The sequence below is a fragment of the Pomacea canaliculata genome, linkage group LG5 (genome assembly GCF_003073045.1).
Source record: "Pomacea canaliculata isolate SZHN2017 linkage group LG5, ASM307304v1, whole genome shotgun sequence".
Lineage (NCBI taxonomy): Eukaryota > Metazoa > Mollusca > Gastropoda > Architaenioglossa > Ampullariidae > Pomacea > Pomacea canaliculata.
Genome location: NC_037594.1, coordinates 14,186,930 through 14,475,287, shown reverse-complemented (window position 1 = coordinate 14,475,287; position 288,358 = coordinate 14,186,930). Strand labels below are relative to the sequence as shown.

Genomic DNA, 288,358 nt, shown 5'->3' with positions numbered 1-288,358 from the left:
TTACCTTAAGGCGTTTCCACATGATAACAGCTGGGAAATCAGTCCAGAAGAAGTACACCACCATTGGGTATCAGGAAAGTTATCCCCTTCCTCCCACTCCACTGTCAGAAATGTATTTTATAAGTATCGCTGCTTGAACATTCTCTTTTGTTGGGTGCGGTGTTAGTATTACTGGCACTATGTGAGTACGTGTGTATGTGATTTGTGTGTGTGTGGGAGAGAGAGGGGGGAAGAGAGAAAGTGTTTTCTTGAGCATGTTTTCAATGACAGCTGCTCCCCGCTATTATTTTATTCAAGTTTATTAAGGTCCCTAATTTATAATCTTGATAGTTTTGCCACGTTCGAGACTTCCGATCCTTGGAAGGCAAAGGGACTGTACTGTAAAACTATCAAACGTACAACAAAAAAAAGAGAGTAGCGTCCCTTTAAATTCCTTCTAGTTCACACTATCATCCTCTTCGCTACCTTTATTATTTCTAAATTTTACGCTTTTGTTTCCTAAAATTTCGTATAAAAGTGTCTGCATTAAGAAATATGTAATTCTTCAAGCATATGTAAGAATAGGCCTGACAGGCTATAGTCATATCTTTCTTTCGCACACACACACAAACGTACACTACACAGACAATACGTTGCATCTCATATATGTTTTCTTTTAATAAGAATGTTTCATATTTTCTCACACAAATAAAAACAAAGACCTTCTTAACGGGACACGTAATGTTGAATTTTCAATTCGTTCACAAATTTACATACTTATAAGTGCTTAATCGGAGTGTGTATGTGTTGTGGTCTGGGTGAAGAGGCAGAGTTCAGACACAGGTATCGAGTAACATGCAGACATTTACGCTGCATCAGCGGTATTTACTGTCACTGGAGAGCTCACAACACACCTGGCGTAATAATATTTACCGGCGAGCTCACCAGGCCTCTCAGTCGCCGTGGTAGCCACGTGAGAGACGAACAGCGTGGACTTGCGCGCGATAAACTTAATTTGCCAGAAGTGCCGCTACCTTGAAGTGAACCAAGTGTTGCATAACCTTAAGGACCAGTCATGCGGCAACACCAGAGTCTCACCTGTCGCTCGCCCCAGTGGTGCAACGCAAAGCTTCGGGCATTCACAGACCGAGATGGGCTCACGATGGCGAAGCGTGTCGAAACCTGTCCCCCGTGTCTTCCAGTTCCCGTCCATTCACGGCAGGAACGCGTTGTATACAAGAGTGGTGTGCTCGGGCAGACAGTATTGACTGGTCCCCCAGCAGCAAAGGAATATTGGCTACAGGTGGGGGACATGTCTTGAGTATCCGGGGGCCATGTGGCAAAATGGCGTCCGACCCATAGCGAAAGTGAAACGGGGCCGTAACAACGGGGTCATGTCGGTTTTACCTGTGAAACAAGCGTGGGACGCTTCTCTCCCCCTTGTGACCGCTAGTCAACCCTGATGGCTCATGGGTACGTCCCATCTTTTTTTTTTTATATATCCCACTATTTATATCTTCAGATTTATTGGTATTTTTAGGGATTTCGCATATCCTGATTTACATATTTCTAAATCAAGACATGCCAAAATTCCTAAAAAATACCAATATCAAATGGATTAATAATTTGTGTATTTTGCAATAATTATATATATAAACAGCAGCAAAAGAGTGCACAAAAGTGCAAAATGTTATAAAAAAACAAACAAACATGATTTGTTATTTATTGGCGTTTATTGAGTAAAATAAGGATAAAAAGCAAACTAAAAAAATTTTTTTTAATATAAAATTTTTTTAAAGCATTGTCTCATTTGTATACATAAACAATTTATCATTTATCAAGGTAAAAATATTATCACAAATAAGGATTAAAAAGCAAAACTAATAAAAAAATAATGTTAAAAATATACAATTTTTTTTAAAGCATTGTCTCATTGTATACATAAACAATTTATCATTTATCAAGGTAAAAAATGTTTATCATAAATAAGGATAAAAAGCAAACTGATAAAAAAAAATAATTTTAAAAATATATAAATTTTTTTAAAGCATTGTCTGTTTGCATACATAAAAGATGTTTCCTCTTGATATATTAATGCAACATTCGTTATTTAATTATAAGTTGTAGAACGATGCAAAACCATGTATCCATTGACAAAACAATTTAAAATAAATTGCAGTTTCCTTAACACTAATTACATTTTCCCAAAGAAAAGGTTCAAAGATCTATGACAATATATCAAATGATAAGTATGAACTGAATTGCTGTCAAAAAGAGTGATGCTTGAATAGACATTCTAAAAATAAATCAAAGTCATGAAATTAACTATAAAAGGTTCTAGGTTGGATTGCAGCTTATGGTATTAACTACAATCTTTTAAAACAGATTAAATTTTAAATTGCACCTTTATCACTAAGAAAAGGAAACCATCAAACACATGTTTGAAACACAATTATGTTCAAGAATTTTAGAAGGTATTAGAAAAGAACTGTAAACATATAAATGATTCTGAATTTACCACAACACATCTCTTATTGGATCGGGTGAAAATATCCTCATTGATAAATTAATGGGTTAGAGTAAATAATAATCACAGCACAGTTTTATATAATTATATAAATCCAGATTAGTATATGCAGGTTTATGTACAAGAATTTTACAACTGTAGGTAGAAAGTTGCACAGCTTTACTTGTCCTCCACCCAGAACAATTAACTGACGTATAGGCTGTGCTCAACCCTTTCCCTTCTGCCATTCTGTTGATCCCTAGCACCAGCTAACCCAAGTTGATGCATGCAAGTCAGCATCCGTAGCTTCAGGATAACTTTTTCTTGCAGCATCTAAAAATAGAACAAATATAAGAATATGAGGTCTGCATAAAAAAGTAATCACTTAATTGTAGGTTACTGACCCTAAAATCCAGAAAATATAATGTGAAACAAAAAAGAGGTACAAGCAAATTATACTGATATGTAAAGTGGCATAAAAATTTAAAGCGTTTATAAACAGAAAGGAACTACAAGTGGACTGCATTTGAATTTCAGTTAGAATTTCTATAGGCAGAAAAACTCTGGAAATTCTAATTTCAAAAACAATCCCAATACATGGGAACTGTAAAAGATGTCTATAAACTGTCATTTTAATTCCTTTCTACACAGTGTTAACCAGCTGATTAAAGGACTACAGTCACTAGAAATTGTGTAAAACATGTGTCCATATTTTATTTTGGCAATGTAATTCAATCACAATAAAATGAGTAGGGACAGTTCTCCAGGCCTGATTTATCTTCCTGTCATGTTTTTTTTTTTATGACTCATGAAAATTCTTGTCTGCACCTAGCAGAGTCAAAGGTTAAGGTTCATAACTAAAAGATAAAGAAACAATCCAAAACAGTCCTATTTTATGACAGGCATGTATTAATGTACCGTATACACACACACACACAGAGTCAAATATTTAAATCCTTACCCTGAACTGTTTGTAAAATGAAGGGGTGGTTCTTGAGTCCCATTGAAGTGTGTAAGATCAGGCCAACTCAGTTGAAAATAGCCAGATAGAATGCCCCTCACTACATGCTTTAATGTGAAGCCCGACGCATCACCGAATGGCATTCCTGAAAACAGACAAAAATAAATACACATCATTTAAAAAAAATTGCAGTGGGCAACATTATAATACCTGTTATGACAACTAGTATTTAAAGACACCCCCCCCCCCAAAAAAAAGACAGCAACAATTCAGGAAGTTTCATACAACCAAGCAAAAGTGGGTACAGAAAATTTACTATCTGCTCTAATCAATGCCACCATAACAATGCCTTTATTTACTTTTTAGTACTGCAAACATGTCATTAGTTTTATACAATGAATGTATGGTATGGAAACCTTTAAAGGAATCATAAAAAGATTTGACTCCTCCTCTAACAAATCAGAATAAAGCACATACCAAGCATGTCCTTTTTTATGGGTCTGTCTTCATATCTCCCTCAAGACTCTCTACATTCTTCTGCTTGATTGTTAAGCGAGACTGGAACCCCTCTGGCAGATTTCCCGTGTCATTTGCCCTTTCCTGTTCTTGTTCCTCCATCCATGTAAACATCCTTTTAAGGTTGTTTGTATCATTTTCATCTCTTCCAGAAGAGACAGTTGTTGCATCCCAACTTTCTCTAGTTTGTTCTAACCTAAGAACACAATAGCAGAAAAACATGTAAAAATAATGATCTTTTCTAGCTTTGCTATAGTTCACAATGCCTGGAAAATACCATTAATTTTGGTTAATCTTTACCATTTGTCATATCTATCTGATATGTGATCCATATTTGTTTCAAATTTTTTCACTATGGCAAAAGGCTGGGATTTTCCGCTTCCAGTTTAACTCATAAAAGCACTGTTCATAACTCTTGGCCAAGGGTAAGAAGAAAAAAAAAGCTAAAATGATTATAAACAAAATGGCTTTAAATTACCTTCCAAGGGGTTATGGGTCTTTATGCTGGCAGGCTGAAAACCAGACAATGGAATCGGAAGGCGCTGGGGGTGTGAAGGCAAAGGTGAAACAGTCCTTTTTTGAAAGCTGCTACTTGGGGACACCCTTGAGATGGTGCCAACCACTAGTGGCAAAGAGTATGGCAATGGTGGTGGACATTGCTGCATAACTGAATGGTCAGCATATAGTGATTCCTCGGCATCCTTCTCTCCTTCGCTGTGAGCTGTGCATCCCTGTGTCAAATGAATACATTTGCATAAACTTTTTCAGCTTAGTACATTTAAAACTGTCAGCTGCTGATAGGTTGTTAAAATTTTTTTAAAGAACATTTATTGTTATTGTACAAAACTTGTTTATCACTGTATGCTATTTTACCAGAAAGAGGACACAGCCTTGTGTCCCTACATGATGTCACCAAAAAAAATTCCCTAAAATTAAGCAGAGGAAATGAAAACAGACCGAAATCTAATCGGAGTTATCCGTATCCTTTTTGGTTGAGTGGGAGCATTTTTGTCATCACTCTCCACCTCCGACATTTTTGTCCCTTGCAGATTCAGCTAGATTCTTGGTAGTTACCTGCATGGAAATAAATATAGAAGGCAAATAAGATTTCACAAATCAAGATCAAAAGTATAATAATAACACACTCTTATAGTGCAGCATCACAACAAAAGCTACACTATCTGTGGTGTAATGACTGTGTTCAAACAGTTCAGGTATTATCTTTTTCTCCTTCCTTAAATCTGCAGCACACAATAACATAGAAGTCATTTTGACCATTAATGGTCACATGCTTTCATAAATTTTCTTTCTGCACAAGGATTATGAATATTATGAATCAAAAAAGTAAATTGCACTTACTTAATGACTTGTGCAGGAGAACTGGAAGCATAGGACATGAGGAATCAGCTTTATAGCTCTAATTAATGAAGCTTGCATCTGGTTCAATAGATTGTAGTGGGAAGTTGCACACCCTGTGACCACTTTCATCTTAAAATGCCAGCAGCCAGCTATCTAGAATAACAGTAAAATAAATTATTGACCATTATGCAGTTATTATGATTTGTTGTTGAAAAAAGACCATTAAAGTTGTCTGAAATGATACTTCCAGTCACAATCAGTTGTCAATGGGCTATCTAATAAGTTTTTTTTTTGGTTCACCACTGGGAACACAATCCTTATTGCTGCTCTTTGACAAATATCTTAATTAGCTGCTGCAGTGGAAAGTTTGGTGTTTGAAAAGGTCGTTTAAGCTAGCCTAAAAAAATATAAAATTGAGAGCAGAGTTAAGAGTCCAAAGGACCAAATCTGTCAACATTATCAGCAATATGTGACAAAGCAAGTACATTTTACACCAAAAATCCTTTACCATACAAACACTGCTTCTTGAACAAATAAACATGAAAGTTATGAGCCTAATAATCAGCATAGTTCACACACAGCCCAGGACTTGCAAGACAAAAAAAAAAACAAACCCACAATAAATAAGAGAAAAAATATTATACTGCCCGAAGAAACCTGGCATTTTAACGCTATCGTACCAGTAAACAGACGGAAACTGTCGAAGCTCTGTTACGTTCCACTTTCGTAATCGCAATTTGAGGAAATTCTGACAGCTCCAAATTCTCTCCATGCTAACGGCTAAAGAATTATCAAATGCAAGCGTTCAGAACTGCTGAGCACGATTTTCTACCTCTGTCTGGAAAACTTGTGCATTTATTGCGTTAATGTGTACTCTTAATCTTTTTCTCTTAGAATGATATTCTGCATTAAATTTGGACATTTCTGTAGTTAAAATCTCAATAACTATGTTAATATAGAGTATAAAAATTATACGTACTGTTATCGAAGCGTCGAACACATGTATCAGTATAGAAATTGACCGCTTGAGAAGCTTTTCTGTTGGGAAAAGTGTAGACTCACACATTTGAAAATGGCGGCTTTGCCTGCACGCATGTGGTCGTATGTAGCACGCCATGGCGAAGAGTCATTGCCATTGTTAGGGGTCACGACCCTATATGTGGGCATGATCTCCCGCACTCTGTTTTCGCCTCGGCGAGCGTGGAGCTTGGCTTATGTGCGCATGCGCTGACAGCGCCATGCAAGACGAGTCAAGTATTGCGATAGATTGACCCCCTGTATCACAGTCGGATCAAGACAAACTTGGTGGACCCCTTGAGCTTATGGTTTCCGATGCTGCTAGGGTCTGTGCTACACAAAGCACTCTGTGTGTGTGTTTGTGCTCGTGCGTGTGTGTACTGAACGGTCTGTACACCTGGTGGGTGTGAAAATCAGTGTCATACCTGACCACGCAAGGCAGAGCCGCGATCGAATTCTAATCTGGTCATGGCGCCTTTTACAGGGCTGGCAACAATGGCCAACACCGGAGAATAAGGAGCAAGGTAGCGAGACAAGAGGAGAAGGTTAGATGATAAAGGCCACGCACAGTGACCGGGTCGGTCCCACTTCGTCCGTTCCACGAGAAACATTTCGGGCTACCTGTCTGCGTAGATTGAGTTTTTCCTCCAGGTAAGTCAGCGTTCAAAGTTAAAAATCAGTAATTATTTTCCATTCTGAAATAAGGTCCGCATTGTTATTTTTTGGGTGGCGAAGGAAAGTGCCTCATTAGACTGCATTATAAAGCAGGACAGTCGAGTTTTACTGTCAATTAATAGTCATAGAACCTCGCAATGCGTTTGAGCATGATCAGAGGCATAGACATGTTAGTCTAACTGACACCCCGGATATTTTTGTTGCTTCCGTCGTACTATGACTCGACAAGAGTACAGTCGACTCGTGGTAAATCTTTTTACATTGGCGGCCAGAGCGCAGTACGTGTCGCATTGTTGACGAGCGCCTGACAACAACAAAGCCTCCTTTTCGCCAGATATCGATAAGAGACTATTATTGCTGGTCACAGTCGTTTGATTTCGGTTTTGTCAAGATCACATTAGACGTCCCCTCTCCCCATACATCCTATACACCATGTATATAAAATAGTATAATAACAAACATACTGAACACTGATTACAGACAGTGTGTGTGTGTGTGATCGCGCGCGCTTAATAATAAATCGTCTTAGCGTTGAGATAAGGTGTAGCGAGCCTTTGTGACGTCTGCTTGCCCCCGCGATCTGAAATTTGCTCGCACTTTAAGAATGGAGGCGCGGGGATCGAGTGGGAATCGGTCACAGTTTCTATTGCTTTGTGTTGGTGACGTCTGAAGGTGCTTGGGGCATGGAGTGCGACCTGTGCGTGTGAGTGTGTGAGTCATACACTAGTACGAGTTGTTGCTGACGTACGTACGTAAAACATTAAAACTACAAAGTTTTGTTGTAGGGCATCTAATGAAAGATTTGACATTTCTGTGTAGGTAAAGATCGAGATGAATGAATTCTTTGGCTCGGGAGCAGAGAAAAGAGGACAAATAAAAGGGAAGACCGAAGACTGAAGTTTAGTTTTGCATCGTACCGACGTGGGAGCCACTATGTGTCGTCCATGCAGCATCATATGCACCGAATAAACTGCAGAATTTTGAGTGGCCATGACCTCGTCTGATGACAGCAACTTTCTCCGGTCTCCCTCACCCAGTCCGGAGTGACGACGAGGTGGTGCTCGCAAGGCCACAATGGATGATCCGTTGCTGTTAGAAGGGGAGGAAGGAGACATGGCGGACGGGACTGTGACGCTAAGTGAGATTGTGGAGGGGCGAGAGGTGAGCCTGGCGGAGGAGCAGGTGTGGGCTCTGTGTCGGGAGTGCTGTCTGACTCTGGAGTATGTCCACAATACTGAAGACCTCTTCCAGTCTTTGGTGATCACCCCGGACACGGTCGCCTTTGACCGCGAGGGAAACGTGTGCTTTTTGGACCTGGACGCAGGTAAGGACCGGCCTGCGAATGGCTTAAGGTTGTCTTTTGTAAATACCACGTTTGATTGCATTAAGTACATGTATTGCAGGTTCAGAATATATCTATATTTTATAGTCTTTTATCAGGTAAAAGATGGGTTTTGGAGGATGGGCATATTTTACTGTTTTGATCGGCAGATTGTGTCCACGCATATTTTTTTTTTAATGACGCTCCACAGAAACAAAACTGGTAGTGTTTGACCAAAGAATACACCATAAACACAGCTTCTTACATATAAAGCACTCTCTGTTTATGTTCTTGTTTATTCACATGCTGCGTGTTATTGAAGATAAGTCGTCTGGGGCGCCGCAAGACGCGTGCTTCCTTGGGCTTTTGTGCGACTAAGCAGGGCGACGAACCTCGTGTTGTTTTTTGGGAGGATCAAACGTTTGCCCAAGCATTCAGACAATACCTATAGCCTGTCCTTGGACATTGTCGTGACGACGAAAAGCTTGGCAGACGGGCATTAGAACTGAGTCTGTTTCCCTGACCCTCGCCCCCTTTGTAGATGCTTCCAGCAGATTATTGCAGATAGTTCAGGTTCACTGTGCCGGGCGGTTTTGTATGTCGTTGTCGGCTAATTGTTTGCTTGTTTGGTCTGTTCGTGAACTAGCATTCTTCTTAAAGCTGAGTGATTTCTTTAGGGATTGATGTCACATTGTTGTAAGACAATGGTCTTCGCCGTCTCACTCCCATGTTCTTCTTTCATCCGATCTGCACTGGCAAGTCGAGTAAAGTCGAGTGATCTCTGCTTTCATCCACGACAATAATGTAATGTACTGGGTCTGTCTGTCTAGTTGTATGTCATTATCACCTGTGAACTGTTGCCATTAAAAAAAAAATACAAATGAAATTGCGAGAAGATCAGGCGAAAGAGATTCCTGTCTACTCAGGATGGCTTTCAGTAAGAAGCCCGAAACAGTGGTCAGGACACAATCCTGTTTTCACCTCCCACACAATCTCCTCTAAGCGCCTTTCAAATATTGACCCATGCCCCGAAACAGGTTGACAGGAGGAGAATTATCTCACTTCACCAGCATGTCTTCATTCTTGCTGCTGTGTTTTCTTGTTTTGGGCTTGCAAACACACACTTCTTAATTCTCATTTGCAGTCTTCATCTGTCCTTCTCCCGCATCTTCGTTCTCTGCATTAATTTGCATATGGTTCTCATGCAGTTTATCTTCTCTACTTAGTCCGAGAGCTAGATGGAAAAAATTGTAACTTTTGTTTATTCTGTTACCCTCGTAAATAAATATTTTTGTCATTTATCTTCTTCGATCTACAGTCAAATCTCCCTACTATGCCACCCCTCTACTATGCCACTCTCGGTATTATGCCACTTTTGCTCGGTCCCGACTATAAATTCAATGTAAAAAAAAATTTACTATGCCACCCCTACTCTCGCTACTATGCCACTTTTGTGTGACTGTTAAAAGACACAAGTCGTGAAATTCCGCGCAGTGCTTGATTACTATACTGTATGGTAGTGTGGGACATCGCAGTTAGGTGGGACGGAACCTAGAACGCAACAGGGAGGGTGGAGGCTGGCAATGTGGGGGGGTGGTGGTCGCTGGACATCCACGTGACAGAGGAAGGTGTGAGGGGGTCGACTAGCGACAGGATGCAGGTGCCGATGTGGTTGGAAGGGGTGGAGGATGAAGAGGTGAGGGGGAGAATGAGAGGAGACAGCTAGGGAAGCCGACGATTCTTGAGAGCTTTGGACCCAGACCTGGGCAAAGGACTCCTGTCTCTGACCGGCCCGCCCGCCAGTATATATACTATACATTATTGGTAAAACTGAGTTAAACTCTATATTAGTCCGGCCTCTAAAACCATCCCAATTTCTCATGCGGCCCCTTGGGAAAATAATTGCCCACCCTGCTTTGGACTGACGGGTAACTTGAACAAATAAAGCCGTTTTTACGAATCCTGATCTCTACCATGCCACTCTCGCTACTATGCCACTTTTGCTCGGTCCCGGTAGGTGGCATAGTAGGGAGATTTGACTGTATCGATCCTTCTCGCCCTCATAATTATGGTAACGTACGTCGTTTCTCAACAAGTAAATTATTTTTCCCCAACTTTTCTCGAGCAGTGCGCTGGCCTCAGGCGGCATCTTTATCCCCTTTTAAACTGTTACCTACTCCGCTTCTGGCTACCAACCTTTAATTCTTGTTGCGAAAGGAGACATGCAGTTGCTTCGGGACACCCTTCCTCGTCCCTTTTGCCTCTTATCATGGACTGCTGACTGCCAAAAGGCTGGAAGAATCATAATGCACATCATGCACACAAAACAAGCAGCAAAAACCACGACATACAAGCCTTAGTTAAGTCTTTGAATTACCAATAGTGGTAATGGGACATAATCTCTATAAGTTACATGATCTCTGCTGTGGACCAAAGCCCAGGATCCAATGTCTGATTCTGTTTGCACTTAAAGCAGAACACCTTACCTCCAGAATTACAGTCCTTGCCACCTCTGAGCATAATCTTACTTCTTTAATTTTGCTCCAAGGTAATTTTATCTGGTTCATAGCTATGCAGCATAGATCATACATTCATTGGTTTATTTTACACTTATGTATTTTTAATGTAATGTATTTCGATTTTTTTTTTTTGTTTTTTGATTTTCTAAAAAAAAACTATAAAAGCCTTAATAGCATACCTTCTGTTTCAGACCCAGACCCTCTGTACCTTGCTCCTGATGAGGCAGAAGAAGGCATTACTTACAAGGTAAGCTGTACACAAAGGGGACAATGTTATTGGCTTCCTGTTTGTAAAAAAATTGCTTTTGTATATAATAACTATTGCCCTGCTGTGACTATTGTTATAAGGCATAAATTTTCGTTTGTGATAACCCTGCCCTTTTTTGTACCTCACAGATGTACAGGTCTTATGAAGTGTAACTGTGAGACAAACGCACATGTTAGTGTACACCACTAACAAAATAGGAAGATCAACAAGAAAAAGATAGGCATTTAAATATTGTAGGCAGCTGCTCTGTAAGGAAAACACTTCAACAGATTGAAAATACACTAACAGAACAACAAGCTCCAGCAGTACACTTCAAGCGAAAGAATTAAGGTTGGGGATGGTGAGAACAAGAAAAAGAAGGGAAGAGCTGTTTAGGGGAGGGGAGGCTGAGACTATGAAAAAAACCCACTGTGATAGCAGTGGTGGTTGAGAATTGAAAAGACATATGTAGCTGTTGAATAACAAGAAACAGACAATTGTGCATCACTGTATATATGGGTGGGTTTGTTCTTTTAGAGGGGTAGATGCATATCTGTTTTGTATGGGGATGGTGATTAAAGCACTAACATTTATTGCATCATCTCATCTGATTATTTTCATTGGCCATTTGGTCAAGTCTAACTTTTCTTTAAAAAAAAGCAAGAAAAAGCAATCTTTCCAAGTATGAAACAAAACCTGGCTATCCATAATTTAGAGAACTTTTTTATAATTGTGCTATTTTATCAGATGCCTGCTGACCCTAAGGTAAGTAGTCTTGGCACTGGGCTTTCTTGTTAACTGTAGGCAATGTTCATGTATGTATGCCTTACTAATCCTTTCGCTTGATTCCGCTACTTCAATGAAGCATTGATTATATTTTAGTGAAAAAAATGCTTTAAAAGTTGCGACTGACAATATAAAAGTATTAACACATTCGAAAAAACAGTGAATTTGAATGCAAAAGCAATTTGTGCATCAGTATTTCCTAAATATATATATATATAGTACTTGGAGATACATTCTGTGTAAAGTTTTTGAATTATTTCTTAAACCATTTATGTGATCTGTAGACTAACCATTACACCTCCATGCAGTTAACCATTTGTTGTGAGTGATATTCTGCTAAAGGCAGTGAGAAATGTAATCTTGTAAAGGGACTGGACATGATAATAAGCTTCACAAGTAACAAGGAGGCAGTTGGTTCCAGACTTGATGTGACTTACCTCTTGGGGCTTAATTGTGACTGGATGTTTTGTCTTTCTGCTCATTGAGATCTTTAGACATATCAAATGTTAGGTCTGACTTCAGCTTATTACTACTGATGAAGCAGTATCAGGGAGCTGGAGAACAGAATAAAATGTGTCCAGTTTTAACCATTTGAACTTGATAGTTTCCATTTTACCCTTTTATATTATAGAACAGCATCTATAGTAATCACCTTAGATTACTAAATAGTGTAGCAGAGCCTACACTCAGTGAAACAACATAAAAACTGAAAGCAGGTGCATGCAAATGTGTGTGTGTGTGTGTAGAGTAAAACCTGATTTTAATTGACCGCCCACAAAGCATGAACAAGCCACCTTCTAGTGATGCACAATTTAATGTGGTCACACCAAGCAAATACAATTGTGCAGTGCTAAAATGTATTAAGGCGTTACAGCCTGTCTCTAAGGTCCTAGTTGGTTTGATCTGTCAAAGAAAGGCTGTGAATAGAGATATATATCTGACCATGTTTCAGTCACATCTTTACTCACTGGGAATGACCCTACTGTTTGCTGTGGACTACATGGGCCACTCAGTGGACCTCAGGTCAGAGGTGTCAGATGATCTATACAACCTTCTGACACAGCTAACACAAGATGACCCTGGTAAACGACCAAAACTTGAAACTGTCCTGCAGCTTTGTGACCATGCCTTGCAGGATTATTCCTCACAAGAAATTTGTCAGAAGTTTGCTTGTAATAACACGGAGCAATGTTTAGAAGGTAATATTTAATATTTTCATCATTGAAAGTTTATTCAGCTTTTCCAACTTTGATACCTAATAGTATATGAAACCACTTGAAAAAGCTTTTAACTATTTTTCCAGCATAATTGTTGTCTTCTGCTTTGAAAAGTATATATATATATATCAGCTAATACTGTGTGTGTGTGTACATATATCACTAGAAAACTCCTATAAGCTTTTCTCTTGAAGAGTTATAAATCCTTCGTTATAAATATTTGTCCACAGGTGAAAACAACACCAGCCTGTTGTCAGTAACAGAGGAACTAGCTGCATATTTGCAAAACCAGACAGGACTGGTTACACCTGGTCAAGGCCAGTCCAGCAACTCTGATTCAGGAAGAGAGCACCTCAGCAGCAGCAGCAGTGTGGCAAAAATCTCCCATAATCTGTTACATGATAATCCTGACAGATGGATGGAAGTGGAGATGCTTGATGTGGATGAACAAGAGAGGGATGAGTATATGGTGAATAGCATTGCTGGTCATTCTTCACATACCTCCATCATACAGGACCAGAGTTCTACGAGCACTGACAGCATCGCATCTCCACGGAAAAAACGAAGGCAAGGTCTGCTCTTGTCTGAAATTTTAACGTTTCTGGAGCGAAACTTGCAAGAGTCTGAACTGTGGGCTTTGTGCAAAGAATGCATCATAAGTTTGCAAAGAAAAAAGAAGCATTTGCGTAAGTAATTATGCCAATGTTTCTTCTCTCTCCATATATATATATACACACATATGGTTGTTTTTGTTAGTGACATGAGTTATAGCGGGTGAGCACATGTTCAGATATGCCTGTCTTTGTGTCTGTGCAATGTTTGCTGTTATTTTAAGTGTTTACAGGGTAACGTGAATACTATGTCATATGCTTACAAATGAACACCTGTACAAAATGCATGCACGTTCTCATTTGTTTTTAAACGTATCTGTGTGAATATATAAAATTTTACCCATTTTAGACACATTTCAATAGAATACATAATATATATATATATCATGCATGCTCATTTGTGCACAGTGGCTGTGTCCATGTGAGCACTGATGTGTATATATGCGCCCATTCATTGTGGGTGTGTGCACACATGCTTACACACACAAGCACATGCTTATACATACAAACTCATGGATATACAGGCAAACACACGCCGTTTTTCACCAATGAAAATACATGTGCTTTTGTTGATGAGAAAAGGTCATGGAGTTCAAAGATTCTCAAGCTCACATGTATTTAGGAAATTATTGTGACTTTGCAGCAGCCTACATTTCACCAGATACAGTAATGGTGCAAGCTAATGGATGTGTATCATATAAAGCCATACCAGAAGACAAACCTTTGGAAATTATATTTATGGCACCTGAGCTACAGCAGAAAGGCATTGTAGATGAAAAGGTGGGAACATTAATTTTTTTGTCTTGTATTATTTTGCTAAGTGAAACATATGTAATTATGAATTCAGCATGATTTACTGTAATGTGTCACTTCAAGGCCTTTATTTTATATTTGTTCTACAACAGGCTAGATTTCAAGAAAGGCAGTTACTTTAAGAATTCATAGCATTTGTTAACAAACTGTTACACAATGAAATTATTAATATTTGAAGCAAGAGAATTGACGATTGTTATTATTTCAGTTCCCTTATGCAACATTATGATAGATGTAGTTGAAAGAAATGTGTACCTGAAGGAAAGATCTTTTCATTCTATTCTGTAGGCTTTTTTTTCAATGATATGAATTTTCAGTAGTTTCAAAATGCTATTGTCTTTTTTTTTTTTATTCTTGGTCTATTTAGCCACTGCATGCTGACATCAGATGGTCTATAGAGCTGAGAATATTGTGTTGTTTTACAGACATGCATGTTTGGGCTTGGAATTACCTTGAGCAGTGCAGCTGGCAAAAAAACGTTTTCTCCGAATGCTACAACAGTAACGGCATTTGAGGAGCTGCTTACATCACTGCTGGACTCAAGCCCTGAGTATCGCCCCACTCTTGATGTTGGACTCCTTGTTAGTACATGACCATTTTGGGGGCATTTTTGTTTCATCTAAGAATAATTAAACACCGCTTAATAAGTCATTTAAGTGTCTTATAAGTGTACTTTCTTAAAGGCAACAAATTAATTATGTGTTATGCCATATAATGTTCACATAAGAGGAGTAAGGATTGTTTAGGAGTCTTCTGAACAGGTTTGGCTAAGTTCTCTGCTACAAGCACGTACAGTTGGTTTAATTTAGTCTGCTGGACTTCATACAGTACCATAGCGGTACTGCCTAAGAGTACTGTGTTGTTTGATCATTACAAAAAATGACAAAACTAAATGTGGCTTATCACTGCAGTTCCTGCCTATAGCATGTACTAGTAGTCATAAACTTGACCTAGCTGTGACTAAGGATCCCATATAGCAAATATAAGGGTTGTATTTTGTTGATGTAAACAGTGTTGGCTTTTGCTTTGAACAGGCATGCGATGAATATGAAAAGCAGACCAGCATTGACTCAAGAGCTCTTTGTCAAAAACTCTTCCTGAACTCTTTTGCTTTAAAGGTGAGGTTGAGTAAGTTGCATCAAATTATAATCATACGTTCAAGAACAAGTGTAACCAGGTAACCTGCTACACAGCACACTTTGTGAAGATGATGCTCAGGGCATAGTCGTAGGCTGTTGGTATCTTTTATTACGATGACTGCTTGGTGGCCACCTGCAGATACCTCTGCTACCAACACGAAACAGGGCAAACTCTATAGAAAACATTATATGAAATACCCAACTGGACTACTTTAGATGATGATCTGTTAGCAGTGTAAAAGTGTAAAATTAAGGAATTTTTTTTTTTACCTGACTTTGTTTAAGTTGCTTTTGTTTTTATGCTACAGATGAGCCATGAAAAGGAAACAACGAATTTAGCATCTGCAGACTATCAGAAGCATGGTTTGCCCCAACAACAGCTGAGATTAAAGTAACTAAACCTGATACTCTTACATAATATATTAGTAATTATGGTCAAATATATGTAAAGATAGTTAATATATATTTTAACAGATAAGCTACATGTCTATACCATACTGCCAATTAGTATGCTTGTTGTTGGTATTCACACTGTGAGGATTTGTGAGGGACTGGCAAGAATTGTTTTTATTGAATGAATGTGCGAAAGGATCTTTGACAACAGTCATTAATGCCCTTTCTCTGGCTGTTTGGACAGAATGCTGGAGCTACTGATTTAAAGCATTACGAAGTCATGTTCTCTGAAGATGATATGGAGGAAAATGAACTGGCCTCTGTATCCCAGCCATCAGCATTCAGACACTTATCTCAAGAAGTAGCCATCAGGGTCTGCTTTCAGGCTGGTGCCAGTCCAAAAGCTCCAGAAGCGTCTTGAAGAGAGGCATGGAGAACAGCTAAGAATTCCTAATGCCTTTTCATCAGCTGCAACTCACTTCAAGCCCATCATATTACACAGTTCCACTGCATCTGAGGTAACAAGTAAAGCTCAGATCTTAGAGCATGCTGAGGGGGAAGAGAAGAAGACTGTGGTGAACAAGCTGAAGGAGCTTAAGGAAAGCATGCAGAAGTCCAGGCAAGGACTGAGTATGTCCAAAGACACAGACTGTGATCACAGTAAGCCAGAAACTTCAGATTCAGGAAAGACACAGACGCCTGGAGGATCTGGCAACAGTTCAAGGAATCTAAAAAGTGAACAAGTGGAGGAAACATCTGTGACTCTAGAGTCAGTCCTGCAGGAGTTTCAAAGTTCAGGTCAAGTTGACACTCAGAGCCTGGCATTAGCCATTGCTGAGCACTTGAAGGTCCATCTAAGTGGAAAGGAAACAGGTGATAGGACTAGCACCATCAGGAAGAAAAAGTCTCCAGGACATAGGACATCTACAGAAATTTCTGGTGACCTGGATCAGCCGTCTGCACAATTCCAGCCACAGCAAGTGCAACAACATGGGCAATCTCTGTGTGTTACAGTCACTTGCCAGTTTTACCTGTACAGCCGCAAGAATCAGTACAGACACTTTACCAACAAGCTACTGGGACACTTTCAAGCTCAAACGTGGGGATTTCTCCGTTAACCCCACATCAGGCTTCATAGGTCAGCCCATGCCATTTTCCTTTGTGCAATACCCTGGTGGTTTGATCCCTGGTGCTCCTGTACAGTTTCATATGCAGCAGGACCCCCGCACAGGTCTGGTGCAGCTTGTACCCATCAGTGTCATGTCACACAGCTGCTCTCACTCTCAACCAACAACTCCATGCAGTGCATGCACACCTAACTCTGAGTCAGGTTTGGTACAGGGATTACAACATCAATTTTTCCATGTTAGTCCTAACACAGTGCCTTTATTGGATGCCCCTTCTGTGGATCTTTCTGGTCAGGATTCTGGAAAGGGCAAGGATGAAGTGTCTTCCAACAGATTCATGACCACAAACAGTCGCAGTGCTAAGGGTCTTGTACACAAGACAGCGGCACAGCATACCAAACATTGTGCCAGTGGGTTAGCAACTTCATTGAACTCCATTTCTAATGTGAATCAAAACATATTCAAATTCTCCAGAGCCTCATTGCACAACTGACTTTCTGGATAAGGAAAGCTTTGCCATCAGTGACTCTCCTACTGGGTTTGGGATAGGCCATGGAAGAGTTAACAACTCGGGGTCTGGTGTGCCATCTAGAAACTCAGGCTCATACACTGTCCAGGATCAGGGTAGCAGGGGAAGTAGTAGACAGATGTATGTTCATGATGAGGCCATTGTCAGGAGTCATCATGATAGCGACAGGGCGCAAGATGATGGTAAACCACAGCACACTAGTTCCCACTTGCAACCATTGACACCTCCACTAAAAGGTGGTGATGTCAGCTCCCCAGATAAACTGACAACTTTCCAAGGTGCTGAGGTGGGCCTAATGGATGGGATGCAATATGGTAATAATCTCCAGCACAATGCAGCGTATACACAGGTGCAGCAAACTCTGCAGGATGGAGGCATCATTGTTGGCCCTGTACCTGATAAAGAGGTTATGAGTAAGCGATATTTATTGTTGTAACCTTTTGTCTTTTGCTGATATTCATAGCCCAAGTACACAGTTGAAGGTATACATCCCAGCAGGCAGTGAAACTGTTACAAGTTACTGATCTTGCTTGCTGTAGAAAACCCATAAATTAAAGGGATCATTTGAAGAATACAATCATAATACTTGTATGTGATGTGTCTTCGAAAAAGACAACAAAAGTACAAATCCACTTAATTTTTTTCTGCAGTGGTGTCTTACCTTAAGTGCCTTGCTATCTCTTTTTTCCCGTTTTCCTAGAGACATAGAATTGTTTGTTGAATTCTAAAATATTACTGCTAACATTATGATAAAGGTTTGTTGTGGTGAGGTGAAAATTTTTTTTCTTTCCAGCTGATTATGTTCTTTCTCTGGCTCATCTTACATGGGAAACGTTCAAAAATGCTGTATTGGAAAAGTACCCCCACATACAGTGGCAAAACAATTTGCTTGCCAGGCTTTTCCACGTTGTAAATGGTGACTGGCCTCCAGCTGACAGGTACATTTTCTTTTCCTATATTCTTGTTAAAGAAAAAAAATTCACAAGGAAATAGCTAAATTATCACATTGAAGTTCATAGAACTATTATTCATGTCACATTATACTGTGTTTATATTTTGAAAACTTAGTAGTAGCCTATTTCAAAATGCTTAGGAATGAGAAGATTTTTTTCTTGTTTTGTGCCTCACTGATTTTTTTTTACATTTTAGAGATCCTGCAAAGACCCTACCTGTTGAAGGGAGAAAGGCTTTCATTAATGAGGAACAAAATACATTGGGAAAAAAGACAAAACTCTATAGTGGACAGTTAGATTCTTTGCCTTCTGCTCCCAAAGGAAAACGATCCTAAGGAGGAAACGCATCACTCACATGTGAGACCAGAGCAGTTTTCACAAGCTGTAGAAAAAGAACCACAGATGCGAACAAAGACTGATATTGATGACAAAGAGAATCTTGTTAAAGATAGTGGTATCAGAACTGCAGGATTCAGCAATTCTCTTGTCCGTGTTCTCCCCAGTGGGAGGTATGGCAGTGGTCCTAGTGAAACTTCGGACTCAACTGACAGTGAAGACCAGGGCACAAAGATGCGTGCAAAAAAACGGTTAGACAGCTATAAAAGTAACTCGCTTCACAACCTGCAAGGTAGCACAACTCCAAACAATCCCATTAGCCTGGGATCATTCAAGAACATCCTGGGTACTTCAGTCAATAAAAGCATGGATAGTAGTAATGTGGCACAGTCAAAAGAAAGAAACTGTCAGAAAGACCATCTCAAGGCCAGTACAAAGAAAAGCAAGAGACAGGAAACTCCAGTCACGATGTTGATGGTTATAGCTCAGGCTCACAAAGCCCCAGTTCCTATATTCCTTCTAGTTACCATAGTCTGCCCAGGCCTCAGCATTCTTCCCATGCAAAGGCAATGCATTTTTATTCCACTGACGATTGGAAAGGCAGCAAGAATCTTCAACTCTGTGACAGGCCATCACAGTCTGCAAGCAAAGTGTCAATGCCAAGGCACTACCATCACCCCGACGGCAATCCAAATAGTGTTTCTATAGACTTTAAGAAACTTTACAAACATGAGCGTGGTGTTTTCAGCCAACAGTCTGTTGAGGAACAGAAAGTACTTTACTCATCCAGAACCAATAGCAGCCTATATTGCAGCAGCCCCTCATCCTTTACTGGTCACATAGCAAAAGCAGGGACAGGCCTCACTGGCAGCAACAAGGTGTTTACTCAAGCATCCAAACAGATGCTAAATCAGCAGGAAGTGAATAACAATTCTTGTTATCGCATAAAGCCTAGTGTGCCGGACTTGGTCAGACCAAGTGGGAATCATTCAAGCAGCAGTTCCAGCTGTAAGCTTCCTCAGACCCAGCATGCTCCAAAGCTAGCTTGGGGCCATGAACTTGGGGAATATTATAAAAAAGGTCAGGTTGTCTACCACTGTGCTATGCTTCATTTTAACATGACAGAAGAGATGGACCGCTTCATCCATGGCATTGTAAGTATGGATCTTCAGAATCGAATTTATGTCTGTGATCATTCTGGGTTTCAGGGTATTGGAAACAAATTAATTTTTTTAAGGCTTAAAATGTCAATTGGAACTGAGGCAAGACATTGAAACTATCCAAAATTTTCTTTTACTATTAATAATAACATTGAAAATTCCCTCATTTATTCTGTCAGCATGAAATAAAGTAGAAAAAAAAAAGAAAAACAGAAGTCCTAGGTAAAGCTAATTCTATAATAGATTTTATTGGTTTATCATTTTGTAGCTGGAGAAAGAGAAAAAGTCAGGAATAGAAGCAAGCCTTGCAAACATTGAACAAGAGATTGCCATGCACAGGAAACAGCGTCGCAAATGCCAGGGATTTTACAAGAAACTTACTGACCCTGGTGCCAAACACAGCAAAGGTTTCCTCTTTAATATTGTGCTTCTTCATGAAATTAATGATGATTTGGAGAACAATAAGACATTTGGACTAAAGATTACATTATTTTTTAATTTAAACACGAATATGATGTGTGACTGCACACACATGCACTCACAGTGAATTTCAAGCAAAAGCCTTATTACTCACTATTATTTCAAGAATTGATTTGAATTCAATATATATATTTTTTTAATTTTAAGACTTCTAATCTGAATTGTCATTGTCTCCATTAGCTGTATTATCTTTGTCAGGTGATAGGAAAGCTGTGGTGAGCCAGGTTTTAAAGGACATGTCTGAAATGACAAAGAAGCTTCATTTCTTGGATTTATGCCAAACACACCTTCAAGTCAGTATAATTAGTCCTTGTTTATGAAAGCAGTAACCTAACAACCTCTAAAGACTTTTCCTTTTTAGTTTCATAAACTGTTTTATTACAAATTAATCCCTGCTTCCTTCATTTATCTTTTAAATGTCACATGGCTATTATTTATTCTTCATGCTGCTGAAGTTTTATTAAATCCCATTTTTTTCCCATCAAACATTAAGTGTTTTGGTCTCTTTTATTTCAACATCTGCTCACATGTGGATCCATTCATAGGTCACTTCTTTTATCAACGATGTTTTCTTCCTCTCTATCTTTTGCATAAAACTTGCCTAAAGTGGGAAAACCAAGAATGCAAAAAAAAAAAAAAAAGTTTAATGTTAGATCACATAAACATATATCCTCATACAGTTATTTGCAAAACTGATTTCAAAATTATCATTTTACATTAAAAGTATACTTTGTTCAGCTATTTTTACATCCAAATGCTCTAGCAACATGTTTCTATATGCAGATGCTGTTGGCTGAGCTGTATGGACTGGATTTTTGTTTTCTTCACACCCTGGTCGCCAGTGGTGGCAGTGCAGGGGTAGGCGATCCTCCTGCTCTAGTGCTGCAACCTTACTTGGAGAATCACTTGTTGCAATTTCAGACAGTCCGAGAACCCACAACAGGTTGTGACATGCAAGTTCTGCAAGCAGGCCATCCTAAAGGTTTACTGGCCTATCTCTTTCACTCGGTGAGACCCCGTTATCATTTTCCTTCCATCACTTTCCTGTTGATTCTTGCTTTCAAATAAATTGTCAAGGAGACAAAGTCATTTTGAGTACACTATCTAAACTGAAGATCAAGAAAGGAACATCTCACCTGCTAAGGATGGGAAAAAATAACATTTGTTAATCTTTTTGTCAACCCAAAATTTTTTAAAGGAAAGCACAAGGTGATAATTGCAATTGCTTATTTGAGCAACTTATCAAATCTGCAGCATCATAACAAATATTCTGTGAACATAACTTGCAGGTCGGCCTTAAGTGAGGGCTTTATCCACCAGTTTCTGTTCTGCTTTCGTTACTTCCTGAGAGCAGAGGAAGTTTTTGATTTCATTGTCCAGAAGTACTTGGCTGCTGCAAAGTGAGTAAATAGCTGACCACTTATGCTGTATTTATTTTAATTCAGTCATTTATTTATTAACTATATATGTGGTAGAGGCTGGAAGTACTGGTCAGTAGTGCTTTTTGGTGTGCAAGTTTGTGTTGTCCAGAGGGTATGGAGGAAGCTGTATGGTAGAGGAGGGGGTTGCATCCAGTCTCCACTAGGTTAACCCCAGCAGCACAATCAGCACTATCCTCCAATACCGCTGGACACCAATGGCATATTAACCCTTCTGGAGAGTATATTAGGGAGGAAGATATGTGGTGTAACATGAGTCAGAGAGAGGAGCTTGGAGAGAGCAAGACACAAGTTGAAGCATGGTACCATCTCAAGCAGCCCAGCTGGGGACTTAGCAGAAAATTTGCCGAGAGTTTGCTCTGTTAGGCAGTAGTAGTAAAGGTTGCCAGCTGCAGGTGGCCAGCAAAACAGTTGCCATAATAAAAGATACCAACAACTTACGGCTATGCGTTGAACATTACCTTCACAAGAGTGTGTGCAAGAGTGTGCCATGTGGTAGGTTAGCTGGTGACATATATATTTGCCCAAATTTTTTATTTACACATGGTTCCAGAATTTTTATACGATAATTTAAAATTTACAGTTCATTTGCATTTGTTAACAGATGTAAAACCAAATGAAAACAAAAACAAGGAAGTGACAGAAAAAACCTTCCTTCGATGCATGATCTGATTGAAGGTGTATCTCAAGTTGTAATTCCAGTAAATATCAGTTGGTCAAAGCAGTGGCCCAGCAGTTATTTATTTTCTGAGATGAGATTTAGTAAAGTTTATACTTGCATGAATGACTTTTTTTTTAGAGGGAACCAGAAAGATGCCAACATGGTTCGAGTACAGCAGCGTGCCATGGACCTTCTCCAGTACTGGCTGGAGGGTTATTACAGTGTTGACTTTGAACGCAATGAATCTCTCAGGACCATCTTGAAAAGTTTGTGACCCAGCGGGTTGGTACATAGCACTTTATAGTGTGTAGCATGCATCAGGAATATAAGGGAAGATCTTGGCAAAAGAAATATTCCTGCTCATTAATGTATACTTACATTAATGTTATTTTGAAGCTACATTATATCATGTGCAGGTGGAAAGTGGAGTGGAAGGAGCTCAAAATCTTCTCAATCTTTTGTATGCCTGTCATTTGGGGGAAAATGTGGAACTCACTGGACCCTCAAATCCTATGGATTACCAGGATGAAGTGTACTATCTCCATTTGGCCTCACCTAAGCGGGTAAATTCTTACACTTGGCATCTTGTGCAGTATCTGAAAATAGTAATTTATGTAGCATCCAATTTTGATAGAAAGAACAATGCTGAGGGTAAACATTTTGTTTTCTCAGACATTTTAAACAGTTGGCAAACTATATTTGTTCAAGATGCATTGTTAACACCAACATTTGCCCATGTACATTGAGCTCCCATAAGTTAACATAATACAGTTCTATAATACACTCTGAGTCTCTGGCATTAAGGAAGTTGCAAAGAGGGATTCAAATTTGCATTTCTAAAGTTTTGGGCTTTTTTCTACTTTTTCTGCAAGTTATATTTCATTATGTTGATAATATTATTTTGTCACTGCCAATTTTATATACATATATTAAGAACTTGCCAACTGATATCTTTCAGTTTCCAGTGCTTGTTATATTGCATCAACTATCATTCTAAGCCAGTAAAATTGTAAACATGCATCAATCAGCGTATTTTATACCTCAGTGTTTTCAAATGGTCATCAAGATTTCTCTCATCTCCGTGAATATGCATTGAGACAAAATGAAGAGTTAGTAAAGTGAAGATCGTCCAATGGAAATGACAAATGTTTTTAAAGAAGAAAAAGCATTGAAAATGTAACTTGTTATAGAGCTGTGAAAATTTTAGATTTTGGCAGTAATCAATAATAAACAATTTTTCAATTCTTCCTTATTTGTGACTGTGCATGTGTATATGAATGGGAGTGATGGCCCTCTTTTATAATCAATAATGTATTGTCTTATTAGAGAACATGTTTGCTAGAGACTGTTGTAATTTATTTCATACTGTGCATGCTGCCCATGTCTCTTTTTCATCTTATTTGTTTTATTCTAGCAAACAAAAGCAGAGCGACTAATGGAGGTAATTTCACAGAAGTACCACAAACCAAAAGAACAAAAAGCACTGCTTTTTCATGATAATTCTTCCAAAGCTTTGCGGTCACATGTAACTTGCACTGATTTAGAGTAATATTTTACCTTTTTTAGTACTTTATCCCATAATTACTTTTTTCTGTCACAGCACTGGTTATGGGTTACTTTCCTTATAGTGGCTCAGTGCATAGCCATAGCACTATGGTTGAATGCTATTTGGAGTTACCTGTGAAAGACACACAAATTGTTCAGCAACATATGCTTGTATGCAGTAGATACACAATTTTTCATGATAGTCTACATATCTTGTGCTGGCATAGAATTAATTCGCAAAACTAATACACTTTATCACTTTAGATAGATTTATATTTTTCAAAGCTCTTGGTTAATTGGGTGATATGATTGTCACTTGTAGAATTTAGCTAAAATCCTTAACCTTTGTTTCACTTAATCTAAATATAAAGAATGTAACTGCAGTCTATTTCACATATTGGTAATGAAAGTGGTAATATAGATTCCATTGGCAAATACTGGGAGTAATGATTTAGCCTCAGATACTCTGCTTTCTGCTTTTACAATTTCTGTACGCTTATAGTCATCTTTTGATCATGTGTATAACTGCCTGCATTAGAAAGCAGCTGTTAACTTTGTAAACAACCAGTTCTTATGTTACTATCATTCCATTACCAAGTCTTAGTACTTCTATATTCCATGCAACAGATACACTTCTATGGTTTTTTTTTTTAACAATATGAGCACAATTTATTTCAGTCTCAGCTCCAATTTTCAGTATTGTTAATGAGAAATGGTAATTACTCATGTTACAAAGCTACCAGAAGACATAGTGCTTAAAAAGTCACAGACTTAAACAATTTATTCTGAAAAGGGACAGAGTGAGTTTCCAGAAGCTAGGAAACCCCAACACTGAACACTGTGTTGATTTTCAGTGGGAATCATTCAGCTCATTGCTGGGACGCAAGAAAACAAACCATGGAGAACCTGGAGGAGGAACAGGAATGCCATTCAAGGGAGATGGAGGACTGATGATAGAGAGGCGGCCAGCAAGCAGGGCAGAGGATGGAACCATGTTGTCAGTGTCTAAGCGCAGAGATGCAATGCAATTGATGGACTATGCTGCTCATCGCCTAGCTGAACAGCTAACCCTCATGGAACAGGTGTGTTTCAGTGGTTATGTGGTGTGCTTGTGTCCATGACCAATGGTGAGCATACCAACTAAAGGATTAATAGTATGCCTGGCTCACCCTCTGAAGATATATGTTGGCTAAAATGTTAGAATTGAAGAATCCTACTTATCAAGATGACATCTAAGGCAGTGTTTATAGGAAGGACCAAAAAAATCTCCCCACCCCATCCCACACAAAATAAGGAGGAATAAAACATCAAACATCAAAAATTGGATAACTCTGCCCTTTGCCAAATTTTAATGGACAACTGAGAAGGCTGAGAATGTGAACCACATCATCATCTGCCCACAAAGCTAGAATTAAACGAAAATGCTATGAATGGTTAAAGGATTGAAATGACTTATTACAGGAGAAAAACATGATTTCAATAAAGACTTGAAGAAGGATATGGTAGTCTGGCAATTAAAATGGATGTGTAAAAACAAACTGCATTTGTTGCACAAGTCCTTAGTATGCTGCTAATGTAAACCCCCAACCCAACCAGGATTGCTTGTTTCAAATGTTCTAAAAATATATTTTCCACTCATGTTAAAAAAAGTAGGATTTGTTGTGACAGAGAATTACCATTGAATTCATGTGCATTTGCAGGAATTATTTCAGCGCACTCATCCTGTTCATTACCTTGACTCCAAAGCCAAGGGTATTGGGGTAGATCTCTCCATTCCTACACTTCTTACTCCATCTGTGACTAGGTGAGGCTTGAAAAGTATTCTTGTTACCATTTTAGGAAAACGTGATACAGCCTATATGGCGGTAAGCATATTAAACTTTTTTTTACCCAAAATACTTGTATGTCCAAATACTTGTTTGTCAGCCAGAAGATCCCATAAACATAGGTCAGCTTATCCAGATGTTGATTTGAAAAACAAATTGTACACGCTATAATTTCAACCTTGGTACATCTAAAGTTATGGACAAATAAATGTACATGATTTAATGAACATTTCATTTAATTTAAATAGTTCAGCATGATTGCAGTGCAGACGAAGGCATTAAATATCCAAACTAAGCTCATCAAGTACAGAAATAAATATGCTATAGTGCATTGCCTATCAAGAGGATAATATTTAAAAAATTTACTTGACTATTGGCAGCAAGGGGAAAATTTTCAGTTATTTTACTTTTAGGAAAGCTACCAAAAGTGGACAGTCAAGTCTCTTCGTGAGCACGCAATACTTTGAATCAAGAGTGGATGACATGATCGCACATGCAAAGGAGATCACACATTGGGTCTCAGCAGAAGTGCTTGCTTGTGGCTCACAGAAGGTTGGTGGTCATAAAACATTTTTCGAACAGCCTCTGTCAAAATTTCATCTCTTGAGGGTTCAGATGACAGAAATTAGAAGTGATAAACTTACCAAGAGATTACTGAGAAAAGGGTTTTGATGACTATGATGATAGTGATGATGATGACAACAATGACAATCACAATGATGATAGTGGTGGTAGAATATAGTATTTCTTCACCTGCTAATTTTCATTATATGAAGACATCAGAGACTGAGTATTTATCCCAATCTGTTAATTTATCTGTTAATATTTTGCGCTTAGTTATTATCCAGATTTAATTAAGATGAGTAAAAATTGTGTCATACTTTTATTGTTCTCTGCACCTCAGGGTCAGGAAACTGTCTTGCTCAAGTTTCTGAAAACAGCACACCTTTGCATAGAGATTCACAACTATGCTACAGCACTAGCCATCTTTGCTGGACTGGACAACTTGCTGGTGCGGCAGTTGCCTACATGGAGATTTCTTTCTGCTAAGTCTGCTGCAGTCATGGAGGAACTTGAGCAGCTACAGGTGTGTTTTGTCTGTGCCAGTGTGTGAGTGTAAGTGCATGCAAATGTGTTATGCGCACATAAATTGTTTGCACATGCATAATGAATGAAAATACATGTGTGACAGGCAGTTTCATTAAAAAAATTATTTATGATGTAGAACAGTTTCATATAGAATTTTGCTTAAGTTATATACTAGGTCTCATGGCATTTTATATTACTTTTTTGTTGACCTCTTCATTACCAATTTTCCCTTACATAGACTCACTGTTTTTGATCAGGTGAAAATGAAAGGTGATTCCATGGCACTGATGAATGAAAAGAACAGCCACACATACCCGACAATTCCTTGCATCCTTTTCTTTGTCCTGCATCTACAGCAGTTAGAAATTGGAGGATTTAGATTGGCCAATGGCATGTACAAGTGGTCAAAGATGAGGTAAGCAAGTAGACCTTACCTAGTTTTTTTATTACTGTCACATAGTAACATGCTTACAACAAAGATCATGGAACTCCTACATGATTAGACTTCTTACCAGATTCCTGGCTGTCATGCATTTAAGTTGGTTTTCTTGTTACAGGTCTATTTGCCAGTTTGTGGATCAGATACGCATTTTTCGTGAGCATGAATATGGATTTGAACCTGATTATGAACTGCAGTCACTGATCCGCAGGCGCCTTCATGAGCTCAGCACCAAAGACTTGCACACAGTTGCTGCAACATATGGTGACAGCTTTCGCCGCCAGATGTCTACTGCAGCTGGTCTCCAGAGTACTTTCCGTCGTGTTTTGGCTAAGCTACAAAACAAATCAAAGTGACTTGAAAGGAAGAACATCAGCATTCATTTTGACAGGAATTTTATTAAATTGCAAAGAGAAGAGGAGATTATTACTTAAAGTTGCAATCTTTTCTTACATGCATAAAATCTTCCATTATTTAAAGAAAACAAGGAACTGTTTTGTTTTCATGTTTCCAGTAAGGACATTGGTTGAAAACAGATCCTGCCAAAATCATTCTAACCAAAGAAATACAAAGCATCATCAGAGCTGGACTGTTTCGCAATTGTGAAGTTGGAAAGATTTGTTTGTACTAAGCTTGATAAGCTGTGAAGTTTCTACTGAAGACATTTTTGTATTTTCTCTTTCATGGACATTGTCAGTTAACACAATTATAGGGCATCATCATCTTGCAACATTATAACAAATATGGTACCAAAAAATATTGATGGCATAAGATCATCATTGTGGTGCAGAGCAGCCATCTGAATTGTGCAAAATAAGAGGTTGCTGATAAAAGCATGATTGTGAATAACTAATTTTGTATACATGCAAAAATTTCATCGTGCATCTGAAGTGGAAATATAATTTTGAACAAGTGCTCTGGGGTCACTTCTAGAGATATTTGCTTTACCCCTTTATGTACATTTAACATCAAAAGTATGTGCTTCAAGTATGAGGCCACCTAGCAATCTGACTCAGAGCAACATTAATATGACATGCATATAGGCTGTAAGATTTACTAAATAGCCACTCTAAGTGATGCAATATTAGCAGAATCAATGATATATAACCTCTTCTGTGAAGTGTTTAAGATTAAGATGTTTCAAGTATTAACCTGCTTGACTAAAATATGAAAAAATTCAGGAATGGGTATATGATTGACATTATCTTTTATTTAAAATAATCACTTATGCTAGAACCATTTCTTTCTAGCCAAGTTCAGCTACATTTATGATAATTGCATATTATTGCATTCAGTTGTGATCAGTGCAAATTAATATCTATACATGTGGTAAATGCCAAATACCTAAACAGCAAACTGTGATATATTACTCGTAACAGTCATTTTCTAGATCCTCTCTAATGAAACCCTTTACCTCACAAACACTCATGCCTACACCTTGTGTCTGCATGTGGTTCTAAATTTACTCATCATATTTCATGCTGCTTTAAGGCTGCGAAGTATTTTGTAAGCTGAATGTGTCCATTATCAAGCACCAAGTTGGAAATTATCTTATCTATATAGTCTTAGCTGTTGGGTTCTGATACCATTTGGTTTTTAATACACTTGGTTGACAAGGGTGTTTACAGATCTTTAACATCTCTCTGTCTTCTATTATAAGCTACCTCAATTTTCCCCTTCGTTTAGCATGTCATATAAATGTCCACTTTTATTTCTGTGATTTTTTTACACGTTCTAATTAATTGTTTTACTTAAAGTACAACATTTTTTTGTGCTGAAGTATTATGTGTTAAATGCTTCTTTTAGTTTTAGTTGAACCAGATTTGCAGACACTAGTTTCGCAATGTTTCATAGCAGTTGCCTTTTATTCTAGGTTAAGAAATATACTTCCAAAGATTTGAAAATTTTTTTTGCTTTGATTTATAACAAGCAATTAAAATTTACTGGCCTTCAAGTCTTGTTGCAATGTTTGGCTTTAAGATTCCTTGCTCTGTAGCCACTGATTCAATGACCTCTGGGGCATTGTTCACTGCTGCAGAGACAACTAGGGAGAGAAAGAGAGAGAAGGCATACAATGCTTTGCCCCTCATTGTGATGCATCCATGGGAAGTAAATGACAGCTGTCAGCAGCAGAAATCAAGTTTGTCTGTCTTGTACTACTCAGCCTTATTGACATCTTCGATGCCTGCTTTCTCATTATTCTTGCACTATATGCATAACACGGAGGACATGGATTTAATTCTGTATTAATTCTTGAGTGTAAAACATGTTCTGCAAATTCATATCTGTGATAATATGTACAGTAAGGCTCTTTATGTTCTTTCTAGTCTTAGTTTGATCTGAACTGATACATATGCACATTGCACTACTGGTTCATTTAAAAACCTGAATCATTAAATTCTTAATTAGCTCATGTCAAGGTGCTTATGTGTGTGTGTGTGTGCACATGTGTGTGAATGCCTGTGCATGGGCCCATGAACTGGCAGTCTTTTCCTACCTACCTCTAGATTCAAATCTCAACACAAGATTACTGTAAGTTTGGCCACTGCATCATGTAACTGCAGGTTTTCCAAAAAAAATCTGCTCTAGTAAAATACTCGCTCTTTTTTTTTTTTGTAGTTGTCCTATAGTGCAAAAAGCATGATACTTGGAATTTACAAAAATACTGGATATATAGGTTGTGACAGACCTTGTCCAGTCTATAGCTATTGCTTATGCCAACTGCAAAAAATGAAGCTAACACCCAACTAAAATTGATACCTATTTGTTCCAGCCTCGCGTGCTATCAAAGTAATACGTTTATACTAAACTCGCTTATAATCGCTATCATTCTTTAGAGTAAAAAATTTGCAAATATTTCCCTCCTAATTTAATTTTTTTTCTATTCTACAGTAGAATGATTACTAAGAACTAATGTAATTTAATAGACCAGCGTGGATAAGCCAACAATAAGGGAAGCTACTCTGCTGTGCCAAGGACAAGCTATAGAGTTATCTTTGCTTGTAAACAAAGGCAGGTGAGACTGCGTTTCACCACGGACGGGGATACAAGTTCGTGGTTGCAAAGCTTCACATTTAAAAGAATGGCGAAGGCGGGGTCATGTTTATTTCAAATAGGGTAAACTTATATAGTTTTTGCTTCCCAGCAATCTGCAGGAAGATTTTAATCAATATGATTTGCCGATGAAGCACTTCTGTGCGCCTATTCTGCATTTCTAATCACAAAAGTGTGAACATGTACTACGTGAATAAAGCAGCCCTTTATTGTATATATATATAAAAAAAAACACTAACAGAATGTTGGCTTTCAGATACTTCTTGTACACACGCACAAGAATTGGATACTATTACCATAGGCGAGATATTGCGAAAGCTCAAGAAAAACTCGGTGGAGGAAGCCACTCAGAGTTAACTCTTTTCAGCTTTGGAGGTACGATCTTATCTACATGCCTGCTTTTTAATGCAGAAAATATTTGTAAATATCCTTTATATGTCGTGTAATATTTTATATACATGTGCATTATTCAAGGTTTTGCGACACCATGCTGCCATCGTGAGCAGAGAGAAAGTTATGGAAAGGGGATCGGTTACAATTCCCTTCAACACATTAGCTGAGCAGATTGAACATAGGGGAGCAAAATATTTAATGAACTGAATGATAGAGTTGTTGTTTTTGTTGTTGTTGCTGCTTTGATCAGTTAAACTTTGCCTGGGCCATCCTAAAGTACAGCTTAGTCCAATCGATTTGAGACATGATGTCTAGCTCCACCCTACTTCCTATGCTCATGAAGTCATGGTCTCCGTGCTCTCAAGTAATGCATTAGCTGCATATTTTATTGTGTACCTACCTTTTTCAAACTTTCCTAGTTTGCATCTAAGTCACTAAGACAATCTTTGGTGAAAAAAGTCAGAGATTGGATCAGCATAATTCTTCCAGCTATCTTTTGATACTCATTTACTTCATGACATAGTAAACTGATTTGAATTTTCTAATAGGAGAGATTCAGATTATAAATGGGCTGTTTTTCTTGATAGTGGGAAAGAAATTCAATTGATTCATGAGAAAGAGTTGTTGGTGAGATCAGTATAATGCACTATTATAAATGTAGTCAGTTATATGCTGTTGTGATTATCTTGTAGCTTACTGATCAGTTTAAAAATGTGGCCTTCATTACAGACCTTCAGATCCTACCCATCCCCATGATGATGGACAATTATGCTTATTTGGTGACGGACACAACAAGTAACACATCAGTTGTTGTTGACCCAGGACATGCTGAACCAGTTCAGGTTAATATCTAGCTGTCTAAAAAAAGAACCTATTAAGATAATGTATTTTCTTGTTTTACTATGAGATAAATTTACAATTTGAACAGTCTGCTGCATAGTATTTTTCCAAATGTTACTATTTAAATAAGGAGGATAAAGGTAGTCTCATGAGCTTTTGGTTGTCACCTTTTCCAACCCTGTCCAGGGTCAGTTATCCATTCAGCAGCTGAGTCATCTGGGAAAAGAATGCTGTGTCACACGAAAATTAAACTTTTTAGATTGTGTATCACTGATCCTGGATACTGTTGTTTCAACTAGTGTTGTCTGTTGTCTAAAGATGCTGATAATTATTGCCTGATGGATCTAAAGAATTTTTTCTTTTCCTGTTTGATGTAGACCTGTGTTGAAAACTTGAGCACATTGTGAACTGGCATAGTTAATGAAATTTATGACTCACTAGCTGGAGCACTTTCTCTGTCCTTAGCAGTTTAAAGGGTTAGCAAATATTTTTTCTAGGGTAGGCAGAGATAGTTTACTTGGGGTCAAGTGCTTTATCAATAGTTGTATTTGTGGTGTATGGTGTTGGCTGTTACGTGGTTTGCAAATACACCCTTTTGGGAGACATGTCTTGAGGTAATATTACTGGTCTTGTAGAAATGGAAAATTTATGGTGCACAAGTGAAAAGTTGTGCATCTAAGAGAGCCACTTAAAAACCTTGGTGTTAACCTAAAGGTTTATGAATTTTATGTAAAAACAGTTAACCCCAAATGGGATCCAGGCTTAATGCTACATCTAGGTAAAAGTAAGGTTCCCCCAAGTGATGCTCAAAGTTAATTGTTTTTAAATAAAATTCTGACCTAAGTAAACCTTAGCATTAATGGTTAAGTATGTGGCCCACTGAGTAGGTCAGAAAAATGTTAGGAAAGATATTTTTGGCGCAGAGCTCTAAATGTAGTTCTATAATATAATCTACATATTTAGGGTTGTAAGCATGATGCAAATGTGACTAAAGCTAGTAAGCTCAAGTAAAGGTTAAAAATGAAACAGAACAATTTCATGAGCCAAAATTTTCATAATATACATCTGTGGCTAAGTTAGAAGACCAGGAAATTCGGTCTGGTGTATACATATTCTAACTTTAGGAATTACCTTTGTAAATAAAAGCATATGAAAAATTCACTTAATGATTTACGGTATATTCTTAATTTGTTTAATATGTATCATATGTATTGTTTCGTATGCTTTATCAGTTGCAGCTTAGTGAAAGGAACATTATGCCAGAAGCCATCCTAATTACCCACAAGCACTGGTTGGTAACTCAGTCTATTTTTGATTAAAAAAATTGGCATAGCTAGTAGTGACAGCTTATAGAAAAAGCAACTTTGCCAAAACATTTACTAACTTTAATTGGTGGAAGGATAATTATAACTGTAAATGATCAAGAAAGAACCACTAGCATATGTCTAGTTAGACTGACAATATCCTGTCACTTTAACAATAGCATGTGTCAGATTGTTGATAATTTTAACAACCATGATGCTTTCCAGGGACCACAGTGGAGGAAACACAGACATGCAGCAACACTATCCTGGCATCAAGATATATGGAAATGTTGTTGACCATGTACAAAATATCACAAAGTGTGTAAATCCATGGCTTTTATACTGTAAAATACTGTCTACTCATTTTTAAATTAGCAGCAAGTATTGCCTTAATCGATTAAAGTTCTCTTTCACTTTTATTTTAAAAATGAACAAGCTTTTTAGCTAATGATAAATGCTAGGAGTTGGATGGAGCTTGCTTTTCTTGCCCTGTATTGAAATAAAGCCCACATTAATGCCTCACTTTGTTGGGTTTGTTGTATGTATTGTGAAGATCTTAAGACTAAGTTAATTGTAGGACTTTACCTTGCGCATTGACAGGGTGCTGTGTTATTAAATTTAATATGCAGATTACTGATTTCCACTTGAATCACATTAGTTAAAGGTTATTAAAGAATGTTGGTCATGAAAAACAAAGCCTGATTTTTGATGATAATGACACTTGTTTTTCTAAAGTGCAGTAACAGATGCTGAAGTTCTCAAATTTGGTGGGCTTAAGTTCCAAGTGATGATGACTCCAGGTCACACCATTGGCCATGTTGTTTATGTCCTTGAAGGAGGATCTTTTGGTGCCCCAGACTGTGTTTTCTCTGGGGACTTGCTTTTCCTGTCTGGCTGTGGTTAGTTCTATTAAAGTTTTGAAATGTTATGAATTTGAAGTTTGTGGAGTAAAGTGCATTTAAATAATGTACATTTATTTTCTTGCTAATTCTTGATTTTTTAGGGGGTATATCATATAAGACTGATATTGAACTTTTTTTTTTTTTAAAATGCAGTATAATCGATAATATAATCTGAAAGTGTACCTGTTTCAAAAGTACTACATTTAAATGTAACACAATTTGGCATCATTTTGTTTGAATGAAAAGAACATTAAAAAACATGAAAATCTATTTTGATGTGCTTTTAACTGTGAGTTAAACATGAAACATATATCATTATGGTTATGGGACTTCAGGTCGCATGTTTGAGGGCTCTTCTACTGTTATGCTGAAGTCTCTGGATAGGATCTGTTCTCTACCAGACTCTTGTCTTATATGGCCAGGTTGGTACATTACTATGTGGAATTTTTTAAGTCAAATGAAGCCGTCAAAACCATCGCTTCCCTCAAAAAGAAAAAAAACAAACAAAAGAAAAAAATTCTCACACCCGAAAGAAATACCCTAAATCCAAGGAAAATAAAATCAAAAGCTGAACTTCAGATGATAGTTATAGCAAACTATCTTAATATGTGATGATAAATTTCCATAAGAAGCTGATATCGTTAACTGCGTTTATGATTACAAATTTTTGTCATTGTGTGATATCATCTAAAGACAAATTTCATGCTACAGTCTTCTCATTGATGTAATTTATCTTACTTTACTATATTATTTGCCATCTTTTTCATTTGTTTACAAATGATTTAGGAATTTGTTTTGTTTCAGGGCATGAATATGCCAAAGAGAACTTGGAATTCACGTGTCACCTTGACACTGGAAACAGTACAGCCAAGGTAAGCAGACTATGGGCATTCCAACCATGATTCCAAGAATAACTATTGACAGATTATTTAAATAGATTAGTTAAGCAGTGTTGTGCAATTTGAGGAGCTTGGAGAGTTTAAACTGGCAGTGTCACTCAGAAAGAAATTCATGATAACAAGAATCTGTTTGAAGCAAGACCTGAACATCCTTTTTAAAGCTAACAGTATGTAGATATCATGTATAACTCTTTGACTTTATTTTTATTTTTTATTCTTTTTTGCTTGATAGGAAAAACTAGAGTGGGTGAAGTCACAGAGAGAGAAGAAGCTTTGTACAGTGAGTGCAGTGATTTTTTTTCAAATCCTTAGTATAAAACTTCTGTATTTGTACATGTATCTTGTATGTGTTTTAAAGGGAAGAGATCACTATATGAAATTTGTTGTGCAGTTTGTGTTTGTTCCACTTCTGTTAATTTGAAGATTTTGGTTATGTAAAATATTTTTAATCTTAAATATGGAATTGTTACAAAAAAATGTCCTATGAGTTACATACATGTTGATGGCTTGATATTTTTTTTACTTATGGCATATTACAAATATAATGATAATGAGTGAAATTAATCCAGTACAATAGCATTGCAAGGTGATTATTGTAGTTTGTTTATTTATTTAAATCATGCATCAATTTTCACCTTTCTGCAGTGCCCATCAACTTTGCTTGAAGAAAAACAGTACAACCCCTTTATTAGAACAGCAGAGGAATCCATTGTACGAGCTTTAGGTCTGGTTAGTGATGACAGTTTTAAAGAGCCTAGTGATCAGCAAAGAGCCTGCATACTGGAAGAGATAAGAGAGCGCAAGGATCAGTTCAAATACAAGCTCTAATTTACCATACCTTCATTATAAATACCTCTGAGCAATTTAAAGACAAAATGTTATTTTTTTAGAATTATCTTTCAGAATCTAGCATTGTTATGGCAGCACCAGGACTCGGATCACTGTTCAATATGATGCTAATCAGTTGTTCTCCTGATGTCACCTGAGTACACCATTTTCTATATATTTTTCTTTTAACATTTTCGTCTGAGACTAAAAGCTTAACATCTCACATTCATACTCTTCAAAGATTTTGATCTTGCCTTTAGAAATGGAAGAGGTAATGTGGAAGGAGTGAGTGTTAAATACTTTCAGTTTGTGTGTAGTTCCAGTATAATAAACTTTGTGGAAATTCTGTATCCATTTACAGCGTTTATGATCTCTTTGTAACATTTTCTGGTGGTTCATCTCTCAGAAGCCATATGGTAATGTCCTAAAGCAATGCCTTACATAAATTATTTCTTAATGAAGCTGAGTTATTTGTGTGAAAAGAAATATAGGTTAAAAATCACAATTTCGTCATCTTAAATATTCATCAAAATTTAAGTGCATGTCAGTAAAACTAAAACAAGACATTGCTCATGTTGTCTGGGCATACACATATGCATGAATGGTGTCCAGTCACTTAATCCCCAGACACTTCGTCCCCGACACTTCATCCCCTAGACTTTTAATCCCCAAGCACTTAATCCCCGACACTTCATCCCCGACACTTCATCCCCAGACACTTAATCCTTTATAAAGCATTATGGAATGCTTCTGTCAAAGCATTGAATTAGAATACGTCATCCCCACACTGTATAGAGCAATGTGTGATGTGTGATTTCTAATCACTGATTCTTCTATAAAGCATTGTTTAATGCCTCTATAAAAGTGTTGGGTAAGTAAGATATTTTTATTCTTCGTTGAACGACAGTTCTGTGAGCTTGAAATATAACCGTAAGAGAAATGCCTCTGGAGTTCATAATAAGTGGTAAAGGTAGATCTATACTAGTTCATGATGGATATGAATTCTGGCTCAAGAAGAAGGCGCTAAACGGAAACATGAAAGAAGGATTGTCAGCTACACAAGGTGTCTGTTCTACAATCATGCACCGGCACAGAGAAACGTCCAAAGAGGAAATACGCGGAATTAGCCAGGAGAACTAGCAACATTGTAGAGAGATATGAGTCAATGGATCGTCTTCTGTACCTCCGATCATTAGCTTACCTTTCATATTGATTAACAGCAACTACCTCGCGAACACTCAAGAACAATTTTCATATCATATTGTTGAAGAACATTAAATTTACTAGCTTATATGAACTTTAACTAATGTTGTAGATTGTTAAATGACGTTGAAGTTAATAGCATGATTTGAATTTGAATTATTTGAATTTCAGTTAAATTTTTTGCTGACTTCATAATTTTTATAGTTAAGGATTTAGTTTAGGGATGAAGTGTCTGGGGATTAAGTGCTTAGGGATTAAAAGTCTATGGGATGAAGTGTCGGGGATGAAGTGTCTGGGGATTAAGTGACTGGGAACCGCATGAATATTTGTGTGCAAGTTGTATACAGAATTTACATGTGTTTTATGCATGTAAGTGTATGTGGATATAGATATATGTTTATTAGTACATGCAGATATGTGATACTTACATGGGTCTTCTTTCTGTTGTGCCTATGGGGGAATTTTTAGACTGAAAACCATTTTGACAGGTCAGATTTGAGCATCAGTGTTCAGCTGGCTCTGTCTTTGAATCAAATGTCATGATATGTAAATTTGGTATGCGTATGCAGAGTTCTTTCGTATATTGCATATATATAGAGAGAGAATCAAATAACACTGCCTATGGTTCTGTTCCTATCTTGTCTGATGTATTTTTTGTATTAATTGATAAAATATCATTCTAGCTTACCCATTTTCATGGACGAAATTGTGAGAGCCAGGGCATCTTTTTGTCCCTATTGTTACAACATGCATTCATTTTTCTATATACTTTTTCTATCATGTACTATGTAGAAATGGATTGTAAATATTCGTCCAGTTCTTGGGTGATAGCTTACACATATATGCATGAACATACACAGGAACACAACACACATGACAGCATACATGGGAACACACAACAGCATACACAAGAGTACAACATTTACACAACATACACATGAACACAACAGCATGCATAGGAATACACACCATGCACAGAAACATTCAACACACACACAACAGTATACAAAGAAACACAACATCATGCGTACACACACTTTAATCTCTTTAATGAATTTATCCACAGGGTGTGTTTTCTAGACAGAGTTTGTTTTTTTGTAACATTAAAAGCTATTTGATATTAAATTTTTACATGAATTATTTCGTCATTTTTTTCCAGGTTTTTTTTGGCAGATGGGAGCTAGAAGATCAGCAAGGAGTGTACGTAGCTCTTTATGTAGGCGTGAAATGTCTGCATTATTTTTCATTGCGTAGTATAAAATCGTGTATCAGTTGCAAATCAACACCCTTGAAATTAGATGCATTTAGTCTTTGTCAGTCCACATTTCCGCGTGTCTTCTTCTCTCTCTCTTTCCCTCACACTTCACTTTCTTTTAGTCCTTTGCGCTCTATCCACAGGCAGGTATATATATATATGCACATACATAAAGCAACTGTCTGTGAAGTGAAGCATCATCCATCTATGTCATTAGGTTGGTAACAAAGTCCACACGATAAATGCGATTAAGATAGAAAAAAAGACGGTCACTGTATAACACACATACACACGTGCTTGCGAGCTTCAGAGCAAGAGGCGGTAAGAAACGCATACCTGAGGATCTGACCTCATTGACAACCCGTGGAAAGTTCGAAATGCACTTTCGTAACCATTAGTCAGCTACATATACATTCATTCGTTTATCTCTTGACTGATATCAGCTGAATGCAGTTATACCATGAACTTGTATTACTGGACTGCTGGCAGACGATTTTTTTTCCCCAGTTAACCGCTAAAACGAGGCAAGAGACGACAAAGCTTCCGGTTTATTCACATTCTTTGTTTAGACTCGCCGAGACTAACACTTCGCAAGAGGCTATATATTGGTCTTGGCAGACAGCAATCCACCTATACACGTCCATAGTTATGCTGGTCGTTGGGATGAGTGGTGGCGGGGAGGGGCACAACTGGACAGAGGCAGGGGCTGACAATAATGGGCTAGTTACTGCCGATAAATTAAATTTGGATTCATATATGAAGCATTCAAAGGCCGTAGATTTGACTAGTGACTATTACTGATTCAAATTTCAAACTGGAAAGAAGTTTAAGGCATCAAGCATACACGTACTGCTTGTCAACACAGTTTAACGACCGTGAATCTATTAACATTACTTTTTTTTCATTAAATACAGAAGTGTTTTCAACGTGGATCTTTAAATGAAATGACCATGTGTGTTTGCCCAGTCTGGAACGTCTTGGATAATGTGAAAGGTGTGAATGCCCTCAGATTGTTTGTCATGGCTCGGGGTGGCCTCAAGGCACTAACGATACTGACCCTGATTTCGTGCTTTTCAGGTCAGCATACAGTGCTGCTGACATCATACCTGAGTTGTTATCATCTCTTCTGAGGGCGGTGTACATATCTGTTGACAGCGCGTCTTATCGTGCCCACAGTTACCACCGTGCCTACAAACATTCTGGCTTAGAGGTGCTCATGAGAGATGCTCTACCTGGTACTTTTAACACAATGCACCGCTTTTGGTGACACAATGCGACCCAGTTTATCTGCACTTTCTCAACACCCTCCCTTTCATCCCACGAATGTATGTATACACTGGCAAACCCAGAATGATTCTCTAGTTTTACAAAGGCTAAGGGATCCAATGTGGTGACTACTGAATGCAGTACATCTGAGGAAAGTAAACACGACCTATACCTTCTCAACCCATTCACCCCTACCCCCACCTCTCCCATAAGAAGCAACAATAAAAGAGGAAGCAGAAGAAGGGCTAGGAAAGGTAAAAACTTTTTAAGATATGTAGAAATGTTGTGATAGATGTACTTGCCAGAGCTAGGCTCGATCGCTCATCGCTAGCAGGCAGTGGGTGGGATTTTAACAGTGAGAGTGGCAGACGCACTGAACTAACCGGATCCTCTTTCATCTCTCAACTAGCCAGCGCACGCTGTGTTCTTCACCCTAATAACATGCAGTGCGTACCTGGCAAGCCCCCGACAGTTACAGGTGTTGGCTGCTAATGGGCGGTTGTCCTTTCTGCTCGTCAGACGACGCACCACACTGAGCTCTGTACGTAGAGGGAGGTAGAGGAATCTCACGTCAACTTATAACCTGTATGCGACGTAGTGTTACGTCACCTGAACCTTATGCGACGTTGTGTTACGTCAGTGTCACGTCTACGCACCTGTACGCACTTTTGAGCAGCTCCTTCTCCAGGTCCGTGTACTCAAGTTGTTTGGTGTGAGCACTGCCACTGCCAGGGTCAAGGGAAGCAGAGACTGGACTGGTAAGACCTTTAGTGTCGCACAGTAACGCACGGCGCGAGAGAAAGACATTACATACATGTTACATAGCTTCACAAGTTTTCTTTCCACAGCAAACAAGTAACAGCAAGCTGTGTGTTGATATGTTGCACAAACGCTTCGTTTTTGTGTGTAGAAAGATGGGATAGTCCATGTGACCGCACTAACGGTCGTGCTGTTCATGCTAATTTGCTGCTTTTACTCTGTGAGCTCCATGCACACACAGGACACAGAGCTATAGTTAGGTCAACGATCCCACATTTCTGTGTTGAATGTCTCCATTGTCGTTTAAAAATGGAAGCAAAGCGTTAGTGGGAAGGCATAAAATATAAAAATGCCATACATCATTGTGAGCAAAATCCTTAAAGTTCTTTTATGTGTTCAATGGGGAAGATGGATTACTCAACATGCATGCATTTGCACAAGGAATATACGCTCTCTACTGGCAGCAAACACATTTACGCTGTAACAAATATAGATATTAGTTAAAAGAGTAGACTAAAACTATTTTGCTTTGGAAGTGAAATAAAACAATCAAAAACTGGGTAGCAAAATTAACTGATAACCAAACTCATCACTTAACATTTTTAACACCATTTTTATTTGTTCTAACACCTATGAACACAAATGCTAGCTATAGCGGTTAGACTGGGGCGATTCTCTTTTAACGTGGACGAAGTTCGTCATCGGACCTTTCGCGAGGTTAGATGAGGGGAAACCGGGACTCGAAGATACGAATGAGTCTGCGGCTCACAGAGAACTAAAACGTATATATTTTAAGGATATTAATAACAAGAAGGAAGAGACGAACAAATATCGGTAAGACTTATTGCTACTACAGTTGATATCTAATCCTTATCACATCTCGCGAATCCATCGTGAAGGTACATGCAAACTCGATCACACCTGATCACACCAATGACGTGTATAGGTGTCTGTCTGCCGAGACCAACGCTTAGCCTCTTGCGAAGTTAGTCTCGGCGAGTCGTAACAAAGAATGCGACTAAACAGGAAGCTTTGTAGTATCATGCTTCGTATTATACGCAATGCTATATATTGACACTAACTTTGTGATAGCAGAAAAGTAGCATTCTTTGAAGTGTAGGACTATTGTGTCCAAGAGCAGCCTATCGTCTTTGTCTTTGCCCGAGTATTTTCTAATCTCCACTTCCTGAGAGTGGATGGCCGGCTGTTATCTGAACCTGTCAATTTTTTCACGTGTGCACAAGATCTTGTGAGTTCAGCCTCACGGTATTATCAGCAAACCCAGAGCGCTATCACACGAACTGGGAGTAGAATGCAGGTGGACGAACAAATACGAGCAGTTTCGACAAAATTTGGTCACATCTTCGCTGCACGTTTGGGTTTTAGCCTGAAAGCCTTACCACTTAAATGTTTGGTGCAGACGGTGGGACACTGCTTTGACCGCTTTACCGCGATGACAAATCGTGTTTACACGGAGCAGATGTGTGTTTGTTTTTATTTGCACCTAGATGACCTGGCGTGACTCCTTATTTCATTTCGTTTCTTAACATAGTTTAAAAGCACTTGAGTTTTATGATTAGGAAGGTTTGTGGGAGGATGGGGGTCAGGTACAGGTAATGGACATAGGGACTATTTTAAGCAGTATTTTACAATTAAATTAGAAAGTGGCATAGCGATCCGTTCCAATGTTTTTATTGCTTAATGCAATGCCTGCCACAGTGACCTTTGTTGGAGTTGCAAATCATTGTGGTTAAACAATGGATTAAATTCAAAAGTGCAGTGGATTAAGCAGTTTGCGGTGGTCATGCACGTGTTTTGACCAGAACAGAAATAGTGGAGGCTGAACAAATCGAGCAAATAATAATCTGAAAAGTTTTGCTGAATGCAAAAGTGAAATTCTCTGTATTGCTTTGCCTGGAATAATTTGCATTTTTCTTTTGTTTTCTTCTTTTTTTAACCTCAAGTACGCCTTGAACTACTTTCCGTGGATGTGTCTGACGAGGCTCGCTGCTGTCAACAACTTCTGTCTCGTATACAGATAGGAAGCTGTCAGGTGGTGTTAATAATGCCTACACCACAGCAGTTTGGGCAAACAGAACAGACCTTTGCCGGCTTTGCGACCCACTTTCCGTCCGTTCTGCTGTGTGTCCAACGGTATCCGTGTTTGTCAGCTTGCCTCACGCAAGAGACATTACAGGCAAACGTTTGTAATAATATAATGACTTCTCTGTGAAGAGCCACTCGCTAGCAAAGCCAAGTGTGGCTTGAAGGAAGGACTTTGAGTGCGAACGAAGCATCTATGACAAGAGAAGAGAGCACGTTTTTACAGAGGCTGACTTTTAGACAAGATTCTTAGCTTAGACAACATTTTCATCAGGGAAAATAAAGGACTGTAAAAATGCAAGCGAAGAAAAAAAAGTGTGATCTACAATGGTGGGCTGGGTCTCTAGGACGTGGTAAAGCTCGGTCATGAAATGGGCTTATTTAAAACCTGGACCAGAATTCGGAATCAACCAGTGATTCAGATTGTTTCCAGGCTGTGATGCTACGACGACATTCAGAGAAACATTTGCGAACATCTGGATGAAGTTTACAGAAACGTGATGCTAGACGATCATCTGACCACGAGAGCGTTGCGTAACATTGTTACAGGAGTTTTTTTGCAAACCGTGGACAGCTCCCCAAAATAGTTTCAAATGAAGCCAAACATCTAACATGACATGTCAATAAAAGGCATACACGAAGGATGTGTTCAGGACATCTGACACAGGAATGTCAACGACATTCTACACGACCTTACCGACCCCTCATGTCTGCACCTCAGAATCAACTTTATGGTTTGAGGGCGTTATCAGGGCGACAGTAATACATCATATATTGTTGAGAGGTGGAGAAGAACAGGTTGGATATCTTTCTATAGCGTTTTACAGCTAAACTCTGCAGTTGGAAGCCCTTAGACAGTTTAATAATATCGTAGTTAGCTTGATGACATTGTAAAAATGTACTTTATTACCAGTATAACAAAAATGGTGATAATATCTTTTCCAAATAATATTACACGACAGCGTATTATAAGAATCCAAATAATATTGCACAGCGCTGCATGTGTGAGCTTCTGATTATTTTCTCATGACCGTAGGTCTAACTTTTACTTCTGGCATTGGTTGCACAGCCATTTACTATGTTCTTTGCGACAAACCTGTTGCATTCATTACAGATGAATTTAGTTTTCTTGTACTTCAAGATTGTTTGTCGTTTGTCGTTCTTATGTTGTCGAACATTGGGCATATTTTCAGTAAAAATAACAAACGCAAACATTGAAATAAGGGAAAAACCTCTATTATATAGAAAGTACCATGGGGTCCACTTGGACCCAAACGAAAATACATATAAATACAAAATAAGCAGAAAGAACCTGAAACTAACAAACGTGTGTTGCATATTCAGGAAGGTCATGCGAAATTAAAAGACCATTAAAGTCAGTGACTAATCGTGATAGCATAAGAGAAAAAAAAAAACAAAAAAAAAAAGCACGGGCTAGAGAAGGCTGGGGTCACAAAGGTCACAGCAGGGTTAACCTGACAGAGGGCACTTTTAGATAATTTATGAACAGTGAAAGCTGTGGCTGGAAACACAGGGGATAACCATCCACAGCTCTAGCACTTGCAGACCCACTCACTAGAATAATTTTGAGGGGTCCGGCTACCTGCTCATAATCTCTACCTGTCCTAGATCCCCGGTCATTCCTAGTGACGAAATACACCCTTGAGAAAATTTACTACCTCAACGCACCTGACCCAGCATGCCATCCGACTGTTGTGTTGAACCACTCATACGTGCATTGAATGAATTGTTGCTCACCTTGTGAAACATTGTTTAACAGACTGATGAGCAGATGGGACAAATGTAAGACAAAGATATTTTCGATTTGTAAAAACAAGTGTAAGGCACTGCCCATTAGCAAAGACCTTACTGATGTCGTAGTTCGTACCTTTTTGTGTCTCTCTCTGGGTGTGACACCTGTTTACTGGGCTGACCATCGGTGGTTTCTCCAGGTACTCCGGTTTCCTTCACTCTCTCTCTCTGGCTCTGTCTATGTATGCATTTGTGTATATATGTGTTCAGCTGATGTGTTGGTGCGCCTGTATCAATGTCAAGCGTTTTGAGTCCGGGTGATGGTAGTGATATATACTCTGTATGCGCGTTTATTATTATAATAGAGATTAAAAGTTGAAGGTACACACAATCATACACGTAAAACCAGCCTCGCAGGTTCCCCATGAAACAGAAATGTAAAATTATATTGACAAACATTACCGAATTTATTCGGGTTTGCACGAGTCTTTTCTAATTTGTATAAGGATACTTTCTTCTTTGTTACCAAGTTTAATGCCTTACTTTTAAATCTGCGTACCCGCTATCACATCGAGTGTTTTTTGTCACACTATAGGAGGGTTGACAAATCTTACTTTCAGATCCGCGAACTTGAAGCACCCATGTCTCGTAAAGTTCGAGTCAGATTTGTAGCAAAGCAATAAAAAAAGTTAAGTGGGTATGTGGGAAGGTGCTTGTGTCTTGGGTTTATTTTAAGTGAAGACCCTTCCAAACTGTTTATGGACCATGAAAGGAGGGGACTGGGGAGATCTGGGTGCAAAATGTGACACGAACGATGTCTGTTAATTATACCAGGATACTATCTTTTAACGTATGTATTATGTGATTACTATGTGAAACTCAGTTCACAGACTGCTAGTGTAAGGTATGCAGAAAAATTATTAGGTATTGTTAACTACTTTTTTTAAAATCACCTTGTAGGGTCTGCCTGTCATGTGGTTGAGCGCAATGCCGGCTTTTATGAGTGCTTGTGCTGTTTGCAATATGCAAGACAAATAATAAATCCTAGTGTTACTGGTGAGATTTAGTGTGGTAAACTCTTTATAAATTCAAATTTCCAAAGAATATTGCGGACATCCAAAATAATGGTTTGTTCGTTTGCTGTGTAGGCGCTATCTCTCTTTCTCGTCTGTATAGCCCCATTTATTTCGGACGGTGAAAATGGCGTACAGACTTCTTTACTTTGGGAAATGTCTCAGATATCTTTCTGTCAGTCTAAGCGAAAACACTTTAGATGCGAGTTCATATAGCAGGACTGCAAATAAAAGTTGCCTGGCGTTTCATTTTTAATAGGATCTTTTTGTAACTTGTGCAAACTGGTAGCATTCAAACTTTCTTAACAAAACGATTTTTTTGTTTGCTTTTTATAATGTCTTCTGACCTTTGTTATCTTGAATTATTCTTCAAGCAGTTAGCCGGAAAGCGAAATAACTGAACAAACGTTAAAAAAAATAAATAAATAAAAAATGGTGCGAATAAATAACGCGAGGCGAAGTCCATGCATGTAGATGACACGTCAACCAGAAGGTACGATAACCAGTCCCTAAGATACTTTTATAACATCGCGCTAAGGAGAAACGTGTTTTGCTTTGCTTTGCATTAAGTAAACGGTTGCTTTGTACGTGATATTCTGTCTAAATAAATCGCAGGTAAACAAACAAATCAACAAACAGCAGTCTTAAAGCTTGTTATCAGACTTCGGTTTTTTCCTAAATGATCATGTCACTTAATAATTAAAAAAATAACAAATTCGTCATGTTTATAGTGATCGCAATGGTGCACTTTTGACAGGTGTTATATCTGACCACGCATTCACTCGACTGTAGTTTTTGAAGAGGTCGTGCATCAATGGAAAGAATGACATAAAGGAACCATCACCAGTTTTACAAGAGTTTCTCTTCTTCTTTGACAGATAGACATTGAGAGTAGTCACTGAGTGAGGTAATCGTGTAACGTGTTCCGCTTCCCTTTTTGCCATGATATAGCCTTAGTTGCTGGCATGGCATAAAACACCAATAAACAAATTCCGTTTCCCTTTCATCTTTTGTTTCAGCGTCCCTCCAAATCTGAAATATCACACTTTATAATAATAATAATAATAATAATAATAATAATAATAATAATAATAATAATAATAATAATAATAATAATAATAATAGAAACACGATGCATACAAATCCACCTGTCTCATTAGACTTCATTATTAAATACAGTGTTAGTGTACGTACGTATGTGATCATGAGGACATGCGCACTTCTTGTATTTGTGATTTCGTCGTGCCTGCCTGCAGCATTTCATGCTTTAATGCACCAAGTATATATTTTTTAAAAGTTTACTTGAATAAATCGGCCGTTACACTTTTGAGAGAGTATAAGATAAGCTGAGGCTCATGTAGCCCAGCAGGGACCGTATTTGCGTAGTATTTCTCTGTAAAGCTTTATCCAAGAAATGGGGCTTGAACTTCGGTAGGTTTTCTGTGGGTGGAAGACTCGCCTACATTGACAGTATTTCCGCACCAATGGGTTTATTCAGCTCTCGAACATTTGTGAGTCTCGCTATGTCATTAAAATGCACGAATTCCTGTAAGTGAAACCAGAATTTCTGCATCAAGCCCTCGGCGTATTTGAGAAAAGCTAGGCAATACCGAGGTGATATCAAGTGATGAGCCACTCCCAAAGTCTTTCATATGCTCTGCCCTGATCTTGTTTAATCTGTGTCACATTTTGTATAGAAGGCGAGATGAGCACCAGTTTTCACTTTTGCGATACCGAAGTATATTTATCTTTAGAACAAAGAGTTGCCATTAAAATATGAGACGCTCGTACCACCTGTGAACAGTCTTCTGTTGCAACTACTACCTATGTGCTTTCGACTCCTAGAAAATGATCCACCTTTCTTGTCCGGCGAGACTTCATTTCCGAGTTTGTTAAGTAACTGTATTTAACTGTAATGATATTTGTAATGCAGTTGGTGAAACCAGTGAGCTTAACACAATGAATACGCTTTAATCAGATTTTTCCCTAGAAAAAATAGTGATAAAACCTGGTTTGTGTCATTTATGCCACTGCCTGAAGGGTTTTCAGGTAATCGAAGCTAAGGAAGCGTCACGCATGATGTCTTTCTTCCGCAACAAGCCAATCAAGACACAGCTGACCACCTTCCAACTCTACTTCCGCGCAGAATTTTTTTTTTTCATGACTGGGTAAACACCATGCAAGATACTTTTTTTCCCCTATTTGGGTGAATGTATCACTTCTATTCTCAAGAAACACTCAAACAAAACATTGCCATCCACATGTCATGAACCAGCCGGGTTCAAGGCCAGAAAAACAGGGCCCAAGAGTAATACAAACATTAGCGAGAGGCAGTGTTCGCCCTGGGGCAATACCAGGCTTTGAGTGGACAAAGGGGTACGAATGTTTATCTCCCTGGCATTAACTGAGCCTGGGAATCGGGTGGCTGACGTAAGGGGGACCGCCATCATGATGCCAGGGTTACGGTATACTTAGCCCTGAGAACAGCGCTTGTTTTTGTTGCCATCGACTGGACACCGATGGTGAATGAGGAAGGTAGACAGGTGTCGCGACAGTCGGAGGCCGGTGTGCCGACCGTGACATAGAGGGGCGGTAGTCCGAAGTCCTGGTGGGCCCGCGCTAGGGAAGGTAGGGAGTACACGTGATGCTGACAGCCAGCGGTCACTTGCCTGTGATGTCCACCCCGCCTTTTGTCCGGGTAGTAATTGGAGACGACTGGCCGCAGTCCGCACCGCGTGTACTCCTACCTTCCCTCGCACGGGCGATACCACTCCATTTTGCCTGCACAGGAGACTTCGATAGTGTCAAGTTCGATGTAGTTCACAGGGGCCACGTGGTCCAGTGGTGTATAGGCTGGACGGAGCTGTAGTCAAGGCTTTTTCCTAGTTTTCCATCTGAGACGTGATTTTCAGGCAGCAGGTCTGAGACCTGGAAGCCCCTTCCATTAGAACGTAAGACTACCTACTGGCACGTGGTCTGGTTGTATAGAGAGGAGAGTGTATGGTACAAATCAAAGGCTGATTCTCACAAACGACAAGAGAAGGATCCAACTGTGTTCCGGCAACAAGAAGTGCGAGGCAGCGGCTGGTAGACCCACCGTGAATCGTAGGTCAGGAAAGGACCGCGTGTCCGGACATATGAGCAGATATTGACGTAAGACCTAGTTATCTTCTAAATCCATTATTCTGTAGCTATGAGTTCATGTCAACCTAATTTTGTTTTCTTATTTTAATCGTTAATAATAATTGTATACATTGTACAACTGTTTGGTCGGCTGTGTTTGCACACGCGGGTGAAAGTGTTTACCAGTGGGTACGCGGGTGGACGTGCGAGAGGCGGACGAGTGGGTGTGTGAGGGTGAAAGACGGGTGAGCGAGCCAGTTGGTGACCCCTTTCCCCTCGGGCGAGTTATGCCATCCTTCTCCCCGCCTCGTTCGTCACACCACAGAAAGAGGTCAACAAAACAGACCTGCTGTAAAGGCCTCAACCTACTGGGAATATATGTTAATTAGTCCTATTATAACATATTTCTGAATGGTGATGTATAAATTTGGGTTATTACTTTTACACTGTCTCCGTCTTTTGCACTCTCTGTGCACATTAATTGTGATGGATAAGAAACATAGCCTAAACTGACTGAAAGACACGGTAGAGTACGTTTTTGTTCCATCAGTCCTGGTCATTTTTATTTTGTAAACGAAGGGAATTTATATTATATTTTTTTATTTTGATCTTCTGCACAGACGTTTGAAGAGCCGCTTGCAATGGCCGTGGAGCTGAAGAATATATCGGCTCTCCGCAATGGCGTCGACAATCCGAGCTTTGATACAACTGGGGTAAGTTATCTCACTCGTCTGTACAATGTGTACACACACGTATTTATGTGTGTATATATTCTTACTTGCGTGTGTATGCATGTAGGTGTACTTATGAGTTGACAATGATAACGACCAATTTACTAACCCCAGTGGGCAGTTATACTCTAGGAGTGTGCTTAGTTACAAAAGTAGACAAAAAATGTGCTGGTAACAAAATACAGATAAGAACAAGATAAAGATTGTGCATCAAAGAAAACTTAGAAACCTGCAGTCTTACATCTAGACCATTTTTAAGACACACCTAACCTACATCATCGCACACCCATGTACACACACTCAACTGTCAACAGAGGACGATTCATCTCTGGTTGAGCAGCTGGACTGCTGAGGGAACAAATGATTTTAAGTCCCTGCTGCTTGTGTACACAGGGTTAGCATGATGCTTACATGAGCTCAACAAATCAAGTTCTCATGCTAGTACGTGTTCTGGTATAGACAAAATGCAGGATGAATCTACTTCTTCATCTTTGAGTAAAACTTTCCTTTCAGTTTTCTTCGTCTTCCGAGAAAATTCGTCTGTTTGTGCTTGCGTTCAGCTAGCTAGTAATCTACTCACTTATTCATTTATATGAATTGTTTGTTTAACTATGCGTATATGTGTATAGATGTGTGTTAGTATGTGTGTGTGTGCGCGCGTAAGGTTTTTCACAATTCTGAATCAGTGAAGCATTGCAAATTTTTTTTCTAACCAAGCATCTTCTCCCTTTAGGCTTCATCAAGCGCACATAAAGCCGCAGGATAGGCAAAAGATTTACACATATCCGTCCCAGCAGTCGTAAACTTTATTTTTAGGTGCAGCATATGTCCTGGCTTAAACTTCTGTCTTCGTTTTAAGATAAAGATCTGCCTTTGTCACTATGACCAGCTTAAGATTTGCTAAGTTGAAGGGACGTTATAAATAAACTTTTCCATGATAACAGATTGTTCGATAAAGGTCATCCGATCGTCTACGATGACGCTTGTATTATTAAAACTAGGGAAATTAACAAACTGTTTGATGAGAACGAGATGTTTGAATGCTGTTTGTGGGCCCTGCCAGTAAAGTTTGCCATAACTCGAGTCAGAAAGGGACTCTCACTTTCCCTGCATGAAAATAATAAAAAAAAGCCTACAGGAACATTTAATGGCCTTAACACAAATGGAGTGTTTGCGCACCTCAAGCGTCTCCTAGCTTCGGTGGCCGGGTACCACACCAGTGTGACACCATTATCTTTGGGTTATGACGGCATTTTATACGATATCCCTGTTCTATTGAGTAGAGCGGGGTGCACGCATTCCTGTTAAAAAAACATCACAGGGCACTAGGAAGGCCGAAAAGGAAAGAAGAGGCGAGGAGACCTCACTTTTCTCATGGCTATGTATGTGTGGTGAGGGGGATGTCCATCTCCTCTCCCTCTCACTGCTTTACCTTTCACCCACCCTCTAAGGCAGAAACTCTCAACCTTTTTTCGCGACTGTTCCACCAAAGGGTGAAAGCGGGCACCTCTCGCGCATAAAGTATAAAAGTACTTAATTTAATCATGGCGTGTGCTTCTTTATGTCGTTGGGTACCCCTGCATAACCCTTGCCGTTCAAGAGCTTGTGGCTTATACAGATGTCAGGCAATTTAGTTGTCATTATCAACACAAGTAATACTGCATAAGGTAATAGCAGGACCATGAGGACTTATTGGACGAGCCTGTGCTGCAGCTATGTGTTGGCCGGGTTCTCTTGTACGTCTGCTGACTTTTTTCTTTGCTTGGCAGGATCATTCAGATGGCATCATGTTCAAGATCGACGACACGAACGCAAACAAAATGCCCAAAAAACCTGAGGAAGAAGCGAGCAACATCAGGATCCAAGAGTACGAGGAGATTGAAAACGATGAAAATGACGAAGACCAAGGTGATGATGGACCTTGCTCGCGGGCAGTTGGACGTACCCAGGACGCTGTGATAAAATTTTACAGCACCCACAAAAGGATAATTGTGAATGTGTTTCTTGCTGTCCTGTTTCTGGTGTACATGACATATTTCGCTTACTGCATGTGGTACAGTTTTGGTGACGAGGGCTCCATTCGGCTGCTTGTCGGCACCATCCTGGGTGTTTTTCTAATCGCGCTTCATTACTTGGGCGACTATTTCAACCTTTCGAAGGCATTGAATGGCACTGTGAGAGTCAAGAATAAAGCAAAGCTTCGAAAAATCATAAGATGGTAAGTATTCCATTTCCATAAATGCTTCTGGTCCAGTTGTGCGGCACTCTAAGTAACACAAAAGCAAATTAGCGGAAGATCCAAAGAAATTATATTACATGCCCATAATGAAAAACAAAACAAAACAAAACAACTCGCAAGTTAAGATGAATTCAGTTTTCTATACCTGTAAAGCAGGATTCTCAAATAAACGAAAAATGTCCATCTGGTGCGTGAAATGATACAAAGCAAACACATATCACTGACGTGTTGAGGCTGATCTTATAACACCCTATGCAAAAAGGGAAGAAATTGGGAGGTCTAACTGTTCGTTGTATTTTCTTGTCATGGACACTCACGCAGTATGCAAACTGTTGACGCATTTTACGATGTATGATTTGAACAAGCATGCACGAACACGTGTACAAAGACCACAGACTGACCTTCTTGTACAGATGTACTATTAGTGTAGTAAGGATGGACGGAATATGTCTTCGTAGGGTCCTGTACGTCATCAGTGCAGTCGCCATGGTTACGGTGCTGATAGTACTGGTGGCCATACGAACACCCAGCAACCTCGTCTCACTGGGTGGCCTCGCTGCCTTCATACTACTCTCCTACATAACGTCCTTTAATCCTGCAAAGGTAAGATAATAATAACCGCCTCAGGAAAAGCACTTTTAAACTTGGACTAGTTAGCTTGGATCTAGATATAGATATGTACTGTGTCTGTGTCTCGAACACTTTCAGCTAAGACAACTACAAAGGGGTAGGGGTTGTAGGACAGTCTGTAGTAAAATGTCACAACTAACTAAGATGTGCTCAGAGATAAACCCATCAGCTGTTTGTTTTTATTTTCCAATACTTTAGATGTAATTTTTATGCGGAGAAGAAAATATAAGAAAGAATTAGTCGCAAAAACACACACCAGTATGATCATGTAAGCTAATACCCAAAGAAGTGTGTGGGTATGATTAGCCTGTATGGAAAAATAATTTGTTTCTCAACAGGTGAACTGGCATCCTGTTTATTGGGGATTTTGTGTGCAATTCCTCTTTGCGGGTATCATTTTGCGTACACGTGTAGGGTACCAAATATTTGATTGGCTGGGAAGCCGGGTCACCGAGTTCTTGAACTATGCGTCTGCAGGCGCCATCTTTGTCTTCGGGGATGTTTATCAGGAGCATTTCTTTGCTTTTGCGGTAAGTTACATTATATTTGTAGTCAAATCCACTGTCCGTACAATTTCAACTTTATGAAGACCTTTGCTTTCAGAAACTCAATATTTTTTAAAAACTCTATTTGAAGGCATCTTGTTCTGATGATAAGTAATTGACGAAGACACCTGTAAAAGGTAAGAGCGTCATCTGATGAAGTGTTGAGAGCTAGCTCAGCATAAACCCTATAGACTTTACTATCTCGCTCTATACAGTTTGCAGCAAGAACTATGCCAACGTTTAGAAGATAGCGAAACTGAATGTGTTGTCTGTGTTATGACTTCTTATTATCTGTCTTGAAGTGAAAAAAAACCCCTCAGACGTAGATCCATTTATTCTTTTATTTTAGCACTCATACATAATCCATACTTTAATCTCTAAAATTTTGGTGGTTTTTAGGACTTTTCCAGCATTGGACATTCAACGAAGAGGGAAAATCGATTTTAACATAATAAAATTGTCGCTTTTGTTAAAATTGAGAAAGTTCATTGTCTTTCGTCACAAATTCCAGATTATGCAAATTATCTAATGATTAATTCTTTAAAAAAAATGCTTATGATTATAGATACCGCTTCAAATTATATGATGTTTTTGTGTAGATTTTGCCAGTCATCGTTTTCTTCAGCGCTGCAATCTCCACCCTGTACTTTCTTGGTGTCATGCAAGGGATCGTCAAAGTGCTCGGCAGATTTCTGTCTTTTTGTCTCGGAACCACACCTGCCGAGTCCCTCAACGCTGCTGCCAACATCTTTGTGGGCATGGTATGTCTTTGTGGGCATGGTATGTCTTTGTGGGCATGGTATGTCTTTGTGGGCAGGACTAGGTTTTTGTGTACGTCATAAGACATTTCCCTCTCTACACATATTTTTTAGCTTGTTTTAAAACTTGAAATACTTTATTCACTTCATAGGTGAATCCACTGTAAAATTCGCGTCGCATTCTGCACCTTCAGTAGCGACATCATCACCGTGGAAAGAGACATGCACTAATTTATCTGCTTCTGTTTGTTATTCCTCCAAGAGGCTGCCTGCTTCTGTCTTTCCCTACTTTTGTGTCTCATTTTATTGCACATTTTTTTTCTGCTTCATTTTTCATCTTTTTGATCATAAGATTTGTAAAATCGTATTGATTAGGGTAAAGGACAGTTGTTTGTTATATTTCAGACTGAGGCTCCCCTGATGATTCGCCCTTTCATAAGTCGCATGACCAAGTCCGAGCTCCATGCAGTGATGACGGGAGGTTTCGCCACCATTGCCGGCTCTGTCCTCGGCGCCTACATCGGTTTCGGAGTGAGCGTAGTTTTATATTAAAGGATATATTTTCTTCATTAACGTCAAAGAGGAATGATGTTTGTAATATTTGACAACTAATATAAGAAGATGGTAGGTCAGCACTAGGAACACTGTAAACCAGAAATAGCTTTTAATTGACGGAGTGGATTTGAAATGATATGAAATCGACACAAAGGTTAATAAGGTTATTGCAGATAGCAATCAAACATATGAAAATCTTGCTAAGAGCAAGAGAAAATCTACAAAGACCACCAACCAGGTAAAAAAAAAAAAAAAGAAACAAAAAACCCACAAACATAAGGATTGTACACGAATACGTTTACGTTTTGAAGACCCCACTAATGAATAGGTCTGGGACCTCACTCAACTTTCGGGAAACAGTTTCTTGCACTGAGGTTTACGCAAACATTAGAAAATGTATTTAAAATCTTTAACAATGTGAAAAGTCTCTCAGTTACTATAAAGGAAGGGATGGTAGATTGATGAGTGCATTTCCTCTGCAATCTTCTAAGAACATCTGACACAAAGAAGTTGAGATGCTGCAGTGTGCGGTTTCAGGTGCCCGCTGACCATCTGCTCTCAGCTTCTGTCATGTCGGCGCCCGCAGCTCTGGCCATTTCTAAACTCACCTACCCGGAGACGGAGGTACCCCAGATGTCAGATGAAGACTACTCCAAAATGGAAGACATGTGAGGAAACTGGCTGTGCCTTGCGAGTAGACAGTTCGGACAAAGTCATTGAGACGGCTACCTTGTTCCTCTTATTTATCAAAGGATACGACCAAAAGTTTAAAAGGACGAACTAAAATGAAAAAAAGCAAACATAATAAATATTTTAAGAGACAGTTCACTTTTATTTAAATCGTAAATGTTTTTGCTATGAAGGTTTTTTTACTTTTACCTATTAAAGAGATTTAAGGATCAACATTTACAGAAAAAATGTTTTACAAAGGTTTAACCAAAGCAGGGAGAGTGTATGTTAATGTATTTGAAATATATAAAAGTTATATTTTCAAACAAATTATTGTTTACTTTGATTGCTTGTCGCACAAACTTTTACTTTAAATCAACTTTTTTCTTAAAAGAATTACTAAAAGATCACAAATCATTCCGACGAATCCTTCTATGCAACGTTTAAACATAGGTGTCTTGAATAGCTTGTCTATCAAAAGGAGCTCCCTTTCCTTCTAGAATATACAACGTAACTTGTGGGCTGTAAAACAACATGCGAGTGCCAGTTCACATTCTTCTTGTTTTCATTCATGTCGCACACCAATTTATAGAAGGTAATTCGTTTTTTGATTCACTCAGGCCAGAAAAGAACCTGATTGAAGCCGCCAGCAGCGGTGCCTCAGCCTCCATCCAGCTGGTGGCCAACGTAGCGGTCAACGTCATGGCCTTCTTGTCCATCCTCGCCTTCGTCAACGCTACATTGAACTGGTTCGGCGAACGGGCAGGTGTTGCAGGAGTTAGCTTTCAGGTGAGATGAACACTCCATCATCAACACCAGCACCATGATGGAAAATAACAACAATAATAACAGTAACTAGAACAAATTTATAACGCTCATCATTATCTTTTTTTTTTACTATTACTCCTTGAAGTAAATCGTTTGATCAGGTTCTCTTCTCACTTTCTTTGTTTCTTCTTGTCACGGCAGTTTATATGTTCATACGTCCTGTACCCGGTGGCGCTGTTCATGGGCACGGAGCTTGCGGACTGCCGACGGATCGCCGAGCTGGTGGGCATCAAGACCTTCACAAACGAGTTCATCGCCTACGCCAGCCTCCGAGACCTCATCGCCAACCACAAGACGTGGACGAACTACACCAGTATATACGACCCTCACACTGCTGGAAATGTGCAGTACATAAGCGACGACATCTTCCTGACGCACTGGAACATGACGCTGACCAAGGGCATCATCTCGGTGAGTGCGGGCGTGGGTGGGGCCATCAGACTTTGTGTTGCTTGTGCATCATGCGTCGCTGCTCATCATAAAAGATAATCCAGTAGTAATTCATGATTATTGTCATTATAGCGTGTGGTTGTATAACTGTTGCCATAATCGCACTTGTAGTGAGTTGTGGTAGTCGTGTATTGTTTGTGTACAAATGATGTCTTGTGGCTGACGTCTTGTGTGCGTCATTTGTTCCACGTCACTTGAAGCAGAAAATGACGTCATATATAAGAGAAGCAGTCGCTCTCAAAATGGCCGAGTGAGCGGGAAAAACAACAGTCTTCTCCGCCATCTTCTTTATAACTCTCTCAGTGACATTCCTCTGAACTTGTGCCTCTTCGATTCATCTACAAATCTCTCCATCCTCATCGTCATCTGAAGGGTGCTCGTCGAGCGTTGTCTTGTGTTGTTTGTGTGTAATACGTTGTACATTTGCAAGGTAAGTGTACGTTCATCCTACTACAATACTAATTACTGGGCAAGTCTCTGATCTCCAATGAAGACGGAATATACATTGTAGGAATATTTCTTTTAAGCGTTCTTACATTAGTAATATGTTTTGGACTTGTATTATATTAACTTCTCCTGATTTTATCCATAACCTTGTAAATTTGATCTGTTTGCTGCACGAGTACGAACACACACACACACTGTTTGTGTAGCATGGTACAATGCTCTCACAGGCCATTCCAATTTAGAGATTTATTGCTGAATGCGTTTTCAACGGTTGGCTTTAGATGTTGAATGCTAGTGAATGTAACAATCAGAAAGCTTAACCAATCTGACATTCAACTAATTTTCTCTAATGATACAATCCCGTGTCCTTGGCTGCCCTTGCGTGGAGCCAACGTGGGATTTGACAAGTGTTAGGGACTCCATGTTCGCTGTGGATCAACGACATTTTTAAACTTTCAAAACTAAACGGTTTAGAAAAAGGTATTACGTTAATCATCGGAAAAGATTTAGGCTTCGCCTTGTATTTGCAATCATAGGTAAGTTGATATTTTCTAAAGTAAAGTTGACTTAAAAGCAAATTCTGAGCTTGCTATAAAAAAGTGGTTATTTATATACAGTGGAGATCTCTGAAGGCAGGATCCGTCAATCCATCGTTATGACTATCTGCGAATGCCACTTTCCCTTTAATCTAACCTGAAAAGGTCCTAATCTTCAGAATATAACCGTTCCTACAGTCAAAAATAGAAACTTTCTTCGTTTTCAGAGGCGCTCAGAGATCATAGCGACCTACGCTTTGTGCGGTTTCTCCAACTTTGGCTCCATGGGAATCATGCTTGGAGCCCTGACAGGTATGGCGCCCGATCGAAAGAAAGACCTGGCATCTATCGTTCTACGAGCTATGATCGCTGGCAACATCGCTTGTTTCTTCACGGCCTGCATCGCTGGTGAGTTGATGGTCACGTGATCTGTTCTCGCTGACTGCAAAAGCAGCTTTGTTCCTGCGTTTTGTGTGATGTGCCCCCTTCCCATAATTCCTCATCTTTGTATGTGAACGGACAGCCTCCTATTGGTCAAAACAATCTCATTAAAACAGACATTCAAGAAATAGTGTTACTGCTGGAAAAGCGTGGATAAAATATACCATCATGCTCACAGTAGGAAAGGTTGCGCTGCAAAGAAATCTTCAGCTGAAAATGTGTGGCATACCTATGGTAGTAATGTGGATTTTAGACAGTACAAGCCCCTGTCACACCGGAACTCAGTTGATTTGCACAGACACACAATCATACACATACTCGCACAAAGACGCACATTGCCTACCACGCCCACTCACACAAACACTCAAAAATGGATTCCACTGCATACACTCACTGACTCCCTCCCTGAAATCCGTGTGAGAAAGTCCAGACATAAGCTTTGCTGTAAATTATTCACACATATACCCTTCATCTTCAATGTCAGCTTTTGTTTAATCTATGTCTAATAGGAGACAGTATTTACCAACTTAAAAGTAGATGAGGGTCAGGTGTATCACATTACAAAACCAAATCACCAATTCTCGTGGGAGAAGTATGGGTGCGACGCATTTCGAGACATCGCTTTCAAGATATGCAAAATAGCAGGGTTAGAGGGGTTAAGCTTACCAGATTAATCAAACTGCGAATAGAGTTTTGCATTGCGCAAAGTAAGGAGCTTGGGAAAAAATTAGCACAGTGAAACGGGTGGCCTACTCATAGACATGTCACGCCTTGTGTCTGAAGGGTAGGCGACAACAAAGAATAGACACACATGATGATGATGATGATGTAGTTTTATAACGCGCTAGTATCCGCATCACAAAGATGCGCTCAATGCGCGGTGATCCCAGCAGCCACCAAGCAGTTCACACACACCGTGAACAAGTGAGAAAACAATTCCCTCCCACTTTTCTTTCTCGCAATGTGGGCCAGGCAAATCCTGTTTTGATCTCAAAGGTTAACACAGTCCAGGGTTTCCTATCGAAATGCTCAAGGTGCAGGTGCGAGATGTTTGTGCGGTTTTTTTCTCCCTTTATTTAGTGAAAAGTGCTGATAACTCTGACTCGGTTATTGTCAGTGAACCGTATGACCTTTATGACGTCATGGATAGATTTTGTGTAAGGCGCTAGTTGTTTACACAGCAATCCTACTCTTCTTGTTTATGAATGTTTGCCCCGTGGGATCTTAGCGCTAGGATTATCCGAATTACGTGGTTGGGGATAAGGGTTAGTACTGTCATCGATCATCGATGTATCCTGATGAAAGCACATATCCTTAACCATGTACGTCGTGCGTTTTGTTTCAAAAAACGTATAATAAAATTTAGATCTTTTGCTATTCAGACAGAGATAATAGTGGCAATAATGCTTAAAATAAAACTGTGATTTTCTATTCGGTTGCAGGTCTATTTTTCGAGGATTACAAGTGATCATCATGTAACGAAATGTTTGTTTCTGAATTCTCTGCAAGTTTACCAGGCTTTCCATTCGACACGATAGACCAGCGAGATAATTAACAGTCTTTCAAAAGTTGACTTTACCATTGCTTCTTGTGAAGTGGTTTACACAAAAGTGACAATAATTTAGAGATATAGAACGACTTAACCTTGCTAGACATCCGCACGTCTTCGAGATTTTGTTCTTTACGTATAAAGCATGGCAAGGTCGGCATGCAAACACTGCCGACATCATTTCTGCAAAGTTTAAGGACCGTTGTTCATCACATTCCTGAAAAATAGTCTCGTTTCGTCTCACATCCTGTCTTACAGGATATTCATCTACGAGGACTTGATGAATTCTGCGTGGACAAGGAATGAGCAGGCGACTTGTCTCTTCTTTAGGGCACGTATACTGTTTCATGCTGTACAAATAATTATTATAATGGGACAAATTTCATTACACGAGCCTTGGCACAGTACTTTATATCTGGCATCGCATAAACTAATGTAGAAAAGAGCATCCCTTTTCTTCTGTGTACAAGTGTAGTTGTGGCTATTCACGATGCCAGAAAATCTCTTCATCTGAAAAGAAATGCGAGAAATAACAATGGAACACATATTGTGTATTAGTCATTCTCACCGGCATGTGTTGATAACTTTCAAGCCACTCAGTGACCTCGAAGTTCGTTTAAGAGGATCCAGCAGTCATATGCTCGGGATCTTCATTTATTCTCTTTGTTTTTTGATGATGTTGATACAATGGGATAATAGTCACAGTGAGTGTCTAGAACAAATATTTCGGGTTTTGTTGCAACTTTTATAAAACTTTTATAAAACCAAAAGAAATTAACAACTCCTAGATATTGTTTTACTCTTTAACTGCATTTACTTTCAGAAATTTTTAATGACTTTTTTAATTACTTTTGTACATTTTTATCATACTAGTAAGAGTGCACAATCAAAGCAGAGAGTATGGTAGAAAACTCGGATAGAATTGCTGAACAATTTGCTCGCACGTTGTAGTACTTAACTTTGTACATCCTCTAGTATTATGTAGAGTTGAACGGGTGATGCTAGACAGTCGTTCTTGAGGCAGCAACGTGTTGTTTTTGTCATACTGAGTTGTACAGTATCGTAATCACTTCTGTTGATAAGCAAAGTTTATATGTTAACACGAGAAGATTTATAGCAATCTACTTTTTCACAGCTGTGCAGAATGCGGTAAAAATTATTACAGTGAAATAAAAAAAAAACAACAAACAATTTATGTAATAATGCCACCTTAACTTCAATCGTAAAAGAGTAAGCTCGGGCTGTTATCGCTAGAGCTGTTGAACTTTGACTTATCACACACTATCACACACCACAATGTGTTGCAGATTAAAAAAATGTCGGATAGGGGGGTGTCAGTTTTTTCATACTCACATTTTATAGCTGATGTCTGCCATAGAAAACCTTTGACTATAAGTTACAAGGAGTTTCAGATATTCAGTCTAGCCGACATGGCGTCATTTTTTGGTAACTGGAAAGCCGGCTGATGTTGCAATAACTAAATGTTTAACGGAAACACTCATTTTCTGCGTCTTCTTGATGTGTGATGGAGAAACTGTGGCTGAAGTCAGTCTTACGAGAAGAGTCGCCCCAGCATTCAAAGAGGCAGATTCTCATTCCACATCCAGCATCTTATATAACATTTTGCTAAACGCACTCTAACAACGGACTGCAATTCGTTTGTCTTATCAAGCCAAAATATTTGTGACTTAAAGAAACTTACTGTATAGTAACTTTCATTTGGATGGTGCAAATAAATATATACTGGTCGCTCTATTTGTAAATAATTTTGTAGGCATTTTTGTACAATATTTGTACAGCTACTCGTTGCATTTTACATTTTGTAATATTTTTATGGGTTGCACCTTTTTCAACAATCCTTAAGCACGAAATTCGTCGTCAATGTTCAGTTAAAATGTTATGTCTTATATTATCAAGAAAAAGAAATAAAAAGAACTCGTAAATGCAAAAATAAGTATGTCCTTCCTTTGTACCTTGCAGCAAGAATCGAGTAGAGGGGAAATTTATCGAGAAATTTCGTACATAAATTGCCTTTTTTAGATGGAATGACAACAGGATTTTTATCCTCAGCATTTGAGTTCTCTAATATAACACACACACACACAATGATAACAGCAACACACTCACAGTGATAATACAACGGAAGTAGATAAGAGACGTCAGCTCCGTTTGACATCATATGTAAAGGTGACAAGGATAGCGTATCTATAACGAAAAACGCACAAAATTCAGAGGAAAGTAAACTGTTGTGACAAGTTCTCTTCATAAATGTGCCTCCTTGATTCGTCTGAAGTCACCGTATGTAGAACAAGTGTCAGAGTGAGAGAGAGAGAGCATGCATAGGTGTTTGTTTATGTTTATGCCCGCAAATTGTGGCGGAATTCAAATGTGCATGTGATGTATAGTGCAAGCATGCGTCTGCTTGTGTGTGTGTTGTCGTGCCAGAGGGGTTAGAAATTTTATTGCACATAGGTATGGATATAATAGCGATGTAATGGCTACTAAAAATGTATGATCATTGAGAAATTATCAAAAATTCTCAATTTCTCATCCCCTTTCCCCCGTTAATACATGCTCCTCCTGAACGTCATTTGACAAACTGAACAAATTCTTAATTGTTCTTAATTCTTAAATCCGTTCAAGAATAGCGCCGTGTGATTTGCAAGAGAATTCAAAGACTAATTTGTAAATTAATATGAATGAATATTAATTAAGTAATATTACATAGTGTTGAACTAAAAGCGTGGATAAGATGACTGAATGGAAGGGGCTGGCATTGAGCCAGGTTTACTGGATGGTTTTGGTTCTTCTGACTCAATTTCAGACAGCATCACTTTCAGGGTCGATAACATGAATACTGACGACACAGGAAAAACGATGAAAATAACGCCTTTAGACCCAAATAGCGACATCAGGATCGAAGAGGCCGTGGCGATGGAAGACAAGGAAAAGGACGAAGTCCAAGATGACGCTGGGCCCTGCTCGCGGGCAATACAGAGAGCCCAGGACACTGTGGTGAAGTTTTACAACACCTACAAGAAGCTTATTGTACATGTGATTCTTGCTGTCCTGTTGTTTTTGTACATGGCCTACTTCGTCTGCTGCATGTGGTACAGATTTGGGGACGAGGGCTCCATTCGGCTGCTCGTCGGCACCATCCTGGGCGTTTTGCTAATCGCTCTTCATTACGTGGGCGACTATTTCGACCTTTCAAATGCGCTGAAGGGAATTGTGAGAGTCAAGGATAAAGCAAAGCTTCGAAAAATCATAAGATGGTAAGTATTCCATTTCCATAACCGCTTTGGGTACAATTATGAAGCACACAGAAACAAATTAGCGGAAGATTCAAAGAAAATGTATCACATGCCCATAATGAATTAAAGCTGGGATGAATTCAGTTTCACTCACTCCCTGCATATCTTCAAAGCAGGATTCTGTTTGCTTGCTAGATTCTAAAAAATAACGAAAAAAACGTGTATCTGGTATGTGCAATGAAACAAAAAAGCACAAATCAAGATATTGACGTGATGGGATTCATCCTATAACAGTCAAAGTAACACCCTTTATCAAAAGGAAAGAGGTGGGGGTATGGTTGCGTTCGTAATGTTTTCCAACAAAAATCATGTCACACATGCAGCGAATGCAAACTGTTGATTCGTCTTACTATGTCTGATTTTAACAAGCATGCACGAACACGTGTACAAAGACCACAGACTGACCTTCTTGTACAGATGTACTATTAGTGTAGTAAGGATGGACGGAATATGTTTTTGCAGGGCCCTGTACGTGATCAGTGCAGTCGCCATGGTTACGGTGCTGATCGCACTGGTGGCCATACGAACACCCAACAACCTCGTCTCACTGGGTGGCCTCGCTGCCTTCATACTACTCTCTTACATAACGTCCTTTAATCCTGCAAAGGTAAGATAAAAATTGTCTCAGTAAAGACGCTTATAAATTTGGACTAGTTAGCTTGGATCTAGATATATTTATATACTGTGCGACTGTTTCGAAACAGTTTAGCTACGACAACATTGATGGGTGGGAGGGGATGGTCTGTGTTTACATTTCCCAACTAACCAAGATACATTCAGGAAAACTCCTAATAGCTAGTAAGCACCTGCCCAGAGGAATGTGTTGGTATGACCAGCCTGTGTAGGAATAAACTTTCTGTCAACAGGTGAACTGGCATCCTGTGTACTGGGGGTTCTGCGTGCAGTTCTTCTTCGCGGGTATCATTCTGCGCACGCGTGCTGGATACGAAACATTTGATTGGCTGGGAGACCGGGTCACCGAATTCTTGAACTTTGCGTCTGAAGGCGCCATGTTTGTCTTTGGGAAATGTTATAGACCATTTCTTTGCTTTTGGGTAAGTTACACCGTATTTGTCAAATCCATATTCGTTTATTATCTCAAGTTTGTGAAAACCTTTGCTTTAAAAAACGCACTTTTTAACTTTATTTGAAGGTGCCTGCTTCTGATTAAGTTAAGTCGTTATTTACGTATATGCTGTTCCTGTAAAAGGGACATCTTTTCTTTATTAATCCAGTGATGTTTTCAGAGCTAAATAACTATAAGCCCTTTAGAGATTCTTTTTCTTCTCGTAGAATCCAGCAGCTTGAGATATGTCATGATTAGAAGTTAGCGAGCCCAATCCGTTATCTTTGTCATGACTTATCTTCCGAACATCTTACTCTTAAAGTTAAAAAAAAAAAAAGCAAACCCACACATCGATTCCAGTTCTTTTTTTTTAACACTCATAGATATCGACCCTTTAACTTTTAAAATTATTATCTGGTAGCTTTTCCAGCAGTAAGCATTCGGCGAAGAGTAAAGGTCTAGGAAACTCTTAAGATATAATGAAATTATCTTTTTTGGGATGGGGGGAATCAGGAAATTAAAAATTGTCTTTCGTCACGAATTCCGGATTGTGTAAATTGTTTAATAATAAATTCTTCCAAGAATACATGGATTGTAGTTGCAGGCTTCATATATATGATGTTAAATAAGAGGACAGAAACTGTTTTTGTATAGATTTTGCCAGTCATCGTGTTCTTCAGCTCCGCCATCTCCGTCCTGTACTTTCTTGGTGTCATGCAAGCGATCGTGAGAGTACTGGGACGTTTTCTGTCTTTTTGTCTCGGTACCACACCTGCCGAGTCCCTCAACGCTGCTGCCAACATCTTTGTGGGCATGGTATGTCTTTGTGGGCATGGTATGTCTAAAGCATGTCTTTGTTTTTTTTCTATTTTTTTGGCATTATTTTTATCTTTATTTTAATCTTTGTAAAATTGCATTGATTAGGGTTTGCTACATTTCAGACTGAGGCCCCCTTGATGATTCGCCCTTTCATAAGTCGCATGACCAAGTCCGAGCTCCATGCAGTGATGACGGGAGGTTTCGCCACCATTGCCGGCTCTGTCCTCGGCGCCTACATCGGTTTCGGAGTGAGCGTAGTTTGATATTAAAGGACATATTTCCTCATTAACACGTGTCAGAGGGCGCAAATGTTTATAATATTTCACAACTAATATAAGAAGATGGTAGGTAAGGACTAGGAACACTGTAAACCAGAAATAGCATTTGATTGATGGAAGATGATTTTCTGCAGTGGATTTGAAAAGATATGAAATCTAAACAAAGGTTTAAGATAGGAATCAAACATCTGAAAATCTTGTTAAAAACAAATAAAATCTACAAAGACCACAAAACCCCACAAACATGATGATGAACATGGATACGTTTACGCTCTGAAGACCCCAGTAATGAGTAAGTCTGGGACCTCATTCAAATTTCGGGAAACAGTTTTTGCACTGAGGTTTACGCAAACATTAGAAAATTTATTTGCAATCTACTAGTTCTTTAACGGTGTGAAAAGTTTCACAGTTACTATAAAGGAAGGGATGGTAGATGGCTGAGTGCATTTCCTCGCCAATCTTCTAAGAACATCTAACACGAAGAAGTTGAGATGTAACAGTGTGCGGTTTCAGGTGCCCGCTGACCATCTGCTCTCAGCTTCTGTCATGTCGGCGCCTGCAGCTCTGGCCATTTCTAAACTCACGTACCCGGAGACGGAGGTACCCCAGATGTCAGATGAAGACTACTCCAAAATGGAAGACATGTGAGGAAACTGGCTGTGCTTTGCGAGTAGATAGTTCGGAAAATTAAAAAAAATTAAGAAAGTGAAAAAGCAAAAAAGAAAATAAAGGTATTGTATGATTCAGATCACTTTTTTTTAAGATGTCTTCCAAAAGTGATCAAGCAGATGAAATTTCATCCGGTTTATTTTCCGATGAAGCCTTCCGTGGAACGTTTACCGAACCGTATCTTTATATGTTTTTTATGACATTCATTCATTCAGGCCAGAAAAGAACCTTATTGAAGCCGCCAGCAGCGGTGCCTCAGCCTCCATCCAGCTGGTGGCCAACGTAGCGGTCAACGTCATGGCCTTCCTGTGCATCCTCGCCTTCGTCAACTCTGCCTTGAATTGGTTCGGTGAGCGAGCAGGCGTTGAAGGGGTTAGTTTTCAGGTGAGAGAGAGACTCTATCATCATAAACACTTAAAAAACCACGAACAATGAATCTTTAAGGCGAAATATTTAACAAAAATGTTTGCCAAGTGACCCAAATCCAATCATTTTAAACAGGGCAGTTAGCAGTAAAACAGAATAATAGAAACAGCTTCACATAGAAAGCATAGAAAAGTAATAACTCAAAAAGACACCCGATTCCAGAAATAATTTTCGGCCATACGTTTAAACAAACAAAAAAAGTCATTTACCTAGCCTTCACTAAGACAATTATTTCAGAAACATGCATCAAATAAGCATTGCTGTCAGATAAAGAGTAAGAAAAATACGGGAAAGAGTTAATCTTTTAGGACTTAACACATAATCGGTATTCATCACTGAAATCATCCACGTCCTGTTTTTGCTCTTGTCCACACCCTTCCTCATTTTGTCTAGCCTCTCCTTCCATAACTAGCATTAGTATCGTTTGATCAACTATTGAAATATTCTCCTCTCACTTTTTTGTTTCTTCTTGTCACGGCAGTTTATATGTTCATACGTCCTGTACCCGGTGGCGCTGTTCATGGGCACGGAGCTTGCGGACTGCCGACGGATCGCCGAGCTGGTGGGCATCAAGACCTTCACAAACGAGTTTATCGCCTACGCCAGCCTACGAGACCTCATGGCCAACCATCAGGCGTGGAGGAACTATACCAGTATATACGACCCACACACTCCTGGAAATGTCCAGTACATAAGCGACGACATCGTCCTGACACACTGGAACATGACGCTGACCAAGGGCATCATCTCGGTGAGTTGGGTTTCCTAGTTGGGTTCATTACTTTTCCAAAATTTTCTGTTTGGTGGAAGGACAAGCGCATACCCTCCGTGGGGGCAGGGGAGAATATATATATGTACAGTACATGCCGTTCGTTGTTGGGATTTATTTCTGCATGAGTTTGTAATGGTTGGCTTTAGAAGTTAAAAGTTATTGAAGATGATGACGGAAAAGATGAACCAGTCTGACGTTCTGTTGACTTACTCTAGCGATATGACCCCATGTTCTGCGTTGTCCTTGTGTGTAGCCCATGAGAGATTTGACAAGTGTTAGGGAATCAACAACATTTTTAAACTTTTCAAACTAAAACGTTCATTAATCATACGAAAAGATTTAGGCTCTACCTTGTATTTACAATCATAGGTAAGTTGATATTCTTATCTAATGCGATATTTAAGAGTAAATTCTGACTTTTGTATGAAAAAGTGTTATTTGTAATACAGTCTACATTCTTGAGGGGTAGACAAGGATGCATCGATACATCGTTATGACTATCTGTAAATACCACTTTCCCCTCGAAATCTTGTAAACTCCAGACTAACCCTTCTTCCTTAATTTTTGCTTCGTTTCAGAGGCGGTCAGAGATCATAGCGACCTACGCTTTGTGTGGTTTCTCCAACTTTGGCTCCATGGGAATCATGCTTGGAGGTCTGACAGGTATGGCACCCAGAACGAAAGAGAGACCTGGCATCTATCGTACTGAGAGCTATGATCGCTGGCAACATCGCTTGTTTCTTCACGGCCTGCATCGCTGGTGAGTTGATGGTCACGTGACGTGTTTTCGCAGATTTTGGAAAAGATCAACTTTGTTTCTAAATTTTCTAATGAGCCCCTGCGCATAATTTCGCATCTCTGTATGTGAATAGACGGCTTTCCATTGTTCAAAACAATCCAGTTAAAACAAATGTTCAAGATCACTGTATTTACAATTTTAGAGATAGCTGAACTGATTTTTGTAGAAATGTGTGGTATAGATATGATAGGAATATGGATTATAGACATTGCAAAACCCAACCTACCCTCGCACACCGGAGCTCAAAGCGTCTTATACTCATCCACCCTCCTCTCTCTCTCTCTGGGGGAACACTATTCTTTCTCTGCATGTGGCATCTGTTTACAGGGCTGGCTGCCTTGCCATGATATACCTTTGTTGCTTGCTCGGCGTAAAACAAGAATTCCCTCCTCTCTTTCTTCATACATGTTCCTTCGTTCGTTCTCTCTTATATACATCCATACACCCCGTACTCACACGCACACATACTAAATTGCACACACATTCCATCCCACACCCACTCACACAAACACAGAGAACAAGTTTTTTACAGAGCATACCGACCTTGTTTATACATCTTTATAATTGCTCTAATCATGTATATCGCATCCTTCAACCTGGCTGAATTCATGGCCAACACTACAATGCCAGTCCCGTTGTTCTCGCTACCCGAGAGCGTGGGCAATGATGTTTCTCTGACATTAGTAATCTATATTTTTTGGTCAGGATGCACACCGCACGAAAAATGAAATGCAAGATTCTACGAGAGCAGCATACAAATAACTGACCAGGTTTCGTGCCAGGGTGTCGCCACCGCTTATATTTAAAAACTTTACGTTTAACAGAGTTAGGGCGCTTGGCACACTGATTGCTGTTTTTGTCTCTTCGGTTATTAAAAGCCTTATCATGCATGCATTCAGACAGTCAGACGCCACAATGTTTAAAATAAAGCTGTGATTTTGTTTCTGTTTCAGGTCTATTTTTTGAAGATTTCAACTAATCATCAAGAGAATGACACTTCCTTTTTTTTTTCTTTCGTCCGAATATTTTGCAGATCCTTCATTTAGGAAAAGTCCTCATTCGACACGACAGACCGGCGAGTCGGTTAAAAGTCTTTAAAAAATAACTGTACCATCACTCCGTGTGAAGTGGGATACGAAAAAAAAAACCCAACAAAAAACAAACAAAAAAACAAGACAGTTTAACTCAATTAGAGAAATCCGCACGTCTTCCAGAATTTTGTTCTTAACGTATAAATTATGGCCACGTCACCATGCAAGCTGCCGAAATCATATACGCAAGGTGTGCTTAATGATCGTTGATCATTATTTTCATGAATAATAGTCTCGTTACCGGAAATTCGTCTCACATCCTGTTTTGCATGGTCCTGACGCACCGGAATACAACGATGACGGAGTGGCTCGAGAGCGTCACGTGTGGGTGACAACAACGACACAAGAAAACAACGCCCCCAGGATTTTGTTTCTCCAAGTATTCGCTAGGCACGTCTTGTTGGGGTCTCAGTGGTGAAGATACAGGATTTTCTACCGGAAATACTTAAGGTGCACCTTCGTGATGTCTTCTCCCTGTAGCCGACGAAAGGCGCTCCTACGTAATTCTGACGTTGCAGTACAGCCGCTACTCAAATAAACCCGGATGTACTCAGTGATGCGTACACACCTCCACGACGGTCAGGAAGTGTTTTGTATAAGGGTACAAGTTGTTTATAAATGCTTTTCCCGCGTAGGATCGTCCGAATCACATGGTAAGGATAAGGTCTACTTTAGTTTGTCATAGATGGCTTCAAATGTAAATCCTCAGTTTATCCGATTGTAGGCACATGTCCTTGAAGACTTTATATAAGAACAAAGTCACAAATCTGTGTGTAATGTAAAAGGAACTATATCCAATATCTGGGACTATTTTAGGGTTTCTAAAGAATGTCTACCCGGAATGATCCTACTGTTAAATCCCTCACCCTGTCACTACATAAATAACTCACAAGCACGGACGCGCGCTCGCGGACACACATGCACACACTCTCTCATCACTTGTACAGATTCCGTAGATGTCTTCCCCACTTTCATGTATGCCCAAAAGCAGTATATCGTCTCTTCATGAGTATATATTTTTTTTCCAACTAAATTCTTAGTGAATATTAGTCTCTATGTTTGATCTCATAATAGGATCGGTGGTTGTCTGGGTCCTGATGCTCAATACAGGTGCTGTGCTGAGTTCGCTGACTAAAGAGATGTAGTTTCGACCGCTTTTTTTGTTGATTTTAGGCATAAAATATTGCATCTTTATATTCATCGTAGGGAGCTTTACAGGATGAACCAGTCAAATATATCAGATCATTTAAATGTCAAGAGTAATTACCAAGAGACTGCTATGGGAGTGCCAGCTAATGAAATTAGGTCTATCTCACCTTCCCTTGAAGCGAACAAGGATCGATCAATCAATCAATCAATCAATCAATCAATTAATCAATCAATCAGTCGCTATCACTCACATTCTATTGTTCTCGATTACTTTGCGTTTGCATGTCACTATAGATATTAAAGGTCACTCGCATTGCTAGTAGTCAATCTTGATAAGGGAGGTAATCAGCATTTACGAAATTTTACCATTTGGAGCACGGAGCTACCTCCCTTGAAACACGTTTAATGTAGCAGGCATCATGATGTTGGGTCGCTCGTCCATTGAGGCAAGACTTTCCAACTAGTGACAAGTAGATGTGATTAAGCTCTCGTTACTTCTGGTCTTATAAGAGAAACGAGGGCCTGTAAATTATGAATTAATTTTGCAGAGTGTATTTTCACCCTCATCCTCCCAAGAAATCCAACAAAATATGCCAAGGTCATGTACTACATCATAAAGCTGCTGTGTCCTATTCTGCTCCAGGTCTCTTTTTCGAGGGCTAAAGATTACATATGGAACGTGACCCCCTTGACGTCGTTAACGTATTTTGCAAGTCCACCATTTTGTTAAAAGAAGAAATTCAAGCGGATAGACGGAAAATACTTGTCATGAGTCACAATAATATAATGAAATTTAACGGTCTGTGAAATATTTGTAATAATCAACTATTAATATTTTCCCCAGCTACATTGATTGTGTGTTTTGGTAAACACGTTTATGTGACAAACTGTAATTTTTTTTTTGCTTTGTTTACTGAACTAGAGTATTTGTCTCTTAAAGAAACTGTACTATGTACTATCCTTGGCACTAGTCATGTCGCGTCCTAAATTTTGGATACCTTTTTGTATAATCTTCATACCACGCTCGTGAGGTGTTTTGCAAATGATTTATCCATCCTATAGTAATTTTGTAATATTTTTGCTTAGGTCGCGTTTTTTACAAGTTGTACTTATACAGTATTTGTGAATGGTTTATTAAAATAATTTAATAATTTAATAATTTCATTCCTTTTTAATTGTGTGCCCCTCGCAGTAAGAATTTAACAAATGTTTAGAAATAAATTCTCTTTGTTCGAAAATTACCAAACGGCATGACTATCGAAGTTTTGTCCATATTTTACTTCGTCAGCCGCTAAGCTCTTTGTACTTCAGCTTGCTGGGTCATAGGTTACGATTTCTCTTTCTAGCATGCGCTGCTAGAGATGAAACGAACGATAAGAAAGGTATTAAAACTCATTTGGTCATGTGTCATACGATAACTGGCTCCCTCCACGAGTCGAGCGGACGCACTAGTATACAGACTGTCATAAGGTGGGAACGGGTAACTGTGGGGATGAGTTAGTGGTTGGGGTGGCGCTACGTCGGCAACGCAGTAGTCGGCCTTTGACAATAGGCCCAGAAGTCCCATCGCCGCTTATCTCCCTTGGAATCAGTCGGCCTGTGAACCGCGGACCGCTTACGTCACGACGGACATAACGCAGGGTTCGGAGTTTTTTCTTTAACGCTGTGATGCCATCAGGAGGTTCTCTCTCTCTCTGTATATATATATAGTGAAGACCATTTTCCTGGACTGATGATTTAAATTCCAAGCCTTCAGATTTGTCCTACAAACGTAAAGACAACAATTCTCTGTGTGTGCATTCCTGTTTTACTTCTTCCCCCACCCCCAAAACACCCCCCACACACACACAAAGACTTTCTCTCTGCACTTGAACATATTTCGTAGTTGTTTTCCCCACTTTCCTGTATACCAAAATGCAGTAACTGCATGTCTCTTCGTGAGTTGTTTTTCTTTTTCTTTGAGAACAATTGTCTAGGGTTGATCTACAAATGTTCATACTGGGAACTGTGGTTGCCTGGTTCCTGTGTGTGTTTTACACAGGTTAGCTGAGTTTGCTGACAAAAGAGATGTAGTTTCGAACACTTTTTGTTTATTTTATGAAGAAAATTATATATTTTTACATTCATCGTAGGAAGCTGAACACACAAACACATTTACCTTGCGACACCGACATCTCTTAATTAAGAATCACTTGAAAACAGTCTCTAGCTTATTATTAAATATAATAATGTCATTGTCTTACAACATTAAATGTTATTTAAAATATGATAAACTCTGATGATTCAAAATATTGACTCTCACCTTTCTGAACTCTGCTTTGAAAATAAAACGAGATGCAACAAAACCGCGTTATACATTTATTAATTTAACATTCCATTTTGAGAACAAAACAGTAAGAATAAAATAAAGGTGGGAGGGAAGTATAAATAATGCTTACTATAAACCATCTTCACTCAAAATTATACACTTCATGAAACACTAGAACAAACAAGTAATGTAACAAAAGCAGAACTATTTTAAACATTATCTTATTTCAAATACTAGTGACAACCATGTACCATTAAAAATGAAGTACTCTCGACAAAATGTTGTAATGAAATATAAGAGAAAAGCAAGTTGTAAACGACATCTATAGCTGTAAATGGGACTTTCGCACATACCAAAATTACAACTTGAGAAATGTTAACACAGACCAAGATGGACAGTAGGCGGTAAACCTTTTGAATAATTTATGAGAAAAATGTGTTGTACACGCACCTAAGTCTTGACATGAAGAATATCTCTACTTAGCTGACTAAAACAAATATGTCAACACAATTTTACTGTAGATTATTTATAGTTCAACGGATGTAACAACAAAACAGCAAAGAGAGAGATGAAGTGGTGGATGTAAACAGCTACTACACATTGTGCACATGATCATTGTTTTTACATAAATAAATTTAATCTTACCACTCCAAATATCTTTAGCCGTCTTTTATCTGCAAACATCAAATCTTGGTGGCACAGTGGCAAAAGGCCAGCAGCTTGAGTCTTTCAGAGCTCGAACCAGGGCCTAAATATCTTTTTCTGGATTAGACACATCATCTCATGACCACTGGAATTTTACTTCAGGTACTTCATCTTCCTCCTGCTTACTAAAAAAGTCCTTTCTTCAACAATTCAAAATCACGACTTTAAGAAAATAAACCAACAAATCAACCATCCATCAACATAAATCGTGATGAAATACTGTTGTGAAAACGATGACAATATATTTCAATACTGTCGGATAACAATCCATATAGTGTCAGTAGATCTTTGTTGTGTTCCTTAATACATTAAAAAAGCATTTAAATATTGTGAAATTGACATACACTGTTGACAAATGAGTGTCATCGTAAACACATGAAGGGACGTCGATTAAATATACAAACAGCTTGAAGTCAAATGCGCACGAATGTTCAGGAAATATTCCTATGGACAACAGCATCACTGACACCAACAAATGACCACACGTGTCTCTGAACAATGCAGGGGAATCACAAACAGTGCTTTTAAGCGGAGCCTTGTGGTCCTCGATTTATATCTTCAAAGCATTTTGTCTTATGTGTAGTTGTATAGGTGATAATGTCAGGTAAATATCGAATGCAGGAAATGCATTTAAAGTCGGGGTGCCACGCAGTCCAGTGAAATATTATTTCAGGTTTGAGTAGGCAGAAGCTGGTTGCAAAGACTTTGTTATGAAGCTATCAGTTAGCTAAAACGTTGACTGGCGCGAAGACACCAATCTGCAGAAAGAAGCTTGGAAAACTCTTCCTCTCATGGTATTCATGAAAAGGCAGACAAGAGGGGTAGGGCAAACCTCTCCCTTCCTTCTTCCTCCTTCACACTGTAAGAAAATTGCAGCTTTCTCACGTGAGAGCAAGTCTGCACACACTGAACATAATCTTACTTAGTACAACTTCTGTTCTGTCAAAATGAAGACATTTTAACGGTCTTTGACTACACTACTGTTTATAGTGTATCTTCAGGTACATTTCGTTTCAGATGTGACTTTTTGATGCGTGAATAATTTATTGGACAAAAACTTCTCAAAATACTTTACTTGTTTGACGTGCACATGCTATTCATAACAAGATCATAGAACGGCGCGCAGACGGATTAAGCGACAAGCCTTCTCGTCAATTTAATCAGATTCTGGTCTTGTGAACCCAGATGGTTCTTGAACTGACAGCGTTATCACCGGGCGAACGGTGAGTTATCCCCCTTCAGAACAAGTGCGCAGCCGGAAGAACACACAACGGAAAGCGCAAGACGTCACAGGGAGTGTGCCGAGGCAATATGAGTGGCCTCCTCTTCAAGACGGATCACGACTATAGTTAACTATGCCCCACCCCACCCCCCCACCCCCAACTTTCCCCACCCGTCCAGCCGGCCCCGGACATGACGTCACTAATGGTGTTCATAACATATGCTCTGCTGCCTCTTCCGGGGACGCGAACACCTCGGAGGTTTCGCTGTTGCAGTGCTTGCTGCGGGCGGGCTGCGACTGGCGGCCATTGCATGTCGTCATGGATAAGGCGTGGAAGCTGGATCGTCCAGGTGAGCCGACGAACGACGACTTGGTGTAGCGCGTGAAGAGACCGCGGTTATCCTGGATGTTAGAAAGTTTTTTTCGCAACACAGCCTGCACCTGCAAAAGAAAAAGAATTTATGAAGACAGATATACAGAGTTTTGGAAAAAGGTATGGGAAATTGAAAAAAACCCCAGTTTATTACATAAATGAGATCATTTAAATTAACTCTTATAGTGTCCACGAGTCTTCGTGTGACAGAAGTAAGTCCATTAAAAAAGAAACAAGCAAAATCATTTGAGACGAACATTGTTAGTAAGGTACCAAAAATGAAATGATAATGTATGGGAAAAAAGACTATTAATATGCATCCACTCCTAAAAAAATGGCGATGATTACTAACTCACCTCTCCGTTGAGAAAGCAAAAGAATATGGCCACAACGAGACCCTGAAAACGAAATTCAAATCATGTTATTTAGCTTCCTGCAGATCTTCAAAGACATTCTAGTGATCTCTAGGGGCAAAACGTTTTTGAACTGATGCTGACTAAATGGAAATTGAAAAAAGTACAAGGACGCCATGCAACATCAGGTTCTATTTTTTGCCTGGGTAATCATGCCCCTGGTGTTCTTGCAGCTTCATCTCATTGAAACCTGCAGGCTCTAAATGTTCGCTGGCAATAGGCAATCAGCGTGAGAGGGTTAAAACAAAATGAAATAAAGAAAAAATGTAAAACAAACATAAAATAAGACGAGCTTAAGCACCAAAGAAATCCTTAGGAAGCTCTTCGTGTGAAGTTTCAATGGGTAGAAGGATTCTCTGTTTCTCCAGCTACCGTCTACAAGGACTTGGACCATTAGCACATATAATCAGCTACAAGAAGCTATGTTGACAACGTGTACAATACACTGATCTATCGGATACACAAGGAAAAACCCCTTTCATTTCCAACAACAACAACAACAACAACAACAACAACAACAATGTAAAGATGTATTAAAGACCTGGATAAAGTGCTAAAACTGAAAACTTTTGTTTTTTTAAATTTTTTAACAAGTTTCGGTGGAAACGGTGAAGACAGAAAGGAGAAAGAAACCCGAAATGACATAAAAAAAAATACGAACAAAGCCTACAGTAATTTTAAGTCTGTTATCTTTCATTTATCATAATTGGCCTGCGCAGAGAGTGCTGTCTTGGTCTGGATGCTGCGCATTATAAACATCCATTTTTATTCTTATTCTTGAATGCCTTGTTTTGCTTCTAAAGTTACGTGAAAAAAGTAGCAACAGCAATGATCTCTCCCAACTCATTTTTGTGTCCACTGCAAACTCTCTCTCTCTCTCTCTCTCTCACACACACAGTTTTTAACGAGTTCAAGCAGCACTAAAGGAGACAGAAAAACGTTCATCCCCAAGAGGTACAACGCCGCCTGCCGACCGCAATAATTGCCAGAGATCCCGGAAACCACCTGTGCATACAGCAGCACAAGCGATTGCAATTTCAATCCGGAAAAACCCAAGGGAATTATTAATTTTTGTTTACAAGAAAGAACCAAGAGCTAATTTCGCAAAAAAGTTAAACTATCTAAAAGGTTTTGTTCAAATAATATTTTTATAAACGTAATGTGCGGTCGCGTATATGTAATGTAGTAGTTAGTAGCTGTAGTGGTATTGGTAGAAGTAGTGACTGTAATTGTTTAAAAACCTTTCGTTTCCTTGTAGTAGCAAAATCTTTATAGAAAAACAATCAAACAGCTTTAGAACTATAAAATTGGATCATATCGGCAAAAAGAACAACACTCAAGCTAATTAGCTGTTTAACATGGATCACACATATATGTAATGGTGTTTACTATACTAGTCAGCTGTAAAAAAAAAGAAGAAAGAAAAAAAGTCAAACACTAAAGTGGGTTGGTCAAGCTTCTGGCTTCAGAGTTTACTCCCGTCGTGCACTCACCTGCAGCGAGTGGAGCGCTGCATTGACGAAGGCGGTGACATGGTACAGGTGTCTGTGAGAGGTAGGAATGTAGAAGAAGAGCAGGTAGGTCAATCCCAGCAGAGGAAACAACACCACCGTCGCGCGAACAGCTTTTCTACAAAAAGAAAGGCAGACAGACAACTCATTCTTCTAACACCAACACCGTTCATCATTGAATGACACTGCATTCTGCTGCATGCCACTACCATCCACTGTTGGTTTGTAATCTCTCGAGCTTGTCGGGATCTTAGCAAAGTGCACACAATTTTATTTTTTATTTGTCCAGCTGTTTTACGACAATATAATGAAAGTAAACTCTCTTTGTCGATTTCCTGTTTGAAAGAAGAAATGTTTCATAGCCCTATATAATGTAGCACAGGTCTTTCCTACCTGTACTGGCGGGTTTCTAGACTGTTGGATGCTCTCAGTTTGGTAACAAGAACCCAGATGATCGTTGCCAGAAAGAACACATTGCACTGTAAAAAAAGAAAAAAAAGATCATTTTAATCAAGTGAAACGTATTCACTATTTAAGACTTTGTAACCCGTTGTGCTTTGTCTTTCTCATCATCCTCTTGTCGCCTTCACATCCACAAATAAGCAAAGCCATTACCACCACAAATAACAAATGAGACTGTCAAGGGCGGTCACGCATGACGGGGGACCATGTCCTCATTTTGCTTTGTTCTGGAGAGGTATAATGGTTCATTGAGATAATGAAGTTGATCATATGTCATTTTTCCCCAATTTTGTCCTGCACAGTGTCATTTCATCATTTATTATAACCATTACCCATTTTTCAGAATCGACCATTACATACTCACGCTCTCCCTTCGGTCTCTCGGAGTGAATATCGTGTCATTCCCCCCTCCCAGTTAAATTATTTTTACATCTCAGTCTTTGAGCGGAGCTCTAATATACCCTCTAGTCCTGGACCCATTAAAGCTGCCGCAGAAAACTGAAGAGAAAGAAATCGACAATCTAAACATCAAAAGAAGAGAGCGCAGGCGGCATGATGCGTGTGAAGTGCGACATACCAACAGGACGATGCAGATGGGGATGTGGATGATGTAGTCCAGCACGGCGTCACTGTGAGGCAGCCAGCACCTTCAACAAATATTTTATTCATGATGCTAGATATCGGAAATAAACACTGCCCACCAGCATCTCAAATAGCTCGAACCCACACAGTTAGCCGGGAGATCAAATATTTGAGGAGAATTTCTTGGCTGCACATTATGTTCTCGTTTTAGAGCAGGCACTCGTGTCACGCATGACTGGCCTGGCCCTATCGTAGTTATGATCTTTAAGCAAGTTTCGATTTTTATTTCGAAATTTTCCTATTAAATTTTAATGGATATTCGTATTAAATTATCTGATACACTCTCTGAGAACCTTTCTTTGCCTGGACAAGAATTCTGCAATTCTTTGCAGTCTGCGACAGAGGTAGTACAACCAGAATCTCTACAAGCTGCGTAGACAACTTTTCAAAGTGCACACTCGATTTGCAGCCTGTCCTGACAAATTAAAACCTACTATCATAAGGAGCTGTGCTCACCAACTTGACAAAATTCTATGTATTGCTTTTACATTTTCTCTTGAAACAGTTCTGTTTGTTTTCAATGTCTGAGAGTTTATGCACACCTGGAGAACCCCAAAAAGCTGTTTTCCTATAATGTGTTTCTTTACTTCTGCAGTGCTTTGAATACAATGTAATATAATTTGGCTGTTCAAAAACTAATTTGAATCAATGTTGTTACCAGATCTTTATGGATCTTATACTTGCCAGTGATGTGATTCCGATACTCTGTGCACCAATACTTTTCTTATTTACCCTGTACATAGCGGAGTGTAGACACACGAATGACAACTGTCCTATAGTTAAGTTTAGAGTTACACATTAAGAAAATAAAAGAAATGATTGTAGATTGTTTTTAATCAACGACGAGGCGAGGTAGTAAGAAGAGTAGACAGTTAAAAATATTTTGATATAACTATCGATGATAAAAATCATCTGGAAAGCTCATGTTGATAGCGTTGTCAAGCGAAGTTGGTGAGCAAAGTTTCAAAGAAAATTGCTTTTGTGTCTTTGTATTCTACGAAGTTTTCAATCAAAAACAAGTTATCTTTAATTTAGTTTGGGTTCAGGAGTACTTTACACAGACAAAATGGTTTTCTATTGACCTACCTGCTCCCTACTAATGAGGTATTTCCAGTTGTCTAGTAAAGATAGCCGCCTACACTTTGAACTGAAGCTAGAATTTTCTAGAAACGTGTCGTTAATGTTACCTTTAAGACCGACAGTAATACGATGAAAAACTTTACTGCAGACAGCATCTGATTTTACATGGACATTGATTAATAGAGAGCATATCATTCGGAGACAATTTAGTTAACAATCAGTTGTTTCCTTTGTTATTTTCGTCTCGATCTACCTTTGATCATTTGGCAATTATTTTGCCGTCTGCTCTGCCATTCTAATAATATGCTGGTCTATACTCGGTATAGGTCAATGGATCATAGGATTTTCCTCTCTCCCACCCCTACACCGCCACCCATTGGTTTCATGACGAAGACAAGTAGTCGGGTACACAGAGGACTACTGGGTGGATCGTGTCCACAGATCAAAAGACTCCAGCTGCTGTGTACATTTGTAAAGAGAGTTCCTGATCGGTTTTTTGACATTTGATATATTTTAAGGACGATAGGCAGCTGGTGTAAGCTGGTAATATCTATGACAGTCGCCCAAAATCCATATTTTACCCCAGCTGTATGACCATATTACACCTGCTTCTAGTTTTCTTTGTTCTTCCTAGACTGTCACATTTTTAAGTTTTAATGACATCAAAAAATAAGCGATTGAAAAGGAGTATAAAGAATCAATTCTCATGACAATGACTTCATAGACAGAAAGACAAAAGGGAACACCGGTAGCCAGGGGAATAAGAAGATGCGAATATCACTTAAACAAATCTAGTAGGTAAAGAAAATAAGTTTGTCAGATGATGAAAAGAAAACCATTGCTCTTGGAATTGTTTACATCGCATCTCTAAAAACTGCAGGAAATATATAAATTTTATACCTGTATTCTAGCTCTAGATTGATTAATGAATTGATAAATTGATTTTTTTTACTAGCGTCCGTGTTCAAATTACTATCTCATCCAGAAAGTATAAGGTGTTGACAAATATTTGCTCGCTCTGCTGTCAAGAACCATTCTTTCATAGATCAAGATGTTTAAGAATCAAGAAACTTTGAAAAGTCGAACGTTTCCAAACAATGTGCTGTTTATTTGTCTCTACTATGCCCATGCTCGCCTATTTCACTTTCATACTGTGTCATATGAATTAATTTCATATGCAGGCATCTTAATTTTATATTTTTGGTCATTGTAATTTTGCGAACATTACTATTCCATTCAACATTTTTCAATAACTTGAAGTCCACAAATTTTGTTTGCGGTTTTTGTGTTAACATAATAAAATATTAAATTTCTATGAGAGCAGATTATTTTGTTTGCATAGTAATGGTCATACGTTTCATTTGTTAAATTTAGCTTATTTGTGCCAATGTATTTTTATATAGATTGTACAAATTTAGTAAACGAAACAACGGTACATTTGTCATCATAGTATCTACCAGTTTTCATACCTTTGATTTAATGTTTTAAATTATAATAATCTGGACGAAAATTTAAAATTTACCTCAAATTTCCTTTAAAGCTTCTGAAGCAGTGAATAAAAATGTGGACCATCTTTATCTGTTTCATAAATACCAGCAACTACAAAAGCTTTAAGTAAATGTTATCATGTAATCCCTTTTTGGGGCTCTTTGTACACATTTTATGGAGAAATCCAACTCATTGTAAAATAAGATCGCACTCAGCAGGAAGTACAGCTGCACAATAAAACACAATTCTGCGGTGATGAATTGTCTCCAATTATGACAAAACTGTTCTGCTATAACAAATAGACCGAACGACCTTTGCTTCTTGAGTGATGGACAACATTTTTTCTTTTTATATCTTTCAGATCCTTAGAGTTCACAGACGCAAAAGTAAGAGGGGAACTGGTTAACATTATTAAAAAATTATAGTATAAACTATAATATAAAATGTAATATAAAATATAAAAGTTTCTGGTAGACTCAATGAACATAAAAGTTTGAAGTGAAGCTTTCTGCTAATTCAACTTTCATCGTATTTTTAAAGGGACAAATAGTGAAAGCGTGAAAGGAACGGCCAAAAATACATCCGCACAATTTTGGTGGCAACTATCCTAAAGTACTCCAAAATATATTGCTTGTATTTTGGTAATGAGACTATCTCGTACATTGATGGCACTGTAGAATCATTATAGTGTTTTAGAACAGCCTAAAGAAAAGTCTTATTTCACAATTACAAATTAAACAAATAGAGAGACAAGTAGCATGAGAACACTGACAAACTGATGCACTTACAAACTTGTATCATCATACAGAAGCTTCAAGATGACCCAGACCGCGACAAATACCACAGGCAGCACTGAAACCATAAACAGACTGACTATAAATAATAATGACAATAAATACTCTATTGATGAGAAAGCAGCAAATATTAGATTCCGTTAGTTGGAAAGGTTAAATGAACTTTTTTATCTTTCTTCTACAAAAATATGCTCACATAAAAATAACGAGACCTGTTATGTTTGTTATGTATAAAGTAAAGTAATGAGCGCCTTTCTACACTTTCTTTCTTAAAATGACTTTAGCAGATACCCTGGAAATGTTTGAATTTCAACAGTCTTTTCACAGCTTAAGATATGAGGTGTTTACATTCAATTTACTGCAAGGAAAAACATTCGTCGTGGTGAGCTGACGGCAAGGTTAACGACGGGGAATCACGACGACGAGCACTATGAAAAACGAGTTTTAAACATCATCTGCCAAGTAACTTAACGGTATAATGAAACATCTGTAATTATTCTATAATCGTCAGAGGAAGATAAAGCAAGATTAAGCAAGAAACGAAACGTACTCCATCCGACGATGATGTAATGCCAATGTTTGATCTTGCTTGCCGAGAAGGCCCAGACGATCATAGAGAAGAGGTACAAGCCCTCGACGAACATCCAGAAGAAGTTGGTGGCGGTGAGGTATCGGTAGAGAGTCACCTTCAGCTTGCACAGCCACTGCCACAATCACCAGCAGTTAGTTTTGCGCACCCAGCATGCAATACATTCTAGAAGAGGCAACTCCAATGTTTCTTACAGATGTCTGTGAAGCAAATTGCGACATTTAGCACAAAGAACAGATGTGACGACTATCAAATGAACGATTGAACGACGTTTGAAGCACATTTAACTACTTCACTGCCAACATGATCTCGTTTGAGAGAAAAGACAGCTAAAAACTTACACCTTATAATAATAATAAAAAAATAAATAAATTGTGATGCTGATCGATAAAAGAGGTTATAATGTAAAGCTATACTATTCAGCAGTAAAAAATATTTTCTGCCTTTTTAGTTCTAAGATCAGGTTCACACACAACAACAACAACAACTCCACAAACACACACATGCACATACACACTCACAAATATCGAATAATCATATTTAAGCCCAACATTTTATTTCTAGTCCGTTGAATGATACGTTCTTGCTTAGGCCTGTTCGCGAGCGTTGATCGCATTTTAAATTTCATGGATAAAACTGTCGTTAAAATATCGATAGTGTTGAACAAGATGTAAATCTGAAAATGATCCCCCACTCCCAGGCTAGAGATCGTTACATAATAATTGTCTGGTGCTTATCTATGTCAGATAAATGGTGCATAGGCTGAATCATTTGTACAATCACGGACCAGTCCGTGACTCCTGTGTTTTTAGGAGTGTTTAACCCTTCGGTGGCTCAGGGACCAAACGTGTATGTCGAATGTATGAAAATATTAGGAAAGGGTTAAATGTGACAGAAAGTATGTAGTGAACACTGTTCACCAGTAGGTTTTGGCCGAAAGCGTAGTGGAAAGTTTCTCATGCCCGGGATACCGAAAGAGGAAGACGTGCGTGAGTCACGAGTTGACATCTCCAGGTGAGATTGTTGTGGAGCAGAGGGTAGCCGCCATCGACGCTGGATGCGGCGCGGTACTCACCCGTTGTTGGATTAACCTCGCCTAGACGAGGTAGGACATCTTTTTATGTATTACTTATGGGATTGTATTAATGACATCTTTTGTGAAATGGTAATGGAACTTATGTAGATTGCGAAGCTGTAAACATATGAGAGAAAGATGGGTGAACTGAAGTTTAGAAATTGTACTAAAGTATAACCTCGAGTTACAGGTTTTAATTGTATGGACTGAAAGAGTTGGAACTCTACTGGATATCGAAGAATCGTCTCCCAGGACCATTCCGGGATCAACGTGTTTTGGTCCAGCTACCAGCAGCACGTGGGCTAGGAACTCCGTGACGTCACCGCGGATTACCTCCCCTGTGACCCTGGGAACCGCCTGACCGACACGGCCAGTGTGTCCGGCCGTCGTGTGGGTGTGTGTAGTCGTGTTATTTGATTATAGTTGGCGGGACATGTGGAGAGATTGCCAATGACTCTAGGAGGGACGAGAAACTGCAAGTGAAGTACTCAACTATTGCTGGTGCGGTTATAGACTAGATAATAGAACTGGAACTTTTGTTGACGAGCAGAACTGTGTGAGGCGTGTGATTTTACCCGGAGCAAGCTCTAGATACTGCAGCTCTGAGCCTCCAGCAATGGCTGTCTGTGTAGTGAGCCAGCTGGCCAGACTGATGGTAGGGCCTTCTGTGTGTATTGTCCATTTACACAGCAATCCCTGGTGTGTCACACTGACTAGACGCAATGATCACTGAGTTATCTGAAGTATCTGGTCATGGGTGATGCAAACAAATGTTTGACTGTCCCCTTCAAAACCAGGCAGCTCTTGCATGCTCATGGATGCCAATTCCATTTTTAATAATACAAAGTGAGCACCAGAGCATGTCACAAGCTGTCCTTGGCCTTGGCGTTCCATAGCAACCACACACATCTCCACAATGGGACCCAGATTGACAAAGATTTCCACACACTCGCCACTTATCTCTTTACACAAAGTCTCTTGTCACGTGAGGGCCTTCCGTTGTTGCTGACGTCCGAGAATCCGTGGTAGTATCCTCCGTCGATCGTAGTGGACTCCTTCACGAGCGCAGAGACTCACACACTCTGTCATTCCGTTACTTAGCTATGACCAATCACACCCTAGCCAGTAACCAATCGCGCATCAATGCTAGAAAGAAACTACGGCCACCCAAGTTCTAGAAGACCTTCTTTACCCTAGATTCACTTACTTGTGTTGCCCACCATTTCTAAAGAGTTGTCACCCGTCTACCCTCCACTGATAGATCCACGTTGAGCAGGCTACTGCCCCTCAATTACATGGCATCAATCCCCCTCCCATCCCCCATCTCTACCCGGGTACCTGGGGTAGGTGACCCGAGTGACCTGTCCTCTCCGGCAATATTTGATCCGGGCCCACTCAGCATTCAGGTGAGTCCATCGCCGCTCTCCCCCCTTTGGCGATCCGACACCAGCCGTCCTTCTCTCTCGCTGGACACAAGGAAGGGCCGCCATTCAGCTACTGTATCTGATCTACCCTGCGCTTGTCCGTCGGCCTGCGTGTCTGCTCGACTTGCGGGAAAGCAAGAGTGCAACACCAACACTACAGCCCTAATCTAGCTATCACATGACAGTCTGCCAATACGATCCTCAACATTGCCATGAGCTCGTGTTATAATCTGAGTACATCTGTTTCTTGTCGTCCACCTGGGAGCCGTTAGTCGCAGTACAAGGTAGTTTTAAGCAAGGGAAATTTATAGTGCTGCTATTCTCTGAATATGAAATGGAAAAAATATATCTCAGTCTAAAACAACTTCCAGTCCTGGTATGACAGTAGAAGTCTTTAAATGACCAGCTACTATTATGTCTCTTCCTCAAATTTCTTTCTCCAGCGCAACTCTCTCTCCACTCTTCCGACATTTGACCCCGCAGTCTTCCATCCTTCACGAGTATCCATTGTTTTTATCCTAGACGCTACCACAAAAATAAAAGTTTTGTTGATAATTTTTGGCTTTTGTTTTAGACTGAGTGAGAACTATCAACTTTTTTTTTAAGAAAAAGAGCGGAAGGGCTGCCGACTCCAGCTGGTGTGAAAGAGTTACATTCAGCTTTCGAGTGCAGTTTCACTTTCAGACAAGTGAGGCTGATCCTTGATGCATCCTTAGATGTTGCTTGGCATCAGAGGAAGGGGCTAACATTACTGCTTTCACGATGAGAGCTCCCACTGTGAACCAGGTCTGCACGCAACCCTTTAACTGTTTAAGAAACGGCCTCCGAGAGTGATCTCATCGCGCGATGCGTTGTCGCACGAGCCAGAGGGACTCTGGGTGACAGATGGCTCCCGAGATGCTCGAGAGGGCGGACGAGTTCAGAAAACGGCAAGAGTCCGGAAAATTTGTTACGCAGCTTCCTGCCAAACAACAGGATATTTCTGGACCACCCTGCCAGGTTTGCTTTTTGGTAATCTTAGCCCTAACATATTTGTTTGCACCGCTGCTTCCACGAACATCTACTGAACAGACAGAGGAGGACTTACGATTGTTAACCCGAATTTTGTTGATATTGCTAAGCAAGCATTTAATCAGGCATTAATTTTATGTTACTGTATGATTTGGTAAAATTTTTTTAAAGAAACATTCAGTAAAACACAAAGGTAACTTTTTATGTGGAAGATTTGGCTGAAATATCAAACAATGAAGTACTGAGTGATGTATTAGTTACCCTGTATGACACAACTCACCTGTAAGCCTGATCTGTGTTCCGCTATCAGAGCATTGTTCATGATGAGCCAGGTAATGTTGCTGAGGGTAAAAGAGACGATGAGGTGGCAATGGATGATGTTTCGCAGGCACCGAAGACTCCTGCACATTAAAACCGACAGAAATGAGTGAGGACCAGAAAAGCCATATTACAGACACGTGGCAGGGCTTGATGTGATCCCGTTAATTATATTTCAAAAGTTCATGAAGAGCACAGCCTTAATTTTGCTTGGAACTGAACGTGCCCACTGGTCTTGTAATTGACCTGTCAGTCAAACGGTCCGTTCACCGCTACACGCTGTAATTTTGAAACAGAAAATTGCATTGACAAAGGACAATCTGTTAGACAGAGCTAGATGGTGTGTCTGATGACACTTGGCTAGGTGTCGGTGGTGGAGAACATTCCCTGAGCTTACGTGTGATATCGTTTCACCTGTTTCAGCGCATAAAGAAGTCAACAAAACTTGATTTTACATAAATACTTGTACATGGTCAAAGGTTTAACCAACAAGAACGCTTAAACCACGTGATAATTTGGTGCATCTGTTGGAAAACAAAAGGTAACAAAATTGACCTTTTCGTGCATCGTGATGTTTGTAGGCGTGTACTTCGAGAACGAGATTATTTTAAACAAAATTTTAAAAAATAGTATATTCGCACTGAAGTTTAGCCATTCAGTAGTATATTTTGCACAGTGAGCACTGTTTACTCTCACTGACAACTCCGAACATTTGGCCGGTAGACCGTTGTTTCTCCTGCATCGTTTTGTACACGATTTAAGACTATAACCCAATATTGTCGAGTGGCTTTCATTCTCCTTGCAGCATTGGAGGTAGGAAATTAAGGTATTTGCAAGCATTTATTCTAGAACACCACTCACGCCGATTGGCATGGAAGTGAAAAATGTTGCAGCCACAGCGGGGATGAGAAAAAAAAGAAGGCTGCCTTTCTGTGACCGGTTCACACTCATCGGTATCCGTCAGGAGCTCTGGTTTTTATGTCACACACTTTATTATCTGACTGGGATTTACCATGAGAAAGTAAAATTTAGCGAATTATAATAATTTTGAAGAGAGAATCTATCACTTATCATATTTATATACAGTTAAATTGTTTTACAGTGAGCAAAAAAAAAAAATATAAATAAAATAAAATAAAATATTTTAGAAAATACTTGACTGTCAGTAAGTGTTTTGTGAAGTTTTCCAGGGTGAGGTGACATATTTCTGGGTAGCACAATGGCATAATAAAGTTATTACATCGGAATAAACCCTGGTCCATAAATTTCAGTTAATGTTAATGTTCTTCGAGACTAAGCTCCTTTCGGACTCGTCGCCCAATTTTTTTTTTCTTCAGGAACATCTTTGGAAGCCCTCACACAGACTGGGATCTTCAAAAACCTATCTCCCACGGCGCCATGGCTAAAACTGTTTTTTCATGCAAATGTCGTTAGATGGCTTCAGCGGTAAGGGCCATCAACTTCAGGCTTGATAAACGTGCTTTTGAAATCTTCGACGGTCGTCAAATAAATGTCTTTTTCCAGTAAAGAGTAAAATCTGTGTTTAGTGTGTGTGTGGTGTATGTATTTAAATAGCAGAATGAAAATTCATAAAGGACAAATGAAAACAAATGTTCTATTGAATTTTACTATTCACCCATTTCCAGTCGTTATGGCTTGCTCACATATTTGTGTACACCATTTTGAAAGTCGTGAAAAATCAATCCTTAAAAAAGGAGATGGAAATACATTTTGACAAATAGAGAAGAATAGAGGAAATCATTCTCCGCGATGAGCCACACACACAAAAAAGAATGAAAGATATGTGTGGTGACAAACAGGAAGGAAATGGTGTCATCAAAACACATCAAAGTCTGTGCGCTCACCGAAGACACTCGCCCTAAAACAAGACAAGTGAAGATTACTGATCGGTCCGACATCCCAGCGGAGATACCGATGTGGCAACCACAACCAGTGGCCAGATGAATTGGGAGTGGTTGGCGGGTTTGCGTTGCAGAGATCACCGCTGGGAACGGCTGGCTGGAAGGATGAAGATGTAGGACTGGGGAGAGAATCTAATTCTTCGGTCAAAATTTGTGCACGGTTTTCTCCGCGAATCCGACACTTAATAACCCGGGACTTGGGAACACATAAAAACCAAAGCTCGCCATTTCCCGGTCTACACACAAAATAGTCCAGTTTTTGTACGTCCATACATCTAAATACAGCAAATAATTTTCAGACATCTGCTGGTAATAATCGTGTAATAAGGCTAATAAGGCTGATCTCCACCTAAAATCTAAGTAGCGGAATATTTAAAAAAAAGAAAGAAAACCTCATATTTTCCAATATATGCAAAAGGGTAGTTATCCGGGAGGTGAGGGGTGATTGCTGCGAGGCAGTGGGATCACGGATGTGTTCTGCTGGATGAAGTACCAGGCAACCTGTTGCCCATGTCACCAGCAGAATCAAAGGCTTATCATGGGATGCATGCATAATCAAGGAACACCTCGTTGACAAGGTTCTACAGGATGGTCGAGGTGTAAAGATTTGCGCGATGTAGTGCCCGTTAAGACGACAAACAGACACAAAGGACATCGAACACGCGGAAAGGTTTTTTTTTACGACAAGTACTGAAATGACCATCAAGGGACTCTCCTCAGAATGCAAAAAAGAAAGGTTCCAAGCAAAGAGCAATCAATTTTACTACTTCTGGCACAAGTGGCGGAGAAGCCGAGAAGTCAAGAGCAGTATTTTCGCTTTAAAGAAAAGAAAGACACTTTGAAAGGATTCGAGGCGGAGGACGCTGAGTCGGCAGTGAAGGAAGTGTTAATGACAGATATTGGATGTAACCATGGAGAAGCCGGACTTTGCCACGCCCAGCCAACAGGATTCAAGCTTCAATGATTAAGTGGTGCATGTGGAACTGAACGCAGGCCTGCACTCCACCTTATTGGCAAAACATTCGTCAGTGTCACTGCCGTGTGCTAGTGAAACCATCGAGAACGAGAACAACCTTACTTAACTTCACAGACAGGAGGCGCACTCGCCAAGAACATTGACGATACCTGTCCAACAACCGCCGCTGTTTAGCTCACAACAGAATATGCTCAGTCCATGAAGCTGAGTCCTCTCAACTGTTTGAATGGCCATTTAATGAGTGTGATCAGAACAAAATTCTGTGGAGACCAACAAAGGAAGAGTGTGCAAAGGAAAGAACGAAAGACTGATGTTGTAGCAGGGACATTGAAAGTGTTTGACCGCATTTGAAAGATGAACCTGAAATCTTGAACTTTGCTACTGCCTCCATCTGTGTCACGTAGATGGTGTTCTCCAATCATAAGACTTTGAGATTTTCGAACCGGCTAGAGGTTGAGTACATTTTTAACAAGGGTAAACAACTTCCAATGAATTCTTTAAGCTATTCGTTTTACGGAAAAAGAACCGCAGCCTTCAAGATTTTAATAAGTTATAACTTTCTATAATCAACTCGAATGCAGCATTGAAAAGGATGCATTAAAATTAGCAAATGAAAACACGTGAAGACCTTATGCCTTTTTAATGCAATCAGTTCGGAATACACTAGATACAGAAAGAAGAAATACCACACAGATGACATGAAAACTGAAACGCCATACAGCCTTAGGTGTTCTTTTTATTATTTTGAACGCCTCTATTGTGTTTGTTATTTACATTTGATCACGAAACAGATGTTTCATGATTTTACAAGAATAGGTTTAGATAAATAGGATGAAATAAAATAGACTTTGCATCAGCTAAATATCCACATTTTTATAAAATTTGTATTACACTAACGGCAACCGATTATAACTGATCTTAAGGTACATAGTGATTAGTTCAAATGTGTATTGTTATCAACATCAATACCCACCTGAAACTAAGAAAAATGGTGAGTGCCACAAACAGAGCCAGCGTGGACAAGCTAAATCCCACAAGAAACAGAACCTGGAGGGCTGGGCTATCTTCCACCCCTCCCTGCAAATGGACACAGATAAATACATATACAGATATCGGTATATATATACAGTTATACCAAATATTACCCCGAATAATCAGTTATACAATAACGAATTTCAGAAATATAATGCCATTGCGCTAATAAGAAAATAACAACAATCGGAGATGCAGATGACGTTTGATATAAGCCAAAGGTTTGTTACTAACGAGATTTCAGCAAATAAATAAATAAAGCCGAAAAAGCCTGAGAAATAATTACAATGTGTTTTGATGAAAGGCTACATTGACTCTGTCGTACTTACCGTGCATATGCATATTCACAATTAACACGGTGTCATTAAGCAATAAAATTACAATCAAATTTGTAAAGCGCATTTCTCCGCAAGGATGCGAGCTCAGTGCGCTGCACGGGAAAGACAACAAACAAACCGACAGTCAAGCACACAAGAAACACGCATCAGTACATGGATGACATCATGGTAAACATGATCTAAGTGCATGGATGAAGATGAAGAACAATAATAAACTAACATGTGTCAGCCAGTCATGCCACATTGTCACTTGCCTACTCCGTGCTTTCAGATTTCAAAAGTGTTTAAATTTTGAATTTCTTTTGAAATTAGTACCAAGCTTAATTACAATTTTATTTTTTATAATCAACTTAATGCTAATAGATCATTAGACAAGAATACTTTACGCATATCTGTACAGCAAACGCTATCTGATGATAAGTTACAGGAGGAGACATGGCTAAACAAAAATGACTAAAGAAACCTTGTTATAGCTCGATATCTTTCTCCCTCCCACGCACCTCTTTAGGGATCACACGAGCACTCACGCAAACGCACATGCATATGCACACCCACTCGCGTGCATTCCGAAAAAAAGTGACACGCAGGTGTTCTCACACTCACGCAAGAGGAAGACAGCCCCGACATCAATCCTTTAGACTTCTTATGGACATCCTCCTTCTAAAGTTACAATTAATTCAATTAACACGATGGCGGCTGGAGTGAGAGTGTAAATGGGTGGGTGGGCACTTTGAGGCGTCTGACGACACTTTAAGCATCCCATATCTCATCATCTTCAGACAATCAGTTCACTTGACTGCATTAACCCAAGCTGGGTGCGCAGTTAGTCCACGTCCAGCGTTTGCAAGATCGATAATCACGGCGCAGAGGCGTTACAAGAGTTACCCCGCCTGACGCTTCACGCGACATCAGGCTAGCTTGAAAAGCCATTATAGATTATAATGGATCACACATAAAACAAGTTTTCTGTATTCGTTTTGTTACAAGAGAAGGCCTCCATTGTTTTTTTTTTTTTCAACCCAGGCTGTAACACTCAGAAAAAAAACAAGAGACGGCTTAGCTCTACAAATCCGATTTTCAGCAGACATATTTACTTGTCATTGCCCTTGTTATCTAGAAATTATGTTCATAAACTTTGGAAAAAACCTATAGTAAGACAAGATTTTATCATATTGTGTCGGAAATTCGCAAGTTTTTTAATTTTTATTATATTATTTGCGACTAAAACTTCTACATAAAGTAATGGACAAAGGAAATGCTGGATGGCTCGAATTTTTTTCCGTTTGATCAACTTAGCTCAGGTAAAAAGTGAAGGTCGTTCCATGACCTTTTTTCAGGTCATAAGTGATTGAGGTGTTCGAGACCTCACTTTTCTCGGAGCCAGCTTTACGTGATCTTCATTGATCTTTTAGATACTACACGTGCCATCTTCAAAACTCGTTAGCAGCATCTTTACAAAGACAGAAGTAGACTCACACGTGTTGAATCTTAATGTCAATTCCTTTGTCGCGCGTCTGGTTATTTGAGAATTTTTATTTAAAAAAACTCCTAACATTTAAATAAATAAACAGACAAAATATAAAAAATATCAACTTTAAGATTTTAAGTTTTTATTGCAACTTACAAGAATGCCCAAAGAGGAGGAGAAAGAGTCCGAGAAAGACATGAAGGGAAAGAGGTAAAGATGGCGAAAGAGTGAGTAGCGTACAGAGAAGAATGTACAGTTACAAAGACGAAGCCAAATAAAATGAGTCATTGGTACAAAGGGAAATAGCTCGCATGGAAAAAAGGAAAAAAAAAAAACAGGGACCAGGTGGTAAGAACAAATGAAACAAATCACAAACAACAATGAAGGAAGGAGAAAAAATAACGTTAATGTGAGCCACGAATGTCGGTAGACATATATTGTAGAAATACCACGTGAAGTTAAGGGGAGGGGAGAGATCAAAGGCTCATTTATTTTAGGAGCACCTAATTTACTCTGTTGAAGGAGAAATCTCAATGACCATCGTCAGGCCTTGCAGGACAGAAAAACGAAGTTCTCATTACTCGATGCTTGAAACATTGCGTTTCATGTCGCACTCCGTCGTCATGAATCACTGCTTTTTTATCACTGATCATTTCATTTGGTTAAAAATAACGGTTTCTTGTCCAAGTTTCTAAGCACTGTCTTAGCAAACAACGAAATCAGAAAGCAGTTGGCACTAAGGAATCAGGAAGGCTGTCATGGTTACAATAACAAACCCTTAGTAATCATGAACAGTCTAAATTTTGTTGTGCCGGTTAATCGTTTACCAAACAATCGTACTTAAATCACAGCTTTAGGCCAACTCACGAAGGCCGCCATATTTGCATACTCTTACATGACAGCAGCTGACTATAAGCTTCTAAACCGCGGAGGTGCTGACCGTTAGAAATTGTTTCGCCAAGTAAAAGAATTCAAATTCTTTATTTCTATTATGTATGTGTAGTGTCTTTGTAGGTATGTACTAATATGTAGCATGAACCGACAAAGAATATTGATACAATGCAGAGCATTGCGGTTCCAGTCTCGGGTCAGTCTAGCTAATCATGAGTCCACCAGGAGGGGGGACGTTCATTGAGCCAGAACGGATCAACAATGTACCAACATCTTGCCAATATTGAATCCTTAATGGATCCAATCTTACCAACACTGGGTCCATATCCAATGAATAGATTATTTACTTCCAGTATTTATCCAGTATAGTTGGACCAGATTATATCAAGATGGAAGACAATTATTAGGCTAGCATGGTCTAACATAGCACCACCATCTTGCCAATGTTCACGCCTCCATATATCTAACTTTCCGCCAGTGTTAGTCTAATGTAAATTGACTTTGGATTTCCAGTCATGTTCCAGGACCGGTCATCAATGTAAGGCCATGATGGCAACATGTTTGTGCTATTAGAAACTCTCCAGTACAGACCCACGCAATCACACACACACACACGCTCGTACACACACTCGCTTTCTTACATCTATACCCCTAGAAGGAAATTCTAGTTCTAAATGTTGGTCTGTTTAGTAAGCTAATTGACAAAAAGGACAGAGTCCTTTGATTAGCCTTTACAGGCCGGCACAGCGTATCTAAGAGCCCAGACCGTGGGGGCGGAAACTCACTTATGGGAGGGACGTGTCGAGGACTGAGGACGCCTGCTGCGTTTTTAATAGCTCACTTCTCGCAGACAGAAGCCAGGTCTCTCTGTCACAGAGCGAGAGCTTACGTAGAAAAACTGTAAGCAGTTCTTGTCCTGGAATGAGAGATTACTGAGCCAGAAAATGAAAGAGAAAGCGCGAAGATGCTCTTTGAGGATGCTCTTTGCTGAGAAAGTAGAAATGACATGACAGATGGAAATAAGTGAGAGACGAACAGAAGTGCCTTTACGATTTTAGTCACGTGTACTGGGGTGCTCATTAAAACAACACTCAAGTACTTCTGTCAGCTTTCAGCGTATCACACTCGGTACAGCAACTCTCAAGTCAGAAACTGTCTAGTTATCGCTAAGCTAAGATACAAACTTGTCATTTATTGCTGATGTAGACTCTTTTCACCAAATTTTCAATGTCTTCTGGAGAATGTCCCAAAAAAGATGGGCATCCTTGATATTGAAAATTTAAGTTTACATTGCAATCCTTGCTTTTTTAGGACTAAAAAAGCACTGGTGGGCCCAGAGTTAACGAAATAAACAAATAAGAATGACAAGCTGGGTTAGTTCTCTGAATGTTTTATGAACTGACATCTAGGAGAGTAAGTGTGACACTAGCGAGCAGTAGTCTACAGAAGATGTTTAAAGGCCACTAAAAACTGAGTGGCCACTCACTGTCAGGCGGACACAAGCACACATTAGATGTTGACAGCGCCATTGATTAGAAGACACAGCTTTTGATGTCGACATTTCTGTATTTGTGGACCAAAAGCTGTGGCAGCTCCTCTGTAGTTTCTTCACCAAGAGCGTGCCATGAACAAAAGACTTTTTCTCCGATAACACTAACGGTCAGTGCTCTAGAAAGGAACAACACAAACGAATTCTTCGTCGAAATGTTCTTTAAAAAATGGGGGCGAACGTGACGAAGACTCCGATGCAGTCACGCAAGCCTGAATGGATGCACGTTTGCATGTCCTTCTCTCTCTCTCCCCTCTCCCCCCTCCAGTTCTTTGAAGCACGTGAGTTTAATTGATGTGATGGACGAGGCTGGACTAAATGTCTTGCAACGGTGTTGTTTTAGAGCAAAGTCTTTTTAACATGAAGAACTTGTCTTCTCTGTGAACATGCATGCTGAATAAATGGTTCCCAGTACTTACCTCTTCTGAGCCAGTACATGTTGTATAATTGGTCCATGAATCCCACGATCCATTGGAGAAGCACATGCGGCTAGAGTTGTCTGTGACATAAAATATTTCTCAACACCATGCTCTACCGCGGTCACACAGATATGAATCACAAAGGGCAGAAAACTAGTCCTTCTTAAAGAGAAAACAAGTCATTACACGACGGAAAAGGTATTTCTTTCTTCTTGTTGTTCCTAATCACCCCCAGTGGAGCATAAGGCCACAGACGGAAAAGATATACCCTCTGAAAATTCTTTCGTAAGCCCCTAAAGATGAATTTCTGTGTTGATAAATCAGTATTATATAATTCAGGAAAAATTCTGATTCTGATATTTTCCGATAGTTCAAAAACAATGCATTATTGATCATTGCTTCATCCGCAATCCATTAGAGACAGCGTGGGTGAAGCTTCTAGAAATGGTATTGTACCAATATCTGTAGAGAACTATTTGCAAGGGAAGGAAAAACGGAGACAGGGATTACTAAACGAGTTCTCTGTTGTCTCTCACTTAAGAATTCCCTACATGACGGGGCTGGCACTGCCAGGGGTTCAGAAGGTCGCTCACCTGTTTCACTGGTGTAAGCAGACTTGGGGCAGGGATGCACAGCCAGAGTGTTGGCCTCGGTCACAGGCCAGCAGATGAAGCCATCGAAGCTGGTGTTACAGTACACAACTCCCTCTTCTGCAACAGTCAAACACCCGGGTGTGTGAAAAGCACGTCCTCATTATGTCCACAAGTGTTTGGAAAATAGCATTGTCACAGACATGAAGCATAGTTTTAATTGTCATGTAAACATTATTATCTAACCCTCTGAAGCGGTTCTGACTGAGGGTTGTCAGCCAGTATTTCTGCCTTCTGAGTCTATACCGAGCTGCTTTTGTGGGTGCTAAAACATTTTAAACTGGTGATTGATGTCTGGGGTAGGACGTGACACATTGAAGTTGATTTTTCTAAGAGAAATTTTCAATACAAAAGAAACTAAGAAAGAATAGGCATATACAAATTAACTTTCCACAAGTATCTAGGATATGCTATTTTCATTTCTCAAAATGTACAGAAACGCCATTCCAACTGCAGTTAGAGGTTAATGTGTGTGTGAATTATGTTAAAAGGAGAGTACACAATTAATTTTACCTTTTCCCATCAACTAAATATTAATTTTTCTAGTGAAGCGTTCAGATCCTAGTAACACGCGTGGAGTCCGAGAGATGATGATGATGCTTTATTATTATTATCGCTGTCTCATGTTGAACGAACGTCTGTACATGAAACCATATGAAACAGACGACTAATGATGATCGATGACAGAGGTTAAGGATGATTTATTGTCTAGGATAGACAGCTGATAGTGATCATCAATAATTTTATGACATTTTGGAGGCAGACGACGACAAAGACGTTTATCACTGTAATAACGATGACATAAAAATATTTCGCCTTTGTTTAACACATGAAGGTGGCTGTCTCAGTATCCTTCTGATTTGTTGTAAATTTCTAACAGACGATAACTGTGAATACTGTACATAACATAATAACATATTTAAACAAATCGGGTATTGAAACAATAAATATGAACTATTCCAAATGCAGTAATAGATATATATCACACACACAAACACACTCATACATTTACTCTCACATACACTAACTAGCTCCCACGCAATACATAAGTTTATACATTTACAGAATACACGTTTACATCACTCATAAAAAAATTCACGTGTATACAAAAGTGTTCGAGCCTTTATAGACGAGCAAAATGTTCCGAAGGTAGAGTATTCGATTCTCCTAGTGCCGTAGTACCATAACTGTTTGAGTTCAATCCTGGAACTTGCACGGAGTTGATTTAGTTCTTCACTGGCTTGGGCTGAGCAAAGACAAAAATGCTTCAAGCGCCGACTCATTCCATGAGACCAACATCACTGACCTCATCAACACTGGTGTGAACGATGTTGGGATGGCAAAAAGCAAACTGCACACTCTAGCATTTCAATGCTAGTAGAGATGAAAGCAAACAAACTTCATGTAAAAACACCATCGTAGACCTCTTCTGCAAATCAGTACAAAACAAAACATAAACCTTAAATTGCGAACCGCTTCAACGTCCGTCTAATCCAAACAGTAGCAGCCATTAACGGATGGAACTCGCATCTCAGCCTGGTCAGACAAAGTTGGAGGAAAAATACTTTGAATCAGCAGGTTTTAGAGGGCAGAACAGAGCTAATAGCCATCAACCATTGTTCCCCCGCCACCACTAACGACTTAAAAACTCGAGTTTCAGTCAGGTTCAGACAGACTATATAAGATCTTATTTAAAAGACAGGAACTTAGAAAATGAACGATGTGCTGAGCTATACTTGAAAACAATCTTTTTTAGCACCGACGTGGTTTACGCCCAAGTAGAAGCACACGAACCCATGAAAATCCCTCGCATAAGCTCATTACATCAGATGATGTCCTGTTTTGATTGATCTTTGGGAGAGACTAGGACCGACAAAAAAGTATGGCTTTTGCTCAAACAACAATACCACAGCCTGGACACGATGAACTATTACGGTAGCAGTCGACATTGTAATTCTTTCTGCGATTCCCCAGTGAAGCTGTGTTATTTATCTCGCTAAGGAGGTGTTTGCTGTATATGCTAGTCATGTATATCTTCTTCAGGTCTTCAGCGGTTCAGAGACATTTTGTGTTTTCGGTCCTCATGGAACTTTACCAGACTCCTACATCCGGATAAAATCATTCGTCGCCTGTCACTCGTTACAGCAGAACTGCTCCCAGATTCATTGAAAACAGCACAGTTTGGCCCCAGGGCCGAGGCATTCATGTCTCCCTTTGGCACAAGAAATTGCTATAACTGTCTCAAACAGCGGGGCATAAGTCAACTCTGATTTGAATAAACACGAGGGCATGGGCTGTTTCTCGGACTTAAATGCTACAAAAATGTCAATGAAAAGAGGACAAAAATAAAAGAAAAAGAAAAAAAAACACCAAGAGAAGAAATATTGCAAGGTTGCCCTCACTGCTGTTTTGAGGTACACACCCAGTCTCCCCGTGAAGTACAATACCCTTTCGCCTCGAAATGCTGAAGTCTAATCTCCATGGTCGCAGTGTTCAGACGCGAGAATTATGAGAAAGACTAGGTAGTGACATCCTATTCATGTATATAAGCTATGCAGCTATAAGTTACAGGCAAAGTTTCTGTACATATACATTGTATAGACTCAGTCAGGCTTAGTTATTTAAAAAAAAAATAACAAGGCGAAAATCATAAACACAAAAAATTCCGTTCGACTCAAATACTCGTCTGTACAGTCATTAATTAGTGACTGAAATTAAGTTCATAAATTTGATACAGGAACAAAACGAGCGCGTGTTTAATAGTGATTTCGGCTATTTTTAGCATCACGCGAACCGTTAAATTTTCACGACCAAACCACGTTCGCAGGACATTTGCGCCCCACATGCTCAGAGAACCGGGGGATGCCTCACAGAAGAAACAAAATTGGAAATCGATACGATGTCTTCCTTCTTCTACAGGGGTCCAGCTCGCTTTACACTTGACTAGAACATAAAGCTCATTGTAGTCAGTCTGATTGGCCAAACGAGATTTCCAACCAACCTAGTGTCAAAGTCCTTTACTGCCTGTAGGCTTCTAGGTCGATTCAAGTGTGAAAAAAAAATCAGAAAAGGAATTCACGTGGGAAAAAACTTCAAGTTTCGTATGAAACCATAATTTTTCTCGTGTCTAAAAGATATTTTTACTGGATTTGATAGGATTAAAGGGGAGGTAATTTATGACATTGTAGGCCGCCAGGGGAGCAGCTGATCCTGTCAGTTAGATTACAGTCTTTACAAAAAAGCTGATTCCTGAGCCTCACCCCTTGAAAACGACTAATCAAAAATTGCTGAAGCTCAGATGAAGGTGAATAAGTTCATGAAATGAAAAGGAAGTTGTCGAAAATTTTTTTCCAATCAGTATCAAGATAAAAAAAAAAAAAGGCTTACCACGCAATTGAAGCCCTTTGGTTATAAGTATATAAGTTGTCCCCCTTTGATAATGTGATAGAACACTTCAAACGAAATGCCGGCATAAACTTGAGAGAATGATGTTCTGTAAACTATTTTAAGATATAAAATATAGATCGTTCTTATTATATTTTTTGCTGTCATCTGTAAACCTAAAGTTATAACTTATTTGGATAGCCGGCGGCTAGAATTCTTACCTAACAGAAGGGAATTCAAAAGGAGGATTCAGTTTACCATGTGGTTTATTCGCATCCTCCTCCAATGTACTGCAGTCGAGGACGCTTTCTAAACTAAGGAAAGAGCTGATAAAACTAAGCAACATCGTGTGTGTGTGCGTGTGTGTGTGTGGCAGAGTAGACTCGATCTGAACATATCAGTCCGATACAAGCACGTCTGTAGAACGCTTGAAATCCGTTTGATAAAATCTTTATGGTATGATTCACATTGCATTGAAGATTTTACAGTGTCGCACAGCATTTGTCTATTAACTAACCAACCAAACAACCAACCAAACAACCAACCAACCAATATCAACAAACAAATAAATCAAATTTTCTGTTAACCCTTACAGCGCCTGCCCCGAACACCGCCATTCAGCAGGTCAACAAGTTCTCGGGACTTATGAAGGTAGAAGTCTGACACAAGCAGTTTCTAATACACTGTGTAGCGGCAAAATGCAAGAGAGAAAGGGAGGATAGAGAGAGAGGAAGAGAGAGAGAAAGAGAAGGGTGCGGCTCCCAGAATGCCGTGAAGGTTGAGGTGCTTAGAGCTGTCACAGGACTCAGATCCGCTGTAGGAGGCGTGCGTGGACTGCGTGCCCAAAGCTCTTCACCGCTGCTCCCATGCACTATCCTCCTTAAACCATGCACTGATGGCAACAATAAACATACGCCTATCACGCGTGAACACACGTTTATCACATGTAAACACTGAAATTAAGCATGAGAAACGTGCGGCCCATATCGGCTGCACGTGGAAGCTGCATGGCCAGTGATTCACAATACAGTTTAGAAATGCTTCTTTTCGTAGATGTCAGTTTAAAACAGCTCCGTTGATGAACCCAGCCCTTATCTTCCCCTCATTATTTGCTTTCGCGTATCGTTAAAAAGTGTCTTTATTTCATTTGAAGCAGGAATCGGCGAGCCTCAAGAACACGGTGGTATTAAACAGGGAAATGATTATCCCACTCGACTACATCTGCACTACGATCTTCTGTAAACATATATTTCCGACACAGCAGCGGTTTTATTTTCTTATTTCATGGCAGCTATGGAAAGTGTCACGTGTGCCCCTCCGTGTCCACTTTCACTCACGCGAAGCAAGGTTTGATTTCCTAACATCTCTAAAAAATAAAAAAATGTGAGCAAAGCATCGTAGGATTTTTCGTGGCCATCAGAATCCAAAAGCTGACAACAGGCGCCTCGTGTGTAAACACAGCTTACAAAAACAATTCTGCGCTCAACTATGTAACCCGACAGCAAACTGCCATCTTTCCAGACTGGCTTAAGAATCTGGAAATGTTAGTAGCCGCAGCGTGTATTAAACAGAGAAGGGACTCCTTGATAAAGTTTTTCCAAGTCTTCAAAAAAAAACTTTATTAATACTTTCTGTAAATCTCTTTCGGGTGACGGAATAAAAAAAAAAAGAGAACGAGAGTGAAGACTTCGATAGCAATTTCCTCTTGCTCGGAAATCGATTACGACCACGAGTTGTTTTCGGCGGCTGAAGCCAGACCAGGCGCCATTTGTCTCTCAGTTCAAAGACTGATTGCAGTTACCAGCAGCATTAAGTGGCTAAAAAGATATCGTTTGCACTTGGCATACCAAAATAATCATTTATCTTCATGGAATAAAACAAACAGCACCTACCCACAATGGTTTTGTAGCAAGCCAAAGCAGACAGAAATAGATGACTGACACCGGGCTGATTAATAACTCAAACTTGGACTATCCAAACTTTCTTTTAGCTAAAGGTGAAATCTTGGTCACAAATCTCAGATGAGATGGAAGGGGAAGTGTTCCTCTGGTCTTGCTGCTCTAAGAGTGCTGCCTGTGTGAGAAGTTAGTGGCTTGAAGACGCATTACAAAGCTATCTCCTTAGCCTCCTGCAACTACAGTTTACCTTTTATCCTAATTATTCCCTGCTAATTACCGTTATTATCTGAAGACAACAAAGTGTGAGTAGTTTAGTAACATACGAATAATATAACCTGTTTCTGTTTTCTCTGAATGTTCAATTGCATATTTAAAATCATTTCTTGATGATCTGAGGATTCTGACATAAAAGTGTCTTAATTTCATGGTCTTCTGGTCCTATCACTCTTCCATCAGAGAAAAAACTGTTTTAACATCTTGAGATCAATAACATGCTGATATTATTTCACTCATACTATTCTTCTAGCAGAAAAAAAATCACATCAACAGAGCCATAACGACGCTAAGGGAGCTAATGCTGGTGTAAAATTTGCCGGACGCCATTCATTTGTCTTCGGGGTTACAATCAATCCATATACAACGCATGCGCACTTGTCATTCTGAGCACGCACTACGACTCATGACACTCAGCGGATTACATCCCTTGAAATAACTCTCGCCGCAGGGTTAAGCTCGGGTCGCCAGGATTTTTTCCCTTCCGTTTGCCACTCTAAAAATGTGGATTGAAGAATTAGTTTCTTAATTTTATTTCACCACCAGAACTGATGTGATGAAACAAAATATAAACAGGAACTTTTCTGTGCGGAGAAAAAAAACTTAAAATATTTCGAAGAAGCACAAGATCAAATTCCTTTCATCAAAAAGAGGATCGCAATGTTCTGCATTTTAAAGCACATTTTCGTCAGCCTGCCATAAAGGTAATGCAATTTCCTGGTCGGTGAATTGCGCTCCTAATTCTGTTTCTCAATGAGAAATAATATGATGAGATACCGAAAGAAAAAGTGTGAAAAGCTATTGAGAAAATTTATTTTGAAACAAAATGAGTCAATTGGATGAAAGAGAGCAAGACTTGATCAGATTTGTTTCCACAATAACATTTCGGGAACATTTTATTTCTCCACATCGGTCTTCTTCCCTTATAAAAGCGTATGCGTATGTCTTCAGGGACAATAACTCGCGCTTTTGCTTGCATTGTAATGTTTCACGTGTTCGCTTCCGCACCTTACAGACGACAGTTTACGGTCCACTTCCTCGCGGTCTGTGCTTTTGAATGCCCGGTCGCAGCTGTCGTCTGCGGTTCGCAAGACTTGGGTCTGGCCGGATGTTTCAAAATGAGGCTCCCACACGTGGACCGCCGGAAGAGCTGAGGGGAGGGGTTAGGTTTGATTAGACAGGAGGTTTGATTAATTGAGACTTGATGTTGACGCCATCAGCAGCCGTGGGTATCACACACGCAAGGTCAGAGGCAAACTGTCATGCGCATTTAAAGCTTTCTTTTTGCATGGAAAGGTGTTACCCGGCGATAATGACCTGTTTTTAGAAGTGTTACTTTGCGGTGAAAAGTCTTGCTGAAAAATAACCCACCGGGCTTATAACAAACAAAGCAAAAGTAAAAATAAAATCCCTCCAAAATAAACAGAGGTGCTAATGAGCATCCCTTCGTGGGGAAAATGGAGAAATATATCAGGTCAAGTAAAGTTGGTAACTGTCACTAGTTTGTTACAAAACTGGATTGAGAAATTCTCATTCGATTTTAGAAAAGAGACCTAAGGACCGAAATGTTAGCTTCTGATGTCAGTGAAAACTGAAGCCCGTTGTGACAGCTTTGAAGGAATGACCAAACGAAGCGGTTACTTTTGTAGCCTCACAGGTCAGGAGGTTTTGCCCTCTGTCCTAAGCTATACAGTTCAAAGCTTCAATCTCGAAGACGAAACAATCTCTTGTTCAAAGCTTGAGATTTATTAGTCTTACACAAAAATAAAGCCCATTCATTTGAAATTGTGCTCGGGTTCGCTTTAAGACGAAGCTGGTTGATGAGACTCAGTCACGTGACTGGAGAAATCCTTCGATGGCAAAGCGAAGGTCAGGTCAGAAAAACTCGGACCTCTGTATTAGAAATGAATTCAAACTAGCGGAAATTGATGTTTCTGTCTTGACGAGGGTCCATACATCACCCGTCAGACTGCTCATCCTGCACGATCTCGGAGCAACAGACGATGCTATCTCTCGGGAACGCGAGTAAACAGGCAGAGAAAGGTTGGGTAGCCAGCCTGCGTTGATTAAAAAACCCCAAATATTCATCTTAAAATATTATGGTAAAATTGCAGTTGAAATCTATGGCATGGTTGCAACACTGGGGTGATGAGACTGGTCTCTTGAATATCACGAATTAAAACACTTATCCTAGAAAAGGGCTGCGGGTAGGCGGATGGTTGAAGGGCAGAACGAGCTGCTGTGGGGGTTGAGTGAAGAGTGGGTGAGAGTTCATGCAAAAATTATTGTAGGATGAATGGTCACGATTTTGAAATCAGTGGCGATTCTTAATTTCCGGTCACAGCATGCATCTGTGGAGTTTTTACACCGCACAGCATTTAGAAGACCTTTCTCACAGACAAAAATGTGACAAGTCGACAAGTCTCGACTAGAACATTTGGAAAAGACCTCTCAAACCTAGGAATATATATATAAAAAAAATTTAACAATATTTTTTAGGCTTCCAAGATCTACAACACTTGTCTGATAATTATCCCATGCTGCTTTACAAGCAAACTCGTGAGACTGCTGACATATCGTCACGTTTTGCATGGAAGGGTGAGTTGTCTTTCCAATAATGTAACTTCCTGTGACTCTGTCGATGGACAAATACTGCAATTAGGCGCTTTTTCTATTCCACTGAATCGTTTTGAGTGGTTTGCGAGTTTAAACCTGCAGAAATGTTTTTGCTACATTGACCACCAGAACACGCCTGGCTTCACAAAGCATCAGCTCACACGACAAAGAGCGCTCTAACGACATCTAAGTATAGTAAGTAAGAACAGAACAAATAACAAAAACTCCACAGAGACCTTATTAAAGAACAGAAATGAGAATAGGATTAGCCACTTGTGGAACAGAGGCTGATGAAACAAAAGTCTGTGTGCGTGTGCTCCATCCATCCAGCCATTGACTCTCTCGCTTACTTGCCCCTTCATTCCATGATTCAGGCACTCCCTGACCACTTCCATATCTTCCTTCACTGTCCCATCGACCTACCCACCGACCCGCCTTGTCCACCCGAACTCATTTGTACGATCACTGCCGTCTCCCCGTCCCCTCTAGCCAATCATTTAATTTGGTTCTAAAAAGTAGTTACCAGCTCGTGTCAAAATCTGGCAGAGACAGACGGCTGAAGGAAGGTTTCCGAGTACTGGAGGCCAGTACCCAGTGCTGCACGTGCAATATGGCGCCCTCACACGCACGTTGCCTTTCATCCTCTGCAGCGCCAATTTCATTAGCGAACAACAGGCTTTGCTGCAATCAGCATCTCTGAGCACTAACCTTAATGAGCAAGGCCTCGTTCTGTACAGCTAATCACGACAAAATCCTCTTTTTATCTTGTCGAGGGAGAGAGGAACAGCGAGGTCTGGTTCACGCACAATCAACCTGTGCCCCTTATTCGTCAGGCTATAGTCGTTCGCGCCTACGCTAAATGCAGGTGATTGAGTGCTGTAAGCCAGTGCCCGGCTGCATGGCAAGCTCCGCGGTTAACTGGTTCCTGTTCTCGTAGAACGTAATGTCATTGGAAGATTGTGACCTCGCATGATGAGCTTGCGATTGGGGTCATCGACTGAATGAACGAGTGAAGAGAAGGAGGAATAAAACACGATAAAGTCTTGGCATCGATAATTTCTGGATGTCACAGAAGGGTTTTAAAACTAAAATGCATTTTTAACAAAGGGGTAAAGCGATACACTGATTACATATTCATTTTAGGCAAGAATCAAGGAGTCGGGTAAACTAAAACATTTACATCCGCTTCGCCATGTCAACACGAAATCTTCAAACATGCAAGAAGAAAATTTAAAGGCATATGGATGAAAAGTTTAAGAAATAATTTTCTCTGTTTTTACCTCTCTTAGATTATCAGGTACTTACAAAAACAAGATTCATTTGCTGACGATCATTGCTAGTCATTTTAAACATCGTTGCTACTCCTGTCAAAATTGTCCATCCGCTTTAATACAGCAATTTTCTCCGGGGAAAAAAAAAACATCTAGAAAACCAGTTTTCAGTAATGTTTTGTTTAGTTTCAGGAACCTGCGTTTAAACTATAAAATGTCAAATGCACAGCCCGATACGAGGTGCCATGCAGCTGGATGATTCGCACTTTTAAACAATCTTGTTATCTCCGAGTTGGCCACCAAACGCCGCAAGATATGTCAATGTTCTGAGTCTTGTTATCTGAGTCGTCAGTCTTTGTTACTTGAGCATCTTGTTTTTCTCTTCCAACGCTTGTTGTCATGCATCTCGTGGAACGCCCGCTTTAAAAAAGAAAAACCGTTATTAGAGCGGTCATGTTCCTTGGATTAAGTCTCCTGATCAGCTGTTATTACCTCTTTTTACCTTAAAGGAGCTTCCCCTTTTCTACAGCCATGGAAATCTCGCGGTCGTGACAACTACGAGACATCACGTGATTGGGAAACGATTTTGCGTGGGAGGATATCGCATTCCACCGTGAGAACCGAGCTGATTATGCTCACCCAAGCATGACCGTACTCCGCTTTAATAGGAAGAGCTGGTCAGTCTGAATCAACGATGAGAATCAGCATGCCAGCGCCATCTACAGTCATTTACTGTGAGGTGGAACAACTTCCTATTCCAGTATAATTACTGTAGCGATAAATAATATTTACCAACTTGCGGAGCGGAAATAATAATAATGCAGCCAGCAACATTCCCTTCAATCTATGTGCCTCACTAACATCAGCAGAGCTTCATAAAGTAACTAGACATTAAAAAGCCTGGAATTTTTTTTAATCAAAGCTGGATACAAAACAAGAAAAAGAAAATTACACAAAACCCCTATAATGTCCCTATAACTCAGTTCATTAAAAGCAGCACACATTGCCATACAAAACTCCTTTTTCCGATCTGCTTAGTTTCACTGCCCTGTGTTAATTAAATGGCATTGTACTTGATACCCATGTTCAGGTATATAGTTTTTATAACTCATCTTTTCTGCAACATCATATCAACACCTCACAAATACTAAAATAAATAAGAATATTCACGAATAAATGATCTCATCGCACTTTCACCAAAGTGAACCTCTAAGAAGGGAACATGCCACTTACATACAATTTGCTTTTTCAGAATTCGTTGACAGCTTCATCTTCGACGATAGCAAACAAACTTTATATTATTACATTCACTCCATACCAATATAGAAGTAGCTGAATTACTAAAACATCCGCACTGGACAGTGGATACTTGTGTAGTGCACCCGTTATCGTATTTCTTTAATAGCTCCGCCCAACATAGCTACCCATGTATAAGATAAAAACACCTCCTGCTGGTGGCTTTCCCATTTTTTATAATAATAATAATAATAATAATAATAATAATAATAATAATCTTTATTATAAAAAATCCAAGTTTCTTGAATTTAAAAAATCCGCTTGACAAGCAACAGTAAAAAATTGGATACAATAGATATCTTTATGTAGCGTTGATTTATAAATAAAAACAAACCGCTTACACCAACATTGTTTAGCACTGCGCATGAAAGTTATAGCAGAAGCTACAATGAATTTAAAAGTTGTAGAAAGCCCATAAATGCACAGGTAGGTTAACGGGTATATTCAATAAAAATCTTGAGAACAAAATGTAGGAAGCAGGACGAAAACTAGGGAGACAACCGGGCAGGCGAGTAAAGGTGGAGGAAGAGGAAACAGGCAAGCAAGCGAGAGAGAGAGAGATGAGGCGGAGAAAAACAAAATAATTGCTAAACCACATATATCTTCACCACGACTTTTAAAGTGCGTCTTCAAATTACAAAAGTTGGGTACATAAATCAGTGATACCTAAAGTCAGCTTTACTAATAACACTTTTAAGTTTTAATAAAACATAGAAATACTACAATTACATAGCTCTGTAATCAGTAGCAACCAAAAAAATGCATCGCTGAGCTCCCCTTGCCCGAGGACGAAGGAAGGGTATGAGGCTATGGTCACTAGCCGAAGCTCAAGGCATGTTTTGGTGAACCATTCCTTTCATCACCATAAAAATGGACGAAATTTGCAGTTTGTTATAGTGAGACCAATTCAGATGACAAAAATAGTATACCAATCTTCACATTTCCCCCAAAATACCGCTAATATTTTAGAATAAAAAAAGTAATACATGTATAAGCCACAATTAATTTGCGTTTATTTTTCATTAATATTTTCGCATCCTTTTAAAACTTGTGTTGTAGTTTATTTTTGTAACAAACTGTTTACTAAAAACACTCGTAAGTACTAAGGGGTTTGAGTGAAAACAGACTAATATGATTTTTATTTTGATGAAATTTTTTAGGCCTGATTAGAAACTGATACATCTTACCAACAAAGGTGGAATGGAAATGGTGGGGAGTTGGAGAAAGTCCATCATTAACCCTCTACAGAATCTACACCTACCGGCAATGACCAGCAGGTGCTATCTAGATGCGAAAGCCACTCAATTATTTTACCAACAAGAATGAGCGACACGTTTTTTTTTCCTAAGATACTTTTAATGATTTCTTTAAGAAGAGAGGATGAAGGAGTAGATTACACTAATCAAAGGAACATTTCATTTAGTTTTAAACTATTATCTTAGCATATGTGAAGAGAAATGTAAAGGGGTGTGTATATGTAGAAGGGGAGAGTTGTACAAGAAACACTAAAACTTGCAAACAAGCTTACAAAACAGAAACACATTACATGAAAACAAAAAACATGTTCTGAATGTGAAAAAGTTATTTTTATGTTTCTTCGAAGAGATTCAGACAAATGGACGGCACTAGGTCTTGCGTTCGTCTTTACCATAATACTATGTGTGTGATGTGGCCTTGCTCTGTGTGTGTTCCTGCCTTCATTTATATCACAGACTTTTTGTTTTTCTCTCCAAACGCTTTCGTCAGAAGGTTTACTTTTAATATGTACCTACTGATTTTCGCTGCCATTGGGTATAATCGCTGGAACTAAGCCCTGGCACAAGCAGTCGTGGGAGTGATCTCCCCTGGCCGAAGTTCAAGATGCGTGTTACGGAAGGCGGGGGGATAAACAACTCGAGCATCAATACTCTCCAGCAGTTCGTACTGCAAGACGCGAGGTCCATCGATTCTGGTGAAATGATGGCTAATTCTGTTTGCGTGTTCGCGTGCTTTATAATCCGATTTTCAGGCTGTCATCTGCTTCGACAAGTTTTATCGATCAACGCACCTTTTGTTACCGACCTGCTGTGTTTACTCTTGCACATGCTCTTCATGATGTCGAGACCCTATCATCTTCTGGAAATAGTCCGCATTGACTTTCTCGCACCTTTTTTCGCATCTTCAATTTACGAGAATGGTCTTGGTGGTCCCAGGAGCCGTCTTGGGAGAATAGGTGTTTGGCTATGAGATGAGGGTGCCACTGCTTACAGGTCGTAGAGACAGTAAACTATAAACGAATTACCATTTCTTTGGCACGGTATGTAGAAGGAATTTCTGAAAAGACTACTTTCGCAGCCTTCAGTTGTATACACATAGAGGGCTTATAGAAAACGAGTTTAGTGTTGGTTTTGACCTAAAAAAAAAGTTTTTGGACTTAACTTTCAAAAATCTTTGATGTGTGGTCGAAAAAGTCTATTTGTCACTTGAGACCAACTACTACTCATTTTCAAGACCTCACGTGCGCACAAACCAACGGACAGTTTGGAAGTTAAGTGGACAGACTTAGGCTTACGACCTCATGTTAAACCAACCCCAGGCGAGAATCAGAATATGTGACCTTCAGCAGTCAAACAAACATCTATTACTCTGCCTGAAACTATCTGAAAAATAATTAATGTACATGTATTTTGGATGTGCGCTAAACAAATGAATAAAAAAGTTTCAGTCTTATATTCCTAAAAAATGTCTTTCATCCTCATTCCCTCTATTGCTATATATATATATCATAAAATGAATGCCTGACGGCGTTGAATTTCCATAATATCCAGTAAAAGATTTGCTATTAAAACATCCTGTCAGACAGCATGGCAGTACTGCATTGCAGATCAGACAATGGAGACCACAATGGCCACGACAACACGCAATGCAGCTGCAGAGTCCAATACTGCAGCTGCAAGTATTTATCCGCCAAAGGTCCTCGCTTGAGCAATGTTTTGCTTAATGTTCTGACTGAAAAATTGCTCATTAAATCATCTGCAAAAGGAAAAGATAAATCAAGCTTTCTTGTGCTGTTAAACATCTCAAAAAGACATTACCAAGTCGTCTGACTAAAGATGTCTGGGTTCAACCCAGAAAAGGACTAGAAACAATGTGTTAGTGGCTTTATGATCTGGAATTTGGATGTGATCCACGTTGTTTGGTCAACATCAGGCCGACATATTTCGTGGTCAGAGATGGTTTAAAGTAGTCGATGACTTATGATCTACATTGTCATTTTCGTCTTTCATGTTCCAACCTTTGTGTTGAAATGGACAGGCAGACTGACATAAATGTAGAGACAGAATTCGAGAGGTAGAGCATAAGTAACGATGAACTACAATGGTTCATCGGGTGTAGCCCACGGCGAGCAAAATGTAAAGACCAAATTTCTTTGCGGCCGCTTTTAGCTTTCAGTGACACATCAGCTAACCACTGGCAACTGGATGGTCGGAAGCAATTCGGAAATAACTGGTGCAAGCTTAATGCTAATTTGCAACCTTTGGTTTGATCAGGAATATGGAACATCTCTAAGATCGACACATACTGTGATGCATATTTAGACTGGTTAAAGCACCTACTAACAGAAGATGTTTCTTATATACTTATACTGAAACGAAGGAAAGAAAAGCGCTCATAGGTCAGTGATGGGGGAAAAGAAAATGTTTGTAGGTGCCACATTTTGGACAGTCGTGTATGACAACCTCAGCTATACAAATTTACTAATTTTTTTCTTCAGGGTTCTCTTCATCTACACAATCATGAAAGGACTTGAGAGCATCATTAAAAAATTTATCCAGACCCAAAACGTGTATTTCTCTTGGAATAAAACCCAGCATCAAAGCTAATCTAAGCAAAATTATAAATCCTCTTTTCATTTGAGAAAACATGTTGTTTAGTTTATAATCATGCAGGCGAAAGCGGAACATAGGATTTTACGATTTCTCCAGACTACAAAAGAACCTTTGCGCAAGATTCTATCCAAACTGCTGAATTTTTCAGTTGTTCTCTACAGTCTTTATAAACCCTCGTCAAAGTATTGGTTACAAGCGTCGATAGGCAGCTGATCCTATTGCAATCACACAAAGAATGATTTTTCCTCTACTCATCAGAAACTGAACAAAAACGCGCAGTTCTTGTTTGCGATGAAATTAAGCAAAGTCCATGAGGCTGAAAGATTGACAGGTGAGCATGACAATGACGGCCTCATCCTCATTCGTTACTCAACCATGGCGTCAGTTTTTGTACAAGTTATTTTATCTCCTTTCTTCGTCGATCATTCAAGAAAAACAACGCTTTTTCTATTAATCTCCAGCCTCCACACTCTAGTTCACAAAAAGGTCCGAGAATAGCCGGTTCTGTTTAGCCATGTTCTAGGACTAATCTGCTTAGCGTTGACTGAATTCTACCAGTAAAGAAATTTGTTTTTCAATTTTATTGCTTTTGAGACATTTCTATTGGAGACTTTTATTGTTTATTAGACAACTATAAATTCTGCGTACACGCCACCCACTAAAGACACACCGAATCTACCCGGGACCTCTAAAAAAGAAGACATTGTGGGCCGTTGACTGCAATTCCCCCTACAAACATGAATGATATAAAGATACCTTTTGGTAATGTTGCTGCCTGCTATTCGGTATTCTGGTCTTGTTTGTCAACAGCAAGACCTAGGCCATGAAAGCATTGTCTTAAAACAGGTGGTGACATCCAAAAGTTGTCAACTAGAATTATACTTGAAGTATAAAGATGTTTGGATAAAGAAACGGCTATTTATAATACTTTCCATTTAGTCTACAGAAGAACATTATCAGAGTACAGAAAAGGGTTCTTCACCTTTACCTATTGCTATCAGTGTTCTTTTACATTTTGTTTAAAGCTCTGTTTATCTCAATCACCACCGTCTTCGCCTGACTTGCCTCTATTTGAGTCTTTCATTTACCACACACCACACAGCCCATGCTATCTCTTGCTATCCCATGCTATCTCTTGCAATTTTACTATCAGTGTTGTTGTACCCCGAGAGTTCGTGTCTCAGCATGGTAACCATTGGCGCAGGAGCATAAATCCCTAACTCTGACAAAATGAGGACGCAGCCAGGATAGAATTTCATCTCCTCAGAAAAGAGATTCATCCATTTCCTAACAGCGTTTATGGAAGCACGAAGTACCAAAGACTACATGAAAGAAGGCTGGATGAAGAGCACGGCAAGAAAAACAGTCAAATGACTCTTTGGACATCATGTGGCTACTTCCAGACCATCGTCATCCGCAGACAACAAAAGGAGACGCGCTGATTAATTAAACAAGGGACATAAACAGGATGGATAAGAAAGAACGGTATGGCCAGCGACGATAAGAAAAACTAATTTAGAGAAAAAGCGAGAGCCTAAAGAGACTTGCCCTATACCGCTAGACGGCGCCAGAAAAGCACCGTAGCAAGCCTCGGTCATTTGTCATTGTGAGACAAAGTTGGGTCTGGCGGACTACTGACAACCAACCGCTGATTTGGACGCACATCCTGAAGAGCTGAGCGATTGCTTTTAACACAGACATCCAGCCAGAAGGTAGTGCTGTGGTAGGAGAGTGGTACTGGTCAGAGCTTTCTTTAAATATGCATGTCAGAAATGTCTAGACTAAGAACAATAATAAAATCCACCAAGAGTGAAACTTTTATTTTAACACCTTTGTCCTTATTCAACTCCTTTATGGCAACAGGCTGGAGGAAGGCGTTAGAGACTAGTAAGGCAGCGGGAAAAGGGATTTAACGCTCGGATTCATGTGGGTCTGGTGCTGGCATTGGTGTAGATATCCAGATGCTGACGGAAAGAAAAAAGAGGACGAAACGGATAAGCCAGACAGGATGAGACAGGGGTATAAAGAACAGAACTGATCTGATTGGATACTTCAACGACCCTTTCCAATCCCACTAGACAAAAATATGTAGTGGTTTCATCACACAGGGAGAGGATGAGAGATTAAACCGTAAAACGATGCAGCAATTTTTTAATACATAATTATGTTTATAAAGTATTTTAACTAGTCAAATGATTTTATACTCAACTTTTTTGTCTCTTGTATATTTATTGTGTGTTTCTTGATCACACATTTAAGTGGCTTGGTGTGTTTAATGTTTTATAGTGTGCCATTGTTAACTAGTCGGAAGACCTGAGGTCAAAGTGTTTTAAGAATGAGTAAAACGGTTCAGAAAGGTGTATTTTAAGACATCATCAACTGCTCTAACGCTCCCCGTGACTTTTTGTCGATTGTAATGTCACCTGAGTTTCCGTTTCGCCGCCTCCTTCATATCAAGTTTGTTTTTAAATTTGCACCAGCTTTTCTCTACAACCATATCTCTTCCGTCTTCAGTTTTAATATGGTCTTATCTGCCGACCTGCTGCTTGCTCACTACATTCTCTACCTTTTAAGATTCTAGGTCTACAAGTGTGGACAGAGTAGGATGTAACACTGTCATCTCTTGTGTAATGTTCTGTACCGATGGACCATCTATACTATTGAGCTGTTTGTACGCCAAAGATGGACAACCATGAACCTCAGTGTCTGCTTGTCTCCGTCGATGTGAGGACATAGTATCTTCTCTTGCCCTGGGAGAATTAATTTTTGCGTATTTTGACTGCTTTGATTGGTGTTTAGTTGTCCACTATAGATGATGATGATGATGATGCTAGACCCTGTCTTGTTTTCAGCAAAATTCATTTCCTGTCTGTGATAAGACCGAGTTCAAACAGTGCTGAAACGGTAAAAATTTACAGTTCACAGAAGCGACATACATTAAGTGCGAGAGAAAACGGAGAAGTAAATGCTCTGAAGTAAAGGTTCTGTAATGGGAAGCCGCAGTACAAGCAGCTGAGCTGCTCAGACAATGGAGCACTTTATTCACAACAAAGTTACAAAAGCCGCGCGCAGCGAGGCAAACAACACAAGAGCCGTAGAGTTATCTCCCCTGTTTAATTAACCCAACTCCGCTGTTTACGAAGGGGCTAAAACCAGGCCGGTGCTTTTATGGCTCAGTAATTTACGGTCTCAGACACAGGATTCTGGTGACAGACGGCTGGAAACTTCCACCTTCTGGAATAGATTTTTCGGACTAGATTAAAGCGATATGGGTTGAGTGGATGGGTGGGTAAGGGTATCTATAAACAAATAGAATTGTGCAAAACTGTATTTTTAAAGCGGTGCTGACATTTATAATATATGAATAATAGAAAAGAAATATAATGCAAGGAATAGTATTTTTTATACACAACTTACTGGATATATAAGATTGCGAAATATTGCGATAATCTCAGACTAAATGTGATATTGTCAAAGTCCTCACCACCAACAGCTCACTCGGCAGGTATGAACAAAGCGGATATTTTTCAGTCTTTGGCCGACAGGTAAAATAAACATCAGTTTGTATTGTATACGCAGCGCGTTTCCCTTTAACAGCAAGCCTTTGACAATTGCCTTTTAAAACATAATCTTGATCACCGGAAGTTCACGACGCATGAAATGACCAGAAGCAACAGAATTTCGGAGCATAAACAAGTATCTTAAAATTCCCAGTCTGCATTGGCTTTAGAAAATAATACCTGGCGGATAAATAGATTACATCGCCGAATTCATAATAATGCAAGACGATGTGAATAATACATAAAAAGTAAACAACTATTTGCTCACTTGTAGACCTTCATGTCTTTACCATGTCTTTACTCTGTGGATTTGTTTGTGTCTATCTAGGTGTGTGTTTATGTAATTATAATACAAGTTTGTTATTGATATTTTGTATTCTGAGTAACTTTAAGATAGTTGCAATCGACATTCCATGCTCTACCATCCATAAAAGTTACAAACCCTGAACATAAAATCTGACATAATCCCACAAAATCTCGAATGCTGTTATTTCACAAAAATAATCACTGGACATGAAACTCTGCTGCTGTCAACACACAGCTGAAATAGTATAAAAATATCAGAATACATCCGTGGAATCTCCCTCTTGTCCTTCCCAGTCACATGGAATATATTGTAAGAAGAATATGCTTCGGCAAGCGAAACCTACATTAATTAACCATCTACACACACACATACACACATACACACAGATACAAGGGGAAGGTGTATCGAGTAGACAGTACAGCTCACCTCTCACGCTAAACAACTCCGGGTCTTCGCAGAGTTGTCTCGCCAGGTGTGTGTCAAAAAAATCAAAAGTTTCCTCTTCTTGTGTGTCCATGGCCGCCGTACAGACTCTTTTTGCAGTCCTGTAGGTGATATTTGAGGAGTCAGGCCAGGGACAAAATGAGAATCAGGTTAGAGAGAGTGGAAGGGAGGCTGGGTGGGAGAAGGGAAATCAAGGGGTAAGAACTGCTGTCGCTGGGCTGTGTGTTTACTAATAAAATCCTAGTGAGCGCCGATTGCAGCCAGCGCAGCTGTGGCCAGGCTTGATCAAGCGGCAGAAGCAGGCAAGCGGAGACGACTGAGGTTTGTGTGCCGACGGTTACCGCCCGTGGAATGTCACGTGTCTCCTCGCGCAGTGAGAGCCTCCTAGGCGAGCTCAAGCAGCTTTATACAGCCTTGGAACTAACCTATGCACATATATTAATGGAAAATAAACGATTCGTGATTCCTGTCGTGGTGGAAGTCACCTGCAAGCCTTAAGCTCTTCTCGGACAGAGAGATGAAGGACAGCAGTAGCTGTTGATACGACGCATGAAGCTTCCACTTATAAGGCACAAAGGAGTTTGTTTTACTGTCAGCCAACACAGTAGAAATGAGATATCTCTTACTGTCGTCTGTATTGGAACAATTTAAAAACATGTCATTGATAACTATGGAAGTTCAACGACCTTTTGGGAAAAGGAAAATCGGTGTCAGATTCCCGTACAAACGGAGATAGTGAGAGAGAAATACAGGTTAGATATGAAGCTTGGTCGGATACTGACCGGATGTCAAGAGCTGTAGTGATGAATTCTTTGGCAGGACCACTCCCTTACTACTACCCATAGTACCAACTTCTAGTTACGTCCTGTGAATCTTCTACAGTACGTGGCTGACCTTTCAAGTGTATCCCACCCATCCGCCAGAGTTCCCAGTTTTTATTGACTGTACAAAGTTTTGTCGAATGGTCTTCCGGTCTCTTTTAAAGACGACTTTAAATGTAATATGGCGTCCAGAATTATTGCCTTCATCCTAAAAAGACACCTGCTACTAGTACTTACAAACTGGAAAAGTTCTGTTGGTCATTGTCTGCAAAATGAGTGCAAAAGATTGGATTTTCCCCCGTTTGTAAATAAAAGATCTGTCTATGTTACCTTTTGTATAGTTTGGTAGTTTTTTATAGTTTAGTAAGCCAAACATTTTTCGCTTAGAACAAAATTCTGGTGTTAAATGTACGTGGAAGCTAGAGAGAGGAGAAGGGTTAGGGTTATACAGAAGACATAAAAAACAAATTTTTTTGTAAATGAAAATAAATACGCAATCTGGCGGGAACCTTTGCTTTTCAGTGTACGGTATTTTTGAAGGCTCTTTTCTCTTGCATGAATAGTAACCAGTTGGATACCAAGTTGACCCAGCTGTAGAGATGGTATCTGACCACGTAGAGTCACAAAAACTGACACCGAGATAAGTGAGGGCGCTAACAGCTCACTCCCCTACAACCCTTTCTTTTCTGGACCCTATTCTGGTCCCTTTGTCTCGCCCTTCCCCCCCCCCCCAAAAAAAAAAAGCAAATATTTAGATTGATAAATGTGAAACATATATTTTAAAGGAAAAAAACCAACCCTCCATGACTTTTTCCTCTGCCCTTGTGGGTTGTGGACATAGGCCAGTGGTGTGTCTGTGTGTCAAAGCAAAAATAACGCTCTCCCGCTTTCCTGTCATGGCTGCCGCTTACTTACTGCAGACGCCGGTGTAATCCTCAGTGGACACGACATCACCCAATAAATCAGAGACCAGCAGGAGTGCTGTACTGTGCACTCCATCCTTTGCTATGGACTGGTGGCAGACGAAAGCTTAATTCTCACCATGCCCATCCACCCTGCATCCTTTTCCTCTACCCCTCTGTTGTGGTTGAATTAACCTCAGACTTGTACATCCGTCTGTTTACTTGTTAGTTTCTCTATTTTTAAATCCATACTAAGAGAGACAGAAACACCCACTTACAAAACACACACACACACCATTCTGAAAGCTTCCTGTGGGATATTCTACCTCAACAAAATGGAAAGCTTCTCACGAAAAGCCAGCATCTACCTTCAGTCTCCAGTTTGGCATGTGACATAAGATTAACAGTGTCAGATGTTCGATGCCGAAGCAGAGGGCATTATCATCTCAACTATACTCGCAGTATCAGATGAAGGCGTTTCACCATCACATCTTCTTTCACCAGCCACCTTCACCAGTCATTATTCCCACTCACCATCACCAGCTTTCCCCTCAGTCTTATTGACTCATAAATCATTATTGATTTACATTAGTACCCTCAGTAATTTACACTTACTACCACAGTAATTTATACTGACAGTAACTTAAAGCCACAGTAGCTTACTGGCTTAGTTTACTCCTTGTTACTCCTTGGGGAGCATAGGGTGGCAACAACACCTCGCCAGCGGACCAGATGTTGGGCAGCACCCTTCAGTTAGGTCCATGGCCTCGCTCTCTACTGTTCTTCATTAACTTCTACTGGCAGCCAAAATAATTTCGTTCCTTTTGCGCACCAACAAAAAAAATAATAACAATTTAAATAAATAAAAATAAATAAATAAAAAAATGCCGAACCTTACGTTTGACAAAATACACTTCGCTCAGAACTTTCTAGAAAATAATAGTAAATATTAGAGAGTCTGTATGTTATGTTATACTATCCCAACATTAGTTCGAGCCGAAAGGTTGCATGCATAGTCGGTAGGTGATAATAGAGTGTAAGCCGTGTTTGTCACTCCTCATTATCTCATAGTAGGCTGCAGTGAAACATGGAGAAAACAAAAGGAAGGACTGATAAAAGAGAAGCCAAGCCAAACCTGCCACATTTTCCGAGATCGTGACACTACCTGCGATTACTGTGATGTGTAGCCATAGCAAAAAGTCAGGCTTAGTAATCACTGTAGTCTGAAAATAAATAATTAGAATCAAATACACGACAAGCCAGGGTAATATTCCTTATTTGCACTGCGCACAGCCAGGTGCAATAATAGGTAAACTTTTCAATATTTTCCCCGGTAACTCGAGGAGTTTCAACGTCAACAAGCATATCAGTAAAGATTAAAAAAGACTAAAAAACAAAAGTTCTGTAAATATTAATTAGATGGAGTAATTTTCAGAAAAGCGGTCGAATTTTAGACAGCAGGGGTTCTCAGTGAAATCTGCTGAAATGAGGCGAAGAAAACATGGATAGAAAAGGATACACTTGCAATTGCCTTCCACGAAAGCATAGGTTTCCTTCACATTTTTAACGATTTCAGCAAACTCATCAAACAATTTTTTGATGGTTCAGGGTTCAGTGTGAAACAAGAAATATTCCAGTGTAACACAGCTGATAGTTTTGCTTCCCCATCAAAGTTGCACGCCATGTTGCAAACTGCAAGCAGAAATCTTAGACAAGAATAAGTCACAGGAGTCAGAAAAAGGAGACGAGTAAAGTGGGAAAGTAGGCGGACGAGAAGCCATAAAAAGGAAATCTAAGACGACAGAAAAACATCGATGAAGAGAGATAGAAAAGAGAGAAAGAGAGAAAGAGAGAAAGGAGGGGGGGGGGAGGAAAGGAACGACGGAGGTTGAGGATCTCATCATGCTTTCCTATCAACGGACCGGCAGGCCTGAAGTAATAATGTACAAGTATATGAGGATTCGACGCGCCTGAGCCCTGCAAACTGGATATTTAGTTTCTCTGGCTGTGTCCTCACAAGACACTTGCCAACCACGGAGGCTTCAAGCACTGGCAACCACTGGTGTTCTGGACGCAGTGCATCCCTGAGGAAAACGTATGCTGTGTTCCTTCGTCGGATAAAGTATAAAAAAGTATAATATGAAACAGTTCAATCTGTCTCCGAAACGCTGAAGCGGTTTAGTCTTTCAATGCAAGTACACCCACGTCTTCCTCCACGTGCGGACAATTACAAAACATTATGAAGCATGTGAACATGTCTGCCTTATAAATCCAACAGAGACTCGTTACTAGGCAACTGCGAGTTAACATTTCAAGATAAAATCAACGATTATCTATCGATTACCCTAACATCCTTAAGCCGTAAATATTTTTTTCAATATCGTTAATTTTCTTTTTCTTCAAGGGATACAAGCGCAAAAGAGTTGCAGTAGAAATGAGGAATGCAACTGATATTTCTTCAGATGTGCATAACATCGTCTCAAATTTATTAAAACGAAACAATCAAGCATCTCAATTTCAACACACTAAACAGCGCTTTTTAAAAAAATGCACCAAATAAAGTCGTAAATAAAATGGAACAAACAATGTTACAAATAAAATAAATTAGACATCTCCTTGGCTAAGATATACCAAGTATTATCTCGAGTGAAAAGACCCAAAACTCAAAGGCAAAACATTGAACAGCCAGCAACTGAGTGTTGGCATGTTGACTTCCAATGTGTAAAGAAGCTTTTAGAGGCTTTAACATCCTTAGCTTGGAGCAGGCTCGGCTTTCACTTGCTTTCTCTCGATGTTTCTAGGCGGTAAGCGCTCCTTGCGTCCTGCCCACATGCTTTAAAGGGAAAAGCAAGTCAAATAGTACAATGGGATAAAATCATAGAGCTAGTGCAGTGAAATTTCGAATTAAAGCCCAATGCTGAACAGCTATGAGAATTGAATCGAACTGGTGTGACAGAGGATATTGCTACAAACAGTCACATGGTTGCTATGTTGCTGCTGGAAGAAGTTGTGGAACCAGTGTGGTTTATGTATCAAAAATAGAATAGTGCCATTGCAACACGGAATGAAAGTTCACCGGTTTCGATTGCGTGTACTCTGTCTACATTTTCTTGGACACAAACAAAAACAGTATTTGGCACTAAACCAGCATCGCTAAATATTTTCTTGTCCAGCTGTCCGCCTTCGTCAATCTCTTTTTTTTTTCTTAAAAGAATCCGCAAACATGGCAAACCATGATTTGGCCTGATACTGTATTTTGAACATACGATGTGAGTCAACTTTCATTTTGCAACTCAAAATGTCTGATCGGACATTATTTATTCGGAACGTGAGCATCTACCCTTTAGCCCAACTTTCGATTTGACTTACTTTTCCATTTAAGGCTGGCGACAAGAGCGGGGCGCCATCTGTTGGAGATGAGAGCGGAGCGGGGAGACAAACGACGAACGACAGCGCCAGCAACAAACTGATTTTCATCCAACAAGGCTTTTGGCAAAATCTTTTATTAGCGCAAGCCGCGACGGCAACAAAGCAGTTGCTTCGGCAACACCAGGGACAGAAAAGGTTTTTCCCAAAGGACACAATTCAGATGGAATATGATGATAAATAAATTTATAAATTTGTATTTAACAACCAAAAAACAAGAAACCATCCCCAAAACGTTTGGCAGCATTAATCACAACAATTAGGTTTAAGCTCTAGGGAGCAATACCACCCAAAATAGCTACCAAGGTAAAATTGAGTTGTCTATATGACATAGTCATCAAAGTTTCGTTTTCATTTCTATGTTTAGTCTTATTTTGTCATGATCAGTGATTTGTATTCTGCTGATGAGCAGGTTCTAACTGAATGCTACCCGTCATCACATATTCACCAGAATAATAGCTGTGTCAACAAGTCAGTATAATGATATTTTGTCACATAGTCAGCATCGTAGTAGCTGTGTCCCACAAAATGTCTGCTTCTCGTTACAATGTTTCTTGCTGAAGAAGCTCAGGCGGGATTTAAGTTTAGCCAATATAGATAACGGTCACGACATAGGTAGGACTGGGTAGGAACTCTGCTTTTAGCAAGATTAAAACACACTCACTAACTTTGGAGAAGATTATGAAGTATGCCACAAGTATTTGGGCTAGTCATGTGTCCCTCAACTCCCAAAATCCAAGTCTTGCTTATTATCAGCGGGAAATATCATACTTAATCAATAAAAAACCGCCCTCAAGCTTCCTAATATATACATAGAGTAATATACATCCAGGTCAAAGATATTCTAAGCTATCGGCTTCTAACACTGATATAGATACTGTCACTGCGTGCCGACTAAAATTGTCTACATTATGTCATGGCCTCCTACGTCGCGTCTGTTTCTAATAATAGAATGGCTTCCGCTACACATTTTGCGCCACCTCGGCTTAGCTCTCTGATCTTCCTGATATTCTATGTGTGAAACTATACACTGGCACATATCCATAATTTGTTCATAGATTTCTCCAGTGATTACCGCATTTTCATCTTTTCTCTATTCCATGTCCTGGTATCGCTGGAACTGCAGCGCATAGCCCGGAGGACACAGTGTTTTTCCTCCTCGACCCATCTTCCGACGACCTAGTTGTACTTGTCACAAGATGTCAAGCCTTATTTGATTATTTTGTTCCACTGATGTAGGATAGGGTTTAATAAATGAATTAAAAGTGAAGTGCGGGTGCGCTATCAAATACTGCGAGGTGGACAGCTGCAGGGGCTGAGGCCAGACGCTCAGACAACGAGAGAAACTTGTGTGGAAGACGAATAAATGACTACAGTGCTAGGGTTTCAGATTTTACAGTAATTACATTTGATCGAACGCGCCTGTGTAATTGAAAAAGGCAACGTACTGATTAACCTTTGAGTTTCAAGCAATCATTTTGTAAGATGGAAACTAAATTATCATAGCTTGTATATTTGTCTGGATGGTCTCACTTGCGCTTTAAACTAAAAAACTCCTCAAATGCGTAGAATAGTGAAATATCATTCTGCACTCAACTTTACATGCCTAAAATATAAGCAACATATGAAGACGTGAACAAAAGATAAAAGAGACAAAAAAGCATGCAGTTCTTCAGAACAGAGGTGTTATGTGATCAGATCACATAACACAAATACCTGAAACGTGTCAGATTCCTGAAGAAGGATGAAGTCCTCATACAACGCATATCAAAACTATGTGCCGGTCTTGCAAATACCCCGCACTTTCCACCTAGTGAGGTGTTTTTGTCTTTCTTCTCCTTTTTCTTTCTTTCTGTTTTACTATTTCTGTATTTATTTCCAAACCACTTCTTTTATTCTTATATTGTTCGTGTTGAGAATGATAGAAGAATCATGCAATAGCAACGCAAATGAGGCCTACATTAAGCTGTCTAGACGATTCTTTAGCTGAACACAAACTTTTAGTCTATTTGTAGATGTGTCAATAAAAAGATTGGAAAACAAACGACAAAAGCACAGAGAGGAAACAAAGAAAGTGAATATTTCCGAATGAATTTACACGTACAATTTCCTGGTTATTTTCTTGCTTTAGCGCACAATGGCTTACGAAAATTGTAGATTTTGCTGACCATGCCAATATTAACCTTCAGCTGTTAAAAAAAAACAACAACCCGACTGTTAAGACAGTATCACAACTGCTCACCAAAGTTCATTTAGTAATGTTCACAAAGTTGTCAAAAGCAATATTCCTTACTAGCAAATGGAGTTCTCAAAGACTGAATGAAACCATCTCAATCCAGATCATTGGTTGTGTACACCGAGTACTGAGAAACACGATACATGTTGAGCACATTTTGGGGACTTTACGTGTCATTGTACATCAGGAGGTTAACAGACACATTATCTTGTTACTTGAGAAGCTTAAACGGCTTTCAGGAAGATCAGATGACAGTGGTCTGATATTAGCTTCAATAAGTCTTTTTACTGTTATCTCTCTAGCTTACAAAATATATTGTCTTATATAATTTTAATTTTTTTATGCACTCTTGAGTTAGGTAGAGATTAATGTCAAAGAATAGCTTACACAATCGCTGACATTTTTAAACTGACAAACAATTAGTAGTTTCTGTAAAAATAAGTGGTATGCAAAATGTAAAAGAGCTACTTCAACAATAAATCCTCTTTAAAGTGCATTTTTTTTTAAAGGAGGACATTTGCTGTGATTAATACATTTCTACAACCGAAGTTACATGAAGAGCTCTTTTATGATTTCATTTTTTTTAATGACAGCGTTTTTTTCTGTTTTCTTTTATACAGGTGCGCATGCGTCCACAGGCACACGCAATTCAAACGAAAAGGTTATGTGGAAATGAGTTGAAGAAAGAAAATCAGACAGAATAACTTTTCAGCCAGAAAAGCTAGCTGTTAGTGAAAACTTCAGACATTTTATGTGCCATTTCTGGAAGCTCCTGCGCACGAATGGCGGGAAACAATGGAAGCATGAAAAGGAGAAAAAAATGGCGCGGAGGCCGCTGCTGGCACTGTCATTAAGGCGCAGTCAGTCTGCGATCTATATCCATGAAGTCCCTATCAACCAGTAACTAATTTTTGCCAGAGGTCACATATTCCACGCCGAAGTAATTTTGGGTTTTAATTTTCCGGTGTAAATTTCTTGTCACGCGGAGCTATGGCGTCTTCAGACCGGAAGCAAATCTGCTAACTGTTTGTGAGTTGTCTTCCTTGTTTTGCGTGAAGCTGGCCGGGCGCTGCTGGCGATGTCAATTAGACGGAACCGCCGGCTGTGCTATCGTGCGCACGCTACCCGGCATAGAAACAGCCGCGGATCCAACCTTAATCAGCGTTTTACGATCCAATAAATGCAAACAGGAAAGTATTTAGCTGCAGCCTCGGGCGTTCTTGCCATCCTTTTGGCGCCAAGAACCATTTTGTCATGGATTTCTCTAAGCGATGTCTTACGGCGAGGACCAGTCTCCACTGAAGGAAGTGTTAATGAGAAGTCTATTTCCTCTTGGTGCTGGAGGACCCTCAATACATAAAATCATTTACAAAATGTCGAGGAGGAGGAGAGTAAGGAGATGAAACTAGAGAGGGAGACAGACGGGGAGGCGCAGACGAAATTGGAAAGGGAGGCACACATTCAAAAAGGGTTTATGAGGATTATTTGGAAAACAATGATGTGAATAAATCTAATATTGTCGATTTGCTTACTGCCTTTACAACCAGGCTATTGGGGAAAACAAACAAGAAAGAACGATGTCTTAAAAAATAAACCCTCTGGGTGACAAACATTCATGCGATGACATGTCTCGTCCCCAGCAGGCTGTATAGAAGGATTTTTAACAAATTATCAATTGATGTCTAAATACTAAGAAAATGAGACTCGATGTAGAGGAGGTTTACCACGTAGACAAATTGCTGCATTAGTAAGTTGTAACAAGGTAATCCATCACAGCCACACTCTTTTAAGTGAACGAAATTGCACGAGCTACAAGCGTACGGGACGCAATTTTCCGGACGGTTTTCTGTTTCAATACAGCCGGTCTGTGGGCAATAACACCAGCCTTGTCACCAGGCCATTTCTCTTGCCTAGTAGGGACACTGAGTATTCTGTCCTAGACTGGGTAACATAGGGATTGATTAATACAGATCTTAATTCATGCGTGTCTGGGGAAGTAGAGGGTGTTTCCACGTATGGAGAAATGGACGAACACAGCTGCATTGCTGTATTCACCACAGTCTTTGGTCAATGACCTGAGAAAGATAGCAGATGTTTGGTTTGTGTGTTTGCATGCATGTACGTGTGCACAATAATCCTATAGGTGGGGTGCCGAAAGTATTTCTTCAGAAATTTTTTCCACTTTTGATGACTGCTGAAATTAAAGCTCAGTTACAGCTTTCACTTATACTTAGTTATCTACTCTGCACTCCCATCCCTAACACATTTTTTTGTCGTCTTTCACTCTTCTGGACTGTCTCTGTGGTGTGATTAGTGATCACTGTAAGGTGTCGACCAACGATATATTTGGTCGATACGACCATTCCTCTCTCCAGACACCAGACGAAAACAGCATATTTTCTGCTTCCCTAACTTTCATTAAGATTTACTGCGAGATAATGACAGCGATTTACGGTGATTTTCTGTCGCAGATAAGCACCTACTGTGGGTTGTATGTGTGTTTGTGTGTATGTGTGTGTGCATACGCAAGCAAGCTCTCAGACAAATTTGTCGTTTTCAAGTGACATCCTCTGTTTCTTGCACATGGCTTGAGCGACCATCCTGCGATAGTTGAACATCTTTGGTGGTCAATGATGGATCATTACTAGAATGAAAAGAATCTTGTTGTAAACGAAATGTTCCTTCATATGCGTCTTTCCAGAGGACGCTCCAGACTGAGGACCAAGAAACTGAATGCTTTCAGAAGACCGACATCGTCTGTGGAAGGCAGGTGTGTACAGAGAGGAGTCACAAAGGAAGATCAATGGGAGAAAACATGAGTTTGATCGAAGCACTTTGTTTACAGTAAGCAATCAAACGCTTTGCAATGGTACTGAGGCCTGATACATTGTTCTCTATGCCATACACTGAGCAAAAAAGGCTTCTGCAGTGTTGGTTAGTGACAATGTTAGAAACGAATGACAATGAACTTACTTTCATCAGGCATGGCTGTGGAGACAGATACACTCTAGATTCGTGGCATCCTATATTTTGTGTCAGCTATAGTCATATGTTTCAGACATGTGTCTGGTTTATTGATGTCTTTGCTGCTTTTCGTCACTAATCAGCGCCCCAAAGATGTAATTCATGAGACTTTGTGTTCTTAGTTCCAGTAAAGCAGCCTGTGTAAATTTGCAGTACATCCATTTCTTGCTTCCTTTTCTTGTTATCTGGGATATGACCGATAGAGAACGTGCTCAATCCTGAGAGAGGCACCTGAGACTTTTATTTCGCAAAAAAGTATATATGTCATTAATCTCCGTGCTGCCATCAAGAAATGAAAAGTCAAGCAGAAATGCAACAAACCAAGAAGTCGGTGTGAAAATGACACGTTAACTGCAAAAAAGATATAAATCTAGACAGCAAACACAGCATCATGGATTATTCATGCTAAGACAAACATGACATTTGAAAAGAATCATGCCGCATGATGAAGCCACTTTCTAAACACAGAAACAGACATATTTCCCTTAGTCAAAAACAAATGCATGCTGAAGATGAATCTAGAGTTTCATTTAATCATGTGTTCGTCTGTGTTAATAGCAAAACTTGTCTTTAGAATTGCTGTCATGGCTCTAGCCCATGCTTTGTCCAACGAGCAACAGTTTCATTGTGTCTGGTAAAGATCAGGTGGAACTAACACTTCAGGTTACAGCATACCGTCTAAAAGTGTTTGAGTCTTGACATGCTTGTGGAACAGTTTTGTTTCTCCCAGATTGTCTTCAAGAAAATTAAAATTTGTTTTTTGCAATTGTAAATTGTCTGTTTCAACGTGCTTCAGAGAAAACTTCCATGATAAGGTTGCTGTGATTGTTGACTGCTTCGAACTTGAAGCACAGAAGCCATATGGCCAAGTTCATTCCAAGTCCAAATTTGCATTTGGTGGCAGAGTATCAGACAAACAAATTAAAAATACATTTTTTGTTCTCCAACTTGTTACTGGGTGACATAATTATTGTTGACGCAAGTTTCTCAAGTTAATTTTTTATCAAATATAATTATGGATTGCAGATTTTAATAAAAGAAAAGTGCACATGCTGCCCCCTGCAATTTGAAACAGAAGAAAAATAGCCTCGGTAAGAATAAATTTGGAAAGAGTTAAAAGCTTTATTTTCCGAAGGTTTGGTATTCCAGAGTCCAAAGTCCCCACTGATTCAACGGTCCAATAAAAAAAAATAGTTCAGATTTGATGCTATTTTGCGAATTTGAGTAAATACATAGTGCCTTTTGATTATCAACAGTGATATTCTTGTGCTTTTACTTTCAAGATGCATGCATACGATATACAGTTTTATCGTATACGAATATGTGGTTGACTGTTTCGCTTTTTGAATCCTGACCTCTTGTCCAATGCTCTGGAAGAAGCAAAATGCAAGTATTGGTTCCCTCTACCACTCTGAAACAAATCTGACAATAAAGCCAATTGTGATCCTCCTGCTTACAAAGTTTATTCACCACACACACACTCCAGATGTCTGACAGGAGATCACTGCAGCGCCAAGTGCCCCACGAAGATATTTCCAGATGTCAAATGCAAAACATAGAACATAATTTGCTCATTATACAGTCTTTTGCGCTTTATTGACAATAGTATTGTGTCATACTGGTTGGAAAAGGGACTTGGTAGGCCTAAATAAAATAATAGAATAAAAGACAATTACCAGAATAATATTCATTCAATGTTTTGTTTTGTATGTTGGTGATATAAAGTGATGACTGTTTCTATTGCTATGAAGAGAGAGAGCATAATATCGTTAACAAGCATGCGGTGTTTGAAATTCATTTACTGCAACGAAAACAATTTATTTTAAGAACAAGTCACTTACATCCCACTTTGAATTGGCAACAGTTGCAACATAAGCCGGTAGACTGCTTTCAGTGTTACACAAATAACTTAAGACGAGACTTTATTTATCCAAGAGTGCAATTCAGTGCAGCTCGATATGAAAGCACTAAATAATGCCGAGACCTATCGCCAGACTCGTGCACTCATGTTTCACACAGCTGCATTTATTTATGATTACTTTTTATTTTATAATGGCTATTTAAGTTACTATTTACCTAGTCTTGAATTTCTCTTCTTTGCAAAGCGCAGTGAGCCTGTGATAAAGCACTAGTATTATTAGCACTATAAAACATTATTATTATTATAATTGTCGATGATCAACTTACCTGCAAAGCTCATGTAGGTAAAGTTATTAAGAAAGTGCATGGCACTAGGGTTAGGAACGTACTGACATTCTTAATCACCCTTTGGTGAGGCAGCGCCACCCAGAAACAGAAAGTCCGAGTGGACCGGGTAGTGCAGGCTTCTACAAGAACTATTTGCTGTGATGTACCCCATATAGACACAATCGACCCCCGCTACGGTTTGATCATGCCTTTTTTGTGGCAAGCCCTATAGGGTCAGGTATAGACATGTCCAGGACACAGCAACCCGCCTGAGAAATAGCTTCTTTGCCTCAGTTGCTTCCCTAAACTCCGCCGTGGCACGAGTAGTGGTGTCATTGTGTGTGTCTGTGTGATTGTTGTGTGTGTGTGAGCGTGTGATTGGTATTTGAGACCGTGAGTGTGCCTGGGTTGTATTTGTTGAGCAAAAGGCGGCCATCAATGCATATTTCTTTGAGTCGTCTAAGGGCAATAACTCCTGAAACTTATTTCAGCTTAAGGAAGAAATTCCCTCCCTTCAAACAAAACTTGTTTTTTTTTTTTTTTTTTTCAAAGGCCATTACACATTCACGTTTGCTGTTAGCGGCATTGTGTAGAAATGCGCCCTCAAAAAATAGAGATAAGAGGCAAAGTGTTTTCTAAAAATTTATTACAAACCTCTTCTTTAATTTAACGCATTTCGGGTTCTACGTTGTCACTGGAAGGAGTGTCAAAGATCGATGCTGGATGCAAATAATTCGCTTTTAGCAGACAGCATCAACAGCAGCCAGTGCTAAGCCTCTGACACGACCCGGAAACACGTGGGATGAGGTAAGAGAAACGCTAATGGATGTTCATTGTTACCAACATTATAATTCAGGGTTGTGATGTAGCACTGACTTGCCTTTGAGGCAGGCAGGAAACCATTTAGTTAGCGAGCCAGCCAGAGTGGCAGCCAGCCAGACAGATATGCATAGACAGAAAGACGCAGGTACAAACAGAAGGGATTTAAGACAAAGGAAGAGAAACCATGGGAAATATGACGAAGTTATCTACTCTTTAGCAATAACAAGCAATACTTTGTTTAAGCGTTACATGGTATTTATGATATTACCACCTGTACTTAAAAACTCACTTTAAGACATGTTTAAATTTCTGCAGACTGAAATATACACTGACATATAAAAAAAGCTTTTTAATTACACAGAATATGTTGAGAGAAGAAGTAAAATAAAGTAGAAATGTCCTCATTAAAAACAAGTACCCATATTTCTAGAAATTGTTAACACATCACAAACTGCAGGTTATTCCAAGATATCTGTATGCATTAAGGATCTCAAAAACTAAAAACTATTTATCACTCTCTCTTGGCCAAATGACCACCATTTCTATAAACAACTATATTAGATTAATATAAATTGACAAGGAGGGATGAGAAGAAGAGAGAAGAAGAAGAGTGTTTTGTGGGGTATGGATGCTCGGTCTCCTCTCTCGCTAGATATTTCAGGTCACGACACGAATGACAAATTTCTTTCTCTTAAGCACGCGCTGCAGTCAGAAGGATCAGCTATAAGTCTTCAGCAAGCAGTCTTGGCTAAAATTAATTTAATTTACTTATTCTCTCATACACCATACTCCAGCGTTCTAGCACCTTTCTACAAGATATTTGCAAACTGTGCATTCAAAATAGTTGCGAAGTTTGTCTCGTGGCGAAATAAAAAGTTCTCTTCCGAAGCGGAGATTCGAAATAAAAAAAGGCATTTCCGGTTCCGTTAATGACAACATTTTAGTCGTTCTGATTTCACGGGATGGCACAGGTCGTAAAGACCCGCAAAATGGAACAACAGATTGGGTTAAAACATAGTGAACTTTAAAAAGAAACCGAAACCACAATATTTCACGAGAAATTTCTCCTGTTAATTGTTTTTTAAATTTTCGTCGTTTGGCAAGGTGGCCCGATAGGAATATGCATCAACTCTGTGGAAGCTGCGGGGGGGCTGCTTATGGGGCGCTCGTGCTGAATATTAATGCACTTGCCAGGCCTCTAGAGGAGATCGATTGAGCGCCAAGTACACGGGTGGGGTGGTAACTGATGGCGGCTTCTGACTTATGGCTGACGGGTGGGGACATTAAAAGGATGGAGCAACGAAAAGATTATTCACCGCACTAATTAACGGAAAGGTCACACACACACACACAAACGCGTGCGCAAACTAACTCTCGAACGCTTTATTTAATATACGGAGTTCTGTCCCTTCGCCTAACAGGCTGAGGGTATCGTCTCTCCTTCATTCTGTTGCTGTGTTGTGGTCATGCTTTGATTTGAATAAAAGCATTGGACCTTTATGTTGACATGTGCTTCTGCTGATTTTTCTCCCCTCTTCTGCTGATTTGTGTTTAATGTTATTTTGAAGTGCGAACTGTTTGGCAGATTCCACTCCGCCCTGCATCTCTCACCATGGCAGCGACTTGAGTCGCAGTGCATGAAATGAAGCGGTGATCACCTTCTTGCAGTTTCAAATGATAACCCTTCCTAACATTTTCAAAATTTCTTAATATATTTTAAATATTCTCCTGCGGTCACTAAACCTCTGGAGTCGTTATCGTTAATCTGCAATTATCGCCCTTTGCTGCCGGAAAGAAGCGTCTCCACATTGTACTTCGTTCTGCATCTTTCTATTTCGTGATCTGACAGCATAGTAAGCTTGCCTCTGCCTGAGTTACTATAAATATTCCCACTTTTTACTAATATTATATATTAGAGCCGGTGTGATGTGCTTAACAGACACTTAAAGCCACATTTCCAGGTTAAACGCGACATCTTTAATGTAAGTATAACAGGATCGGTGAACTTCATTTACATTTACATTCTAAACTAGATAACCGAAGTTTTGTTTCGTGCTCCTGTTTATTGTTCTAATCACATCTTCATGCCGGTACGATGGGCTAAAGGTCACGCTCGCCCTTCGTGACACCCTTGAACTTTGATGTCTCCGTTTGTTTTCAAACTTCTGTCATTCACATTTTTTAAACAATCAAAAAAGAAAACTCCGAACGATTAGTTCTTATAGAAGCACGAAAAAACTAGAAGGTCAAATCCAGCGTGGGCATTTGTTTAGATTGGTTTGGTTTCCAATTGCAAAGTTCAATCAGCATTTAGCACTTTTCCTAGTACCGCGCACAAATCGGAATTTCAGGTGTTACAGATTTTTTCTGACAGCGCCTATTCCAAGCCACACGATTACAACTTTATTGACACAGCGATATGAATCAGATAAGTTTAAGAAAAAACATTCTCTTTCACAGATGCTGGTATTGTCGAATATTAGATAGTGGGCAGTAGAAACAAAGTCAAACGACAGAAGTGAAGAGCACTTAGACTGCTCAACACGAAGCAGGGTCTGTGTCTGGCTTTTCTACCTTCGTGCACTGACGGAGAGAATATTTATCAGGCCCTATTATAGTCGACACCTTCCTCAGAGAATCTGTTTACAGGGCTGCTATTTACTCTCTGCGTATGTGTGTGGGTGATTGTATGTGAGTGGGTGGGGGAGGGAATCAAAATTTTAATAAATTTGCTGCTATTTTTAGACTAAACAAACTCCTCCAAGTGACTATTTGGCAAACACATCACGGTGACATTTAAAGGAGTATTCAAAAAATTGCAAGGCACATATATTTTGCTTGTTCTAGAACTGTCATTGTGCGACAGTTCTGTGATATTTATTAACCTACGTACGTCCTGCAGTAGGGTAATCTGAACACTTGTAAGACCCTCTCCACCGAGTGTTTTAGAATCGATGCCTGATGCTGCAACACCCATCTCCCGCTCTATTTTCTCCAAGCCATTCAACTATTGCTTGTCACTGTGATGCTTACTTTTTTCCCAGACTTTCATACCCAAGATATTAGGATCCAGCTGATTGAACTTAGGTCATTTTACTAAAATCCTGGCACGAAATTTCGATCTTGACGAAATAGCTTGTCAGCCTATCGGGTTCAAAGGTGAGGAAACGTGGTCACGACATCTGTGCTAGACCCTGGCCAAACCTACTTCCTCCGCCAGACCCAGGAAATAATGAGCTTCTGACAGAAACTCGTGTCGAGTCTTGCGAGAGAGAGAGAGCAAATGGGAGGGGAAGATTCAACTGGTTTCCCCAAGTTGTTTTTAAAAACTTAGTAGAGGTAAGGCGCATATGATATTGGTGTCTGCGCTGCGCACGCTAAGGTTTGAATTTCCATTATCCTTGCCCACAACAGTTTTCAGATGGTTGCTAATCCCGGCAAGCATGTTCAACGTAGTGGAAAAAACTGTCCACGATGTTGAAAACAGCGGTGATTGGTTGATAGGGTTTTCCTGTAGGGCACCTGCCGGATGAAGACATGCGTGACTGCATAAGCAAGATTCACTGACGGCGTAATTGGAAATAATCTTTGTTAATATCAAACATTCTTTGTGGGACATAAAAGAACATGCAGTAAAATGTTCTAACGACGAGAGGAAAAGAAAACAGCGATTTTATACCTTCGCATGAGCGAGCTTCTTAAGCTGAAATGGAGCTACCTTTACAGGCTTCCTCGTGTGCGTTACCTTCTGTTCTCCCCACACTCTTTCCCTCTCTGCTCTTTTCAGCGTCCAACTCATGATATGGACAAAAAGAAAGTGAGGAGAAAAAACAGCGAAGTGAGTCACTCTCATGGGCTTTCTCGACTGTCTCACCTTCTAACCCCCTTCGCTTACTAGCCTCTTCCTCTTTCTATTGTTTTCAACCTCCCACTCAAAACACGAGCAAATGGAAAGAGAAAAAAAAAAGAATTCAAAAAAAAAAAAATGAAAAGGGAAATAGGATCTTGCTGACAGTTAATCTCCATAGTGTTAAAATATCCAAAAAGCTTTTCCTCCCATGAGGAAATGTTTACAATTCTTCTACAAGCCACAGTTAAGTTTGTTCCTTTTGCAGGTTAGGAAGCTGACATGTGTTTTGGTTACTTTATCCTCAAGTGTTATGGTCAGCTTAGACTTAAAACCATGCTAGCATGCTAGCAATAGACGGATAAAACATAATATTCATGCTGAAATAATTTCTCTCTCACACACAAACACACACAAACACACACTCAGTAACAGTTGGTGACCTTAAGTCATCTCAGACTAGTACAAGATGGCGGCCAGTAGAGTATAACAAGTGAATGGCACGTGGCATAAATGTGTTGCGGTGACGATTGGTTCTGCATAAAGACATTGAGCACCTACAGCCAGACCGCAAGAGAGAAAATTCACATGCCAGCACATGATCAGAAAAAGATTTGATGCGGGATACCTTCCCAAGGATTTGCTGGTCCTTGGAACACATATTAACAAGGGAGACAATACTGTTCCTACTCGCTATCGAGAGGTTCTGGAATCAAGAGATGAAAGAAAAAGTGATGAGACTTTCAATGAAGGACTGATAGAACTGAGTAAGAATGACAGAGCTGACAGAGAAAGATCGGAGTTTCCGTAGGAGGCAATGCAGCTCTTCCGGAGGATCATGTCAGTGTTGACATCCCATTTAAGCTTGTTATCGAAAATAGCCCCTCGTTATTTATGAGTCGACTATTTCGATGACATCATCATCGATAGTACTGCATCAGGATTGTTAGTCAGAAAGTCAAACATCATTTCTTAGTCTTTCAGGCATTCAAGACAAGGAAATTTGGTATACTATGTTTCCATGTTAGGACACATTTCAACACTCCAAACCTTAAAATGAATCAGAAACAAGTGTGCAAGAATGGAGCACTTGATCTTTTAGAGTGTACTGCTACGGTCAGTTCATCCCAGTGTGTCAGAAACTGACTGGTGTACCTGTTCATGGACGCGTTCTCAAATTTCGGACTTTATTGACTCTCCGAAAAAAAAAGCCCACAAAAATCACGCGCGTGAAGTCACGCACACATTTTCAGATAAAAGTTTAAAAGTCGAGGTTTTCTCGTCCTCCATCGCCACCCTTCCTCCTCATCTCTGCTTGCTGGCGTGCGTGTGTGTGCGTGACGCGCGTGCGTGCGCGTGGGTTGTCGCTAATTTTAGTGGCAGCGTGACACAATTATGTGTTCAGTCTGAACCTCACCTTCCCGCCATTAAGGCCCGCGTCAACCTCTCACCCGGCTTTCTCGCATTTTTATGGACTATCAAAAGGTTGGTGGACGGCCATTACCGGCGAGAGGGCCAATGAGAGGCGAATGGTTTGAGCCAGGCACTGAATATCCTTCTGTATCACTTCCTATCTTCCTGCTTTTAAACTTTAAGACATCTATTTGTTAGTTTGTTCTCAACCACTGAATGTAAACGCTATCAATTCTTTAATGTTGCTTATATAATGTCCAGAAAATAGTTTAAAGAGTTCTCTTTTACTGATCAGTGTACCTGAGCAGGTGACGACAACAAAGTAGATAACTGGTGTATTTATTATGGTGCAGTGTAGCTGACATGAGCAAAGATATTTCATAAAGATCGTTTGCTCGAGCGATTTCCTTCATTAAATACTAAGTTAATGCAAGCAGTCATCTCCCTTAGCTCCTCCATGCTCGAGTCGCACTTTTACTACTAGTGGTCTTCACAGCTCACACTGTTTCATGCAAGAGTATATATTAATTATCATACAATTTGTGTTGTTTTTTCGGTATGTACATTTCTTGTTTGATACTTTTCTACATCTTTTCTCCTGGTTTACCTAAGGAAATAACTTAGTCACACTTTAAAAAATTAACTTTGCTTTGGCGTTTTTTTACATTTGTTCTTGTTAGCTTAATATTTTTATATTTGTGTACTGTAATACCTACACAAAAAACAAGATTGAAAGCTGAGGAAATAAACACACTGCTGAAGTGTGAATATATCAGTCAAATAGCAAGGACAAATTTCATGCAATGTGAAATTAGATAAATACTACACATAAAAATCCCATGCACGTACAAAATGATCAAAGATGTCTTGAAGGACTTCAGTCATTAAGAGTATAAATATCTACTAATATATCTGAACACAAACAAAGAACACAAAAAGAATACTGTATATTTTAATTGTACTATTATTTTCGATACCATCTTAAGAGTTTTCAACCTATCGTCTCATCCACGTTTATGGTCAGGTTTGCACACATCGAATAAATTAAAATATTGCATTGTTGAAATCTATAAATACAATATTACTCACCTTTCCTCGTCAGGAAAAAATCTGAAAAATGATAGTTCTTTGCAGGTTTCTTTCTGGAGGGCATTTGTGCAGTTAATTGCACTGCAAAAACCGCCACCAGGCTTTCTCTTAGCCTCGAGATTGAAAAAAGTAGCATGGAGGAGCAATGGGACTGAACTCTGATCTCGTGCTTACGGAATTCCATAAACAGGGTGATCTTATTATAGAAAGTCTTTGCCCGAAGGAAGGTAATCAGGGTCACGGTTACCTAATCCTCCCAATCCACCCCATTCCCGCACTTTAATATTAACAGCATCATCTTCATCGCTGTTACCGTCACTGCCAAGTTCACAAAAAGGGGTGAAAATATCCAACCATTTTTTCTTCTGCCTCAATTTTCTACTGGCATAAGTTTTCTGAAGAGAAAGGTAGATATGGTATAGAGGAGTTTCAGTAGAACATGACGCCATGCTGGTGATACATCTTTGTATTTGATTCATATGATTATCATCTGATGTGTTTACAGCTTTCCAATGGGGTTTATTAGGAATAAAAAGTGTTTACAGCTTTACACCTAGTAGGCCTCTACTCTTACTGGTCAAAGTCATTAGTAATAAAGCAATGAGTATCAGAAAAGTAATGTCATTACAGAAAAGTCGGCTAATTAAATAAACGACTACAACTATGAAGAAGCCTCTTACAGTGACGGTTACAGTATACAGTACAGTGTACTAAGTCTCGGTAAACCAACACTAAACTGAGCTGTTACAGGTCTATTTTTTATTTTTTTTGTCTCTACGACTTATCCATCTATGAGAAGACACCTGTAAACAGACAGACAGCAGTTTACCGTCTTACCTGCTGTGAAGTTGTTCAGCCTCGCGTGCTGGTCGCACTTCCTCTTGAGGATCAGGTGTCGAGGTCTCATTTGTGATACGTTCATCTTGGTCAGATTTGGTTTGCACAAACCGTCATCAAAATTCTGCTCACATAGCTCTGGAGGTTGAGTCCCAGAATACAGGAATCTCCACACACAACTGCGGCGACATCCTTACAACTCTTGAAGTCAACTTTTTCTGAGCCACAGAAGCAGCACACGTGAGTAACCTCTCAGCGCTCTGGAAAAAACAAATTTTTAAAAATTATTCGTGGTGTATAAGACACATTCGGTTGTATCTCTAGTCGGAAGTTTTAAACGCGGTCTGCCAAAGACAAGGCATTAGGGGTCTTAGAGTTTGATTAATAACTGGTGTCATTAAAGATTGCAGCTTAGTTAATCCCACGGCAAACATTTTAAGTTGAAAAGAAGAGAGTGTCCAGTGAAAGGGAAGTAAGCTTCGACGAAATCGAACTCATTAGGACAGAACAGCTGACATTAGATGAAAAAACCAGAGTTTGCTTCATTTACATACTGACGAGATACAAATGAGTTCCTTTCATCTAGACTTAGTGAAGACTTTGGAATGTTATTGGAGGAGGGTTACAGGCCAAAGGTCATCGCCGTTTAGTGCAGAAAGCTTAAGTTTTCTCCTCTGACAGCAAGACAACCTACAATTAATCTGAGGTGTGACACGATCCCCTTGTGGCTATAAGTTACCGAGTTGCCTCCCCTGGCGCCAGACTTTCAACTGACAAAACGAACTCGAGAGATGATTACATCTGAACAGCGATTTGTCTCCTCCCTTCTAGCATGTTCCGATTAGGACGTAGATACCTCTTATCTCCCTTTGGCCAATCAGCCATAATCCGAGAGAGACTTTTCATGGTCTTCCGCCTGCTACGTCCAGAGGATTTTTATTGTTGCAAGAGGAAATGATTCGTCTTCTTGGTGTATGCTGGGGAGGGGTGAGTGCGAGAGAGAGGAAAACTGTTTTCATCAAAAAACAGTTCGAGTGTACTTTCATGTTTATGTGCAGAAAGATCGTTGAATGTCAGTAAGTTAAACACACATCTGCCAAACTCTTTTCACTGAAAGAGTACTTCAACTGTCATATGAAATATTTGCCCAGTAGGTTTGACTGGCATTTCAATCTCAAAGCCATTTTAGTCTACTTCAACGTCTTCTCAACAACAAATTAAACCAGCTACGGACCCGTCGAGACTAAAAGAATCAAAATATTTATATCTGTTCAAGAAATGTGTAAAGTAATATTCGAAATAATATTTTCAAAAAACAGGAATAACCGGACACCTTTATTTGAATGGTCAAGTTCCATACGCACACGTTCATAGATTTTATGTTTCTTTTAAACGCTCGGCTATAAACTGCAAAAGTTGTTAATCATCGTCAATGATGGGGATAAAAGGAAGGACATAAAATCGAGTGGGATCGCCGAGCAACGCTGTCTGGATGCCACTCGCTTTCAATAGCCGAGTAAGATGGATGATAAGGTGGACAAAAAACGGCAATGGGATTTTTCCCACAATAATCAGGAGATTGTTGCCTCGGTGCAGACAGAGCGAGTTTTATTCCTCTCATCTTCGGGCGCGTGTGACGTATAGGAGAGGTTTGCACCTGCTGTACCTGCGGTCGGCGGCGAGCTGGCTGCCTCAATATGTCGATGGCGGGCTTCTGCCTTTCGTCCACTTCAATAACTTTTGCTATTCTACCTTGCCACTTCTCGCTCTCCCGCCAAGCCTCGGGGATTCACAAAAACAGGGATACAGGATGTTGTGTAAAAAATTAATATTTCATTATTCATGGACACAGCTGGTGACAAGAAGGCTCTGTATGCTTGACGTCCATTCGTTAGACTGAATTAAGTAACATCTAAGTGAAGTTGAATTTAAAGTCCTAAAATCCGTAAAATTATGAATAAAATCCCTCGACGGAAAACTAAAAACTTGAAACGGCCTTTATATTCTTCGGGCAATGTCGAGTGACATTTTAATACTGCATTATAAATATTTAAAGAGAGGGAGAGTTTATGTAAAAATAGGAAATAGAAAACGATAAAGACTGTAAGATTTAAAGCAGAGTAGGTCCTTCAAACTACAACTACTACTCAGTTCTTAATGCATCATTCACACTCAACAAAGCCAAGTAGTAAATGACTGATGAAAGTTCACCATAATTATTGCGTCTTAAACGCAAAAGTCGAGAAACATATTCTTTCCAATTTTCAACCGGGAGGTCCCAAGATTAAGTTTTCCGTTTCGAAATGTATTGTAGTTTATTCTACTTAAAGAATAATACTTAGTGTTTTCATTCTACATACTGATAAAGTTAAACAATTAGGTAATAACAGGTTAGCAATGGTAAAATTGAATGTAGCAAGAAAAAACTACAAGAAGAGATTCAAAAGATCTGCCCAACTCATTCATGACGCCAAAGAGATTTCACTGAGCATTAAAAATAAACAAAATTCAAAAATTATCTCTGTATCTGCTAGTAATTTGATTCTCCTCCGGCCATCGCTTTAAAAGACATCTGGCAGCGCCAGGTCCGAAGACTGAGTGAGGTACAACAGCGGCTTTGTTGAATGCTTGCACTAGAGTAAACATTTTTAATTGCTACAAAACGGATTTCAACAAACACATCTGGAAATATTTCCTACCTACTGTCTCCACTTTTAGTACGGCACGCTTGTCTACCATTACTTCTAGTCTGAAAATAAAGTATTAAGTGGGGTTAAACTTAAGGAACTGCCGATGTACAAGTATTAGGTAAACATCTAAACATCTAAACAGACTTTGTCTTGTCTTGATCCTCTCTCTCTCTCTCGCCATACCCCTCATCAGACCTTCAGAACGATAACTGATTTACACTGTGAGCTTATTGTGCATGTTCACTTAAATCATTTCCCCCCTTACACAGGCGACAGATGTCTGACGCGGTGGATGGTATTATTGTTTATGATGGATTGTAAATTCAAATAAAAAGACATCATCTTTTGACACGATGTTTATTTGTGAAACTGTTGCTCTTAAGTACTACACTAAGCAAGCTGTATTCCCCCAAAATACAGAATTTGTTAAAAAGAAAAAGTGTCGAATCAATAACAGTCTCGACTGTTACTTAGCGGAAGCCTGTATGTGTTTACGTGTTTGCATCTGTGTATATGTGTGTTTACACACACATAGGTCTGTAATGTCTAAACAAGAGAAAATTGAAAAAAGTTATTGTATTGAGTAAGCTTTCGGCCCATGTGTTGAGAGAGAAAGAAAGAGAGAGGGACAGAAGAAAGAATGAGACTGAGAAATGGGGAGAGAAAGACAGATGGGACATGGGCAAGAACTGCAGGTCACAGCAGGACGAGATCTTCGATTTATTCAATCTTGATGTCGCTCTCACCGGAATAACTGTCAAATAAAGCTCCGGGGCATAGTTCTGCACCTCGGCTGTGTCATTTCATACCCAACACTGGAAATTCTGTTAAAATCAAGGCCGGCAGGAAAGCTAAAGCCTACAGCAAGCAGCATGGCTGAAACCTTCCAGCACACAGTAAGATGGCCAGGTCCTCCCCTAGACACTAGACCTAGGAGATATACTAGAAGTCCTCTGACTGTATTGACTGGCTTTATTTTCTCCCATTTGTACCGTCGGAATGTACGAACGTCAATGACATCAACAATGATAATGATTATGAATATGATACAAAGTGGGACAAATACAAACACTTTCCCCTTTATTCAATAAAAGGCACAAAATGTTTCCCTGGCTTCATGGACTAAAAGCTAATAATGCCTCGCCACTCAGACGTTTTCGCTGTGAAGAAAACCTGGCGGAAGGAACGAGTTTTGTTCCCTTCAGCCAATCGCTGGGCGCCTTTCTGTTCGTCACGCAGGAAAGTTCAGTATCTGATTCTCCCATTGGACAGCGTCGAGATCAACGATCAGATTTGTTTGCTCCTAAATTTTTGCAGACAAATCTTTTAATTCGTTACTATTTGTGTCAGTCTTTAGAGAGACTGAAAATACGGACTCGAGGCTCTCTGGTAAGGTATAAAACAACAGAGCTCTGACAGGGAACTGGTACAGAACTAGCGTTTGAATTTTGCCATTTTCCTGTGGAAATCGTGACGGGTCACCTTGGGGTACCTCGATTAAAATGTATTTTAGGACAAACCTATCAGTGTATTGTCCTGTTAGTTTAATATCCAAGGAATCTATTTGTAAAGAAAACTCAAACTGCGCACTTGACCCTCGTAACCTTCTGGGGCCTCTAGTAAGAAATTGCTCTGAGCGACTCATTTGGTTGCGGCGGGTCATTATATATATATGCGTGTGTTTACATGCCAGTGTTTTTTATTCGTTACATAAATCCTTCCTTGCCGGCAATAAAACGCTTCGTAAAAATACATTATGCTATTGAACGTCTTGAACACAAGGACGAAGCTGGCTCACCAGCCCTCCCGTCGCGCGCTAACGTATTTATGGTCTCGGCACACGCCTCGGCCCTGTGGTTACAATCGCTCCTTGCCAGGAGGCAAGCATCCAGGCCTCGTAGACTGCCCCAGCGCCATTTTCGTTTCATGTCACCACCTCCTTTTATGTTGTCCACAGCTGCTCCTATCGTTGCCGGGCAGATCAAAGGAGGCTGCCAGGGCGAGAAGGACAGGTACCAGTTACTGGCTGCCGAAAGGCTGTTGTTTACGCATCGACGTCCCCAACCTTGAGTCTGTTAATGTGCTCGCATCTACCAGTTTCATGGCTGTCGCGCAGCGGTATCGACGCGAGGGGGATTGAAGCAGCTAACGCGATGTCAGGAGCGACATCGTTATCTCCTGCATCTTTCTAGCTGCTGGCCTTGGCTCCCTTCTGGCCCTATCGGCCAACACCTTTAATTTGACTCGGCGCTGCGGTTTCTTTGAAAGTTTGAACGTGGGCCCCTAGGGCCTGCGCCGTCCAGGCGAACATGATGACGAGCGCACTTTGTGGCTTCTGAAAAGCTGTGGCGCTTCAAAGCTTTGCAGGGGCAGGCCTAAGCTTATTTGTTCTCCCTCAGAGTAATTGAACGAAACAGTTTGAAGAAGCCTGAGAAAGCAGCGTATTTTAGTTTTGAGATATCGGATGTTTTATTACAGCCCAGAATTATTTTTTTATATCCAATGTGACATTACAGCGTGCGATTTTGTTATGTCCTTTATATTTCTCATAAAAATGTATAGAGTTCATAATACCTTTTTTTCTAACATGCAACCTTTCAAAGTTCATTCATGTCTTACTTTGACAGGCCACCACATACGCAATCCTCCCATCTCTCACACACACAACAATTTTACTAGAAAGCTTGACACCCAGACACTTATTAACTTATTAAAAAGTAGCCGAAAATATGAAAGAGAAAAAATAGTAACACCAGCTGCCCGGGACAGTGAACAATAATAGTGAAATAGTTCGACTTCTCACTTTATCCATCCTTTATCCCTCAGCTCGCCAAATTATTGTACACATGAAAGGCTAAAAGGTTACCTAACATGCGAGGTTTATTTAAGGCACTGACACAAGAAGGGACACGAACTTCGCAAGCACTTGTTAATCACCGTCTCCGGAAAAATAAAATCTCATAAAATAACAATTAAGAGGACACCACCGCAACCAAAAGTGTCACAAGGACGACGAAGCAGCCCATGATGACGAACGAGGACCTAGATACGAGGGCAATGATACAACGATAACCTGAAATATGTTCTCCATGACAGCACTTCCTCGGGAAGTCAGAAGGACAGGCTGTCGCATTCAATTGCAAGAGGCTTCATGAGAAAGAGAAACGAAGCGAATAGGAAGAAGAATGGTGTGGGAGAGAGGTAAAGTAGTGGAGGCTGGGAGAGGAGGCTAACAAGGGGCTGGTGCAGTTACAGTGTAATACAAGCTTTACAATTTCAGCGGTTTTTAACATTACCAAAATTCACCATTTTCAATAAATGGCGATGTGATATCACTGGCAGGAAGCTTAGGTAATTTTTGTCAGTACAATGCTATAGAAGTTACATTCGTCTGGGGTTTCAATGCAGTCTGGGCGTGAACCAGCAAGGCATCTTGGAAAATTTCAATAGAAGTGATCCTTTTGGTCTCAAAGTTCCACATCCCTGTAATTTTTTTTGCAGTAGGGTTACTACTTTTCAAGACAAGCCCCCACCCGAAGTGTCTTGAATTATTATTTTTTGCTCTTATTTAATGATGGGAAAGATTTGCCGACAAATATGCTGAGCAGTGGAAAAACAGTTAAAAAAATTATATAGAAAATGTCATCCTCAAAGACAAATGTCTTTAATCTTTTACGTCAAGTTCACGAATCGAATCAGATGTTGCTAACAAAGAGGAAGTTGATTACAAGCAGTCCAGCATTTGGCAGAACAATGACAGCACTGTGATCAGCATTGGCATCGAACCCACAGGCCCCCGCTAAAGACCGAAAATGAAGCCGGATTTTCTAGACGAAAACAGGGCCAGACAATAACGACTGATAATAAACCCATTCACCACAGTGAGGCAAAGACCCTCGGTCTCTTGGAGCTCTGTGGGATTGTGGTCATGGGGTCGAAGCCACAGTAACCATTACATCCACAGTCTCAGCCTCAGAACTCGAGAGGGATGCAGTTTCTCCCCAGGATTTTTGGCGGCGCAACATTGACATGAAGGCTTAGAGACTACAACAGTTCGGCAAACATTAGGACCCCTCTCCTCTTCTACTTTCACTAGCTCATTCATCGCACTGCTCCAAATTGTCTTTTTTCCCTTCCATGCTAGAGTCGATGAATGAAACTCTAGTATTAGTAATATCATCAAGAACACTTTCAGGGAATACCGTCGCTCACTAGGGTATCTCTAATGGTCATTAAAACCGAAGCCATCCCACAGTATCTCATTCATCCACTGAAACCTCATCAGTTCTTCCTTCCATCTCGTTGGCCCAGTTCTCGAAGTTTTTGTGTTAATTTAATCTTCTAGCAGAATATGACACTGCTCTCAAAGTCTTTCTACCTTTAGGCTGTAGTTGAAAAAAAAAACTACAGAAAATCGGTTTTGTCGTAAATAATGAACGTGGGCTCCAGACGGCATTATCCGATACCAATAAGCAGTCGTTAATAATAGGCGAAATAGAGAATAAGATGAAAACCACGGTCCTTGCGTCTTATATACATGTTGTTATACATTACTGTTGTCATTATAGATGGCATCCTACACCAGTCAGAAAGCCTCCATTTGAGTTCCATGCTGACAGCCATTACATGACACTAACAGTGCGCTTGTTCTGATCTCGGGTGAAGGTGGATGGCATGCACTTCACGCATGCGAATCGCACGGACACACATCAAAGCTGACTGCTCTCACCACCAAACAGAAACTAATCTCCGTCTACTGACTTAAACATGGAAGAAAAACACAATGAGCCCACGGGGGAAAAGTTCACCCTTAAGAACGAAAACAAACCAGGCGGCTGAACGGCTGGAGTTGAAATCCTGCTAACACCACCACAGATGTTGCTCAATCACAGTGATGCACGCATGAGTTGGCAAAAGGAAAAGGTGACAGGCGAAGCGTGCCTTTAGACGAAAGGTAAATATCGGTTGGTGTGGGTGCTGGACGGTGGGAGGTTGGTGAAGCTGTTGTTGCACGGGCCAAGGCATTACAACTGCTGCAGTCCCGTGATGGTGGTCGCCTCTTGGCCGCCACTTGCTGCATGCGGCGCCTGCGTCCCACTTGTGATTGTAATCCAGTCTAGTCACATGTTTCCTCTCGAATACTGCCAAGTCTTTTGTTCCTCTTTAATCCTGTCATTTTCTCGGTCGAATGGGAGTGGTTCTGCACGTGTAGGCACGTGTGGGTGTATGAGAGTGTATTATGAATGTGGGACATGCTGCTTTCTCTTTCTCTGTGTATGTGTGTGTGAGTGTTGCCTGAGTTACAGAGCTAGTGTTGCATGCTTGGTGTGAAAGTGTAAACGCACATTCAATAGGTGTCAGTCCAAAGACCTCCATCGACCGTGAGTAATGAAGCCCACCACATCCAACATGCAGCAATATTGAGCCATCACGCAACCCTTCTAGCTGCGCATGACCAAATATCCACTTCCTTTTTCTGTGTATTTTTTTCAGGTGACTTTCAACTTACCCAAGAGCACTGAAAACTTGGGGTTTTTTTTTCAGAGCTTAGCCATTCAGTGCCGTGCAGAGCCTGATAAATGTTTTCTGCGTTTATTTTGATGCCAAGGCACATCATGGAAATACATTCGTTAATCGTTTGTAAATGTATGCAAAAGAGCTCGGCTTTCAGGCTTCTGGTGAACTGCTGTGAGTGATCGCATCAACTGGCCGCAAAAAATGGAATTCTTTCCGATTTTCTGGAGGAGGCGAGCCTTCTTCTCGCGTGTTGCCGTGTACTAAGGACTTTAACATTAAAATGTCGCGGGTCTTCTGACAGCAATGGTGGGCTTCTAAAGGAACACTTTGTCAGATGTGAAAAAGACCTAGGTACCCAGAAAAGTTGTGAGTGGGGTGACAAGAAACTAAGCTTCTCATCACTCCTTCATTTAAAGCGTTGAAACAATGATAGTGTTCTGTGGAAAAATTTCAGTCTTTACCCCATCAAAAGCGCCCGCAGAAAATAACGAAGAAAAACCTTTAAAAGTTCAATGAAGTGCATTTTTTTAGTGACTGGCTGCAAGATACAATCCCTCCCCTCAGCCAAATAAAGACAAATACCCCTTTCCGAGACACATACACACATGCAAATCAGCCACAGGTTAAGGATAACCACACAAACATCATATATATATATGGCTGTGTAGTGAAGGCTCCAGCCAATGGGAGAGTTGAGGATAACTGTTAATTAGAAATGTGTACAAACGTGACGTCTACAGTTTGACATACTTCAGTGTTTAGCTGTGTATCTTGAGAAATCACTCAGATCTTTAGACAAGCTCTTAAAAAGATGTTTAAATCAGTTTAAAGAAGTAATTCGAATGTAACGCGTTCAAATTACGGAGAAAAAGTACTTTACATTCTTGTTCCCCTCACCCTCTCCACTATCTTGTCTGAGGCTAATCTTAGTTTTCACTGTCTTCAGCACAATGCACACCTCGGAAAACCTAAGCTAGTTTTAAATGCACACTCGGAAAAAAAAGACTTCCCTAAATCCTGTTTTGTGAGTTTGCACTGCCATGACAAGCTCAAAGTAATATGCAAAGTTTTATTGCCGCGAGTAACATGGCTTATTCGGGGACTGAGAGTCATCAAAATTGTTAATAAAGTTATTGACTGAATTATCGTGATGTTGATCGAAGCGAGAAGAAGATAATGTATAATCATATTTTTATGTTTCCTTACTTCTCCTCGAGTATCCATTGTCCTACGCAATGGCACATTCCCTCACTCATGGAATACTGACCACTGTGTTTATAACCACGCAGCGTCCTAAGCGTGGTACCGGTGTTTTATAGAAGCTACAATTTATTTGTTTAATTATATGCCCTTAATTCCTTTAGTGTGTTACTGCAATACGATTGACACTAATCGTAAAAATAAACCTCTCTTACACGCACATAGACATACAAACACACTCGCGCACAAACAAACATTAACATTCATTTATAATGTCTTCTAACCGTTGCGTTGATGCTTGATCGCTATACTCACTCGCGGGTTCTTGTCTTTTGATGATCGGGATCAGCGCAAGAAATTATTTCCCCAATTCTGGGGAATATTTCCTTTCTGTCCACGACATACCGATACATGCCAACAAACATCACCACGGACAGAAAGCGGCCAAAATCGTGAGGTCACGCTTGTACACAGACACGCATAATCAACATATGTTTCCAGCTCTCCCATTGGCTGAGGCGTATGTGTGCACAGTTCTGACGACTGTTGACCTCTGTCACTGCTCAACTACCATCTGGGTTACACCTGTCATCACCACTTCTGCCCTACAATCAAAATTCGTGCAAACATGTGACCTGCATATTTCATTCCTCGTATGATGTGAGTTGTTCTACGGAACAATTGCAGGATATCTGTAACAGGCAAATAAGTTCCTACTATCAAGACACAGTGGAAATCCAGAAACAGCAGAGTAGAAAAACAAGATGGAACACTTGCTGTGAGGTGATGTTGACAGGAACACTAGCTACCTCCTCAGTCAGTGTCTCTCTTCGTTCTTATTTCTGTACCTAATTAACTCAAATCCCGAATAACACAATTTTTATCAATCTTTTTGCAAAGGAAGAGTGTAACGGATATAAATACAACCACAGATCAAAGTCTTAAACGCAAATAGTTATATACACTATTAAGTATGGTAATCGATGGTCTCCTTTTCTGAAAAAAAAATCTTTTTTTTTTTTTTAAAATAATTTTTGCTTTTCACGACAGGTAATGGCTTTAAAACTGGAGAAGTTTGGTTACTTACCTTGATCATAAAGAATCCGACTTTTCATACAGAAAACGATACATGTTTTCAGACACAAGCCATAGAGAAATCACAATGGTTTGGCAGTCATTTGTCCCCACGTTTCGTCAGTCCTCACCCTTTGTCCTCTCTGTACAATACTGTATCAAGCGAATGTGCCCAGCATCCACAGCGAGGCAGCCCATGTGCAGTGAGCTAATCAGATGAAACCGGTTTCAGTTCCGCACGTCCCGCTGCGGGCGTTGCAAGTTAACGGTCGCATAAATGCGTCAGCTTACTTCCCCTGCTTTCGTCTGGTTTCAAGTCTCAAGTGGTTTACACCTTTTTTTTTCAAAACAAAAAAATGCCTGCTGTGTTTGGCAGCAGTCAAGGCTTAGTGGTTTTGACAAGCGATATGCTCACCTTGATGTGAGGTTTCGATTGTCTGGACAGAGATGATCGGCACCATACTCCGTGCGATATAAAGGTGCACAGCATGAAATTTATAAATATATATCCGGACCTCTCACTTCGTCGCATGTTATATCACAGGCGCATTCTGGGCGTAAAATTATCTTACAAAACCACTTCACAGTTCATAGAGGTGAACTGAAGAAGAAAGTGACTCTTCTGTGCTGCACACATCACAATTTTCATAAACAGTGCAAAGGCAAACTCTTCCTATCCCTATCTGGCTTTTTGTGCATGATTTGTGATTTTGCACGGTATTTTTTCTCGTTTAAAACATCTAATATTTTTACTGAGTTTTGAGCTTCCACCATCACAATTAGCGGTAGCGACGAACAAGAACAAATGATCAAGCTCTCACACACATCTATGTGTTGCATACATTGTGCTAATAACATAGTGAGATACAGTCTGTAATATGGTTTGGAAAGTAATCCATCGATAAAAGATGCTAATTCTTGAACCCAAGCAATCACACGAGAACATGATTTAAGAGGCAACTCATACAAAACCACCATTTATCTCGACCTAGCAATGTGTTATCTCCAAGAGGTGCTTGGATGCTCTGTACATCTGCACATAAATACAAATGCATTATCATAGGTGGGTCTATCTGTTTCAAAAACCTCGTTAAAGAATGACATTTGAAGCCTCTGTAACTTTTACAACTCTATTACTTCTTGGTGGTCCTTTCCATAATGCATTTGGAAAGAAGTTTTTTTTTTTTGGCACCAAGATTTTCACAATTTAACTTTTCAGGAGTTTCGGAGGAATCCCTTGGTGTCTGTAACAAATGATGGCACCTCTTGAATAGAAAAGAGTTCTATTTGTTCATGATACAATTATTTAAGAGCGAAATCAGTATTTGCCTCCGACACTCTGTCGCACCCATCCTACCCTCTCTTTCACTCTCTCTCTCTCACACACACAAACCTGACATGAAATCTTACAAATCACTCCTTTTTCTATAACCGTACACAGTTCCTGCCAGCCTGTACAAGTGAACTAATTTCGCACATAATTGCTTATTGTGTTACCATTCATTTTTTCCCCTTAAGCACTTCTTAATCTTCTATATTTTGTGAGAGTGAAGCACTTGCATCTGCCAACCCCTCAATTCACCAAACACCAGCGCGATCCGCCATTATCTTTTAAAATGTTCTCGATTTGTTTCATTATCGAAACCATTTAGTAGATGTAGCTCGCTCAGTGGGGACATGATAAATGTGAATAGAACACCGGCTTCGCAGACGAACCGGAAGAGGCTTCGACAAATTTGTAACCAAAATTGCGAGTTCGGGAGAGTCACGTGATCAGAGGTCCAGATATCCGCCTTTTCGTAATTAGGTGCGCAAAAAAAAAAAAAAAAAAAATGCGCAGAAAACCACCCGGTTCGATTTGTCAGGTTCAGGAATTGGTAGTATGACGGAGATACACATGTCGGCGCCCTGTCGAAATTTATGTGTTCGAAAATATTTCATGCAGATATTATTTCGCCGAGATATATATTCAGCGTGAGTAGTAAATAGATACACTGTGTATTCTGGGGAAATGTGTGATTGTTATAAGCTTTTTATCTTAATGTACCACTGACTAAATTAGTATCATTACCATATTTGCAAAAATAACTACTTTTACATTAGAACTGCTTTCTATGCATGCATAGTTCTCTGAAATCGTCCAGAAGGTGGGCGGAGAAATCCTGCAACACTCATCAATGCACGAAGACAGCCAGGTGATGGGATGGTGTCTAGGACACACACGCACTTCTATTTATGTGTGCCAGGTGTTAACAGGACTGGCCTTTGGGACTCGGGGAAATAAAACTGGGTACTCCGGCTGGTTTCCTCCAGCACTTTACTGCAAACATGTGAGGTTGACGGCAGGTAAAGTGTAATTTATATTGTTCCGTGTGTAACCACAATTCAGACATCAACTAATTCAATGTGCAGACGGCGCAAGCACACACATGAAAGAACAGACAGGAGTCACCCATGTAACGAAGTGCTTGCTAGTACAATTTTATAACCGTTTCTACTAAAACAATGGTAAATAGTAATTGTTAATAAGCTAGACACCATGTGGCTGACTATCTTTTGATAAATATTGTAATTTTTGTACATGTCTTTAACAATAGCAGTAATAACGGCTTAAAAACAGTTTTCAAACGACGGGTGTGTGAACTAATGTTCTTGAAGATTTTCTCAGTCTAGATTATGTACACTCACAAACCTCCGTTTTCTAACAAGGTTCTACACAAATGTTCGACATTTACAATTTAAGAGGACATGACCGTTCCGCCCCAGCACTCGCGAAGAGAACATTTCCAGGTCGCTGATATGAACTTTAAAGACATCATCGAGCGCATAGCTATTCAGTGCCTATTCTTGGCAAGAAAAAAGTAAAAGAAATAAATCAATGGTAGTTTTGACAATCAGAAACTCATTTGGAATGTTTTGTTATAGCCTCACTGTACTGTTAAGAAGAACAAATTATTTGTAAAATAACATTACGATAAAACATTTTAGTGACAGTTGCCACAAATCTCGACAAATATCTCACTTTCTCTCTCTCACACACATACACAGAGAGAGAAGTATTCTGTATTTTAAGTCGGGGGTACACTTGCCCTAAGAAGTTTAGACCAAGAAACAGAATTCTCCAGACATCTTAATTATGTTTTCTAAAAGCGTTCGATCGTTCCTTTCAACGACACAGCAACAGGCTGGAGGCTTCAACAAAATCAGCAAAGTATTTGTCAACTGGTTTGTCAGCTGCAAGAATATTCACTTACCTACCGCTGTCTGGTATTAACTCCCACTTTCTGTCCACAGAAATCAAGCCGCGCTGTGAAGAATGTGACACACAAGGGAATACTTCATGCTCATGATTTAACTAACTTCCAAGTCCACAAAATGGGTGAGTGAGTGATTCCTGCCCGATCCTCCCGGTCCATTAAATACTTCGAGCGACACGCTGCCTTTCACCAGGAGTCGTCTAGAGTCTCACTCACTCTCCTACATTTTTTTCTTTTAAATAATGCACCGTAAGTTTAACAGTTCGCTTCTTCCTTCACACCGACGCACGGAGGTGTACAGCTTGCTCAGTCAGTTGTCAGGCAAAGTTCATGACACAACAGCTGCGGAGGAATTTCCAGTAGTAAAGCGGTCAGGGGACGCAAATGTGAACACCCACGGAGTCGCAGTCAAGAATGCAAGTGTGCGGGGGAGACAATAAGAGATGGAATATGTGAAATAGTTAAAATGTCACACGCCACAGTCTCGCCGCCTGATGTCGTACATGACGAAGGGGACTGAGTGAGACAGAGATGCACAGGGGCGAGCGGCTGACAGGTTGCAACAACCGCGCATCAATACAAGAGTCCGGCTGTGATAAACTCCGTGGGTATGAAAAGGGTCTGGCTTTTATTTATATTACACTACGCACGCATGCACGTACAGACTCGCATAAATGTAACACACACACCTACACACACACACCTACACACACACACACACACCTACACACCTACACACACATTTTATATCATGGGCAGCGACGAAACCGGTTTTGACAACAAAGGGGAAGCTGTTCTCTCTTTAGAATCGATTGGTGATCACTAGTGTTGATGGCCCTCATGGGGGGAAGCTAGAACAGGGAAGACTGCTGTAGGTTGTGGGGTATGTTGGGATACGACAGTTCTTTTTCTTTTTCTTCCTTTTCTCTTCCTTGTTTCCAAGCGCGGCTGTAAAGCTTAATGAAATGGGCTTACGGACAAATCCTTACCCTAATGCATAAAATAATACAAGAAACAACGAACTGCATTGTCGGACTGGGCAATAAAGATAAAACCAATGTACTAAATGGCGGCAAGTATGTAGACAAATGCATGTTCTGCTGATCACACAAGATACGTGACAGTCTCGACGATAGAGTGTTTATGTGGTAATAGAGCAACATGAACATCTAAGCAGAACAAAAAAAAAAAAGAAAGAAAGAAAATAAAATGAAGAGGTAACCGGAAGTACATAATTTAAGACATACACAAAACTAAAACACTTTTTATAGGCGGTCATTGAACAAGGTATCTGACGCTAGACTCCATGTCACCAACTTCTTCTTTAGTCTTTACCCCTTTTTATACTTATTTATTTAGAGCACATCCAAATATATTTTACAGGCTGCAAAAGCATTAATCCCAGAAAGAAGAATTCTACGGTCACTAGGCGGACAAGCAGGTTATTGGAAGGAAACCGTTTAGTCAAGAGGTTAGGTGGTCAGCGGGTCAAGAAGTCAGCTCGACAGCGGGTGATAACACACGACCTTTACTTAGTCATCGAAAAAGATGGATGCATGTAGAAAAACTTATAAGAATAGCACATAAATCTGAAAATGAAAAAGAACTGATGTAAGACATTTGAGAGCCATCATCACGAAATTAGCATCGTAAAAAGCTTGCCTGCTTGCAAAATTATTGTTTTAAATTAAGTGGTTGAAATGGTTGAATTATTAAAAAATATTAATTACCCCAATCTGAAAGCAATACTTTTTCTGTTCACCAGGTACAAGATTCTGAATACTACATTTTGAAACCTAGTTTAGGAAGGAGTTCTTGACACAATTTCCAGCGCCTTTACAAAGCAGGTTAGCTGAGTGGGCCATCTTTTTTTTCAGTGCGGTAGTTCAATCCACACGTGCATAAAAATATTTAAAAACAACAATTCACAGCGGATTGTAAAAATACAAAAAACTTCACAGCGCTTGTTTTTCTTTCTTCTTTTTGTTGTCATGCCAGCAACTTGGAGCTTAATTTGACTAGAGCTACATTTTGAAATATTGACGGTAGCCTGCGAAATCTCTCGGGCCATGCCGGAAGTCATCAATCTGGAATCTCGCCGTTTGATCACGTGGCAGAGCCAGTGGGAGCTTTTTCAGTTGTGAATTCTTTACTGAGACTGCGACAAGACGGCTCTGTAAGCTTCACATTTAACACTAGATAAATCAAGCTGATAGCCTATCTCGGGCTGTCAGCCTGCGGTGGTTTGCGGAGCTTGTTGTCGAGCTGTCAGGCTCAGTGTGAAGAGTTTTTGCCAGCTCAGACACTCGGCAGCCAGCAACGGCAAGATAAACGGTCATTGTGCCTCATCTGCCTTTGTGGGCTGTAGCCGAATACACAGAAAGGTGTAATGTATACCGATAGAAAGTAATCAGTTATGTAATATAAGGTGCGGTTCTTCTGTTACTTGCACGCTACCTTTAGAAGATGTAAAAATAATTCCCTTTAAAAAAACATTACAGCTGAATCTGTTGAAAAAAAATGAGAAGCATGTAAACTTTTTATAGAACAAAATACTGCAAATAGGATGAAAAAAAAATTTGCTAGTAGTATGCGGCCTCGTAAATGTCTTTTGACAGGACCGATCCATCGTTTTCCGACTTAACCAGTCCTGGGTTCTCGACATTCCCGGTCATGCGCTTTACGACATTCCTAGCCTTACGATTTCCAACAGTATTTCTTTGTTACCGCTTTAACCTGCTCTAGGTTTGGTTCATACCGCTATACCCTTAATATAAACATGCACGAATGTGTACATGCATATACAGAGTTGTACCTATATACACATGTATATATATATACCCTATTTAAATCCTTGTATGTTAAGAAGCACACAAATTACAATCTAAGAAGGTTGAATACAACGATTGAAGTGTAACTGGCCGACCTCTGTGGTGTGGAAAGTGTTCTAGAAACCGCATACACATTTTTATTGACAGCAAGATAATTACTGCTTTAGAAAGGCTAGTGAACTCTTAATGATAACCATAGTCATCATCATCGTCGTCGTTGTCGTCGTCACTGCTTCTTTATGACTTGTATTTATATATGATTAAGATTGAAAGTAGTTCGCACGGATTTTAACAATCAAGGCCAAACAGACTGGTCAGAACTGGGGTGAAAGTCAAGCTGAAAATAATTCTTAAAAAACGTGCGCACGTGACCCGGAAGTGAGTCAACCAGCCGCGCAAGTACTGCGCATCGTTCTGCCAGAGTTCAAGAAGTTGACTTCAAGCCTCACAATTTGGTTTTTTTTCCGAATACAACAAAAACAACTGCAACAACAAAATAAGTTTGTAGATCTCCAGGGCAATCGAATGAATATTTTATTTCTGTCTACAGGAAACACTTGATACACGTGTAAATGCATCGGTATTCACGCGGGAGAGAAGAAATTCCGGGTGGTTTCTTAATTAAAGACTATTTAAAAAACCACGGCATAAGTATTGCAGGCTTATCAGCCAACAGACAAGTGCATCGCACTGCACCCACGTCACGTGACACAAGCCAGCTGAAAGGGTGTGTGATAGTGGCAGGAGGGAGTTTCGAGAGTTGCGATTTGGAGCCAGCGGCAACAATATGGCAATTGGGCAAATAAATAAAAAAAAAATAAACAAACTAAGGACAACTCCTGAAGATACTGAAGTTAAACAACATTAGGGGAAAAAAGCAAAGAATGCTAATTATGACCGACATTTGAGATTTCTTCTCCAGGGCGATCGGTTCTCCTGTCTAACAGCAAACAACAGGGTCTGTGGCATTTGAAGACATGAGCGGACATGCACGCACGAGGCCGGGACACGCACGCGAACACTGCCCTTCCCCCCCACACTGAAGAGTTCCGCGCTGGCGCAGTGTGTGTGTCGAGACCTACGCCTGTTGTTTGCGTGATAGCCATGTCTTTCCTTCCTTCCCATGTAAAAACTGCTCACCCATTGATCCTCTAGGATGCTCTATCACTCTATCGCACACTCTTCCCAGAAGGAGTTAAAAACCCATTATATCTCGTTATCTTTGCCGGTTTTATTTCTACGGGGTTTGCTAACAACCATTGGTTTTCATCGATCTTACGAAAGATATTCCGGAAACGAGAAGAAATAAAAAACATACATGCAAGAAGATACTTTATTATAAATGTGCATTAAAGGGAGTACTATTAATGCCCACACACATTTTAGTGTGGATGACTGGCAAACAGCGATAGGCGGTGGAGCAGTTATTACCATCGTTAAAAGACAAAGTGATAAATTCTTGGCCACATTTCACGACACACAGAGGCAGTCGGTGGAAACAATTCATCTAACTCACATTTTGTCCACCTGAATTATCTCGCTTGAAGCTCCGGAATGTAATGAGCGCAAAGTTAGGGGAATGTTGTCTGGGCATGCGCACACATGAAATAATGGCTTGAATTCACATTTCAAATACTAAAAAATATTGACAAATACCAACAGCTCATATGCATCGCTTATTGATGGAGGTGTAATACATGGGTGCGCGCTCGGAGGTTTGAGGTAGCACGAAATGCATGCAAATACACATGTAAGAGGATAATAGTACAGACTGCTACTTCGTTAAGACAGAGCGGCAGTCAATCTGTTGTTTGGCAAAATTGAGAAGAGTAAAATACATTTTTAATACCGCTGCGAGGAAAACCAATAAGCAATCAATTGAGTTAAACGTGCAGACAAACAGAAACAAATGCAGAGAGAATAACAAATAAAAATCTAAAAATAATATTATTCCTGAAAATGCAAATAAAACGACAAAGAGACACGGTAGGGAAGTTTATTACTGTCTAATCTATTTATTACTATCTAACAGAGTAGCCAAAATCGAGAAATGGAAGACATAAGCAAACAAACAGAAGAACTTTTGGGACCTTCTTAAACGCATAAACAGGACAATGTTTTGACCAAGTCTGACAAGGTTTTTAAATAACTTGGCCAACCTTAGTTACATGTTCGTTCAAATTAATTTTTATTCGGCGTCTAAATACCTCTGTGGCCCGTCACGTGACTTTAAGTGAGAGATGTATTAATTTCTAGCCTGAAAGGTGCAAGAAAGGAACACATCAGGTAAAAGAATTCTCATTTTGTATCTCAAGTCCTTGGATTTACTTGTCTTCGCTATATATATATACATGCATCAAAAGAAATGCGTTGATTTTGTTCACTTTATTCTTGTTTTCGAAAGTTGAAAAACGTTTCTATTGTCTTTGACTGTAATGCGTATGTGAAGCTATATAGAAGTGTAAGTCTTGGCAGACAGACAGCAATCCACCTGTACACATCCTTTGTACGACCTTCTTCATAGGACAAGGGTAGTCAGGTTTGCCAGACTTGCATGTAAAGGGCGCAGCAAAAGGTTTTGTGGAGCGCCGTCTGGATAATGGCATCTTAGTCTACATGTTGATAAATCGTGTTTGCCAAGACATTCGCCAAAACAACTGGTTTTAGAGGCACCTCGGAGGCTACGCCAATTATCAGGGGTCAGATGTTAAAGGTTTGTAACCAGCGATATATATCATTGTTTTCACAAATGTAAACTATTTAAAACATCTTCGGTTACAGTTACATCATTTTTGTTGTACTTACATGATATTCTACATCAATAGAAACATTTATTTTAAACAATGCAAAACGACATAATGTTAATGTATTGACGATTATTTAAGTTGCATTCCATGTTATATGTTTTTATTTGAGACTGGCAGACATGGCAGCTCAACGTGTGTAGGTAACCATCAAAAATAGTTCCTCATCCTCTCTCTTTCTCGCCACTCCTACTCAAGCTCATTAAGGTGTCCAGTCGCCAGCACGCAGCCACTTTGTTTTACCAGTTAGTGATCACGAATTGCAGCGCTCGGGGAGAGCGAGAACGCTGGGCGAGGTGTAATGGAACCAGGATTTTTTCGATTAAAGGAAAGTAGGGCCGGTTCTCAAGGTATTACCATGGCTAAGCGAGGCTGTCTTCCCACGACATTGCTAATGCTCTCGCTGGGCCTATCCAACTTCGGTGGCTGACCTCCACCTGTTACAGGTCAGCGTAGTGGAGACGGCCAGAACTTTCTCGGGAGGGAGACGAGCTGACAGATCTGCTTGTGAATCGTGTGACCTTTTCAGGCAGGACCAGCGCATCAGACCCAAGTGGCTCCCTCCAGGGGAGAGTAATGCCGGGCCAAAGGTCGTGTGATTGCTTGGCCTCACTGCTGGAGGCAAAGACAAAAATATCGCTTTCAGCGCAGTAGTGAGAATTTTGTTGTATTAAAATGCTCACATGAGCTGGAAACACGGTCTCTACCACAAAAAAAGGGAAAAAGGGTTTCGTGGATTAGCTGTAAAGAATTAAATGCAAAGCGAAATCACGTGGTGTGGGAAAACTCACAGTTAGCTAATTAAAACCTCTAGAACATCAGAGAGCCACTTTCTTTAATTTCCATCTGATCCTTTTTTCGAGTTTCAGTTTTTCTCCCATTAAATACCAGGAAGATTCGAGAAGATTATGCTCTAAAGATAGAAGGCATCTTGGGGAAATAAGGTAGTGTATTTTGAAAAAAAAGTTATAATTTTTAGATTGTCATCTATTAATTCTTCCATGCTGCTTGGTGGCCTATTTCGCAGATCATGTTTACATCTTAATGAGACGGAATTTCACATCATGAGTAAACTAAAATCATAGGTCTTGCATTACATCATTCGAAAAAGCTGAGTTCTGCCCAACTAATGACAGCAAGCTTGACTTAAGAAAATATCTGGAAAACCAAAGCTGTAATTACTATTTAAGTCAAGCTTGAACTCGTTAGTTGGGCAGAACATAGCTTTTTCCGCATTTTTTTTTTTAACAAAGAAAGACTTGTCCAGCTTGGTTTTCAGTTTTATCAATTGCCGTATTCCAACTTTGTTAACTCACTAACAAATAAAACTAAAAACAAAGATTATTTGTAGGCTGTTAGTTCAGGCTGGGGAATATTCAGAAAAAGTAAAAATTCAGTTATAATGTTTAAATCGAAATTAATTTTTTTTTATCTGCAAATGGTTTCGTGAACATGGGACATACTGATTTTAAAAATTCAGCTGTAAATAAAAAGTTAAGCAATCGTGCGATCTCTAAAAACAGCTTGCCCTGCCCGCACTAGCAAACAACATTAAACAGATTTGTACTTTTTAGTATGGCTCTGATTCCAAATGATGTTTGAGTTATGTTTGGCGGCTCTTTTGAAAATCAAGGTTTACATTCACACAAAACGAGGGTTTTGCTGTTGTAAACATACCCCGTGGCTATGCGCAACAGGACAGCAAAAAACAAAAAATACAGCCACCTAGAAATGCAATATCCCCCACCCTTAATCCAAGTACCCTAGATGTGGTCAGGCGTGTAATAAAAGGCAGCGGGTTCTGCGCCATTTTCAAAGCATGCAAATGAGGGTCAATAAAAGAACACGAGTCTGTGGAGTCAACATATCAAGGAATGTCTCACAGAGAGAAACGAGAGATGTGACCAAGATTTTACTGATCACGTGATTCTGAGAGACGCTTTGCACCGGAGAGCTTATTTTACCGCCTTTTTCTTGAGTTCTGGTCACTACAGGACAACGACAACAACTACTTTTACGACACGAAATAAACTATTTACGATGACATCACCGCCACAAACATCAACAATATTAGCAACCACAACAACAGCTTCGAAAACTACTCCAGCTACTGTTTAAAAAATACACCGACTGCTACGTCTAGCGAATTAGTGAGAATGCATATATTTCCTTTTTGTGTGTTTGTTTTCAGTCTGGCCTGTATCCTCCTTTCCGTATTTCGCCTACGTGCTGGAAAAAACTCTTTGATCAGTTCTGAGGACTTCCTATCTGTCTTTGCAATCGCAAGATGCTTAGGACGACCTGACTCTTGCTGACGTGATCCTCACCATTTCCCTAATCCTATTTTTGACATCCTCTTTGGCCAACTTCTCCATCTCCAGTTACATTTAAACCCCTAACAATCAGCTTCTTAGTGCAGAAACCTTTGCCATTGCATATTATTAGTAGGAGACATTCAGCAAGTCTCGCATCCTCACCTTCCTTGTCTCCTGCGTCACGCATTATCCGATGAAGAGAAGCATCTTTTATAAATGCCTCCACTCTATTTATTTTCTTTTTGTGATTTGTATCTTTCCTACAGGTCTGCACGTTTGATATAAAAACTCTGAAAAATTGCTAAATCAAGCTTTTTCCGTTGTACTCTTGGCAGTGAATAGGTCACTGTTTCTACGGGAACATATATTCCCATTTCCTGTTTGTTATCTTTTTTATATTTTGATGTGATATCTTCTTTTGTCTTTTTTTTCCTGGCGCTGTGTTTACAGTCGTGTTTTCAACCTGTCTTCTCGTAAATTACTCTGGGTTTTGTGTCTTTGGAGTTGCTATGTCATGAAAACTTTACGGTTGTGTTCTTCTCGGCTTCTTCATTTTTCTTTCTTGTCTTCACTTTAATTGTAATTTTTTTGCCGCCCAATACACCCAGTAACGCTGTATCTTATTTCTGTTTTCAAAAACAGTCTGTAAGAGCTGATGATATCCTCCCTTGAGCTTCTGTCCTTCATTTCACGTTCGGTAAATCTGCCATGCTTTGGGAGTAACACAGCCGCACAATCTCTCTCAAAATAAATAAAGAAACTACCACCTGACGTATGAGAAAATCATCTCTGAAGAAAACATACTTAAAATATTAAGGAAACCTTTGATATGATCCTTTTCGAGGTTGTGACCTATCCAAAGCCAGCATCTAATCCGTTCTCAGTCCTGTGATAATGCCTGGCTTAGTCATTCATAACTCCCCAAAACAAAATTCTAAAGCCTCATAATTAGGACAAAGGTATGAAACCAATAAATCCTACAGATTGCCTTTAACTGCAGGGTATAATTTCAGTCCCATGAATGCCTGTGGGGCCGTGACTGTTACTCAGAGCCAAGAAGCTTGTCACCAAGCACCATCCTGCCTATCCGCACCCCTTCACGTCCAGCCTACTCCACACGTTACGAACGTTGGCCTCACCTATGCGCAGGTGGGTAACATAAACTTTATGGTCACATTACTGAAACAAAGCCGTCTCCTGTTTGGGTGTTAACGGCTAATCGCCTATTGTGGTAGGAGTTTAGCTAGAAATGTCTAACTAACCAAGTCAAATAGTGCCATTGATCGAGGTCTTGCTAAGGTGGCTGTTGTAGTAACCTCTGGATCTCGACAGCTAGGAAAACATCAGGTCAATGTGTAAGTGAAATTTCTAGTGTCACAGTAGCTGAGACGACAAGACAAAGATATATATATTTGATGAAGTGTTCCTCTTGCCGATATAGAAAAGAATCTGAAAAATGATGCTTGGTGTGTATCAACTCTAAAGAGCAGTCAGGGATATTCATTCTCTCAAAATACATCGATATTTTTATACATATGTATGAATGCAGCTGTTCATTTTTTTCGTATAAATGGAAGACCTGTGTACATTTTGTCTTCATGTACATGTGCTGAAATACGCTGTTTAAGGGACCTTTGTGTATTACTTTGTAAATCATCAAACTTTTGAACTTCATTATCTAATGAAGGTTAAGTTTTAAAAAAAAAAACTGCTCTGAAAATGTAGGTAGAGATTATTGCGTTACTGTCTTGCATTCTAGCATACATGAAAAATACGTTCAGATGATTCTACAGAAATAAAACAGGGTTCCTACGAATTAACATCACTCACATCACTAGGAAACTATGGATCCATACATGTTCGAACTAGAAACATTCCAATTTCATATTCCATATTTCACTAGAAACACAAACTATAATCAGAAAAAGGTTTATTGAATCAGCACTCCCTCTGCGCACTGTCTCACTGTTAGCTCCAAGGGTACCAGGCCTTAGGGGAAAGGCAAGGCAACGACTCATCCAGAAGGAGATGGAGATCTGGCAAGGTGCCACCAGGGCTCGTCACCAATCAAGAAGAGTGAAGGCTCAAGCCGCTTCCATCTCGCTGCCCTTCACTTTGTCGAGGAGCGAGCCGTGAGAGACACGACGATGCTGAGGCCTTGTAGCAGGTCACAGGTCAGAAAGGTCAGTTTCAAGAACTGTTCTACCGTATGACCTTTCGGAGAAGTAACCCCCCTTCTCCTATTAAAAAACTGCTGCTTAGAGCTAGTGATAACAATCAACTTTGTTTTCCCTTAAAAAAACAACTGTCGGAGGAAGTAACAGTTATAAGATTCTTGAAAGAGGCAACCAAGCAAATTTCGGGGTTCTGGTAAACCACGGGCTAATATTGTTTTGTACGTAAATCATGTTAAGTGCAAAATTTATAAAACTTTCTGAAGCAATATGAGAACATGAGGCTAATGTGTTCTGTTTGATCAGTTCGTATCATTTCCACAAACCATTTGTCTACCTCAGCGTTGCTCCACATGTACACATAGTTACTAACACGCATGCGCGGTACGTGAGCCATGTCAGAATGCTGTCTCGAAACGACCTTCTAAAATACATATATGTTTAAGCGACAACAAAGACAGTAGAATTCCTTCGACATAAATGTCAGCCCAGGTAAAGGGAACAGGTCTGAGATAAAACCTAACATTCGCATGGGAGGCACGGACCCGCCGGTGTGATCCCTTCCCTCTGACAGTAATGGACGCAAATCCAAAGACGCGCCGACATCGGCGACCCTCCGCTGGCGGGTGTGACAACTGTTGCCGCACACTGGATGTCAAGGATGCCCTCCTGCCATCTCTACTCTAGGGGTTGTCTGGTCACCAAAGTTGCTTCAAGTTTAGCAACAAGACAAAAACAAGTTCTCACGTGTCCTCATCTTAGTACGTGTTTGTAAAAACGGTTTCTATCAAAGCGCATTTTCAGATCATTTTTCAAAAAGTTTTGATACGGCGCAAAAACAATAATATATTTTAAGTTTAAACCTTGTATTGGAAAAGATTAATAGGAAGGTTATTTAAAGTATTTAAAGGGTGAACTCATCTAGACAACCTAATGTGTGGCCAATGACGGGACAACATGAACAGCACTGTTAGCCGCATCGTCTCTTCTGTCTTCCTTCCATCTTCCACACATCTACCAGCTGTGGTCAAGTTCTAAGCTAGCAAAACTTTATAAAGATCTAGATAAAGATGTAAGTACGAATTAGACAATTAGACAGATAAGAATTTGAAAGATGAAGTCAGATACCGCATATTTGCCCAGAGGTGAACTGTCATATTTTATGGGAAAAAAACAAAGCAAAACAGAAAAAGGTTTTGCAATTCGCGAGGCTAATTCAATTCTGCGCATGCGCGAGTGACGTGGAATACGGTGTTAATAACCGGAAACGGCGTAACATCCCTGCACACAAGAGCCGCATAAAACACCAGCCGAGGTTACAGGCAATGATCCAGCAGCTTCTGGAAACTTCGTTTTCCTCTTTCTTTTCAATACCCGCGCACATACACGAGAGAGTGCATAGAAAATATATTGCCCCAAAGTGATGTTGACAGCTGTCATTTATGCTTCTCATTTCTTACTTTATTTATCGCTTTTTACTTGTTTCTCTTACTTTATTTGGCGGGCACACACACGCACGCACGCAGCACATATCCATAAGGACTTGTTCTTTCTCTCAATAAAATATACTCTTTTTTTTCTCTCTCTCTCGCTCGCTCTCTCTTTTTCTCATGCACACATTTTATTTCCCCTTCTCTGTCGAAGTGTGCTTACCTCTTCCTCCTATTGAACAAGGGTGCACATACAGAACTTGAAAGTTTGTGGAGTAGAAAGGGAGCTTGTGTTCTCAGTGTAGTTATATAGATATGTAAGTGTATGCAAGTATCCTAGACTGTACCGTTTCTTCTCTCTTGTAGTTTGTACACAGCTACCCCTAGTTAATACCTGTTCCCAGCTCTGCCACTGCTGAGGCTTTGGTAGCAGAGAAGTATCCATGTACAACTCTGATTTCGGTCCTGTTGGTCTCATGGTGTCCATGGTGATGTTTGTAAGTGCCAATATCAAGAACGAAACCTAGATGTGGAGAAATGGTATCTTTCCTTCCAGTCATTAGACAGAAATGTGCACCCCACTTGACCTTTAAATGTTACCTTTGGATTGTGTGCTAATAAAGACCATCGGGCTAGGAGGATGTATAGTGTTCGCGCGTGTGTGGTTGCGCGTGCAGCAACGGGTAGGCGTAACATGATGCCTATCCCTGGAGTCCGGTTTAAAATAAAACCAAAAAAGTCAGGTCTGTAGTTTCCAACTTCAGCCAAACTGGTTCCAGACTTGATTCAATTACAACGAATTGCTCACAAGACCCGCTAGCTTAGCATGTGCTCCGGCATACAATGAGAAGATGCAATTTGGGGAGAATATCTCCGTCTGCCAGTGTGGGAGACGAAGAATAAGGAGATCACAATCCGCCTAACACGTATGGAAAGCTTGCACAGCTGATGGCACGAAGACACAACACTTCCGTAGATAGGAGATAGGTCTTTCCCTCCTATAAATCAGGTTCTGGTGTCAAGTGGATAACAGGGGAAAAGGTGTGACCAAGTCTGGCAAAGTTTCAACGGGATGATTATAGAAAAACTTTATCATACTTGGCGAAGTTTTCATCCATATTTCTACACCTAAGAAGGGCCTTGAGATGAAAATAAATGTAAACTATTCCGATGCTGGATATGCAAGAACCCTGTTATTTTTCCCGTCTGAAAGGGGCTGATTTCTTTGGAAAGGAGACCAAACGTACGGTTTTGGGGGGCGAAAATTTGGGAGAAGGAAATACACGACCTACTATTGATCATCACTTCTCTACTCTCTGATAGTGAACGTAGCTCACGAAGCTCACACAACTCGTTCTTTGAATCGACAACGATTGTCTGCCATAGGGACTTCTCGAACACGAAATTGCAGAGAAAGTGGTAAGGAAACCTTCGTGAGGAGAGAAGTAGCTTGGAAGTGAGCGGGATAAGTTAATGGCGAGTTTCTGTAAACTCAAGTTTGTAAACTCATCCATCAGGGTTCGGCACTGAATGTGCATCTCATACCAGTGTAGCTGTGTGTGAACATAAATCTTACAACCGACTGCTGCTTTAGGAATCCAGGTCTCTCCCCAGGGATGCCTGCTCTAGGCCACTGAAAACGATCTCGGTTAAATGTTTCCCCGAGTCTGTAAATCTTTCTTGGGCTGACACGCAAACAGACGATCGCATTCAACTTGAGTAGTGGCTCTGAGCACCTTTTATTCTGTTTTTCAATGACTGGCATTGCGGGTATTGCGGTAGCATGTTTCACAGAAACGACCTTTCTGCGCTGAAGGTAGTGTAGAGGATTTGCATTTAATTATGAAGTAAATTCACTTCAAAGGGGCTCTTATGATAATGTTCTTTGGGAAAATGTCAAGGGGGTTTTGATCAGCCAAATAATGATTCTTTTCAATTCCTCTGTTGCGACAAAGTCGTGCATAGAAAATGACTCGGAAGGAAGGCAAGAAGGGATAGGTACTACAGGGAAGTCAGATGGACAGAAAAAAAGCATTATTAAGGAGATTTTAGGTTCTTATCATTCATTCAAGATGTATGAACTTATTTAACATTCCTACAGTCAGTCTACAGATACTGTTTGTCTTTATCTAACTTGAAGCTAAGACGAGGTGTAAGAGCGGACTTAAGAAGATACATCCTCGCCCTAATCGGGAGCTGAACCTCTCGAGATCGGCTCAGACACCGAGTGGGTCTGAGTGGGTCTGAGCAGGCACTTCGGTAGTTTTAGTTTTTCTGTGACAAACGACAGTGACCTGAGACTTCTTGATTTCGTTTAAAATAATATATTAATGTATTCGTGTGAATACCGACACTAGTTATATTCAACATTTCCAGTAGTCAACTGTGCGAATGATATCCCGCAACAAGCCAACAGAGATAATGCGATGGCATATTAAATCAGGAGGTTGGGGAAAGGTTAGTCAAAGTGTTAAAGAGAAGTAAATGGCCATAACTTGGTACAAAGGGAGATAGAAAGATGTGTCTACTTTAATGTCTTTGATTCACAATCATTATTCTATAGGCGAAGTTCAAACAGTAATATTAACACGCAGTAGAAGTGAGAGAGAGAGCTAGAATGAGAGAGAAGCAATTCCAGGCAAAAATAACTTTTTACAGTCCACCTGACACTGAAAATTGCGTTGCCCCCGCTCTCGTGTATCGCATCACCATGTTCCGAGTGATGAATGGCATTCCATTAAAACGAGAAACTTAAATCAGCGGCAAATAAAACAGTTAACAGCAACATCTGTAATTGACCATATTTTATTTTATTTAGTTTTGTTTTGTTTTTCTTAAGAAATATCTTCCTGATGTCAACAGGGGCTGTCATGACGAATGACTTCATAAAGTTATTAATTCATTTATTTATTCATTCCTTGACTGGCATCGGTCGTTGGGAGGAGCACATGGAGAAATGCGGCAGCTGACAATGCTTGGCACTTCTATTGTATAGTGAGCAGTTCCTGCACGGGATGACCAGTCCACTCCACGTTCCTCAGCCAGCTCTTCCTCTGTCGACCATCTACACACACACATACACACCAAGATACCTTGAAAGCTTATGCCGCTTGTTTCAGGTAAGGGTTCACGGTTCATGGTATCCTATGAGTGTGCTTCATACAAAGTCCTTTTCTGTAGAGGGACTTGTACAAGTTGTTCTTTGAAGTAAACCTTTTGCTGTGCCAAACCCTGTCCATCCTAGCTATGACCACTTTTGCTGTTGTAATCTTGATGCGGATATCTGTCGTGGAGCTTCCGGTCTTGGATCGGGTGGCTTCCAGGTAATTATTAAGGCTGCCTATATCTTCGAGTCGTACTCCAATTATGTAAATATCTGCTTTGCCATCTCCAATGACCACAACTTTACATTTGTCAGTGCTGATCTCCATTCCATATGCCTTTGAAATATCAATTTGTTGAAAAGGCCTTACAGTTCTCTGTTGATGCCTGCTATCAGGTCCATGTCGTCAGCAAATCCGAAATATGCAAACTGGCCTTCTACCGAATAAACGGAAGTGTGGTGGTCGTGGAGGGTGTCACACTCACGTTCTTCTGAAATACGTTGAGCAGAACAGCACAGACGATAAGAGTCACCCTTGTTGGACGCCTGTTGTATTGTGAAAGAAAGCTACCATCTCTTTACTTAGCAGTACTGCGCTAATTGAGGCTCTTACACAGTGCTTCTGTTACTTTCACGAGTCAGCAGCCAGGGCTATATCATGGTAAGCAACCAGATGCCAGGAAAAGAACAACGTGCCCGAGACGAAAAGCTGAACCCAGGCCAAAGCCAGTCCTCACTGTACTGGCGACAGGCGCTACCCGTTTCACCACCCAGCCGCCTCACTCATAACTCAAGGTACACGCTCTGCCGACATCTTCAGTAAAAATATTTCCATTAATTAAGACCTTGCTCCGTCCGAAACCCAATAAATAAGACTCTAGGAAATGAACATAATTATTAAACATAAAACATGATCTCTCTGAGGAGAGCACTTCTTTAGATAAATAACAATAACACTGCTCGCAAGAAAAAGTTGTTTTGTAAAGAAGATTTGAGTTATCTACACAGAAACACAAAAATCCTGCGCCACTCATAAATATTCCTGTTATTATGTACCAGTTACATTGATGTTTGATTATCTGACAGAGAATGCACTTTTACATTCTTACGAGTACTCCCAAACAAAAGAGCAGTCTTAGACATGCATTCTGCAGTTTTACATTTTCGTATGCAAATAAGTTCAGAGGTCGTGAAAAACTTAGAAATATCACGCAAGAAGATGGATTTATCTCGATGATTAATATCCTCGGACGATATTCGCGAAAACATGTTCTCCTCCTTGGAAATACAGGGTAAAGAATTTAATTATTCACCATCAAAACACCCACTCTTGGAAGACTCCGCACACCAAACGAGGGCCAAAACACGACATGTGTTCGTGCGCCAACGATATTTAGCGTTCTATCACGAGATGTCTTCCTGGTTGGGACTCATTGGAACATTTTTCTTAGAGGTCATGTAGAAAAAAATACTTACAGCAGGAACTAGCAATTTTAATTTATTCCCTGGCTAGATAGGGATTAAAAGTTTCCCAACAGGTATTCAAGCTGTCTGGGTTACTCTGAAAACAGACTTTTGAAGTCTGGATAAGGCTCAGAGTTTTGACACGCCATCAATCCTGAATGAGTTCTAAGCAAGCCTGTGTGCTTCAAAAGAATATAAAGCACTTTACACCAACGAGCCATCAGAAAAATTCAAAGAGCCAATTACTTTGTCCTGTAAGCCTACAAGTAAAACGGTCTCCCAGGCTTCTTTGGCTGTCGGATAACATTAATTACAGAAGTCGGCTGCTTCGTAAAGGAAGTGCTTAACGTGTTAGTTCTACTCCCTGGGTGGAGTAGGCCATAAAGATGAATGTATTATCACTCAATTCAACTTCGTGCGCAGCGCAGGTCTACGAGAGAAAAGACACCAGCTATCAGATTAGTCGTCGACTGTCGCAGGCTGTGAGGAAGGCGAGGGGAAGATTATATGTATTATCTGACAGGGTTGCTGTCGTGGTTTGTCTGCAGTTTTTCTTTTTGGGGAAATGCAGCATTGGACAGGCAAAGGGAATACACAAGGTCTTTATAATGGCATGAAAAGTGCAGACATAGACTGATAGAAAGACACTGAAGAGTCTCCAATGAAGTTTATTCTAAATCCCTAATGTACCCTGTCCCCTCACGCCTGGACGATATTAGAGTCGTAATCTGTAATTTAATTAAACCTGTACTGATTAAACCTCTAAATGTTTTGTTGAGTTGTCTTTGTTGTTATTTACCAGCGGCACAGAACCGACAAATAAGCAGTGATGAAGCAACGAAGACAAAACGAGTTATCCCCTGTGTAGGGAGGAAAGGGGTATCACAGGACGGTTGCTCTAGTGCAAGTCAGTCCCAGGCAAGGACTTCCGACAACATCTTTTTAAAGGTTGATAAAGGTGTCACGTGAACGCGCGCTTCAAGGCTTCGCTCTGTCGTTAATGATGTGGGCCGGCTGAATGAGCAAAGGAAAGACTGACTATAAACATCGACGCTTGAACGATCCCTGTGGACACATGGAGGGAAAGATGGGAGATTGGAGTTCCCAGGGAATCCAGCTCCACGACGTCACGGACATTGTGGAACCGATAAAAGACAAGAATCCGGGCGGCTCAGGCCAACTGGCGGTAGACTTAATGTCCTTTAACCGACCACAGCTTAAATTTGCTTGGGAAACGTCGCCAACACAAGAGGAAACGGCTGATACCCTCGGGGTGTAGCTGTGCGGACATTAAAGCCGTGGTCAGACAAGTCCGAGACCACTTTGCCATGGATGTAATCTGTCCGGCTGCCTCTCATAGCAATCATATTCAACAGATCTGAAGATGTGCGTATATCTTAGTATTTACAATGCCAATGACAGGGGAATGTAGAACAGGCCAGCAAGAGGAAGCCAGAGACAAAATTGCTCAGGGATTTGCTTTTGGCTGCACGTGTTCGTTGCCATAGCAGTCTGACGAAAGAAGGCAAATAACATCTCGACAGCGAAACTCTTAACGTCTGTACTTTATATATACTTAATATGGCGAACATTAGACCAAGTTTGGCAAGTATTTTACATGACGGTTTAGATGAAAATGCGGTCAAACATGCGTCCTGATTTCTTTGGTTAAGGGTCTAGTGGCTGGAAACATTATTCTCATTAATCTAATCACTAGATGTAACTAATGCTTGAATATGGTAAGGTTGTATGGGTACTGATATGGCTAATTAACAAAGGATTCCCTAATCCCACATCGGCCTAGGCCTTGACAAGTAATAGTATCTTTTTACAATCTTGTTTCTGTTGTCAACATCTTTCAGTGTACGATATTTGGAAGAGGCGTATATCTCGACGGCCCTTCACTAAAAATGCAATTTGTTCTTCCAAAAGTAGAGAGTTAACCCTCATAATTGCAACGGCTTCTAAGCAATACGTGGCTAAAATTCTCCTGCCAGAATAAAATATCCCATTATATTCGCTTTATCTCTTTATTCTCTTCTCTTGGGAGAAAAAAAACACAGGAGACTCTTCTCCTCGCCAGGTCTGTCCACAGCCTTTGACATGACCTTGACCTACCTATCTGACGTCACACTACCCATGCACACTCACGCCAGCCCGGAAGTGACGCACATTTGGGGTCAGCGTGGTGCCCCCCAAAAGCTCTGCTCTCATTGCTCTTCGATCAGCACGTGACCCCCTGTTGATTTGCTTGTCACTCGAGGGAAATAGCTCTGACAGTTGACACTGGTATTATGACACAACGCATTTTTCCAATCTGTAAAGCTGTGATCAAAACTCAGCTGCGAAACGGAAGGCTCTGAAGTTTGCTTTTTGTTTGCAATCAGGAAAAGGTAATTTTTCTACGCTTCTTCTTTTTTTTTTTTCTCTCCTCCTTTCTACCTCCCTTCTCTCCTTCCTTTCTGGTGTTACTTTTTTCCCCCAGATGCTGTTATTCCTTCTTTCTTGGTTTCTACAAATGTGGAAGTTTGTTAGTATTTTGCTGACAAAAATAGATAATTGACTTGGTAGAAAAGGTCTGAGAGCTGCTATGCTATAGCTGCTTCCTGGTTAAGAGTGACAGTTTTCACAAATGGCACATACAAAAGAAGGGAGGTAAGTGAAAAGAATGAACACATAAGACAAAAGATAATACCTAACTATGGGACTGAAACTTCTTTTCACAAAAAAGCGTGACTGACTGACAACTCACTGAAGTTGCCAGCATAAATCGTGTGTCAATAAAAAAAAAATTAAAAAAAAAACCAAATAGTTTACCTAAAAGCAAGTTTCTGGTGTCATAATGACCTGATAATGATATAATGATGAATAGTGATCACAAATGTTCCTGACATCATGATGACACGAATGTGGTGTTTCTTGATATTGTAATCCGTTGTTCGCATGTTTTGTCCTTCATCCGAGCCGAGGTCTGTTAGCAGTTATACCAGACAGCCGTCAGTGGAAACTACACATGAGAATACGCTTTAGCTATACTTACACTCACACGAACTCTTGAAAAGAGAGAGAGGGCTTAGGAGGGAGCAAAGAAGCGCTGACAATGGTGTGAAAGAAGAAGAGTGACGAAAAACTCCTCCAGTTGGCTTTTCTGCATTGTCTAAACTCCATAAAATAAAACTTTGTCTATGTCACTCTCTATATTTCATTAAAACGTGCTTTCGTCTGCCTTCCACCATGGCGGGAGTGTAGCTTCCTGCTTGCGTGAACAGGAACTTTCAGACCGATAGCCTCCATGTTTGGCAAGTTGAAAAAGAAATCTTACAAAACATACAATGAAAGTGATCACGACAGAACCGCTGGCAAAAAAGTTAATAAGGAGTTGGACATTTCGTGCACTCCACAGTTAAATGCGAATCATTTTGCCTAATATTTTAGCCAAGTAAAAACTCAGTTCTTGCAAGAACTGCCCTATTACTGTGCACTCTTCACACATTTTAAGCTGGCCTCACGAGTTTGCAGAACATGTCGCAGGAAGCGGGAGGTAAAAAGCAAACAACGTTTTATTTGCTTGAGGTCGACTTAGATTAAATTATAGTACAGCTGAGATGGGCTCCAAATTAACTTAAAAAAAAAAATCAAGAGAACTCTTTCCATCGAGATATTTGTTGCAGGCGGTCCTACTTCCCTGCCTCTCTCACAGCTGGCGCAGAGTGAATAAAGCCGACAACAGAATCAGTCGTTTGTTGTGGCATCCTTGCTACTTTCCCGATATTCTTGGCAGAGTATGAAATGCATAAATTCACATAAAGGACAAGATTACAGGCATCTAAGATGAGTACATTTTCTATCCCACCTCGTGTTCGAATGGTAGGATTAAGTACCTACGACATCAAATACGAAGAATTAACCGATCGCAAGAAGGTATTGTCTTTACCCAGCAAGGGGGTTTTCTTTAGTCTTTGAAGAGACTTTCAAAGTTGTCTGCAGGTGTAAGCTCAATCGTGCAACAGGTTTAAGGACCACACAGACCACCCCATTCTCCTTCCCAACTCTCTCTTCCCTGCAAAACTTGTAATAGACCCTACGTGTTCAAGAAAGAAAGCAAAAGAAATGTCAACTCCTCAATTAGTGAAAATGTTTTGCTTTCGCCGTGTGGAATGTTTTGTTGTGTGCTTTCTGTTGTTCTGGTATTTCTTATCGGTATCCCATCAATGAAGATCATAAACCACAATAAACAAACATGAACCTTCTGTTGCTCAGCTAGCTCACAATGTAAAGCGCAGACATCTTGGCACACGAGTCCTTGTCCCCTTTGTGTCGTGCACCTGCACCGTCAGGTCGTGACCGGAACCAGATACGAAACAGCTGGTCAGACCTGGGTTATGGCCCCGAAATAAATTACCAGGATGCGCCAGGAACCTCACATATCTCAATCACATAATTAAACACAACAGATGGTGCTATGACTAATTACATAAAAAAATCCTAGCTGATCAAAGGACAAAGGACAGGACGCCAAAGAATAACCTGGACAAATTGCTTGCTAAAAATACACTTTCCAGGATATTTAACTGACTATAGTTCAACAAAGCAGTTATTGTACTAAAATGATCAAACTGCTGCAGCCTTATAATTTCTGTTTGTATTGAGTGCGGTCCGTAGCTCTGTCAACAATTAGTTGATAATGGCCCAGACTTTTCGAGAGCCGCTATAATTAGCCAACTGGTTCAGCGCTGCTAAAACGAACAACACAGTCTGTGTGTCGAAACATTACATCACACGTGCTGACACATTAATGGGCACGTGGCGAGGGATTCATGTTGCATGGAGGATGCCGCACTTTTGGGTGTCATAACACACTTGGTTTTACCAGGCCTAAGGTCAAAGGTCGCGCAGCGCTCAGATAACAGCTTGCAATTAAAAAAAAAAGTCCAATGGTGGTATTTTATGAAAACTTGGAGCAGAGGGATTAGCGATCTGATTGATAATTTCAGACACTAAATCTTGTGTTTTCAGGATGGCCTCCTTTTAGAGAAAACTGTTGACTGCTATTGTTCATGACAGTTGTAAAAGTGTCAGATGGGGTCAAGTCAGAATCTGCAATCTATGTTTTGATGCTCATGTCAGGCAAGTAAAGACCATGTATAACAAACAACTGAAATGTCCCTTTGCAACGCCAGTCCACGATCAATGAAAGTTTGTAAGACAACACAAACAGGGGAGTTTATAACAAACTAGTACAACTGTTAAATGATGAAGTACAAAAGAAGTTATGCGCACACAACCACACGAAAAACCTCTTGTTTTGTAAAATAATAAAAAAATGTGAGCTAGCAACAGAAATAATGTGGTTCTCTATCAGAACAGTAAGGACTTAACAGTTGCAGGTCTCCCGAGGGCACAGACAGCCAAGTGTATAAACTACAGCATTTTCTGCATCTGCTGTTCAGCTGCAGCGGTTATCGTCTCTTGCCACACAGTCAAATTATGTGGGACACTTTCTAGCTAGTTATTATTTCCAATAATAATAATGCCTACAGGAAATTACAAGCTAAAGCCAACTTTTCATGTTAATAACTTACCATGAAATCGTTCCATGTTTTTAACATCACTGTTGTCTTCTCGTACACTCACAGGTGAAGCCAACGGTTAACGACTGTCAGTGGTCAAGTGAAAACCCATTGTAGAGCTTGCAAACTTGATCCATGCCATAAACTCCATTTCTTTTGGTTTCAAGAAAGCTTTTAAGAAGTGCAAGTAATGGATTCCTGCTTTGTCGGTTCCGACAGGATGCTGCGAAGCCAAGGAAAAACACAACAGTCGAAAATAGTTTTCACATGAAGGATCAAACGTTTTCACGGAGCTAAAAAAAGAGTTCGAGAGAGATTTGCCACAACCTGCCGGCGATGAGGCGGATGACAAGGAAATAAAGTCTTCTTGGATTCTCAAAAACGAAAGTAAACTGTTTACTATAAAATCTGCGATAAAAAGATGCAAGGAGGATGTGCAAGTCACGTGAGCACCGGATGCTGGCTGAGTTACGGCCCTTGTTAGACGAGATCGTCTGCACGACGGCAAACAGCTAACAGGTTGCTGATAGAATGATGTTGATCGGTCTTGTTCGTGCACGACAAAGTGTAAAAACGATGTAGACCACAATAATCGAGCTTAATACATTTACAAGAAGAACACTCGAGGGCAGCATGCGTCACACAATGCTTTCAATTTCTAAATAATAAAAATGGAGGAGTATTTTGCATCCTGCTTGTGCCTCGGTGGGAGAAAATAACGAGATGTGCGTGCCCCGGATACGAGGATGTATTGACGAACACACCAAGCTAAGTTTGTAGTCAGACAACAACCAGTGTCTCAAGTATCGACACTCTAACCCCATTCCACCGATAAGGCAACTACTCGACCCAAACTGTAGCTTGTAGATTGGCAGTGTGTAATGATAAATAAATTAACGGTCAGTATTCTTACCCGCTATACAAGCAAAGCATTGGATTCACAAAGATGTAAAAAGTAATTTATCTAGCATTGCTTCATTACTTAGGTAATAGTAACAATCAGTTTATTATTTTTAAAGCTATTAGGGGTGATTACTCTTAGTCATTTCATCAACCAGCCAGGTACAGTGACATCATTTAGTACAGGTATTCAAATAAAATATTTTAATTTAATTATTTTTTTTTAAAAGAGAACAAAAATAGAAGAATAAAAATAATTTTAAATTGAACTATATAGATGACAGACTAAAGTCAGCCTAATCCTTCTTTGAGACTTCAAAGTGTTCTACACCGCAGCAGCAGTTAGGACGATGTCCACACGAAAGATGAAAGTCAACGGTCGCCGCACAAGACGTTGACAGCTGCAGCGCTGTCGGAGAGGCCTGTAGACACAGCTGGTGCTGTAGTCCCGACCATAAACACTGCCTAACTTCGGGTGTTCTACCCATAAACTTTAAAGTGGGTCGATCCCTGTTCTACACCTACTGGTACTAGCAGCAATCTTTTATTACACGGAAAGAATGCTCCCTTGTGCGAGCTCGCACCTTGGTGGTTCAGTGTAGTGATTATAAAACATTTGTAAAAGATTCAAGAAATGTATTATCTCTAATTGATTGTGCTTTCGGTCCACAATGTTCCTCAATTAGTGTTAGTTTTCACACTGCAAAGATCGTCCAAGACTCCATTAATCTGTATGATTTTGGTTTGGTATTAGATGATGACCGCGTGCTTCAGCACGTGAATTCAATACACGTCAACTGCAGGGGCGCCAGAACAATAAAGCATCTTAAGTAGATGTTCAAAACATAAATAAATATTTATAGTGTGAACTTCTTGCGTTACACAAAGATGAAAAAGCTTACACAAAGAAAATAGTTTGTATAAAGTGAAAACACGCGCTTATGGTGTCATTGAATTTTCAGCAAGCCTCACAATCAGCTACACTAATAATCGTAAAACCGAGCCAAGCCAAAAAAGGGAAATTAGTCGACACACTAATTAGTGTGTAACATCCATGTTGTCCAGTGGTCTGGATGCTAGAATACTGAGGATGTGATAGGAAGAAAAATTGCCAGCTCGAAGGGGATCGACAAAATCACTTGCAATCAGAACGGGTGTGCACGGTTATGTAATAATAAAAGGATCCTAGGGGGAGGTCCAGAGAATATCATAATGCAGGGAACTATTGAGTGCAGCCATTCGGCCACAACATTTACTCGTCGTCGATACGTCTTGCCCACGAAGTAATCATTTAGAAGATTTTTACTGACATGGTTAGGCTAGGCAGGGCGACTTGGCCCACCTTGTTTTAAATTCAGAAATTTAGAAAACAGAATATAGGAGGTGTAAATATGCAAGTCTGTTGAACGGCAGAGTTTACGAGAAGTGTAAACACGACAGTGTTTATTGCATCCTACCTTTAATACAGCAAGGTGGCGCCAAGCACTTATTTCGTTTGTGTGCAATGATCTGTAGACAGCTTCTTACACAAAATGTCCTCATCGAAGCACGCGGTAGTTCGACTGAACGACTGCATTGCTCATTCTAACATTATTCACGAAAGTATTCTCCAGTGCGTTCAGCTCTTCCACACCGCGAAATTTTCATAACGAGAATGTCAGAGCTTTTATGATCACCTCTCAGGGGAGCAGTCAGCTCTTGCTCTCGCTGTCCCCATCACAGTTCACTCGACAACACCACACTGCGCCCTGCTCCAGCGCCTCACACCTGTGGTTTGAGCGATCCTCGGTTAACCCCTTATTACCATCAGACATGATTCAGAACGGCGGTATCTAAAACTTAAACTCAATTTACCATTTAAATTGTTAAAATTTAACTGGCTGGTTTTTAATTATGTGAAAAGATTAGTATTCATTTGCTGTAATATCACGTGATGAAATGGGATGGAAACGGAGAGTCCAACACACAGAAACACCCCGACGATCAGCCTTGTCTGAAAACAAACATGATATGCAGAAAGTTTCCTTCGAGATGAGATCTGAACTTGTCATCCCGAGACCTCCCACTTATCTTTCGGAGATCCTCTTACCGTAGTGACATCCGAAGACCGTACCTCTGCGCTATCGGGGAGACCTAAGCCTCGCTCTGATTTACCGGTCGTGGTGATCTCACACTGGACGTCGTTCTCACGCTGTCTTCAATTCCCGGGCCCTTGCTGAAAAGCCTGGAAACGTGAGTGTGCATCTGGGTGTCCATTGGGGTGGATTTGGCGAACTGCACTTACATGATCACTGCCAGAGCCGAGAGTCTTCGAGGAAATCCAGCGATTAGCAATGTAACGGTGTCGATGGAAGCGGAGTTCGATCTTCACACAAATGTTCAAAGTCCGGGGAAAATACCTCAATGCTTGAAAGACTTTAGAGCATATTTCGAGCTGTGCATTCAAGAGAGGCTCAAACCTTAGTCTCCAATATAGCCTCGTCGGTGTGTTAATATATTCAGCACTTCCAACACTTAACAGTCGACACCCGAATCATTAAATTTGTTTATTTTTGTTGCATATGTACGTCGTGCTGTGAGTGAACTACATTGAGCAATTTCACCGGAAGATGGAAGAAACCCTTTCTCCTCAACAAACTATGCATCCATTCAGTTGTACATATAACTCTAAATAGCATTGACACGCATAGAAATTTTCCATTTTGTTAATCGCAGTTACATAATGCCAATGTCAACTAGAATGGCAGCTAAACAAATTAAAATAACATGTGATTTCTGTAGTTTCATGAGAAAAATGCACTAACACTCAAACGAAACGCAGCTGTGGAGTGGGTGCCTCCTCCTGCGGATAATTAGGAATGGTACGGCAGTGTGATAGAGAGGAGATGGGCACGGCCCTTGCAAAAGCTGGTCCCGAGATAAAAGGCTGTAACAATTCCCTCCCTTAGGACTATAAGATCACGGGACTACCTTTACTTTTTTTTTCTTTGCATCAAACCCCGCAAAACAAAGAAAACTTTTTCTGAGAATGAACAGCCTCTGCCCCTGAAAAAGAGAAAACGCTTGCACCAACAATCAAACCACCTGCTAGCGGTGTGGTGCTGAAAGTTCTGTAGCGGCAGCAGACCAGAAAAACACCACCAAGGACACGAACGACGATGTTTTTCATCACAGACACGCGTGGCCGCATGGGGAGGCCAGCATCGATTTACCGTCACCCAAACATCGCCGAGTATCGTTGACATCAACAACACTTGTGTGGAAAGCTGTTACTGTGACCTGTGCAGACAGGACAAGGGGGACGCACTTCCCATCACCATCAGCCATTTCACAGAACCACTCGGCGCTGCCCTTTGCGCGGACTTGATGCATTTTATGAAGGCCACGCCTGCGCCATGTCAACACGTTTTCCAAGTCTGTCTCGTTTCATTGACGCTTTCCGGGAGAAATGCAAACGAAGATTCCATTTTTTGAGCTGCAAGAATTTTTTTAAAAGGGCCACGGGGATGTTTAAGCACACTACTCAGCTGTTCTACCACAAATCGATCATCTCAAGGAAGATTTGAACAGCGAATGTAAGATTTACCTTCAGTTAAGCATTGGTGTCTTCCTGTACCTTTCTGCTCAGTTCGTCTTCTCTCTATGTGTGGGTGGGTAGCTGTCATTGTGGGTGTCGTTGTACTAGAACTACGCATTCCTGACATCAGCATGTTTGACAACGACTTCTCACATCGACACGTGTGACAATGATTTGTCACAAACAAAAACCCTTGTCTTTGTATTGGTAACGGTACGCAATCCTGAATCTTTTTTTTTTTTTTTTTTTTGAACAAAGTGTTCGTATAGCGATTCTTTAAAGCAATATGGACATGGATAGGAAAGATGTGCACATGGTCTTTGTCGAGAAACTCTAAAAATAATATGGTAATTTTTTAAAATATTTTTTATTCCCTCTTCCTTTCATATCTAACGATGTAACATTTATAACATCAAAAGCGGAAACGCTTAGGGCCAAGTTTTTGTTTTCAAAATGTATTTCTGAAATAAAAGGTCTCTGTGTTTTCCTTAGCTTTTTCTCCTCGCGGATATAAGGGTTTTATGCAGCTCCCTTTCATGTCCACTTAGCCATCTTTTTCTTTGTCAGAGTCTGTAAGTGATGGATACAAATGTCGATCAGGACCAGCATTATTTTAAAAAACTAATGGCAAAGAAATTAAATTAAAGTAGCTAAAGATTAGAATACTGCATAGAATACCGGCGACATTTTCTGGTATATTGTCAACTTAAATAACTCAGATTTATATACGTTCTTTGTAAATTCTTATTTTTTATTTTAAGAAGGATCATTTTTGTCTAAACTTTTTCAAAGAGTTATTCAAGATTCATCTTTTTAGCTCTTGACATATTTTCTCCAGAAACAAGGAAGATGTAGTCCAGAATTTATTACCATTAAGATGAGTTTGGAATGGAGATTTATTCAGCATCGCTATTGGCCTAAAATCGCGCGAAAATAAAATTCACACATCAAAGGGAGCATACTTCTCGATTTTTCAAAAGAAACTCTTTGATCACGCCTTGTGGCAGTTTAGAAGAACATGGTGGCTTTTTTGCACGACTATTTTCCCCTTTTTCATTCTGGGATCTATGTAGTCTTCCTTCATCACAGTGGAAGCTTCGGGAATAGAGTGGCAATGGCGACAAGCATTTTCTGGGGGCTGGCACTTGGATTTATCTCCCTTTTGAGATCGGCACGACTTCTGTGGATGACGACAGGCTAAACTCTCGGCTTCAACGTGTCTTTTCCAATTGCACTCAGCAGGCACATGGGTCGGGTGTCAGAGGTGATTTCCACATCCGCTTGTTATAAGGGAAGAAATCCAGAGCTGTCGTTAGTTTCGAAATGCTTGCATTATGCACGCACGCACGAGAAGAAAGCGTGTAACCACATGTTCATGACAGGGACACTCGCACCATGCACACACATGTGGGAACACAAATATATGCAATTCATATTTAAATATTTATGATATTGATTTATAAATATTAATGAATATTCCACCTAAGATAATAAACTAAAGATATAAGGGCTGGAGGGCTGGGGCGGCTAGTGCACAGGGGCTATAGCGCCTGTCACCACTACTGTAAAACTTGGATGTCTTGGGTTCGGATCTGTCTTGTCGTGGCCCCTGTTTACAGGACTGAACATCAGCAGTTTTTTCTTGATATTCCGGTTTTCTCTTCCCTCAGTGCGTCTGTGATGTGTGATGTGTGATGTGTGTTTCTGTGAGGTAAAATTGATGCCATTCTTAGATGTATGTGCCAGTGTGCCTATATATAAAGAACTTTTAGCCCTACTTTGGTGCTGCATAAAGACACTACACAAATGCACTGTATTACTATAAGTATTAGTCATGACAAGCTACCTACTGCAGTTTCATTTCGTGACTCACAAACTTGTCTTCCACAGCAGACTGAGCCAACCAAGTAAAGGAATCCATTTCCAAACTGTGTCCCGTTACAAATCGCTTTAAACGAGACAAATATGGAGGATCGATTGACGTGGGTGTCACATCAACACTTTCCGACCTTTGAAGTCTGGTGCACACTGTTCTACATTATAGATGGCGAATATGTAATCGGATTGCTACATGGTGGCCACATAACAATTCCCCAACACTTCCAAGGCTTTGAGAAGACTCCTGAGTGTAACTTTGTGGTTGAAGAAAGATAGGAGTAGCTAGCAGGCTGATTTTTTTTTTCCTAAAAGTCTCAGTGAAGGTGAAAACTTCGAAACCTTCGGCAGCGTGACCTGAGTGACCTGAGTCATCCCGCGCAAGGCGAAACAAGGTTTCAATCATTCCCTGGAGAAATAAAGCTTTGAAGCCTTGACATTGCTCTGAACAACGCTTACAGACTAAATAAACTGCGTAAAAATACTGTTGATCCGCAAAATAACAAAACAAGGTTGGTGGTAAACAATGTCCACAAGGATCAATAAAATATTGTCATCGTCACTGTCATTGTCCGCGTGCCTTCAGGCACTTAATGCGTGCAACGGTTTCCCCTGAAATGTTTTCCCTCTAAGTACGAATTTCATGCGAAAGTAAGCCACTTGATAAAAGCTAAAAACCAGCTCCATCACTTTTAATCAGCAGCAACACCAAAGTTTAACTAAATGTGTCTTTGACATTTCTGACTTCTTCGTTCCCGGGTGCGACCAGTTCCTGGCAACATCTCCGCCACCTGCAGTCTGCACTGAAGAGATTACCCGCAGCCCCGTAATGTCTTTTCTGTTTCTCCAGTCAGACTTTTATGAGTACACACGTGGTCATCAAGGTTAATAATTTATGAAGTGTCTTTCATGTGTCAGTGCCAGAGGAAATTTCAGCCTCTCGGGTTAAATACTCGTTAACTTGCCATCATCCTTCTCTGACAAAGATAACAGACTTGTCACAGGAATGTGAAATTAGTTTATGGAGGTTCAAAATGATTCTTAAAAAATTATCTTTTAAAAATTCATCCATTGTATAGTTTCTGCTCGTGTGTCAACCTTTGCTCATCTGAGATTCCTGTTCATTCAGTAAATGGAGGTGACTGTTTTACTATTCCTGTCAAAGTAGACTTAAACAGTCAACAAAAACTTCTAAGCTTTTGTCTGACTATTGTCCTCATTGCTTCGGCAATTAAATGTTTGCACATTTCTATGCTAATCTTACTTTTAAAGGAAGATAAAGGAGTTACTGAGCACGTAGACATTCGTGTGTATCCGCCTCTTCTTCTCTCCTTTTTCTTCACTTTGTCTTTCTGTCTCCAACTCCATTTGCATGTTTATCTTACTTGGAAGTCATAACCTCACATAAAAAGTGCATTTCAGAGCTAAAACAAAATAATAGAAACTGTGTAAAACGCCTAGAAAAATAAGTAATGCAGTTTAGGGAAGGCTTTTAAAAGCTGGCTACACCCACAACCCTTTAATAGGACCCTAACATCCGGACTCTTCGGGCATACACTAATGGTACAGTTTTTGTGTCACTCCTACAGCTTCGTACTTACAAAAAAAAGAGAGATAGAACGATAGAGAAAGGTTTATGGTTGGAAGGAAGAGATGCCATGTGGAAAACAAAATGCGAGAAATAAAAGTGGGGTTGTGTACCCACACAGTTAACGGATTTCGTCGTTAGCCCTCGGCTGTTGCGTGATTAGAACTGGAAGTGACAGCAGGGCTCGTTGTGAAGAGGCTGGTGGCTGACTGTACAGATATTAATACGCTACTTAATGAGACAATAATGACAAGGGTAGTTTAAGAGCAACAGCTTCGGCGAGGCGATGGTAATGAGAAGGCATTCGTTAGGTAGGATGATGATGAGTAATTGTTACCAAAATAGCCCATGCATCAGATGATGACCTGTACACAGTCATTAAGTAAATATCATGTATGAGCCATAATAGTATATGTAATGGTAGAAGTGATGGTAGAAATAATAGTATCTTATACCTAACTCCCATAATGATCTGACTGCATACGTTACTATATCACAAGGGGTCTGCATGAGCTAAGACAGGGGGAACATGTTGCCTTCTTGTTGCTATCTTGACTGACCATTGTATTTATCGAAGACAGCTGTTGGTAATATTGTTAATCCAGACAATATCAGTTAAGTTCAGTCATCCATGAATATCGCAAGCAGCTACCACAATGAAATTTGCAATCGAACAAGACGTTTGGAAATAATTGTTGCACAGATAAATAAAAAAAGCCAAGAGTTTGATTACTTTACTGCAGGGTAATCAATTCACAACAACCAAACTTTGTAACATCTAACACTGATGTGTTTTTTTACCTAGAAAAGCTTCCCGCTACTGTAGGATTGTTTTTCACAATTATTTGAATAAGTTTCTATATAATAGAAACTTTTGACATAGCTCTATGTTTAGAAAAGATATAATAGTACTTACAAGAAAGAGGACACACACACACACACAGAATCTTATGCAAGTTCGTAGGGTCAACAGATGCATGCTTTCCATTTTCAATGATTTTCTTTTATTGACTCACTCTCCACTTTCCAAGCTACACTCAAAAATAGCAAACACTCCATCTCACCATAATTTATGCAAAATCTACACCTTTATCCACACACAATATCTGAAAAGTATTTCACGATATTTGAAAGATATTTTAACAGTAATTTTTTAATGTAGTAATTTAATGCAGTAATGAAACACATGCATGCTAACAGCGCTCACACAGAAATTATTAAAGCTTTACAGAAAAAAGTAAACCAAGAATAAAATAAAACATTAAAAAAGGCATAAAAAATGTAACTGTTGACGCTCATTAATTACAAAACTAATCTTAAATATAAACAATTCTACGAAGTTGCAACAAAAAATCTTAAAGATAAAAAAACTTCATTACGAAGTCGTGACTTTGTATTCTTGTTTCATCACGTGCAATCTCACAGCTTGTGATTCACAGTTCCAAAACAAAGTTTTTAGTAATTAATTTCACTAAAAATGAGAATGTACACGTACCCTAGTGTCAAGCAGTGGCTACCAGCTCAGATCACCCTCTTCTGATGCCAGTCACGATGAAGCTGTCATCGCTGCTCACGTCCTGACGATTCACAGTGCGATGACGGGCGCACGCGCTCCCCAGCAAGAAGATGCTCGTGGCGCTAGTTAAACCTCGACTCCCTCTCTCTCTCCCTCACACACATTGCACATCCATGCCACTGAATGCAACAGCTTGCGCATGCGCTGGCTGCAGGGTTTCGGCATGTCCACTAAAAGCATTGTGTGTGTGAGAGAGAGAGAAGGAAAGGAGAACCCCAGTAAAGTTGGCGAGCTCGCTTTGGACAAGCGCGAGCGGCGTAATAAGTCAGGCGCCCGAAGGACGTGCAATTATTTTTGGTTGCGAGTCGATAAAGATTATGCTAGCCTTATCATCTGCTAGCCTATTCTGATGGTTCTTTGACTGCACATTACATCGTTGTCAAAGAGCTTCTTTACATGAGCTTAGCTCACTGTATGTACATACCCTCTCCGCCAGCAACACATACTCGAGAGCTATTTTATTAGTTAATTTTATTAGAACTTCCTGTATGTCTGACTGAAGTGTATCTACAATGAGTATCTTCTTTATAATAGAAAGGGTTCGGTTGAAAGTGTTTTGGATTTAGAATATCGAGTATCAAAAGCCAGTTAGGTAATATGTCTTTGTACACCATTCTCATCACTCATCCACAACACACAAGTAAAGAGAAAAACAACTATAAAGGACACGCTTGTTTTTGGCAGAAGCGATTGATGTCGACTCCCTGAATCGTTTCCACTCAAACTTTCGGGTTTTTAAATTAAAAAAAAAAAACTACTTACAATTGTGTCAGAAGCATAGAACTGGGGCAGTTCCCGATGACCTCATCTCCGATGAAAGCCTCAACTTACAGTCACCCAAATGCTGTTGCTGCCATCCTTTCATCTTGAGATCGTGTCGCAGACAAATTTTGAACCGGATCACAATACTGAAAAGACGAGCGAACATTGCTGCGATAGAGGTTAAGGTTACAAACAGTAATATAGAATTTCGATGTGGCAACTTCATGCTTTGCCACACAATAGTTGCAGAAGAAGGTGTCAGGCCAACGATCTCTGTATGTCAAAACCAGAAACATGACACTGCCAAAACTGAAAGAACCTCTTCACCGCCACTGCACTTAAGGCGGTTGTACTGGAAGTAGAACTGTTACAGATCATCGCACACATAGCCAGCGTTCATGTACCTTGTTTTATCAAAGAAAGAATGCGATCAAAGCAAGAAAAACAATGTTTTCCCGTAAATTGGAAGATGTATTTGCCTCTCGAAGATTACATTCTATAAATCGCGATCAAGTGACCAGCCGGCCAAGCAGGTCCACAGTCATCGGCAATTTCCTTGTCACATGGATCAAGCGACGACTTGAGTGTTGTCCTTCGAGAAACAGTAAAGTGGTGATCATCATGACCCGCGTGCAGCTGTGTTTTAGAAACGATAAGTGCATGTACACGACATTTGGAACTCAAAGTTGTAATCAAAAATATTTTAGAAAGTCAGTATCTGGCATTGAGGCCCAACTCGGTAGCTCACGGCCATTTACATTAGAAAAAATGACCAGGGGTAAGTCTAGGTAAGGTTCACAAAACTGCTGTAAGTAGTGGCTACGCTAACATGCTCATAGCATCCGGGTATGCCTACAAGCTGGTTTTTTTTGTTTTTTTTTTTTGGAGGAAAGGGCTGGAAATTTAAAATAGAGAATGAGCTTTTTGTTGAAAATTATGTTAGTGGAAAGCTCCTTATTAACTTCTTTTGTGAAATTTTAAATCTGACTGACAAATGACAGAAAAGTCGAGTCTGAACAGTGAAATATAAATATCTATTTTTCTTAGCTGGTTATTATGTTTCTGACCTTTTCAATTTTCTCAGGTTTCTCATTTTTGATCCAGTCTTCACACAGGCAACCTAAAAGAGTATGTATCGTCTCACCCTTCCTCTTTGATTGTATCAGTGTCGCTCGATTAGTCCTATTCATCTCCTCCTCCTCTTCTTCCTCCCTTCACTGACACCAGAGATACCATAGGGAAGACAGGACATAGTAGAGCTGAACTCAGTCATTTACTCAATCGCTGGCTTCTACCGGATAACTTTGCTCATTAGTTCCCTAATAATGTACCAGCTGGGTAAATGGATTAGGATACTTAATATGTCCTGATAGTAATAAAGAGGACTTGCGAAATACTGATAATGATACAATATCAACGGAAAACTTTTTTTCTTGTTCATAAAAACGAAGACATGTTCTCGATTGAACTTCTTTTTTATTTATATCTAAAAATTTGATTTTCTGGGCCGCATATTGGCATTTATAGTAGAGTGTGTAGGATATGCTGGATGAATGCAAATTTACTTATTCAGCTTCTTAGTTAACTTGTTCGAGCTCGTGGCTACCTCACGGTCCTCTGGAATAGCCTCTGCGTGTCATAAACTGTTCCATTTTTTTCTAACCCTTGCTCGGAATAAAAAAAAAAAAAGAAGTGAACTTGGCAGACACGGTGCAGTAAAATGTCTCTGTTCCTGGCTTTGAAGTCTGTGTAATGTGATGAGAAGCCAGTAGATTGCACTAATTAATGTGTGTCTAACACCTTCACCACATCCATCCATTCAACTGTAGGGTGGGGATTACATGGAGAAAGTTCGTCGGGTTGAACACTAATCCAGCCTTGCGTCTATGGCACAAAAAAGGATAAATAAAGAAACAAATCTCATCTTTAAGTAATATAAAGAATAAAAATAAACAAGATAAATAAATTGAAACTTAGACTTTGCTGTGTTCTTCTTCGTGGTGTTCTTATGTACGACAAGACTGTGATTTCCTTGATTATTATTTTTATTATTTTTCAGTGACCTTTCTTTGTTGTTCCACTTGCATGCAAAAAGTTCAATTATATTAGTTTCAAAATCACAGGAATAACAGGAGCAGCACTTTGCTGGTATGAATATTTTAAATTCAATATTATTTAGAAAGAAAAAGAACTTTTTTGTAATTGTTGTAAAAGGAGCAGTTTTCATTTCCAGGTTAAATGTAGTGATAACCTCAGCACCTGGCGATGAAAGCTTCTAAGTTATAACACATTCTGTGTTAGGAATGGTACCAGGCTAGTAGTCTTTACACAACACAAATTCGACATCTTGCTTAGCATTATGGGGTATTATACTCCAGAGGCTACATTTTTTTCTACTTTCACTTCTACATCAAGTAGAAACCTTTTCTATTCGAATTCCTCTTCAACTTGGTTTTATCAGTGATAGAGAAAGGCTACAGAAGTAAAGTATTTTGCCTTGCTTCCATTATGCCGTGTTTTAGACACGGTGAATCACTCATGGTTCACTGACCTGAAAGGCAAATACTTGTCCTGATCTTTGCCACTTTTAACACTAATTTCATTTGTAATGACATTCTTCTAACATCTTGCTAATAAAACTACTGCACTACATTTTTCTGTGAATATCTCAGCAAGTGATTGAAGAAGTTTTGTAAAAGATCTCTGCATATAAAAGGCATATCAAGGTAAAAATGGTAAAAAGAAAGTAGGACATGATGTAATATCCGTTCGTTTTACAGAAACGCGAAAAATGCAAACCGGGAACCGTATTGCAATCTTCCAGCAATCTGCTAATTTCGCTGCTGGAAAATATCTCCAACAGAAAAACCAAAGATTCTGGTCGTAAAAACAAGTTAACAGTTTCAGGACAATCAGAAAAACAAACAAACAAACAAAAACCCTGAAATGTAAGCTACCTGCTGCGAAGTAGAAAGGATGGAGAGAAACTACGAGAAAAAATATAATATATTTATGATTATCATTTTTAGAAAATAACTTTTAGATAATAACGGTACACTTTAAAAATCTCTGTAAAATGTTTATTAACTTTAAAGTTCTGATTTCTATATGAAAATACGGGGAGAAATAAGGCAGGGACAATTCAACACACACGCAAGCAATACCCTTCTTGCCACCACATCCGTACAGAAGGAACATGATATATATATATAAAGATACTTTATAATCTATATATTCACACACTATATATAATTTAAAATATAATCTCAAACACTAAATTCACACACTACACATTTTAACAGAACATACACACACTCTCTCCCAATATATATATCAAAATTCATAGACATCGTTCATATATTTCCATACACACGCACGCATAAACATTCAGAATTTATAACATGTACAAAAGCTACAAATGCAGAAATGACACAATGTAAGGACAGCAGCATAAAAGACACTGTCATTGTTGCTCTGATTCCTGACTTTTTTCAATTAACAAGTATTTTCCTCGCCTTCAAGAATGCCGCCATGGCTGAGGTTGTTAACAGAATGCGTCTACTGGATCCGTTCCCAGTGCTCTGGGTTTCCTTTTTCTTTTGTTTTGCATCGGTAGGTAAGGAAATGAAATTTTCCAAACATAGAGTTGTCCTCGCGTGTCCGTCAGCATCGCGTGCGTACCAGCGGAAGTGACGTCAGTTCCTTCTCCTCAATCCGTCTTCAAAATGTCGGGTGTACTAACATGCTGTGTTAGTCTTCCACGTATCGTGATGCAATTCTCGTTTTAGGCAGAGTCCTTTTTGAACCGGACACCAAGCGGGTAAACGCATTTATTTCGCTTTTGCAAGCGCTCTACAGGCGTACGAGTACACATCGTTGAGAGTGACAAACATGTGTTCACACATTACAGCATACAGTGCTCCTGCACACACACACACACAAACACATCAACACACACACACACACACACAACACACCCGATTCTCACTGCCGGGGCGACAGAGCCTTTAGTCGTTGCTTCATTAGGTTTAACTGATTCCCCGGACAAAGTGATGGAATAATGTCATCTCTGTGGTACCAAACAATGTTTCATATTAATCAGTCCATCCGGGTTATATTATGAAGCTAAGTGGAAATCACCGTCACGGAGCAGAACGGCAAAATCAAAGGTAAGTTTCTTGTCTCCGTAATTACAAATCCGATCCTCGAATGTTACTTTTACATCTTATTTGTTCTTATAAATCAGCGGCAAAGAGGCTGTAAAATAAGATAACCTCAATAAATACCCACGGAGTGTGGGTACTACATAGTAACTACTTAAATAAGTTACTTGCCCTTAGTTTCCTTTTGTCGCCCCGGAACTACTTCCTAATCTCAGCACCAGATGTTAATACTGTAATTACATTACCAAGCGTTAACCCAATTGATAACCAATATCGTGGCAGGGGCTTGGTGTACATGAGAAAAGAAAGAGCAGTTCACAGCCGAGGTCGTTAGCACAATGCATTGTGGTCTGCACGTGCGCATCTCATTCACTCAGCTCGTGACCTGAACGTCGTCACGCGCAGCCCTTCACGTTCTGTGTCAAGTCTGTGATAGCAATCATAAGAAAGATGTCTTTCCTGGCTCTTTATTCTGGCTTCTCTGACCCCAGTGTTTTCTTTACTTCCTTACTCGATTATCTCTGCCAACCAGCTATGAGGAATTTTTTTTTTTTTTTGAAGCTTTCACTTTTTTTCTATCCTCTCTTCTTCTCTGTTTCATTTCTTTCTCTTTCATTTTCCGTTTGTAACTTGCTTTGCCTGTTGGATATTACCTCTTTAAGACGCAGATCGTTAAATATGTTTGGCAAAAGATGTTAGACAAAAGTCACGTGAAAACATTTGAAGTAAATAACCGTTAGAAGGCATATGGTATATTAAAGTTAAATTTATTGATGACATCTGAAGAAATACTTAGTCAAGCGAGACTGCAAAGAAAGGAAGGACAAGGCCTGAGGTAAATCACTGGTAATAATCTGTAATCGACATGATGTTTGAGCAGCCACAGACACACAGAAAGTTCATTTAAAGGAAGCACTTATGAAGATTGAAAGACGGCGGCCGATTCTTGAACTGGCACCGTTGAAGAATCGACTTGTAAGAAAGATTCCCCACAGACGGATATTGACTTTCACCACGCACTTCTTCCTCGTCTGCCGAAGACACAAAGGTGCCAGTGACACTTTCAACTCCCACAATTCCGGCGATGTAAATTTAAAGAGTTCTGCTTACTTTTGAATGAGGCAGAGTGAACTTTAATACGTTTGCTGTAGCCTGCGCTCTGCAGGATAAAGGAAACGCAGCTGCGCACATCCGGGCAGAGACTTGAAAAGGGCAGACAACCAGACAGAAAACGCAACAAATGGTGATCTGCCCTTTTCCCTAACCGCCCGCCTTTCGTGCTTACTCAGTGAATAAATCAAACACAGGATGGTATTACATTACAGGTGACGTCATTTCCGTTTCCAAACCCTTGTTGCGCGTGCGCCTTTAGGGCTAAAATGTGTCCAATGAAGAAGGTCAGAAGGACGTTTGTGCTTTGCTGCATCCGACAGGAATGAACCAGCTTTGCTGGAACTTTCCCATAGAAACGGTCGACAGGCGATCGGTTCAAGGCTTGCGATAGGGTGTGAAGAGGCAGACTGTTTAATGTGCAAACTCGATATCTTCCAGACTTGAATATTATGGTTTATGGTGGCTGGGCTGTCAGTCCGCGACTATAGATAGCTGATTCTTGAGTTCCCTAAAGGAATTTGCAAACTATGCATAAAGTGTGATCATGTAATGTCTAGGCGGCATCTGCATCAATTTTGCAGATTATCTTGGCTGTTGAATCTTTGAAACAGTTGTTTAAATCCTGTACTTTTTAAAAGATAGTAAGGGTCGTCCTGTGAGTATACGATCCAAGGTAAGTTAGGGTAAGGTGTTAGAACCCATCGTTTATAACAGAGCCAGACTTTGGGAGGTACCTATTCAATAGCTGGGTGGATTGGGAGGAATTTGCTGATTCACACAGTATGGAGTCGGTTAGTATTCCCGTCTTCGAGTCTGGACATTGCCGTTGCTTCAACTACGAGCCTGTGCACTCCTGGAGAGAACTGCAGAGTAACTATACCATGGCATTCTATCCTTTTATAACATCAATTACCTGAAACTATAGTTTTTGCGAAATAATAATGGGCAGTAACTCTAATGTTCCTATTGTTACGCTTGTAAAGTCGGATCAAAAATGTATTGTTTGCTGTCTCTTCTCGTCCACCCTTTCTTTCTGTCTTTCAATCTCCAGAATATTGATTCCAAGTTCATTTACCTTCTCCTTCGATCAACATTTTGTACTGCAGCAGACATGCACCGGTCACGTTCAGTCACCTGCCACCGGTGTTGTGGAGCTACCTGTAAGGCTACGCAACTACAGTCGATCTTCGCTTAATAGAAATCCCTTAGGGCTGTGCACATTTCTGTTCTATTTTTGAATATTCTGAATGTTGAGAATCAGGGCCAAAGTGCAGAAGATGAACATAATTCTATAAAGACATGCTTGTCTCTAGACGCTAAAATTACAAGAGTAAATGAAGCCTAGTCTGAGTTGTTACAGTAACAAAAGCCTTTGTCATATTCTTTTGAATGATCAGGAATAAAAAAAGGGAGCTTATCATGATTAAGTTCAGGCTTAAATTTTGTTTTGTTCTTTTACTTCGGACTTTTCCTTCAACTAAGTTGTTTTCTGTTTAGGCATCTCAGGTAGTTATATTTCGGATGCCTAGCCGGAATGCACCTGTTGCACATAAATGATGAAAACACATTTTAACTTACGAGCCATTGAGGATCGGCTGATTTTTGTGAGGTAGAGGGAAGGTCATAACAGGTCACGCATGTGCAAAGGTAAAGACCGATACGAACCGCCTGTATTCACATTTGTGCAAAGTTGATTTATTGCTAACGCCACAAAAACTATTTTCTTGTTACTCGTTGTTTTTGTCTGTAGCTTCTTTTTCCAGGATTTTGTGCCAACAACAGTTACAATTTCCACAAAACAACAGACAACCTGAACTATGCGTTGAATGCAAGGAATTAATGTCAAGACAACTGAGACATTGTTCGTACAAGAGTCACCGACACCAACCACTGACTCAAGTTAATTTGTCCTCACCTTTGGAAGGCACATACCATCCTCAATGCTTCAAGCAACAGAAGTTTTTTTGTGCCCAGAATTCGTATTAGTTAGTAGACCGTCCCCACGAGACACTTCAGTAACAATTTTACTATTCGTGAGCTCGTTTGTAAAGCACTTGGAGCCTGGATGGTGCTGGGCAAAGGTGTTGTACTCATGCGATGTATAATTAAACCTGCCAGACAACCCGACCCATCTCACTTCTCTTTCTCTCACTTCTCTTTCTCACCATTTCGTAAATGAACTGAGTTTCCAACAATACTTTTAAGCACTGTTCTTTTAATACTAATCATAACACTTGTCAATAAAACATTGAATACGGCAATTAAAATATTTAAAACCTGACCACAAAGTTACTGAGATAATTAAAACTAAACAGAATCAACATATACACTTTAGTATTGGACGGTGTATTCTATCCCAAGGAGAAAAAAATAAATAAACATAAAGACATTTGTACCGTTATCAATAAACTGTATAAAGGGAATCCCACATAAAAAATACTTGACATTATTTCACTGTTATTTTCTGCATTTTACTCATGATTAATTTTAGAATATGTAGACTTATTTTTGTATACATTGCTTAAAAGGTATGACCATGAAATAATTTAACAAACAACTGATGTTTGAATATTATTTATACGATAATCAGTATGTTCAATAATAATCACTATCGTAGGTCAGAATGTGTGTATTTAGGGCTCCATGTCAGTTGAATAATTTACCCTAGAACTTATCCATTTAGAGTTTAAGAAGAAGATTGAGAGACAGACATAGTGTGGCCTCTACAAGATCACAGGAAGAACCGTGTGTGCGATGACTTGTGATGAGAGCGGCTCCACGCCGATCTCTAGAGTTCAGATCCCCTTAAAGCACTTAAAGCTTTGTTTACATACTACATTATTAGCTTGTCCATCGACTGTTGTCGGCATGATCAAAGTCTTAAGGATGACCGTGAAACCGCAAGATTCTATTAGTGACCAAGGCTAGTTGAAAGCACCACACCGCTCAAAGAATGTTCCAGACTTGCGAAGTGTCCCGTTTCGTCGACATGGAGATCCGTCTGATACAGCAGACAGGAAGCATGCCTTTAGCTTCCGGCGCAAGTCGCGCATGCGCACGTGTCTGGGACGTCGTAGCTGTAAGGCATGATGGAGTTGTCGCTGCATGTCAGGTTGACGGTGCGTGCGGTCGTCTTGGTGGGCTGGCAGCAAGTGCAGGAGCCTGGAGACTTGGGTAGTGGGTAGAGCCTGTCTCACAATAGCCTGCACACTCTCTGATGTCCAGCACCGGCTCCTGTGAAACAAACGCCATCTTAAAGCTGTTGACACTTGTTGACATGCCTACAGAGATTTACAGGCATGCGAGAGTCAAACTACACAGAAAAGTAAACAGTAAACAATGACACCGGAAATAGATAACATACCACCCGTAAACATATGCTGCTACTCTGAACAACAAATCCAAAGACGTGGACACACGACCAGCATGCACTGCGATCCGACTTACCTTGTTTGTGCAGGGTACACCATAGTAGTTGGTGACGCGGAAATAATCCACGCTGTCATTCACGCGCGAAAACTTTTCCCGAGGGCTGCAGGGACGACAGGTAGCTGGCGTGTAAGGTAGCATAGCTGAATAGGCAAATATAAAATTATTAATAATAAAAAAAAAATCGTTGCCAGAACGAAGCTTTAAACAACTTTCAGAAACTATTTCATATTTTTTGCATGCAACGCCGTCATTGGCGAAAAACATTTCTCGAAAAAAAAAAAAAAATAACTTGAAGGGCTATACTTACTCTGGGGTATGCAAGTCAAGCAACAACCGTCTTCAGTATACGACCCGTTCTTTACATTCTGTGAGACAAATTAGAACAATTAGAAGATCACTGATTTCTCTCCCTTTTTCAAGACTAGTCATAAATAACGATTCGTTAATCTGTTGAAAAAAAAATTTGTAACCTTTTTGTGACTTTGAAACAAAAATTATATTTTTTAAATGTTATAAAACTTAACGTATTAATTTCATGATTTTTATTCTCTTTGCAGGCTTGTGCATGTTTGAACTTCATGCCTAATTGTGATCACCAGCATCACCAGCACAGTCACAGCCTTGCAGACGGGTGTTGCTGTAAAATAAAATTGACTGCAGTGTGCTTACATCGGCACAGATGGGTAGGTCTGACAGAGGTTTACACTCCACGTGTGTCTCCTGGATGACGGGTAGCCCACGTTTGGTGTCCAGTGTGCAAGTTCTGTTGTAGCAGGCCTTTTGACTGGGGATAGCTTCTCCGTTCTGTTCAGAACAGATTGAATGATGACATTAATGACATCTAATGAAAGCTTTGTGCTGGAGTTTGCTGTGACTTATGAGAATGTGCAGTTTGGGGATGACGGGATAAATTGTACAGATTACCTGTCATGTACTAGCACGTATGCGCACACACACTGTTATGTTTCATTAACATTAAGCAGAATTTCCTTCATTTCACGCAGAAAGAGAGAGAGGGGGAAGAGTAGTTTAGATATAGGGAAGAAGGACAAGTAGAAGAATGACAGAAGGACAAGAACAAAAGTACACGCTGAAGGGGCTGATAATTTGAAAAAATGAAGACAAGGAAGGAGTGTTTTTTTCAGCGAGTAACATCCCTGTATTGACTGATAGGACATTAGCTATACACGATAAATAACAAATAAGCAAGCGTACACACTCTCAAACGTGAAGGATATCATCGCAATATGCATAACATATCTTTCTAGACCACTTCACCTATTTATATCTGGTGCAGGAACCATCATAATTCTATGACAATTTCCAAAAACACAGCCCTTTGATGTAATCGACATCAAAACCCGGCAACCAAAACCTTCCTCTGTCAAACAAACGCTTTCTTCTGTTCTTCTTGTTTGTTTTTTTAAAAAGAAAGTCTGCTTCCTAACTTTGCGCTGAACTAGAGCCGAACGACCCCGGATGCAGTTGTGAGATGCTGGGAATCGTGACGTCAAGTGACCCTTCAGTATCGATCTCTCTTTTATCTGTTTTCCTTGCCCGAGTTTCACATCGATCCCAACCAGACATGGACTGGCAGGACAAGTCGATTGGTAAATTCTTCTCTCATTTCTTTCGTTCTGAACAGCTTTAGCTTCTGTTTCGTCTACTTTCCTCAAAGCCGTCTTACATCTGATGTACCTACATCTCAGTCAGTCAATCAACTGTTAGAAAATAAAACGTTTTGTCTACACGAGATGCTTCGACATCGCCGTGACCTTTTGAAACGGGGTCTTGACTGAGAAGTGGAGCCAGTCCTGTCTCTCACAATACAGTTCTCCAAAATTCTCAAATATTCTGAGCAGAAAAAAAACAATGAAGTAGATCGGCTCCATGACAGTCATGTCTACTTACAGCATAGGTGGCGTTGTCCACGACACATCCTAGGAGACGGCACTCCGGGCAGCACTCCCCCTCGTGTGATACGGGCTCTTCACCCTGAATGTAGCAAAAATCAACGATCTTTATGAATCATAATAAGTCATAATAAGTGCAAAAAAGAACCGCTGGTAAGGGCCTAGACATTATTTTCGAAAGTGTAGATTTTAACAAACACTGAACAGAATAGTTGAGGATGACAAATTATCAATACGTTTATAATTGCAATAAATAACTGAATAAGACAGAGAATGGATTAAAGAGCAAGCTGCAAGTGATCAGCGAGTCACACTCACGCTCAAGCAATAAAGTAATAATAAAAAGATCAAATTAAAGTAAAATAAAATGTAAATTAGCACTTTTCAATTTGGCTCACCGGCTTGCAGTCAGAGCAGACGTGAACTCTGCAGGATGCCTCGGTCATGCCATCGCCACGTGCCAGACATCGACATGTCCTGCAAGGACCGTCACTCCACACGCTGTTTGCCTGCATCAAAACATTTGTGACTCAGTTGTGTGAAAGCTGTGCCATGTATAGGTAAGACAGTACTGGCATTTACACACCATGTAAGCCTTATTTCTCGTTTTCTAATTTTGTCAGGGTTAAAAGGTTTCTATAGCAACAACCGGTACACAGAGCTGAATACAAGTCACGATCTTATGGGTTCCTATCCATTGCCCACAAAGATGAAGTCTAAGCACATATAGACACACAAACACAGACATATTTTTATATAGCAACCAAAATGCAACTATTCATACTTACAGAATACACACTGACATTGGCGTGTTCTTCAGACCGGTATGTACACACCGCTTGCTGAGGTGTTGGTGTTGGTGTTGCAGGCGTTGCCACTGGATGACAAACCCAGATTACATGAACAAATGGATTGATGGAGAGACAGTTCGACAGACAAATAAAAATGATTACAAGAAACCTAGACTTCTGAATTAATTTGTCATGGCTACATGAATAAAAATGAGCTGAAAAACTTCACACCTATTTTCACATGGCAGAAAAAAAGTATTTTTGAGTCTAGTGTGAACTGACCGAGTGCTATAAATTAAATAATTTTTTTTTACAAATGTGTAGTTTACAGGATGAGGTCAAGACACTTGAGACATATAAACTAGGCTCAAAGATATCAAAGGGCGAAATCCACCGGCTTTGTCTGGGACCAGGAGCTCAGTTTCATCCACGCTGCTAACGACTCTCTAATGAGGTAATCGTCTCTCTGGCAGACAGACGGTAGATAAATGTCTTGACGATCAAACTCATCGCCCTAATCATCTCCCATGGTGCTAAGCTTTGATGCAGTCTCACATAACTAGCAGCTTCCTTAAGGTTCGTGCCTGATGCCAACAACTAAACAGTTTTACCCACAACGGTTTTAATTAAAGATTAAGTAAAGCTAGAACTTTTTCTTGACAGTGGATGGGGTTAAAGTGGTAGACGCATGGAGCCAGATTTTCTGTGAGGACGATGCCCAGATCGTCATCCGGCTTTCTAAGGAGTCCATAAAACGGACCAACGAACCGGCAATTTGCGTGTCTTCGAGTTTGGACCCCGCTGCTCTGCCTCCCCAACTTTTCATTAAGCACCTCTCACCAAACACTTTTCACTAAACACCTTTCACTAAGTACCTAAATGTTTTATATCAGGATGTAATGTTTGTTCATAAACAACTTCTGTAGAAGTGTTATTTGATGGTCAAATAAAACTCTGCCCCTATCCACGTGTTCGTCTGTCTATGTCTTGCTGATGATGCGTTTCAAAGTGAGTCGCCGAGTTTTGTGGCTTGAACAAAACAAAAACAAATTCAAGCTGACAACAGCAGCTCAGGTGTGAAATTGTTTGCTACTTACAGCAGGCCTTTCTGGTACAGTTACAGTCCTCAGCAATCTCCACGATCTGTCCGCCCTGAACACACAAAACAACACCTCATCTTTTTGTGGGGAATGTATACTTTAACACTTTTTGTCGAGTCATCACTCTATTCTCCTCAACAAAGCTCGTGCCAAAAACGACTTTTTTCCAGACTTGTAAAGTCATCATTGAAAGAGGTAGATGGTGATGTGTAATTCTAGAAACCCCAAGGCAAAGCTATTTTCGTTTCTCTCTGTGAGAAATAAGTATCTAAGACACAGATGAGGTTTTGATGGAATTTTTTGAACATTTTATGACTGTTTTGTCTACAGAGTAGAAAAGGAAGGAACTGAGATTCAGGTGGGACATTCCACAGGTAAAAGTCGATTTATTCTTGACGCAGTACAATTTACACCAGCAAACTCATCTCAAGGATTGAAGAAGGAAAGTTAAGTCAGCCTGAATGATCATTTATTCTCTAGCTGAGCCCACTTAAAACAGGACAATAGTGTGAAAGTGTAGAAATAATTGAGAAGATTTCGTTTTTTTAATGAAACAAGAAGGACAAGATGCGACACGCGTGAAGTTAGTGAGAGGTGACATGTCAGAGTGCAAAAACATTCCCCAATTTTTTAAAGTTTAGTTTCTTGCAAGATTGATGAAGCACTTTTACAACTGTCACTTTAAAACTTAGGAGACAGTGAAAAACAATAGTTTTATGTCCTGTTGCGTGTGGTCTTCCTATCTATGCAAATATTTGTTGAGAATGACGAAAGAAAACATGGTTTTTACCTCAGAGCAAAATAATTCAGATGTCTCTGGGCACCTTTCAGGACACACTGTCAACAGATAGTAGAGACGATGAATATTATTATTATTGCTGCAATACATATACAGTGTATTCTCAAGTTGTACGCATTTCATAGAATACATTATTAAAATCCTTTTAAATTCTAACTTTCCCTTTAACATATTTCGTTATATAACATATTTCGTGACCTACCGCAGTCGAGGGTTGGACAGCAGTCGCTGGTGTTGGCCGGTCTGACCAATCGAGGTGACGCGCAGCTGCTCTCAACCTGCGGACACAGCAGCGGTTGGCACACCGCCTCGTACTGCTGGCAGCATCCGCTGGGGTCAAGCACCAGCCTCGCCTGGTACCCGGGTTAAGGGTCGGCAGCACCAGGGGTGCACACGTGACGTATTGACAAGCTTCACCTGTGATATTCGTGTGACGAAAACTGTTACAGATGGTGCTCTAGGTGCTTTTGCAAGAAGGGTCAACACCTCCCCAGCCCTTTCCCCCCAACAACAGGTTCGCAGGGGAAACTACATGTGCCACATATTTTAGTCGTGAAAAAAAAACGTGAAAAATAATCCAAGCTCAGACATCTCACAAACACTATCTTAACACTAAACGTTTGTCACAAAATATTGTTTAGGAATTATAGAAGATCAAATGTTATCTTGAAGTCATTTTTACATCCTAATTTTTTTTTAATGGCTTTGAACGAATCTGGATTATATTTTCGTTATAAGTACTTCACAAAGTGTAGTCATGGAGAGGATGCACTTCTCCAGCATTATTGCTACAAGTACTTACTCGTTGAATATCTGGATGTTGTTGTGGAAAACTCTGCAATATAAAGAAAATCAAATATGATTCACACCAAGAAGATTTAGGTGTTGATATTTTATCTCTGCCTTGAAATTATTAAAATACTTTACACAGTTCTGCTAAAACCTTCATGATAATAAAAATCAAAGAACATAAAATATGATGAGTTTAAACTCTAGTTCCATCACATCATCAAAATCAAGGAAAGAAGAATCTGCTTTGTTCACTCCATTGCCAATAGTTTATCTAAACGAATGGAGGGGCAATAATAGTGAAGAACAGATAGAAAGTGAGGCACAATGTTTCATGTCAGGAAGGACACCTATGGCACAAATTGTGAATCAGAATCCTGTTATTATAAGAGACCGATATTTATGGATAAACAATAAGCTTGCTTTCAGTCAGAGACTAATCTCCCCTAAAGAAATTTGTCATGTGAAGCTCCATTTTACAGTTAGGGATTGAAATCCTACGGAGAAATTTGTGTTTATCTTTCTTATCCGCATCCACTGACATTTCCAGACCACTGTATGCGCTTGGCCATCGTTTTGTCGGTATGAACGATGTTTCTAAAGAACAATATGGATTCTGGACTCTAGACTGGTGATTCCGGAGCATAGATGGCGTGTGAAGCTCTTGTCTTACCTGTTGGGACTGTTGTTCCCGGTGGTCTCTTGTGTATACACCCTGGGTGTGCTGTATCTGCTCCCAGTAAAGCTGACCCCGCTTGAGGATTGTGGTTGAGACATTGTCGGGGGTAGAGTAGGGGACGCGGTCGTGGTTGGGGAGTGTGGTGTGGGGGAGAATGTTACTGGCGGCGTGGGCGACAAGGTGGTGGTGGGTTCCCTCGGGGTTGGCGACATCGTTATGGGAGGCTCTGGCGACTGCGGGGTTGTCTGGGAGGACGGGATTGGTGGAGTTGGCGAGAGGGTAGGGGTGTGTGCCCTTGGAGTAGGGGATAGTGTAAAGGGAAGGGAAGGTGCAACGGTTGATGTCTGCGCACGGGGAGTAGGGGCAACCGTAATTTTGGTCGGTGGAGTGAAGATTGGTGCCGAGGCTGTAAGCATGAGTTTTAAAAATCATCAGATAGTATGACTTTTCATCGCCAACTTACTTTTCCATATTTATTCTAAAAATAATAAAAAATAACAATTTGCAACGAGGGGCAAATTATTTAAAAACAAGACACTTAGCATGTTCCAACTCTTTGAAATTTCAAGACAGGAGAAGAAATGTGTCTTCATATGGCAAGTGACAGTGGTTTCTGCAGTCATCCACATAACTTTCCAAAGATTTCTGAAGTAACACGAACGTTTTGATATACAAATAATACATTTTATACTCTGATGGAGTCACTTCATTTGCTTCTAGAAAATCTTCACGCCGAGTATTTCTCTGTGATGTTACAGTGCCCTTTTCATAGCGAAGCACCACGATGATGTGCAAATACTCACTGCAGTTCAGTTCATCGTCCAAGCAGTCGATGACACCGTTACATCGAAGTTCAGCAGGCAGGCACTCCCCTCCCCCACACTGGAACTCAGTCTGGGAGCACGTGACACATTGACAGTCACAGGAGCTGGCATTGAGTCTGGCCACACCCTGCGGCACACCATCAAAAGGCTTTGTCTTACAGCCAGCGAATAAAGGTACAAAGACAGGTGAACAGATTTCATTGAAACAATGACACGCATCACGAAACTGAGATTTCTTTCAGATTTCTATTGGAATAAAGTCCGCATTACATTAACAGAGTGAAGATGGTAGTTAATACATCTGTACACTCATGTATAGCATATGAGTGCACGCGAGACAACAGATTACTGAAGTCATCGCAAGCACACACACGCATGTGTTAGCCTTATAATCACTCACCTTTGAGCAAGGACTACACGTTTTGCTGAGACACAGGAGGCCGCCATTTAGACACTGGCATGTCTGACATTTGTCATTATGAATCAAACTACGAGCCTGAAATACAAACAGACATTTATGACACGATATCCACACGATAACCGCCCGTCTCATGCATGTACGTACACACTATGTACACTACATGCACATATACACTCTATACGTCCGTACACTGTACACACATATATCAACAATGTACACATATGAGTACACACTATACACATTGTTTGTTTGCAAGGTGAGTGCAGTGGAATGGCGCAATAATACTTGAAATAAATTGAAAAAATGGGAAAATGTTTTGAAGTGAAGCAGTTATCTTGGTGCTTTGAAGTTTTCTTGGGCAACGGATGAATGGTTTTTGACCCCTTGACCCGTCACGTACCAAGATCACTTTTCTGCCGTCGACGTCGCAGGGGCATTCGCTGCGTGGAACGCAGGCGCGACCGTTGCAGAAGAGACCAACACCACACGAAGAAGGGCAAGATGATGAGTCCATTCCAATGTAACAAGGCACGAGGGTGCGTGGGACTGGGATGACTGTTGTCTGGGCAGTTGCTGGGGCGGTGGGAGTTGCAGACATTCCGGATGCTGACACGGAGTGAAAAAAGAAAATGATCAAAGTACTTTGAAACCTACTTTCTATCCCATCAGCGCACAGCTTCATTTTCCTAATGGAAACGCATAAAAATCACAAAAAAATGAAAAGAAACTCAGGCAGACGATGGAGGCCAGATGCTTAAATCAGCATTTGAGAGCCGCAAGATCGGTTGGGTAGCAAAAAGGCCAGAAAAGGCCGCCGTCCTCGAGGTCTCCCTGTTTGGTCGCTGTTAAAAAGTTATCAAGCTAATGCAGTGCCAATGAAAACCACATCATCATCCTTCGAGTTGCAGACTGTACGGAAGGACGGTTTTCAACATTCATTGAAAGGGATTCAATGTGATGGTGGGAGATCAAGTGACCACGGATGCTCGCTCACTTCAAAAAAAAAAAATTCTAAAAGTGTCTAAGGATGCAAGACCAAGGACTTACTGCATTCGTCTGTATCTCGGAGGCAGGCCACGCGAACCTCGTAGTTGAAGCATAGTGCCAGATCCTGCTCTGCCCCTTGACATGTCAGCCCCTCCCACAAGGTGCAGCGCACGCGCTGGCCGCTGTCCTGTGCCGGAGTGTGGTCAGGTCCTGCCGTGCGGCACTGGATGCTGAGCGGCTGCTTGCACGCGCCGGATGCTGCTATCACGTCCGGCAACGTCTCCCTGTCGTCGGGGCGAGCAAAGCTCGGGCGCCACGTGTCCACCCAGGGGTACCAGACCATGCACGTGTCTGTAGACAGCGAAGCCAAGCGTCAAGACCGGTTAGTGAGGTTTATTTTCTCAGAAAAGGAGAGAGAAGGATCCAGAAAAAGACAAGACGGGAGGGGTGGGAGATAAGCAAGGTAAGAAAGGGGAACACAAGATTTTGGTCGTTCAAGACAAAGAAAGGAGGATGGACAGGTTAAGCTAGAAAGAAATGAAGCCAAGAGAGATGGAGACTTTGCTGAGTAAAACAATTCAAAAGAAGGCAATTAAATGAGTAGAGTTCATAATGATTGATTGTTGTGAGATAATGAAATTTCATTTTTACAAACTATGATTGTCTATATATGTTACTGACTGTGTGTGTGGGGGGGTGGGTGGGTGTTTTTTTTTTCTCTGCCTATCTCTTTGTGCGTGCTTACTCTGTGTGTGTGTGTGAGAGAGAGAGTACCCACAGTACTGTACCTGGAATAGTTGTAAAAGGTGTTTGTACCGTGACCATCGATACACCAGTGACATATAGTTCTGAGTTGTTGCTTGGAACAGGAGGTCTCTCGGCTGCGAATAAAGTTATAAATATTTTTGAGTATGCATAATTACAACCCACTCTACCATTGTACTGCAAGGCTAGGAGTTTCATCATGTACTTGGTTTCAACTAAAGGAAACGAATACTTGATGTGAATAATTTCTACTTGAAGTAACTGACCCAACAAAAGAAAATAAGATCCAAAATAAACCAGAATGGCGAGAAGTGTGGTTAAGCTATTCAGGGGCCTCTTCATGCCATCTAACCGCATCTTATCTACTGATGGGTCTACAATCAGTGTTATGATAATTAGTAATCATTACGCTGTGGTTCATTTTCTACAAAAACTTCAGGGTTCACCACGGTCCAACTTACTGACGTATGGTTCAAAGCAGCCATGAATCTCAAATCGTAGGGCGATGCCTCCTTCCCATGTCAGAGGATTGATCTCAACGTATCGAGCTCTGATTGGCTGCTTGAAGATGTGCGTCACGGGGGTCAAACTGTCCGAGTTTGCAGCAAACACCTGAAGAAGCAGGAGCAGTAGACTGTGAATTCGTACTCGTATTAACCGTAGTACCCTACCAACTTATCCTAAAGTCCTGTATTTTTATTGTATTACTCTAGAACGACCTCATTTTTATTTACATTGAACCTTATCTCATAAATAACATTTCATGTTTTTTGTACGTTCATTACTTACGTAACGCCGGTAGATGATTTATAAAAATTAAACTCTCTGACCTATGAAGAAACAAAACTGGTTTCATCGTGAAAACATGATGGGAAAATGACCTTCTCAGCGCCAGACTCTCTGTACACGTTCCACGTGACACCGTCTGTGGAGTACAGGAACCGGAAGCTCGTGACGTACAGCAGGGCATCAGGTCGACCTTGAGTCGTCACCCCTGTGACGTAACGTGGCTCCGTCAGGTCGACCTTAATGTACTGGTCCTTGTCGTTGCGGTCTGGCATCCAGCTTCCATCGCCGCTCAGCCTCGCTCTGGACGGCGCATGCGCAGGGTCGCGGGAGGAGGTGGCGCTGACCATGTCGTCGCGGATCTGTCCGTTCCGCAAACCCATTTCCTCCAAGCACACTGAGAAAATTTCAGTCAGCCTGAATATTTCTGGCAAACTACTAAGAAGCCAAGCTTGAGTTTAAAAGTGACATTTTGTGGATGATTTTTATTGTGATCGGACACTTCCTTTCTAAATAATATTTGTTTACTCATTTTTGACTGTTTTGTTTATTCGTTTATGGATTCGCATAAACGCATTACATGAGGGTAATTGCTACATTAAAACCATTGTTTACTTTATTTCTTTTCTCGTATGAAACCAAGTCATCAATACTAAATTTTCAATCACATTTCAGTCTGACTTTGATGACTACAAAGCAGCTAGGCTAGACGTCTAAGACGAGTAGTCTTACCTGTAAGAGGTTCACCTGGAGGAAACGTTTGTCTTGCGGGTGTTGTATAGTTCATAGGGTACCCTGATGACGGGGTGACCTCTTCGGGAGGTGTCGGAGAGCTGCTGTTAGACGGGTATGGCACGGATGTCGGCTGCTGGGCTACAGACACAAAATCAACTACGAATTTAGAAAGTGAGTAGGTACATACAGGAATTATTTATCAACTGATTCTATTTAAAATGTGTTAAGCAAAGAATATTTTTGAAATTGTTGTTTTATTGTAAGTCAGCAACGAAGACAATATGACGGTCTGTAAATAAAGTTAAATGCAGAGAAAAAAACAAGATGTATGAAACAAGATAAAACTTTTTGCACTGGACGCTCGCTGCGCTGGTGACAAGTGTACACACCTTCGTACACCCGTCTTATGTTCTTATCCATCCTCTACCTGGAATATACTCCAGCAAGCACTCAACCAACCTCTGCATCCAAATATCGAGAATCGTAAAGCTGGTCTGTCTTCCCACGTGACTGGTTCGATGAGGACAGACTTTGCTGTTGTTGGTCGAAGTATTTGCCGGACGGTCGTTGTCGAATCGCTGTTGGCACTGAAAATCTATTGCGACAGGAAATGTGTAAATTTGCTGGAAACGCCTGAAGCATGTTAAGCATTTATTTCTGATCGAAATGTAGGAATCTGAAAATTATTCAACGTTGTTTCAAAAGAAAAGGAATTTCAAAATGTAGGCCCAGTGCTAATAGTACAGTATTAGAAATATATGAATCAAGAAATATATCAATAATAATAAACCGACGCTAATGAGATATAAATCTGTTAATCTCAGTCTCAATCCTTAAAAAAAAGCTGCTCACCTTTGGAGTGCCAGGAACATCTGCATAGTAGTAATACAGATTTCCGTCGAGGGAATACAACAACCTGTAGGAGGTCACCCACATGGGCGAGTCCTCACGACCCTGAGTGGCCACTCCTGTCACCTCTATAGGCTCCTGGAAGTCAACGCGAATCCAGGGACTGGAGTCCCCTACCCCTGGAATCCAGCCTCCTAAACAAACCAAAACAAACTTCATTATTTTATTCTCTGGGTACCGACATGAAATTCAACTGAAACAAACTATTGTTAATATAAACAAATTCAAATTCCTGTCAAACTTGACAGTGAGCATAATGTTTGTCTGTCTGCTGTATATATTATACCTCGGTCTGTGTTTTCGTGATGTGATGTGATGTGATGTGATGTGAAGAGCTTACTGTACCTGTGTATGGACCTTGATGCTGCATGTCGAGAATGCTTCTCTCGGGGCCAGTGTATGTGGATAATGAAGATGAGGCTGTCAACTGTGATTTAGACACGGACAGCATCGTCTGGTCCTTCATTGGATCTTGACATACTGCGAATAGACAGACAATGAAATAGTCCAGCTAGCCACGGTATTTTTGATGTGACCAAAACCATTGTTGTGTAAACATTACTACAAGCCACGCAGCTATGTGCTAATTGTTAGGTCAGTTGGCTGGGTTGATGGCTTACAAGCCAGCTGTACAACCTGTGAACTGATATCAGAAACATAAAACGCTTAACTGTCAAAGCAAGTGATATTCTAAGGCTTCCCTCGTCGATACAAGATACACAAAGTTAAAATATTTACAGTTCAGTACACATGGAAACATGCACACACACGCGCACACACACCTTTGACAGGTGAGACTTCGGAGGGCGTTGTTGGCGTGGCTGTGACGTAGTTTGTCCCCAGGCTAGCAGCGGAAGTGCTGACCTTTGCTGTCGTAGCAACGGTAACCTGGCTCGAGCAGTTCTTATCCTTTGGTTCGCACAAAAAGCGGACCTCGTAATCCGGGCATTTCTTGCTTTGTAACAGCTCCTGGCGACAGATGAGTCCGCTGTAACGCAGATCGCACACGACCCCGGGGTCAGAGGTCACCACCCGCTGAGTGCTCTTGTCGCGGCACTCCAATGCTGTGATGTCGTCCGTGGGGCAGAACTGGAAGTGCAGTCTGAGGTCTGGGATCGTCTCCTGCTCTCCTTGACTGGCCGGCATGTTGGAACTCATCCAGTCAGTCCACCCGCAAGCGACTTGAGACAGCGAGATGTTGGTAGACCTCGGGGTGGTCGGTCCGTGATCATTTTGGGGTGGCCTTCCAGTGCTTACTCCTAGAGGGATACTCAAACGTTATACACGCTGCTTTTATGACCGACAAAGAGATAAAAATATGCCTCTTAACTGCTTTCAGAGATGATAACAAATAAAACAGTCATACTATTTTCTCAAGAATTTCTATGTCAATCTGCCTCCACAATAGATTAAAATATCAATAAGCTTTTTTCATGGTTTTATCACAAAAATCTATTCGTAAAATCACCAGCATAATTTAAAATCGAAAAAAATCCTACTTTTACTAAACTTAAAAAAGATGGATTCCTTGTCTCCACACACCTGTACAGTTGCAGTAATACTGGACCATGTAATCATGACAGTCGATAGGATAATTGTCTTCAGATTTGCACACAGCGCCATCTTGCACTGTGCAGGTCATGACATCTCCAGCAGTGTAGGAGGGTAATCCTTCTATCGTTTGACACCTGACGTCAGTGACATAACCGTTGGGACAGAACGACTTCAGCTCGGCTTCCGTCATGCGCTCTCTGTCCACACCGTCAACATCCGGAGAGTCGTTGTTGATCCACTGTGACCAGCTGGCATTGCAATACGTTAACGGTAAGGCAGAGGTTTCTGCAATAAACAAATGATAAAGTCTTTGAGGCTGATGTCTGGAACTGTTCTGCAGTTTGATGAATGTGTGTGGAACCACTGGAAGTTTCTGCCACTTCCAACTTCTTCGATAAACTGGTCTCTTGTTCTTGCTCAACGCCCACCAATGTCAATGCGTGTAACATAAACATTAATTTGTTTACTTACATCTTTGTAAGTACTGCCTCATCAAGTGTGACAATAAGAGTAAATTTGACAATACATAATTCATCTCATGATATACTTTACAACAGATATACTAGATCAGCTTAAACGATGAAGTGTCACTAAAACACTCATCAACTACACTTATGGGACATCAAGGCAAATAAATATAGTTATCTCCCTTATCTCAATCACCATAACAATTACTACCACTATTTCTACTTTTTTCTACAAAATAAGAGCTTAGAAATCTAACAAGTTGACAAGAACCTCGAAAGCACGCGCACAAGCTTACATACATACTCTGTGTTACTTTTGTACACTCACCGGTGGGACAAGGGCAAAACACTCTCATTTCATAGTCTCTGCACTTTCTTTGTTGTCGGTGTTGTAGCAGGTCAGGCCTGAGGTCACACTGCACGTGATTTTCTGTCCGAGGTCTTCCGCCCTGAGTCCGCTCTTGGCTTCTCTGGAAAAATAAAGGCCATCATTATTGTTTAATGATCCACTCAAGCAACAATATCTTAAGCTATTTAAAATTTAAAAAAAAATTAATCTGACAGTCATCTATACTTGAAAGGTTTCATAATCATCATCATCATCTTTTGGTCTTCTTTTATCACATCTTTTTCTCCTTGTCGCGTTTCTCTGTGCTAGAAGCCGTTTCAAGTCACAACGTCCACGAGACCAAACCACGTTCACAAAATATTACAACCGCTGAAGGTGGTGAGGGAGATGAAGACCCTTACCTGCACTCAACTGACAAGGGAGCCGAGCAGGTTCCCAAGATGGCGATGGCTCTGGCTACAGTCTCCACGTCACCAACGCCACTCAGCGGCGAGTTCTCGTTTAGCCACGCACTCCACCCGCACGTCTGCTGCACGGGCGTTGTCATGGTTACCGGCGAGGCTGAAGACGTGGTTGCTTCTCCTGATACTCCGGTCGTCTGTGTCGCTTGGGTGCAGAAGGCGTCGTACAAACAGCGCACAGCACCGTTGAAGCAGCTGCACAGTGTGCAGTTGTCTGCTGGATGCTGCCAGGTGTCAAAGGCCTGAGAAGAGACATGGGACGTGAATACTTGCATTTCCTGTATGTCTTGTTATGTATGTCTTGTGTGTGTGTGTGTGTGTGATGTGGTACGTGTGTATCATCTTTCTTGTCATCTTTTTATGTACGAAATACGTACAGACTCTATACTGAAAAAATAAAGACACATAATAAACAAAGCAGCGAGGTAGACAAAAACGTTTAAAACAAATGAAGATTGAAAACAGTAGAGTGAATAAACAACGCTTTCTTCAAGACATTCCCCCACACACACACACATACATATATTTTACCAAGATATTGCCGGAAATTGAATTTTTTTTTTTTGAATTTGTGCATGAAGTTTGTGCATGTGACCCACAGATAACGGTTTTTTTTAATTTTAGCAATAACAGAACGTGAAACATAAGTCGGTTAACAACCACAGCGTCGGGATGAAACGTAGGATACCATAAACAGGAACAGAGATGTAATGAAGGTGAAGGAAGCGAGAAGGGGAAAGAAAAGACAGAAGTGAGGAGAGAGAAAGAAGAGGAAGGCATGTTGGACAGCAACATACCTGGGCGACAGAGCCGTTTGGATGTAGACAGGTGCACATCTCTGAGGGCACACAGGTATTGAAGTCCCGGAGTCGCTGGCCGGCAGGGCACACGTCCTTCTTGTCTTGCGGCCGACACCCGGCAACACATCTATCGGGACTCGACCCGTCGCAAGCCCCGGATGTGCGGGCCAGGAAATCACATACCTGGTCACAAGTGAATGCGCAGGCGCTCCATTCGTACCCAGCTTGACACGGCACTGAATGAGGAAAAATAATGAGACCATAACCTTACATCTAAATGGAAGACAATGCGAGGTGTTCAATATAAAAATGCTTTCAAACTCAGAGCCTGCACTTCTGATGTCTGTATTTCTCAGCCGAATTTTAATGCCCTCATCCTCTGAAAAATGTGGTGCCTTTGCGCACAGAAAACGTGTTTCTTTATTTTCAAAAAGGAAATTTAACCATTGATGAATAAATAAAAAGATGTTTCTAGAAATGTATGTGCAATCTCGGGTGAACCCTAACCTGTTGATGTCTGCTCCGAAGAATATGTTGTCATGCCAGGTGTGCTGCTAATGATAGCAGGCTCAGATGAACCTAAAGCAAAATAAATAAAGTAAACATAGTTTGCATAGATATGTTTTGTACTATTTCAGCAGTTGAAACAGAATTATAAAATAGCCGATTTTTAGATGCCTTCATTAATTAAAACAAACTTTTCGTTACTACACAGCTAGGGTTGTAAAACAAAACAAAAAAAGAAGAAAAAAACAAAGGTTTTCATTGGCCAACAAACCTTGACACTCCGGTGACCAGCACAGGACCCGGATCTCGTAGTCATAGCAGACACCGCCGGGCTGGTCTTTGTTGTAGCAGCGGAGACCGTTGTTGGCATCACATGTCACACCGGTGGCTGGGGTTGATGATCCGGCAACTCTAAGATGTAAAACATCGTAACGGTAGTTGTGCTTCCAGAGAAAGACAGTCTGTGTGTATGTAATTGTATTTATGTTAACACACACACAAACAAACACACGTGTGCTTACCTACACTCGGCAGCCGCAATATCGGGGCACAGACCATACACTGTCTTCAGAAGGTCTATAGTCTCCAGGTCGCCAGGGTCAGACGGTTCGCTGTTGGGTTTATCAGCGTTCAGCCAAGGTGACCAGGTGCACTGCAGGTGGATTCTTTGGGAGGTGGTAGGGGTATTGTAGGTAGTCGTAGTGGTGGCAGGCATAGAAACTGTCCCAGTAGCTGTTTCAATGAATTATTTTCACTTTATTTATAGTTGTTATTTAGTTTTATGCATTAAACAGTTTCACTGATTGTTCTGTCAAACTCGAAAAAATCCTCTTAAAAAAAGAGTAACGGATCTCACTTAATGATCCAATATTTCATTTAGTAAACTTGTAGCTTACAAGAAAAAAGAATTTGCTTTTTTTTAAAGAATACGGGATATTTTTTAAAAAATAATTTTTATGGTTATAGATTATGTTTACTGAACTTACGCCCACAGTTGCAGAAGTAGCGGACTTTGTAGTCTGAACATGGGTGTGCCGGGGTATTTGCATTGTTCTCGCAGATTAGACCTTTCTCGAGAGTACATTCGTTGACTTCCCCTGTGGAGGAGGCGGGTGTGTCTCCTGCGTAGCACTCGATGGCAGTGACGTTGCCGCCCAGACAAAGGTTGGACAACTCATCTTGGCTCAGGAATTCATAATCGCCTCCTCCTGTCTCGGGAATGTCCTTGTTGACCCACTGCATCCACCCACTTCTGGAACAGCGGGTGATGACTGTTGCACTCGTTTGGGGAGGTAACTCAGTCGACCTGGAAGATAACTCTGTCGACGAGAAAGCAGGTGACGATGCGAGTGACGCCAGGGATGATGAAGCGCTAATTGTGGTTTGGGATGAGCTGGACAACCAGGAGAGGGTGCTTCCTGAGGTCACGTGACTTTCTGTGCTGGGAAGAGTGCTTTCCTCTTGCACGGTGCTCTTAGAGGCGCCAGACTGCGTTGTGGTAGAGCTCATGGGATGGCTGGTAGTTGTCCCTGAGGTCTCTCCCGAGGTTAGTGGCTTGGAGGTGGCGAAAGATGTAGTCGTGGTCGTGGATACAATGTTGCTAAAGCTTGATGACTCAGAGGAAGAAGAAATGCTGCTTTGTTCAAGTGGCATCGTGGTGTAGGTACTTCCCATGTTGAATGGTGTCGCGACTTTTTCCGTGGTCCCTAGCGAGTATTCCGTGCACTGGCAGTAATATCTGTGATGTGCAAAAATATGGGTTTTAAAAAAAAATAAAATCCTAACGATATTCGTTATCATAATAATTTTGAGCAGTACAATAGGAAATATTCCTAGGACAGAAATATGCCTGTCAAGTCTAACGTAAACAACTGTAACACCAAACAAACGACATTAAAAAGTATTTACACCATAGCTCAGATATTTTCTCTTTGAAATAGACATCCCCATAAAAGTTTTAACAAAGAAGTTGCAAAGGAAGTTCAAGAAAAAGCTGGTGGCTTTTTTTACAACGAAATCTTACCTGATTTGAAAATCGCTGCAGTTGTTCGCAGTGTTGAGCCTGTGTAAGCAGGTAAACCCGTTCTGTACACTGCAGTCTACAACCTGTTTGGCCATGTAGTACGCGACACCGGAACTAGTTTCACAATCAACCTGAAAATGACAGATCCCTCACAAATAGTAACGATGCGCTGAATCTTCTTTTTGGTCTTTTGTACAAAATATACAACTAAATAGTCAAATTCTTAGAGCATGTCCAACGAAGAAACTTCTCACTATTAGCCTAAAGACTTTGTTGTGCCATTCAAGAAGTTACCTGGTTGATGATGCCACCTGGACACAGATCACTGAGCTCCTGGGTCGTCAGGTATTCCCGGTCCCCGTCACCTGTCTGCGGCGAGTCTCTGTTGACCCAGGCTGACCATCCACCCCGAGTGCAGGGACTGACAGACGCCGAAGGGCTCGACCCCACAATGGGTGGTGCTGTTGACGAACCTGAATGACAAAAGCTGGCAACTAGAGTATCCATGGTACAAGACTAAGGTTAACTCTAACATAGGCAATAGACTAGATCAGCGGTTCTCAACCTGTGGGGCGCGACCCCCTGGGGGGTCGCGACGTGCCTACAAGGGGGTCGCGAAGGTGGTCCTTTTTTAAAAGTTTCTTATACCGGTATTAGTGAAATTAGCTTAGATTGTGTAACCGAGTGGTGAGGGCGATCAAACTCCAAATCTCTTCTCCCTATTCAAGTACACTGTCTCGATATGCAGTGACTTCTCACTTCCAAAACTCAAAACACAATCCCCCTCTCAACAATTAAGCCTCCAGTCTCCCTCCTCTCGCCTTTTGCCCTCTCTCTCCCCCAATCTCTCATCGCTGACTCCCCTCTCCCTCTCCAGTCACACCTCTCTCTTTATTCTTAAAAACATCTAAAAGGCAAGCATTCAGGAAACGTCCATCATTCACACCCTTTCCCCTCGCACGTGCTCACTGCTCACTCCTAGTACTCTATAGATCCCTGACAGAAGGCCATGACCAGACAGTGCGGGGTGGGGGCTGAAGAACAACCGATGGCTGCTGCTAATGGCATATTTATCGGACATATTTGAGAAGCTGAACGTTGTGAATACTTCTCTGCAAGGGAAAGACACCACCATATTACAAACAACTGACAAGATGAATGTTTTCGTCCGAAAAATTTCGTTGTGGACGCAAAATATAGGCCAAGAAAATATTTTTGATACGTTTCCATGCTTGTGTAAGTGTAAGGCTGACAACTTGAATCTTGATCAGGTGAAGAATGTAATTATTGCCCATCTAAACGAACTGCAAGAAAGGTTTCAGCATTACTTCGCTGAAATTGACGTGACTAAATACGATTGGATTCGTAATCCATTTCTGGCTGATCCTAGTACAAGCGGGTTGTCCACGGCAGAAGAAGAGAAGCTCATCGACCTTTCGAGTGACGAATCCCTGAAAATGGTCTTCCAAACAACACAAGTGCCAAAATTATGGATTAGCGTCAACGGTGCTTTCTGAGAAAGCAATGAAAGTTCTTCTAACATTTTCAACTTCATATATGTGTGAGCAAGGATTTTCAGCATTGGCAGCACTGAAGTCTCAATACACAAATCGTGTGGACGCAGAGGCTGAGCTGCGAATAGCAGTGGGTACGAACATCGCACACAGGTTCGCTTCTCTATGCAACAGCAAGCAGGCTCAGCCGCTCAACCTTCTCATTAATCAAAGTGAGTGTCCAATAAAATAATATTTATTAGTACCGCAGAATTTGCTTTAGTAAAATTTCATTAACAGTTATACTTCTTGCAGATACGAACTTTGTTCTTCCGTTGTTGATTTCCTCGACGCGGCGTTCGAGGTTAGCTAAGGCTCCCCCCCTCTTCCACCGACCTCGCTGGCTAAGGGGGGTCGCGGACGTACCGGTGTTCGTCAGGGGGGTCGTCACATGTAAAAGGTTGAGAACCGCTGGACTAGATGGTTGTAACAATTACTTCCATATGTATGAGGATAATCAAAAAAGACAGCAAACTGTGCGGAAAGGTTAAAGTAGGATACAACTGTAGAATACAGCTGCCCCACATGTCGACAATTTTTCGCAAATAGTAAATAGTGCAGCACACTATCGACAAATATCGTGCACAGACATACCTGGGCATTCACACAAGTAGCGGATCTTGAAGTCCAGGCACGCCATGACAGTGTTCAGACGAGAGTCGCACGTCACGCCAGTTGCTACGTTACAGCTGACAGCCAGCTGCGTGACATTGGACTGCGTGACACTGGAGTCTGCAGTAGAGCACTCCACCTGAGAAATTCTGCCAAGAGGGCAGAAGAGATCTAGTTCCTGAAAATTCACAATGGTCACAGGTAAAGTTGCTTGTTAACGAAAGTCGCAGTGGTTATTATTTCATGCTACGAACACCAAATATTTTGCAGCCTAGGAAATAGCTTTATCAGAAACCACACCATTGAAATAAACGATGTCTGAATCATATCGACACCTTGCTTCCTCCCATTAGAGTTTTTAAGTTCAACGTTCTTATTGTGCTTTAATTTAAAAAAAAATATTTTCCCCCATTTCTCTAAGAAATTAGATGGATTTTAAAGAGCACTGGTACTGCCTAAAATTAATCCTTCCTAAAATTGAAATTCACTTCTAAATAGAACGCTTTAAATCAAATTAACCGCTACTACCATTGTCTCGTTAGAAAATAAAGTTTGTCCTCGCCAGTGAAATACGCACCTGGGGAGACAGAGAGTCCTGGTCACCGTCAGTGGGATCAGTGTCCCGGTTGACCCAAACAGACCACCTGTTCACGCATGACTGAGTCGGGGGCGTTGTGAAGGTGGAAACGCTCGTTGGCACCGAGCATTCGTCGCAAAAGACTCGGATCTCATGGTCGAGGCAGTTAGTGTTGGAGCAAGTGAGGGTCAGCGTGGGAAGGTCACAGCTCACTCCGATCTGGATGCCATACAGAAGTCAATAAATAATCAATAATCATATAAACAAACAATCAGGGCGACTTTAGAATCTTCAATAGTGTCAACAGATTTGAGGTTTAGATGGACACCTACCTCAACATCATTTTCAGGTTAAGGAAAAGACAAAGAATTCCTACTCCGTGTGCCAGTCTCTTGACGCGGTGGACCACATTAATTGTTTACTTTCTATTAATTCCCTCACAAGTTCTTCAGTTTATGACATTTTTATTCTTACCTCACTGCCATTGACAGACATCTTGGAATCAACAGTGCGACACTGTATGTCCTTGACCTGCTCCTGCTGGCACACACTCATCATCTTCGCCATGTCCTTGTACGACTCGATCTCTCCGAGAGCATCCGGTGTGTTGCCGCTGAACCAGGGACTCCAGTACATGCAGGCAGGCTTGGAGAACCCAGTCACAGACAGGGTGCTGAATGACACTGGGGTAGGTGAAGTCGTCATCGTGGATTCAGCAGAATACCCAGTGAAGGTGACCGTTGACCCGGTGGCCATTGCTCCTGTCGCGTTGCCTACTCCACTCATCGTCTCAAAATAGCCGGTGACCAGGGACATCCCCGGAGTCCCTGATGATGACATTGTTGGTTGAGGTGTACTTTGGATACCGACACCTGTGAATGACGTGGTTGACTCAGTGCTTAACTCCCCCTGGGGGCTGTTCCAGCCAGCGTTTGTGACCCTCTGACCTGTGATATAAACTACAGTCTGGGTCTCGGCAGCTGTGGAAGAACTTTCTGCCCCTGTGCCCGGGGATGTATTCGTTGGCCCTGTTTTCATCTCACCTGTGGTCCTCGCCGTCGATGTCATTGTTGATTCTCCCGTCACAGGGTACACGCCAGAAACAGTTTGTGGACTAGGAGATCCGAATGAAACAGGAGACGATGTGCTCTCTGTACCAAACCCAGTGAACGACTTCGTGGACGCAGTGCTCAACTCTCCTGGGGGCATGCTTTCACCGAATTTGGTCACGAGCTCGCCAGTGATATACTGAACCTGCGTTACAGAGGAAGTGGTTTGAGATGAACCAGTCCCTTGGAAGCCAGTGCTGGCAGATGACTGTGCGTTTCCGGTGGTTAGACCGCTACTTGACGGCTGACTAGGACTTGTTGATGTTTCAGACGAGAAAGAACGGATGGTCGATGTCGGCGTGCTCCCCGTCATAGTGATGGTGGACCCTGAAGTCAGCTCACCAGTTGGTTTGCTTTCAGTCACAGGGAACCCACCTGTATAACCTGGTGGATATTGTGGTGTAGTCAGCTGAGGCGACGATGACGGGTACTGACAACCTATGACCCCGAATCTCAGACTCACTGAGCCATGGAACTCGACAGGTCGTATTCTCACAAACCGAGCTGCAATTTTGGGAAACGAGTTTTGAACAGGGGTGAACTGGTCACTGTTTCCTGAAAACCGATAAGGCTTTTTATCTTCAGTCGTAGAGAGTGTCACGGGGTAGAAGTTGATGCCATCCGTGCTGGTGTAAACTTCGTAACTTGTCACCCAGCTTGGCGACTCTGCGCTTCCTTGTGTTATCACTCCTGCTACTGGGTAGGGCGCCAGGAAGTCAACATCAATCCATGAGTCAGTGTCTGTGATGCTGTAAGAATCAGACGAAGAAGTCACGATGTTAATGAAGATTTGAAAAGGATCTTAGTGCAGTCAATCCAGTCATGCGCACCTTTCACTCGTGGATGATCGTAGAGACATCCACATGCATAAAGGTAGTCTACCTGTGTTTCGGATTTGCACTTGCAGACAGGCAGGACCGTACACCCCACCACCACCACCACCACCACCACCACCACCACCACCACACACACACAAACACACAGGACTGGAATGCACACTGACAAATACATATTTCACATACAAGTTGAAACGACAAACATAAAAATGCAAGTGACAAACACAAGTGATCCAAGACTTGCAAGCTCACCATCCATATATGTAAGTGAATACTTAAGCAATAAAAAAATCACATCCACCATGTACTGCACGTTAATGGGTAATAAACAATCGTGTTACATTATGAGCAATATCTTGTTTACCTTGGCTGCCAGCCTCCACCTAGCGGCCCATCCTGAAGCATGTACAGACGACTGCGATTAGCGCAATGCTCTGGGTCCACGCAGCTGGATGCTCGCAACTGATAGTCGCGGATGACTTCAGGGTTCTCCACACCCATAGGCAAGTCACACACTGAAAAATGTGCACGTGTGTTTATTTTACTTATCGTGAATTTCCCTTAAAATATAAGTAATTGTTGCTTTATGAAGCTTACGAACAAGACGATAATAGCCTTCAGGGCAGATACAAGGCAATGATTCTGTTCTTATTTTCAGATTTCATTCATAACTCCTCAGTTACATAAACACCACAACATTCTTCAAAATTCTATTTGAAAGCAAAAGAACGAACAGAGAGATAAAAATTATCTGTCCAGCGAGGAACTGACTTACCTTGTATGGTAGCTGGTGATGTGCTCTGGTAAGAAGACGAGGAGGTTTCATTGGCACCTTTCTCTGTCGTCGAGGTAATGCCAGTTCCGCTCGTCGAAGGCGTTGTGGTGAAGAATGGAATGCGGGGTGCATCAGGATGACACCCGAGGACCTCAAATCGCAAAGCGAAGCCCCGTTGGCTGCGTCCCACGGGCTGCAGGCGCACGTACCTGGCCATGACGTCACGGTTGAACAGATTGCGCACAGGCGTCGTGCTGTCGTTGTTGCCGACGAAGGTGGTCGGGATGCCGTCACTGGAGTTATGCGAGTAGGGTGTAAAGGTCACGCCGTCACTGCTCAGGGTCACAATGTAGGACGTGACCCACCGATCGAGGTCAGGGCTTCCTTGGGTCACGATTCCTGAGATCAGTTTCAATGTCAGGAAATCCACCTGTATCCAGGGACTGCTCTCGTTTCTGAAAAGATGAAATGTCTCTTTCAGCATATTTAAGTTTGCTCAGAATGGATCCTTGATGAAGAGTGAAACCTCGATAAAAGCGAAGGAACTGAAAATGAATCCATGTCAAATTCCATTATGTACTAAAAGATGTTTGGAATGTATAATTCTGGGTAATGCTGTGTCCAGTGAAGTGTCTTTAAATATTATCTTGACCATAAACTCTCTTACCTCGGTGCCCAACCTCCAGACCTGCCAGAGGGATCGCTTCTGTACAGGCGGGCATTTGGCGCAGTGTGGTCTGGGTCAAGATTGGAGGAGGATGTCAGCTGTTCCGGTTGTACGACGTACCGACTGGCCAGATTCATTGGAATCAGACAGACTGAAACAAAGCCATGATGTTCAGTGGTGATTCCGGTACATTCAGACACGTCTTTGATAAGGCAGAAAAAGAAATAAGGCAAGAGAAGAAAAGAAACACGTGAACATAAAGACGAGCAGAAGCAAGTCGATTTCCCCCAAAATCAATTTTAAGTCAACGGTTGCTGTGTTATAGACTGAAATAACCAGAATCATAACTGCTTTAATACCTAAGCTGTGAGAAATTCGTAAGCAGCTTTGAAAGATTTTTAAGACAGCGGTAACAAAGAAATTCCAGATTCTATTTACATATAAACTAAAATAAGTAATACTTTGTTCACCAGTGGCGTTAGACGTTGAAACAGTTGTCGTCGTTGATGAAGACACCGTATACAGTGACGTTTTCATTGTGGAAGTTAACTCTGGTCGGACACTCGTGCTGCCTTCTGGGCTGGTCCTTGCCGTTCCTGTGGAAGTTTCCACATTGAGACTCGTGGATGTGTATCCTGTAGTTGTAGTAACGGACTGCTGGCTGAGACAACCCACCAGGTTGAATCGGAGACCGATACCCTCTGAGGACCATTTTGTGGGGACGAGTCGCCAGTAGCGGGCTGTTACTGGTGGCCAGAGGGTTACGTTGGCAACCTAAACACATTTTTGAATGAAATTAGGAAACACGAGGGTCAAGAGTGAAACAAAATTATTGAGTAATAAATGCTGCCTCAAAGTAACCCAATCAGGTTTCACCCGTGCGACAATCTCACCTGTTTGCTGTCGCTGTTAGCGGTGACCAGGAAGGGACTGTTGTCGGGGTTGGCGTAGGTGAAGAAGACAAGGCTGTCGTTGCTGTAGCGCAGCAGATACTCAGTCACCCAGCGTCCGGAGTCCGGGGAACCCTGGGTGAGGACACCCGTGATAGGAACACTCTGACCCAGATCGACTTGCAGCCACTGGTTCTCATTGGATAGCCTGTTAGAGAATTCAACATCTTTGACAAGTGACAAGTTGCAGATGGTTGATGTTGTGACACCGATTTAAAGACCGTATAGACATTTCGTAGGTAAACGCCCATTGCTAGCCGGACATGCTCCAAATTACATCTTGTGTGAGGGACTGAAAAGCAGTAACTCAGTAGACAAATTAAAATAAAAAATTTATTTTTCCAGAATTTCCTTCTACATAATATTCCGTCTCAACTAGGCAAAACGAGAGAGGATGTCTGTCTGTGATGTCTTCCCATTTTTCGGTGGATTCCGAGCTAACATTGTCTCACTTCGTTTTTAAATTATTTGTAGTTTTGGTACAGTGTTATTAAGAAATAGTATGCATGCTACACGATAATATTTCACATTTATTTTCTGGAATAACGTCCATGCAGACAAATTTATAAACAAATTAATACTTGCAATGTGAACTTTACTCATTCTATTTTAGGGATGAGGGTGTGGAGACTGGGTGGCGCTTTTTGCTTCTGAATTTCAATTAACAGTAGAACAAAATGTACGATATTAAACTGAAATTCTGCAGTTCGAAATGTTTTCTTTCATAAATATTTATTTGAAGGGAGGGTCGAGTGTTCTTGTTCTCTACTGATCGATGTATCCTGATCTCGAAAACAAAACATTAAGTCACGTCCTAATTACGTTTCGGCGCGCCCAGACAGCCGAGGTACACGTACAGCCTCACAGGGACTGTTTGGACCTCATTTGTCTCCTGTCTCATCATTCTGGCGCTCCTTTCAAAGTCTCCTTTGGGGGTCTAGCATCAGATCTTTCAATAGTTTGCTCCCTTTGTCCCAAACCTTTATCACTGAGGTCTAATGTCCTTTGGCGTTACAAGCGACTTCCCTACGGCTTTGAATTACTGCCCTTCCTTGCCGTAATTTTTGTTCCCATCATGAAATTTAGGACAAGATATTTTAAACGTATTTATATTTCTTTTATCGAGTACGGGATAAGGAAATAATTGAGAGATAAAAGAACTCGACCACCAAGAACATCAGTGTCCAAGGCGCGTGCGAGGGTCACTGGAGGGTCAGTACTTACTGAGGAACCCAGGCTCCGTGCTCGTTGAAGAGGCGACCGTCGTACGCCCTGGTGTTAGGTCCACTCGTGCTCGAGGCCGTCAGCTGACTGTCGGAGACTCTGACGGGGTTGTCTACGCCCATAGGCACCGAGCAGATGGGTGCTGCAACACCGCGTACTTGATGTCAGACTAACAGTTATGACTAACGTGTGGGTTGCTTACAAAATTTAAGTCGCAAATCACGTTCTTCTTTGAGGATACTTACCATTTGATGCTTAAAGCTAAGCTGACCCGAAATTTAGCACAGTAAGATAGCTGATACTTACTCTCAGGTCGAGTAACTGGCTCCTGAGTGCTCTGTGCCCCCGAGGTGATACCTCCCAAACTGGAATATTCGCCTTTTGTACTCGACTCTTGACCCACTGAAATCACCAAAATGTCCACCTTAATATATACAGTAAGTGGAGTACATGCGTGTCAGAGAGACAGAAACAGAGATTGAGGGAGAGCACTCTACACTGAAGTCACAGTTGTCGTCCCGCAGTCTTCGTCATGCATCCGTCGACTGTCACACCCTTCTTTCTTTTCCTCCTGCCCGCTGCATGTAAGGTATGCGACTGTCGAGTCACGTGACTTACTTCTCGCTGTCGTCACAGAGGAGAGAGTGGTCGCCCCTGTGCAGCTCAGGACGTCAAATCGTACAGCGATGACGCTGTTCCAGGCCTGCGGCGTTAGACGAACGTAGCGGGCGGGAACCTCTCTGTCAAAGTGCGCCTGTGTATAACGGACAACCACCGTCACTTGTATTAAAAGATTTTTTACTTAATCTCTTCTAATTTGTCTGATGACCCTTATTTTTTATTTTGTAAGGTAAGCATATCATCAAAGGTCAGATAAAAATAATAATAAAATGAGGATAAAAACATACTTTGTAAACTAAAAAGAACAGAAACTCTTCATTCATTATTATGTCTGTTTACATGTCAGCCAACCAAAAAACAGACAAAATAACATTGGAATAAAAAGGAAATAAAGCATTCGACAAAAACTGCCTTCCATGATGACCAACATGTATGAAAGATCAAGATAGTATCAATGTCTACTTTTCCTTTGTTACATGCAACGGTGATGTTCATATACTTCTTTTATTTAATAAACTCTAGGACACGAATGAATGAATTCAATTCGCATCGGTTCTGTTCATACCTGTGATTTGGTGTTTTGATCGAAACTGCCAGTGAAGTACGTGGTCGTGTTATGTCCCTGCTGTACATACGGTGTAAAGTTGATGCCATCAAGACTAGTAGAAACACTGTACACAGTCACCCAGTAAGGACTGGTCGGGTGGCCCTGTATCACCACACCTGTGACCAGCTCCACCCGCTTCAGGTCCACCTGTATCCACTGATCCTGATCCTGGTACCTGTGATATGATCGGCTTCATCATTATCACTTCAAAAATATGACGACAGTACTAATATTAGTATAAAGTGCTGTTAAGATGCACCTCATATATTCAGCTGATATATATTGCTGTTTAAGCCATACAGTCGTTACCTTGGTACCCAGGACCCTTCTCGTGTGCCATCTGGTTGGTTGTCAAGACGACCCTGGTCAGCTTCTGTCGTGAAATCTTTGCTCGTGGACGCTGTCAACTGGTCTTTGGGGATGATGTTGGGGTCACTGATTCCAAGAAGTTCGTTACAGACTGTTGACAAAGACCCATCAAAACAAGCTTGATTAAAACCGTTTGTGTTATAGCAAGATACGCAACTGTTCAAAGTGTACTTACACTTGAATGTATTTAGATTATGTCAAATGGAGACCAAAAAAAACAGCAATAAGCAGCTGCTTCTGCTGGTCAACATGGAGGAACCATCCTTTTGTTTTTACCTTTTGTGGTAGTGGTGTAGCCTGACTCCGTAGATATCACAACAGAAGTCGAACTAATGAGTGGGTTGGTCGTTGTAGACAAGTTGGGAATTTCACTTCCAGTCAGATTTCGTCCTTGTGGAGGCCTCACCGTAGACGCAGTACTGGGTGATTGAGTGTTTGTCACAGAAGATGACAGGGATGCAAAGCCCTCGGTAGTTCTGCCAGAGGTCAGCTGACTGGAGGTGGGAGTGGGCTGCGTGTTGCTGGCAACAGATGTCGATGGCGTTGATCCTTCACTGAACATCCCGACAGTTGCTGATGAGGATGCCGACGAAGTCTCTGGCTCACCTATAATTTTTGGACACGGACATAAATTCGAATCTCTTGTGTAAACGCGTGTTCGTAAAAACTCCTCACCACTTAATCCTTTATTAATATTTGCAAACTGATTTCAGTAAGCTCGTGCAGCATCTAAGACTGTTAACAAAGTATATTTAGGCTGGGTACTGGAAGACAAAAGAAATTCTTTTATTAAATAAAGAATAAAAGAAAAACACATGAAATATCTGTAAAATGACACGCCTTTCAAAACTCTCACCAGTAGAAATTACGACTAGGCTAGATAGAAAGGTGTCATCCAGCTACAAAAGTTACAGAATTCCCGATGCATCCAGCATCTTTTTTCTCAGTCCCTTTTTTTTACCTTACTATAGCCAAATTTTATTTGTAAATGCAAATAATTGTGACTCACACAGGCAGTAGAAGCGAACTTCGTAGTCCACGCACACCTGGCGGTCGTCATTGGCACACTGCAAGCCGTTGTTGTCACACGTCACGGCCTGCCCAGTACTCTTATAAGATCTCTCAGTGCCCGCCACCCGACAGTCCGCCACTGCCACCCGCCTGCACGTGGCAGGGTACCCCGGAATGCTGGCAGGGATCTCCACATCCCCGCCGCCTGTGCTGGGACTGTCGGTGTTCAGCCATGGCGTCCATCCTGGGATGCATGTCGGGAACGGAGGGCTTTGACTGGACGTGGAGAAGAACGATGTCGTCTGATTAGAATTCTGAATCAGTGAGGCAGTTGAAGACGGCTGCCCAGTCGTGGAGGAGGGAACCTCTGAACCTTGAAAGGACGTCGTGAGGTTGTGTCCTGCGGGGACTGCAGAGCTCGATGCACACCCATCTACGCAGTACACCCGAACCTCATAGTCCAGACACTTCTCCCCGTTGACCTGATCTGCGTCGAGACACGTGAGACCGCGGTTCAGATCGCAGGTGACGCCGAGCTGTCCGGCTAGGTTGTATCTCAGGCCACGCTTCTCGCTGGCGCCGACATCGCTGACCCGGCACTCGATTTCAACCGGATGCTCGCAGAACGCATGCGCCATGCGTAGGTTGCCCAGCGTCTCGAGATCGCCTGAAGACGAGGTGGTTCGATGGTCAAAGTTCATCCAATCGCTCCACATGCAGTAAGGTACTGGGGAGAAGGGCTGACCTGTGGGTGTGGGGCTGGCTGTGTATGTCACACCTGTCGCTGGTTGAGAGCTCTGTGTCGGCTGAGAACCAGTCACCATGCCCGGCATTGTTTCCGAGGTCATTTCTGTGACCTGTGACCCACCCAGCGTTCCAAAGCCGGTGAAAGTAGAAATTTCGGTGACAATTGTCGAAATTTTTCCAAAGCCCGTGAACTGCATGGTGTGGCCAGAGACCTCTTCGTTTTGAGTGGATTGAGGTAATGGGGTAGGTGTTGGGAACGGGGTAGGTGACATTGTGGGATATTCCCCAGTGGTGCTGGGTGATTCAGGTGAGAGTCTTCCGGTTCCGGTAAACTGAAGGGTGTGGCCAGTGACTACTTCGGTGCTGGGTGGTTCCAATGATACTCTTGAGGTACCAGTGAACTGTACTGTCTGACCAGTGACCATCTCGGTGCCAGCGGATGACAGCGTTGGAGACACGGTGGGGATCGGGGTAGGGGAGACAGTCGGACGGGTGGCAACTGTTGCGCCTGACGTCACACCGCCCGACACTTCCTGACCTGTCACGAGCGCAACTGTAGTGCCTGAAAAACATAAAACCATGTCCTAGTAAATTTATTACGCGTTGTTATGTTCAGTCCTCTTTTACAACTGAGAATAACTTCCATTCCACAAAAGTAACGGTAAGAACCGGATGTCGTATCGAAGAAAGCATGAGAACAAACTGCCAGGGAGGTCATGATCCATCATTTGCTTTTCATATTAAGCAATCTAAACATTTATTTCTGACATACTCAAAGTAAGAAATCGTACTACTTGTTACTATTTTGCGGTGTATGATCGGCGTTAAATCGACTGAAACATAGATCTTATGTCTCTCCTTACTCTACCGCGTGAAAGAAAGGAAATGGGGTGGAAACAAGCAAGTTAAAATTCTAGAAGACAGCTTTAATTAAAAGTAGGTTCGGTTTTTTTTTCAGTTATGTACCTTCTCCACAATCACAGTAAAAGCTTATTTCAAAATCAACACATTGTCCTCCAGGCGCAAGAGCGTTGACACACACCAGTCCTCTGTCCAGGTCACAGGTCACTTGTGGCGAGTACACATGTGCCTGTATTTCGGTGCCAACAGTCCGACACCTGTGAACAAAATATTTAGTAAACACTCTACCATTGTGACATAAAATCAGTATTAAAGTATTTTTAAAATGTGGATGATTGTTGTTTATTAACGCAAAATGTGATTATGTCTGTTCTGACTACAAAAACATAAAACTTCTACGTTTTATGTGCCGTTAGCAATTAGCTATTCGGCATATTGATGGCTGATGAGAAAACCCTATGAGGCCCATGGTCAAGGGGAGGGCACTTATTAAAGCACGGTGTAGCCTCCCTTGGATGAGTAGCGTAAACACATTACGGGGAGCAGAGGAAGCCCACTTTATGGGAAAATCTCTCTCACACACACACAATGGTGACAAGAAAAGGAAGCAGTACTTGACAGCAGAAGGTCTGGCGCAGAAGCTGTAATACTGTCTCAGCTCGGACAAGACTTCATAGTCTCCAGGCCCTGAGGTCTCGTAGTTGTGCGACACTTGCGGGGTGTCCAGACTGAAGTAGCGGGTCCAGCCCTGGGTGCACGAGTAAGGCATGGTGACGATGACAGAGCCCGGGGTGGTTGATGGGGTTCCTGAAGCACAATAGAGAGTAGTGATCTGAGAAGGAACAAGAGTCTGTTTAATTTACCTTGTTACACCTTTCCTAAGCCAGTGACACTAATAAATAAATAACAGTCTGTAGCTACAGGTTTGTGATCCACGTGATCATACCTTCCGTTACACTCGGCGTCTGCCCTGACTCAGTTGAAGTAACAGGAATTAGAGGTGGCAAAGATGGGAAGAAGTCTGGCGGCAGTGTTTCTGCGACACAACAAAAATGTTTTATTTATCGCACGACACACAGTTAAAGCCATTACGAGCAAGCAAGCAGTAGCAAAGCTATTTTCTCCTGAAAAGATGCAGTTCACTGGCGTGTACATCTATAAACTGATTTTAAGCAGAAACTGGTCGTTTCCGACATACTTCTTTATAATTTGTTTTTGTAAACATTCATGCCAGTGATACCATTTGTCGAAATATTTTGTGGTTTTTTTTTTTCTCCACTAAAACGCTGACTTACCAAATGTTTCAGGGCAGCCAAGAAGGGTCAGCCTGAGGGAGGGTGCAGTCGAGAACTTCAGGGGATGCACCCTCACACAACGCACATTCCACTCACTTCTTAGGAACATGTGACTGACAACTGTAGTGGAGTCAGTGTTGCCTTCAAAGATCTGCAAAAACAGAAAAACAGTTGCTAGAAGACTAAACCTCGTTTGTGTGATCTCCAGAAGTGTATACTGTGCCTAAATATTTTTTTATACTTTCTTTCTTTTCATTCATTTCTTTCTGCTAGTTTTTACCTTTCTTCTTGTTCGCATAAATGATTAATTAATCTTTTAAATTAATGGATTTTTCTGTTAACTTCTGGTGGATGGGATGGTTGGATGGTGGACGTTTTACTGCTTTTCATGACCGATATACTCTCTGTCCGCAGTACTATAAATTGTCCTTTAAAGGGTTAATAAAGCGAATGTTTTCCACATTGAAGTATGTTTTTTGTTGATTTTTATCGTGACATCACACAGACCTCTGTCTTCCTGTCGGAGTCCATCAAATAGCGGAAGGTAGTGCAGTCGCTGCTGATCTCCAGTGAATAACTCGTCACCCAGCTAGTGGCGCCGCCTTTCGTGTTTATTCCACTCAGTACCCGAGGGTACCCGAGATCCACCTGCGCCAACCGGTCCACATTAGTTTGAATAAAACCCAATCATTTGCGACTTTTATAGTCATACACCATATATACTATGTCGCACTAAGCTTTGTATGTTTTAATACTTCTGTTAAAAATAACTGTTTCTGTTTACAGAAAGAAAACGATCTTAAGTTCAATATTGTGGGCGATGTTCAGGAGACAACATAGGTTTAGACATTAACGAGAAAGAATCGCTTTGTACCTGCAGCCATGGGTTGCTGTCATCGGGTGCTGGTGTCCAGCTAGTCAGGGAGTCCATGCCGGCATTGCTTGCGTTGTGGTCAGCATCAAGTTGCGAGGAGGCTGTCAGTCGTAACACAGCTTCTTGTGAAGCATTCATGATTAAGTCGGACCGACACACTGCAATATTCAAGAAGATAGATTCATAAATGTAGCAGTAAACAGTATCCTAGGTTATATCATGTTGTGTCTGTTAAAGTGGGGAAGGAATCGTAAGAGAGAACGCCTGCCAGCTAGAACCTGCGAAGAACAAATTACGGTCTAAGGGAGACAACCTACATAATGAACTCTCTGTCGAAACATCTAAGAGTTTTGTCCCTTGCATCGCTAGGCGGTTATTGGATTTTTAAACTGTAGTGTTTATTCAAATAAATAAATAGAGAAAGGATCCTTCCCACTCATTGTTAAAAGCACATCTCAGACTTACGAATCTCAGAACAGTCGCAGAAGACTCGAATTTCGTAATCTTCGCAAGTAGACCCTGGGGGTTGTATGGAGTTGAGGCAAGCAAACCCAGCCTTGGTGTTGCAGACCACGCCCACCTTCTCCGTGACGTCAGAGTTAGCGCTGGAGTTGACCCGGCGACACTGAATTGACCTCGTGAACCTTTCATCACAGATGCGGTGAGAATTGCGGAGGTCGACAAGAGACTCGAGGTCGCCGGCTGCGTTGGGAGGACCGCTGTTCGTCCACGCCGTCCAGCCAGTGACTTGACACGTGCCATAATTAGGCAGGCCAGGTGGGGTTTGGAACGTGCTGGTCTGAGAAGTTGGCACTTTGGTTTCGTAAGGAGTGGGCGTTATCGTTGATATTTCGGGCGAGATGCCAGTGGGGCGACTAGGACTTAGAGTGGTGCCCTTAGTTTCCGGCTGCGTAAAGGTCACTGCGGAGGTTACAGAGCTGCCCTCTTGTATGCTGCTGCTGCTGGTACTGCTGGTGCTGCTGCTGCTGCTGCTGCTGCTAGCTGACACACCTGTTATCAGTTTTACCTTGCGTTTTAGAACATTGCTTAATAAACACCTATGTGATTACTATTAATAATTTGTGTTACGTTGGTAAGGCGTATCATACACGATACAAGTATAATTATAGTACATCATTTAAGACATATTTTAACCAGTTGCTGATTTTGGTCAAGCATCATCCTACAGTTCTGTTTCAAGCGAAGGGGCAGGGGCTAGGGTGGACTGAAGAAATACACATGCTGTGTTTGCAGTTCAACATTAACTTGCTTAGCTGATGCCTCAGTTCTGTGGAGGAGGTGGATGGATGTGGATGTAGTGAACAGTGTAAACATTTAGCAACTCACAGCCACAGAGGAAGCGAACTTCGTAGTCATAGCACCTCTGGCCATTCTGATCTCTGTGGTAGCATCTCAGGCCGTCAATCAAATTGCAGGTGACATTCTGTCCAGCGTTCTGCGCAGCCACTTCTCTTCCAATCAAGCGGCATTGAATGGAAACCATTTCCGCTTCCTGGCAAAAGGTGTAGCGCATGCGCAATGCCTGGAAGCTCTCTACGTCGCCGACGTTGGTGAGTGTGGGAGTGGAGGCGGACATCCACGATGTCCATCCATCGACGCATCTGACGGGAGGAAGGGAAAAGGAGGAGGAAATGGAAGGGGACCAAGCTGCGCTGGTGCTGCCCACTGGCGAAGGAGACGGCGAGGCTGCTGATGAGGATAAAGACGATGAAGAAGCCGCGGTAGATGAAGTCTGGGAAGGTTCTGCAGTAGACGTGGTAGAAGACGTGGCAGTGGGCATAGCAGTGGGTGTGGCAGTGGGCGTAGCAGTGCGTGTGGCAGTGGGCGTGGCAGTGGGTGTGGCAGTGGGCGTGGCAGTGCTGTAACGGCTCGTGCTAGACCAAGTGGACACGCTGACGTTAGCAGGGGTTGCAGGTGTCACTCTCGTGCAGTAGCCGAAGCTGATATGCTCAATGTTGCCGTTACGACAGTTGCTGAAATGACAGCAAAGTTCTGTAGTCATCATCTGTAAGTCATCATCTGAGACCTTTTCCAACCAGCAAACAACACGTTGTATGTCTTACTATAAAGAGCCTCTGAGTGGACTCAGTTCCGAATTCTGTTAATTGCACAACAGATCACTGCTATATTCATATTAAAAACAGAAGGGATCAGATTAAACATAAAATATATTTTCGAATTTCTTTCCCTTGTTTACAAGATACTATCAACACACGGCATTAAAAAGGAATCAACCTACTTAGTAAATAAAGTTTTCATTGGCATTATTCTTTATCATCAGTTACCAGAAATAATTTTGATGTATTATTTGTTCTCGTCACTCATCCAGTCTGAAGCTGATGGACATTATCTTCTGGTCATCACGCGATCTCATACTAAAGTCTCATTCTCACCACTCACCACATCTCAGACTGAGGAGTCACTTTCCTTGATCCCGCCAGATCTCTAAAACATCATATTCCATATTTACCATCTCTGATGTCGTTATTTTTAACCATTAACCAGGTCATCAAACCAGATCTCACAGGGATATCAGTTTCTCCACTCACCAGATCTCACACTGGTTGTTGCACACGCTGTCGTCCCACACCCGCTCTCCCTCCCTGTACAGCTTGCCGCGCACCTCACAAGCAGGGGTCTGACACAGGACCTCGGGGATGCAGGTACTTGGCTCCTTAAGGCTGTCGTATACCTGTCCAGCTGGGCAAGGATGCAGGTCGCAGCCTTCCGAGCACGTACTGCCGGCATCGCGGCACTGCTGCAGCATCTGCTCGTGCACCAAACGGTTGTCACAGGTTTTCTTGGGGCACGACGTGATGCAGGGGTTGTACGTCTTGCAGTCCTCACACTCGATGGCTGCAACATCACAGAGGCACGAATCTCAAAACATGGAGCATTTAAATACAATTTCATGTGAAACAGGAAGTGTCAACATTTTCAACCATCAAACTATCCAAAAGCTGACTTTTCAGTAGTAAAGGGCCTAAATGTTAAATTTTTAAAGTTTCCTCTGGTTAGAAACTAGGGTGATTTATGCATTATAGTCAGAGTCTTCGTGGAAGATGGATTATTGATGAGTGGGTTTAGTGAAGGCTGGTCGTAGGTAAATACTAATGGGCTACAGGTAAAAGGGCGAGCTTGAGTTTATGGAGGGTTATGTGTGGGTTGAGGGATGTCAAAGACACGTTGAACATGCTCACGGCAAAGGTCGTTGCTGCGCCATTTGATGAGAACACCCTTGGAGGCGCAGACATGCGCATAGGCGGCGATGGAGGTGCACAAGCACTCGCAGTCTCCTCCCTGGTCGCAGGCACATGTATCAAAGACACACCTGTACAAAACATCGATAGACTCAATTCTGCAATACAATATTGAAGAAAATGTTCCACTAACCGAAACTGCTTTTTAATCTGACAAAGTGACAATGTTGTGTGCCTATTAATTGTCATATCGTTTGATACCAGTCGATAGGATCTTATTTTCAATCTTTTTTGTGAATTTCTTTGTAATGTATGCTTTGCCTAAATGCGTACTTAATTTTTACAAGAAACAGATGCAAGAATGGCGTCTGGGAACACTACTTTTTCGATTTTTGTAATATTCTGAACACTTGATCACTAGAGTGGTTGAATTGTCTCCAAACACCTTCATGAAGTCGATACTGATGAGGCCTAAGACTGCAGTTAGCTTTGACCTTTGACCTCTGCACAACACTAGAAACACTTCAGACCCAGTTAGATCCAGGTACTGATATTGGCAGATTCTCTACCTACCTGTCTAAATACTTTTTGTAAGGTTCTACTCCATGGCAAGAGCGAAACACGTCAGAGGACAGCACCCCACACTTCCGCTGAGCCCAGGGTTTCCGGTGCGGAGCCTGCTCGCACGTGTCAATCACTTCCGCTGCGGGGGCGCAGTAGGCGTGCATCTTCCAACTGTCGCCAAACGTCGTCGCCTTGACGGCAGGGGGGCCACCCTGGGGGGTGGTGAAGTCATCTTTTTGGTCGCCGTTGAAGTTTCCACAGAGCCCTTCCACCTGTGAGCATTACCGTTAGGTGTCATGAGTCTGCTGGGATGTACCACTTCACACTCTCTTTTGTTGTAGTGTACTGTGGATAGTTTTTACGACACCCTTATGTCATTTACCCACTCGTAAATATAAATGTATCAACATACATACTTATAAATAATTATTATTGTACGATAATAGAGTGATAGTAATGGACAGTCACCTTGGGATATGTGTAGCTCAGGAGAAAGCTGTCTTATTTTGTTAATGGGGAGGAAAAGGAGAGATAAGCAAGCAAGTAGAAAATTTCTGGAATGAAATACTCGTGCACTCGTGTAGTCTGTGTGTATATATATAAATGCTTACCTGACCGCGAAGACTACTGCTCAGCTTGACGTACAGGCGCGTGCCGTGATCCCACTGTAAGGACAGGCCGAAGGGTGTGTCCACGTGGAGGAACAGTCCGATCTCGGTGACAGTGAAGGGAGAAAAGGGTTCCGGTGCCACAGACTGGCCTCGCACCAGGCGGAGACTGTAGAAGGATGCAGTGCCTAGCAAAACGAGAAGACTAAGTTGTAAAAACACGTTTGGCCTCTAGGTGCAGTCCTTATTACCATTATCACGACCTTAATGATGTTACTGTCATCACCGTCAAAGACAACGTTCTGTGAAAACGTTCAATGAAAAACGAATGACAAAGATTTTTCATTATGAGATATTGACTTCTCCCGTGTACACTTAAGACCTGGCCCCATTGCCTGCCAAAGAGGTTTATTCGGTCACCATAGGAAGTCGAAAGTTTCATGGTTTTGCTTTTAATCTTTAATCAGACACATAATAAAAACAGTGACAGTGTTTGGCAGATTTCTATTTATAAAAGTTACCAAACTTTATCCCGTGTTTCAAAACATGTCCAGTTTAAATTTTAAATAACTTTACGGGCGACAAAACCCGCCCTAGGGTCACTCGCCCCCTAACAGCAACATCCTCGTCGTGTGTGCTCGCTTTATTTGTTCCTTTAAACAGTTTAAACATTTCCTTGTCCTGGCGTTGTTTCCCTCACCTGGCGCGCCGACTGAAACCGTCGCCATCTTGGAGCACGTCACACCGGTCGTGCCGCACGCGACGTTTTCAATGGACACAACAAACGGGGTGGCGCTTCCGTCGCGAGCGCGAGTGAGCACGTAGTCGCACGTGCCTTGGAACTGAAAGTCCCGCCCATCGAAGGTGGTGTAGTGCGAGTCTCCTACGGCGCTGCACACGGCGGGACATTCCTTGTCCTCGCACTCCCACCGTCGATTGGTACACGTGCTGCAACACAGGAATGTAACCTCATTCCTCCGCGCCTTTCACACTTTTATCATTATTATTACCGTCATCTGGAACAAGTAGTTTATGTTTCATTTCCTCTTACCATTTATTACAGTCCTTAGTGATTGTGTCTCCTTGATAAAACGCCTTGCCGCCATGGTGACACGGACACATGGACACGTTGACACACATCCCGTCGTTCATAACGAGGCCAGCGTTGCAGGCGCATCCCGGCTTGCACTTGAGGCGGTCGGCGGAGCACGTGGATGCAGCCTCCAGTGAGTCGCAGGTGTCCGGACAGGGGGACACACAGTCCGTGTAGTGCATGTTGGCCTGGCACAGCGACTGCAGGTCGTGCGGCAACAGGACGCCGGCATCGTAGTTCAGGTGCGAGCAGGTCCACTTCGCCATGTTGCACACGCTGGGCAGGAAGCAAGAGCGAGTAAAAAATATTAGCTATGAATAAAGTATCTGCATCTTTCTCCATCTTGTTCTTTAAAATAATAATAAACGTGTGTAAAGCTTATTTTCCTTGAAGTTGCGAGCTCAATGCGTCACAAAAGAAAGACTTCAAACGAACCGACAGCCATTCAAACAAGAAACAACAGATTTCTGTCTGTTGAAAACGTCTTCTGAGTCTGCTTCTTACCAAAGTTGTGCCCCTTTGAGTGCCTTGTAGCCTGGAGGGAACTCGTGACCGTCGAAGACGCAGGGGCACTGGGACACCGGAACACACTGCCCTTGGTTGTCCAGCGCCTGACCGTCCGGACAGTTACAGCCTTCCACACAGTGCGCGGTGCACGTGCTGCCGGCCTCCGCCATGTTGCGACAGGTGCGTTCGCAAGGGTTGCCGCACACCTGGTATTGCTGTAGCCCCGGGCAAGGCAACTCTGCACACAGGACAGTAACATAACTGAGGTCTTTCCCACAAAATACCTTTACCCATTTCCGTTGCTCTAAGTCCAGGAATTTGAGCCACTTCCGTTTTCTCACACGTAACATTATTGTAACGTGTTTGTGTTTACATCTTCCATTTGTTGGTATCTATCACTACTTAGTTCTTGTAAATAGTCATGCACACAGGCAAGAACTTAAACTCCTCAACACCTAACTTTGCTGAAATTTAAATCAGCACAGGGTCTCAATTGCTCAAAGCTGAGTGTTTTTGTTTTCTTTGCGTGTTTCACATAAGGCGTTCGTGTGCCTTTTTCAGATGTGATCACCCTGCTGTATCAAACAATAAGTTAAGGAGTTTTCTTAATGTTGTGGTTTGTTTTTAATACCCCGGGTGTGGCACTAGACACTTACTGCATTCAGTAACGTTCTCCCGCCACTGGATGACCACGCCCTGGCTGGCGCAGGTGTCCGCATACTGCCCTAGGGAGGGGCACAGACAGTCCTGGATGTTGCCCTGACATGAGCACACGTCGTACATGCAGTTGTCATAGTAACTCTGCACGTCCTCCACCGAGTGGCACCCTGCAGGCGGAGAATAGTGTGAAACCGCGAAGATCTTTTTTCCTTATCGTTCCCTCTCTCTCTCTCACACACATAGAAGCACGCACGTCCCTAGGTCCTGAAGTGACCGGACATCCTAACGCGAAAATCTGTGTTATAATATTCTTTGTCAGAAAGAGGACAGACATCAGGGGAGGCGGGTAACATTTTACACTGAGCCAGTATCTCCGTGTTCATGTTCTGTGGTGCAAATCATGTCATCACTGCCGCTGTCCACAGACGGAATGCAACTGTTCTTTGCTGCCTGTAAACACTCTCCTTGTGTCCCCTGTGACTAGTCACCTATGCAAGGCTCACCTGTGAAAAGATCGCTCTTGAGGGCCTTGCACAGGGACAGAGCCCGCTGCCTTCTTTGCCCGTTGGTGTCGCAGGGGTTGGGGGGCGGTGCGAGAGACACATCCCGGCAGTTTGCGTCTGTCTTCCACCTGCAATGGCGAATATATGAGACCTATGTGGTGAGATATGTATGCTGAGATGTATATGGTAAGCTGTATATGTTGAGATTTATAAGGTGAGACATGTCTTGGGAGACTAGGAGTTCTGGGTCGTGTGGCCTATATCAAAAGTACATGCCATGTGATAACAACCAAACCTTCCGATGACAAAGATTATGGCAAGACTTTGCAACAAATACTCGCCCCAAATAAAAACACTGAGGACGAGTTTCCGTCTAAAGATATCTAACAGGGTATCGCTTCCTCCATAAGCTATTATTGTCAACTGTAACCTATATCTGAACGAACTGTGGAGACAGAATGTTTGTTGACGAACTTGTTGCCGAAGGCGTTGACGTTGGTCTCCGTGTCGCCATCGCGCGTCTGAAAGTCGTTGTGTTGGTTGTTGTCAAAGGTGCCGCACAGACCCAGCGTCCTGCCCAGCAAAGATGGCGGAGCCTTGACGTACACCCGAGTGCGTCCATCCCACAGTATGACGATGTTATTCGGCAGCTCCGCCTAGCAGACCGAAACATTGTATTGTACTATATGATCGAGATAAATAATCGTAATCAAGTAAACAAAAATCATTCTTGTAAAAAACATCGTTAACCAGCTAACCTGTATGAAGAGGGAGGACACCATAAAGATCTTGACCCCAGCGACCTCCGCGGGTAGCGTTTTGACCTCGCGTCCGTTGAGAAACAGTTGGTGGTTGTGGTCCAGCCTGATGACGTCCTCGCCCAGTTCGAGGGTGACGGACTTCGCGCAGGACGCCTCGCCAACTCCACACTGTAGAACAGACGGTCAATGTATGCATGGTATTTAAAATTGCAACTCAGACTCATGTGGGAAGGGCGTGATTGTTCATGGAAATTAGTCAACAACAAACAACTGAATAAAGAACAAACTTTAAGAAGGAATTAGTAATGAGATGAAAAATGTTAGTCGCTCCCCTTCCCCACCCTAATCGTCAAATTTGTTGCATGTTTTGTTAGAGAGGCTAAGCTGACCTCCTGGTTGTCGACGATGATTTTGTAGTCCTTGTCATACAGCATGTAGTAGGAGCAGGTGCCCATGAAGTCAAAGCGTTTACCGTCAAAGGTCAGGAAGTGCGGGTCGCCGACAGACGAGCAGGTGGCGGAGCACTTGTTGTTTGTGCAATTCCACTTGCTGGCGTTACACGTGCTGCAGGCGAGAAAGATAAACACATTTCGTCAGTCCTCATCCACATAAACTGCTTTTCCCCCATCCATCCACCCATCCCCTTCTCCCTCCCACACGTGACCAGATGCAGGTCCCTCACCGTCCCCCTCACTTGACTCACACCTTCACAACCTGTCATTTCCCACGCCCATTGTTGATACTTTCCTACCTGCAGGTGACGAATTTGTCGTTTCGCTGACGAAGCCTGTAGTTTACATTACTTAGTGGATGGAGAAATTTAATTGACTTATTGATTGATTGATTGATTGATTGATTGATTGATTGTGGCATTATTTCGGACTCACCAGTTGTTGCAGTCCTGCTGCACAGTGTCGCCGCTGCGGTACTCCTTGTCGGCGTGCACGCACGGGCACTGGTCAGCCACCACGCACGTGCCGGCGTGAAGGAGCATCCCCGCAGGACAGAAGCAGCCGTCGATGCACGTGCTGTCTGTACAGGTGCCAACAGACGCACCGCATTCCTGGGTACAGGAGCTGCCGCACTGCTGGAAGACCATGCCGCCGCTGCACTGCATGGCTGTCACGTGACACAAGAACAATCTCTAACTTTCAAGCAGCAGGACTCGTTTAGCTTCGTTGTCAATAATTTGTACAAGACTTTTACAATTAAACAGTCATCATTAGTACCCCACTAAATATAAATACATTTGGTTTATTCGCGTTTAGCATTATTGAAGAGGCTGTTACTACAGATTGCTAACTAAATAAAAAATTATTTTGTTGTAAGAGTGAACTATTTCAACCAAGTTTTTGTGTCAATGCACAGAACATTAGAGGTTTGTGTCTGCTTGAATCCTAAAACGACAGAATCAGCTCCAAGAAAGGCAGACACAGAAGGTTATTTTTTTCAGAGACATTATTTTTACATTAGTAGTTTGTTCCGGCGACCCGGACACGAGCAGGAGAATCAGAAATCTCCACGCAGGTGAGACCCCGATAACCTAATAACATGACATTGTATATCTTTTTTTCACTTGAATCTGTATGTAAGAAAATGAGGAAAGTGACTCTCACGACATCGAGTTTCTGTTCTCCAGTTGACGGTGACTCCGACATCATTGCACGCGCGTGCGTACGCCTCCATGGTGCTGCACGTGCAGTTCTGGTTGTCATAGATGCAGCAGTCCTTTGTACACGCAGCCAGGTAGGGAGCAGGATCCACGTACTGAGAAAAAAATACGTGTATCCAATTTTTAGTCGTGTAAAAAGAGAAAAGGGAATATGAAGAGTCTCATACCCTAGCAGCCTTAAGGTAATGAAAGTAAGATGATAAATTAGGGTCCATCATAACCGATGCTTTCTGGGCAGGGAGAGTTTTCCATTGTTGCTATGCAGTGTTCAGACCAGCTGGTTTTTTTTTCATATTACTTAATCCCAGGAGATCTTTGGCAATGGCTTATAACCAGGGTCCCAGGGATCAAGAAACATTCATGAAGTTTGGTCGCTAATTTATTACTAGGAAGACAAGATGCTCACCCTTGACTTACCCAGGACAATGGCTTACCGTTATTTCATGAATACGACCTCACGTTCGCTCAGATAATTATTTCTGTTTATTCACAGCTCTCCCACCACCCACACGTTCACTGACCTTTGACTTCACAGACTAGTCGTCTTGTTATTTCGTACGTTTGTTTATGTGTTTAAATAAGCACATATCAACCACTAGAGGGCGCTTTACAAATGTTTATAAGCAGCAGCAGAAAAAGAACGTATAACAGTTGTAGTGTAATGATAGCCGTAGCCCAAGATCGGAAGACTGCAACATGAGGGTTCTGGTCAGAACATTGAACTCATTACTCACATTGTTACACGCCTTGAAGGCAGGGTCAGACAAAAGGTCACGACACTTGGACGCGGCTTTTTTCGCAGCGATCTGTATTTCTGGTACATTTAGCTTGCACAGATCCTCTTGGTTGACATCCAGGCAAGTAGCTGTGGAAAACGCACGTGAGCGGACATACGTTTATATATAGAGAGAGAAGATGTTTTGCTAGCGAATCACTCAGACATCTCCAGAGCTGCTATCATTTCACTACTGGAGACCATAAAAAAAGACATATTTTCAGCTGAGTTTCTCCGAGGTGGACGGAGAATCGGAGCAATTTTCTTAAAGAATGTAAATTTTTCATCAACGTTTGTAGTATACTAACCTTGGTGGATATGTATTAGCAAATTTGGGTAATATGTAGTTTGCGATGGTGTTATTCGTTATTCGATTAAGGTGGATGACAGGTTTTGCTGACTGACCTTCACCAGGTGGAGTGCGCTTCCAACTGCTCGTGAAAGCTTCAAGTGACGTCACCTGACCGGTGTTGTCCTCAAAATCATTCTCTGGGTTTCCATCAAAACGACCGCACAGACCACAAGTCTTTCCTTTGAGGTCCTCGGACACCTGCCATCATCTCCATCATTGTCACTCACACTCAACATCACTGTCATCATCAAAACTATGAATATAACCTCCAGTGTCACTGTAGTTAAATCCAACAATGTCACATATTCGTCGATGTCACCATAATTGCCGGAACTGTCTCTGTTATCTTTTGTTACAATTGGTGTTGTCATTGCCATAGTCATCGATTCCATTATCAATAGCAGTTTTGCTATCATTATCAGTATTATTGTCATTGTTAGTCATCGTTGTCATAGTCACTGTCACCGTCATTGTCAATTATTGACTTTGTCATTGTCACTTGAATCTTTCCTCCTTCATTGACATGTCTGTCCATCTGATCATTATTTCAGTTTCGCCACTGCCTAGTTACCTTCACGAGGATGGATTTCTTGGCGTCCCACTTGACCATGACGCCGATAGAAGTCCTGACGGTCAGGTATCCTCCCACCTGCTCAAACACCACCCCCTCCCGTGACGTGGGCACGTGCAGTGTCTCACCATTCCAAGTGACCACAGGCACACCATCTGGCATTGAGATAAGTAATGAGAATATATTCAAAGTATTGTGTTTTCTTTCTTACCGATCTCTTAAAAACTAATGTTGAATGAAGAAGACTATACATACACTAAAATACACACAGCTTACATTCTATCACGTTAACATTAAGGGTCAATGTTGTTATTGCTATTGTCATATATATCAGAAAACCGTCTAATTTCAAACGTAAAATGACAGTTTCAGGTGGACATAGAAAATTTTAGGATAGTATTTACTACTTATTCTATTCTGAAACAGGAACTCTAAACCTGTTGTTCATCTGTGAGTCCAGCATCCAAATACAGAACACGCACAAACGCCATGTTGAAACCATAAATGAAGCTACGTGGTAAATAAGAAGACATAATCTTAGCTAACAAGTAATTGTAAGCCAGAGCTTGAAAGAAAGAGCGAAAGAATACTATAAAATTAATTAACACATTATATAAAAGTAAAGTAATTCAATAATAACTAGAAAAGGGTTCGGGTACATTAGCTTAGTTTAGTTTATTCCTTGTTACTTCTCTAGAAGCATAGGGCTACATTACATTAACGAGTCTCTTTGTATCTTTTCTTTCTATTTTCAATGATAGAAAATCTTGAGCATGGAGAGTAAAGGGGAGAAAAACGTGAAGGACAGCCAGCTCACTGGATGTTTGAAGTTGAATTCTTGTGGTCGGAGCAAGGTACACATCGACATCCCGTTTACACGTTGACGAATTTGTCCTGGAGAGGCCGTTATCCACGCAACCTTCTTCGTTGATGACGTAGATGTCAAACGTTTGGTAGAGACAATCACGGGCCAACAGGTATTGGCAGGAACCCCGGAAGTCGTAGACACGGTTGTCGAACGTGCGGAAGTGGTTCTTTCCCCACGTGACGCATGCTGTGGCGTCGGCCGTCAGTGGGCGGGCTGCACAATGGACACAAGTCTTCTTTTGAAAACTTCTCGATAAAAGAATGCTCGATGTTTGTGTAAAAGTGGATGAATAGGGGTTCGGGAAAAAGGCGCATGATAAAACCCTCATCACGCGCATAAATAAATTGGAATCGACATGCTGATACACAGACATGTCTGCAGACATTGGGATACACAAACGCATGCAGACAGACAAGCAAACCATGCTTAAAATACCTTACAACAGGGATGCCCAACCTACGGCCCGCGGGCCATATCCGGCCCGCGAAACTTCTGCCCACAGTGCAGGAAATCGGCATGTTAGTAATAATAAAAAAAAAAAAACGAAAAAAAAAGGAAGAAGAAGTATTTATCCCCACGAAGGGGCATCTCTCACTCTTCTTTTCGATGGATGAACATTTCGATTCAGTGCTCCGACTTGGTGTCTCTACGATGAGGCCGGGCATTCAGAAGTTGGTTTCGGGAAAACAACTTCAAATATCCCACTAATTACTATATAATGGTAAATACAACTTGTTTCTAATTAAAAAATGGTATCTGCTCTATTTTTTTTTCTTTTTCATATTTTTGCGGTGAAGTGGCCCGCGACACGGCTGTCTGAAATGGATATGGCCTGCAGGCCGAAAAAGGTTGGGCATCACTGCCTTACAAGAACACATTGGAACTTTATGTTAATCACATGTTTTGAGCAGATAATCGACCAAAATGTCTTCCAATGACATCACGATCTTTCAACACGCGCGATGCTGAAGTCCCTCTATTCAAGCAGACACACAACATTGACGAACACACAGGCTGACATACAGTCACCACAATGTAAAGGCAAATAAAAGTTTCTATAAACACACACGAAGATGTAACAAGATACACACATGCAGACATAAAACCAAATGGTTAACTTCGAATACAAGCACAGAAACTAAGAGAGAGAGAGGACAGGGGAAGGGTCTGCAAATATTTGTCACACGAAGCCTCGCCATGTTTATCTCACTGAACTAAATCAGCAGCTTTCGGTTAATTAACTACTCAGTCTTTCGCATTCTCTCTTGTTCGCTCAGTTGATGGCAAGCGCCAAACATTCCAGTGCGAGTTATGCCGCATGATCACATCGTGGTGTCCCCTGACAGTTTAATCCACATGAGATTAGGGTACACAGGGTAAACTGTATCTGTAACCTACTGTTTGGAAACTTACCAGAGGAGCCTGTTGTTGGTGGGGTCACTGAGGACATACCTGCGACACTTCCTACAAAAAAAGGATAAAATAAATAAAAATAAGCACGAAGAGGAATAATACAGCGAAACTAAACATTCTTTGCATTCATTGTGAATCACGAGGGGTGTTTCTCGTAATTAGCATTATTTTTAGTCTTGATGTCCTTTCCTTGATTTGCCAATCATCAATGTGCCATGCAAATGCATCAAGTTCTGTGAGTACATTTGTAAGTAAGCTTACTAGTTGCTACAACCATGGAATGAAAGAGAGACCGGGGAGGCAGGGAGGGCAAACACAGAGATAGGCAACCCATAAGGTAGGTACAGATGATGACACATGGAAGAGCAAAGAACTAAGTAGAAAAGAAGTGAGTGAAACAAGTTAACACTCGCAACAAATTTTTCACAGAAAAGCTGACAGGAAGGCGTGGGATTCCACACGAGGACACTAACGAGTGGTTAGGAACAGACTGGAGGAAGAACCTCTGTGGTTGTGATACGAGCTTTACATGTGTCATCCTCGTGACTAAAGATGGGCGTTTGCCCAAAATAAGCGATGTTCACTTGAAAGAAGTAGCCAACCGCGAGGGTGTATCCTATGTCACGTGACCAGCCCCACAACCTACCGTTGACGCAGTCGGGTATAGAACGGCTTGGAGTCCACACTCCATTTTTGGAGCAAGTGTAGTAGGCGTTGGGTGGTGATGAAAATACAAAGCCTGCGTCACAGACGACGGAGCACACCTTGTCTGAGTTCACCATGCTGCAGTGGATGCTGCCATGGGCCGGCGCGCTCGGCTCTGGACACGATTCGTCGGCTGCGAGGAAAAAACGGTCCAGCAATCAGAGGTCTTGAACCCTGTGCAATATTTCTCTTCCAACTTTCTCTCTTAAATCATTTCGCAGAACATGAACGTAAATATTTTCAACAACTGGCTGATAAAGTCCTAATCAGATGTAAAACGCACGAACGCGAGCACAAACACACATAGATTATAACTGTCAAAAGGGGGAAAATGAATATTAGCTAGCACTGAACTCAAATAGAGAACTCTGTCTCGTGCAATGATCTGTGGATGCTCTGAATATTTTAAAAAATAGTATTGCTATTCCTTACCAACACAAGGAGGGACAGATGACAAGTCTTCATCCCAGAGGCCGGTGGACATGTCGCAACGTCTTTTCACGGGAGGGCCTCGATTTTGAAAACGGTAACCTGGCTCGCAGGAGGCCGTGCACACCCTGTGGTTACAACAAATCAGGCTTTCTTATTATCTCACGTATTCTGTACTGTCTCAATATCTCCCACTCAGCTCCAGGATAATTTCAGTGGAAAAGTAGTGTTTAGTAAGCCATTGTGGGCCATGGCAACAAATACTGTTTTTTTTTTTTTTTTAATATTCCATCCTACATTTTCGTGTTTCTTTACAGATCCCTATCAACCAGACGAAGTTGGACGAAGGTTTCACCAATTCTGCCAAGGGCTTATATAACCTTCCTGCTAAGACATGTTAAGACGTGGTCAAATGTTTGTCTGTATCTCTCCGGTGAAAACAGCAACACCGTAGTCTACGGCCCAGCTACGTGAAAGTTTTCCCAACTGTTTGTTGTTTTTTTTTTCTTTTAAATGACGTCAGTGTTGTGGATGGAGGTGTGGACGTTTTGTTGAACTACACCCCAGCGAACGTGGCTTTAGTCAGTCCGCCACCGCATTCTCGCCAACAACATTTACATTTCGCGCCTTGAAGCAGTGAAACAAAAACTGAGCTTCTGTCATCCACCTGCACTCGCCTCCTCTCCTCCTCCCTTACTTTGACCTCCGGACATCTTCCTCCGTCTGTCAGTCTGTTGTCTGCCTGTGCTCATGCGCGTTTGTGAGTCTGTTCCCCAAAAAGCTTCTTTTTTATTTCCGTCTTGTGAAATGTTTGTCAGTCAGTTTGCCTGTCTGTCTATCCATTCCTAATTCCATGTGTCCATGCAGTTTTTGTGTATCAAACATGCACTGAAAGTGTGGTCTTCCTGTGAGAAGATGGCAGAGAGAGAGAGAGAGCGGTAGAACACCAATTCTTTTATTGAATTTGGGTTATACAATTTTTTTTAAAGCCTAGAGCCCAGTTTGGGTAGATAAATTACAAATAAAATTACATCCTTAGTACATATTCAACACCAGTTTTTCTACTGAAAAATAAAGTGGAAAACTAACGTGCAATAATATCATGTTCGGTGTAGAACACATTTTTAAAAAGTAGAATCACAAAGGTGTACAAACAAGTTCTGATCTCTCCTTGCACGCAAGAAAAAGAAAAAAGGAATATATAAACATCTGCGGTTTCAGATGAACATCTTTAGAAGCTGGTATATAACTTCTATAGTTACAATTCTTTTACCTAAGCGAGATTAATGTTCTATGGAAATAACGACAAACATCAACATAATGCACGATGTTACATTAATTTTCTATTTCTATCAGGAATAAACACGAAGAAAGGAAGCGGAGGGGGGGGTGATAGAGCGGCAATACTCACATGTACCGGTCGGCGCCTATCGTCTCGCAAAGAAAAATACCATTCTGAAGATTTTGGGGCGGGACACATACAGCTGTGAATAGAATCATCGTTATAGTCATCATCATCATGAAAATAATAAAACTCGAGGTAAGTTGAGAAGATATTGACCCCTTGCCCCCACCCGCAAAAAAAGAAAAAAAAAGTACTTCTCTTCGATTAAAGCTTGATTCATATTTTACAACCTCGTCCCTATAAAGTAAGTATTCTAAGAGTAAGTACTTGCAATATTGACAAGGTAGAGACCAAAAGGTTCTGGCATTTTACAAGAATTAAAATGGTTTTGTTGTGACTTACTCGCTTGCCGTTTGGTCCTTGTTGATCTGTAACATAATGGTCATACTCATTGGTAACATGAAATATTATTTTCAGTATAACAAAACAGTGTATTTCTAACATGAATATTGTTTTAAACTCTCCACATTTTTAATAAATGTTCCCAACACATGCATAAAATATGTTTTGGAGTCCTACAGCAGAAATAGTAACCAATAATGCGATGAATAATACTGAAATTATGATAGAATCAACGACACATTGTAGCAAAAAATATAGTACTCCTACAAACTGAAATAACATTGTGAAAAGAAAACTTCCTAAATTCTGTGCACGGAAGTGGAGGTTGGAAATAAAACTTCCTAACAAGCAAACGGAAGAAAAAAGGACTTCTTTGGACCATACCTTGCCGAGGTCCAGGGTATCACTGTCACAACAGCCAGCAGAAACCAGGCAGATGAGTACATCTTGCAATGAGCCATATGGCTTTGGATAATATTTTCCTCTCACAATATTATATTCTGAAAGTGTCTATAGTGAGCTCAGAACTGTCACTTGTCCTCCAGTGACATGCTTGCCCAGGCAATGTCCAGTGTCTGCCAGGCCACTGTTGTAACCTGATCGCAAATCCAGCTCGGACTTTTGTACGGGACCATAGGACAATGTCTACCAATAAGAGATCAGCGGGTATCTGTCAGCGAAAAGTACTTTTCTTGTACCAGCCAATGGGGGAGCTTCCACGATAGTTTGGGGCCGGGCAGGAGCACCCTTATGACGCACAAAATTCATTGTTTTTGTGCAAAGTAAGGAGTGTCCCGTTCTCTCCCTCATCCATCCTTCCTATTATTCTGTTCTTTTTTTCTCGCCATCCGACTCTCACGCCCAATTTTTTTCAGTCGCTAGCATGCTTGCTCACTCTCATCCTCTCCACCCTCTGCGTGTTGCCGTGAATGTGTCGCAGCATTCTTACCTGTCTGAACTCCCTTCGTGCGGCTCTCTAACAGGGGAGTGACCGCCACATTTTTTAAAGTACAGAGTTAACGCTTTTATGTGACGGCAAACGATTTTAAACTTAAATAAAGTGACCAGAGCAGAAAAAAACCAACAAAAATGACAAAAATAGAAATGAGTCGTTCAAATAAATTTAGAGACAAAGCTTTGTGAGCAGTGTCCCACTGAGTCTTCAATAAGAACTCTGTCGGGAGCTTTCGAGGGACACAGACCTGAGCTTAAATTTATCTCTCTGCATTTATCGTAAAGACCCTGTTATTGCCACAATACTCTACTTCCTGTTGAGAAGTTTAAAAAAATAATCGTCAAATATAATCTCAATGCGCAAATAATATCAAGGTTTGGCACTTGTGCTGCTGTATTTTTTTCGAACATAAAATCTCTCACAAACTAATTTTGTTTCCACCCACGTGTCGCGAGGTTGATAGATGATCGGTAATTATTGTTCCCATCAAGAAACATTACCATCCTTGTCCGTCAAAAACTGGATTGCAAGGAAGAAGACATTCGAGATCGTCAAAGTAATTGATGTTCTTGAAAGAAAGTCAGCTGGGAAGCTGCGTGTGCTTGTTGTTTCAATATCTCCTGTCTCGACATTTTTTCTGCTGGTTACCCCGGTCTGTCTCATCTAACATCGTCACACTTTTCATAGATGGATGCACATACCTCATAGATGAAAATGAAAAAAAATAACTTGTTTTCGTGAGACTTCAATCACAATCACATTTCAGTAAGAAATTGAGTATGAGAATAAACAATGATATAAATATAAGGAAAACATTAACAGCGATAACTTCTCTAAGACATCAACAGCTGACTCCTTGACAGAATTTCACTTCAGCTTCAGAAGACATGATGTCTCACCTAAGGAGTTCTTTTTTTTAAAAAAAAAAAAAGATTTTACTGTCCCGTTTCAGAACACAAAGTAAGTGGGATGTATTTTAAAGGACGATATCCCGTTGTTATCTCCATACACATGTTACAAAGCAATGCCCTCCTTTTAAATAGAGTATTAAATGTCTTTATAATGAAGAGTATACGTAATAAACAGTTTAAAAAGTAAGCTAGGGACTAAAAGTTTCTAGGAAAGTTTCAAGAATGATTTACATTCCCTGTTAAAGGACAAGCCACTGGGTGGACGGGATCGTTTTCCAGCTGCAGACCCAGTAATGTCATCAACAAGCGTCGTTCTGTTTTTTGATGTTTTTGTCGTCGAATTTACTTTTAAAAAAGCAAAAAAAATTAGAAAAAAATTAATGTCACATTAAGAGGAGAACTTAAAGATTGGCCACCTGCTGTTCGTGTATCATGGGATGGTTAAAAAAAACAAAAACAAGTGAAATGCGTGGAACTGATCACGTTTTGCGATGAGCGTAGCGCGTGACGTCCCGTTGTGAACTGCGGCTTGTGATTGGTCACTCTGCCCTACTCCCTCTTGTCTCAAGCTGGTCATCTCTAGCCCACTTCACCACTCCCTCTTGTCTCCATTGTTGCTGATGGTCACCTTTCGCGCACTTGAGCCCCCGCGTGCTCTTGTCTTAAGTGCTTGCTGTGAACGGAACCACCCGCTGAGGTCTCGATAACACACTTCTCCACCTTTGACACCTTTGCAGTGAACATTGACCTTTCAGTCGATTGACGCAAACATTCTCAAATGTAGTATCAAAAATATTCAAGTACTCTCTCTCTCTTTCACACATACACACACACGCGCACACTCGATGGTGTTTTAGTTTTGTACAACCAGAAGGTGAAAGAGAGGGAGAGATATGGAGAGAGAGAGAGGATTCTTAAAAGCATGATGTACGGATGCACAGTACAAGTGGTGTAAGGTCATGTAACATGAAATTCATATTTTTGTATCGCATTTTTGGGGAAGCCTTTTTTTTTAATTTTTTTCTGTTGTGGGTTTTTTTGGAGGGGTATAATTTTCTTGCTCGTGAACCATAGTTTTTGACTTGGTTCACAGATTACAAATCTGAGCAGTTGTTGGGAAAGAGAACGATAAATGATATGAAGAAGGCATTCAATCATCTTTTCCTGCCTTCCAACTATAATCTATAATACCCGTGCATCTTTTTATTAGATTTCTTAGAAAATTGTTGCCCATGTTTGTTTCTTATCTTTTGAATGATTCATCAACAGGTCGGTCAGGAACGCGCTTAAAGATTGTGATTGCATTTTTCCCAGCCGAGGTGTCATACAAATTCACCTTCCCTGATAGCTCTCTCCTAAATTCTCCTTCATTTTTCCTCTGTTCCTAACACAACCATCTTTTATGTAATACCACTAGTTTGTATTTCTAGGGTCAGGTTTCTACAAAGACCAACATTATTTTGACGACGCTCAGATTTCACTACTAATGCTCGAAGATGACAAAGAAATCAAAAGGGATTTCATTCATGTTTCTGGCTAAGACACCCAGTGGGAATGCAGTCGGTCTGTTATGAAGGAGGGTTATTCCATACCCCGTACACAATTCATTTTAAGACAGTTTAATCAAGAGGAGCGCACGCACGCACAGAGATGGAGAGAGAGAGAGAGTAAAGTAAGACGTTTAAGTAATATACTTTAAAAAAAGACACTTGACAGAAAAACAGTCAAAGATCCCAGGTGGAGTATCACAATAACAGATATTTCTTTTTGTTTTAAACAGCAAGAAGATCACTCAGTTTTATCTTGAAACCAACCGGATATCCGTAAAAGCCTCGTGCGATGTATTTTTTTCCTTTTAACAGTGTAATGTTTGTAGCAAGATACTGATTCTCAAAAACGGGATAAATTCTCTCTTCGGTTCCTAGGTACGGGCCTTCAAAGATCATCATACACAGGAGATTGTCAAATAGACAGATGCCAGTATTGTCCATGGTTGTCAAGGTTTCGGCCAATGGCAGAGCCGGAAATATATGCTAATTAGACTCATCTGTACGCCCACGTGACTTGGCGAGTTTGACTTCATGTGTGTAGGCGGGAATCTCGATAATGGAAGGTGCGTATTTACCCACATTTTGAGAAATAGTATCCTGCACCGAGTTTTACCCACTCGTTCGAAAAATCTTTCCACCCCACTAGACCTTTAAGGGTATTGGGTGCAGACGCGAAGTGGCTGGCGGCGACCTTGCGGGCAAAAATCCTGTTGCGATGTAAATTCAAATACACAAACTTCCCGAGCTTTACAATCGCCAAACGTCGACAAGAGCTTGGATCTTCTGATTCTCGCCGATCTTGAACCAGGGATTGTCCGGAAACAGTAATCTGACATCCGTTTGTGATACGTTGGCGTGGAGTCTTCATTGAGTCACAGCATCCTCCTGAGGTGACATTTATTTTTTCATTAAACGAGTTGTTTGTCTTGACGTATATACCGTTTAGAAAATCTTTGTCGATTTTTATATTATTTACTTTTGTGAATTTTTCTACCACGTTAAATTTTTCGATGCTGGAGAATGAAATGAACAAAAGAAGGCGCTCGACATTTGTAATAATAACAATGACTTGTCTAGCGGATGAAAAATAAAGGATAAACAGTATAATAATATTGTGAAATAATAAACATAATTGATGAATCGCGAAAAGGTATTTGCAGTGTCACAGCTTCATGGCAGGATGGGATATTTGCAAAATGGCCATTAAATAATGTGTTACTTCATCTTCGTGATAGCTCATTATTATATCACATTCTCGCGGTCGGCTCTACCAAATATTTGTCTAGTGCAATATATTTCACCTGTGTCTGTATGTTGCATGCTTATCTGGCTATATATTTGATATCAGTCGGTTGGTCTGGGGTGGGTCTTCTTGTCTAATTTCTGACAACATTTCCTGGGAACCTTGTAACCAGGCTGTAGTTTACTCCCCACTGGCACACACCAGGCCAGAATCCAACCCCTTGTTTCGCACAGTAAGTGCCAAGCGGATGAGGCTACAGGTCTTAATTACATCGCTGTTGCTGCACTGAAGCACAGGCGAGTCTTTCAAAGTGCGGTGCTACCCTTAGTGTTTATCTACTCACATCCTCATTAAAGGCAATCTGTTCTTTTATTTGTCTTCAATCTGCAGCTTCTTCTTTCTGTGTACTTGACAAACGACCGCCTCGCGGCTCCTTGTTTGCGAAAACAGGCTGGACATCCACCTGAAAGTCACAGGCCATTCTTTTTCATTATATCGGCATCTGTCAGTGCTAATTTAATGATTACGGGTCTGATAAAACAACTACGACAGAGTTGTCGAAGATTACACTTTACTGATTCCTTTGTGTGACTGTAGACAGGAGCTGAAAAGACCAAACGGGTTTGTTTCTTTACCCTGACTTAAAATAGACGTCCTGTATGTAAAAGTAAATATGTGTTTTGCACAATCTTCTTTATCGGTGGCCAGAAATAGACTTACGCAACGAAAATGTTTCTGTTCTGATTACTTACGTGACTTCTTTGTTCCTGCTTGCTTGTAATGAATTGAGATAATGTGTAAATGTCTCTATCACAAGAAAAGTTAAACTCCTCTTGCACTTATCTTACGTTAAGGGTTCATAAAAGAAAGAAATCAGATGTATACCAAAGACTATTTAATACAAAATTGTATTGAAAATTTGTACGCAGTACACACAAGCACAAGAAAAAAAAAACAAAAAACAAAATCAGTTTTCGTTCTTTTGCAATCAAGATAGAGTTGCTAGCATCGGAAAAAAGAAGACAAAGTGAAATTTTATAACAGAAGAATACGTCACACCTGGCGATCGTAAGAGCCATTCCTAGTTGGGGATGGTTCGAGGTGGCCTAAATGTGCAAGCAAACACTGGTCTGTGTATTTAAAGAGGTAGGTGTAGATCTATGATAAAAAAAAAAAAATCAGTTGAACAAATGATGAGCACGTATAAGTACTCTTTGATCATTCACCACACATTCGCACGTTAACAGTTTACTGAAGGATGCAACACCCGATATTTCCCTTAAATCCGTTGTCCTCGTTAGACACTCAGATTTTCAGACAAAGGAAACATGAGTCAACATAGATGGGTACGGCTGATAGTAGGTGTATAATACAGACCCCTCTCTGTTTGACGGATGCAAAATACCTCTGCACAAACGTACATGTACAGCTCCTTTTTAACCCCACAAATGTCGAACGTTTGACCAAGTTATATAAAAGTTGGTTACAGAAATCTTTTGAGGCTAATTCTAGGGACATTGGTACTTTGTTCAACAAGCTAAGTCCAAACTTGTTTGCAAATACATTGCCAGTTTGTATAATGGAGCTTTAGGACACTTCGGAGATTTAACACTTCTGCACTTTCCCATGTTAAGAACGGCCTAAACAGTTTTCAGGGCCAGGCTTCGTTTTTAACTTCATGAAAATAAGGCAACATGTGATGCAATATCGAAAAGACAAAGCCTTTTATTCTATGTGACAATAAATTAACAGGTAGAAAAGCTGGTTTGCATGTAACTGAAATCTACTGTGATCTGCTTGATATTTAATTTCATGCTCAGTGTTATAATTATTTGTTAACTTCCCTCATCTATTCATTTTGTTTTGTTTTCCATCTCATACTTTAAGCCGATGGAGCAAACGTAAGTGGGAATAGGTTTGTGTCCAAAAGTTTTCTTTATCCACCTTCATATTTCTTTTTTTCTCCTCCATCTGTTTTTCCTAATTTAGTTGTTTGCGTCACCACTTACTTTCGCTAGAAACACAAATGCTTAACAAAGCGAGAAATAAAGATGATGATGATGATGATGATGCACCTAATACACCCAGCCGTTCCCGCGCTCAGTACTATACTCATCCTCCAGCTCTCGGCAGTTACCCAGTACCTGTCACAGACCCTTGTCTGAAAGCTTTCAGAAGTGAGCCACGACATCATGGTCTGACGTCATCAACTAATCGGAAAAACGGCTTCTTTGTTGCTCTTGCTGAAATGTGTTGGTATTCAAGGACCGAAAGACAGAAGATACGATTTTTAATTCTTTTTAAAAATGCAGCAGACGTTTTACAAAAGCAGAATTAATAAGCAAAAGGATTAAACACATCGGCAAACACGAAATTGACAGAATTCCTATACGTGTTTGCATGGTTTAACGAAGGGTCAACAACACATGCTATAGCACTGGGAAAAGTGCTTATATTTACAATAAAGAGAAAAAAATTGTCTAAAGAGCTTTGTGGACTTTTTTAATATGTGAAAGTCTGTGTTGTTATCATTTTGATGAGGAGTACGGGTGGGGGGGACGTCAGTCAGTGTCATTTGTTTTCCTTTTCCAAAGAGTTCCAAAACAAATCCAGAATGCTTTCTTTAAAGTATAGAGACGGATCACAAAAGCAGAAGGAAAAGGGGGAAAATTATATATTGTATGCACTATAATACTATATTTTTATCCTTAGTCTTTTAAGGCGTGATTTTTTTTCCTGGTACAAAGTTAGCAAGTATTTTTTTTAACTAGTCATTTTATTGAAGGGAGGAGTCATTTCGACGTTCTCTCCTTATAACAAAAGAAAAATAAACAAAACCAAAAACTGATTATTTCGAAAAGTAAAATTAAGAAATAAAATGATACAAATAGATAAAACATTTATAATATCACCAAGAAGAATTAATGTCAAAGCTAATGAAAACGAAAACCCCACTAATTCGTGTCTCCCTATTGTGAGCTCCTCCATTAGTCTCGGTGCTTTTTCTCTTTTTTTTTTAAATTTTGTGAAGACGTGTGCACTTAATGAAGCATGCCACGGCCAAGAAAGTGGTATCCAGCTGGATATACGGTAAATTCGGGCAGGTTGGTAAACGTAAGGAACGATTTTCCGCCGTGGATGTGAGAGGTTTGATGCGGTAAAGAGAACTCTTCGACAGGGGCAAAATGGACGTGTAAGCACCCAGACACAGGAGGAACGTGACACCTTCCAGGATATTCTTCGAGATAGCAGTATGTATTAGAAAAGTTAGTTTTATTCAATTCTTGCGAGACCTTTTGACAGGACTGCTATACATTATAACTGTAGTGAATGTGATTGTCATGCTAAATTCACTACAAATATATAGTAATGTGTAATAGTAATAGTAATGTGCCAAGCAAAAACCTGTGTTCTAAAGTGTTAGACCTGATGAGGTATGATTAAGAGCTATCATCATATCAGGTTTAACTCATTCCAATAAAACAAAATGACAATACCTTGTAACATTGAGATATACATAGCTATACATTTCAGACAAATATTTCTTTTTTGTGTAGACAATGGAACCAGTTTTCAAAAGAACCACGGCTTTTAATGTGTTCTGCAGCAAAAGGCTGAAGGGTAGGTTTATTTTATCTCAAGCATGTACAGCAGCTATTATACTACATTAATTGCATGCGTTGAAGCACTTTTCTATTCTACTTATCTTACATCCTACTAATGACATAATTCTATATTAAGATGTATATAGTTCATAGAAAGGATGCATTACCACTGATTAAAGAAAAAGAAGTACAAGCTGCTAAAGTAGGCATGAAAGAATGAGAAAGATATAACTTGTTAGTAAAGTGTTATGAGAATCTTCAGGGATTGATACAATAATCTTAGATTATTCCCGAGTCAGGTGATGCCCTGAATGTATTGTATGATGATGACAGATAAGCAGAATCAGCCAAATAGTATGCTTTATGGTTGGTGTCAATTGAGCAAAAATGTTGATCCAAATGCAAGAAGTATTACAAAATGAAAGTACAGTATTAGAGCAATGGTCAGTAGTTTATATGTTTATTCTACCCCTATGGTTGACACCATTTTATGTAGCTTACCTGTGTCTAGTGACCTATGGAATTGTGCTGTTTAGGGCTACCAATGCTGGGCACCTCAAAGGGTAAAAGCAAGATGTAGCTAGAAGGATGGTCCTTAGGGCAGAGCTAATGACGTCCTATAAAAGCGCTTTTGGGGATACTAAAATACATACCCATTGTAATGTGTAGGCCTGAGATTAATTTTAGATATCCTTATGAATCGATGTACTTTCATGGTACCAACAAGTAATGAGCAGTCCACGATGATGGAAAATATTTGTGCTCACTATTCGGGTAATAGATTTCTTTAGTCAGTGCCATTGATTAGTTATATACAGTCAAATCTCCCTACTATGCCACCGCTACTATGCCACTCTCGGTATTATGCACTTTTGCTCGGTCCCACACTATAAATTCAATGTAAAAAAAAATTTACTATGCCACCCAGACTCTCGCTACTATGCCACTTTTGTGTGACTGTTAAAGGCACAAGTTGTGAAATTCCGCGCAGTGCTCGATTATTATACTCTATGGTAGTGTGGGACATTGCAGTTAGGTGGATAGCACGCACGCATAGCACGCACACAGGTAGGGTGGAGGCTGGCGATAGGGGTGGTGGTCGCTGGCCGGGTGACAGTCACGTGACAGAGGGAGACAGGGTTCCCAGGTCCTTGCAAGGTCCTTTTAAGTCCTTTTATATTGAATTTTCGCCGAAAGGCCTTTTAAGTCCTTTTATTTGCCATGCGGTCCTTTCAAATTCTCACACAGGTCTACATTTTCTCTGTGACCTTTTAAGTCCTTATCGATAAAAATTACCACAAATTATTTCCGGAGTTGACTTTGGCACAAAATACCGACGATTTTCGCCGCATGTTTGGTCTACACATCTGTACAACACTAGTTGCCCTTCCGTATTCGCAAAAAACACTCTTTTTTCCAAAGGTCTTTAGAAACTTACTCTTTCTTGAACTTTGAATCTTCTAGTACTACTGTGCATAGCTCTATTTCTCTCTCTCTCCCGTTAGAGTGTGTGTGCGAGAGAGAGAGACATGAACTGACTTTTGTATTACACCAAAAGAATGGCTTTCATGTTTTGCAATTATTATTACTTAGATTTCTAGAAAACTTGGAACATTAACGGTGTGTTATCACACGCTAAGGACAACTTTTTAAGTTATCTAATCTAAAATATGGCAGACAGGCTCAAAATTAACTCTTGATTATTTATTACTAGAAATAACATGTATTTGAAAACATAGAGAAGACAACAGATTCATAAATAATACATCTTTCCGACCACACAAGAGAAAAACTTAAGCATTGATGAACTGTCACTTAGGTCCTTACGAATGCATGAAGGTACTTTTAAGGTCCTTTTAAGGTCCTTTTGGCACCATCCCTGATCCCTGGAACCCTGGGAGAAGCGGGAGGGGGTCGACTAGCGACAGGATGCAGGTGCTCGGATATGGTTGGGAGGGGTGGAGGATGGAAGAGGTGAGGGGGAGAATGAGAGGAACAGCTAGTGCCAGCAGACGATTCTTGAGAGCTTTGGACTGACGGGTAACTTGAACAAATAAACCATTTACGATGCCTCGCTACTATACCACTCTCGCTACTAGCCACTTTTGCTCGTCCCGGTAGGTGGCATAGTAGGGAGATTTGACTGTAAATCCCTAATGGAAGTACCTTTTCTAATGTAAGGAATACTAGTTCTTATTTTTTTATTAGTTCTTATTTACTATTATATTTCCAAAAAGCTTGAGATTAGTGCTTTCTCTGTATACACTGCTATGTTAATTTCCAAGTCATAGCCAAAGCTGGGGAAAACATGAAATGTATTACATTCAAGTAATAGATTAGTAGCTGTAACCCTGCCATACAATATTGAGATGTTTAATATTTTTATACTTTTAAACTCACAGATCATGGCATGTTTTTTATTATTTAAATCCACTCATTCTCTTCTTTCTGTGTCATACAATCAATGTGTAAGAGTTATTGTAAAATTATTTTGAACTTGGGTATAATAATTAAGTCTACATTTCACTAGGTTTCAGACTTTCACTAGGTTTCAGACTTTACAACACTGAATTTCATCAGTTTGTTGCCTTCGCAGTTCTTATACAAGCAGTGGTTAATCTGTTACAGATTGGACAAATACTAATTCTCTGGAAGTTGCATTAAAGGAATTGCCAAAGGCCAAAAGTAAGACTGAAAATTAGTATTTTCTGTGTCCTTTCTTGTGAACAGGCTTTTGACTGATTTTAGTTTTGCTCTTGACCTCTTGTTGTGTTCACTTATGCTTATTATTGTGCTCACCCTTTGCTAACTTTGTCACAGACAGTGCTGCTTCCTGTTTATTTTGTGCATTATCCAAATGAATTTAAATTTCGTCGGCTGATGAATATTACATCCAAAAATATGCTTATAAATTTATGCAAATTGATTCAAATTGCATAACCACGGTTGAAGTAAATTCTATACATATATTGTTTTGTCTTATGTACTCATCTATATATTTTGCCATATTGTCACCATTTGTTGCACCTGTTAGATTGTTATTGTGTGATTGTTTTAATATGATCTTATGCCCCCTAGGTTTTCAGCCAATAAACGAAAAGTTATGCCTGTCCCAAATCCGTGTGCTTGTGTGCCTTTATGCATGTAAAGCGCTTTAAGTCTGGCTGATGATGGAGAAAGGTGCTATATAAGTGTGCTTATTAACAACTAATGTGTCCTAAAAATTGTTACATCAATGAATTTGCATTGACTCCTGGATTTCAGTATGATTTTTCAAGAAGGCATTTTGCAGTCAGACCTATAAGCAGAACAATGGCCTTTACCTCATAGATCTTGCTATGGTTGAAACTGTGGTGTGGAATGTGGATCATAGCATTTGCAGCCTGGATGAATCACAGTCTTTCTCAAGCTGAATTATGTATGCTGCGAATAATTTCAGTCTACATTTTATCCCATGTGGCATTTTGTAGACAATATAATTTGCATTTTATGCTGTGCGTCCATGTATGCTTGTGTGTGTGTCAATTATGAGTTTGCCCAAAGGCTAGGATATGGTGCTATTTGAATTTATTATTATTTATGAGTATTAGCACAATCTTTATCATATTGAATCTTACAGTGCAGTCTGTTCCAAAGCATATTTGTGTGATTGTTTGTAACTAAAAATGCAAGGTTACATATCATTGTTTACCTCTGTGTGCAGGAACACGAGTCACATGGGATGCAATTACAGTTAAAGCATAAGAAAACAGTTTGGGGCCTCTTGGGGCCGTTGATCACATACCCAGTTCAATAGAAATTGAATAAATTTGCCAGAACAATCCAGTTTTGGCTAAATTTGATATTAATTCTTTGATATTAATCAAATTGACCAGAAAATTTATAAAGTAGAATGAAAAGAAAATAACATTTATTATTTGTGGTTTACATTTGTGCATAGCTTAGGATGCACTTTAAATTTAGTCAGATAAGACATTATGAATCATCTTGCATATTGTGACTTCTGGCTATACATACAAATATTTGGCGCTTCAGTAACTGCATTGGCTTTGGAGCAGAGTAGTGCTGAATGATTTTCCATTGCAGTCCTAACAGCAGATTGTAAAATGTGATTCATATACATCAAGTCAATACTGTCATGTATATATGGGAGTAAGTGTGCTGTTTTCTCTTTTCGTTTGTTTTAAATTTGTATGAATATATTTCGCTCATTGTAAAATTTCTTCTTCAATGTGGACATAAAAACATTTCATGGGATTAAAAAGTGTATGTCAGTTTTCAGAAGAAATATGCAGTTGATGTCTTTTGCCTGTTTTGAATGTGTCTCAAAGTAAATGTGTAACAAAAAAGTATGGATGGTGGAAAGAGGTCGCAGCCTTTATCTGTAACTTTAAAACAGACTCAGTTTCCCCCTCCTCCTCCTCCTTCTCTTCCTCATCTTTCTGATTGATAATTTCTTTCTGATGAAAAAAAAACAGTTTTAGAACTGATCTTGATGTCAGATCTTAAGGTGTGATTTAAAAGAAAGACCGAGCAGCGCTGACAAAAAGATAATTCAAACAGCTGACAAAATTGAAAACCGTTATGCTTACACTATTTCCGGCTTAAGAAGGACGGGCAAGACAACAGAGGATGATAAAGAACCATGAACCTTATGTGGCTATGACTCCAGCTTTTATTCTAGCGCCGCTTTGACAGTATATAATACAGTATCCAATAACACAGTAGAGCACAAATTCGTAAAACATATATAGGTGTGTTGCATAACGACGGAATATTTAGCAACTGAACTTGGCTTTAATTACATACTTGGCGTCTATATCCCCCTCGGGGACATCATACAGCTTACTTTCCCTACTCAACATATGAGCATTTGGTCTTTTCTTGACCGAAACCGTCAAATGAAACACGTGGATCACAACAGACACAACAGCGATTGACACATTGAACATGACTTACAGAAGCACTATCATACAGTTTGCTACATAGTACGGATGCCGAAGTTTAGTCTAGTCCATGTTACTACTCGAGGAACATAGAGCCGCAACAACACCTTGCCATCGGACCCGGTTTGGGGCAGCATGCCTCATTTGGGTTCATGTGGTTACGATATCCTTTGTCTCACTTTCTACTTTTTCTACTCTCTCACTTTTCCAAGTCTGCTTCGGTCTCCCAACTCTCCTCTTTCCCTGAGGGTTCCAGTCAAGTGCCTGCTTGGCAATGGTGTCAGGTGGTTTGCAGGGTGTCCTGTTCAGCCCCATTTGCGCTTTTTGATGTCTTGACTAGTGGCATTATGGTTAGTTCTTTTCCACAGAATGCTGTTGGAGATCTTTTCAGTCCATCTTATTCCCTTTATATGGCGTAGATGGCCTATGTCGCTCTCCAGGTTTCAGAACCATACAGTAGGACTGCCTTCACAATTGTGTTGAAGATGCGGGTCTTACTGCGGAAGGAGAATGCTCGGGATGGGGCGTAGGCTGTTGATATGCGCACGCTGGCGCATCTTGTTGCTAAATATCTTTAATCTCGTCTGTCATTCTGTAGTTAACGATTTTGTATGTTATGTTGGGGGTTTTTTTGGATTGGGAGTTCCTGCTTGTTGTGGATTCTCATCACTTCGGTCTTCTTACTGCTGACCTTTGAAGCCAGTACGGATGCTAAAGACATCCTCGAAATTCATAATCTCTTTTACCATTTTCACCGATATGTAAAGCGAATAAAAGCATTCGAGATCCAGTCCCTGAGAAAACAGTTCCGAATTTCTTCTATTCATCACAAGACTAATGAAGATGTGCGAATCATGATGGGCCAAAGAGAACCCTTCTGGCGACGGGAAAATCGTCTCTTGTCTGGCCATGTAACCAGCCACAACACTTAGTGAAGAACATCCTCTGGAAAACCTTGAGTGAGGACAAAGACAATGAGGGTTGAGGAAGAACCAACATAAAATATAGGGCTAAACATGCCACTCAGCAGGAATGATGCAAGACTTGCGCAAGAACTTTCTCAATGTCCCCGACGATACCACAGTATTGTGTAAAAGAAGATATGAATGAATAATCAATTAGTCTTCCAATGAAAACAAATCGACGATTGTTTAACACAAGTCAAATAACAGATTTATAGGTACATAAAAATAGAAAATCGCGCGGGCATACTTATGTGTGTCAACTCTTCACCCGCCCCGGGAGTTTGGTGCTAGAATTCAGTAGGCTAGGCAGGTGGATTAGAATCGAAATAGCAGTTGCGTGTGTGTGTGTGTGAGAGAGAGAGTAATGTAAATAAATCTGTCTTTAAACCTATTTACCTGTGGGAACATGTCTGTCCACAAGAATGCTAGCTTGTTGCACTTATGTCCTGGTCGTGCGAATGAGCTGAACGTTGATCACTGTAGTGAACGAGATTCGTGTTGTCCGTAGTTGTGACATAGCAGAAGAATGCACCAAAGAAAACACACTTTTGTTGGGTACAATGCAGGGACTTTTGTAGATTTAAGGTCGGCTAAGTGCTGGTGTGCAGTAGATGAGAAAAAAAAACAAACAAACAAAACAACCCACACCAACACAACGCTAGGTACATTAGATAACGCACCCGACGAAGGAAAGCCAGAATTTCTACAATTACTCCAATGCTACAAGGTTGTCCTCCACTTAAAGTAAGCTGCTTATCTCTACTAGCTGCTCATTGACATAGGTTTCTGTTTTGCTAACACTGTTATTTTGTGGTCATAGGTGTCTTAAGTGTCACGGGACGGCTCTCGTCGCTTGGACTGATTCCATCCTCTCCTCCCGCGGGGACCGCCCGTCTCGTAGCGGAAAAGACACATCCAATACATATTAAGAAATGATATATTTACGAAAAGTTCTATATTATTAGAAGTTAAACGTTAGAGTCCCAGAAGTAACCATGACCTTCATGTCTGACCTTACTTTTAGAACGGAAGCTGACCTCTTGTATCAAGTTTGCATTTAGGGTTTATTTGTGTGTCTGTTGTTCCTGTATCTCATCTACTCCTGTCTTTGCCCCCTTTTCTCTGTCTGCATTGTCTCTTATTCATTAGGTGTAATTTACCATTTTGTTTAACCTTTCTTTTCTGAATAACTCCCGGCAAACGCAAGATTCGGCCAAGCTAGGGAAAGTCTTGTCACATTGGTTTGCCCATTGCCAATCATCCCCCAAACAAGCAACGTTCACGGTGCGCGCACAACTATCGCAGCTGTTGCTCTATCTAAATCCGTGATACCACTTTGAGGTTGAAACTGTACGCCCCTTTGATATTCGATTGCAGATGAGTTTTTACAAGTTATGAAAGTGGAAAGTTGCCCGCTGTAATCAATAGAAAGATACAGATGCATGTGGTGTTAGGTGGTCGTCTTTTGTGGCGTGATTTTTCTGACGAACACCCATTGTAGTGTGAAAGTACATATAACTGGTTTAACTTTTAGTGGCATTGTGCTTCTTTTTTAATTCTTCTCGAACATTGCCTGCTTGATTCTCACCTCCTTTGAAGATTTCCCTAATCTGCAACAACCCATCTTGCCAGTTTGCGAAAACTTGTCAATGTTGTGCTCGTGTAGTCGGTGTGTGTTTATGTACAGCAATAAGAGGGCGCTGTTGGAAGTGATCTACACATACAACTACTGATGACAGTTGGCACCATCGTGATTGACCCCGATCATGTCGAAAAGCAGTTCACGCGAACACACGATCAACACACACACGTTTGCGTTCACGGTGCAATCGCAATCGTGGGTTCATCGATTTGTATACACTGTAGCTGGCACCGTACACCAACGGAACTGCTACCTTCCCCGACACATACTCCTCCAGAATGGCACGAACCCGAGCATAGCCAGAGCCTACTACTTCTATGATACGTTGTAAACAAACGCGCGCAGACACACACACACGCGCGCGTAAAATTTTGTCTCTCATTTACAATACCACACTCGTTTTTCAAGCCCTTTTCAATTTATTGAACATACACTTTAATGAAGTACAGTAAAATAGCTATTCGTGCTTGGTCAAGCGGTGGATTTACAGTGATAGTGTTTGTCTGACTTCAGAAGTCTCCCTGCTAGATGCAAAATACGGGGAAAGAAAGTTATTAGTTACATTATTAACTACACACTTGTCAGTATTTTCTACCAGCATGGATAACTGGAAAGCAGATGGTAATAGTGTTTACATTTCTTTCTCACTACCCTGTATCTTTATCATAAGAACATAACATGTATTACCGACTCTACAACACCTGGACAAAAGGGACATGACAGGATAGTAGCAATGTCACTTTGAATGATCACAAAATGCAAGAAATGTGAAAAAACATGAAAATAGTGGTGAATGCACACCATGTGCCAAAAACATATGGTTATCCCAATGACACTTTTTTTGGGCACTCCATGAAACATCCACAATAGCACAACAAACAGATAGTCTTGTTGAAAGCAATCAAATCTAGATATTTGTACATATTTATACATTTGACTATGTCCTTTTCCATGTGCCATTTCTCCCTCTTTGACAGGTAACCACCATTGCAGAACACAAAAATAGAGTTCTCAAGATTTATAACAAAGCATACCTGTTTATATAACATCCTTAGTAAGAATATGTTGTAAGTAAATAACATGATATACGAGTGAAAATTCTTTTCACTTAATTTTCCTCAAAGCAAAAACTGTGTTTGTTAAAGGAAATATTTGTCTTCACTCAGATATCGATTCGATCTGGTGGCATAAGCTCATGCCTTGCTCCAGAGTGGCATATAAAATATATTAAAAGGCTTGTTTCTGTGGGTGAAAGCAACTGGATGCACGGTGTGAATGTGTCTTGTATGTATACTATAAAAAAAAAGTACATTGCTAAAAACAGAATTAGAAGGTTACACCGTTCTTGGTTCAAAAATGTAGCAATGAATTCATAAAGCTTTGTTGATGTTGGTTGTAGCTATGCTTTAAAACAAAATAAACATGCTATCATCCTTAAATACTTTACAATTTCAATAAACATATCAATTGTCCCTTCAGTAACTGACTAAAGAAAGTAATAGCTCAAGAACTTATGGAAAAAAAGTGTTTTTCCTCTTCATCGTTTTCACCAGATTTCGAATCGATATCTGAGTGAAGATCACTAATCACATCTATTAATTCCTCATGAAATAGAAGATATGTTTTTGAAAGACATGGCCTAAAATTATCAGTAGGCATTAGACAATGTTGATAAATTCTCTTTATATCAAAACGTCGGGAAACTGATGTGCACAGATTAGGCATATTTTCAAAAACTTGCAACCATGTGAAAATATTATGTACAAATCAAGTGTAATAAACTTTTGTGGGTGTTTTTGTTTGCAGAATACAGCAACTGTGTTTAAATATTTCTTAAAATGCCTAATCCTTAACCCATACAACATACCAGACTACATATTGGGCACTTCTTGCCCAGGAAGTCATGGGCATGAGCTGTCTCAAGACATAACACCTGATGATGGTGAAATTCTATAATTGTGTTACCTACAATAACAATTAAACAAACACATAAAATACCATTTTCACAATCCACGTATTCTTTCCATAGTTTCCAAATAATGTAAACAGAAATTTATTGGCTTATAACCCTTATAATTAAACTATATTTACATCCATCAAATGAAACTGTCGCACTACTTGACTACAGGTCTAGTGGCACTGATACAGTTCTCTATGGAGTCATTAAGCAACATACCCTGAGGAGTTTCTTGAAAGTTAGACTTATTGGACAACATATGACGATATGTTTAGCAAGCATCTTGTACATGTTGCTGTAGTCATGCTGTGACAAAATATGATAGCATGTTTACCCAGTGCCTTGTACATGTTTCTGTAGTCTCTGCTGTGACAAACACATTATGATGTGTTTACCAAGTGTCTAGTACATGTTGCTATAGTCATGCTGTGACAAAATGATAGCATGTTTACCCAATGCCTTGTACATGTTTCTGTAGTCCCTGCTGCGACTATGTAGAAAAGTTGTCTTCCGCTCCGATGCCATGCAAATTTCTGGAGAGACATTTTCCTTCTAACTGTAGCATTCTGCATAGCTCCATCACTTTCATGCAAAATGCGGTCCCTGGCTTCTTTGGTGTTGCTGGCCATAAGCATTTCTTATTAGTGTTACTGCTTCTGGCTCACATTCACAGAACTGTACTTTCATGATGTGATCTCTGCCTATAATAATAATAAAGAGAAGAACATAAAACGTGCTTTTAGAATTTGATACTGTTCTACCTTTACAGAAATATTATGCAACATCTTCTCATTGTTGAAATATGCTGCCTACTTCTTTTCTTTCCACACTACATGTTAAAGTCCAGCCTAAGGTAATTCAGTAAAGTAAATATTCTTACCTTTCAGAATTGTAAATTAAAGCTAGTTAGAGTTTTCGTTTATAATTGTATTATTACGTATCCATTTCTTTGAATCTATTTCATATATTTATTTTGTCTGACATTCAACAGTTAGTGCAAAATAAAAGTAAACATAGGAAAACATAAAACCAAAAAGTGCCAATAGTTATAAATAAATATAAAGTCTGGCAAGGCAGACAGCCCTGTAAGCAGATGCCACATGCGAAGAAAAAAGAATTGCATGCCCGAGACGAAAGCAAAACCCAGGACAGCTAACCCTCACTGGTGAAAGTCCTGGCTTCCGAACATTTATTCACATTAAGTATCTATTAATTAACATTTATTCACAAGCTTGTTTGTTTTGGTTAAGACAAGGTTCTTCCATAATGTGATATTTTGAATGCATGACAGTAAAATGTGAAAAAAAATTGAGAAGAAATGCTTGGGTAAAATCTGTTTTTCTAGAAAACATAATAATCTTGCATATGTACCTTGTGCATCAAAAACTCCAATCTGACGGTAATAGAGCTTGTCACACTGGTGCTCAGACAAAATGGTTGCTTCTCTTTTCACAGGTAGATACAATGATGCGTCCTGACAAAACAATAGCAAGTTTTAACATAAGCTTGCAGCATTCAAGTCTATAAATATGCCATAATCAAATTATGGAATTTATTTAAGTTTCAAACCTCATCAAAAGTAGAATCCATGGCATTGTAATGCACAATGGTGTATCAGTTCTTACATTAGCTAAGTCTTACCACATTTCTGATTCCTTTCAGTTGATTTTCTGAAGCATGTGCTTATATATATATACAGAGAGAGAGAATATATATTGAGAGAATATATTTTCAGATTGCCGATACCATTGTGTATATTTACATTTACATAACAATCTAAAAGATTATAAAAATATATATATCCACAAATGTTGATATATTGTACTTACTTCTTTCCAACTGTATGTCTGATGATACATCACCAAACAGTAGATCTTTTCATCACATGATTTGCAATAGTCTTCCAGGTCCACAATCAGGACACAAGACAATCTCTGGGACCTGTGCACAGCCACAGAAGCTGCATTTTTTTTTTTTTGGCAGGTCTGAATTCTTCAATGTGGACATGAACAAGACCTGCTCGCAGATCTTTCCAGCCCTCAGCCTCGGACACTTTTTTTCTTCTTGTGATTGCTGACTCCAGTTTCACCTGGTCTCGTAAGAATTAAATAGAACTAACTTTCTAATACATCCTGCTATCTCGAAGAATATCCTGGAAGGTGTCACGTTCCTCCTGTTGTTGGGTGCGTACACGTCCATTTTGCCCCTGTTGAAGAGTTCACTTTCCAATTTCCTCACATCCACCGCGGAAAATCGTTCCTTACGTTTACCAACCTGCCCGAATTTACCGTATATCCAGCTGGATACCACTTTCTTGGCCGTGGCATGCTTCATTAAGTGCACACGTCTTCACAAAATTTAAAAAAAAGAAGAGAAAAAGCACCGAGACTAATGGAGGAGCTCACAATAGGGAGACACGAATTAGTGGGGTTCTCGTTTTCATTAGCTTTGACATTAATTCTTCTTGGTGATATTATAAATGTTTTATCTATTTGTATCATTTTATTTCTTAATTTTACTTTTCGAAATAATCAGATTTTGGTTTTGTTTATTTTTCTTTTGTTATAAGGAGAGAACATCGAAATGACTCCTCCCTTCAATAAAATGACTAGTTAAAAAAAATACTTGCTAACTTTGTACCAGGAAAAAAAATCACGCCTTAAAAGACTAAGGATAAAAATATAGTATTATAGTGCATACAATATATAATTTTCCCCCTTTTCCTTCTGCTTTTGTGATCCGTCTCTATACTTTAAAGAAAGCATTCTGGACTTGTTTTGGAACTCTTTGGAAAAGGAAAACAAATGAGACTGACTGACGTCCCCCCCACCCGTACTCCTCATCAAAATGATAACAACACAGACTTTCACATATTAAAAAAGTTCACAAAGCTCTTTAGACAATTTTTTTCTCTTTATTGTAAATATAACCACTTTTCCCAGTGATATAGCATGTGTTGTTGACCCTTCGTTAAACCATGCAAACACGTATAGGAATTCTGTCAATTTCGTGTTTGCCGATGTGTTTAATCCTTTTGCTGATTAATTCTGCTTTTGTAAAACGTCTGCTGCATTTTTAAAAAGAATTAATAATCGTATCTTCTGTCATTCGGTGCTTAATTCGACCTTTTCTAGTCGGGTTTTCGAAAAGGAAAACGAATCGACACGGAATGACGCCCTGGCATTAATTCACTATACGGTATATCGTCATCTAAGCCAACCTTTCCATACCAACAAATCTACAAAGCGACAATTTAATTTTGGCATTTTAAATCCTACGTAAATTTCGCTTTCACAAACGGAAGACAATCTGCAGGCCGGAAATCTGCCAGTGTCGCAGCAAAATTTGCTTCACAACTAATAATAATAACAATGATCGAGAGCTTGCAAACGTACATTAGATACAAAAAATAAATTTTTAATTATTTAATTTAATAAATTAAGTTATAAATAACGTAATTTCAATTTATTTTTTATTAATTTAATTTATAAATAATTCTATTTAAAATTATTTTTAATTTAGTTTATAAATTATTTAAATTTAATTTATAAATAATTCCATATAAAATTATTTTTAATTTAGTTAATAAATTATTTAAATTTATTTCAAATAATAACTGGTGCTTAAAATAGACAATACCAAACACCAACACATTTCAGCAAGAGCAACAAAGAAGCCGTTTGTTCCGATTAGTTGATGACGTCAGACCATGATGTCGTGGCTCACTTCTGAAAGCTTTCAGACAAGGGTCTGTGACAGGTACTGGGTAACTGCCGAGAGCTGGAGGATGAGTATAGTACTGAGCGCGGGAACGGCTGGGTGTATTAGGTGGATGATGATGATGATGATGATGATGATGATGATGATGATGATGATGATGATGATGGATAAGAAAATTTAGCACCAATAGAAGTACTAAGGCTCGTAATAATAGCACTAACATCAGCCACATCAGAATCTGCCGTATATGCCCAGCAACTGCGGTAGTGGTAGATGATGGTGGGGAAGGCAACGGCGGAAATGTTCGTTGCAGTTGCTAGTAGCATGTGTATAACTATGGCAACAGCCCTTGTACTTCCCCAAGACCTTTTCCTAATTCTCCCGTTTGTTTCTCTGAGCCACCCCATTTCTCAAACTCTGCTGGGAATTGTAACACTTTTGCATCCCAGGACTTTTCGCTGCACATCTCATTGACGTCTCTTTCGAGAGTTATCGTGTAACATCAAACATTCGTACTGGATCCGATTTCCACTCTTTAGATTGGAACCCAATCTCTGCCTGGACATAGCAACAATTCTACACGATCCTCCCTCTCCACATTTTCAATGTCAGCGAAACGGGAGGGAAGGTTTGGCGATTCATGCTGTGGCAGACCAGCGGTTGTCTATATGCCTATTATGTTAATTTGTTCCGGAGACTGGAACAATCGTACAGTGAAGCTGTCCACGTTTTTTTTTTTTTAAATGACACACCGGTTCCGTTGATGTTTTAAAGCTGCCTAGATCTTTTTATAACCTCTAGCCATGTTTGCAAACAGTTTTTCTGTTGACATAGCTTGAGCGCCGTAGTTTAAAAACTAGCCTTTTGTGTACACGATTCTAACGGCGAATAGAAGAACAAAATATCTTCCCCAAAAGTACACCCATTTTAATTAAGTTTTCCTTCATTTCATGATACCTGTTCAGTTTATTCATTGCAAATGAGGTTTTCATAAGCCCTCTCGCAAAGAATATATAGCGACCGTACTGTCTAGTCCGTCAGAAGCACCCCCTCACACACACACACTTTGTCAACCCCGAACCTCCCACCCCACAGATTTTTTTTTTTTTTTTTTTTTTTTTGGGGGGGGGGGAAGAGGGGGTCAGTTACACATTACAATGTGAAAAAAAGCCAGGTCAGGAGGACGAAATTTTTTCCAGGTATATGAATCATTTTGTTGAAATAATTAAGTGTATGCTTTTTAAACCAATCTGCTTGTATATCCCACGATATTAAACAGTTGAAATAAATGCTGCAGGAATAGGAGACTGTATAAAGCTCATTATGTCTTGGGCACGCAGTATATGTATTGTATCCCCTGAAAAGTTTGCTAATCTTTTCTTTTAGACGGACAAGGAGGTGTGGCTCCTGTCGCAAGCCCCAGCGAGCCTCGAACCAGAAATGAAGCGAACTGCCATGGACCCACGTTACATAATAAATAACATTACTGTTCGATCATTATTGTCAGCTCCGCATTTACCACACTTCAGTTCCACACCAACTGCATGCATAACCCTATCCCAAACACACATGCGAGCGAATGCAAACGCACGCACGGAAATACACCCGTTCACACTTCCACTACATGCAGATGCATACTGAGATAAGCAGACGCATTCAATATTCAATTCTCACCCGAGCCGCAGGGGAGTACAGAGAGCTACAGTCTCAGCGTAGACACTTTCTCGGGGTGGGATGTTCTGGGTTTGACATGACTGTACCCGACTCGTGATGGTTCAGTTTGTGAATAAGTAGTCGATCTGTATAGTTTGAATATGTCGATAGGTATTTTTTTTTTTTTAATTTTAACAGCTTATCTCTCAACAGGAGTGTATGCATACACTCTCTCCATTAATTAGTGTTACTACGGCGCGGATATATATTATTGCGGAGATATATTATTGTTATATTGATTGTTTCAATTTAATGTCTGTGACAATAGCATTAGTAAATACTTATCTGTCAATCAAACACAGCCAGCTATCGTCTTCAATCTCTACACAAAAATGGTGGTTGTAATGTGTCCGATAGCGAACTCAACGAGAACTTTAATCTTACATTTTACCGTATTCTGCCATTCGTGGAGGTCTCCAACATTCTTCTTTCTCGTTTTTACTTCTTGATGTCGGCACATTGAATACGAAACTAAAAGACTTGTGACTTCGCCATAGTTGCACGAGTGGAGCTGCTCGCCCGTCACATGAAACTTGCGACAATGTCCAAACCTATTTGTATAAAAGTAAGTTTATTTTTATTTTGAAATATGGAATCTTAACTTTAAAATTATTGCATATATACATCTTAAAATGTAAAAGGAACTATTTTCTTCTCAGTTATTATAACGACTCCGTATTTCGTGTCTGTCTGCTCGAGCTCAACCCGCTCGCCATGAGTTCGGCTGTCTGCTAGCTCGCCTCGTGACTTGATAACGGGGTGGATGAAAGTGTTGGTAAACTTATAGCACCGTGAAAAGGTGACAGAAATCCGAGACCCTTGTAAAACACTAGTGATTATTTGTGCCGACATCGTCAGCACTAGTTTATTTTCTAACTACATTCACATTTAGAAACGGAAAGTACATATTCACAAGCTGGAAAACCGCTTACATTTTTTTTCTTCGCGGTGTTAAAGAATTTTGTCCTTTCTAAGGTCACACGTGCTAATTTTGCAGACCAGTAGTTGTCAACTTGTGAAGTCGTTTGCTTTTATGAGTTACAAAAAGACAACCCCGCGAGCCTACTACCTATTACGTACCCATCACTTCAATTAAAAAAAAAAACCACTAAAGCATTTCCACCAAATAAACTTTCCACACTTTCATAGCTCATGCTGTCAGTGTGTTTGCTGGCGCACGCCCCTAAGCGTGTGTGTGTGTGTTTTAAATGTTATGAAATGGTTGTTTGTCCATTAAAAGTGGTCTCTCAAGTCTTCACAATACATGCCTAGTATTTATGAAATGAAACTTTAACCATTTCTTAACCAGGTGTCCCAAGTCTTTTTAAAAGGTGACGTCAACAGAAAATAGTTTAAAAATACGTTTTTAATATTATTTTCCATTTCTGTGAACAATTTTTTTCCTTTTTGGCAGCACCCATAAATAATAATATACAACAAAATACTGCCATCCACCTACATGCTCAACCACTCGGCGACAATTGTCAGAGGGCCACTAAGTGTTATTTTTATGGATGAGAAGACAGGTTAATTTGTTAGTCTTGTTCAAGAGTGCTATCACACTTGGTAGAAAAGGATTTGGTGGAAGCACTCTTCTTGGTGACCAGTTATTTCCATCTGCAGCCAGAGGGTAGCATTTGGAAATGGTAGATGTAGCAGGTGAAAGGGGTATGGGATAATGCTGACAGTCTTAAACATCACAGACCTGGTGTATGGATCACGCTATGGTCTTTGAAGGCCAGTAATCTTACCAGCAGTCTTGGCTACCATCGTCAGATGCTTTAACCTTTACGGAGAGAATGCTAAACCACACAGAATGAACATTGAAAATCAGGCTGTGATATACTGACAAGGCATGGCTGCTGACCCTGAAAGTTTTCAATTGTCCCAGCAGGAACAGGCACAGGTGTTCTTTCCTAGACATTATGTGTTTTCATCGAAGGATTGTTTGCTGTCTAGCACACTGAAACTTAATTGCCAATGAGTTTTCGTCCTTGAGTAAGAATTAACTTGTCAGCTGTGAATTTAATCAACAGTAGGGCACAGTTGGAAAAATCTGTCCTTAAGATTTAGATAGGGAACAGATTTGGTGAGTAAATAGCCCTGCAGGTTTCCTGTATTTTTGACCAAGGTGGATGAGATTTTGTCCCTAAGTTGACCCTTTGCAATAGTCCTGGAAAAACTCGAACAAGAGCATCATAAGAGCAAGTGTGGCTGAATTGAAAAGTCCATGAACAGGATACAAACATATCTATCAGTGCTGTCAATAAATCAAGTTCTTAGACCATGGCTTGCAACTTTTCACTTTGATTTGCAAACAAGTTGCATTTACTGCAAATCAAGGTATGATTTTGTCAGCTCTGCTTGTTGCCTGTTTTTATAACAGAACTTATTTATTCAAGTCATCCAGTTACCCCAGCTAGTGTCACAGTTTCATTACCCTTGCATCCTACCAGATAGTTATATTGGTCAGATGAAAGTGAGAATGAATTGAGACCGTATTTGTTTTGTGTTAATCTTATTACAACAGCATGATCACTCAGCTTGTATCGAAATTACTGCACTAACAGTTAAAACTTGTGGTTCCAAATAATTAATTTAAAAAAAGGCTTATTCCTTTCACTAGCACTAGTACAGTAGATGTTTTAAGATTATAAAGCTATTAAATAATGTTCAGTAAGTAGCAAAACTGTATGATTACATACTTGATTATAACTGCAAAAATAGAACAAGGGATTAGTTTATTTTGGTTCATATTAATTGCTAGTGGGAGGAAAAAGCAATGGCTGTTACAGTTCACCCTAATGGACATTTATGTGCAGTGTTCATTTTGAAGTTTCAGACATTTTTGTACATTGAAATTTAGTATTCCAACTAAAAATGCCACATAATTTAAAACAGATCTTATTTTTCATGAGGGTGTTTGGTTGCATGTTATGGCATGCAATGGATTGTTATGTTTATAATATCTTATAATTTTTTTTTCTTTAGATTGAAGATGACGACCCAGGTTATCCACTTGATGTGCTTTCTGTACCAAGGCATTATGAGGAAGATCTGGAGCGAATCTTAATCCCAGGAGGTCTAATAAATGACAGGTAATTCAATAAATTACTTATGCATGTTAAAATATAAATAGTCAATCTCACTAACAGGGTATCTAAGACAAAAAAGGTTAACTGGATTTGTTATACTCCGTACATTTAGTGACCAAAAGTTTTGTAAAGAGGGGACTAATATATTATCACGCAGGAAAAATATTTTTTAAGTTTTTTTTTTTTAAGTTTTGAAAATTATTTTGCACAGTTTGGAGGAAAGACCTCTTATTCGGCCACTGGTTAATTATTATTTATTTTTTTTAACAGTCATTTTTTATCTTGAAATGACTCAGTACTGAGGTAGTGAACATAGCAAGGGAGACATGAAAATGTCATCTTTATTAGTGAATTCTTTTATGATTTTTGTCCTTAAAAATTATGTTTGCCTAGACAACTTGTTAAGTTGAAATTATCAGTTCTACAAGAATTCATCCTGCTTAACATTGTCTTTTCTTCTTTAATGTTTTTCAGAACTGAAAGAATGGCCAGAGATATCATTAGCGATTTCCAACATGAAGCCATTGTAGGCCTCTGTGTCTTGAAAGGTGGCTATAAATTCTTCACAGACTTACTTGATAAGATTAAGATCATCAACAGAAGCAGTGGTCAGTCAGTTCCAATGTCTGTTGATTTCATTCGCCTGAAAAGTTACTTGGTAAGCAGTCTGGAATAATTTTCCTTTTGAATCTAACATTTTGTATATTTCACAGTTTGTATAACCCTCATGACAAGACGCTCATGCTACTCCATTCAAGCTTTGAAGTCCTCAGTGAAACTTTAATTATTAGAAACAGAATGGCACTGCCTAAAGAATTTTAGTCTTGCACAGTTTGCCTTGATTCTGGCTGCTGCAAGCAGATCACTTGCTTTTTGTTTGAGAGGTAAGAAATCAGACAGACGCATTCTAGGTGTATTTTGCATATATATATATGATTACAGGCAGTCCTCAACTTACGACGTTGTTCCGTTCCAATGTCACGTTTTAAACCCAATATACTGTACATAAATAACTTACTGTAAGCACTTATCCTAGCCTAACACCTATCCTAACACAGTAATTATCAAAAAACACATATAAAATATGTTTAATAATGAAATGAAACACGAAGTTCGCGTTACGACGTTTATGATGCAAAACCACTTAAGTGGAAGTAAGGCTTTATACAGTAAATTGGAGATGTGTCTAACCACAAAACATCGTAACTCAGGGCTGACACAACCCGAGGACTGCTTGTAGTTTATTTGTAAACAACTGACAGAAAGGCATTCATAAATTTTCTGAAAGTGGCATTTAAACTTTGTTATTTTATGGGGGAAAAAATCATAATTTCAGTTTTAAACCTACTGACATAAATGATTGCTTTTAATTACACAAAAAAATTTTATTGTTAATTTCAAAGTCTCACCACTTTGTAACAAACTTCCCCCCAAAAAAATTCTGCATGATATTCACAGTATATTACTGGTCATGGTAGATACAGATATATATATAGCAATAAATATGCGTAATCTACTGCAGTGTTTGAAATTGCATGAAATTCAGAATATCTTAAGATCAGATTTTTGGCATCCTGCTGTATGCTGAACTGGTTTTGAGAATGTAGTTTTTTCTTTTTTTGCTTTGAGGATTTGTAGGCACTTATGCCGACTTAGGTTTTTTTTTTATTGCACTTTAAAAAGCAAAATTTTATTACTTATCATAGATGTATTCTTAGTTTAATGCATATAAATCTGATTCAATTAGAATAGAGATGTATTCTTAGTGGTCAAGAATGGGTTTATTAACAGACATGAAGAGTTGACTAGAAACAGAATCTAATATGTTCACGCATACCAAGGAAAGTATAATTTCTGTTAAATTCAGCATTTCAAGTTATAATTCAGTTTGCTTTGATTCCAATTTGGTTTAAGTTATTGTTTATTGCTCTTTTTGTTTGTATGTAAAATGTAAGCGTGATAAGTTGATCTGCTGAAGTGCAAATGTCTTTGGGATTGGAAAATACAGCTTTTCAACCACAATGTTCCAGTGTACAAAATTAGAAATTAAATGGAAAAATACCTTTGCCTGAGTGTTATCAAAAAATATTAATAGTTGCAAATATTTTTTAAAAAATCAAGTCATTTAAAGTGGTTTTTAAAATTGTATTTTCTATGTCCAAAGACTCACGAAGGAGATTTTGAGGTAATGTGTGTGCATTTGGCATGATACGGCTTCTTGTTTTAGTTGCATTTACTTTTGTTTTATCTAAGCATAAAACACAATTTTAGCACTTAGCTTACACTTAGCTAATGTGTTCATAGGTGACGACAGCTTCAAACAGTTAAAATAAATAGTTTCTATATCTGCTAGGTGGTTATCAGTCATGAAAAAGTTTTGTTGGCTGTAGCTTGGGTATTTTATTTATTTTTTAGAAATTTTAAAAGACAGAAGGAAGAAGAATGTTAAACTTGATGGAACATTGTAAAACATATAACTTTTATAAATTTTCTAAACTCTTGTAAAGATAGTACAGAAATGTGAAACATAATTTGCACTTGGGAAGTATGTCAACTTAAAGTATTTTGTAACAAAAGTACTATTGGTTCTACAGTTTCTAAAATATAATATATGCTAGCATCTTTATTTGAGTTTTTAGTTGACATATGGTTGGTTCCATGAGACTGGGGATGGTCACATTTTAAAAATCAAGGAAAATAACATCTACGTTGCATGTTACTACCACAGATTTCAAAATAAACTTTTACTTATGTGTGTGCATTGCCAGTTTTGCACTAACCTGCAGCATTTGTATTAAGGTTTTTCTGCTAATGTTGTGCTGCCCGTCACACATTCTTCTCCTGCTATCTACATTTTGCTTATGATCTGAGTATTTAAAGAATAAACACATAACCTTGCACCTGTAATGTGCCTCTAGTGTGCTGGTTGCAGTATTATTTTGTAAGTAGCTTATATACGGCTAGTGTCTCGCTTTTATGTTAGGGTTAGGGTCTGAAAGTCAGATATATTAAGAATTATTTAGAGTTTGTTAGGTAATGATTAAAATCTTAGCATTTAAATCTTAAATGATCCTTTCTTTTTTAAGTTTAATAGAGTTGTTTTAGAAAAATAAAAATGATCAACATCTGTTAGTTCATGTCGTTAAAACTTACAATATTTATAAAAAGCTGGGATATGTTTTCATACATTTATGAACATGTACTCAAGTTTTATTTTAAAAGTTTGAAAGCGAGTCTTTAATTTAGATCAAATATAACTCAAATCATTTTCAAGAAAGAAATTAAGCAAGATCTTTCATATAAATATAGAAATAAAAAACAATTAAAAATTGATAATGTCAACTCATTCAACATTTTGAACATGTGGTCAACTTTGTAAACTCAAGTTGAGAAAGAAATACTGAATTTGCCAATGTAACAATTTTGTTGTTGTTGCCGTGATTGTATTGAATATTGAAGAATCAGCAGTTGTCATGAGTTATCAAGCTACTATCTTCATGCAGAATGACCAGTCAACTGGTGCTATTGAGGTTATTGGTGGTGATAATCTAGAAGACTTGGAAGGCAAAGTGAGTAATGCTGTCATTGTAGTATACGTCACAAAATCACACTTGTGTCTGAACTAGTTTGTTTGATGTGCAAGTATGTGTCACCTATGCAATGTGAGAAACTTCTCATGCCTGTCTCCTACAGTATTTTTTTTACCTTGAAAAAATGTGTTGCAATCTTTAGTGATGCTATATAATTCTCATAACTTTTACTCCTTCAAAACATAATAAGGAATAGATAAGAGAAGTTTGCTTTTCAATTTCCATTCTCCTCAAGAACATTCCAGAAGGTGTTATGCTGACCAATGTATTAAAGAAAGAGGAGTGTCAGTGCAATTACTCCAACATCAGTGTAACTGCATGGTTATCACTCCTAATTTTAGCCAGACAGTTTTATAAAAGTTTTACTAAAAAATAAAAATGTAGATTAATGTTTTCCAGTCATGATGATGAAAAAAAAACATACATGCACTTTTGCATGTGTGCACACACACGTTCAAATGTGAAAATTTGCTGGATACTTATGTTGCAGAATGTTTTAGTGGTAGAGGATATAATAGACACTGGCAACACTATGAAGCAACTGTTAACTCTGCTGCAAACAGTTCGCCCCAAAAGCATCAAGGTTGCCAGGTAGGAGATTGTTGGTAAATGTGTTGTGTACGCTGGTACTTTATCTTATCTTTGTTTTGTTTGTTTTAGATACTTTTCACATTCTTATTACAAATAGTAAGCATCCTTGATTGAATGTACTGTGTTACTATCTGTAGCTTCAATATTTACAGTAAAACCAGTATCAGTGATACTGATATGTTAAATGTTAAATTTTGACTTTTCTAGCCTGTTGGTGAAGAGAACATCAAAAAGCAGTGGCTATAAACCAGACTGTAAGTGTTTTTTTCTTATATTAGAACAGTTGCATTTTACTCATGTCCAGTAAAAGAAACGCAGACCATTGCACAACATTCTTGGTGTGGACTTATTAAAAGGACCATTTAGTAGAAAGAATTGTCGTTGGAGACATAGGCCAAAACACTTGCATACACAATTCATAGCTCAAACTGCTTATACAATTCACTAAAGTAAACCTCATGCTGTTTTCAAGCCTTTAAATGACTTTGTGAATACCCATCCATTAAGCATGTTGGTATTATTTCCCCTGCAGCACTCAGAGTGGCTGCTGACCAAACATGCAACAAGTTTTGTCCTTTGATGTATGCTGTTAAACAATTATTTTAGTCTCTAAAGAGACTCACTATATAATATAGAATATAATTTTTTCCCTTTAATATTGTTTGTTCTGTCAATGAGCTTTCTCCACTTAAGAAATGGAAAATGTATGTGCTGCTCATAATTTTTGTTTTCTTAATTTTTTTGCAGATGCAGGATTTGAGATCCCAGATCTTTTTGTAGTGGGATATGCACTAGACTATAATGAATACTTCAGAGATCTAAATGTAAATATTCTTTGTGTTTTTGGTCAGTATTAGCAAAATATTTAAAGGAAAATGAATACCAGTTCTCCCCTAGCACTTACAGTAGTAGTAGTCTTTCGATTTTCCTTGCTGAATGTTTCTAAATTTTTTTTTTTTTGCTCTGCAATAACCATAGTATCATATTACACAATTTATAATATATTTAAGATTAATTAAATAATTGCTGAATGTTTGTTCAATTATTTATGTCTAAAGAATATATGACTAAAATAAAGGAGCTGGGCTGGAAGTTCTTTAGACTGTTTCAGAACTTTTTTTTAATGACCTTTTCATCCTGTCTGATTTTTAAAATCATTTACAGGGCTTCTGCTAAGGCTAAATTCTTTGGGGTCCCAGGGACCCCTTCTTCAGATTTTTAAGGGCTCTCTGTTCTTTGCCCAAATTTGAAGGGGACCCCATTGACAAAAATTGAAGGGGTCCTTCGAACTTTTAATGCGTACTGTACGCAATTTTTTGCGTAAGCAGAAGCCCTGATTTAGCTATAAGTTCAACATCAGTTCTCGGTTGTTCAGCTTTTTACTAATCATACTTGCTTCATTTTAATTTAAATAAAGATTGTAGAGGACTGAAATGATTGCATAAAGTTGTTTAAAACTGTGATGTGCTTGAAACTGCATGTTATAAATTGTAACATGTAGAATTTAGTTAATTTAAAAGGCTCAGAACAATGTATAATTCATTTCCTTCTCTTTTCAGCATATAGGTGTTATCAGCGAAACAGGAAAAAAGAAATATGCAGTAAAGAAGTAAAGAAAAATTATCAACTAAATCAGAAAGACAGATCCCCTGAATCATGATTCAAAATGCAAAATTGTATTGTGCTTTTTCATCTTTTACATACATGCACATCAGTATTTTCACAGATATTAAATATTTGTATCAAAACAGGTTAAGTAACAGCTGAATGTTACATGATTTAAATCATTTAAAAATTAACAACAAAACTGTCAGAATGCTCGCATTGCTAAATGAACTAAAAATGGCTTCCATTTTGTTATGTTCTCATGAGTTGATTTCTCATTCAAAGAGAGCAGCCAAACACTTCTGTAATGCTGTGTGCATTTTAATTGTATTTTATCTTACAACCATATTTTCACTTCCATGTGGGCATTGGTTCCCTGTGGAAATTTGGAGAGTGAATAATTATGGCCACTGTAACAAATATTTTAGACCTACATACAAGAATTTATTTTTTGAAATTTCTGAGCAATTCTGTTAATGCTTGCTTCTGTGCTTTTTGCCAGAAATGAAGCTAGAATCGTGCAAGAAAAATGTGCCCAGTGAAAAGAATGTTTTCATCAAATATTTTTATGTCTCCAGATTACATAGGAAGAAAAGCTATTTTTCCAAGAGTACGTAAGCTTATGATGCTGCATTTCAAGTAATATGTAGGTTAGGTCATAAACTGAGAAAAGAAAAATAATACAAGATATGAATTTCTCCAATATATTTTTTTGTCAGATGTTCAATTTCAAACTGGCTGTAGCATCACAGCCTTATTCTGTACAAAATTTTGGTTCAAAATCTTATCTTTCACTATGGATGCACAAAACTTTCATTGTAGGAGCATATCTGAATAACTTCTTTTACCCTCTATGCATTCACAGCTGTGTGCATCTACACTTGTAGTAGACATCAGATAGATGTGCCCTAAACAATGATTTGCTTATGTGTCTGCTTTTTATCACATCCAAGACTTTTCACTACATGGTGCATGTTTTTTGACATTTGCAGAAACCAATACCGGATAGCATGTCATAATAAAACAGAAAAAGTGATATAACTGTGCTTAAGTTAATGTAGGAAGGATAGCTTTTTTGAAGCTATCACATATTGATGTTATGATGACATTTCATCACAAGAGCTTTATTGAAATGTGATTTATAATTTTTGAAGTTTTCAGTCATTTTTGCCTGTTATTGATTGTTTATATATGTGCATATTTCTTTTTTGTTTAAAAGCCATAACACGTCTGTTTTCAGGAGAAAGAATTGTAAGAATAACCTTCATACTTTTTGGTTTTTCTGGATAGTATTTGTAAATCCTTGTAGTATAATGTGCATTAAGTATTTAATTCCTCAATTAAACAGCTAAAATCCATTACGTAGAACAAATGGTGATATAATCTTGAATATTATGGTCATAATGCAAATCTTAGCCCATGTTTTTCAGTGAGCCTTTTCAGAACAACTGTCTTTAAGGCAGGTGTATTTTGTTCTTTTCTTTTAAATATTTGTGGATAGAGCAGCAGATAGCTTAATCATCACAGCAGTAGTGTTGTAATGGGATTACTCTGTACATGTGGTTATTACAGTTCATCTTTTTATAGCCTTAAAAAAGGGGGTAGCTTTTATGTTTGTTTACTGTTGAATCATGTTCTCAGTAAAACTATACAAGAAATCATGCTTGCAAACGTTTTCGTGATAGAAGCTAAAATGTACATAGTTGAGAGAGTTGTCACATGTGCCATCTACCAACAACACATAAAGGAATCATTCCAACACCAGAAATCCTTAAATGTATTTCCATCAAAATAAAGCACTTTCAGTATCAAGTGATGCATTTAGAAAAAGCCGTCTTTGTTTCCTCACGATTTTTGTTTTGTTTTGTTTGTTTCGAGTACCATTTTTTTTACAGGCAAGGGGAGAAAACATTAACCTAATATGCAACTTCAAGAAGAGCTGTGATGTGAGAGTTGTTAGATCTTCAGACAAAGCTCATTATATTTGTGACATTGTGAGGTATTTTGTCTCATTGAATCCTTTCAGTTGAACCTTGCAGTGAAGGCAAGTCAAGCTACTGAAATATCTACCTTTCACATCTTCGGGGAATATAAAGTTGATCTCTTTTTCTTGTATAGAAAGTATATGTTAAATCAAATTTAAACAAATATGTACACACTTAGCCATAAAGTGATATGTCTATGGCTCTTTTGTTTAGTTACAAGTTATCAAATGTTTCATTGTTTTTTAAAAATTATCTTAATACATTGTATTAAGGTCATTTTTTAACAATAAATAATTTATTAATTTCCTTACATTTTGCAGTGTTTTGGATTATTGGACTTACTTAATCAACTCACCGAAGTAAAGTTTTTGTTTGAATTTTGTCCAGTACAATTCCAGCACTTTCAAAATTGTAAAATTTTCCTTTACTTCAATATTATTTTCTTTAACTTTGTGTTGTGAACTGCAAAAAATTACTAATATAATTTTTCCGTGGAGATGTTTTCTGAAATAATTTGTTCATGGGACAACTTTAATTTTGCTTTTAGATCTTTTGGATTACTAGGAGAAAGACTTTGATCTGATAACACTTGAGATTATAAAACAAAGTGTAAGGATGAACAAAGTATACCAAAATCTGTTGCACATTTGCTCTGTCTCGATATATTAAAATGTTTCCAGAACACAGCATTGGCTTTTAAAGACGCGAAGAATTGAAGTGTTCTTGTTAAGGTTGCGCTTGTGTCTTGTATCCAGTAAAATGTTTCAATATACAAACTTTCTTGCTATTGATCCTTTTAATAATTTATATGATGAGACCCCTGACCTAAACTCTTTTACATTTTCAAACCACTGATGATGAATCAGCTACATTTTTAGAGCTTCCTAGGCAAATTTTCTTTGTGTGATTCAGGGTATTACACTATACACAGATTTCTGCATGATTGGAAACACAGAATTTATCATCTTTTTCGTGTAAGACATGAAACATTTCTCTTGACATCAACTGTACAACACAAATTTGACCACTGAAAATAAGGATTTTGCAGCATCTTGTACAAATCACTAGGTGATATTCCTAATGTGCAGACAAAACCAACTACACAAAATAGTTTTGTCACATTTTTATTTATCACATAAAAATACAAATATAGCATAGGATACAATTTCGTTAGTATACTATATAAACTCACATTCTCTTTAGATGACTTCCCGATTTTTGAGGACAATGATTAATTGAATGTTAAGTAGCACAATGACTCCAACACACAAAATGTAATTAGAAGTTCTAAGTTAAAGTGCTTTAGTTAAGTTAAAATTAATCTGCTACACTCACTCCTCTCCTGCGACATGACTCCTTAGCCTACAACAGAAGAATGCTGCTTTGACTGGCGGCTAAAAGGATTTCAGTTTCTCTTTGTTGAAAGCTGCCTTTTAAGCCAAGAGACCTCTGACAGTCACAGCTGGTTAAAATGTACAGAGCAAAGCTGCACTGTGCTTGGTTTTGAACAGTCTCTAGCAACATATGCTTAATAACATACTCTTCTGTTCCCATTGTTTGTTTTTTCTTTGTTTTTTTTTGTTTTTTTTCACTTTGCTTTCTCTTCATCTGAGCTTTCTTGTTTCTTGCTTCTGCTGTTCATTAAGCAACCTCTCCTAGAAAGCAGTTTAAAAAAAAAAATAGAACTTAAAATATTTCTGGCAGACACTGTGCTTGAGACATTTCTTGACTTAAAAGATAGGTTTTGCAAGGATCTTTCTCTTCTCTCCATGTAGAGTTATCAGAAAAGCTAAGTAAAAGGTATTCACCCAATTTATAATGAAATAAATCTGCTTTGTCACCTTTATACTTAGTACCACTCCAACACTTTGAATGTGGCCAAGGACAAGCTATATCCATCTCTGAATAAGCCTGTCTTCCATCACCTTAATTGTTGAATGAGAAACCATTGGTTTTCATATTTGTGATTACTTGCCCTAGCATTTACTGTTAATGCATGAATGGGTGGGCTGATTGGGATCAGGGCCGTGCTTAGGGGCAGGCAGACGAGGCATCTGCCTAGGGCCCCGCACATTTCATTAAATAACAACCGTGGCGATCGTGGTGTCAAGGGCCCCGCACATACCCTATGCCTCGGGCCCCGCGGGGGGTAAGAACGGGCCTGATTGGGATGGCAGGTGTTTTGAGTGTAGTGAATTCTGTCTTATCATGATCGAGCTTCCTTATAAGGGGTGGTTTGGGTGTATAAATACTTATTAACATTATTAAAGTTTGATGTGATAGCATTGTTAAGAAAGTCCTCGTATTCAGTTAAGACGATGTTAATATCTGCATGTGTTAATGTCTTTATATGTAGTCCCCTTAAAAAATCAGTCTCTTCTGAGCCATTACTTGGCTTGTGAAAGCTTTTATAATGCTTTAAATCTATGTCTATTTTTTACATATTGCATGTGTTTTATATATATAGCTTGCTATGTCTGTCAACATCTATGACACTCCCCTCTTGTTTTCTATGATGTGTGTATAACAAAGAATCTCATGGGCTTTTCTAGCATGCTAAGTAAATCAAAGCTTAGATCGAAAAGTATGAGTGGATTATCTGACTGATATTTCAAAGGCTTCATATCCTTTGCTACTTTTCACATTTATAATATATATAATAATATATAAAGCAAATCACCTGTTTCATTAGTATGATATAGGTTTTCATATTATTTTTTACATCTGACAAATCACGCTACATGCATTCCAGTATACGTATCTATGGGACCCCTGTCTCTCGAAAAGTAAACCATACTGGGTCGATGGATCTGCACTGTTAAAGCGACTAAGACATCATCACAAAGCTGGATGTGTAATCAGTAGTAAAGTCGTGGCTATTTCTAGTTATCCATGATTTTTTTAAAAAACTAAATAAAAATTATAACAAAGACAAACAGTAATACACATTCTTGTTTTTGTCTATTTTGTGAAAAATATGTAACCGATATGTTAATGTATTCATCCAGGAAGTGTAAACTGCATTTTATCTCACATGTCAAGGTTACCATCGTGATATGACTCAGCGATTTATTGTGGCCCACAAATCTTTCGTGGATTTCGAGCTTCAGCTTTTCCTCCGTTCTTAAATACAGGTTTGCACTCAATTTAATGTAAGATTTTTGTTTGTAGGCTTTCACTTTTAATACTACTTAAAAAAATATACAAATAAACGGCATGTGTTAGTTTATGCTGTTCAGTATGATGAGAAGTTGGGGAGGCAGACAATTATGCGTAAGTCACTCTGAAAACTCAGCCGGCATTTTCTCCCCTTAGCAGTGATTAGTGCCCTTGGTTCAGCACTCGCTGTCAGGTATCTAGAAATTTATTTCTAGCCACGGACACCGTGAAATATTATTTATATCAGACCAAGGTGCTTGTGTTGTCGAATGTATAGCTGGTGCTTGAGAATTGCATTTTCTTCTCGCTTATCTCCTCCGTGTGTAAATGTGTGAGTGAGAGAGAGAGCCCACTACATGTACTATAGTTTTAGTTTGGAAAGTATTAATTGTTTATCAACTGTATTTGCTTAAATACTACATGTACTAACCTATATACACTTCCTGCACTAGACTACCCCCACAAAAAATGTCAGAGGAACCATGGAAATTGTACTACTATGATAAGCAGCTACTCCAGGGAGGACCTGGAAGGGCGGGCTTCGTGCGCCTAATGTTTGAAGAAGCGGGTGTGCCCTACATAGAGGAAAATGAGAGGATCTATCAACTGTTTAGGGGTGGCGAATGGAAAGGCTACCCCACTTTTGCCCCTCCTCTGATTCAGAGAGGTATATGGAAATATTATTTCCGAACATCTTTAGAAAAATTATCACTTCCTAGCATGTTACTACCCCATGTTTTTATATGAACTCCCACATTCAATCAATGACAAGACGCAAGTGCAAAGATTAAACCGATAGCTTTACCAGGCATAGTTATAAACGACACTACAGGCAGTGTTATTTCCTGTTGCAGATGATTTCAGTCTTTCCCAGACGGGGATTATCTGCAAGTACCTGGGGAAGAAGTACGGGCTGTATCCGACGAATGAAGTAGACGAATGGCATGCTGAACAGGTCAACGCAACTATTCATGATTACATCGGCGAAGGTACTTGCTGTGGGATTAATAGCCAATGACTGATGGGCTGATTAGTTACTTTTTGATAAAGGATCCACTGTATATGTAGCCACTTTCTCCCTGTATTTGGTTGTCTCTCCAGTAGTATTAAATGTGACAATCGAATCAAAATCCTTGTCGTACCAGATCACATGGGCACACCAGACCACCTTACAATTTAGGGTTCCTGGTTTCCTGCGAGTGTAGCAACCATTTTCCCTTGGCTAGACTGGTGGTAAGTTAGGGAATGCTAACATTTCCCGAGCAAACATAAGCGATGTCTGTGTTATTCGCTCGCCACACCAAATGGCTAAAACGAAAAGCTCATGCAGCTCTTTGACGCTTAAAGGCAAACCAGGCGGCAAAAAAAAAAAAAAAAAAACAAAACACGTAGCTAATCAAAAAGTTGAAAAATGGAGGGGCCTAGAAAAGGATGCTCCTATTTATGTAATTTAAAAAAACAACTTACAAATAAAACCAAAATCTGTGGCATTGCGATGACAATAATCCACAGTATCTTTCTCGCAAGTGAAATTTCTGGGGTTTTTTTAAGAGTACATTAAAGTGGTTATTTTTCAGGTCGCCTAGCTTTTCATGGTAAAAACTGGACCGCGTCTTACTTCGCTCAAGTCGAAGAAACTAAACCCTACATTGAATTCTTTACGAAGGAGCGTCTTCCAAACTTCTTGCGTCACTTCGAGAACGTTCTGAAAGCCAACAATGGAGGGCATGGGTAAGACAGCTCAAGAAATAAAAAAGGAAAAGATAAGAACGAAAAAGGAAATACATAGCAGTGTGTTTATAAAGCTGGGTCCTGGAGATTAAAGTTATTAAAATGTGCTGACGATGGACGAGATCGTTAGTTTAAAATTGTGGGGTACACCGTGTTTCTATAAAACCGATTATCTAAATAGATTTCAGGCTAACAAGTGTTTAAAATGAGTAATGTATTGTGGAATTGGCCTAATTATTATGACTATTTTGGAATCGGAGTTGGGGCGGATGCTTGCCAGTTGCACAGTTGTCAACAAGTCCTTAAACCACGCTTCTCATGAGAAATCACTGTTGGTACCGGAAATTGTTTTTAGACACACTATAGGAAACAAGATTTGGATTGTTTTTGCCAGTTGTTGAGCTGAATATCTAAGGGATGTCATAAAGTGACAAGATGTTTCCAAACACAGTAATAAAGACGATATAGAATGAGCTAAACACAATAGGGTGTCAGCGCCTTATTGAAAACGTTTCCATTTTGTTTTCTTTGATGCTTTTGGACGAGCTTGAAGCCTTGCAACTGTATCACTACAAATGAATTATGACCGAGGAATTTTTTTTCAGGTTTTTGTTCGGAAACAACGTAACCTACGTTGACCTTGGTCTGTTGCACGTGCTACGTGCCACAGAAGCGCAGTTCCCAGAAGCCTGGGCTGCCCAGTCCCTCCCTCTCCTGAAAGCCTTCAAACAGCGCATGGAAGAGAGGCCACGAATAGCTGCTTACATCAACTCGGATAGGTACCTGCCGTTCTCCGGCAACAGCATGATGTAAGACAGCAACACTCTGCTCGCGGTTTTTACAATGTATTCGAGTTTGTTTTGAAAGGTAGGTAAGATATAAAGAACGCCCTTTTTATATTTTATCATACTGATTGTGGCGAGCAGGAAAGCAGGAAAGAGCTCACTTTTTTTTAAAAATGATAGTTCACTTTGAAGGGTTCAGAGGTTCAAAAACACACACAAAAGCAGGTCAAGTGTGAAGTGTGCTTTCAAAATTTTACTCGACAAATTAAAAAGGTCAGAATTCATATGTGATATTTGTCGTTGTATGCAGCATGCTGAAACCAATGTGTCCACCAAATACTAGTTTAGCTTTATGAAATAAAGTCATATTGCTCAACCAAGATCGAATAATTTTTGTGTTCTGATAGCATTATATTGACGAAAGTAAGATGTATTACAAGAAAATTGTTCGTAAATAGACAGGTGTTTATACTATTGCGCCTTCTTCGTTTGTGTGTGTGTGTGTGAGTGAAACTAGACACACACGACACTGATGTATAACAAGAAGTGCCATATATGCATGAAATAGAGAATAATAATAATTATAATAAAAGCTTTTCTAAAGCCCATTTCCCTGCCTGCAGCAAGCTAGGTGCTCTCTCACACACACACGTCACTGGCACATAAACATGTTAACAAGTTAACGCAAATAATAGCATACTTACGATAAACACTATTGAAAGTTTAAGTATATTTCTCATAAAATAGTGACGATCTTAATCTGAAACCCCCAGGCTTGAGACAGGGAAAAGTCCTAAAAAAATCTTGCGGTTTTTAACGGACAAAAAATAAATCATTATTGATGCCTTGCATATACTAAGTCTTAAATCTGGAGGGTAAATATTTAATTACAACAAAACTCTATCCCTTGCCCTTTTTCGCTATATACATCCATTCATTCACGCACTGTTCAACCCGAAGTGTACAAGTCAGAGTGTTTTATTTTCATCCGTGCTGTTTCGACACTGTACAAGTCACATGTGCTTAACCGGCGACTTTCTCCAGCTCAGCAAGGGCCCTGCAAATCACAGTTGTTTGGTGTTAGTGGATGTTTTATGTCTGTTCAATGAGGGCCGACACCATTTCCTCTCGATCGAAAAAATCACTTTTACATTAAGTATCACAAAGTTTCTATGAGAATCTTACTTCCAAGATAAAAATTCCAATATAATAATAATAATAATAAAATAAATAAACAACTTGGAAAGCAGAACAAATGGCTAAAACGCAGATTGTACAAAAAGATTAAGATTATGGGATTCACTATTCCTAAGATATTCTCAGCTTTTTGTTCCTCGATATACTATATCTCCCGCTTAGAACATCAAATGACATAGTGTGCACAGCGGTAGCAAATAACAATGTCAGCTAGAAGACTAAGCCAAACAGAGCCAGACTTATAAAGCCTGTACTACGAAAATCCTCAGGAAATGAAATGCGTTATCAGCAACAAGAGATTTTCGTTATATAGGTAAGGGGAGATAACCCAGTGAACACTCCGAAGATTGCCTTGAATGTTTTTGCTCCAGTGTAAAGTGTATAAAGGTGAATTTTCTATGTACTTACGCTTTGCACAGTGGGCCACACAATGTAGCCGCCAGGGGAGCGGCTGGCCCCAGGAGGGAGGCAGCGGCTCCAGTGCACACAGTGCTGCAGCCTGCTTCAGTGGCTTGCGAGTCGATGAGAGGAACCAGTTGTTTCACTATCGCGTCAAAGTTGATGTGGCTTGCCAAACCTAAATCATCATCATCATCAATCATCAATCATCATCATCATCATCATCATCATCGAGTATTGTCCATTTCTTTATGCTTTGCTCATCTGTGTAAGCAGAATTTGAAGATTTGTAGCAGGACAGTTATGAACGGCCGTCCGTAATCCCCAAAACAGCCTTCCATCTTTATTCACCTTGGTTTTAGCTTCCGTTATAGTTGTCTTTCTAGAGCTGTCTTGTTTGTATAAGTTAACTGCATCGCAACATGTGTGTCTTTTTTTTTTTTTTTATCGCAAACTAGAAAAATGCAAGCGAGACGAGACCAATTTCTGGCCGACTACTTATAAGAACAGTGCGGCTTCATTTATTTCGAGGCATATTGTAGGACTCACCTTCTACACTGTGAACAACTTTGTTGAATTCGTCTTTGGCGCTGTCCCAGGCGTGAGAGAACCAGTTGCCAATGTCTTTGAATGTGTCGACGAGGAATCGCTTGTCTTGGCTGCGAGCCATGCGAGGGTGAGCCGAGGCCATGGCCACGAGTGCCAGCAACAGGACGACAGCGAACTTCATTGTGAGGCTTTAATCTAGCATCAGACGACAAAAATATCGATGAAAAAGACATCACCTACACATACATTAACCCCTTCCCCACCGCCGCTTTCCAACACACTCCCAGGGGAGAATATCTCTCGGAGTTTGAAAATTTCCCGCACAGTGATTAAAACGTTTAGTCCATTCAACGTCGGTTCAAAAGTGTACTAGACCTGGGAACGAATATTTTGTCTGTTTTGAGTTTTAGTGTACGGAAAAGGCTTACAAGTGACTAGGACTCACGAAAAAATATAGTAATGTAACTATAACTCATTTACAAAATCTTAAATTAATTTTACGTATATCAAGGCAGAAGAACTTTACATTTTATGATACACTTTTCCGAATCTCTGTTGTAGTTTGGCAAAAGCATGTAAAGAATATTAACTTTTACGAAGAATATCAGAAGACATGTTTTGCAAGGTGTTTTGTTACCGATACTCAGATTAAGCTGTGATTGGTAGGTTCAAGCACATTGCAGTTTATTCATATGATGTCACATCTAGGTGCCATGAATTCAAAAATAGCTCAGATGTTGTCTTACCAGCTACTGTCGAAGTGAAAAACTTCGTCCTGCAGAATAAAAGTCCTGCAGGAGCAGGTATGCCATCTGCTTTTATGTGGTATCCTACGTGACTGTGTGACGTCACTGGGGTATTTTAGAAGCACACTATCAGTTAAGGTTTGGCCCATAGTACGTGTCTTCAAACCAGTTACTGCACTAGAAACTGCAACCTGTGTGTCTATGTATGACACAGGTCTTTTATAATTAGAGATGAAGAGTCACAGTTTCTGTAGCCTTGCGTCCCCCACCCTTATGGAAAAAGTGTAGTGGAGAGGGCACACAACACATATTTACAGTTTCTGATGATCTCTGTTACACACACACAAAACATCTGTTACACAGAGAACTTAGTTGAGTGGCTGGGACATTTTCCATCATGCCTCGTCCTTGCTTACTTCGCAAGGGTAAAGGTCACTGAATTGCCGTCCCCTGTTGCGCATGCCAGCCCACGTGCCAGCGCCAAAAACACTGAATACAAGATGTGTTATAAAGGGAAATCTTGATGTAAACAACGATGACTGTTTTCCAGAGGACCTTCGTGGCCAAGTGATTAGATTAGGAGGAGATCATGACATACAGGAGAAGGCATTTTGTTTGTGTCGTTGTTTAGCAAATCGCAGTCCAGTGTTCATGACACCCTGCAGAAGATAGTTCTCCAGGGTAACGTTGAAGGCGGTGGACACCGAGGCAGAAGAAAAAAAAAATTAATTTTTGGCAAACGGTGTGTCCGGAAAACGACATCTCATTGTATTAGAAAGAGGAAAGTCGGTCGAAAACCTATCTATCGGACAATTTTTCCTACTTTCTTTGTAAACAACTAAGCTTTTTTCCTTGCAATGTCTCCACCATTTTGTTAATTTTGAATACCTGTAATGTTCCGACTAAAATATTCTTCTAATTCAAGAAGCTGTTGCTATTTATAATCCTCTCTTACCCTGGACTGTCTGTGAGATTGGCAGATGTTGCGACACAGGACTCGGCTTTTCTTTAGCTTCAAGCAGGTAATTTGTGGACTGTCTTCCCTCAAATAAGATACGCTTTCTTTTTGAATTTTAAACGCTTTAATAAACTATCTGACCAAGCATTGCCTGAGATAAACAATCACCCTTGAGATGGAAGGAGTGAGGGATGTGGAGAAATTCCAGAATATGCATCGTAAGCATAAAAGCAAAAGACAGCAATGAGCTTCAAACATTCTGCTCTGATATAGAAACCTTGTCTTAAATTTTGGCGCATGTTAAGGTAAAACATTTAGTTTACTTTGAAGTTTATCATTTTAATGAAAGTCACATCTACTCAAACGTGCAACGTGGACAGATTTTTCGGTGAACTGAGATTCAAAAGGAATAAATATTGTCACTACAGACAAAACAAAAATATTATGTTAGACGCTATTGTGTAATAAGATGTTTTGTTACAGGCTGCATATATAACAACAGGTCATCCAAAATGTAATTGTAGTTTCACCATTAATAGTTATTGTTGATGTTAAACGCGTACTACAATGAGGAGAGTGAGGTGGTCCCGGAATGATATCTAGCTGTTTGTTTTAATTTTAATCATTATAGAAAAAAATAGGTTTACCAAAGAGTCCAGCACAGACGGAAAGCGCACACAACTCTATACTTGTCTCAGGTCCACTACTGTATAAAGAATCCTTGATGGCTGAGGGCAAGATGAGTGCGGATACACTACTGAAGATGTCTTAACACAAGGATTTGATCCATTGGCAGACAATTGAAATATCATCTGATGTCTGCGCCCTAACTGACAGCTTCACGTCGGACCACGTGTTGTCTACATTGAACACTATTCTTACTTTACAGGAAAACAGTATTTTCGGTCTCAAACACTACAGTCACCTGCCATTCTCTAGTACGCCGCTCTCTGTGGACTTGATACGAGGACCGCGGACTTCCGAGTCTGACTGCTGGGATATGAATGCTCTTCCCTCCTTGTCAACAATTTATAATGTTACGAAGGGGGATCACATTACAGCACTTTGTTTATCTGAAGGTGAGCGTGGCTTAGGATTGTGCCAATATATGTTATTAGTAAGCGTTTAGAGCTTAACGGGAGCTTAGTTACATCCGACCACATCCTCTTATCTTCCCTGGTATCGACAACTGCTGACATCTTGTTTATTAGTACAATGATACGGCGGTAGGTGGCACTGCGACATTCGGTGTTTGAGCCGCTAAGTAAATATTACATTCTCTACATTTTATACATGTCACAGATTGGTGTGTGTGTACGTGTGTGTCGCGATGGGTGTGTTGGTGCATGTGTTTGTGTATCTATATTGTTTGAAACTGTGTTTCTGTGGAGCTCATGAAAATAAATATTATAAACACTATACACACACAATTTACAGCCAGTAAGACCGACACAAAGTCTAAGTTCCCTATAACTTAAACAGTAGAAAGTGTTTCCTTCACCCTATCCTTCCTCCTCCTCATCAACATCATCAAGGTGTCAGAGGTATACTAGCAAGTCTTGCAAATTTACGTGAAGTCTGTGACAAGAGAGGGGAGGGCTTCTCTCTGTGCATGGAATTTGTTTTTCGCATGTGCGTCTGGAGAACAGAAAGTGTATATTTATGGAGATTTGATGAAACATATTTTGCTCTGAGCTGTATAAAATTGTTAGAACATCATTGTACACTGACGTGTCGCATAAGCAATAAAAATAAAAAAATGTTTTAGCAAACAACGAAACGTTTTACTATAAAATGATATTTGAAAGACGAGGAAATTATCGCTTGCTTGAAATATAGGTAACCGATACATATTAACTTAGAAAGTTCCTATTATGTGCCCACTAATCTCCTAAAAAATACCAAAAGTAATATAGGAGATATTTGAAAACGTGTTTACCTGTTTGTAGTAATGTGTTGTTTATGTTGTATCCGTCCAAAAATACAGATCCACGCACCTGTTTTTCCGTCACTACGTCAGCAGTGCTCGCTGGGATGTTTTTTCTACTGACTGTGATGACTGAGATAATAAACATTCAGAAAACCCAAAGGACATTACTTAAGCCCGGTATTTGCAATGTTTGGGGTAGGATAAATGCTTGAGCTGAGATTAACAGCTATGGAGTGTTAGTCAATACTATGTTTGGCTTTAATTCTATTTGAATTGACATCTGATCCTCCTAAAAACTACATCTATAGTCTCTACAATTTGTTTACCTAAGCCTGTGTATGTCCCGTAAAAACTGATTGTAAAAGCAGATTAAGAAAAGAGTTCACGTGGAAGTAGGAGAGCGCGGAATGTGGTGGACACCGAGGCAGCAGAAGAAAAGATGGGTGGCTAAAAAGTAGTGGACCGGCTGTCCATCGGGGACCTTCTCTCGTGGGGGCACGACCGACCCCGCTGACGCTAACTCAAGCTTCATCCCATTGTATCTCCCCTACAACGAGTACCTTCGGAACCAGTTAAAGGAGGAGAACAGATCATATCCTCTACTGTAAAGTTTTGCTAACCTCTGCTAAATTCTCAACCAGTTATAACAACCTGGAAACGAACGACATATGTTTTTAGTAGAGATACAGTACCCTTGTTCTGCTGTATCAAAACACCTTCTTACACGTGTAATGCACGTATGTGTAACTAGACTTTGCGTGTATTATAGTCAGCCAACATTTGTTCACCACAGAAGGAAAGAGCACCCAACTCTCTACTGGCGGAGGTAGGGTAATTAGCAGAGTAGGATCAGAGAGCTTAGATATAGAGAGGGTGCACTCCTCCTTTATCCTTACTTGTTAAGAAAAGTAGTGACAGAGTTGCGTCCCTTCGAAATGGGGTGCTACGGCGCAGTTGCTACTATCAACCACTACTAAACAAAGTAGTCTCTAGCAGTGTTTGTCTTTGGAGTAAATGTCTAGGTGTTTGCGATATGAAATGACTTTTATCTAAGAACAGATTTTTGTGTCTTTTATTGATGAGAATTGCTTAGATAAGGGTAGTTTGGGAGAGTTGTAATACAAGTATGACAGCTGACTATATTTAAAAAGGATAACTTTTATAAATTCAAACAGCACATCCATGAGCACAAATTTGCATTTATTTAAAACCCATAAAAATCTAATTTATGAGAATTTATGAATATGAGAAAAGCAGTTAAAAACAGACTTACACATGAATATAAACATGACACATTCAGAATACTTGCTCACATACTCAGACATAGATTTCTGTTTACATACAAGAATGCAGCAATAAATTCTCACACAAATCATAATACATGTAATCATAATTAATAACAAATCATAATACTACTATTAATAATAATGTATATATTTATATACATTCATATCCCTTATTGTAAGAACATTGGTGGACAATTTAAAGATAACAGCGATGCTTACTATGAAATATACAGCAAGCAGATACTCAAAAGGGATCATTCACACATGTACTTTAAATAAAGATTTATAACATTTTCTTTCACACTGTTCTAAAATAATTTTAAATTACTTTAGCTTAAAAGCTACTAATGATGTAACTTATTATTATTATTATTATAACTATTGTCATCACTTTCTTCGCCTCCTCATCATTAAACCTATTTCAATCCTTCTCCAGATTTTTTAGTTTGATTAGTTACAAAGCTGTAAGAGGAAGAAGTTTACCGAATCCATATCATTAGTTTAGCACAAGTACAAATATTTATTGAAAGGTTTGTAAACCGTACTAGAAAGAGCTCTTTCGTAATTTCCGCTTTCTTTTATAATACATCGAAACGAACATTTAAGCAAGTAGTGTAAGACTAGCGTTTTAATGAAATTGATTAAAAAAATTAAAGTGACGGGATACAGCGACTGACGTACATTACAAACGATGTATTAAGAAGTTTAAAAAATAGTTATAAATGCATGCATCTTTCTATTGTTTATCTATATTTGATAAAACTGCATGAGGTTTATAATAATGGGATTAAAACAAGTCAGGAAAAATACTAGGTTATTTCGAAGATGGCTTATAGCCTACCAAAAAACGATTTTTCAGTCTTATATGTTAAAAAGAGGCGATTATTTAAATGCCAAAAAAAAAAAACCCAGAAAATTTTGATGTCGCATTCTATTGGAAACTAATTTTAACATTTTCTGACTTCTTGAAACTCATGATGAACATAAATATAGTAATCTAAAGTTATTACTTAAATCATACTTGATAATTAATATTTTACGATAAAAAGGGACTTGTAAATGTTATCTTAGTATGATGAACAAAAGATGTAGCAGCGAAGGATGCTGTCTGTCGGCTGTCACATTATCTTTTAAAATTTGAATATATTTCAAAGAAAGATTGTGGCTTCAATTTATGTAATGTTTTACAAACAAGAACTTAAAACTAAAGAGACAGATTGGCAGACGACAGTCACAGATAAAGGTTTAAAGTGCGCGTGAGCACTCTCTCGCTCTCTCACACACACACACACGAGCCCACATCCAGGCCTGACGAGAGGGGGGGACAGGGGGGTCTGGTGTACCCGGGCCCGCGGCTGTCAAGGGGGCCCGGCCTTGGTCAGTGGATTTTTTTTCTTCTTCTTATTGAGATTCGAATTGTAAACATACATTATATACTGGGAAAATAATTTACGATTACAAGTACAAGGGGCCCGGAGAGGTCTGTCCCGGGGCCCGGGCTGGCTCTCGGCGGCCCTGCCCACATCACACACCCAAACACAGTTTCACGTATATATTAAAAGATAGGTAGATAGAGGGAGTAACTGAAATAAAATAGTAAAATGATTAAAACAAAAACACAAAGATTGTACCAAGAACTAACAAAAAATGAGTCGCGTCTGCACCCCGACGTAGAAACAACGACAATGTATAGTTTACTGTACGTAAAGTCATGTGATTAATATTAATAAGTATGAACTTGCTGGCTGACACAATGAGTGTCATTAATTTGCTTTAAGAGATCACAGAAAGACGACCTCAAGTCAGTTCTGCTGTTGCTGCTGTCTTCACTCACCTTTGAGTTCTCTCGAAGACGTCTCGTCACTCTGAAGACCGATGGCGCTTATGCCGGCTTTTATTTGCTTTCACTACATTATCCACTAATCATGATCGTGACCTTTTTTTACAGAAGACACGAAGAAGTATGTTTTTATTTTTTTGCTAATTATCTTAACATCTGAAGTCAGCGGATAGGCATGAGGTAGAAACTGGGCATAAACTCAAGAAAGGTACATTTGGTGAATGTTATCAGATCATGAGGTGGGATACTGTCATATTGGGGCGAGAGACGCTAAAATAATGTTTCGGGTAACAACAAACTAGCCCCTCACATTTTTGGTTCAATTATATTGTAATACTATAGCCTCCATGAAAGTTGTAATTTTGCAGTATTGTATACGATAGGAAATCTACAATTTTAACCGGTTCTTAATAGACTTCTTTTTCCGTTCTCCACATTTGACCTTTCAAAGTTCTAACAAGCGACACCTTACATGGGATCTAACCTTGTCTTTGGGGTGTCGTGGGTATTATGGAACTAGCTATCATAATTTTTCTTCATGTAAACGTTGAATCGCTTGTGTTGCCTGTGTGAAAACCTCGGATTGTGTAAAACAATACAGACGACTGTCGGGAAGTGTGCAATCTCGCGCGCACACACACACACACATTTACTATTACCACCTGATCGTTACTCTGAACAGAAAAAAACACTCTCATCATTGATGCTTTTAAAGGTTTTTATTTCATGTCCTCGACCTTTTTTCAAAAAGGCATCTTCATCGAGTCAGCGACAGACTTTTCTCAGCCTGTAATAGGTTCACCAACTCTGCAAAACACACAGTTGTAATTTGAACACATGATGCAAATGACAAGAGCAAATGTATTACTAAACTACTCTATGGCATTCTTTTCTCTAATATTAAATATATAGAATAATATCTTGTCTATTTCATTGTTGATACGATCCAATGATCATTATTGTTATCGTTGTTGTTATTATTATTATTACTATTGTCGTCATCACTATCTTTATCATTAAACCTGTGTCAATCCTTCTCCAGTTTTGGGTTCTATTTTGTTTTAAACCAACAGTCAGAAAAATGGCCCTGCTGTTACATCCTGCTACATCAAGAGCACTTTCGAAATCAATTTTCAAGGAAAAGAACCGAGAATTGTTCACTTCTATCTGAAATATCGTTGGCGAGTCGAGAAGTCAACTACCTTACTGTCGATGTCTTCATGTCGTAGAAAGGACATCGAAAACATATTGCTAAGAACCTTGTGGAAAATATTTGAGGTATAAATTCAGTTTTCTTAAATGTCTCTCCAAGTAGTAAAAGAGGAAATGTTCACTTACAAGGCACATGCGGCATCGCACAAATTGATGTAATGGGGAGCAATGGCTTCGCAGGTTGTTACACACATGTCCGGGGTGACGGCGGAATGAGACCTCAGTGCTGTCACCAGTCTCTGAGCCAGGGCTTGCACTTCCGCTGCAATTCAAGAAGAGTATCACGACATTGATCGAAAAAAAATTTGGTTACTCTACATAAGAAACACAGTATCTTGCAGCCGAACTAAATATTGTTTTATTTAACTAATGATTTGCCACAAAGCTGTAAGAGGAAGAAACTTACCGACCGAGTCCTGATCATTAGTTTTAGCACCAGTATAAATATTTATTGAAAAACCAAAAAAGCCAGTCATACTAGAAAGAGTCTCTTTGTCATTTCCACCTTCTTTCATAATACATCTCAACAAACATTTCAGAAGGTAGAGTACTTCCGAATTTCTACTTTCATAAAAAAAATGCAATCATTTAAATGCCAGAAAACCACAAAGTTTTAAAATGTTGCACTTTATTGGCAACTGGTCGTAACATTTTCTGATTTCTTGAAACTTATTATGAATATAAATATAGCCATCTAAAAATGTTAATTTATTAATACTTGACATTACAAATTATATATCAAGGGACTTGTAAATGTAAATGTTATCTCAGTATGATGAACAGAAGATGTAGCAGCGAAGGAAGCTGTCTGTCGACAGTCACATTTAAAAAAAAATGTGAATATATTTCAAAGAAACATTGCGGCTTAGATTTATGTAATGTTTTACAAGCAAGAACTTAAAATTAAAGAGACAGATTGACAGACGAAGACAGTTACAGATAAAAGTTTAAAGTGAGCGTGCGCACTCTCTCTCACACACGCGCGAGCCTTCAACCTCACATACCCAAACACAGTTTCACATGTATATGTAGAGGGAGTAAGACTTTGAACTAAAATAGTAAAATTATATATACAAAAACTCAAAAATTGTACCAAGAACTAACCTATAGCAAGTCGCTTCTCCCCAGAAGCAATGGCGACAAACACGACAGCAAACAGAAGGATAAGGCAGGCCTTCATCTTCACAATCTGAAGCAAAGTAACATCGCATGGTATGACGGACCAAACCAGATTTTATTGGTAAAGAAAATTAATGCTAAAAAATCTTAAAGTACAAACAACAACAATGTATAGTTTACTGTACGTAATGTCCTGCGATTAATATTAATAAGTACGAACTTGCTGCCTAACACAATGAGTGTGACTAATTTGTTTTCAAAGATCACAGACAGACGACCTCAAGTCAGTTCTGTTGTTGCTGCCTTCACTCACCTTTGAGTTCTCTCGAAGACGTCTCGTCACTCTGAAGACCGATGGAACTTCTGCCGGCTTTTATTTGCTTTCACTTCATTGTGCACTAATCATGATCGTGATATTTTTTTACTGAATGCAGGAAAAAGGATTTTTTTTTTAATTGTTTGCTTGTTATCTTAACATCTGAACTAGCGGATTGGGAATGAGATAAAAAAAAGTGGGCATAAACTTACGAAAGGTACATTTGATGAATCTTATCAATGATATATGCACAAGTGAAAGACTTGAGCTGTATTCTAGTTTTAAGAGCTACGTACAACCTGAGAGATATGTAAATATACTGAGAATACGATGTTTTAGAGAAGCATTTATTAAGTTTAGATTTGGAATATCACCCATCCATGTACATCGTTATCGCTACAAAAATGATGTATCTCCCAGTTGTTAAGCTGCCCCCGGTGCAAGAATGAGATAGAAGATGAAGTGCATGTGTTGTTCGATTGTCCTGCCTATGAAAGTTATAGAGCG

At 40.1% G+C, this 288,358-nt stretch overlaps 9 protein-coding genes, 2 long non-coding RNA genes and 1 pseudogene across 25 annotated transcripts; 7 read left to right on the top strand and 5 right to left on the bottom strand.

Moving 5' to 3' along the window:
* The first annotated feature begins 6,612 nt into the window (after positions 1–6,612).
* LOC112564004 (kinase non-catalytic C-lobe domain-containing protein 1-like) lies at positions 6,613–30,054 on the top strand. Its single transcript, XM_025238512.1, is given in 31 exon segments — positions 6,613–6,989; positions 7,833–8,337; positions 11,045–11,100; positions 11,848–11,865; positions 12,839–13,085; positions 13,334–13,789; positions 14,358–14,494; positions 14,953–15,108; positions 15,562–15,645; positions 15,975–16,057; positions 16,175–16,199; positions 16,425–17,107; positions 17,109–17,639; positions 17,641–18,128; positions 18,509–18,653; positions 18,865–19,002; positions 19,004–19,601; positions 19,604–20,158; positions 20,433–20,571; positions 20,843–20,937; positions 21,428–21,652; positions 21,899–22,044; positions 22,883–23,015; positions 23,128–23,307; positions 24,159–24,185; positions 25,144–25,371; positions 25,990–26,093; positions 26,529–26,667; positions 27,020–27,202; positions 27,462–27,619; positions 27,762–30,054. Coding segments are annotated over 30 exon segments (6,645 nt in total). The 5' UTR covers positions 6,613–6,989; positions 7,833–8,087; the 3' UTR covers positions 28,000–30,054.
* A 559-nt stretch (positions 30,055–30,613) lies between these two features.
* Positions 30,614–36,572, top strand: LOC112564263 (probable hydrolase PNKD). Its single transcript, XM_025238962.1, has 10 exons — positions 30,614–30,760; positions 30,954–31,072; positions 31,820–31,932; positions 33,163–33,221; positions 33,460–33,552; positions 33,970–34,133; positions 34,472–34,558; positions 34,941–35,008; positions 35,268–35,315; positions 35,681–36,572. The coding sequence occupies exons 1-10, from the start codon at positions 30,726–30,728 to the stop codon at positions 35,861–35,863; spliced, it is 969 nt and encodes a 322-aa protein (XP_025094747.1). The 5' UTR covers positions 30,614–30,725; the 3' UTR covers positions 35,864–36,572.
* A 1,652-nt stretch (positions 36,573–38,224) lies between these two features.
* Positions 38,225–60,726, top strand: LOC112563613 (solute carrier family 28 member 3-like). 7 transcript variants are annotated; one of them, XM_025237740.1, is made up of 12 exons: positions 38,225–38,266; positions 49,018–49,110; positions 50,898–51,346; positions 51,826–51,970; positions 52,336–52,527; positions 53,142–53,303; positions 53,706–53,831; positions 54,393–54,523; positions 55,145–55,313; positions 55,494–55,763; positions 57,013–57,193; positions 58,669–60,726. In XM_025237740.1, exons 1-12 carry the CDS (start codon positions 38,240–38,242, stop codon positions 58,692–58,694), a joined length of 1,971 nt encoding a protein of 656 aa, XP_025093525.1. In that variant the 5' UTR covers positions 38,225–38,239; the 3' UTR covers positions 58,695–60,726. The 7 variants fall into 7 exon arrangements, with proteins under 7 accessions (XP_025093525.1, XP_025093527.1, XP_025093524.1 ...); XM_025237742.1 differs by lacking the exon at positions 38,225–38,266 and adding an exon at positions 39,954–40,345; XM_025237739.1 differs by lacking the exon at positions 38,225–38,266 and adding an exon at positions 42,385–43,247.
* Positions 60,727–60,949: 223 nt separating this feature from the next.
* On the top strand, positions 60,950–68,066 carry LOC112564001 (annotated as a pseudogene).
* Positions 68,067–71,502: 3,436 nt separating this feature from the next.
* Positions 71,503–178,444, bottom strand: LOC112563614 (corticotropin-releasing factor receptor 1-like). 6 transcript variants are annotated; one of them, XM_025237751.1, is made up of 13 exons: positions 178,205–178,444; positions 133,341–133,600; positions 93,762–93,878; positions 93,169–93,248; positions 88,445–88,548; positions 84,536–84,656; positions 80,707–80,860; positions 80,151–80,214; positions 76,730–76,799; positions 76,084–76,169; positions 75,673–75,808; positions 74,123–74,164; positions 71,503–73,834 (listed from the first exon to the last, which is right to left on the bottom strand). In XM_025237751.1, exons 2-13 carry the CDS (start codon positions 133,423–133,425, stop codon positions 73,604–73,606), a joined length of 1,290 nt encoding a protein of 429 aa, XP_025093536.1. In that variant the 5' UTR covers positions 133,426–133,600; positions 178,205–178,444; the 3' UTR covers positions 71,503–73,603. The 6 variants fall into 6 exon arrangements, with proteins under 6 accessions (XP_025093536.1, XP_025093537.1, XP_025093535.1 ...); XM_025237752.1 differs by lacking the exon at positions 178,205–178,444 and adding an exon at positions 171,127–171,410; XM_025237750.1 differs by lacking the exon at positions 178,205–178,444 and adding an exon at positions 168,782–169,500.
* Positions 178,445–186,521: 8,077 nt separating this feature from the next.
* LOC112564355 (von Willebrand factor-like) lies at positions 186,522–192,769 on the bottom strand. The gene is made up of 10 exons (XM_025239098.1): positions 192,561–192,769; positions 192,350–192,396; positions 191,557–191,611; positions 190,457–190,545; positions 190,067–190,177; positions 189,667–189,750; positions 188,425–188,559; positions 188,063–188,120; positions 187,771–187,895; positions 186,522–187,557 (listed from the first exon to the last, which is right to left on the bottom strand). The coding sequence occupies exons 5-10, from the start codon at positions 190,112–190,114 to the stop codon at positions 187,432–187,434; spliced, it is 576 nt and encodes a 191-aa protein (XP_025094883.1). The 5' UTR covers positions 190,115–190,177; positions 190,457–190,545; positions 191,557–191,611; positions 192,350–192,396; positions 192,561–192,769; the 3' UTR covers positions 186,522–187,431.
* An 8,185-nt stretch (positions 192,770–200,954) lies between these two features.
* LOC112564354 (mucin-5AC-like) lies at positions 200,955–237,508 on the bottom strand. 2 transcript variants are annotated; one of them, XM_025239096.1, is made up of 57 exons: positions 236,936–237,508; positions 236,552–236,577; positions 236,216–236,288; positions 234,808–234,932; positions 234,317–234,508; positions 233,671–233,721; positions 232,207–232,470; positions 231,390–231,544; positions 230,872–231,016; positions 230,426–230,556; positions 229,636–229,786; positions 228,907–229,138; positions 228,409–228,583; positions 228,017–228,187; positions 227,733–227,914; positions 227,259–227,386; positions 226,752–226,922; positions 226,093–226,333; positions 225,547–225,864; positions 225,196–225,443; positions 224,499–224,683; positions 223,897–224,159; positions 223,324–223,454; positions 222,673–222,979; positions 221,450–222,096; positions 220,568–221,113; positions 220,103–220,260; positions 219,736–219,876; positions 219,229–219,379; positions 218,880–218,969; positions 218,548–218,740; positions 218,039–218,190; positions 216,324–217,634; positions 215,591–215,920; positions 215,255–215,405; positions 214,904–215,120; positions 214,336–214,471; positions 214,024–214,119; positions 213,718–213,859; positions 212,437–212,641; positions 212,005–212,317; positions 211,544–211,694; positions 210,877–211,331; positions 210,466–210,616; positions 208,631–210,014; positions 208,157–208,375; positions 207,562–207,757; positions 205,709–205,887; positions 205,415–205,545; positions 204,378–205,129; positions 203,913–204,123; positions 203,663–203,802; positions 203,392–203,463; positions 202,882–203,120; positions 202,025–202,326; positions 201,603–201,744; positions 200,955–201,092 (listed from the first exon to the last, which is right to left on the bottom strand). In XM_025239096.1, the coding sequence occupies exons 1-56, from the start codon at positions 237,010–237,012 to the stop codon at positions 201,627–201,629; spliced, it is 13,821 nt and encodes a 4,606-aa protein (XP_025094881.1). In that variant the 5' UTR covers positions 237,013–237,508; the 3' UTR covers positions 200,955–201,092; positions 201,603–201,626. The 2 variants fall into 2 exon arrangements, with proteins under 2 accessions (XP_025094881.1, XP_025094882.1); XM_025239097.1 differs by having other exon boundaries at positions 212,014–212,317.
* Positions 237,509–244,180: 6,672 nt separating this feature from the next.
* On the top strand, positions 244,181–249,103 carry LOC112563984. The gene is made up of 4 exons (XR_003099140.1): positions 244,181–244,461; positions 244,768–244,831; positions 247,444–247,500; positions 248,519–249,103. It is a non-coding gene; the product is annotated as an uncharacterized LOC112563984 (long non-coding RNA).
* Positions 249,104–254,928: 5,825 nt separating this feature from the next.
* LOC112563985 lies at positions 254,929–256,886 on the bottom strand. Its single transcript, XR_003099141.1, has 3 exons — positions 256,155–256,886; positions 255,697–255,799; positions 254,929–255,026 (listed from the first exon to the last, which is right to left on the bottom strand). It is a non-coding gene; the product is annotated as an uncharacterized LOC112563985 (long non-coding RNA).
* A 2,899-nt stretch (positions 256,887–259,785) lies between these two features.
* LOC112563983 (hypoxanthine-guanine phosphoribosyltransferase-like) lies at positions 259,786–271,311 on the top strand. Of its 2 annotated transcripts, XM_025238481.1 has the most exons (9): positions 259,786–260,323; positions 262,750–262,856; positions 263,328–263,511; positions 265,018–265,038; positions 266,357–266,422; positions 266,934–267,034; positions 267,242–267,288; positions 267,782–267,858; positions 268,594–271,311. In XM_025238481.1, the coding sequence occupies exons 1-9, from the start codon at positions 260,285–260,287 to the stop codon at positions 268,645–268,647; spliced, it is 696 nt and encodes a 231-aa protein (XP_025094266.1). In that variant the 5' UTR covers positions 259,786–260,284; the 3' UTR covers positions 268,648–271,311. The 2 variants fall into 2 exon arrangements, with proteins under 2 accessions (XP_025094266.1, XP_025094267.1); XM_025238482.1 differs by lacking the exon at positions 265,018–265,038 and having other exon boundaries at positions 259,971–260,323.
* A 2,352-nt stretch (positions 271,312–273,663) lies between these two features.
* On the top strand, positions 273,664–276,686 carry LOC112565003 (glutathione S-transferase-like). 2 transcript variants are annotated; one of them, XM_025240209.1, is made up of 5 exons: positions 273,664–273,758; positions 274,236–274,450; positions 274,638–274,772; positions 275,361–275,514; positions 276,120–276,681. In XM_025240209.1, the coding sequence occupies exons 2-5, from the start codon at positions 274,252–274,254 to the stop codon at positions 276,325–276,327; spliced, it is 696 nt and encodes a 231-aa protein (XP_025095994.1). In that variant the 5' UTR covers positions 273,664–273,758; positions 274,236–274,251; the 3' UTR covers positions 276,328–276,681. The 2 variants fall into 2 exon arrangements, with proteins under 2 accessions (XP_025095994.1, XP_025095995.1); XM_025240210.1 differs by lacking the exon at positions 273,664–273,758 and adding an exon at positions 273,863–273,976 and having other exon boundaries at positions 276,120–276,686.
* A 575-nt stretch (positions 276,687–277,261) lies between these two features.
* Positions 277,262–279,308, bottom strand: LOC112565004 (conotoxin Cl14.12-like). Its single transcript, XM_025240211.1, has 4 exons — positions 279,191–279,308; positions 278,445–278,639; positions 277,905–278,073; positions 277,262–277,356 (listed from the first exon to the last, which is right to left on the bottom strand). The coding sequence occupies exons 2-4, from the start codon at positions 278,623–278,625 to the stop codon at positions 277,323–277,325; spliced, it is 384 nt and encodes a 127-aa protein (XP_025095996.1). The 5' UTR covers positions 278,626–278,639; positions 279,191–279,308; the 3' UTR covers positions 277,262–277,322.
* Positions 279,309–288,358: the final 9,050 nt, after the last annotated feature.

Excerpts from the sequence above, each read along its gene's own strand:
- LOC112564263 (XM_025238962.1), top strand. The coding sequence starts at position 30,726 with ATGGCGAAGGCGGGGTCATGTTTATTTCAAATAGG. Across the intron at positions 31,073-31,819 it reads AACTCTTTTCAGCTTTGGAG|ACCTTCAGATCCTACCCATC; the intron begins GTACGATCTTAT and ends CCTTCATTACAG. Across the intron at positions 34,559-34,940 it reads CTCTTGTCTTATATGGCCAG|GGCATGAATATGCCAAAGAG; the intron begins GTTGGTACATTA and ends GTTTTGTTTCAG.
- LOC112563613 (XM_025237739.1), top strand. The coding sequence starts at position 43,119 with ATGTCAACGACATTCTACACGACCTTACCGACCCCTCATGTCTGCACC. Across the intron at positions 51,971-52,335 it reads CGTCCTTTAATCCTGCAAAG|GTGAACTGGCATCCTGTTTA; the intron begins GTAAGATAATAA and ends GTTTCTCAACAG. Across the intron at positions 57,194-58,668 it reads CTTCACGGCCTGCATCGCTG|GTCTATTTTTCGAGGATTAC; the intron begins GTGAGTTGATGG and ends ATTCGGTTGCAG.
- LOC112563614 (XM_025237746.1), bottom strand. The coding sequence starts at position 112,809 with ATGGACACACAAGAAGAGGAAACTTTTGATTTTTTTGACACACACCTG. Across the intron at positions 84,657-88,444 it reads ACCATTTTTCTTAGTTTCAG|GAGTCTTCGGTGCCTGCGAA; the intron begins GTGGGTATTGAT and ends TTTAATGTGCAG. Across the intron at positions 76,800-80,150 it reads CTGTATGATGATACAAGTTT|GTGCTGGCTGCCTCACAGTG; the intron begins GTAAGTGCATCA and ends TATTTGTTGAAG.
- LOC112564355 (XM_025239098.1), bottom strand. The coding sequence starts at position 190,114 with ATGACCGAGGCATCCTGCAGAGTTCACGTCTGCTCTGACTGCAAGCCG. Across the intron at positions 189,751-190,066 it reads TCTGCTCTGACTGCAAGCCG|GGTGAAGAGCCCGTATCACA; the intron begins GTGAGCCAAATT and ends TGCTACATTCAG. Across the intron at positions 187,896-188,062 it reads CTTGACTTGCATACCCCAGA|CTATGCTACCTTACACGCCA; the intron begins GTAAGTATAGCC and ends TTGCCTATTCAG.
- LOC112564354 (XM_025239096.1), bottom strand. The coding sequence starts at position 237,012 with ATGGCTCATTGCAAGATGTACTCATCTGCCTGGTTTCTGCTGGCTGTT. Across the intron at positions 233,722-234,316 it reads TATACCCGACTGCGTCAACG|GAAGTGTCGCAGGTATGTCC; the intron begins GTAGGTTGTGGG and ends CTTTTTTTGTAG. Across the intron at positions 217,635-218,038 it reads TTACTGTGATTGTGGAGAAG|GCACTACAGTTGCGCTCGTG; the intron begins GTACATAACTGA and ends TATGTTTTTCAG.
- LOC112563983 (XM_025238481.1), top strand. The coding sequence starts at position 260,285 with ATGAAACTTGCGACAATGTCCAAACCTATTTGTATAAAA. Across the intron at positions 262,857-263,327 it reads GGAGGTCTAATAAATGACAG|AACTGAAAGAATGGCCAGAG; the intron begins GTAATTCAATAA and ends AATGTTTTTCAG. Across the intron at positions 265,039-266,356 it reads CTCACGAAGGAGATTTTGAG|AATGACCAGTCAACTGGTGC; the intron begins GTAATGTGTGTG and ends ATCTTCATGCAG.
- LOC112565003 (XM_025240210.1), top strand. The coding sequence starts at position 274,252 with ATGTCAGAGGAACCATGGAAATTGTACTACTATGATAAGCAGCTACTC. Across the intron at positions 274,451-274,637 it reads CCCTCCTCTGATTCAGAGAG|ATGATTTCAGTCTTTCCCAG; the intron begins GTATATGGAAAT and ends TTCCTGTTGCAG. Across the intron at positions 275,515-276,119 it reads GCCAACAATGGAGGGCATGG|GTTTTTGTTCGGAAACAACG; the intron begins GTAAGACAGCTC and ends ATTTTTTTTCAG.
- LOC112565004 (XM_025240211.1), bottom strand. The coding sequence starts at position 278,625 with ATGAAGTTCGCTGTCGTCCTGTTGCTGGCACTCGTGGCCATGGCCTCG. Across the intron at positions 278,074-278,444 it reads AGTTGTTCACAGTGTAGAAG|GTTTGGCAAGCCACATCAAC; the intron begins GTGAGTCCTACA and ends ATGATGATTTAG. Across the intron at positions 277,357-277,904 it reads TGTGGCCCACTGTGCAAAGC|GGCCCTTGCTGAGCTGGAGA; the intron begins GTAAGTACATAG and ends TGTGATTTGCAG.